This window comes from Oreochromis niloticus, linkage group LG23 (genome assembly GCF_001858045.2).
Source record: "Oreochromis niloticus isolate F11D_XX linkage group LG23, O_niloticus_UMD_NMBU, whole genome shotgun sequence".
Lineage (NCBI taxonomy): Eukaryota > Metazoa > Chordata > Actinopteri > Cichliformes > Cichlidae > Oreochromis > Oreochromis niloticus.
Window position 1 is genome coordinate 316,282 of NC_031986.2, and position 288,358 is coordinate 604,639.

General features: G+C 40.6%; 9 protein-coding genes and 1 long non-coding RNA gene across 22 annotated transcripts; 6 read left to right on the top strand and 4 right to left on the bottom strand.

The window, feature by feature from the left end:
* Positions 1 to 24,077: 24,077 nt before the first annotated feature.
* On the top strand, positions 24,078 to 107,029 carry LOC100704753 (potassium voltage-gated channel subfamily H member 7). 5 transcript variants are annotated; one of them, XM_019351259.2, is made up of 18 exons: positions 24,088 to 24,566; positions 25,314 to 25,544; positions 49,196 to 49,351; positions 61,859 to 62,338; positions 62,955 to 62,975; positions 64,991 to 65,014; positions 65,695 to 65,909; positions 70,983 to 71,408; positions 80,867 to 81,098; positions 81,195 to 81,362; positions 81,644 to 81,843; positions 83,805 to 84,057; positions 85,576 to 85,781; positions 86,334 to 86,418; positions 91,836 to 92,126; positions 93,271 to 93,430; positions 99,502 to 99,679; positions 101,087 to 107,029. In XM_019351259.2, exons 1-18 carry the CDS (start codon positions 24,491 to 24,493, stop codon positions 101,360 to 101,362), a joined length of 3,678 nt encoding a protein of 1,225 aa, XP_019206804.1. In that variant the 5' UTR covers positions 24,088 to 24,490; the 3' UTR covers positions 101,363 to 107,029. The 5 variants fall into 5 exon arrangements, with proteins under 5 accessions (XP_025758715.1, XP_019206804.1, XP_019206805.1 ...); XM_019351260.2 differs by having other exon boundaries at positions 24,089 to 24,566; positions 83,814 to 84,057; XM_019351261.2 differs by lacking the exon at positions 64,991 to 65,014 and having other exon boundaries at positions 24,089 to 24,566.
* gca (grancalcin) lies at positions 106,282 to 114,114 on the bottom strand. The gene is made up of 8 exons (XM_003459624.2): positions 113,948 to 114,114; positions 113,166 to 113,375; positions 110,601 to 110,670; positions 109,277 to 109,320; positions 108,949 to 109,096; positions 108,118 to 108,231; positions 107,853 to 107,911; positions 106,282 to 107,115 (listed from the first exon to the last, which is right to left on the bottom strand). The coding sequence occupies exons 1-8, from the start codon at positions 113,969 to 113,971 to the stop codon at positions 107,089 to 107,091; spliced, it is 696 nt and encodes a 231-aa protein (XP_003459672.1). The 5' UTR covers positions 113,972 to 114,114; the 3' UTR covers positions 106,282 to 107,088.
* Positions 114,115 to 114,868: 754 nt separating this feature from the next.
* Positions 114,869 to 138,908, top strand: LOC100705023 (dipeptidyl peptidase 4). Of its 2 annotated transcripts, none has more exons than XM_025903202.1 (26): positions 114,869 to 114,889; positions 119,413 to 119,500; positions 120,030 to 120,125; positions 120,506 to 120,597; positions 120,741 to 120,815; positions 120,913 to 120,965; positions 121,099 to 121,171; positions 123,337 to 123,457; positions 124,465 to 124,619; positions 124,707 to 124,804; positions 124,894 to 125,023; positions 128,175 to 128,210; positions 128,838 to 128,936; positions 129,068 to 129,138; positions 133,167 to 133,220; positions 133,310 to 133,419; positions 133,523 to 133,570; positions 133,651 to 133,749; positions 136,283 to 136,352; positions 136,438 to 136,632; positions 136,857 to 136,911; positions 137,071 to 137,170; positions 137,254 to 137,312; positions 137,412 to 137,484; positions 138,000 to 138,073; positions 138,156 to 138,908. In XM_025903202.1, the coding sequence occupies exons 1-26, from the start codon at positions 114,884 to 114,886 to the stop codon at positions 138,246 to 138,248; spliced, it is 2,223 nt and encodes a 740-aa protein (XP_025758987.1). In that variant the 5' UTR covers positions 114,869 to 114,883; the 3' UTR covers positions 138,249 to 138,908. The 2 variants fall into 2 exon arrangements, with proteins under 2 accessions (XP_025758987.1, XP_005465306.1); XM_005465249.4 differs by lacking the exon at positions 114,869 to 114,889 and adding an exon at positions 119,118 to 119,313.
* Positions 125,033 to 128,168, top strand: LOC106097288 (piggyBac transposable element-derived protein 4). The gene is made up of 2 exons (XM_019352137.2): positions 125,033 to 125,924; positions 126,078 to 128,168. The coding sequence occupies exons 1-2, from the start codon at positions 125,609 to 125,611 to the stop codon at positions 127,418 to 127,420; spliced, it is 1,659 nt and encodes a 552-aa protein (XP_019207682.1). The 5' UTR covers positions 125,033 to 125,608; the 3' UTR covers positions 127,421 to 128,168.
* A 1,643-nt stretch (positions 138,909 to 140,551) lies between the features above and the next one.
* On the top strand, positions 140,552 to 143,559 carry LOC100705290 (glucagon-1). Its single transcript, XM_025903203.1, has 6 exons — positions 140,552 to 140,564; positions 140,713 to 140,817; positions 141,636 to 141,791; positions 142,354 to 142,470; positions 142,943 to 143,086; positions 143,188 to 143,559. The coding sequence occupies exons 2-6, from the start codon at positions 140,720 to 140,722 to the stop codon at positions 143,207 to 143,209; spliced, it is 537 nt and encodes a 178-aa protein (XP_025758988.1). The 5' UTR covers positions 140,552 to 140,564; positions 140,713 to 140,719; the 3' UTR covers positions 143,210 to 143,559.
* A 12,299-nt stretch (positions 143,560 to 155,858) lies between these two features.
* Positions 155,859 to 208,574, bottom strand: LOC100705556 (sodium-driven chloride bicarbonate exchanger). Of its 3 annotated transcripts, none has more exons than XM_013267248.2 (27): positions 207,555 to 208,574; positions 205,941 to 205,970; positions 190,706 to 190,787; positions 181,504 to 181,647; positions 181,204 to 181,342; positions 180,844 to 181,004; positions 175,985 to 176,173; positions 173,917 to 174,005; positions 173,467 to 173,624; positions 173,220 to 173,307; positions 170,766 to 170,912; positions 170,071 to 170,171; positions 166,712 to 166,886; positions 165,788 to 165,921; positions 165,391 to 165,636; positions 162,894 to 162,999; positions 162,120 to 162,281; positions 161,414 to 161,527; positions 160,448 to 160,609; positions 160,015 to 160,266; positions 158,203 to 158,271; positions 157,934 to 158,107; positions 157,724 to 157,846; positions 157,578 to 157,642; positions 157,257 to 157,370; positions 156,883 to 156,920; positions 155,859 to 156,558 (listed from the first exon to the last, which is right to left on the bottom strand). In XM_013267248.2, exons 1-26 carry the CDS (start codon positions 207,600 to 207,602, stop codon positions 156,908 to 156,910), a joined length of 3,285 nt encoding a protein of 1,094 aa, XP_013122702.1. In that variant the 5' UTR covers positions 207,603 to 208,574; the 3' UTR covers positions 155,859 to 156,558; positions 156,883 to 156,907. The 3 variants fall into 3 exon arrangements, with proteins under 3 accessions (XP_013122702.1, XP_013122701.1, XP_025758900.1); XM_013267247.2 differs by having other exon boundaries at positions 181,204 to 181,345; XM_025903115.1 differs by lacking the exons at positions 205,941 to 205,970; positions 207,555 to 208,574 and adding an exon at positions 190,889 to 190,973 and having other exon boundaries at positions 181,204 to 181,345.
* Positions 208,575 to 213,339: 4,765 nt separating this feature from the next.
* Positions 213,340 to 226,825, top strand: stk24b (serine/threonine kinase 24b (STE20 homolog, yeast)). The gene is made up of 11 exons (XM_003459629.5): positions 213,340 to 214,149; positions 217,482 to 217,712; positions 219,856 to 219,912; positions 220,500 to 220,608; positions 220,893 to 221,050; positions 222,135 to 222,320; positions 222,409 to 222,557; positions 222,722 to 222,845; positions 223,083 to 223,151; positions 224,876 to 225,012; positions 225,111 to 226,825. Exons 1-11 carry the CDS (start codon positions 214,108 to 214,110, stop codon positions 225,145 to 225,147), a joined length of 1,299 nt encoding a protein of 432 aa, XP_003459677.1. The 5' UTR covers positions 213,340 to 214,107; the 3' UTR covers positions 225,148 to 226,825.
* Positions 226,826 to 227,904: 1,079 nt separating this feature from the next.
* On the bottom strand, positions 227,905 to 237,838 carry slc15a1b (solute carrier family 15 member 1b). The gene is made up of 23 exons (XM_019351876.2): positions 237,435 to 237,838; positions 237,232 to 237,263; positions 237,029 to 237,113; positions 236,639 to 236,780; positions 236,330 to 236,449; positions 236,130 to 236,229; positions 235,480 to 235,570; positions 235,312 to 235,395; positions 234,953 to 235,035; positions 234,762 to 234,848; positions 234,595 to 234,684; positions 233,591 to 233,635; positions 231,892 to 231,924; positions 231,560 to 231,645; positions 230,926 to 231,007; positions 230,719 to 230,835; positions 230,487 to 230,624; positions 230,139 to 230,185; positions 229,703 to 229,804; positions 229,500 to 229,614; positions 229,274 to 229,411; positions 229,031 to 229,138; positions 227,905 to 228,789 (listed from the first exon to the last, which is right to left on the bottom strand). The coding sequence occupies exons 1-23, from the start codon at positions 237,439 to 237,441 to the stop codon at positions 228,538 to 228,540; spliced, it is 2,184 nt and encodes a 727-aa protein (XP_019207421.1). The 5' UTR covers positions 237,442 to 237,838; the 3' UTR covers positions 227,905 to 228,537.
* A 7,472-nt stretch (positions 237,839 to 245,310) lies between these two features.
* LOC112843797 (uncharacterized) lies at positions 245,311 to 247,354 on the top strand. Its single transcript, XR_003216309.1, has 2 exons — positions 245,311 to 245,594; positions 245,845 to 247,354. It is a non-coding gene; the product is annotated as an uncharacterized LOC112843797 (long non-coding RNA).
* On the bottom strand, positions 247,045 to 273,287 carry LOC100706347 (dedicator of cytokinesis protein 9). 6 transcript variants are annotated; one of them, XM_025902808.1, is made up of 37 exons: positions 272,942 to 273,280; positions 272,322 to 272,433; positions 272,035 to 272,153; positions 271,192 to 271,278; positions 270,987 to 271,076; positions 270,728 to 270,843; positions 270,519 to 270,588; positions 270,307 to 270,432; positions 269,842 to 269,913; positions 269,593 to 269,739; positions 269,290 to 269,373; positions 269,087 to 269,198; positions 268,816 to 268,994; positions 268,548 to 268,661; positions 268,296 to 268,407; positions 267,923 to 268,053; positions 266,738 to 266,852; positions 266,583 to 266,649; positions 265,951 to 265,998; positions 265,361 to 265,497; positions 263,643 to 263,758; positions 263,430 to 263,567; positions 263,112 to 263,294; positions 262,820 to 262,933; positions 262,357 to 262,572; positions 262,198 to 262,255; positions 259,964 to 260,070; positions 259,693 to 259,815; positions 259,429 to 259,542; positions 259,173 to 259,178; positions 253,447 to 253,593; positions 252,448 to 252,658; positions 249,673 to 249,863; positions 249,473 to 249,573; positions 249,162 to 249,300; positions 248,840 to 248,847; positions 248,417 to 248,554 (listed from the first exon to the last, which is right to left on the bottom strand). In XM_025902808.1, coding segments are annotated over exons 1-37 (4,140 nt in total). In that variant the 5' UTR covers positions 273,071 to 273,280; the 3' UTR covers positions 248,417 to 248,553. The 6 variants fall into 6 exon arrangements, with proteins under 6 accessions (XP_019207596.1, XP_019207598.1, XP_025758594.1 ...); XM_019352051.2 differs by lacking the exon at positions 248,840 to 248,847 and having other exon boundaries at positions 247,045 to 248,554; positions 272,942 to 273,277; XM_019352053.2 differs by lacking the exon at positions 248,840 to 248,847 and having other exon boundaries at positions 247,045 to 248,554; positions 265,361 to 265,428; positions 272,942 to 273,276.
* Positions 273,288 to 288,358: the final 15,071 nt, after the last annotated feature.

Sequence of the window (288,358 nt, forward strand, 5' to 3'; positions counted from 1 at the left end):
TTCAGAAAGACATCTACTTTGATAAAGTCTACTCTCCACTGCTGTGTAATCAGTTATTGTAAATGTAAATGTTATCAGGAAATGATCAGACAGCAGAGGGTTTTCAGGAAACACTGTTAAATGTTCAGTTTCTATGCCATATGTTAAAACAAGATCTAGAGTGTGATTAAAGTGGTGGGTGGGTTCTTTTACATTTTGAGAGAAGCCAATTGAGTCTAATAACAGATTAAATGCGATGTTGAGGCTGTCATTTTTAGCATCTACATGGATGTTAAAATCACCCACAATAATTATTTTATCTGAGCTGAGCACTAAATCAGATAAAAAGTCTGAGAAATCAGAGAGAAACTCTGTGTAAGGCCCAGGTGGACGATAGATGATAACAAGTAAGACTGGTTTCTGAGTTTTACAGCTGGGGTGGACGAGGCTAAGCATCAGGCTTTCAAATGAATTAAAAGTCTGTCTTGGTCTTTCGTTAATTAATAGACTGGTGTGAAAAATTGCTGCCACACCGCCCCCTCGGCCTGTGCTTCGAGATTTCTGGTAGTTTGAATGACTCGGGGGTGTTGATTCATTTAAACTAACATACTCATCCTGCTGCAACCAGGTTTCTGTAAGGCAGAGTAAATCGATTTGTTGATCAATTATTAAGTCATGTACTAACAGAGACTTGGAGGAGAGAGACCTAATATTTAATAATCCACATTTCACTGTTTTACTCTTTGGTTCAGATGTGGATACTGTATTGTTCTTTCTTTGTGATTTTTTATGTTTAAGTTGTTTATTGCTGGTTTTTGGTTTGTTTTTTGTCTTTTTGGGAGCTGACACAGTCTCAATGGAGATGGGTTTTTGGGGGGGTAGCAGGAGGAGAGAGAAGCTGCAGAGAGGCGTGTAAGACTGCAACTCTGCTTCCTGGTCCCAACTCTGGATAGTCATATTTTGGGGGGGTTTAATAAATTCATCCATATTTCTTGAAATGAGAGCTGCTCCATCCAAAGTGGGATGGATGCCGTCTCGCCTAACAAGACCAGGTTTCCTCCAGAAGGTTTGCCAATTATCTATGAAGCCCACATTGTTTCCGGGACACCACTCAGACAGCCAGCAATTTAAGGAGAACATGCGGCTAAACATGTCACTCCTGGTCTGATTAGGGAGGGGACCAGAGAAAACTACAGAGTCCGACATTGTTTTGGCAAAGTTGCACACCGATTCAATATTGATTTTAGTGACCTCCGATTGGCGTAACCGGGTGTCATTACTGCCGACGTGAATTATGATCTTACTGTATTTACGTTTACCCTTAGCCAGCAGTTTTAAATTTCCTTCAATGTCGCCTACTCTGGCCCCTGGAAGACAATTGACTATGGTTGCCGGTGTCTCTAGCTTCACGTCTGAGAACAGAATCACCAGTTACCAGAGTTTGACCCCCGGCGGGTGTGTCGCCGAGTGGGGAAAAACGGTTAGACACATGAACAGGTTGGTGGTGTACCTGGGGCTTCTGTTTAGGACTATGCTTCCTCCTCACCGTCACCCAGCCGCCCTCTTTCCCCAGCTGCTTGGGGTCTGCCGCGGAACAGCTAGCGGGGCCTATGCTATCTTCGGCTGCACCAGCTACAGGGGCCTGGCTAGCTACGGGTGAATGAAGGGTGCGAAGCCGAGTCTCCAATTCAGTAATCCTGGCCTCCAGAGCTGCAAATATGTTACATTTGTTACAGGTATCATTACTGCTAAAGGAGGCCGAGGAGTAACTAAACATCTGACACAATGAGCAGGAAAGTGCAGGAGGGACAGGTGAAGTAGCCATGGTGCTAACGAGTCGGCTACGAGCTAAGCTAGCGAAACAGCAAAGAGACAGTGAGTGAATACTTTGGCTATAAATTAGGTAGTGAGTACACAGAAAGGGTGATTCAGATGAAGCACGTTAAGATTATACTATGAAAAAGGGATGTATCAAAAGATTTAAATTAAATTGCTAAGCAGAAAAGCTACTCAGAAACACCACTGTGTTTGAGCAGGAACAGGAAGTGATACTCTACCACAAAGTGAGCGAACACCAAGTGACAGCGCCACCAAGAGGAAGAACAGACATCGGGTAGAAATTCTGAGTCAGTGTTGGGATTGTTGCCGGAAGTGCTGCTTCACCACAACAGCCGGCCTCGATGGATGTGAGCCCCGGCGAGGCGGAGCCGATGCAGATCAGATGCGCACGTCTTACGCCAGCGGAGAGGCAGCGCCGTTTCATGGCCGGTGAGTGTTTATACTGCGGCCGTCACGGACATTTCATCGCCGTTTGCCCCGCGCAGTCAAAAGGGCGTGCCCGCCAGTAAAAATGGGGGTACTGGTGGGCGAAATAAACATCTCACATTCCCCTCCTCATCTTTTGTTGCCAGCTAAGCTCACTGCTCACACCACCACTCACTCACTCAAGGCTTTGATAGACTCAGGGGCAGAACAGAGTTTTATTGCTGCATCACTCGCTAAAAAACTGGGCTTAACTATTGAACCTCTGCCTCATGCTCTTCGAGCCTCATCTCTGAATGGACAGCGTTTGCCTGATGTCACCCATGTTACTGAACCTGTCACCCAGTGTTTGTCTAGAAATCACACTGAATTAATCAGTTTGTTTGTTTTCAAAGCTCCGCTGACGCCTCTGGTTCTTGGCTATCCCTGGCTGTTGCAACATAATCCACTGATTGGCAGGCTGGCTGTGTGTCTAGATGGGGGGAGGGATGCCATATGACATGCTTAAAATCCGCCATTCCATCCGTCAGCTCCCTTGCGTCACCCCCACAGACTCCTCCGGATCTAACGGCAGTTCCTTCAGTGTACCATGAACTAGCGGAGGTGTTTAGTAAGGATCGCGCTCGTTCTCTTCCCCCACACCGGCCTTATGATTGCGCCATTGACTTGTTACCAGGAGCTCCGCTGCCTACTAGCCAACTCTATAGCCTATCACAGCCGGAAAGAGAAGCCATGGAGGAGTACATTACTGACGCACTGGCTGCGGGAATCATTCGGCCATCTACCTCTCCCTTGGCAGCAGGATTTTTCTTTGTGGCCGTGCATTGACTATCGGGGCTTGAATGCAATCACTGTCAAGAATAAATACCCGCTGCCCCTGCTGACCTCAGTGTTTGAGCTACTCCACGGGATGAAGATATTCAGTAAACTTGACCTACAGAGTGCTTACCATTTGGTTCGCATTAGGGAGGGGGATGAGTGGAAGACGGCCTTCAACACCCACCTGGGACATTTTGAATAATTTGTCATGCCTTTTGGATTAACAAATGCCCCGGCAGTTTTCCAAGCTCTCATGAATGACATCCTCAGACTTCATCAACCACTTTGTTTTCATCTACCTAGACGATATACTCATCTTCTCCAGGTCAGTGTCAGAGCATGAAAGACATGTCAAACTGGTATTACAAAGATTGTTGCAAAACCGCTTTTTTGTCAAAGCAGAGAAGTGTGAGTTTCATGTAAACACTGTTTCTTTCCTTGGATTCATAATTGAGCAGGGGAACTTGAGACCAGATCCTGGAAAGGTCAGAGTGGTTTTGGAGTGGCCCACACCCCCAAACCACAAACAGCTTCAACGTTTTTTGGGGGTTTGCAAATTTCTATCGTCGTTTCATCTGTGACTTCAGCAAAATTGTCTCACCTCTTACTTACCTCACTTCCCCTAAGGTTCTGATCCAGTGGGGGCAGGCAGCCACGGAGGCGTTCAATCATCTGAAACAACGTTTTGCCTCCGCCCCCATCCTCTCCCAGCACGATCTCAACCAACCCTTCATCGTGGAGGTGGATGCCTCAGATACAGGCGTGGGGGCCATCCTCTCTCAGAAGACTGAAGGTAAACTCCATCCATGCGCTTACTTCTCTCGTCGGCTTTCACCCACAGAGCGAAACTACGATGATGGCGACAGGGAGCTACTCGCCATCAAACTGGCACTGGAGGAGTGGCGGCACTGGCTGGAGGGGACGGCACAGCCTTTCATTGTGTGGACCGACCACAAGAACCTCGCCTACCTTCAGGCAGCAAAACGCCTCAACGCACGTCAAGCCAGGTGGGCGCTTTTCTTCACCCATTTCAATTTCTCCATTACTTACAGGCCCGGGTCCCGAAATGTCAAACCAGATGCTTTATCACGCCAGTTTTCATCCTCTGAGGGGGATCGGGAGGAGGCGTCGATCTTGCCTCCGGGCTGTGTCATAGGAAGCCTCACTTGGGAGATTGAGTCGATGGTGCGGCAGGCCCAGCGTACCGAACCTGATCTGGGGACAGGACCCCCGGGGTGGCTCTACGTCCCTTCGTCCGTACGGTCCCAGGTGCTCCAATGGGCCCACACAGCAAGATTTTCATGTCACCCTGGAATCCAACGCACCATCGCCTTTCTGGAATGCTTTCTGGTGGCCGTCTTTAGCCTAGGATGCCCGAGAATATGTTAAAGCCTATACTATCTGCGCCCAAAATAAGTCACAAAACACTCCCCCGGCAGGCTTACTTCATCCACTCCCTACCTCGGGTCGACCTTGGTCACACATTGCCCTCGACTTTGTTACTGGACTTCCACCTTCGGCAGGTAACACAGTAATTCTGTCTATTGTTGATCGCTTCTCTAAAGCAGCACATTTTGTAGCATTACCCAAGCTTCCCACAGCCCTCGAGACTGCCCAGCTGCTGACCAACCATGTATTTCGTCTTCATGGAATTCCCTCTGACATCGTCTCCGATCGTGGGCCGTAGTTCACGTCCAAGGTATGGAAAGAATTCTGCTCATCCATTGGTGCCCAGGTCAGTCTCTCTTCAGGTTACCATCCCCAAACCAATGGGCAGACGGAGAGGCTGAACCAGGAACTGGAAACAGCCCTGAGATGCATGGCCTCAACTAACCAAAACACCTGGTGCTCCCATCTAGCCTGGATTGAGTATGCTCACAACAGTCACACCTCCTCCGCCACTGGTGTGTCGCCTTTCGAGGCTTCGCTTGGATATCAGCCACCCCTTCTCCCATCTTTGGAAGGTGAGCATCTTGTTCCCTCTGTGCAGCACCACCTCCGCAGATGTCGGCGAGTCTGGCGAGCTACCCGTGCCGCCATCCTTCAAACCAAGGAACAGAATCAAAAGCTAGCTGATCGTCGGAGGATGCCCGCACCCACCTACACACCAGGGCAAAAGGTATGGCTCTCCACGAGATTCGTCCCTGTCCGCACTGAGTCTAAGAAACTTGCACTCACCTTCATTGGACCCTTTACTGTCGAGGCTATAGTTAACCCAGTCTCGGTCCGGTTACAGCTCCCACGTAGCATGCGTATCCACAATGTGTTCCATGCAGTGTAGCCTTGCCTTTGGAAGTATTCCTTGTGATCACCTAGAGTTTCCTCCTAACGTTGTTTTTCTCTGTGTACAGGCCTTCTAGATTCCCTGCCCGTCTTCCCTGCCGTCTGGATTTCTGTGGATGTGTGTGAGTGAGTGAGCGTGAGCATTTTGGAGTGGACATTCAGAGTGAGTTGTGGATTAAGTTGAAGAGGAGTGTGTGTACCCCGCCTTGGACCTTCCCCTCGGACTCCCCTCCACCCCCTGGAGCCCCGTGTTATCTGTCTCACTGTATATATGTATATATTCTCACTTGGTGCCACATTGTAAATAAACCCTCACCTTCTCTCTAAACTTCAGAGTCCCGCGAGTGAGTCCTCTGCCTAATAATCTGTGACAGTTTTAGTTTTTATTACTTAATATTTAGCTATTTGTTTAAATGTTGTCTGGGCAAGGTGTCTCATCTCCTCTTCCTGTTTATGTCTCCTCCCTGTGCTCTGTTCCACGTCTCCCCTGTCTATCATGTGTCCATGTATGTTTCTTCAGCCCGTCATATCTCATTCCCTCTTTCCCATATCCCCCGTGTTTAAATATCCCCCTCTCTCCCTCTTGCTTCCTCACTCCCTCTTTCTGTCTCTCGTGTCAAGCTTGTGTGTCCCAGTTTACATCTCTCCATGTTCCCTGTTTTATTTTGAAAGTCTTGCGTTTCCATGTTCATCGTTTGCAGTTTTGATTCCCCCGGTGGGGTCATTAGCTAACTTTAAGGAATGGTTGGCTCAACAGAGCTCTGACTTTTTGTCAGCCTGGCTACAGTACTGAAGAGAAACCTAGGGTTGTTCTTATTTTTTTTATTCAGTCATGAATAGTAAGATGTTCTAGATGTTTTTGTAAAGCAGCAAACAATGAACTTCTAAATTAGTGACATGCCATTTCCTCTCCAGCTTACAGGTCATCTGCTTTAAGGTGCACGTTTAAGAGTTCTGCATGCAGCTAAACATGTCACTCCTGATCTAGTTGGGGAGGGGAACAGAGAACAGAGTCCCACATTGTTTTGGCAAAATTCCACACTGATTAAATATTAATTTTAGTCCCCTCCAACTGGCATAACCAAGTGTCATTACTCCTGACGTGAATTATAATTTTTTGGGAATTTATGTTTACCCTTAGCCAGCAGTTTTAAATTTCCCTCAATGTCACCTCCTCTGTCCCCTGGAAGACAGTTGACTATGGTTGCAGGTGTCTCTAACTTTACACATCTCAAAACAGAATCGACAGTTACCAGAGTTTGTTCCTCGGTGGGTGTGTCGCCGGTGGACCGGGGTTTCTGTTTAGAACTACGCTTCCTCCTCACCATCACGTGAGCACCACCCAGCACATAAAGATTACACTATGAAAAAAGATGTTATGTGTAAGTTTTTATTTAAACTGGCTAAGCAGATAAGCTACACAAAAACGCCACTGTGCATTGAAACAGGAAGAGGAAGTGATACATTACTACAAAGAAAGCCAACACCGAAACACTGTTGTGAAGCTGTTTCTTGGCAACCATGACAATGATTCTTTCATTATTCCCATTAGGTAGTCTTTCAGGCTTTTTGGTACTGCTACATTTTTTTGAATGTAACTGATTGTTGCTTTTTAAGGTTTGTGTTTTTTTTTTTCGAAAGGTCAGTTTTGTTTTTTCAGAACAATGATGACAACACTTAAACTAACAGTCTCTGAAATTGGGGGGGTGTGTATGAAAATGACTATAATTCCCAAGCAGTTAATGTATTATTTTTTTTTTTTTTTTGTTAGTCCCCTTGAATTAAAGTCTCAATTGAAGTCTGCACTTCAGTCAGATATTTTTTTTATTTAAAGTCCATTTAAAATGTGTGGTAGAGCCAAATCTATTAAAAAAAACATGTCTGTCCACCAAATTATGAACCTAATAATAATGGGGAAAAAAGGAAATGTAAAAAATTAGAACAGTAATTTAGCTTCTAAACAAAGTCTAAAAATACCTCAGCCTCTGTTTGTTCTGTCAACATTGATCACAAAACATCATGCCGCTGGTCTAATTCTGTTACTATGTCATATGCATGTACTGAGATGCAAAATGATCTGTATTTTAATTTCCCAGACATATAGGCACAAATTGTGCACAGCTGTATATCCTCCTATCTGTAATGCGTCCATACATCTCATTTTAAGAAAAGCACTTTCTAAGCTACAAAGACATGAATAATTTTGTTTTCAATGTCGATTACAAACTGAAACCAGGGTAAAATTGCTGTATAATTTCACACTTCTTTTTGCCTTTACTTGATAGCATAGAGAAGAGAGAAGAAAGTGGGGAGAGAAAGTGAGGGAAGACAAACAGCAAAGGACCTCAGGTCAGAGTTAAATCCAGGCCGCTGCATTGAGCCTTACAGCATATGGTCGCCTCCTCACCCTGTGAGCTAAACTGGCAGCCAAAAGTTCATATTTCTGAATTAATTCTTGTTTCCTTACTGAAAGTAGGCTATATTTGAAAGTAAAAATTTGTCCAATGTAGTTCTGCTGCCAATTGGGTGATAACTTTTATATGACTTTGTTCCAATATCATTTCTCCCATGCAAACACCAGCCCACTATTGTTGCCAGAAAGATGACTAATGTAACTTGTTTGCAATTTTGCAGCTGGGAAGTATCCAGCTGCAGAATGGATGCAGTTGTCACTAATTGTAAAAGCAGTCACTGCTTCATTTAATTAATTGGATGGACTGTAAATAATTAATCCTTGCCATTTATGAACTCAATTATTATTTATCTACAAAGATCTAAGGCATATAACTTTTTACAGCATACTTTGTTACACAGACAGACAGATATTAACATACAGCAGTTAAGTATTTATCAGTCAATCATCCTAGCAAAAAAAACAGACATTCCTGTAGTTTAACTAATTGGTGTGTGTGTCTGGCTTCATGGATAGATAGAGCTGAGTGTCATCTGCATAGCAGTGAAAATGTTTGCTATCTCTTCTGATGATACTGTCTAAGGGAAGCATGTATAATGTGAATAGAATTGGTCCTAGCACTGAGCCCTGTGGAACTCCATAATTAACCTCAGAATATGAAGAGGTCTTTCCATTTACATGAACAAATTGGAGTCTATTAGATAAATATGATACAAACCACTGCGGTGCAGTACCTGTAATGCTCTAATCGTTCTAATAGGATATTATGGTCAACAGTATCCAACGCTGCACTGAGGTCAAGCTGTCCACTGTCAGCGGCCATAAGAAGATCATTTGTAACCTTCACCAAAGCTGTTTCTGTGCTGTGACGAGCTCTGAAACCTGACTGAAACTCTTCAATTAAACCATTCCTCTGCAGATGATCTGTTAGCTGTTTGACAACTACTCTTTTAAGAATTTTTGATATAAAAGGAAGGTTGGAGATTGGCCTATAATTAGCTAAGACCGCTGGGTCAAGAGATGGCTTTGCTAAACTGCTGCCATCTTGAAGGCCTGTGTTACATAGCACAGTTCACCGTAGGGATTGTCCATAATGCTGCATTCACATCTTCTAGTAGACTCAATCTAGGATTGGGATGATGATATCTCCCTCCTGACCCCTTGCTGTAGCATTTGTGTTGTTCCTCATCAATCATCAAGAAACATCTAGCAGAACCAGGTCTCAGGGAGGGGCAGTCATCTGGTGCAAAACATGATAATTCCACGTAGAAAGCCCCCAGCTGGTCAGGGGATTTAAAACCAGGCCCTTCTTTCTATGGGGTGCTTTGTCTTTGTCTTTTTTATTTTGCTAACATGATGCTTTATACAAAACAAATTAAAAGTTAATCAAACAACATAAAACGAACAGAGGCACAAAATACAGAAAGCCAGTAGTATTGTTTGTTTGAATGGTTTTATGGGTGGAAAACAAAGTGACTGCAATCTAAAATGTGGTTTCTGTACTTCCACAGCTTTGAGGCACAAATCTCTGCCCCTGGGATCTCAGGTTAACCAGGCAATCAGTCCATAAATAGCAGTTAAAGCACGCCAAAATCATTTCTTTTTATGAAAATTGCCTCAAACTCAAATCTGCTCTTACGAGGACAGCCACACCATTACACTCACAAATGGATATATATACTGAGTCACAGTCAGTCCACTTTGGAATCTCAAGTGGACTACCAAGGAGACTGGGTCATGTGTAGGGTGATAAATCTCTGGGATGACACCTCTCTTTGGCAATGAGCTGTGCAGTCATGGGCATTTAGTTAGGATGGTGACACTGACAGAAGACAAAACTGTGGGTTTATAGAGAGCTGTCGGGGGTATCTTGGAGTGACATGTGGGTTATCGTTGTAATGCCCACACTACATCCTAAGCACGTATTTCCCATGAACCTCAAAGGTGGACTGCGCAGTTACCAAATGATAGCAAGATAGTAGATGAGGAAAGGTGAGAAATTTATCTGTGCAGGGGGCCAGCTGTGGAAAAAGTCTGTGACAAAAGGTGGATGGGTGATCATAGCAAAAACCAATGCAATGCTTCATTACCTACTTAACCTTACTGTCATGCATTCTTCTATTCTGCTTTACTGTGTCTGAATTAATTTGCTTTGGATTTTTCTGACTGTCCCCATGTCTTCTCCTGGCTGCCAGCCAGAACAGAGAAGAGCCAACAAAAACAAACATGGGCAGAGGTAAATCACAAGAGAATAGGAAGAGATAGGGTCATTCTTGGATGTAGGCAGTCATTTGCCCTGGAGTGAACTGTGGATTAGGGGCCAAGGCCTAGCTGCCCGATCTAAATTGCTCCACATACTGAAAAGATTAAGCTACAAATGAATGGGCCAGCTGAGCTGATAGTCAGGCCTAAGCTCCAGTGGCGGCAGTAGGAGGCTATATTTTGATGGGAGATTAACACAAAGAAGAATGTATTTTCTCACAGAAGAAAACAAAAATAGGACTGTCCCAATTATACCCTCATCAATGGCATTGATTTAACATTAATAATATCATCTATTATCAAAATAGGTCTTTGTTTAGCTTGACAACAACGTTAGGTGTTCCAACATTAATTTCATAGTCATCAAGTATCAACATCAGTTTTGTAAATAGTGGTGTTGATACTGGACGTTCCACTGCCATGCATTATCCTACAGACATTTTTGCCTCATTGAGGATGAAGCTTTACAAGTTGCATAGTTCATTTCCCATACCATAAGGCCAGTATTAATACATAAAATGTCTCGATAATGTTTGCATTGGTTGGGCTATCCAAGGTTCAACTCGCCTCGTTCAGTGCCTCTTTGGCCAGCTTTCCCTGTGCTGCATCGTTTGTCCAGTGTCCTGACAACTGCTGGATTACATCTGGTTCAGTCATTCGTGCACTTCAAAACATTTAGGAGGTTCTCCAAACTTCTTTTCCCAATGTTTACATCTAATTTTAGCATTTATCTCAAAAACATAAATGTGCACAGGCCACCTTAGCATTTAAAAGGTATTTGTTATTCAGTTACATTCACTATATCTATTTATTCTTTAACATAATTAACTTAGGGCAACAATGTAGAGAGGCATAAAAGATTTTTCCAGTACAACTATTATAAAACATGAGCAGATATTCTTTTGATACTTTTTATTTAGAAACATTTTTATACAGCAAAAAGAAAACAAAAGGGAAACAAAAAAACCAGACAAATATATGCACGTATATACATCTGCACATACATACATAAATACTATAGTATTGCAACTTCTATGCATTAAAGAATGCTGCCACAGTTTGTAAAGCCCAGCCATTTTCTCCAACGTCTCCTTCCCAAGTCATGCATTCCATCAATCTGATGTTTTCCACTATAGAAATAAAAAGGCTTATAGTGGGGGGATCTTTACAAAGCCAGCATTTTGGTATAACCTTTTTTGCAGATGCCAAAAGAATTCTCAGGAGATAAACATCACCTGTAACTAAATCTTCCACAAAACATCCCGGATACATTAATGTGAATGTACAGCTCACATTAAATCCCAGTGCTTTTGGAATTATTTTTGAAACTTCCAATCAGAAGGATCGTATGGATGGGCAGGACCAGAATATGTGCCCATGATCTGCCATGACTTCCCCACAGTTTCTCCAGCACAGTGCAGGTGTAGCACTGAATTTAGACTTCTGTAATCTCAATGTCCATTTCTCTTGCCCATTTCTGCTTTATGTAAATTGTTGAGTCCTTTTTAAGCTTAATCATACATTTGTACAGTTTACTTATCAGGGTGTTGTTACTCCCGGAGTCATAAGCGTCAATGAAGATGGTAACAATTGAGAAGTCTCCAAGGACACAGCTGTTTATTCTTTTACCAATATAGTCACGAAATTGCAAGTATCGGAAGAAGTCTTGTTTCTCGAGGTCATAAGTATTACACAAGGTATCAAAAGCCATAATTTTAGAGTTTGTGATAACTGTACACAAAGCAGTAATACCATGCGATGCCCATTGTCTAAGAAGAAGGACATGCAAAGGGTTGGGGTGACAGAATAGGTTGCAAGAAATAGGGTGAGGTGGAGGAAGATCAACTGTGGGAACCTTCTTAAAGGGGACTGCTGAAAGAAGAAGAAGAAGAAAAATGTAATGTAATAAAGAACGTGTAGAACCCAAAATGTGTTGCTTCTTGTTGTGCAATAATATCCAATAGAAGAATCCAGACAAAGTAGAGTGGCATACTTTACAAATAAATGTTCATACACTGAGTGGATTAGGATGCTCTGGGTTAATTTAATAACTGCTGAACAAGCTACAGCAGCTAGAGCTTATGGGATGAGGTTTGAAAAAACCCCATCTCATAGTAATAGAGATCCTTTACAACCATCAGGGGAAATTACTGCCAATTTCTTGGTGGTCCATGTAATTAACCCATGTCAGCTTTCTTAGACTCACAAAAGATGGAAAATAAACCCCGTGTAGACCCTAACCTTTCAATCTGGTGTCACATAAAGTGAAAGGGGGCTATTTAAAGGTGGAGAGCATCCCTAATTTTTCCATGACAAAGCTGCTTTAAAATAATTTACTTCTAACAGTGAATGGGAAAATTATGTGATTTTTCTATTGATGAAAAAGTTTGTCTATAGATGGGAATTCATTATCTTCTCATGCTCTGGGAGGCTCAAGAGGGTGGATGTTTGTTGTTAATGGAATCAAACTCAAGTTAAAGTCTTCGCACTCACATCTTTTTGTGTATGAGTAGAACATTTTCCTTGTTCGAGCTCCTCACTACAGGAATGAGTACCTGTCATACTCTAACTCACTGAATGAAATGCCAATTGAAATTCTCGGGTGTATATGGAAGACAACGATAGTGGAGATGTGAGCCCAGTCATACTTTGGGATGCACCAAAAGCAGTTTTACAGGGAAAATTAATAGCTCTAACAGCAGCACAAAAAAGGCACGACTGGCTTTATATAAAAATTTAACAGAAAAACTTCAATGTCTTGAGAAGGAGCACAAACAATCTAAAAACTCACTAATTCTAGAAGAAATATCAGATATTAGAAACGAAATTGATGAATTACTAAGAGAAGAAGTAGAAAAAAAGGCTAGGTTTATGCAGCAAACCTATTATGAATCAGGGCCGGAAGCAACTAAAATGCTTGCAAGAAGACTGTGTAAAAAGCAGGCATCGATGACTGTTAATAAAGTTAGAAACCTGGACAGTAAGAAACTACATTATATGCCCAATGAGATAGAAAATGAGTTTAAAAAATACTACACGAGACTGTACTCACAACTGGCTGCTGCAGATCATGAAACAATCCAAAATTTCCTTGATTCACACAAATTATTGATCTCACAAATTACTGATAAGGAATTAGATGCAGCCATTGGCAAGCAGGAAACTAATAAAGCTCCAGGAAGTGACGGCTTTCAGTCTGAATTTTACAAAGTGTTTAAAGAAGAACTCAAGCCACTTCTTTTATCCTGCTTTAACTGGACTTTGAAGCAAGGAATAGCCCCATCATGGGGAGAAGTCATTATCACAATTTTACCAAAAGAAGGCAAGAATAAAGAGTATTGCAAAAACTATAGACCCATTTCCCTACTTAACAACGATTACAAGCTGTACGCCTCGATTATTAGTAAAAGACTTGAAACCTTTGTACCGGACTTGATAGAAGTGGACCAAACCGGATTCATCAAGGGACGTCAGGCACAGGACAATATAAGGAGAGTCCTCCACATCATCGACAATGCCGAAAAGACTAATATTAGTACTGTGCAAATAAGTTTAGACCAAGAAAAGGCATTTGATAGTGTTAGTTGGCTCTTCCTATTTGAAGCATTGAAAAAATCTGGTTTTAAGGATAGTTCAATACAATGTATAAGGACAATCTATAATCAACCTACAGCCAGAATCAAGGTGAATGGTAGCCTGACGAACAGAATTCAGCTGCATAGAGGTACAAAACGGCTGTGTCTTGTCACCAATTCTTTTTGCGTTATATGGCGAGCCACTAGTGCAAGCAGTGCAGCAACACCCAAATTTGGAGGGGGTTACTCTAGCCAGACAAAAACATCTTATTGGATTATTTGCTGACGATGTCATTGTTTTCTTACGAGATCCCGACAAGTGTTTTCCAATTCTGATGCAACTATTCCATACCTTCGAACACCTATCGGGTTACAAAATTAATGTATCCAAAACACAAATTCTATCATTTAACTATACACCTTCTCAAAAGATTAAAGATGAATATAAACTAGAGTGGCACTTGAACATCACGAAATATTTGGGCATAACCTTGACAAAATCATTATCCGCTATGTTTGAGACAAATTATAATTAGGTGGAGGGTGACATAAAAAAAGAATTAGAACGGTGGTCAACAATACCAACAAATTTTACTCTAGAATCCAAATAATAAAGATGAACGTTCTCCCAAGATTGCTATACGTGTACCAATCACTCCCACTTCCTATACCTCAGAGTAAATTTAAAATATGGGACAAAATGATCTCAAGGTTTATATGGGATGGGAAGAAGCCAAGAGCAAAGTTAACAACACTGCAACTCCCGAAGTGTAATGGAGGGATGGCTTTGCCCAATCTAAGGGAATAATTTTACGCAGCTCAATTTAGACCCCTTGTTTGTTGTTTCTCCAAGAAGTTTGGCTAGAGGTCTTCCACCCTGATCACCTGATCACTGAAATTGCCATCCAGCTCAACAAAGAGTTCTGGTGGTTTCAAATTCCCAGAGATATATGACTCCTACTCTACTATTAAGGGGACTTCTGGGCCTTCTATTTATTTGACATTTGTATGGAGGAGACAACTGGGGAAGTACAGTCTTCCACAGGAGCTGCTAATCCAGTTCTACACTGCAGTCATTGAGTCTGTCCTGTGCTCTTCCATCACAGTCTGGTATGGTGCAGCCACTAAACAAGACAGGAGCAGACTGCAGCGGACTGTACGGGCAGCAGAAAGGATCATCGGCACCCCCCTGCCCTCCATCCAGGACCTGTACCTCTCAAGAACCAGGAAACGGGCAGGGAAAATCATCACAGACCCCTCACACCCTGGACACAGACTTTTTGACCTGCTGCCCTCTGGCAGACGGTACAGAAGCCTGCAGACCAGGACCACCCGACATAGGAACAGTTTCTTTCCCCTCGCCATCTCCCTTCTAAACAGGGAGATGGCTGTCACACTGCTCCCACTGCCAGACTGCAACTGCACCTTATGTACATTCTGTAGTATTCATTCCACCTGATTTCATTTCTGTCATCCTGTATTCTATGTATATAAGTTTAGATTGGTTATTTATAGTTGGTTTACACGGCTTTGTGTATGTATGTGTATGCATGTGTAATGTATATATAGACACGTGTGTGTGTGTGTGTGTGTGTGTGTGTGTGTGTGTGTGTGTGTGTGTGATTTACATTGCTGAGCTTGAGAGTCACCATCTACCGGAACCAAATTCCTTGTATGTGTCTGCACATATACATGGCCAATAAACACGATTCTGATTCTGATTCTGATTCTGAACATGGGGCTCTTAAGTTTTGTGAATTAGGATTAAGATATCTAGAACGGGAAATGGGAACCTTTTAAGTTGAATTCTCTCTCTCTCACACACACACACACACCACCTGTCAAATTATGCAATTAGATTAACACTAAAAATGCATTAAACCATACCTCTCCTGTATTGATCAATTCAATTTCAACCATACTGAAACTGGGATGATAATTTTTTTGAAAATGATGAAACATGAAAATAGGACAACGCTGCCCACAAACACCAACTGGGTGATCCTCTGATTACATCGAACAGAAAATGGGCAACTGGGATTTAGAATTATAAAACATGTCAGAGCTCACAAAACATACGGTGGTGCTCATCTCTAAATGGAAAGTAGCATTATGGTATACTGAAATTGGGTTGAAATTGTTTTTTTACCACAGGACAACATTGCTGGCTGTCCCCCTAATTACATCAAACAGAAAACAGATAATCAGGTTTTAGAGAAAAATAATCAGAACACAAACAAGAGGGAGATGCTTATCACTGGACGTAGCATTAAAACTGAAAACATTCTCGAAGTGAAACATTCAGCACATCTGTGGTTAGATAACCTAGTATCTGAGTTAACTGGTTTGCAGTTCTAGCCAAAATTCAGTAAGTTGAAATAGATTCTTCAAGACTAGGTAGGCCATCAAAGAAACAAATTATCTTGATGTCTCTGATAAGTGGGAAAGGAATAAAGTCCTGTGTCTGTACTTTCTTAAACAGAATGCAACAAAGCTACCATGGAAAGAAGATTCCTTTCATAGGCAGACACCGGCAATCCATAATGGATTTGTGGTGTCATTATTTTGCCCATTTTGCACTGGCTCCTCAAAAACCGGTATGTCCTGTGTCTTCCCCTCCTCCATCTCATCTCCTGAAAGCTGTAAGTATGACTCTACTTCCAAAGTTAAATAATTTACTAACCTTGGCATGTGTGCATCAGTATAATAAGTGGTGTAGGTGAGTGCACGAGAGAATGTTGTTTGGTGCAAAAACCCAAACCAAAATCCAAAAAGGTTTCTCAGGGAAGAGAGTCACCACACCCAGCTCTGAGGGCTTTTATAGTACACTGACACAATAGTCCCGGTTGTTGCCAGTGCTACTGATGGAAACGAGCTACACCAGCTCTCCAGTGCCTACAAACGAGACCTGCCACACGAACAAGGTGGAAAAGAAAACCAGGTGCCATGGGTCGTCACACCACCCCCTTTAAGACCACAGTCCTCCATAGGATCTCTGTCCCCTAAACAAAGAAGGGTTTAAGCAAACCAAACAAAACAAGAAATGAAACATACTAATCAAAGTTTGCTTTGTCCTTTGAAAAGAAACTGACTGGACTGTCAACTCCCTGCTCATTTGCCTGTATTAATACAACTCCTGCCCCCACATGAACTTACACCTACCTGTAAAACAAAAGGATGGTCAAACAGGTGCTGAGCACAACAGCAGACTTAACATTATCAAAAGCTTCTTGGCAATCAATTGACCACACAAACGGAATCTTGGCCAGGTTAGTGAGTGGCATAACCATGGTGGAGACATTTTTTCAGAAGCCGAGATAATATCCCACCATTCCTTTGTTGTGGAAACTGCTCAACTGCCGCTACTTTGACCTGCACAGGAGCAACACACCCCTGCCCCAGCGCTCAGCACAGGTAAGTCACAGTTGCCTAAGCAAATTCACATTTTGATTCACTGTGAGCTTTTTCTCTGTCAAACAGTCAAACAGCACTCTAAACCTCTGCATGTGAGAAAACCAAGTCACTATAGACCACCAAATCATCTAAATATACTGCACAACTTGTCAACCCAGCCACAACATGATTCAGAAGGTGCTGACACGTGGCTGATGCATTTCTCAAATCAAATGGCATTACTTTATAGGAATACAGCCAAGATGGCTGCCACTTCCTGTGCTCTTTTTGACAAGGAAACCTGCCAGTAACCTTTTAACACATCAAACTTATTGGCATGCCTGGCAGGACCAACCTGGTCTACACAGTATTCCATGTGGTGTAAAGGACAAGAGTTTGACTTTGTGACACTCTCAACCCTTGGAAAATCAGAACAGAACCTGGGCGTTTGTTGGTGCTAACCCTTCGGTTAAATTCGATGTCAAACTCATTGACGAAGACACCAAAATACTGTGCCTAAGCATGTAGTCTGCCTCAGTATCTAGACATTCATGCCTTCCAGGAGAAACTCTATAATAATAGTGGCAAAAAGTCTACTTCAGTGTCATGCTCCACACACTCTGTGCAATAGGGCTGGGTGGAGAATGGGTTCTTCAAACTCCCGAGCCTGAGTTTCTGACAAATGGACCAGAAGACACCTTAAATTCTTAAGGGTTTCTGAATTCTTCAGGCATCCAGACAGCAACTCCTCATCTAGAACAAGAACAGCATTGGTACATTCACTTGAGATGGCCTTCATTTCACCAAATACCAAAACGGGACTGACAACTAAACCTCCTTCTTGACGAATAGGATAAGACACACCAGGAGACTGTTCATAATAAAGTCTTAACAAATTAACAAATTGGAAAGGTGAACGAATAAGTGGGCCAAGAGCTAAGACTTTGTCACCAGGAATAAACTCACGTAACTCGGCTCGGGAATCATATCTCTCTTTCATTTTAGCCTGGGATGCAGCCAGTGTTTCCCTTGCTAGCTCACCTACAATATTTAACCAGTGCCATTCCCATTCACATAACCCATAACCCATTCACATAGTCAATTAAATTTGTTTGTGTATCTGTCCCGTTCTACCCATCTGAAACACAGACAATGGACCCCTAACGGTATGGCAAAACACCAGATCATTTGGGCTAAAACTCAGGCTTGCCTACATCATCACTCCCACAGCTAAAAGCAACCACAGCAGGGCCTCTTCCCAGTCATTTAGTGAAAACGCTCCAAAACACCTTGACTCTGTGGATAAAAAGGTGGTGACTGATTATTCCTGACCCCCAACAGTTTCAAAACTCAGGCCAACAAGTAGGATGAAGAATTGGATCCCTGATCACTCTGAATAACCCTGAGGATGCCCAATGAACTTTTTCATGGCCTTAACTACATATCGTTACACTCAAAAGTTCATGGCAACCAGACTTGGCATGGGACAGAGGACTCACACAGTCAATGAGTAAATACTAAAACAGCTGACTAATAGCTTAAATCGCTAGAGGGTACCAGGTTTAATAACCATAATTGGCTTTCCAGTCAGCTGACAAGTCCCACAGAGGCGTCTTTCTTCACACATGGCCAGAAAAAGTGCCGCAAAATCCTACCATACATTTTACAGAAACCGTGGTGTCCTGACCCGTCATGAGCATGATTCTATAGAATCACTAGCTGAAAAACTGGATCTCCAAAAATATATATATAAAATAAATATAAAAAATATAAATAAATAAATATCCATTAACAAGACTTCTCACCTCCCCAGCATAGAGCAGAGTCTGAAACAGCTGTTTCAGAGATGGGTCAGCTCATTCCTTAACTCACCATAGGACACAGATAATACAAAATCAAGAACCACTGGTACAAAAGATTTGACCCCACTCAGCCCCTTTGGACTTATCCTACTCATTGCCTGAGTAACAGCACAGGCCAGGTAAGTGTAAGGACAGACTACACTTTCTACCTGATCTGAGCTGAAAAGCGACCACGTTTGATGATGACGCGTTTGCCCAAACACAACTGCATGCAAAATCATTGCCTAGAACAGGAGTGTCCAACTCCAGGCCTCAAGTGCCGGTGTCCTACGGGTTTTAGATCTCACCCTGGGTCAACACACCGGAATCAAATGATTAGTTCATCACCAGGCCTCTGGAGAACTTCAAGACATGTTGAGGAGGTAATTTAGCCATTTAAATCAGCTGTGTTGGATCAAGGACACATCTAAAACCTGGGGGACACCGGCCCTCAAGGCCTGGAGTTGGACACCCCTGGCCTAGAATGAGGTCAACACCCATTACAGACAATGCGGGCCAGAATCCCCACAAAATAATAGAATCTGCTTCCAGTTTTGTATTCGGGAAGCAAACACCATCTCTACTTTCAAAATAAGGCTTAAAACATTCCCTTTTGACAAAGCACGTAGTAAGGCCTTGATCCAGTGACACTGAATCCTTCCTTGTAAAGCATCTTGTAAAGCAAGGTTTACAAGATGCTTTACAAGATTTCAGGTGACCCCTGAAGCCAGCTTATTGTGTGGTACAGACTATCCAAAAAATTTGTGTTAAATGTTTGAGTTAAATTTCCCCATGTTATTACTCAATTATTTAGCACTATGGCCGACTTGTTGTGTCCGCATTGCAACCACACAGTTTATGAAAGCAGCATGCTAACCAAGCTTGCTAGTATTAACTGATAAAGTAGCACTCCACCCTTTTATCTACGTAAGGTTTCACTCACACAGGGCCAGAGCCCCACAGTTGTGGTGTTGTGCCAAAAACCTCCTTGTGCTAGCAGATATGTTGCAGTCATCTGTAACTTTCACGAAGGTGCTGACTTGTCTGCAGAAACTCACCAGCTAGTTTTACCTTATTGCTTCAACCAACACATTTTGCGTTGCACTTTTTACAGTTTCACTACTACTTGTCAAGTTAGGCGAGAACTGGAAGACAAGCTGGTATCTTCAATCAAACTAGTGGAGACTGTGGCAATTAGCTAGTGACCAAAGCAATCATAAGGAGTTTTTCAGTATATCTCTTTGCAACTAATTTCATACTAACGAATGCCAGCAACATTAAGCACCAAGAGGTTGAGAAATAATAATAACAATAATTAATAATTTTTTTGTACAGCACTTTTCAAAGACAAAGGTCACAAAGTGCTTCACATTGAGAAAGAGTACATAATAAAAAATGTATTTAAAAAAAAAACATAAACAAAAGAAAGAAACATCTGCAAAATTCAGTGGTGCATAACCATGCAAGGCTTTAAAAGTTAAGACTAAAATTTTAAAATGTATTCGAAATTTAATCAAGAGACAGTGAAGAGCAGATAAAATGGGATAAAGTCTTGCAGCATCATTTTGAACAGTGTGAATCCCGTTAAAAGACATTTTGCTATGAGATAAAATAAAAGCACGAATAACCACTTCCGTCTCAGCTTTAGACACAACACCTCTCATTCTGGCAATAATCCTCTGATGGAAAAATTAAAATGCTGTAACCTATCTCTGAGCCACTGTTTTAAAAGCTGAGCTAATACCATTAAAGAGCAAACACCAGTACCTGCAGTCATCATAATCTCATTTTCAATTTTCAACTTTTAATTAAATTCATTTTACGATAAAATGATTGAAATTGATTAAAAATGTTATGCAGCATCTTTTAAAAAAAACAGAGATACAAGACCTTTCCCTATGCCATTAATGGGGGTACACTGGCCAGTCACTAGACCTGTATGAATTGGACATCACAGTAACTCTTAGCAACTTTCAGAAACCCCACAGAATTTGTTGGGGAATACCCATTTTTCCTTCATGATTAGTGGATTAATGATTGCATGATGTTCCTGGGACAGAGTGTGATGGAGGCAGATAATCCACTGTGACAACACCTAAAGGGACCAGTCGAAAGTAGAAGATGGTGATCATATACACTGTTTAAAAAAACATCTTAAAAAAACGGTAATATTCCGGCAGCTGGGGCGCCAAAATACTACCGTAAAATAACAGAAAATAACTTTCTCATAAAAATACAGTTATTTTCAGTGATGAAAATAGAGTTTGTTGCCCTAATTTTACATGGGATCTTGCCTTTTCCAAGTGCTTTTAGACATTAAATTAGGAACATTTTAACGTGATTAAACAATGAAATTACCTATAAACAAGGTCAATGAATGTGGCAATATGAATCATAATACATAAATGTACAGAAATATACAGTTAACAGTTGGTTTAAATAATAAAGGATTGCATGCCCTGGGACAGACTGACAGAGACGAGGCTGCCATATCGCACCATCGGCCCCTCATCAGTAGGCGGTAGGTGAAGAGTCTTGACCACGGACACAACAATCGAGCGTGTCCGAGCTGGCAACCTTCTGATCACAAGGCGAACTGCCAACTCTTGAGCCACGATCGCCCTAAATAGCAACGATAATAATACTTATGTGATGTAACACAAGCTTATAGGAATCATGTTATATACTTTTCCATAGCATCACATTTGAATTCAACAGTTCAATCTTTCAAATAATGGACAGATATTTGTGAAATTATGATACATTTCTGAATGTATTTTAACAATCTAAATATGCATATGTACAAAAAAATATATTTAAAAAACAAGTAAATTGTGTTTTACTATATTTATGTCATGTTATTTTACATTTGACATGTAAAATCACAGTCTACTTGTGTAAATTTAATGATATTCTAGAAAAACAGTACAAAACTGTAAAATATACAGTAAGATACTTTGACATTACTATTTTTTGGAACAGTGTAGAAGGAAACAGGAATAAAAAAGGCCCTCAGATTTTAAAATTTTGTTTTGTCATTTCCAGCTGTGTACTCAATGAGCACTTTAAGAGCTGGAATACAAACTAACAAACACTGCATTTTCTTTAAATGGGATTGTGACTATGGCAGGGGTAGGCCTTACCTTCACTGTTTCAGTGCTATATGTGGGAGGGTTTGCTCGCTCTGTGACAGACACAGGCTGAGGGAGGAGTAGGGGAATAAGAGAGAAATAAAAGACTGCAAAAGCAACATGGGCTGCAGTCTCTGCAACCCCCCTCCCCACCATGTCTGTTGTATTGTGAATCATTTTCTCAATGGAGCAGATGGAGCAGGACAGATGTTCCACTAGAGTATGGGAGTGCTTATTTGCCTGTGCGTGTCTGAGTGGAACAGTGAAGGAGACAGAGAATAAATTGAATCTGCAAGGAAAGTGGACCAAGGGAGAAAAGATAATAAAAGGAAACAAGAGCATTTTAAGACCCCCAGTATAGATAACCTGCTAGCTCATGTTGGTGTAGTTTATTAAATGATCAGTAGGTGGTCTAGTGCAAATTCTCCAAAAGAAATACAGATAATTGTGGTTGAAAGCACATTTATACAATAAATGCTACTTTAATTTTATAGCTATGGATTTGTAGATTAAGATCACACATATATGACCTAATAAATGCCATTTATAGAACAACAGATATAAACATGTTACCAGTCCATATGTGATAGATTATTATTTAAATGGCTCTTAACTACTTTTACTGAGCACTACAAAGCACTTTAAACACTACATGCCACATTCATCCACTCATACCACACACATTCATGCAGCACTTTAATTCCATGCCTTTAATTGCTTTTTCACTATCACGCCAAGACGTTTATAATGAATATGCTGGGTGCAATTTAGGAACACTGGAAACCTGCAGACTGGAAGAGCTAGGGATCAAACTGCTGACCTTCATTAGCGGTATTAGTAGATTAGTAAATGGCCCGTTCTACCACCTGAGTCCTAATTTGCATGTAAATAACATGAAATGCTAGCTAAAGTCACTCTAATTTATGTTTTTTTTTTTATTTCAGTCTACTGTTATTTGTTATCCTCTTTGTGTATTTACATGTAAAAACTTCATTGAAAAGATAAGTAGCTTTTTTTAACTGAAGAAACCACCAGACAAGCTAGAAAAATGCTGTTAATGGTAAACAAATGTCATAGTTCAATAATAAAACATTCAGTCATATGAAAGTACCGCTAATGTGGAGAATATGCTATTAAATCTCTGCCAAAAAGCACAATTTTGGAAGCGAGAGTAATTACTTGACCTCAAGTAAGCTGAAGGAGAGTTTACAGCAGCTAAGTGTAGACAGCTTGAATGGAAAAGATTTTATATATATATGTATTTTTTTATTATTCTTTACACAGTATATTACGTTCGTTACAAGGCAGCAACAAAGGCTGAATCTTTTCATTCAAAAAAAGTTACTGAAACCAGCAGTGGGAGGAAATGTGAGACGCCGCAACAGCAGCACCATGGCCAGCGCCTGGCCGAGGCAGTGACAGAGGATCCTTGCTCCATTTTGGATGCAAACGGTGTTTTACAGGAAAAGCGGAAAGGGAAGATATGTGATGGCCAAGCGCTCTCTTTTAATAAAATACACCTGCGTCGGCTGCCCTGATCTCAGTCTCCCACTGCCGCTGTCGGGCTTGCGACTCAGAAAAAGTAACAAAGAAAAAAATGATTCTATGTCAAAACATATTTCCTCACTCGATGTCGTGTTGCTCTGCACCACGAAACCAAAGTAAGATAAGTCATTTTAGTAAAAATCCGTTTTTGTTTTTTTTAATTCAAGCAGGCAAAGTTAAGCTAGCTTGCGCTCATAAAGTCTGCAATAAATGTAGCAGCTGTGATAAGACAGATAAAAAGGAAAACTGAATATTGAAAATGTCGTTAATAATTCGCCTTTAGTATCAGCTAAAAGTACGAGCTGTTTACTCTGTGCTAACTTAACTAAAGCCTACTCATGAAATTATGCGTCTAACCTCACTGGAAGGTGTTACAGTAATCCGTTACTTCTCCTCCTCGCTTCTAACATCTCTACGTCTGCTGCTTTGTCTGCGCATCCTTGTGGGTTCTCCCTTCGCAGTGTCGGTGCTGCGCCTCTCAGCCATTGGCCTCAGAGACCATCCGTCTTCCTTTCACAACAATAGACCCCTGCTAGCTCACTCGCACGCACGCACGCGCGCCTTCTGCTCACGCGCTGACACAAAAAGCGCGCAGTGCTTTCGAAGAGCAACGGTGAAATGTTTAAACTGCGGTTTGCCGACTCTTTCTTTCTTTCTAGCTTCACGTCGGCGAGGAGCGCAGGGAAGCCTCTGCGATGCGCTCAACGGGGGACACGTCGGAGTTGAAATAAGGGAAACACGGGGGCTTGGGTAAGAAAACCGGAAAGCAGAGGGGGAGGTTTTTTTCCTTCGGTTGGTTGGGGCTTTTTTTTCTTTTTTTACGAAGATGACTGACTGATGACAAAGAATACGGGGGCCCTCTGGCTTCGGTTGACACCCGCTATATAACTTTACGGAAGACATTTTTGTGGGGACCGGTGTGCTCTTACTTGCACAGACAAAGATTTTTTTTCTTCCATCATTATTATTATTTTTGGAAGGGGAACCATGCCTGTCCGGAGGGGTCATGTTGCGCCACAAAACACATTTTTGGGAGTAATTATTCGGAAATTTGAAGGACAAAGTAAGTCGATTTCCTGGGTGTCAGGTACTGTGTGGGTGCACTGTGCTGTGCTGCTTGTCTTTTGTGTCTATCCCGCTGCTCCTCGAGATCAGTTATTGTTAGGAATAGGCCTCTTTTATACACCAGCAAGGCTGTGATGTTAATGGCAGAAGTCCATGAAAGTCATTATGAGTCAATTACCATACTGTGTTATCACGCACCAGGTTTGTTTAGTTCTGGTGTGCTTCTCATTTTCTCCTGCTCCAGTGGGAAATGTAGTTTAAAATGCTGCATGTGAGATACACGGATTAAAGGATTAACGTAATTAATTACAGATTGTACCCCCATATATGAATTTTGCTAATTACGCTTTTAAAAATGGGTTGCAGTTATGCCTTAAATCTGGTTTTACAACTTGCGCATCAGTTGTCTCTCCACATTGTTGTTTAAAAAAAATGTCAAATTTAATGCTACCTCGTTAATAGAAAGTGGAGTATTTAAGCCTACTAACGATTTACTGAACATGCTTATTGTCTAGAGCAATCCCACCTACATGTGAAGTTTCATATTTTTATTCAGTCAGCTGAGTAGCATTCAGGACTGTAATTCTGGATAATCCCATGCTAACCAATACACCCACTTGTATTAGTTAAATAAAACATTTGTTATACTTTCTCATATTCCTATTTATGTGCAAATAGTTTAAAATTACATCCAAGAACACGGTAACACTCTTCTTCCCCCAATTTCTCCTCTGCCTCGTCACAGATAAGAAATTCATCATAGCCAATGCCCGGGTGCAGAACTGCGCTATTATCTACTGTAACGATGGTTTCTGCGAGATGACGGGCTTTTCCAGGCCGGATGTTATGCAGAAGCCATGCACTTGTGACTTCTTGCATGGCCAGTTCACCAGTCGGCACGCTGTGGCCCAGGTGGCCCAGGCACTGCTGGGGTCCGAGGAGCGCAAAGTGGAGATCACCTACCACCGCAAGGATGGTGAGTGTTACAAGGTTCAGGTGGCACTTGACATAAGGCTGCTGCAATAGTCTGACATTAAAATCCACACTGGCTGGCATGCTCATTATGTTTTGACTTTATTTTGTGATCCCTGTTGTACCTTTCGATGTAAAGAAATTGCTTAAAATAAATACAGTTTTAAAATTTAGTGTTACAGTGTTTGAATTTAAATAGATTTTGTGTTGCTATCTGCAAGGAAAGCCTATAGATGAAGAAAAAATACGTGAAGGGTGACTTGTACAACATCTGCCAGTGTAGGTAAATGGACTGGTTCTTATATAGCGCTTTTCTACTCTAACTGAGCACTCAAAGCGCTTTATACAACTCGTGCATTCACCCAATCATACCCGTTCACACAAGCACTTTATCTAAGGTTTTTCGTGCTTCTATCTAACATTCACTCGCATTCATACTCCGATGGATGCATCGGAGGGCAACATGGGGTTAATATCTTGCCCAAGGATATTTGGCATGCAGACTAGAAACGAACCACCAACATTCCGGTGAGTAGGTCACCCGCTGTACCACCTGAGCTACAGCCACCCCGACACCCCGCACATATAGTGTGTAATTTTTTGTTCCGAGTCAGCTCTATCTGGAGCATTTTGCAGCAGCAAATCACCAAGTGCACCCATTTAGAATCCTGAGGGGGGGAAAGAGCAACTGTTAAAGTTTTGTCTCCCATGATGTCCAGTTTTGAAATGATGCATGCACTGAATGACTGGGAAAAGGTGTTCATTAGCCTTCGCTGGATAGGACACTCCGGGAAGGATGTAGCTCAGCTCCCTTAAGACCAATGTGAAGATAGTGAAACGTGTGGTTTCTCTCTTTCTGCTCTTGCCATCTCTTGGTTTCTGCTCAGTTTACTGGACACATATGTCACTCTTCATTCTGCTACTTTACATTTTCCAGTGTAGGCACCCATGGGCGTGGCAGTTGTCTGTAACTGATGGGATCTGTATCACTCATCTATGATTAAGATGATGTAGCATGCATATGCTAACTCATGACTTGATAGCTGGGATAGTTTTGATGAAATACAAAGTTAGCTCCAAAGTGAAAGTTCAGCTGTTTGATTCACATCAACTGTGCTGGTTCAGGGAGAGTTCATATACTGTCGTGTAACAGTGGCATATGTATTCAGATGATTAAGTCTCCTTGCGTAACACTTAAGGACCAGTGAAATTGCACTGTGATTCAAACAAGGATTAATAGTTTTGTTAGAACTTTGTAGGGATGATCCCCTTGTGGTTGTGTGTTTGAGGAATTGTTTATTTTTTGTCCTGAGCTCAGGGATCATTTTACAGCATTTCTTATGACTTTTAGGAGTTGGCTACAACATCAAGTAATAATACTTGTATCAATATGTAATGGCCAACGACCTGTAGGGCCAGTATCTGCTCCGGAACAGAATGAGCACTGCCAGAGCCCTACAAAATGACCTCCAGCAGGCCCCTAGCATAAATGTCTCTGACCAAACAATCAGAAACAGAGTTCACGACGGTGGCCTGAGGGCCCAACATCCTCTAGTGCGCCCTGTGCTCACTCCCTGACTGGCATTTGCCACAGAATATAACAATTGGCAAGTTCACAACTGGCATCTTGTATTTTCACAGTTGAGAGCAGGTTTGCTATGAGCACATGTGACACATGTGAAAGGATCTGGAGAAGCAGTGGAGAATATGAAGCCTGTAACATTAGCCTTTATTTTGAAATAAATGTAGCTTTTACAAAATGGTGTTATATCTCTGCTTTTGAAATGATATTTTTTTCAGGGACAGTGAAACAACATCCTGTCAGGAGAATTTGTTTTGACACTTGATGTGTAATCGGCGCTGTGGTTCAATCAGGATGACGCGTGTTTCAAAGACTGAGCTTTTTTTTGTTTGTGTGTGTGTGTATGATTGTGTATGTAATGTGTCTTCATAGTCTGGCGTGTATAAGAAAATCCAGACCAAAAGAAGGTGATGTAGATTAGGTCAAAAGCCGCTTATGGAGCAGTCACAAAAACATAGATGTTTGTGGTCAGAGGTTAAAAGAAAGTGATAAAGATAGAGAAAAATGCTTGAGGGAATAGGCAGAGAGGAGATGCCAGCCCATGTTTTTAAGCAAAGTGTTGTGCTACAGCCTGAACCCCTAACAGCTTTCAATATGAAATATAGCTTTGTGTTATATTGGCCTTGCTGAGCTTTTTGGAAATTATAAACATATGTTGCATCAGTAATGCTACATTTTCCATTTGCTTATCTAAACGGTTTTGTTCTATATTACATTTATAATTACATTTTACATTCTGAAACCATAAAGTCCATTTCAGTTATTTGACTGATTGCATGAGAACTTTTTTGTGTCAGAGAAGTTCTGCACCCGTTTTGTGTAATAAAAGATGTGACTTCTTGAACACCTAGCATGAACTACATAGAGGATTCATAGTTAAAAGTCCCGTCTTCCTTCTCTCATCCCAAACGGTCGCAGCAGATGGCCTCGCCCCTCCCTGAGCCTGGTTCTGCCTGAGGTTTCTTCCTGTTAAAAGGGAGTTTTTCCTTCCCACTGTCGCCAAAGTGCTTGCTCATAGGGGGTCATATGATTGTTGGGTTTTTCTCTGTATGTATAATTGTAAGGTCTACCTTACAATATACTTTGATACTGGTCTGCATTTCACAAGTTTGTGTGAAGCTGATTTAAATGTATATTTTTTAGCCTATATTTTCACTACAGGGGATCAGTGCTTAGTGTAGCTCAAGTAAGCTCAAGTAAGTCCTCCTGTGCTTAGTGTAGCTGTAACACTAGCTGAACAGGAGTTCAGCTAGTGCGCTGGCCAGGACGAGCTTCCCTGGCATCAGCAATATGACTTACAGCATTGTTGCCACTGTCACCAAAATTAACTGGGGTGTGATTAACAAACTGCAAATATTTTGAGTTGTCTGTCCATCCAGACGTTTATCAGTTGGGAAGATTTTATGACACAGCCAGACTATTCACTATTCTACTCTTCTTTGCATGCCCATTGTGGCACATTTTAAATTGGCAACATTGATTCGTCACGGAATTTTCTTTTAATACTTAAAGGATTAAAATAACTGCCCATTAGGAGTCTAATGCTCCTCTAGGCCAGTTTGTCAGCTAAGACAAGCTGGAGGTTCAGTGTACATTGATCTGCTGGGCAAACAGTATTAACGATTACACAAATACCTTCATGTTGCATTGATCTCTGAAAACAGTGTATTGGAGAGTGCAAATCAGTTGCACACATCCGCCCTCTGTTGGCCCATCCACAAAAGACCTGAACTGAAATTGGACAGTTTGTTAATAATAACAGTGTTCATTGGAGGGATTTAGACTGTTGGGCCCTACAGCAAGGGAAAGGCCTTATTACTATTCTGTATCCTGGTTCCTAATTACCACAGTGTTTTCCTCTTACCTGAGTCAGAGTTTCTCCAGGGAAGGTCATACACCTGTTTTAACTTGGCAGACTGCTGTTAAATATGCTGCTCGTATTAGGATAAGCAAGTATGGGTATATGTATTCATACGTGTAAATCATCTTTTCTTTTGAATTTATATAAATATATTTTTAACTTTTATATGTAATCTGGTATGTTTGCAGATATGTTTAACCATTTATAATCTTTGACTGCAAAACATTCATGTGATCACACTGTTAATACAAGTGTGCTGAAGCAGGCAGCTCTATTTGTAAAAAACAAAACAAAGACACAATAATATGTCTTTGATACAGTCTAGCAGTAGATAAAGTCGTGTAACTGAAGCACGGTTGTTTGTCAGTGATGGACAACAATGAGAATGAAAAAAAAAAATTAAAAAAATGTGCCAGCTGTCTTGAGCGGTGCTGCAGTGAAAAAGATCCCGGAATGGAAATCAGGTGTAGCAACTCCCGGATTTATGCATTTATGAGAATAGATTTAGATGTAACAGCCAGCAATCAGAGAGCCTTCAGCCTCTGTCTCTATTGGCTTCTGTATTTAGGATTTTAGGAGAAATGTCATTGCAGCAGATCTCATTGTGGTGCTCTGTAGGAGTTTCCTCAAGACAATCTTCTTTTTAATCCCAGGATCCTAGGTCGATATAAGCACATTGCCCAATGTCCTTTACAGTCCATGAAGGAGATTCTGCTCGTCAGCACAATCTCTGGCACATTGTTAATGCTTTATGATTTGTGCATTCACTGGGCCACTGGTCCTTTTTCCTTTCAGTGCATCTGATGTCTGTCATTAAAGTGGAAATTGTTTCCAACTGCCGGGGAAAGTAATTGTAAATAGTGTGCTGAAGATATGCAGTAGTAAGACAAAATATGCATTCAGTAATGTATTTCATGAGTTTAATATGTAAAGTGTGTTAAATACAGACAATTCACACAAAAATAGTTAAAAGATTGAGAGAAATTAGCCAATAATTGTTCTGACAATTATTTTGACAACAATGGTACAAAGAGTCTTGCACTTAATTCTTTTAATGAATACAGATGCAGGGCTCATTCTTCTCTGGCAGGATTTTGTTAAATATAGTTGCATGGCCCATTTAAATGGCAATGCTACAAAATTGTCTTTGGAACATCTGTTGCCACCTGAAACACAAGCATATAGTAAAAGAGTTCCTGTTTTAAAAGACTACCCATTTCAGCTCTGGCATTGAACAATGCACCACAGGAGGTAACTACAGCTGATGTTCCTGTCAGCACTCATTATTACTCTGCAGGCTTATATTTGCTAATGAATGTATCCAGTGCATAAATAAATGACCTGAGTTAAAGATTAAGTATTTAAATGTTAGTGTCTTAATGACAGTTTCAAAAAAAAAAAGTCAGTTCTAATCTCAGCAGCACATATTTACTCAGCAACACTCACTCTATTGTTCCGAACGTTTACAGGGCCTTGCTTGCCATGCTAAAAAACCCTCTCGGGGTCCTTTGTGTATCTAGAAATCCATAAGCTCAGCACATACTAACAGCTCTCACTTGCAAATAGCAAATGAGAGCGAAAATGTCACGCTCTAAATAGATTAAAGCTGGTTGTGCTTCAGTGATGCTCGCTGAGATTTGAGCTTTTTCAGCCTTCAAATGCGATGGATAAATGTGGGAACTTTAGATTGTAAAGAACATTTGTTGTAGTTGCTTTAAAAGCCATAATCTCAACAAAATAGGTGACATTATGATGCTAAAGTCCACTGCTAAAGCTAGTTATTCTCAGTCTGTTATTCATGTTGGGTCAGATTTGCTAACAATCTGTCCAAATTTTATGACTCAAAAGGTGCAGACAGAATTATTTTGGGGCCTGCTAAATACTTAAAGTATTTAGCATTGGTAGAAACTAAATTTTAAATTATGCTTTTAGAACGTTTAATGGATATTTTTAATCCTTTCGTGGATCTGAATGTTATTGATAAATGGAGTTTTAAAAGTTGGTCTTTTCTTTTCTTTCCTTTTGGCTTTTTAAGGCTCAGTTACAAAACTAATGTTGTTTCTGAGTCCTTATCTGATCAATAGTACACATTTGAGATGTGCCTAATAGTTAGTATTTCCTAACTGGTTAATTGCATTCTGGCTTGGTGGATGTGAGTGAATATATATTATTGTGAGTAAGTGAATGTGTGGACATAGCTGTGAGTGCAAGAGTAGCTGTAATAATTTTCAGCAGTAATACATATACAATACATATACTATGGCAAGGCATGTAAAAGGGGAAAAAGTTGTTCTGCAAGTTTTATGAATTAGACACAGTAATATTAACTTCATTAACATGCAGGTGGATACATATTGTTCTGTTCTGTACATACTTCAGGTCATACTTCTAGGGCTGGGGACAGAATCTGGTACTTTTTAGGGAACTAACCGAATTAGTACAGAGGACAGATTCACACTAAATCGATTGGTGCCAAATTTCGGTACAAGAGCCCATCTGGATTAAACCGTTGTTGCCTTTGCAAATCATGGTGTCCAGAAGTGGTTACAACAGCTAGTGCAGTGTGTGTTTGTGTCTCAGTTTCATGTGCAGCTGCCCCTTGTTGATTTGAGTTGCCATGCTACTTTTGAATTGAACATATGTACAAAACCTGTGCTTACACTGCATTCTTTTGGTTACTAGATGCTTGCTCTCTCAGTGGGTCTGCTGGGACCCGTTATCACGGTTGTCTGGTTATTACTACTCAACTAACTGGTTTGATGTTTGTTTATAAATTAGAAAATTAGCCTGCCTCTCCTATCAGTCCATTTTTTGCATTGCAGCATCATGTTCATGTGCCCTAATGATTAAAAAGAAATTACAATTACAATTTCTAGACCCAAGTTGACATAGTAAAATGACATGTTTTGTCCAAGAGTTCAAATCCAACAACATCAAGTATACTATCCTATAAAACCTTAGTGTTGGTAATATTTTGTTAAACGTGCTTCTTAGAGAAAATTAAGAGAATGTAGGGCAACGATCCATCAGGAGCAAAACAACACAGTGGAAATAATATCTATTCTTCTTTATCTTTCAGCAAACATCACCTACATAAAGGGCTAATATTTGGGCATGCACAAAACACTTAATGTTACAGGTTACAGAATACAGTTTAACACCATATGTAAACCAGACAAATTGTCACCCACACATCTGCCCAGTTAGTGCCTGAATTGCTTAGGTTAGCATCTAAACCAGATTGCCATGTATATACAAACATGGGTATTGCAGGGACTTGGGGCTAACTAATTTCTACAAGAATGAGATGACTTGAAGGTGTTTTTTGAAGGTGCTGCTGACACAAGTGCACCACGTGTGAATTTTGTGTGAATTACTCACAATGTGCAACTAGCCAATGAGGCTATGGAAACTGGACAGGATGACTGATGATGAGATGAGTCAGGTTATTCAATGGTGTGAGTCTTGAATGGAAACCACACTCCATAAAACCAATTCTTGCAGATCCATTGCTGTGCAAACAAGATAAGCTCTTATTCTGTTTCACCTGCATTCTCCATCATGTTCTCAGGTTCAGCTGTGTTTGAGACCATACAGTGGGCAGCCTGTCTCTGTGAAAGACATGTGTATGAAGGGAAACAGTGTGAGCTAAAAAGAAGGAAATGCAGAAAGAATAAAAGAAGATGCAGTGGGGGAGAAAAGGGGACAACAAAAGACAAAATAAGGCGCATAACTGAAAGACGGAGAGCTGAGATGAAGAAAGGAGCATTCATCCTTATCTAAATGTGTGTGTCGTTAGGGCGGCTGGCAGAGAGAGTAAATGAAGGTGTCAGAGATGGAAAGAAATCAGGTGCAGCTGAATATCAGATGGCTTCTTCCATTGTGGGAACGCCCTCTTGAATTCAGTCCAGCTGCTTGAGAGCTGCTTCAATAATTGATGGCCCTAGTTCTGTATCCAACACCCTTTGTCTGTTTCACTGGAAGCAAAGTGTTACCTCTTTATGCAGATACAGAACATTATTTTCACTTGACTGCGCTAAAAACGGAGCGAGCTGTTCTCGTGTTCAACATTGAATGAACCCATACAGAATAAAACAAAGGATTTGCTTAGAAAACTGATTTTGTGTGACTGAATACAGCTGTCCAGCTCACTCTCATCACTTTACAGGGCCCAACTAGGGAGCAGTGTAATGAGCAAAGCTACCACTCTCAGTCTAAAGTGACATAGATTTGTGTTGTAGCAGAAGCTTTGATTTCCTCTATATTCATGCCTCACAGTGGATCCCATTTATAATGAGTCTCCTCAACAGCTTTTCTGGGCTGTTAGCAAAAGAAAGAGGCTCCCCAAATGCAGATGTGGTTCTCAAGAAAAGCAGGCAGTTTCTACTTAGCTTCATATTTCATGTTATGAGAGCAGTTACACATTTTTTTAGCTGTTAAGATCAGTTTTCTCTTATCTTCCATCACCTTTTTGTCCCTATGTAAAATAGACGGTTTATTATAACTATTCCAAAGGAACATTTGACCTGGTAATAAAGATTTGGCTTCATAGACAGACTGAATATAAAGGCACTAGAATTGCGAAAGTAGACTGGTGGTAATATAGGAATGACGTCTAATGTTAGAATATTCGTTTAAATTCATGTGTATTTCAGTTAAAAATTCACAGAAATTGTAAATCTTACTCAAATCTACTCAGCAGGAATACTCAGCTTTTCCCCCAAAATGAAAAGAGTAAAAGGCCCATAACTTAATAACTAACTAAATTCATTTACAAAGACTGACAACAAGCCCACTTGATACAACTGCAAAAATTTAACTTGCAAAATGCTAACTTTGTTGCCCTTGAAAGCATTTATATGATGGTACATATAGGTGTAACATCTTCAAGCAATATTTCAATGAATAGCTGGACAGTTGTCCCCCGTGACAGACCTGACTAGGTTGATAGGCCCGTAAGCTGAGTATCACTTGCCCAGTGTCACACTACTAGCTCTGTGAGGCACTTCTGAGATCCAGCACTTTGTTTAGATAAAGGTCCAAAATGCAGCCTTTGTCAACAAAGATGAAAAGATCTGCTCCTCTCTCAGTCATCTTCTGCAGAAAATAGCATGGCCTCAGACAGATAAATGATTTGCTGTCTTTCTGTCTTCTTATTTGTATTAAAATTCATGAAACCTTGCACTTAGTGTGTAACAAGATCATTCGGATCAATAACGCATTCCTTCACCATCCCTCCCCTTTTCCATTGTGCTCCTGTTAGATCATTCTTCACCGCAGCAGCAGACACAGACACCAGTTTCTTCTTCTCACTGACATGTCAGATGAAGTACAATGCTACACATATAGTTGTAGACATTAATATCTGCAGAATAAAATCAACACAATATTTTAAAAAATAAGAAATCAGATCTTTTTTCTTTAGTTGTTAGGAGGTTGCAAAGGAGTTAATATCCTTCCATTGTTTCTATTTTGTTTCACGGTTTTCTTTAATTGATGTCCATTAAGGTATTGAAATTTTTGGATTCTTTCAAAGAGAAGAATTACTTTCATAAATCAAACTTTTAGCAGAAATCTGTACACGCTGCTCTGGACATGTCAACAGCTTTGTCATTGTCCCACATATAGAATTTTATGATATCAGTCACACATACTAGTTAATTAACTGGTATGAATGAAATCTATTACAAAGCCAGGGCTTCACAGTGCCAGTGAATAAATGTAGGTCAGTCTGGTGTTGTATCTTTGGATTAAGCCCAAACTCATTGCATTTATGTGATAGTATTACTGCAAACAGACAGTAAACAGTCTGACGGCCCCTCCCCCAACCCATTCAGGCTCAAACACTTGGCTTTCCTTCCTCCCCCTCCCCACAAGTCTCTGCTCATTCTTGTTTTATTAAGGGGCTCACATCTCCCGTCCAGCAGCTCCATGTGCAGAGATGCCGTTCATTCAGCTGATGTCCAGGAGATAATAGGTTGGCTCTATGAAGGAAGAATCACACAGTGTGGGTCTGCCAATTTAACCCTGCCCCCTCCACTCAATCGTTCATATTTCTTATGAATGATATTTCAGACCTGATCCCAGATTTTCCCTCATTCAGAGATGGAATATGCAAAGAGCAAATCTGTGAATGAGCAGCCATTCATTTTTTGTCACTGTTAGAGTTTTCATTCATTGGATTTTGTGCTGTTAGGATTGTTGCAACAATCAAGGAAGGGAAACAATGAAATGTTCTGAAAAACCTCATGTCCTGGCCTTAATTTGGATCTTATGTTCCCTCACAACTGAACATTTATATTGAACTGCATCTCCCACATAACAGAAAGCAGAAATTGCTCAGGAGCAACTTGAAAAACACAACAAAGACCCCAAGACACAATCCCAGCCCCACAACAATCACTTGTGGGGCTGAATTGGTCATGAATTGGCCCATTTTTGCAACCTATCACTAAATGCCATGGATCTGTATTCTGCTACCCTTGAAAGATCACTTTGATGGGGATTCAATCAACGGGTTTGCAGGGGCACAGCCTACAGCTAGTGGCATGTATCATCACAACTGTACACATGTCAACAAAACCTGACATCCGACATTATCAAGGTGTTAGACTGCAATAGTTCAAGTCTGACATTTCCCAAAGTTTGTCTATTTGAGGTCTCTTCATCATGCATGTCTTTATTATTTACATCCAGGTTTGTACGGTGTATTTTGTCTTTGTTGTTTCTTATTTTTTTGGCTCTTGCTAGACAGTTAAGCATGACCAATGCTGTTCAGATTGTTGCAATGCTAAATAACGCTAAAAAAGAAATTATGGGGTCTTTTTTAAAATTTTAGTCTTAGACGTCCTAATAAGATATTGTTGTATGTTTTCTAGCAAATGTTGCATTACTATATTGTCTGAACGCTATTTTTAGTTGTCTGACAAAGTCGAACCAGTATTTGGTTATGAACTGGCTAAAAGAAAAAGGTGACTGAACAATCATTAACTGGCTCTTTAAGTTATTCGTCAAAGGTTCACGTACACAGTACACATTCAGTCAAACTCTCGTGCTTTTATAATACTGTAAACGGTAACCTATACACCACATACACACAGTATATCCACAAATTTAAAAGTCACTCATCAGTTGTTCGTGTATTCAGTAATTTTTTTTTAAATATAGTGCCAAATCACAATAGCAGTTGCCTCAAGATGCTGTATATTGTAAGGTAAAGGCCCTACAGTAATACAAAGAAAACAGTGAAAAACCCGTTTGATGAAGTGCTTAGGTGACAATGGGAAGGAAAAACTCCCTTTTAACAGGAAGAAATCTCCCGGAGAACCTGGCGGGGGGGGGGGGGCTCCATCTGTTGCGACCAGTTTTTTTGTGAGAGGAGGACAAAGACATGCTGTGGAAGTTAAGTTACTTTTGTAAGTGACTTTTGTATTTTGCTGTCATCCTGTCTTTGTCCTCCGGATCCTAAATTTGGGTCCTTTTTTAAACCCTCACACATCATAATGGAATTTTAGCATCAAATCTGTCACTAGCAGTAATCCAAGTTTTCGCGATCCAAGTATAGAAACAATACCAAGGAAATATCAGATAAAAGATCTGACAGATGCTAAAATACAGCAACTAGTTTTTGTAATAAACCCTGAATGACTCTGCAGTTTTGGGTAATTTTCAGCTCCATCTCTGATCAGCAGTGAAAGAAACATAGCAACACAGGCGGATGCTTTAATTTTGTCATGCTTGATGTTGTCCCTTTTTTGGTAGCATCTGAAGCGCTTGTCACATCAGCTACAAAAACGCTTGTCACATCAGCTACAAAAACCATCTGAAAGATAATGTAAAGACATGAAAACTAACTGCTGTAACTTTGGCACTGAGCTCCTTTTTGCTGTTTACTGTTTAGTTAGTTAGTTTACTGTTTCCCTGACACTTAAGGAGGAACGGAAAGACAAACTTGTTTACTGAAAATGGCAAAGCAGTTGTGGCCCTTTTTCAGCTGGCTCCTTGCACCACTATACTGTAATAGTTATGTATGCATGGTAAACGCTACTGGTTTACATTTTGAGGAGGGGCTCATAAAAAAAGACCTTAAATGAATCTGCACCACACTCAGGCACACAAAAGGCAACTAAATTGTTTGTATTCAGTTCTGCATCATGCCTCAGATTTGGAATAAAGTTTATCTGCTTCAACCTGCATAGTTTGGCTTTTACACTGTGTGATTTAAACTCATAATGAAGTGTCTCTTATATAAATGCTGGCAAAGGATGCAGTGACCCTCTGATTCAAATTTTACTTTTGAGGATTGTCTCCTTGAACAACTCACTGTCTTCCTATCATTATCAGGTCCTGTTGAAAGTCATTGTGCCTCATGCTAACACGGCTGTACTCTGTCATTGTGATCACAATGTTTAACACCCACATCTCCTGTCTGTTCAAGAGGAGAGATACAATGTTATGACTACATCGCTAATTTCCAGGAGTATATTTATGATATAACAGTATATTAGCCATTACATTAGATTTTAAATATGTTCCAAGACTGTCATTGCCTTACCATTGGCAAGGCATAAATGGAAATAATTTTCTTCTATGCATAATAACAGAGGATATTTCTGCAGTTATAAATAATGTGTACCGTGTACCTGTTATTCATATAGATGTTGATGCACTTCTCTTGATTTGACAAGTGACCTTTGTGGTACGAGACAGTTTCTCAAACCAACAGGCTCTGTGCTGCCATTGATGAAATTGTAACCTCTTCTGGAATAGATAGCAGACATACACATACACAGTTCCGAGTACATCTAAATGTTCTCAGTGGAAAAAGGAAAACGGGAGAGGGGTGGGAAGCACTGGTTACATTTCCAGAAACATAGGCTTGTTTTTTTATCTTTCTCATTTAGCTTTAGTACTTTAATGGAATCACAGCATCTTTTCACCCATCTACTGTTTTTGAGTAGAGTCTTCAGATTGAGTGGCATGTCTGTTACTGTAAATGAGAATTTGTGCACTTTGCAGTTTACACAGGTCGACGTCATTCCTACACCGATGTTGCTTTTCTCACTTTCTGAATAAAAGACACTACTGCTGCAACAGTGATCGACTCCGACACATACTAACTTGCTGAGGCAGGGTTAAAGAGTGACCTGGATAACTTGATTTGATGACAATTAGTTGTGGCGAACTGAAGAAGCTCACAGTTGAGCGTTTTACAGAGACATAGAGAGTGGAAACAAGGAGGGAGGTGTCACTGTAACCCCTGAGGTAGTGTAACACCAGAGCTGCTCGAGGCTCAGCTCACATTAGTGTCACTCATTTGTGCTCACTTACAAACATAACTGCATACACCCACATATACACACCATGTCTATCAAACCAAGGCAAAAAGTAGAGTTTTCCATTTAAAATGATTTTCATTTAAATGGTGCTGGCAGAGATTTCTCCGAGTGAGGGCTGTCAAGATTCCCATATAACTGTCAGATATAACCAGTTAACAGATGTTAAACAACTGTGTGTGTGTGTATCCGTGTATGAGAGAGACAGCAAGAAGAACTTGATCAAACTGCAGAGATTAATGTATGCGTGTGCTGAACTTTAGTTACCTTTCCACTGTGAATGAGTGTACGTTCAGCTGCATTCTTTTAATTATTGATAGTGGAAATGGAATGAAATTTCCAGCATCCTGAAACTGGAACTCCTCCTGCTGTGCAACTGTCAGGTACACAGTCACATTCAGCAATTTCTATTACCTAACTAATTTAGTTTTTTACAAATGATTGTTTTTTAATAATAAAGATACCAGGATTTTGTTCAGCTATGCAAATTGTTTATCACACCAACCCTCTTCATATCTGCCTTTTATTCATTTGAATGTTGTGCACATCCATGCATCTTCCTCTTTTCATGGTAGCACCATATTTACCATGGTTTGTTCCATATGCCCACTATGCCTGTCCAAACATGTCCAAGCTATTACAACCTTTCTTCTCAAACTTTGTCTCCAACGCACTCAACTCGCGCTGTCGATCTGATGTACTCATTTCTTCGTGATATTCATCTTGTCCATTTTGGTCATTCCCAGTGTCAATCATAATCTTCAGCTCTGTCACCTCCAACCGAGCCTCCTGTCTTTTGTTAGTGCTACTATCGCCAATCCATATGTCATATTAGGTCTCACTATCATCTTGTAAATCTTCTCTTTTACTCTTGCTGCTATCCTTTTCTCACAAATCACCGCTGACACTCATATCAGCCTGCTCTACCCTGCCTGCACTTTCTCCTTCACCTCTGCTCTTTCCATTGGTTTGTATGGTTGACCCCAGGTATTTAAACTCATCTGCCTTCACTATCTCTACTCTTTCTATGTTTACCTTTCCACCTGCCCCATATCTTATTCACACACACATATTCTGTCGTGCTTCCACTGGTTTTCATTCCTTTTCTCTCCAGAGCAAACCTCCACCTATCCAGGCTCTCGTCTGCACCCTATTTTCACTATAGATCACAATGTCATTGGCAAACATCATAATCTACTGAGAAACCTGCCTGATCGTATCTGTCAACCTATCCATCACCATTGCGAACAAGAAGGGCAGCTCTCTGATGTAATCCCATCTCACCATATCTCAGTGTCTTGATGCATGTCCTGTACCAGCCTCACATACTTCTTTGCCACTCCTGACTTCCTCAAGCACAACCACAGCTCATCTCTTTGCACCCTATTATTAATTTTCTCTAGATCCACAAAGACTTTTTGACCTTCTCTGTACATCTCCATCAACACTTTTACTACAGCTTTGCACATCACCCAGAATGAGCAATGCTCAAGAAATTGCAAAAAACCCAAGAGCCACATCTCAGTTTCTACAGGCTTCAGTTAAAATAGTACTGTATACTTCACTTTGTTTAAGAGGCACATCAACTTCATTTTTTTCTACTTTTAAAAAAAAAATTCAATTCAATTTCAATTTTATTTATACAGCGCCAAATCACAACAACAATCGACTCACAGCGCTTTATATTGTAAAGCAGACCCTACAATAATACACACAGAGAAAAACCCAACAATGATATGACCCCCTATGGACCTATTTACAGAAACGAGCTAGCTGCATCATCAAGGACCCAACCCATCCAGGTCACAGACTTTTTGTACCCCTCCCATCAGGGAAGAGATATAGGGCAATCACAACCCGCACAAACAGACTAAAGAACAGCTTTTTCCCCAGAGCTGTAGCCTGTGTCATCGCTCCCCCAACACACAATAGGTAACTCTCCCTCTCTCTCCTTTACCCCATGTCATGTCTGCTGCTAATGTACAAAGTCATTTACTGGGCATTAATGTTTACACTAAATGACCACACTATAAATACTGTTATACTTATTATCTTAGACACTTTATGGGACATTCATGTTTGCACTCAACTACCACATTGGAAATACTGTTATATTATATTATACAGCTTGCGCTCAAACTACCATATTGTAAATACTTTTTATTGCTGCTGGCCTCTGTGAGCTACCAAACAAATTTCGTTGTATAACTACAATGACAATAAAGTTCTTTATCTTATCTTATCTTATCTTATCTTATCTTATCTTATCTTATCTTATGAGTTAGCACTCATAAGATAAGTGGGAAGGAAAAACTCCCTTTTAACAGGAAAAAACCTCCATCAGAACTGGATAACTACCATTGTAGTTATCACCAGAAGTTGATTCTGTTCATCTGGATGTAGCATTTCAGTGGGATTGTAGTTATCAGTTACTTTCATTTTACAAACAAATGACGAACTTAGAATTGTTATAGATTTAGAGTTCTAAGATTTAAGTGGTGTAACTATGTAGTAAGAATTGCAAAACTGTGACATTTCCCACAGCAACCTAATAGTACAGCTATTTAATTCCTTCCTTTTAATTCCGGCTTTTACCTTGAGCACTCAGTAATTTAACTCTAAGATGATTAGTCAAAGGAGTTTGCAAAGAAAAGCGTCTGGACTTCTTTAAGTTGCTTGAAGACGTTTCACCTCTCATCCGAGAAGCTTCTTCAGTTCTAAGGTCAAATGGCCGAGAGTCCCAGATTTAAACCCAGTGGGAGTATCCCCCCAAGGAGGGACAAAGGACCCCCTGGTGATCCTCTAATCACATGCGCCCAGGTGTGAAAGCGGGTGTGGGACCTAATCAGCCAGGGTTTCGGGTGAGCCCATTGTGAAACCTGGCCCCACCTTGTCATGTGAATTCCTGAGGTCAGATGGCCCAGGATGTGAGTGGGCGTTAAGGCGTCTGGGGAGGGAACTCAAAACTGGATTATAGATGGCAGACAGTTGGTGTCGTAAACCACCGCCTCTGTTCAAAGATGGTCGCTCACAGTGGACATAGATGGCCTCTTTCACTCCTCTTTCAAACCATCTGTCCTCTCTGTCCAAAATGTGAACATTGGCATCCTCGAAAGAGTGTCCTTTATTCTTAAGATGCAGATGGACTGCTGAGTCTTGTCCTGTGGAGGTGGCTCTTCTATGTTGTGCCATGCGCTTGTGAAGTGGCTGTTTGGTCTCGCCAATGTAGAGGTCTGGGCATTCCTCGCTGCACTGTACAGCATACACCACTGTATGTGTTTGTGGTGTATGCTGTACAGTGCAGCGAGGAATGCCCAGACCTCTACATTGGCGAGACCAAACAGCCACTTCACAAGCGCATGGCACAACATAGAAGAGCCACCTCCACAGGACAAGACTCAGCAGTCCATCTGCATCTTAAGAATAAAGGACACTCTTTCGAGGATGCCAATGTTCACATTTTGGACAGAGAGGACAGATGGTTTGAAAGAGGAGTGAAAGAGGCCATCTATGTCCACTGTGAGCGACCATCTTTGAACAGAGGCGGTGGTTTACGACACCAACTGTCTGCCATCTATAATCCAGTTTTGAGTTCCCTCCCCAGACGCCTTAACGCCCACTCACATCCTGGGCCATCTGACCTCAGGAATTCACATGACAAGGTGGGGCCAGGTTTCACAATGGGCTCACCCGAAACCCTGGCTGATTAGGTCCCACACCCACTTTCACACCTGGGCGCATGTGATTAGAGGATCACCAGGGGGTCCTTTGTCCCTCCTTGGGGGGATACTCCCACTGGGTTTAAATCTGGGACTCTCGGCCATTTGACCTTAGAACTGAAGAAGCTTCTCGGATGAGAGGTGAAACGTCTTCAAGCAACTTAAAGAAGTCCAGACGCTTTTCTTTGCAAACTCCTTTGACTACGATGACCTGGATGACTGAGAACCTTCACAGACATCTAAGATGATTACTTTATCTTGAAACTTTGCTAGTGGAAAAGAAGATGTTGCTTGACTACTTTGGCTACTAGCCAGTTGCCACAGCTGCCCATAGTTGTTTATGTTGGTCTGCAAATACTCACTAACTATTAGCTGAGTAGAAGTAGAATTTGAAAAAGTTCAATTCTTTAAAGTCAAAGTTGTGCCTGCAGCCAGCAAGTTTCAAAAGACACAACTTTGACTTTGAAGCCAAATGGTTTTCATTTCCAGTTTGCAGCTTCACAGTTTCCCTACAGCTCAGGGAATAGCTGGGCAGTGTTTGTGGAAAAGTCCAACACCTCTGTTCAAACTGCGACCACAGCAGTGTCCTAGAGACCAAAGCAATCGAAAGTAGTTGTGGAGTTGCGCAACACATTTTTCCCAGTGAGAGGTAAAACTCAGGGGGTTGCTGACCGGGCTCTAGCAATTATTTTTCCAATGACTGTCATCAACTTCCAGCAACTAGTTAGGGAACACTAATTTTTACCTCATGATCAGTGGTTTCTGGTAGTTGGTTACAGACTAATCTCTAGGCCTATGTAACTTGGGTTTTATTCGTTTGATCCTATATTGTGCCATGACACATTGTCAGCATGACTGTCACAAGTCCATACAGATGATGTAATTTTACTTGGTTAGTCACCACATGTTTGCAAAACCTCAGTAAGAAAATTGAATATTTCTTCCAATAGCATAGACTGTTGACCTCTGCTGAGCCTTGGGTTTTGTGTTTTGGCCATTGCCATCTTGGTTTTTGGAACTATAACTTTTGAATCAGGGTTTAAGTGAACAGCTACCATTACAGTAGTGGGTTAACACTCCTACAGGTTGCTCAGGTTATTTGCTCGGCAGGCTAAGATACACAGCCAAGAAAACATTAAGGATTAAGATAACTCTAGTGCCTGCTTGGCTGACAAGTCATTGACCAATGAACTGCCAACTCTCTTCCTTTTTGAAACCAAAATTGAAGAAATCAGTGGATTTCTTTATTTGGTGAAATTAATACAATGACATCTCATGTCCAGTACAGCACTAAATATAATTAAAGTACCAGGTCTGTGGCTGTGCTACACTATAAAATACTATGCAAAAGTCTTGAGATATCGCTAACTTCTTAATGATTTGCTATGAAAATGGGAAATAGGGAAAAATGGGAAATTATTAATTGAAACATGCATAGAAATACAATATGTAAGAAAAAAAAGAATTTGCACAATTCTAATGAGATTGTTAAAGTCAATAATTTGTAATGCCCACCTTTATTCTTCTGAAATATCTTACGCAAGCTTTCTTGTAATTTCTTTAAGTAGTCTTCAGGAAAAGAGCTCCAAGCTTCTTGAAGGCTATTTCAAAGCTCTGCTCGGCTTGAGGTAATGCCCTTCAGCAGAGCAGAGTAGTGATCCCTCAAGCTTAAAATGAGCTTGAACTAGCACAACCTTTGATAGTGTAATTAATATAAGTTGAGAAAGAGAATCATGGCAGTGAGGCACAGACTGAGAGAACTGTGTTGAACAGAGACATGTATTGGATAGCTCTGTAATGAAAGGACATTGTTGGAATTGTTAGTCATTGGTGTATCAGTAAGACACTACCCTCATCTGAACTTTGTCCTTAGCTCCATTAGTGTTCCTGTTGTCAGTCCAAACCTTGAGGTCAAATTAAGGTTCCCTGGAGTCTTGTGTACTAAAAGGTGCCTATAACATGTCTGTTATGCAGCTTTTAACTATTATCCACTGTGTTTGAGATGAATGCCGGTTTTATCCATCTATCTCATGCACAATTGTGTTAATTTCATAGTAATATCTTTGCTTGGACCAGTCATCCAGGTTACTGGAGAGACATCAAGTACAAAAACTGGCATGGAGGTGACTTTGCATGACTGGAACTACCTTTTTTTTTTTTAAAAATCTTGTGTTTTTATCAGAATGGACACTGAATCCCAACTGTACCAGAGTAGTTATGTTCAAAAATGATGATGCTATACAATGTGGCTTTGGTCTGAAAACATTAAAGAGCATGCTGTGATTTGGCATATTCCGCATATACACTTGGTAACACACTGTGCTGCCATCCTGCCGAGCCATCTGTCTAGCAAAAGATTACTAGGTAGCTCTGTTAATCCAGGTAGCTTCCTCACTGCACCCCGTCAGCGAGGAAATGAAGTTTAGTAGAAAATGTTTCAATGAATAAGACCCACGTTTCCTCTCAGGCTTAAGACTTGACCTTGACACACCAAGCAGTTTCAACACTAGCAAAGCAGTAGCCTTATCAGGCTGCTTGTATATATAAAATTCCCTCCGGTTTGGCTCAAGAATCTTGTTTATGAGGATGATAGGCAGTTTTGTGCGCATTAGATCACTTTCACCTTGCCAAAGTTTGAGATTCTTTGCCACTTACATGAACTGTGTGTCAGCACTTTCCTCCTTCCACCATTCTCTGAGGATTAGAGACTAGAAAAGAACAGATTGTGTTTCTGTTTCAGATCATCCATCCATGACTGTAAATTTGTGTCATGGGAGGGCTGCTGCTGAGTCACACACTTTCTTTAAGTTTGAAGGTATATTTTTTTTTTCATTTCTAAATCTGTTGTTAAAGCAGTAGAGATGGCACCCGATCTATTAAATGGACACATTTAACTGTGTTTGCTTTGCTTGTCCTTATAAATATTCAGGTCAGAAATTCTCTGACTAAAGTTCTTTTAGTGCCTTTCAAAGGTGTGCTCTCTCATTACACTGCACCATGTAAAGCAGCTCCATTGCTTGCGTATTAGATTTAGTTGGACAGAGAACATTTTGCTAATTAATGCTGCCGGCAGGCTGTGTGTGAGTGACTGTGTGTGTTTATGTGTGTGAGCCAGTGTCTGTCTGTGGCTGTTTCAGAGTGTGCTGAGCCGGGATCTGTGGACCTCAATAGCGTTTTTGTGCGCATGCTTGTGTGGTTGGCTGTCTCACTGTCAGTGTGCAGATGAGAAATGTAAATGTTATTTCTGTTTGTGTGAGTGCATGCATGCATGCATGTATGTGTATCCGTGTTTGCCTTTCACCCTCCTCTGAGGCAGGATACACAGGCAGATGGGCAGAAATTTACATCAGCGGCAGTGTTGGGAATCTTTCTGATCTGTCCACTTATAATGCGTCAGGTGGCCTTCCTGCAAAGAACCTGGGCAGCTCTCTTTCTTCCCAGGAAGAAAGACATGCAGAGACAGGGGCAGAGAACGAGAGCAGGGAAATAAAGACTAAGGGGAGTAAACCAACAGAAAAAAAAGGAGTCTGGATTTAAGAGACATGAAGGAGTAAGGGAGTAATGACCAGAAGTGATAGAGGGAAAAGAAGTCCATGTAGAATTATTATTTTTATGCAGGTTTAAAACTAACACTAAACCCATATTAAAACCCGCTCTGAGTAACACATGCCTCCACTGAAGTAATAACAAAAAGATCACAGTGTCCTTTTGCCCCCGCATGGCTTAGACCTATAAGCACTTCTCTACCCCATTGTCTTTTTCATATTTAACTGTATTTGAATTGAGTCATTGCTAAGTATATGACATGAGATCACATGAAAAATTATTACAATAAACAAAATATTAATTTTTTTAACAAACTTTGTGTTTTTATAAAATTCCCATCACTTTCTTGTTCTTTTGTTCTTCTTCATACACACAGCTTTAAACCCATTCTCATTCTTATGTTACCTAAAAAAGTCATCAAGTCACCATTATGTTTTCTAGAATATAATACTTGACACTTATGAATTATAAATGCCTATGGATTCCAAGCAGCTTATTTTTAGAGTCCCCCATACATGTACACACATAGATTGCATTTCAAGGCTGGGGTTTTGTCCCTGCAAGCAGTGCTTTTATAGACTGGTCTGTGCTGTACTGTGAACGAATTTACTAAAAGTAATGGAAAGTACTGTATGGTAAAAAATAATATAGTATAGTCAACTAATCACATAAAAATCAAATCATAACTATCTATATTTGATGTGAGCATCTCCAGTTCTCTTGGGTACATGTGCAGTTTTTCAATCTTGGAAAATGTGCCACAGGTCTGTGGATTTTAGGCTGGCTCACTGTCTTGTCTCTTAATATAATCTCAGACTGACTGCATTGTGTGTTTGGTGTGGGGCTCTTTGTTCGCCTTGTGTTTGAAGATAATTCGTTGACTTGCCACGTGCTGGGATTTTTTTGCTATGCCATAGACTTTGAAATTAATGAGATGTTTTTCTCATGGTCTTGAGTGATGGTTATACCTACATCACATAATATTTAGCGAGTTTTATTGGATTTTGTTCATTGATGGATAAGAATGCTTTGAGACTTTTGCACAGCACTGTATGGTTGTGCACATGCGAGGGCATCTGTGTGCACGCATGTGATTTGTTTTGCATGTTTGGTTAGACTATGCAAATGTGCGTTTGTACAACTTCAGACACTTCTTCAACACTACAACTGAAAGAATGTAATGATAGGGCGCTGGGTGGTGTTTGTGTTTTCAGTGGAAACACTGTTAAATGCCCATCTAAATGAGTTGTTCCGTTTGTTTGTTGCCATAAAAGGGACATTTCTTTCAACACCTTGTAAATTGACAGATGAATAAATATGATCATTTGAAAAACATCTTGAAGTCACTTTGTACTGGTGACAGAATGGTGCAGTGAGTTTAACTTTCTTTGGAGCGCTCAGTTGTTTCCATGGAGACAGACAGAGAAGATTTTAATTTGCAAACAAAGTGAGTCAAATTATAGGATGCTTATCACTGTCAGTGCTACTCCTTGTGCTTAAAGAGATAAAAACAACGGATGCATTTGTATTTTTATAATGACAAACATGTCTGAGCTGAGATGGAAGCTAAAATCAAAGTCATTGATTGAAGTTCATTTTTGTAAGTTGGGGTAAATACCTGAATCTGTCAGTATGAGGCAAGTACACAATAATATCTGGATGCACTCTTTTCATATCCAAAATATTCCACTAATAATGTGTGTATATTTGTTTAGTTCAGGATTTAATCCCTCTAGCTAACGTTTTTCTAGAAGCATGACTTACCACTTGGCAGCCATATTGGTAACTCTTCTGGGTAGTTATTTCATAACCTATGTAAGTGTATGGGGAGCCTGTGAATAAAATTGACAGTCAAGTCTGATTCAAATTGCTTTTAAAAAAGTATGTTGAATGCAAACTAAACTATGTGGATTATCCTGTCTTCTTTCTGTCTCCCCAACCAGTCGCAGCAGATGGCCGCCCCTCCCTGAGCCTGGTTCTGCCAGAGGTTTCTTCCTGTTAAAAGGGAGTTTTTCCTTCCCATTGTTGCCAAAGTGCTTGCTTGAATTGTGGTTTAAAACAAGCTTCTTTTTTACCTCAAGTTATAGTTGCTATATCAGAATGCTGTTCGGAATCTTAATACTCACTCTGCAGTAGATGCTGGGTTCATAGTGTGTATATGTGTGTATATAGTGCCAGTTTACACCAAGAGTCAATTTAAGGTAAAGGTACGGGACTGGAGAGGGAACACCAGCAATCTGGTCATTCCCTGTGAGTGAGTAGGCAGAACTAGGGTGAAGAAGAGGCAACCATCTGCTGTGACTTTATGTTCTGTATTATCTGTAAGCTACAGTGTTGACACTGTAGTCACAGGAAGCACGGTAGTCCCCCCCACTCCAGATTTAAATGAATAGTTCGACCCACCCATGGTGACACTGATATACTGTTAGGCCCTGGATATTGCTTAGCCCTGCAGAATCTGGACTCCCTAAAACATAAGTCAAAGCCAGGCCTTGTGAACTACTTTGGTTTACAAAGCTGCACAGTAGCATTTGAGAACCTGATATAAGAAAGTGAGTGGTAATCCACAATTCTTTTGCAGGCAGAGTAAGAATCGCAGTTTAGGGTGTTTGAGCAGCAGTGCATCTATGCTCCCCCAGAAAAGAAACGCTCTGGGCTGGGTGCCTGCTGGGTGAGCTATAAATAGCCTAATAGTGATACCAGGATTTCAAGTCTAATGTGTGAGAGAGCATCTTCCAACAGTGTCTATGTTTATTAGTTAAAACATAAAATGCATCTCATTTTTGTTCATTGCTCCTGTACTACAGCTTTACTAATGTTGGCAACACTGCAATTACTATTTAAGCCTAGACGTAGCATTAAAGACAGAATCAGACCTAAAAATAAAAATGTAACAATCATATTTTCTGTTTATTTGAGGGTTTTATCTGAAGCTAGGACAAGTCAGCTGGTAGGAATGGTCTACAATTTTGTTTCCTATCTCTGCTTCATTTTTGTTCACCTCTTTCCTATTTGATCAATTAGGAACATTTAGATGTGAGGCATTAGCAGCTAGCAGGGTTGTATTAAATTACCTCCCACTGTGAAGCCATTGCCAACTTTAGTAATTGGGCCTCATTTTTTTCCTTCCATGAGAACTGCTGTGAAAATATTTGTAGTTGTTACATGAAGAAGAAATTATTCATGTGACATTCTGATGATTTAACACCAAGGGGATACATGATTTAAATAATCTGCTAATGTTAGGTTTGAGGTAAGCTGTTTGCAATGTTTTAACTGTACTGAACTGTGAAGGACACTTGCCGCATGTCTGTATGTATAAAATCATTCAGCTCCAGTGGGTTTCCTCTCAGAGGCCTTGTTGACCTTTTCACCCTCATTTTTCTGCCAGACCTGCCTGCGTGAGCAGCTTTATCTGGAATAAGATGCCTGAATGTCAAAGGGTGTTAATGGAAAACAACAGGGTCAAAATGTCTATAAACCTGCTATGTTGGGGTTTAAAGATTGATTGGGCCTCATAATTTCGAGATTCTGTATCTGCCACTGCAGTGGCTCACATGCTAAGTCAATCAAATAGAAAACTCTTTCTAACTGTGATTTCCTTTTGCTTAGGTTCGAACTTCCTCTGTGCCACCCATATCATCCCTGTGAAGAATGAGGAGGGTGTAGTCATGATGTTCATCCTGAACTTTGATTACATCCTGGATGAAGGCAGCAGTGACTCGCTGGAGAGACTAAACCATACCTCACCTTCTAAAGCTGACCAATGTGAGTAAAAACATGCAAGGCCCCAGGCAGGAGTGGGTCGGTGCTAGATGACTGTCTGTGACATTTGGTCGGAGCTTTTATTCATTCCCCAAATCTGGTTGTGTTTGTACCATTAAGTAAATATAGTGTTAGAAATACACCTTATAAAGGTGGACATATAGTAGAAATACATAAATATACTAGATACCTACTGTAATCTTAAAGTTGCACATGCTGCTGTCTGCTATAATTGATATTTCACTTTAGCATAACTTGCTGCTTTTTTGTTGTTGCCTGCACTAATTTCATATTTGTGGCCTGGTCTTTATCTAGTCACAATTATGCACAAAATCAGAGTAAATAAAAACAGTCATGTGTTGTTGTCTTTTAGTTGCGTCATGTTAGTTTTGTCTCCTCAGTCAGTTATATCGATGTCTGTTTAACTTTTTGTCAAGTTCATACGTGTTGTTTCCTTTTTTTTTTTAAATGGTAAATGGCCTGCATTTGTATAGCGCTTTTCTAGTCCATAGGACCCCAAAGCGCTTTACACTACATTCAGTCATTCACCCATTCACACACACATTCACACACTGGCGATAGCAAGCTACATTGTAGCCACAGCTGCCCTGGGGCGCACTGACAGAGGCGAGGCTGCCGGACACAGGCGCCACCGGGCCCTCTGACCACCACCAGTAGGCAAACAGGGGTTAGTATCTTGCCCAAGGATATTTGGCATGCAGCCAGGATGCAGCCTGGGATCGAACCACCGACCTTCTGATTAGTGGCTGACCTGCTCTGCCACCTGAGCTACAGCCACCCTACAAAGTTCCTCATCTTGCCTGTGTTATGTTCAGTTTTGCTTCCTGCTGTCTCATTAGTTAGTTTCTGTTCAGTTTTGTTCACCAGGTGTCTCCACTTTGCCTCATTTTCTGATGTGTGTATTTAAGTTCACAGTTCTTTGTCACGTCATCATCATACTTCCCTCATGCTGTCTTCTCTCTTGCCTCTTGTGTTCCATGTTTTTTTGTTATCTGAGTTTTCTAGATTCTTTTGTTTTGTGTTTTGTATTATTTGTCCTGCAGTTGGGTCCACCATAAGTCTACCACACCGTGGCCCCATGATGAGTTTGTATAGCACCCACGTCAATCGCCTGCATGCCTGTCAATTGCATGCTCCTTATGAGACAATACATGGGTGTACTAAGGGATCTACTTCCAGATCTGGTCCAGGGCAATGCTGCTCCTGGACAATCTGAGGTGCAACCTAGCTCTGGAGCAGGGATTTACCTAATGGTAGTCAGAATTCATCACCTAACCATGGTTATGGCTCCCCAGACCCTGATTGATGCACGACCAAACCTGTCATGCTGAACAATGTTATAAGCAGCTAAACATTCTCAGCGGCTTCTGCAGACTCTTTCACATCTGTCACATGGACAGGGCGCAAGTGGTGAACCTGCCAATCTTGGTGTTCTGTTGCAAATGCCAACGAGGCTTAGAGTGCTGGGCTCACTAGAAAATGCTGGGCCCTCTGGCCACCTCATGAAGTCTGTTTCTGATTGTTTGGTCAGACATTCACACCAGTGGCCTGCTGGAGGTGATTTCTTACGGCACTGCTCATCTTGTTTCTTCTTGCACAAAGGAGAAGATACCTTCTGCTCGATCCTTCTGCTAGTTTAGTGACCCTAGCCACTGGTGAAACAGTCATTAACATGTCAGTGGGCTAGAATTCATTTTTATTTATATAGCACCTCTATTAATTAATTAATCAATTAGTTAATTTCATTAGTGGAACAGCAGCATAAACTCATTAGCTAAAACTGCTACTTTATTGACCAGATCAATATTCCAGAAGTTAAGGTGACTTAATGCTATACTCCGGTGAAAAAAGATCCCATTCCTACAAGACTGCTCAAAGACGTTTGACCATTAATGCTTCAGTTTTATCCATCCATCCAATTTAAATGTAATTCATGTATCTTTATTATCAGGCTATGTACCACAAACTTTTAAGGTGGTGGTAATTAAACCATTATTTTAAAAAGTCCTTAATCGATCCTTAATTATAGACGGATTTCTAAACTTGCTGTTATTTTTAAAAGTTATTGAAATAGTAGTATTCAAACAGTTAGCTGATCATCTGCAAAGGAATGGTTAATCTGATGAGATTCAGTCAGGATTTAGAGTGTATAGCACAGAAATAGCACTAGTGAAAGTCAAATGATCTTGACAGTGGACTGGTTTCTGTGCTTGTCCTATTAGACCTCATTTAACACAGCTGACCACAGTATTTTACGACAGTGATTAAAATACACTAATGGTAGTAAAAGAACTGCATTGCAGTGGTTTGAATTATATCTATATATGCAAATTTGTAGATGTAAATCTACTAATTTTTAGATGGGACTATTCTTCACACACAAGTTAGTCACGGAGTTCCTCAAGGTTAAATACTGGGACCAATACTTTTTACATTATAAATGATTTGCTTAGGTAAAATTATTAGAAAAAACTGCATTCAGTTTAATTGCTCTGCAGATACCCAGCTGTACTTATCCAGGAAGCCAAATGATACAAGTCAACTTAATTCCAGGCATGGAGCCTGGATGAGCTCTCATTTCCTACTTCTAAATTCAGATAGTCACCAAATCAGACAACCTCCGTTTTAACCAGATAATTACTTTAAAGCGCATTACGTTGGCCTGCAGTAACACTGTGAAGGATCTTGTGGTATATTTTATGCCCTTCAGCATACACATTAAATAAATATGTATGACTGTCTCTATTCATTTCTGCAGTATTGCTGAAATTAGAAACATCCTGTTTCAGATTGATGCTAAAAAGCTAATATCAGGTCCCCCTAAAAGCTCTCTGAAAAGCCTTCACTTGATTCAGAATACTGCAGTGAGCATACTAACTGGGACTAAAAAGAGAGACTATATTTCTCCCATATTATGGTAAATGGTAAATGGCCTGTATTTATATAGCGCTTTACTAGTCCCTAAGGACGCCAAAGCGCTTTACATATCCAGTCATCCACCCATTCACACACACATTCACACACTGGTGATGGTAAGCTACATTGTAGCCACAGCCAACCTGGGGCGCACTGACAGAGGCGATAATTTTTGAGCAGTAAATGTCTGTTTTATATGAGCTCCCACCGAACTGCATGTTAACTCTCAATAATACTTATATCTACAGCTGTGAAAAGAAAATGACCTGTAATAACTTGGTTATTCTTTATTAGCTTCTTTCTGTTGACTCTCTGTTAAATTTTGAATTTAAACATGTCTTAAAGATGTCATAGTGTCTTATTATCCTAACAGAGCGCTTGCTGTCAGACTGCTGGCTTGCAATACTTGTACTTGTAATGCTTAGAGCTTGTAAAAGTAGAATAGGAGGCATACTCTTCAGCTATCAGGCCCCTCTACTAAGGAATCAGCTCTTATTTGGGAGACAGATACTCTCTCTACTTTTAAGATGACTCAATTTAGCACAAATGCGTTGTGTCAGAAGAAATTTTGCCTGTTTCTTGATGTTATCAGCTACCAGTTTAAATTGTATGTCATGCAGACTGGAGTGTGAGGACCCAAATGCCAGATGCAAAGACAGTCAGACTGAAATAAACAAAAAGTGAGCAACTTGTTGAAAGCTAATGACACATTTGAATAAAAATAAAAAATAAAGTACAAAGAAAAAGGCAACTACTTGAAACCTAAACTTGAAAACAAACTAAGGCTTGGAAACAACAGAGTTAGGGAACAGTGGGAAGGATGAACAGCAGGGCATGGAGAACAGACTCAAGAACACGGCACGAACATATTAGACCAATCAGGGACCAAATGTAATATTTAAATAACTAGAAAGTTTAAAAGCTCATACACAGATGCAGAACCAAAACACTGTAAACAAAGTAATTATACTTTTATTTGGCTACTTCAGCATTTTAACACTTTATTCCCTTGTTGTCTATTTATTTCTTTGTACAATCTATATTCTTCATTATGTATTTCTTTGTCATTCCCTTTTCAGGTGCACTTATTTCTATTTTTCCAGACATGTGAAGCTAATCTTTGCATGTACTCGTGACTACTGCAAAATCACCTCTGGGGTACTTTTATCCCCATATTGACTGCTACATTTTCACTTCTTCTTTTTTTTTTTAATCTTGCAACTGTACTAGCAGCAGTAATCACGAGGGCAGCTGCTGAAATTCCCAGCTAGACGGCTCCTTTGGCATGTTGACACAAGCGTTTAACAGATACTGATGTGTTAGCCTGCTATCATTTCAAAGGTCTGGACCAATTATAGCTCAGGATGGCCTGATGAACTACTGGAGCAGTGCTGTGGATCCCTCAGCTTCCCAGAGCTGTCGGTGTAATAGTGTATAATGTCATTCCCCAGCTGTGCTCTTGAACGTGTTCTTGATGCCTTGTCTTTTTCAAAGTCCTTTACTTTCCCCATTTTCTGTATGTGACATATAAAGCAGCATCATGGAGACCAAAGGTCACCTCTAGATTACTGTAATTGAACGAGGACTCTAACAGACTGCCTTGCTTCATGTGGTGTGTGAATGCATGTTCTTTACATACAGTTTATATACATGTTTATGTATGATACTATGACAGTGCGCATGCTTAGGCTATAGTCAAGCTTTTGTGTGTGTTGGGGGGGGGGGGGGGGGGGGGGGGGTTGTGTTTGGCTGTTGTGCATGTTACTGATAAGGCCCTCCTATTTCACTTTTATAAGGCCCAGTCTGAACACTAGAGCAGTTCTCTGATAAAAGCAGGCCAGCTCGGTTTCCTATCTCAATATCTAAGTAAGTGCCCCCACAGATATAGTTCAGATTTGCTTATAGGGTCAAGGCCTGATGCTGGATAGGTTTCTTTGTGCTTTGCCACAGCAGGAATTACCAGAAAGTCATAGTCCTTTATTTTATTTTATCATATCTCTCTCTCCGCTAACTCTTGAAACCTGTGTCATGTTCACAAATTATGAATAATTTTGCAGATTTTATGATGAAAAAACTGCTAAATATGTAATTTAAGGCTGTGAGGCATACAGTGTTACTATTCTAATTAATAGCCTTACACTGCTTGTTACTGAGGAGATGATGCATGCATTGCGTTATCTAGACTCTATCTGGGGAATGCATTAGGCACTGCTTATCAATTGCCCTCTGTCAACCAGTGATGAGTCATACATTCTACAACCGTCTTGGATTGCGTTGATGTAGCTGAGAAGAGGCACTAACAGATCCACAAACTGCACACAGAAATGTGTGCAAAATGGTTTGTTTCACTAGGCTGTGTATTGTGTTTCCTATGAATTAATAAGTATTGTTGCAATAGTAGGGAATTCCTCCAGGACCAAGCATCACTTGGAAGATAAGAAGCAGAATAGTTGAAAATGTTGTCAGTATATTGAGATCTGACACTATTAAAACCAGAACATTGAAAATAAAATTTGTGATAACTACAAATTTTACAGATGCAGTTCAAATTAAGTCTGCTGTGTGTGACAAATCTAAAAACTTGTACAGGTCAAATAAGTATGTGTGTGCCAAAAAGTTTGTATTCTTTACATCACCATTGGAGCTTCTTGTACTTTTGAACCAGAGGCCTATTTTTTTAAATAGTTAGTAGGTTCAAAAGAGCAGAGATCAAAATTGAATGGTTAACATTATTAACTGAATGGTTAATAATTTGTAGTTTTTGTCTTATGGGTGACTGTAAATGCCCAGAATTTTAAAGGAATATTATTAAAATACAGGGAGTGCAGAATTATTAGGCAAGTTGTATTTTTGAGGAATAATTTTATTATTGAACAACAACCATGTTCTCAATGAACCCAAAAAACACATTAATATCAAAGCTGAATGTTTTTGGAAGTAGTTTTTAGTTTTAGCTATTTTAAGGGGATATCTGTGTGTGCAGGTGACTATTACTGTGCATAATTATTAGGCAACTTAACAAAAAACAAATATATACCCATTTCAATTCTTTATTTTTACCAGTGAAACCAATATAACATCTCCACATTCACAAATATACATTTCTGACATTCAAAAACAAAACAAAAACAAATCAGCGACCAATATAGCCACCTTTCTTTGCAAGGACACTCAAAAGCCTGCCATCCATGGATTCTGTCAGTGTTTTGATCTGTTCACCATCAACATTGCGTGCAGCAGCAACCACAGCCTCCCAGACACTGTTCAGAGAGGTGTACTGTTTTCCCTCCTTGTAAATCTCACATTTGATGATGGACCACAGGTTCTCAATGGGGTTCAGATCAGGTGAACAAGGAGGCCATGTCATTAGTTTTTCTTCTTTTATACCCTTTCTTGCCAGCCACGCTGTGGAGTACTTGGACGCGTGTGATGGAGCATTGTCCTGCATGAAAATCATGTTTTTCTTGAAGGATGCAGACTTCTTCCTGTACCACTGCTTGAAGAAGGTGTCTTCCAGAAACTGGCAGTAGGACTGGGAGTTGAGCTTGACTCCATCCTCAACCCGAAAAGGCCCCACAAGCTCATCTTTGATGATACCGGCCCAAACCAGTACTCCACCTCCACCTTGCTGGCGTCTGAGTCGGACTGGAGCTCTCTGCCCTTTACCAATCCAGCCACGGGCCCATCCATCTGGCCCATCAAGACTCACTCTCATTTCATCAGTCCATAAAACCTTAGAAAAATCAGTCTTGAGATATTTCTTGGCCCAGTCTTGACGTTTCAGCTTGTGTGTCTTGTTCAGTGGTGGTCGTCTTTCAGCCTTTCTTACCTTGGCCGTGTCTCTGAGTATTGCACACCTTGTGCTTTTGGGCACTCCATTGATGTTGCAGCTCTGAAATATGGCCAAACTGGTGGCAAGTGGCATCTTGGCAGCTGCACGCTTGACTTTTCTCAGTTCATGGGCAGTTATTTTGCGCCATGGTTTTTCCACACGCTTCTTGCGACCCTGTTGACTATTTTGAATGAAACGCTTGATTGTTCGATGATCACGCTTCAGAAGCTTTGCAATTTTAAGACTGCTGCATCCCTCTGCAAGATATCTCACTATTTTTGACTTTTCTGAGCCTGTCAAGTCCTTCTTTTGACCCATTTTGCCAAAGGAAAGGAAGTTGCCTAATAATTATGCACACCTGATATAGGGTGTTGATGTCATTAGACCACACCCCTTCTCATTACAGAGATGCACATCACCTAATATGCTTAATTGGTAGTAGGCTTTCGAGCCTATACAGCTTGGAGTAAGACAACATGCATGAAGAGGATGATGTGGACAAAATACTCATTTGCCTAATAATTCTGCACTCCCTGTATATTAAAGGAATTGGAGAAGAACAACAACTGTAGAAGAAAAGGTGCTTTCTGTTTACTAATGCTAACTGCTTTCAAAAACCAGTAGGCAGTAAGCGTAGTGATGACTGTAGTGATGTTTGGACCAGTTAGGATTGATCACTGTAGAGTGAGCTTTGATCGAAATTCTCTCAGACAACAAGAAAGAACTTTTAGCCAAACTACCATGATAGCAAATGGCAAGCCCCGATTACCACTGATGAATATATTGTGCTGTGTTACAAATAAAACCAGGTCTGAGAAGCTGATGGTTGCATCGGCTGCTAATGAAAGAAACAAAACAATTCGACAACGCAGTCAAACGTGGACATGCGCTTTGCTGCAGACTCCTCACTGTTTGTTGAGGATTTGTATAAACACATGCAGAGCTGATGAAGTCACACAGATAAAAGCTAAAAACAAACAAACAAACAGATACTGTATTTAATTCCAAAATCAAGATTAAAGGTGTTTCATTTTCACATGAGTGCAGGTGGTGACGACATGCAGGGCGATTTGGAGAAGGTAGTGTGTGGATTTGGTGTGCCTGGTGCTCTTCACTGCAGTGTACAAAAAGTCATTTGTTGTAACCCTGACAACCAAAACTATTATATTCATCTTCACAGAACCTGCGTAACACTTTGTAAGTTATAAGAGGAAGCAAGGCCTCACACAGTTTTGTTGTCTTTTAAGACTGTTGGTACCTTCATTCCTATAATGTGAGATTGTCTGCTTGTGATATATTAGAAGAATTAAGTAGCTCTAAAATTGTCTCACCTCTTAACTTACTTTGCCCAGGCCTATATCAGTTCTTCTTTTAAATATTCTGTCTATGCTAGACATCTCAAGTTGGAAAAATGATGCTGCTGAAAGGTTACAGTGGTTTCTACTTGTCTCCTTACTATCTCTACATTAGACACCAGATTTTCACGTTAAACAGTATTTATTTTGAGCTCTCCACTACAGCTCAGCATCTAATCTAACCACATGATGTGTTTATAACTGTAGGACAACAGGAGGTTCAGAATAAGTTTCAGGAAAAAACGAGCAAGGAATTGCAGATTCAGTGGATTGATGGCGCTAGTTTTCTACAACCAACCACACTGGCTTCTGTGCATTGGGGAATGTGGTGATGAGCCTAGGAAGTGAAGAGCAGCTGGGGGAAATTATTTATGAGCTATCTTTTTCCTCAGGAGGAAAGATTCATCAAATTCCTGTTGGGGAAATGGCTTTTCAGTTTATTCAGGATTAGCCTTCAGGGCTACTAAGACTCTGTCTTTCTTTCTTTGCTTTCAGTGTTTCCCTCTTTACTCGTTTTTCTATCCTTGTCTATGCAGTTTAAGTAATTCATCTACTTTATATCCGTAGCCAATTTAGAGTGACCAGTGAACATAACATATGCCTTTGGACTGTGGGAGGAACCCTGAGTACCCAGCGGAAGCCCACCCAAGGGGAACTTTCTTTCTGTGAAGTTTTGTACTGAACACTGACTTAAACTACATTGAATGCATTCTATAGTGTTTCTATTTCAATTTCAGCCAGGGACCTTTACTGATTATCATTCTCAGGTATATTTTCATACTCCGATGGCAACTGCCTGACTTAGAAAATAAATAAATAAAATAAAGCTCTTGACTATTAACTCAGGCTCATTGCAACCACACCCTAATTTCCTCAGTAATAAATAAGCAGAGAGCAAAGTTGGGACCCAGCAGAAATATAAATGTTATTAGAGCATGTGAGTAATAGTAGCGCTGTGCTTGAAGTCTAGGAAAACAACTCTTAAGATGAAAGAAATCTGCTTTCAAATCATTTAGCAAACACATTAACTGCTCTACTCTACAATTCTCTTTTTTATGTAATGTCAGCAAAAGCTCAAGAACAAAAGACAGAGACAAAAAGACACACCATTGTTTTTGTCCTGCTTTTACCACAGCATGGAGGGTTGTTGTTCTCTTTCTGCTTCTAACGTAATCTCTGAATGATGCTCACATTACAGCAAGACATTTCACTCCCCAACATGGGGATCTGAGGACCCAATTAATATTCAGTGCAAATATTACTATCTGGTATCATAGCAACAAAGGCCACTGTATGTCCGCTGGTTGTGTAAAGCTGCCAGTGAGATTTTGCAGGGAGGGAACGAGAGGGGTGAAGAGGGAAGAGACGCATACAGTACATGCAGTAACAGCAGTCACAAAAGGGCAACATATCCATAAAACGTTTGGCTCTTTCTGTGCCACAATTAAATGTACATGCAATTTTCTCAGCACACGCTGACTGTGTGACTGAATTATGAACTAATTTAAAGATCTGTGGCATACATTGTCCACTTATACTCCATGCACAATAATTAGAGGCAAGTAATATTGTTCATTATTTTCGTAAGGTGTCACTTTTAGCAGTCAATGTTGGCCCTTAAAATTGTGAAATGTTTCACAATTGATTGTCTAACATGTTAGTATTGTAATAATACAGTTGTGTGATTAGAAAAAGAGAAGTGAGCTCTCACGAAACAGACTTTTGTTCACAATCGCTTTTCAAAGACGAGAATGCCGATTCAACCTGATTTCATCCTGATGAATATGAATGGCATCCCAGATTTGAGTTTCCAATCCAGCTCGGAATCTCAAATGAAATGCCAATGATCACTTCTGGCATCAGCTTCTGGCTCCAGACTTAATTTAAACACACCACACTGACCCAAACAGACATTGGCATTGTGTCTAAAATTAGTTTTTCTCTCCCCTCCCTGTCAGTCTCACCCAAGAAGAAGAAGAAGCAGCGGGGTAGATAAAGCGACGGGCTGCTCCCTGCTAAGACTCAATTATCAATTCTACTTTTCTGAACACATCCTTACCTTTTCCACTATTTGCATATGTCGGTATGTTCTATACAATGTAGCTGGCTGCAGAAAATATACAAAGGAGACATGATAATCTGGTGTGTTTACTGATTTTCACTGTGTCGCCATGGCAGTAAGACTTGTTTCTAAAGGCTGAGAGAGTATTGTGATATGGATGGCATATGTTCAGGTGACTTTGCAGTGCATACAGTATGTGTAAGTCTGAGCATCTGTCTCATGGTGTTTGCATATAGTGTACAACCCAAGTAAATGTGTGTGTGAATGGTGTGTGTCTTTGGGGTGGGGAGCGTTACAGTAAACTTATATTGTTATACTATCATCCCTCAGAACTGCTGTATGTGTCAATATAGTCATAAATATGACTTTTTATCATCTCCCCAGAAGCTATCAGTCACTCATTAACCTCCTAGGACCTGGCGTCCACATATGTGGACATCACATTTTTGGTTATTTAGACCAAAATACTGAATTTTGCTTTACAAGGGCCTGATACCCACTTACGGGGACATTATACTGCTACTGTTCTATCAAAATTTTAAATGAATATCCTCATATGTGGCTCTTATTTTTCTTAAAAACAAAAATAAGGTAAAAAAAAAATCTGGTAATTCTTTGTTTTTACATTCATCAGGCCCCAATGTGACCAAATATCAAAGAGAAATTAAAATTGCATGCTGTGGAAGAGTTCGGGTCTTAGAAGGTTAAAGCACTCTCTGTAATCTCCTATGAGACTGACTCTTCTATACCTAACACTATAGTATTTCCACAAATGTCCTCCCTTATGAATAATTGAAGGAAACTGAAGCCTGAACTTGTGCCTGAGGCAGAGCAGGCACTTGTGTTGATCTGCCAGGGTCTTTTTAAGAAAGCTGCACTGGTAGGCTTTTCAGTGATGCTGGCAAACAAATGCGAGGTATCACCAGGGATGTTGAAGAATGTAAGTACGTTTTCTTACAAACACACCGTGAAAACACACCGCCAGGTCACAGGGGATTGTGTCTCTCCCGGGTTCATTAAAATCCACTGTACTCTCTGTTTTTATGCTATTTGGGTGTGACTACAGTCAAATAGTCTTCACACTAATTGAGTGAATCAGTCACTGCCTGCCTCAGAATTTATGTTAAATGTGATATCAATTGTCCTCAGGCATTCCCTGCTTGACAGAAACAAATATATGCAAGAATATTTTTGTTCCAATCCATTAATTGAAGCTAAAGGTTAGAGATAAGATTTGCAATAATACTCATATTTTCTGGGCTATTTTTGGCACTCCCTGAAGAAAAACTCAAATTATTTTACTTTACCTTTGATCAGGTGGATAATAGACATGATTGAATGGGCAGTCCCCATTCTGTCCATAGCTAGACTGGGTTTACCGCTTGCTCATTAATAAGAAAATGAAATGCCACACCCTGCTTACACCTTAAACACATCTCTTTTTTTTTTCTATGATGCGTTCATGGTGTAAATGTAAATAACGTTTTTGTCATGGCACTCAGCATCACGATTAAATTGAGTAAGGTTTTTTAAGTGTCAAGTCATTTCAAATGGATTTTTGCAACAGATATAATAAATATGTACACATTTGTACACTTGGCTAGCAGAAACAAATTGCTTCTGTGCAGCGTCTCACAAATAGTGTCTGCAAGCTAAATGTACAGTTGTTGTAAATATGCAACACTGAAAGATGGGTACTCAGCAAGTGAAATTTGATATGCTGGAAATTTAAATCTTATTTCGCTCGCTGGGCCCACATCCTCATTTGAGGTTTGACAGTGTTTTAGTAGATAAAGGTGAATGGCTTGGACATGAATTGAGCTACGGTTTGGGGAAGGCTTCGAAGGGGACTGGGGGTGGCTCCCGGGCCTGGTAGATCCCCATGTACTAAATAGAAGTGAAGAACTTAAAGAATTAAAAAGGGGAGGGAGGGTGGGGCACGTAAATGAGAACGAACAGCTTGTAGAAATGGGGGAACATATATAGATGAGAACTGGAAGGAACGTGTTTGGAGGCGTGGTCCCGCTCCTGAAATTCAGGAACAAAATAAATTGAAGTATACCAATTTTGTGTTTGAGAATAAAAGTTTTTCCCTCTTTAGGGTCTTTAACTTCAATATAAAGAACCTTGAGGTAACTGTTGTTGTCATTTGGCACTGTATAAAAACATGTGCTAATCAGAATTGAGACACTGTGTCAGTGTTGTTATTCTTATTCTTATTATAAAAAAATATTATCATGGGGGCATAAGTGTGGAACAATATAGGAGAAACACAGGCAGTGTGGCCACTTGTTCTTATTGCTTTTTCTCTCATTTTCTGTCAGGGAAAGGGAGATTCTTTCGTTTCCGTCTCCCAGCCTTACCTCTCCTGGGTATCAGCAAGCAGTCCCTGCCCCAGGAAGACCCTGATGCCGTCATGGTAGACTCTCCTCGATACAGTGACGGCTCAGTAGCAACACGTGACTACCAACTTCCCACCACTCGAGAGAGCTGCAGTCCCTCCTACGCCAACGACACCCGAGCCCTCATCGGCCCCAGCCACTGCTCAACCCCTGTGTCTGGGCCTTTGGACCACTCGTCGCCTAAAGGCCCCTGGGACCGGATGTACCCGGACCAGGCCGTTGCCCAGACAAAAAACCAGAGCCAAGAGGACACGCTTATTGCAGCTCCGTCAATCCCAGGCCTTACTCCAACTGTCTCCAGAGAGAGTATGTGCAGTATTCGCAGGGCCTCTTCTGTACATGACATGGAAGGCTTTGGGTCCAACTCCAAGATGGTGTTCAGGGACCGGCATGCCAGTGAAGGTAAGAGTGTCCTTTTATACATTTTCAGACATGCATCAACAGTTGCTGAACTGTATATATGGTATTACTTAATGACCACTTTGTATTTATTTTAAATGTTTTAAACTGGTAAACAAAGTTTACATTAGTTTACATTAAACTGCAAAGTGCACAGCACTGGTTGATGATGTCTTCTTTATTGATTTGTTGAATTGATGTGATATAAGAAAAAACAAATGTAATTGATATTTTATTTACTAATTAATTACTAAGACTAATCCCTGTGGTCCTAAAATAGCAGCTATGTGGTGTACTAGTGAATCCTCAGTAGATGGTCACATCTATAATCTGTGGTATTGATCTTCCACCTTTTGGTCCTCATTTGGTCGAGGATAGAAGTGACCCATACTGGTCCTGCTTCCTGCAGATCAATCAGTCTCCTCCCATTGCCTATAATTCCCATTTAGTAGATGTATCCCATCTAATACATCTAGTTCCCTATAATGCATTGTTCACAGGGACAGTAGCGGGTCGTTAACGGCAACCCCCATTTATCATCATAGAAACCCACAAATTCTTCTCTCACCTCCACTCCCCTTTTTCTGTCTTCTCCCCCACTCTGTTGCCACCTTCGCAGATAATGGTCGCAATATCAAAGGTAACTAATGGCAACCTGCTGCATTTTCAGATCGTGAATAGCGGCATGTCTAATGATACACGTGTACATGTCAAAGCCTGCTTGTTGCATGAGTTTTCCCACAAAAGGTTCGTGTTGTATGCAAATGCCTCAGCAGATGACTGTGTTTGTAAGCTCTTTGGCATTGAAAGACACTAAATGACTACACGACCTGCCTAAACCTAATCAGCCACTGTAAGTGCTCACTAAAAAGAAAACACAGTAACCTCTGCACATGCTTGCATGGAAGCAGCACGTTAAACTTCTCTCCTGCTTGTTGTTCATTGAAGAGGATAAATTGATGCTTAAGAAATGATGCCTCCTACTGTCTTTAAACTTTGCTTTCTTGTGTGCAACCTCTGGATCCTGTCTTTGTGAATGGAAAGAAACCTGTTTACATGCTTAATTGAACTGTTGCAGTGCTATGTTGAATGCATAGTACAGTACATATTCAACCAGGTTCTTTAAAAGTCATATGCTCTTTGTAATCAAATGGAATACACATTAATAGCAACATTAGCATCAAAGTCTGCCCTTTTTAATCCTCTAAAGGTTTACTGATAGAGCCCCTGTCAAGCTCTCTTTACTAGTAATGCCACATTATTGATATGTTTGTACATATCTTTCTTGTGTAAATGTAAATTTGTCTGTTATTGTCTAAATACTTACGCTAGTGTGTACTCCACACCAGGGTTTTAATAGTTTTGCAATTTTCATTAGTTTTTATTTTTATTTCGTTTTGACTTCAGATTTTCAATTTTATATTAGTTTTAATTAGTTTTTACCATTTGTTTGCTAGTTTAGTTTAGTTTTTATTTTTTTGAAAATCCTTAGTTTCAGTTTAGTTTTGATTAGTTTCAGTTTTAGTTTTAGTTGTGTTTGCAATAAAGTGTAACAAAATCCCAGTTTCATCATAGTCATAGTCATCATCAGTCATTCTCTTCTGCTTATCCTTGGGTATGTTGCTATTCCAGCTACCATACCCTGCACCCTGGACAGGTCGCCTGTCTGTCGCAGGGCTAACACGCAGAGACAGACAACTCACATTCCCACCTATGGGTTCTTTAAATAAATAAAGGCAGATGAACAACCATTGATACCAGGCAACTATAAAATGTATATCTTGGCCCCAATGAGACTATTAACTCTTGCAGCACCGGGTGTTAAGGAAATTGACTCACACAGTTATGTAGATATCCCAGTCCTGTTGTCTCGGGATGCATCACGCTGCCTTGCCTGGGGTTAGCTTCTGTTTCTGGGGATGAGGGTTGGGCGTGCCCCTTACCTTCTCCAGGTAAGCTAGGCTAGGTTAGCCTTATTGTGTGAGCTTTTCAAGTGCACTTTAAGGTTTGTGGGATTTTTTTCCCTTTAGAAATGTCCCTCGTAATTTGTCTCTTTCCACTACAAGACACTTGCTTTATCCAAAACACAGTCATATTCAAAGTAATCCCAAATTGGAAGCTGGCGCTTTCTCCAGACTTTTCCTGACATGACGGAGCAGCGACACAGACGACTCAACTAACGTACTTGCCACCTGCTGGCATAATGAGACACAGCAAGAAAAAAACCTGGAAACTAAACTTCATTTTCACCCTTGACTATTGTATGACACGCACACATCAACGAAAACTAAACATATTTTTGCTATAAATTCAGTTAATTTTAGTTAGTTTTGTGAACACTCATTACAGTTTTAGTTAGTTTTCCTTTTTTTGTTTTTATTTTTATTTCCGTTAACGAAAATGTTTTTTCACTTCTAGTTTTCGTTATTTCGTTAGTTTTCGTTAACGATAATAACCTTGCTCCACACACATGGAGAGATGCCAAACTGCCTTTCACTGTTCTTGTAACAGTGACAATAAAAAGCTATTCTATTCTATTCTATTCTATTCTATTCTATGTTTGTACCCGAGACTACTGACCCAACGTTCCAAACACCCTTCCATAATCCCACTTTCTCCTTTACCTCCTATTTCTTCTCTCTCCTGGTTGGCTAGTATCTCGTTCCTGGATGGCTGGGGGTATGGCTTCAGCTTTTTTCTTTTCAGTTGTTTTTTATGACGGCTTTGATGTATCCTGACTGTGGCATGTATTGAAGCTGCGCATGCAATCTTTCATCCTCAACTGTCTGTTTCTCTGTCCTTGACTCTCAATCACTGTGCTTTGTGGGGTGGGCAGCGTATCCTTCCTCTGCTGGTTCACGCAGCTGAATTAGCAAACCTCTCGTTTACACTTTTCTCACTCTCATTGGGCCACATGTCAGTTTGTGTAGCGCTATCACACAGATCCGTTTTTAATATGATTGTGTTCTACTTACAAAGTGTTCACTGATCATACTACATAATTTTATCTATACAGTGAGTTCACCGCACTCGATTTGGCAAACTATGGGAACTTGCACTCTCTGATTGCACATTAAATCATTCTGTTTTTTCACCAACAGTGTTGTTCATTATGTTTTAATGAGAGGCTCTGAAAGGCTGTACAGTTTATATTTCAGCATCTTTTGTATTCTCAGTATTGTGTTGTGGTTGAAGTCACTCCAAAACTAGGAATCACTCCATGCTCACTACCCATGTCGCAACTACTCCCAAATAAACACTACTGACAGTGCATAACAGATCAACAACAGCCCAGCTATAAAACAAGATACGGCATCTTCTAATAATAACACGCACCCTCTGCCATGCTCTTTTTTCAGGACCACTCAGCCAAATCAAATCAAGCCTGCTCGGCTCAACTTCCGACTCCAACCTCAACAAGTACTCCACCATCAACAAGATTCCCCTGATCACGCTCAACTTCTCAGAGGCAAACAATGATAAGAAGTGCCCCTCCCCTCCATCCTCTGAGAAAACTATCATCGCCCCTAAAGTCAAAGATCGCACTCACAATGTCACAGACAAAGTCACACAGGTAAGGATATGAGTTAGTTTCAAGTTTGTGAATGGGGAGAAAAATTGAGGGCCTGTAATTTAGAATTACAGGCATAAAATGATCTGTTGGATCCTTAAAATGGTAATAATACTACCTGTGAGAAAAACCTGCAAACGCAACAAAAATGTTTTCATTGGATTTGCATCCTGTCAGCCTCATTTTTTTCACTTGTGTCTTGTGAGTTTCTATTCTTTCTATGTATTTATAGTCCTGTATTCCCATTGTTAGTTGACAGTCTGTCTGATTACGTATGTTCTCTGGCTGTGTTCATCCCCCTGCCTTTGATGCCAGTGCTTTTCCATTGTGTGGTTTTCAAATATTGCTCAGGCCAGTTTTAGTTTTTGGATTAACCTCTGTTAAACAGTGCTTGCTGTGTATTGGGTCATCTGAGGACTCATGAATTTGGTTCTTCAAACTGTTATGGACAGTGCAAAGGGAATAAAACAAACTACATCATTGTTTTCATTCTTGATGAAACAAGTAGTAATTTCAAGGTTTTTGCCTACATAAAATAAAAACAAATGTATCACCCACACAAACAGAGGCAGCACCCTTAGTCTGTATTTATTAGTAATGATTTTACTAATAAAGGTTGTGCAGACTGGAGAAGAGTGAGATATTAGAATTCTAATATAACGTTCATCATATTATCATTTATGATCATCACAAATCAGACTTGGACAGATTGAGCACTTTAACAGCAGATTGCATACATGCTCCCACATGCCCTCAGTCAGCATCAGGATGATTAACTGAAATTCAAGGGATCTGATATGTAAAGCAGTGGAGGTGTCTGTAACTCACGGTGGATAGCCAAGTGTACTCTTACAGCTGTCAGACAGCATCCAGAGCTCAGGCTGTATTTCTAAAGTTACGAACAGTGTAAGAGGTCATTCTCACCTTTCCTGCCAGGACTGAGAGGCATCACAAATGAGGCAGGAACTATGAGTTAATGTATTCCTAGGGGTAGGCCAGAGCTGCTTGAAACTACTGATTAGGTCTCAGTTTTGCATTTTGCCAATTAATGGTGTAACGGATAGAGGACACAGAAACTGACCCCTGTTTGCGATCAAAGCCAATTTCGGCTGCAGGCCTTACACTGACGCCAGAGGCAGAGAGAATGCAGACCACAGCACGGCACACTGTCCTCTCACACAAGTGCAAAGTCAGAGAGGGCTGCTTAATATGGTTTTAATTGACTAGGGTAACATGTGGTAGAATATAACACCTCAGAAGAGCTGCTGTATGAGAGTGGTCAAAGCATCAAGAAGCTTCATAATTCCTAGAATATAACTGTAAAGTATACTTTTCCTATCCTGTCACTTTCCTTTACAGTTTAGATTGGTAAGCAGGTTTCTGGACACCTGACTTTGACAACCAAGTGACAGAAGATGTCTTGAAAGCAACTTTGAACTCATCAGAGTTTATTTGAAGTTATAATTAAGGCATCTGAACAGATACACTCTCTGTTGGCCTTGGCCGCCTCACAGCTACTGCAGCCAAATGGAGGTTTCACCCAGGAAACTGATTAGCTAAGAAGGAAAGCAGACTTGCACCTCACAGGCTGTTTATTACATTTTGAACTTCTCATTGCACGTGTGGCTCATCCCCATATGAGGCTCAAATGACTGCATCTTAGCAGTTTAAACTTCTTGCGGTTATCTGAGGTGGAATCTTGAGTCAAACAACAGTCTATGCACTTATAAATGATATCTCAGTGTGCACTGTGCAGACCAGAAAAACCAGAAGAGGGGAGGGCTAATGTTCATTTGTGCTTGAGACCGAGACAAACACAAAATGAGCTTTCCATTAACCAGCAAGAAAGAGTTCATTGGCGCCAAGTGCACATGGCTACTGTAAGCAGTTTAAATAATTAAGATGAGATCATTAATTTAGAAACAGATGTCTACAACACTTTCATCTAGAACTGTCACTCTGATAAATCAACCAACTTTCTCAGGATTACCAGCAGGTTGTGGGATCATGTGAGCGATCGCGCCACAATCATCCTCGGTACAGCAAGTGTCAGCTTTTCTTAACATTTATGCTTCTTCCTAACAGAAATCATTTTACAAGAATGGGAATCTAAGGTGTTATTTCAGAGTCAACAGTAATTAAACTCTGAGTTAAGACCATCACTTTAAGCATCCAGCTTTAATGAAAAGGCAGCTTGATGAATAATAGAGTGCATTCCCTTTGACTGTCCTTTGGTTTCTGATCGATTTCAAAGGTTATCCCATATCAGAGGGTAAAAGCGTTTGACCCTCCTCATCACACAGAGGGATGGGTTTTCTAATAACCAATTCAATTATTAACACCAAACCACATTGTGCTATACGTCATCCTTCTGTTCTCTGGTCCTACCTCCCCAGTCACAATGGTTAGAATAGAGGGGTGACAGGGCACCGATAGAGGAGCAATGAAAAATATGATGAATGCCAAAATAAAGTCACTTAAGGCCCTCCCTTCTTGTTTCATTCTCATGCTCACTCACATACATCACAGCATAATTGTATCTTTGCCTTTGTAGTGCATGCAATTTACCTGCACACCCACCCACCAAACCTACCCCCTCTGCCATAATCAGCAGTGAAAATGAGAATTTGTAGCTATTGAAGTGTTGAACACTTATGAATAGCTGTACCCCTGCCTGCACCTATAATTACCTCCAAGTCACTGAGACTCTTATCCGAAAAGTCCCATGACGCTGCTTTAATATTCATGTTAAAAGCTATTAGGTTCTGCAGTATATGGTGACTGCAATAACAGAGATAATTATGTTGACATTCAGGCTTGCCGGAATGGATTATACCTCCAGTCTTGATGATACATTTTGACATTTATGCATGCTCTTATTTTTCTATATGCAGTTGATGCATCGTCATTTTATTTTGGTTTGATATGTTCAGTTTCTGTTCTTATAAACAATATTCTTATCTTATAAATAATCATAATAAAAGGTATCACTCCCTCAACTGAAGCTTCAATTTTAAGAGTTTCTGTAAGCTTACAGGCACTGGAGAAGCATTTATTTATTGCAAATCATGCCTAAAGTAATGTGCAAGATGTTCTTGTGCAGGTAATGGTGAAGTGCATTACATCTGCATCTATATGATGCATAGCTGCATTATTCACACAGCGATAAATCTGTACTTTTGAATTTTACTTGACCTAATCAAAAGAAAATATACATTTTGTATATTCCAAGGCTTTACGTATAAGGGCATTATTTAAAAAGTCCTTATCAGGTCTTAAAATTTCAGATGAACAATTGATGACTTATTACATGTTGTCTTTATGATATCAAAGCCAAAATAAAACTAAGTACACCCCATGATTCAGTATCTTGTAGAACCACCTTTAGCAGCAGTTACCTGTTTACAGCATTACTTTAGTTCAACGAGGTTTGTGGCCATTTGTTTTCCATGTGCTCGTTAACTGATGTAGCCTTTAACCTTCATTTAAACATACTCCAATATTCCTTATCTCATCTTATCCTAAATTATCTTTCATAAAATATGGCATGTCATTGCTAGGATGTTGTCACTTACAGTCTAATTTCTTGGTACTCTCCCACAGATGCTGGATAATCAGGAGTTTTGTTTTGCTTTTTTCGTGTGGGGTTGACAGATCACATGCACCTTCATCTGTTTTTTTCTTTTTCTCGTAGCCTGTTTGTCTTTTTCATAGCAAATTTGATTTTAAAATTAGTTCAAAAACTAAACTTTTTTAAAACTTGAGCCACAGTGATAGTGAAGATATTCCTCCTGTCATCCAAGAGGCTTCTTCAGTTCTAAAACAACTGATGGAGAGTCCTAGGAAATTAACCCTTAACCCTCAGACCAGGGGTAGGCAACTCCAGGCCTCAAGGGCATCCTGCAGGTTTTAGATATCACCCTGGGTCAACACACCTGAATCAAACGACTAGTTCATTACCAGGCCTCTAGACAACTTCAAGACATGTTGAGGAGGTCATTTAGCCATTTAAATTAGCTGTGTTGGCTCAAGGACACATCTATAACCTGCAGGACACCAGCCCTCAAGGCCTGGAGTTGCCTACCCTTGCCGTAGACCAACACCTTGGGGGTGGTGCTGAGGGTCAATGACCCGCTATTAATGATGTGGGTTATCACATGAACCAAGATGTGAAAAAAGGCGGGTCATTACCCACTCCAGAACAAAGGTGTGAAACCTCTAACATTACAAGACATTACCCGACCTCACCGTCATATGAGCTGTAGAGGTCACCTCAATGATGGTTTTTCACAGTGGACGTAGAAGGCCTCCTTTACTCCAAACTGTCTTTCTTCTCAGTCCAAACTGTGGACATTGTGTACTATAATTTTTCGCACACTGCTTCTTCATTTTAGCTTAATAATTGTTCATCTGACTTTATATTTACCTTACTTTAAGAGCTGCTAAGGACAAGGTGATTTTTAATATGTTCTGATATTTAAAACTAAAAGAATGTGTGCTTTCTTACCACCATGACTGTATGCAATTCCACTTGCTAGCATGTCCAGCAATGTAAGAGAGCGGACATGCAAACGCTTAGAGTAAATATTTTCAAGTTTTATTGTATTTAACTAAATTTCTCAAACAACAGGGCATATTTAAGATTGTTAAGTGCATGCAGTTCTTAGATTTGTTGCACCTTCACAAAGTAGAGACTCAAAGTAGCAAATAATGAGAAGTTCTGACTCTTAATCAAAAACAATGCTCATTCTGTATTTCCTGTGATGCAAAACTTCTTACAGACACGTTAAAATGTCCATATCGTTAAAATTCTAATCCTTTTGTTGAACCCTCACTCTGAAAATATTGCTGATGGTGTCGTAAAACAGAAATAGAAATAGAAGGCTTCTCCCAGACACTGCAAAGGCAATCAGTGAAGTCCTCAATAAAAACAAATTTGCAAAGAATCTGCAAGAAAAAGCACCGTATTACACTTTTATTTCCCAAAATGTGTGTGTATTTGAACACAGAGCAGATAGCAAATGTTAATGCCAGTAAAATGTTAAAAGTTAATCAGTTCTCTTTGTTTTTCACTAGGTTCTTTCTCTGGGTGCCGACGTGCTTCCTGAATACAAACTCCAGACACCACGGATGGATAAGTGGACCATTCTTCACTACAGTCCATTCAAAGCAGTTTGGGACTGGCTGATCCTGCTGCTGGTCATCTACACGGCCATTTTCACCCCCTACTCTGCTGCCTTCCTCCTCAATGACATTGAGGAGCAGAGGAGACGGGAGTGCGGCTATTCCTGCTCGCCCCTCAATGTGGTTGATCTGATAGTTGACATTATGTTTATAGTGGACATACTTATAAATTTTAGGACGACTTACGTCAACACCAATGAGGAGGTGGTCAGCCACCCAGCCAAGATCGCCATCCACTACTTTAAAGGCTGGTTCCTCATAGACATGGTGGCTGCCATCCCTTTTGACTTGCTCATCTTTGGCTCAGGATCTGACGAGGTGAGGATTTATTTAGTTTATCAGTTAAATATCAACCAGGCAGAGTTGGAGATGATGACAGTGATGACCGAGAATCTGACTGCCTTTACGAGAAAAGCACTTGAACTCGCAGAATAAATCACAACTCACTCTAAAGTAGGGCTGTGCGATATGACCAAAATCTCATGTCCCGATATAAGACATCATTCCGACAACGATGTATATCACAAAAATTTTACATTTTCTATAAATTCTGTGAATTCTGTGAAGTTTTGAAGTGTTTTCAGCTGGGTGTCGTGTAACTGGAGTCGAGTGTTACATACGTTGAAACGGCCGCAATTTTCTTTGTGAGTTTTTATTACACGGTGTGCTGCGGGGAAAAGCCTGTTCTAATGTTTATTTTTTAGCACCTGGTGTCTATTTTAAGCTTATTGTCCGTATCACTATTTCACGTGATTCAGTTTATTTTGAAAAATCTCAACTGGATCTTCAACTTTATTGTGAAAGGTTTATGTGGAAAATAAACAAGCGGACGGCGGAGCCACGCGATGGTTTTACCGTCGTTGTTGCTAACTACGACGGTAAAACCATAAAAACAGTCGCTTGTCGCTAGTGTGGTTATATTAAATATAAGAGAAATTGAGAACTTTAAGAAATTCCACAGTGACCATCAAAACGATAAAAAATATAGCCGTAAACAGTATATTTTGCAACACCACGAAACAAACGATAGCGCAATATGAAACGATAGACGTATTCATATCATCATCCGATATATATCGTTATATCGAACAGCCCTACTCTAAAAGTCTTTTAGAACACGAGATAACATTGGTGGGTTCATCCAACCCTATTTGTGTCCTCTCCCAGTCTCCAACCAGGGATCTTTCACCTGTTAGGCTAATGTGTTAACCACTACACACTATGGTCACTAGTATTTAAGCATGATAGCAAGCAAGCATTAAAGCCAGTCATAAGATGGATTATGTAGGTCATGCAACGGTGGTAAAGAAAATGTCTGAACTGATCCCAGTTCATCTTGAGGTGAATGTCGTTCAGGTGATTGAGGTCATTACAGTTCAGCAGGAACAATAGAATGTATGGTCCTTCTTCTTCTTCCCTTTAGGGGTCGCCACAGCAGCTCACTGGCTTTCATCTTACCCTATCCCTAGTATCCTCCTATTTCACACAACCCTCTGCATATCCTTCAATATATCCATGAGTCTGTCTCTCTGATTTCACTCATTTCTAACTTCTTCTACTGACTTTCATTCCTCTTCTCTCCAGAGCATACCTCTCCCTGTCACGTTTCCTCTAGATCCACAAAGACAGTGCAACTCCTTCTGATCTTCTCCATGCTTTTCCATCAATACTTTCGAAGCAAACATCACGTCTGTTGTGCCTAACCTTAACCCCATCTCAACATGAACCCATACACATTGATCATTGCCTCTCTTCTTAACCTAGCTTCAACAACTCTTTCTCATTGCTTCATGACTCATCAGCTTTATCCATCTGTAGTTCTTACATCACCCTTGTTCTTGTAAATCGGTACCAGTACACTCTACAAGATTGTATTAAATGCTCTAGTTAAACAGTTCATTGCCCCACAAATACAGGGAGTGCAGAATTATTAGGCAAGTTGTATTTTTGAGGAATAATTTTATTATTGAACAACAACCATGTTCTCAATGAACCCAAAAAACTCATTAATATCAAAGCTGAATGTTTTTGGAAGTAGTTTTTAGTTTTAGCTATTTTAAGGGATATCCCCACCTGTGTGTGCAGGTGACTATTACTGTGCATAATTATTAGGCAACTTAACAAAAAACAAATATATACCCATTTCAATTCTTTATTTTTACCAGTGAAACCAATATAACATCTCCACATTCACAAATATACATTTCTGACATTCAAAAACAAAACAAAAACAAATCAGCGACCAATATAGCCACCTTTCTTTGCAAGGACACTCAAAAGCCTGCCATCCATGGATTCTGTCAGTGTTTTGATCTGTTCACCATCAACATTGCGTGCAGCAGCAACCACAGCCTCCCAGACACTGTTCAGAGAGGTGTACTGTTTTCCCTCCTTGTAAATCTCACATTTGATGATGGACCACAGGTTCTCAATGGGGTTCAGATCAGGTGAACAAGGAGGCCATGTCATTAGTTTTTCTTCTTTTATACCCTTTCTTGCCAGCCACGCTGTGGAGTACTTGGACGCGTGTGATGGAGCATTGTCCTGCATGAAAATCATGTTTTTCTTGAAGGATGCAGACTTCTTCCTGTACCACTGCTTAAAGAAGGTGTCTTCCAGAAACTGGCAGTAGGACTGGGAGCTGAGCTTGACTCCATCCTCAACCCAAAAAGGCCCCACAAGCTCATCTTTGATGATACCAGCCCAAACCAGTACTCCACCTCCACCTTGCTGGCGTCTGAGTCGGACTGGAGCTCTCTGCCCTTTACCAATCCAGCCACGGGCCCATCCATCTGGCCCATCAAGACTCACTCTCATTTCATCAGTCCATAAAACCTTAGAAAAATCAGTCTTGAGATATTTCTTGGCCCAGTCTTGACGTTTCAGCTTGTGTGTCTTGTTCAGTGGTGGTCGTCTTTCAGCCTTTCTTACCTTGGCCATGTCTCTGAGTATTGCACACCTTGTGCTTTTGGGCACTCCATTGATGTTGCAGCTCTGAAATATGGCCAAACTGGTGGCAAGTGGCATCTTGGCAGCTGCACGCTTGACTTTTCTCAGTTCATGGGCAGTTATTTTGCGCCTTGGTTTTTCCACACGCTTCTTGCGACCCTGTTGACTATTTTGAATGAAACGCTTGATTGTTCGATGATCACGCTTCAGAAGCTTTGCAATTTTAAGACTGCTGCATCCCTCTGCAAGATATCTCACTATTTTTGACTTTTCTGAGCCTGTCAAGTCCTTCTTTTGACCCATTTTGCCAAAGGAAAGGAAGTTGCCTAATAATTATGCACACCTGATATAGGGTGTTGATGTCATTAGACCACACCCCTTCTCATTACAGAGATGCACATCACCTAATATGCTTAATTGGTAGTGGGTAGTGGGTAGTTTCGAGCCTATACAGCTTGGAGTAAGACAACATGCATGAAGAGGATGATGTGGACAAAATACTCATTTGCCTAATAATTCTGCACTCCCTGTATGTTATCTGGACTAGCTGCCTTTATGCTCTTTAACCTGCTCATAGTTTCTCTCTCATTTCCTCCTTACTAATCCTCTGCACTTCCAGATTCACTAACTTTCCTCCAACTTCCTCACCTACTCATTTTCATTATTCAGCAGCTTCTTAAAGTACTCCGTCCATCTCTCAACACACACTCTTCCAATTCAATTCAATTCATTTCAGTACAATAATATTTATACAGCGCCAAATCACAACAACAGTCGCCTCAATGCGCTTTATATTGTCAGGTAGACCCTACAACAGGGGTCGGCAACCCTAGGCACGGGTTAACTGATGGCACGCACGACCATAGCTGGACTAGCCATCGGGCATACCGGGCATTTGCTCGGTGGCCCGATGATTATTTTTTTTTTTTTTGGTGGTGGACTGGCCAGACGCTGGTCGGTGTGTAAAAATAACTCAGTTGTTTGGTGTTGGCCATGGCGTAGCTTCCACAGATTCAGTAAAATTAACAAGTGGTGGAGGCCAGCAGGTGGATGAGGGAAGGGGAGGCAGGAGGAGAGACCCGAGGCAGCCGCCGGTCGGAGCGTCAGGTGAACTAAACTTCAGGTAAGAAGTTATGACCTGCAGTCTATCTGGGTGTTTATTTTCGTTGTGCTGACTTTTTACAGTCAGTTACAATAACTCGTACTGCGTGCTAGCTAGCATGACGGAGTTTCTATACAGCTGGGCGGGTGCTATGATTTTATTGATAGTGAACTTTATTTTATTCATAAGGTTAGTTAGTAGAGTTGCCAACCGTCCTGTACAAACGGAATCGTCCCGCATTCAGAGAAATTATTACGCGTTTCGTGTTGAGCTGAGAAGGAACACAGTTTGTCCCGTACTTAAGCCAGGATGGAAAAAGACACAAAGCTGGAGTTATTGTGTCTTTGCTGCACAGCTGCCTCTTCTTCTCTCATTCTCCCCCCCTCCCTCTCCTGTTGCTACTTCAAACATGAAACTGATCAATGATCAGCTGATCAGCTTTTCTCTCTTGTTTGTTTATCGCTCACTTTGCGCCAGAAAGAGGAAACCGCCGGATGTCGCACTAAACAACAGCAGCACGTTTAAGCTTGGTCAGCTCTTGTTAGAATTTATTTAATATTAATTTCTAGTATCAGCTGATGTTTTCTGGAGCCACAGCTGTAAAAGCTGCTGGTCATGATATGGGTTTGTATATCTGGTGAAAGGGAAACATGAAGATGAAACCAGGAGATGTCCTTACTGAATCATCAGAGCTGAACAGGTGATGGAGAAACAGGTTTACCTTTTAGGTGACATGAATGAGTTGAAGGGAAGTTATGAACTGTTTCTGAGAGACAAATAACACCAGGATCCTTTTCTTTGTAGCTGACAGCTGGTAACTGTGCAGGGGCGGGTCTAGGAAAGTTTTGCCAGGGGGCCAGGTAGGGCATTAACAGGGAAAGGGGGGCACAAAGAAATACTTTCTTATTCTCATTTAAAATGTCTGGCTGTTATTAAATAATTATCTGAAGCTTACAACCAAAGTTTTTATCTGACGTAAAATGAATAGAAATCATACATTTACCAACAAGACAGTGTACATCACTGTCACAACAGCGTTTGTTTTCATTCAAAGGCTTTACGGCTTTAATATCTGGGGGCCGGTCTTTAGTCAAAATGCATCCATAGACTCGAGACACAATGCATTTTTGGGACTTTCAGGTGTATGGACCAATGTTTTATTTTCTGATCAAACCAGAAATCTTTAATGAGCAGCTAGATTTGTCTCACATTAACTGGCTGAGTTAATGCCAGTTAATGCGACATCGAAGCAGCTGAAATCCACAGTTGTGCATGTTCATGGAGCTTGCATTGTCACCTGCTGGACATCACTACCTGACAAGTTTAACTGTCTTCAGAACATTGCAGAGGCCTTATTGACAGTATTTGGCTCTACATATCTGTGTGAGCAGATTTTCTCTCACATGAGTGTCCTCAGGTAGCCGTCTGAATGCTGGACACTCGGAGACCTGTGTCTCTGAGTGGGAGACCAGAGATCACATTAACATGTGTGTCTCTGTATTAACAAACATGCCATATTGGCCCAGTTTATTTTACTTATCATTGTTGTGAGGAGACCATAAATAGCATTTGTATTTTCTGTTGTACAGTTCATTTGCTGTTATGGAGTTCTTGTTATGAATAAAAGTGTCTTTTTTTTTGTTTCAAAATAGCTGATAACTATTCGCTGATAGCTGCCAACATTTGCAAACAAATATAATTCTATAAAGTGGTTATATATAATGTGTAACTGTTAATATAGAGCGTTATTAAATTTATTGCTAATGCAATCATATGGCACACTGACTTCTGAGGAAATTTTAAATGGCACTCGCCATCAGAAAGGTTGCCTACCCATGCCCTACAATAATACATACAGAGAAAAACCCAACAATCATATGACCCCCTATGAGGAAGCACTTTGGTAACAGTGGGAAGGAAAAACTCCTTTTTAACAGGAAGAAACCTCCGGCAGAACCAGGCTCAGGGAGGGGCGGCCATCTGCTGCGACCAGTTGGGGAGAGAGAAGAAGTCCAAAAGAATTTTAAAAAATGCTGTACATAATATCCTGTCTGTCCTCTTAGATACAGATTGACTCTTTCTAATATGGAGGACCAGCGTGGCTCTTGTGGTCCTCCATATTCTAAGTGGGGCGAAGTACAGAACACATTTAAATAAACTTAATCAGTAGGGGGATTCATCCAGCAAAATTCTACATGAATATGTTGGGGAGGGGGGTTCATTTTTACCTGAAATAGCTTTGTGATACCTAAATTGAAAAGAATTTTTTTTTTTACACCGTGAAGCTGCTGAGCATCAGTCCTGCCTTAGTTACCCCTGTGTCATCAGGCTACACTTTGGGCAGTATTTTTTTTCTGAGATGTTATCTTGAACGCTTAGACTCCCAAACCAATCTGACACTTCGTTTTCGCATCTGCTTCCCTCCGCTCTCTTTTCATCAGAGACAGACTCTATGGCCCCAGGCCATCCAAATCTTTTAAAAAGGTCTGTGCCTGCCCAACAGCTCTGCTTGCAAGCAACTGCACATCTGAGGGAGATGGCATAGCAAGCTCCCGCTGCTGAGAACGTGTGATTTACAGAGTGACATAGCACGTGAGCAGCAGAGGACATAATTACTAGCATGAAAATATACAAAAAAAAATCTGTGTAAATGAAACATTTTTTATTTATTTGCACTCCAAAATAATATTACATACATCAAGGTTCATTTAATATTTAATAGTAAGAAAACATTTTTAAAGGAAATACAATATTCCAATCCTTTACTGCCCTAAACACATCAAGCTGCATTTCCCTTGTTTCTGGAGCAGGTCTGATTCCCAGCCCTTCCTTACATTTTCAAATCAATCCAGGAGCAAATCTGGCAATGCAGTCCACTGCAATGTGTGAAAATTCCAGGTTACACGATACGCGAAGCAATACCTTCACAAATGCACATAAAATCAGGATATATCCAGGATTAAGGTGTGTATTAAGAGCAAGGTCCTGATCTGATGTCAGCCTACTGGTTTGCCAAGTCTTTATTTACCATTAGGTGTGTGTTTCTTTGAGGAAGTACATGGCTAGAGGCCACCAGTGAGTGGCGGGCAAGGAAAAAAGAGCAGACAGCTGAGCGACACCACAGCACAACATACGTCCTCATCATACAGCCAAATGACTTGTGCAGTGACAGGATGTGTTCTACTTACAATTTGCGTTCGCAGCACACAGTGTCAGGATGAGGCAAAAAAAAAAAAAAGTTGTATTTTTACCTCCTCCAATCAAGAGAAGCTGAAAATAACACATCAATGTACATTTTTAGCTCTGGTCTTTAAGGTGTGTTATTTTAGCTCGCTGTGCAGAAACAGGAACTATCTTTAGCCATAATTTCATGGACCTTTGTTGCCTGGAAACCACATCTGACGATGTGTTAAGAGTTTTGTTGGGTTTTTTCCTGCTGATTTTATTGGGTGCATATTCCTGGGTGATATCCTGCTTTGATTGGACTTGGCTGCAGGCTGGCACACAGAAGAAAATGATGTGGCTTCGAATTTGCCTGCAGGACTTGTTTCAACTCCTCCATCATTTTCATATCAATGTCCTGTTGTGATAAGATGAGATAGTTTGCATATTATGTCCACATTCACATGAATATAGTGTCCACATTTGACACATTTGCAAACTATGGAGGATCCCTGAAAAAAGTGAACCTAAACCACAATTCAAATGTCATTTACCTTAAATTCTGGGCAGACCACTGTAAACTCGGAACAAAGCCAACCATTTTTGGCCAAAATGTCTGGGTGTGTGGGTGGTTACATACATCTCTTCCGTGCCTGGTAGTAAATTTACATAAACACTGTGCTTCCAGTGTGTCTAGCTACTTCATGACAGTTCCACAAAGTTGATCATATTACTGTATCTGCCCTTCTGAAAGAGGCATTTATGCTTACAAATATTAAATTAACCCTTTAAGGTCAAATGAACCACACAAGCAAATCCTCTTTCCCATGACAGATGTTCTGTGAATATTTTCATGCAAATCAAGTGAGGCGTGTGTAATGGATTGCTTCCCGGCTTCACATTCAGGCTGTCTCCATTCAGAGGGTAAAATGTGCATTGTTTTCCCTTTGGTTAAAGCAGACTGTACAAAAATGCACTCCAACTCCATTATGCTGTAAAACCTGCAGCAACGGCTGTACTAAACAAAGAGAAAGGAGGCAGATTCGTTGTAACAGGCAGCCCCCTCAGTCTCGCTTTTGCCCTGCTGCTCTTGTACACACAGGAAGAACAGACAGATTTGTACTTGAAATTTTTCTGCAACTGTTCACTCAGACAGTACTATAGTTTTGGATAATATGTTCTGTTTTTAGATCACATGAAGAAGGGAAGCATTTGGGTGATTATTGGCTTGTTCTGTGCCGTGCAGAGCTCTTGTCGTATAGAAGGAATGTGACCACTTTGAAGACAGAAAGTTATATCACAACCTTGGTTGACTCGTGGTTTTTAAAAGTGGCCAGGGGAGCCTGCAAAGCCACAGTGGCAGATGACCAGAGGGATATTTTCTGGGTATTTTTTATATAGTTTGTTACTAATGTTAGCTTTAGCTTCACTCTTAGCTCCAAATGCATTCAACTTACTTTAAGATTTTAATCAATTTTACACATACAGCATGCACAGTGTCATCTGTGCAGGTCACTCAGAGTCACTTGCACGCTGGATAATTTGAAGCTCATCTGTTTCTATACATGATTCATTCATTGTTCACTGTGTTGTCACTGAAAGGGAACACTGCAATGACAGATGGCTGTGATTTAGGGGTGAGATTGGAAGAATGGAGGCTATTTAATGGACCCATCAGAAGCAGCTACAGCACTCTTCCTCACCATGATGTAGACTCTTTCCTCATCAATCATTTGCCTTCAAAATAAAAACAACAAACAACAATGCCCCTTTTTACTTTTAGTGCTTTGAATAATCAATGTTGTATTTGCTTTCACCTGCACAAGAGGTAATAAAACAATAGGCAAGCACAGAAGTGAGGAAGCACAGTTACTGCAAGAGGTTTTTGCTTCTTTAAGGATATTAAGATAATTGCCAGGTGTGATAGGTAGTGGTTGGACCTATTAGCATTTTCTTGTACTGTGTTTACAGATTGCTCCACACTAATAGCCGCTCCACTCTCACGTTACACACTCTGTATTCATTGTGTCAAAAATGGGGATACATTGGAACACTGGCTTTGAGACTTTGATGGAGGTTCCAAGCTGCTGACATTTTTTTTTGTTTTTTTAAGCTAATTTTTCCATCATCATATGCAGTTATCGAAGTCTTTTTTTTCATCTGCCAACAGATGAATCACCAAAGCAACCTCCTCTCTTTCTTACGCTTTTTTGGCATGCCAGTCTGTTAAGAAGCCATATACTTACTGACATTTTATGATTTGTAGAGCTAGAGCCAGGGAAGTTGTGCTGACACCAAGGGATCCTGAGACCTTGAAAGATTTGTTTATACCAGCAGGAATGATCTAATACTGTATGTTGCAAAAAGCTACACCATATGTTTTTGAGTGGGTAATAATAAGCCGAACATTCTCATGACCCCAACCCTAAACAAAGGGAAGATAAACAATGAGTTTACTTTGCTTGCAAAGATGCGACATTGCACATTGTACCATTTACATATCCAAACATAGAGTATTTAAAACACGTAGATTTAAGTGAGTGTGCACTCCTCTGTTTTCCAGACTACCACTCTGATCGGTCTGCTAAAGACGGCCCGTCTCCTACGGCTTGTACGAGTGGCCCGTAAGCTGGACCGTTACTCAGAGTATGGTGCTGCTGTCCTAATGCTGCTCATGTGCATCTTTGCCCTCATTGCACACTGGTTGGCCTGCATCTGGTACGCAATTGGAAATGTGGAGAAGCCTTACCTGGAACATAAAATTGGCTGGCTGGACAACCTGGGGGTGTCAATAGGTAATGTCTGTTGATGATAGTTCCTTCCCTCAGTTCTCTATTTTAAAGCTGAATTTAAAAGAAGGATAGAAAAATGATTATGTTGCATTTTTACAGGGAAAAAATACAACTACAGTGACCCAAGCTCAGGTCCTTCCATCAAAGATAAGTATGTCACAGCACTCTACTTCACCTTCAGCAGTCTGACCAGCGTGGGCTTTGGGAACGTTTCCCCCAACACCAACTCTGAGAAGATCTTTTCCATCTGTGTTATGCTCATTGGATGTGAGTGATAACTGAATGACAGCACATACAGACAGTTAGGAAGACAGACAAACACTGAAACTAGTAATGTTTTCATTTTACATGAAAGATCCAATGTATTTTTTTAATATAAATAAATGCACTGATATAGCATAATTGGAACGTAAAGGATTCACAGTCCACATACAGGACGTCAGTTTGTGCATTTCTGGCAGTAGCAGCAACTCCCAAGGTAGGTGTTATGTAAATGAAGAGATGAACCCATCTGTACTCAACGGTCACCTCTGTGGCTTCTCTCCCAGCTCTAATGTACGCCAGCATCTTTGGAAATGTGTCCGCCATCATCCAGAGGTTGTATTCAGGTACAGCCAGGTATCACCTCCAGATGCTGCGGGTCAAAGAATTCATCCGCTTCCACCAGATCCCAAACCCACTGAGGCAGAGGCTGGAGGAGTACTTCCAACACGCTTGGACATACACTAACGGCATCGACATGAATATGGTACGAGAGGGATGGTGTTTGCGCTGGTATGGAACTATAACAAAACTGGGATTGCTGTTGAGTTTTTCTCTCTGCTGCTTCTTCGCCCCCTTTTTCAATTTCATTTCTGTGAGTTTGAAGTTTTGAACACCATTTCTGCTGAGTTTAAACTATCCTGTTCTGAAAAACACTCTTACCACATCAGCGTGAACCTATCTTGCTATGTCATTGGCATAGTGCAATGCTTTCATTATCCTGTGCAATGTTTAGCCATAACCAAGTGAATGAAAGCCACTGTTACTGTGTGTGCATACAGTAACTCAGGCTTTTGTCATCATGAACTGTTCATGGTACTTATATAAGTTTGTCTTTTCCATGTCTGCCTCATGTCAAATGGAATGACCCCACCACTCTGGTAAGAGCAGGAGGTACATGTGCTAACACAATGTTTATACGGATGCTCCTCAGTCTTAGAGCTTCATCTAGCTGTGTCTGACATTAGTAGTGTAATGCTTTGTTAATTTCTCCATGAGACCATCAAATACACCGTGTCAAGGTTTTATTAGTGCCCCAGACATGCATGTAATTGGTGGACATGTTCCGCTCATCAGGGTGTTACACAATTTACTGTGCATATATGGACATATAGTTATTTGGTACACAACTGTGGTGAAACCATACCACGTATTTATTATTGACTTGTGCATGCCTTTATTAAGGAACACGCACGTAATTCTTAATGTTTCTCGCAGGCCCCAGTAATCGTCTATCATTGGTAGACTTGCATGTGGCCTGTCTTGAAGTTCCTTTTGCATGAAATCTGTGTATTCAAACACAACCCCATGATATTCATCTGGTACCAGAGAGAGTGAGTGAATCATGCCTGTGAGAGTGGGCACAGCCTCGCTGGGCACTGCCAGGTTTCCCTCCCACTGTGGGAGGCTTGGCTGCATGCTCAGCGGCGGCACCTGCGCTTGCCAAATGTTGTTCAATCTTTCCTTTCCAAATGTACTAATCAGTTTTTGTTGCGAGCCACAAAAAGCATGTCAGAGCCAGAAATCCTGTTCAGGCAACATTTCTTTTGCTGTGCTTGTGTCATTGCTTAAATGACAAAAAGAAGAAATGCCTTTGTGATGTCCAATGAACTCGAAGTTCATTTTCAAGCCTTTTAGTCTATGAAAATATACCCTTATTAACAGTCAGTTCACGTTGTCCTGGGATTTTTAGTTTTTTGTCAGTGGTCACTGTTTTTTTTTGTCTCTAAACGGTAAGTGCGAAATAAGTTTTAATTTCAGTTCAACAACAATCACCTCAGGTCACGTTTTACTGTATGGTAAAGACTGTACAATCGTAGAGAAAAACCCCAACAGTGTTTTAATCAAACACCTGGTGACTGTGGAAGAGAAAAACTCCCTTTTAACAAAAGTTGAATGTGATGTCACTAGAAATGCTAATTGTAATGGTAAATGTGTAGGAATGCTTCACATTTTATCGGTTCAGTATTTTTTATTGGTATTTGTTTTTTATCCTTTAACGACAAGCAAAGGGTCAGAGTATTGAAAAAAATTTTAATGGGCGTTACTGAGGTTAGTATTCTTAGAGGATTCTCATTATTTGAGTACATAAAGAAACAGAGAGAAGACTTAAATGTCAAATCTGTGTTTTGACTTTGTGATTTCATTTATCTACAGCTTTAAAGTCTCTAAATGTTCTGTTTACCCCTTATTTTAAGCTCCTCAGAGGCTCACTAAAACAGTAAAAAGACATTGCAGACTATTTCTACTGCAGGATTTTGTAGGTTTTGAGAAGAAGGAAAGAACACAAGTGGCAACTGTATCAAATTTCTCTGGAAATCAAGTCAATTCGACCTGCAGCTTCACCCCAAACCCAAAGTCATAAAACATAAGAAAAAAGAACCATCACAGCTTACATAATATACTTCCTTAATACGTCTGACCATACACATGTGTGCTTTGACTCAGGTCCTGAAGGGTTTTCCAGAGTGCCTACAGGCGGATATCTGCCTCCACCTCAACAAGAATCTCCTCCAGGGCTGTAAAGCATTTCGCGGAGCCACCAAGGGCTGCCTTCGGGCCTTGGCCATGAGGTTCAAGACGACCCACGCGCCCCCTGGAGACACGCTAGTTCACAGTGGAGATGTACTTACAGCACTCTACTTTGTTTCCCGTGGCTCCATTGAAATCCTAAAGGATGACGTTGTGGTTGCCATCCTGGGTGGGTCTGCATTACTCATCTAAAGATTTACATTAGATATGAATTGCATTGACATAAACATTAACTTTAACAGCAGCTATACAGTATGCTTTAAGTTAGTGGCTTTTTCTCTTTTCCATCAACCACCTGCTGATTATAGGTTTATATAGATGGATGTCAAACTTCTTGTCTTGTCTAAGTTTAACCAAAGAGCCAAAGTATAATTTTGTTTTGTTTATGATTGGCTTTCAGCAACAGAAAAACATTTTTCTTCAAATCTTACTCTCATGTCTGAGGGTTTGATGAATTCTAGTGCTATTACAGCCAGCATGAGCTTTCACAGTGCAGAAAACATGCTGACAACAATTCAACATCCAAGTATGCAAACATCTAAATGTTTTTAATTAGTGAATAACATTTGAATCCAGTTGATGAGCCAGCTCAAAAACACTTTAAAAGGAACCTCAAAGGAGTATGACTGATAGTCCTGTCAGTCCAGTCTGGTTAGACTTGCCTGAGTACACCTCCATTAGTGTAGATGCAGGTGGGCCAGCTAAATGAAGATGGCTCAGTTGTGCTATAATAAGGCTAGGCTGGCAGCTGAGCTCCCTATCGGGTATGTTGTTTTAACTTCAAAGAAAATTCTGATTACTGCTCCCTCACAGGCGTGCTCAAGATGAAGGGAGAGGACAGAACACAGTGGGGGAGTACATATAGTGGGATGAGGGTAACAGAGAATATGTGTTAATGGAAAAAAGAGGGCACGATTTCTTTCAGATAGAGACAAATGACAATAGAAATGGGGAGAGATGAGCGAGTGGGCAGAGAGAAAAGAATAGCAATAGAAGACAAAGAACGTGAAGTGACAGAGGAAGAAAAGAGAGTAGAGAAATTTTGTGCAGTTGTCAGCGTGGTGTGATGCAGTGCTTGATGACAGAAGCCGCATTCTGCTATCGACAGCATCCAGATTTAATCACAGCAAATCTCATCTGGTCTCCCTTTTTCTCTCATCTCAGCTGTGGGCAGGTGTAGCCTGCTGAGCCTTTTATACGCTTGTTTTTCATTAAAGGCTCTTTTCACACAGCCAATAAGGTCTAGAGAAAGCACATGACACAATAGGGTTAGGATAAGCAAGGGCAATCACATGTAAGTCAGCACATTCTCTGCAAGGGAAGTAGATCAACACAAAAATAAGGCAAAGTGTAAATAAAAATGCAATGAAATCTCATAAATCCATATTTTAGTCAATATGAAACAAAGTTTTATCGTTATCATTTTAAGAAAAACAGGTGGAGGAACATTTTGCAACTAATTAGCTTAATTTGCAGGTCAGTAGCATGTTTGGGTATAAGAAGAGCATCAGAGGGAGAGTTCCTTAGGCAGAGGTTCCCCAGTGTGCAAAACACTGAATCTATAAGTTATATATGCTATATATTCTCCAGTAACTTTAATTTAATTTCTTCTGCCAAAAATAAATGTCCTTCATAAGCTGAAAGATGACACTTCCTCTGTCAACCTCCCCACTTGTTTCTTCTTTAGGCAAAAATGACATCTTCGGAGAAATGATACACCTGTACGCAAAGCCGGGGAAATCCTGCGCAGACGTGCGGGCGCTGAGTTATTGTGACCTGCAAACCATTCAGAGGGAGGACATTCTGGAGGTGCTGGACATGTATCCAGAATTCGCTGACCACTTCTTCACTAACCTGGAGCTCACGTTTGACCTCCGTGATGAAAATGCAAAGGTAACTTAAATAAGGCTGGGCCCACCGATTATAGAGATATAGGCTTTCATATTCAGTTCTACTTTAGAGAAAGTTCTGTAATCGCTCATTTGCTGGAAGACAAGAATGAGAGAGTTTTAATCGCTAGACAGAAGACATGATGTAGGAGGTTGTAATAACGTGTTAAGTGAGAGAGCAGCATGTGTGTGTGAATCCAAATGAGCTAGTTTTGTCTTTTAAAAAGAGAGCTGGGAGTGCACTTTGTGTTGACCTTTGGTTATTTATTTAGAGAACTGGAAAGCAGAGAGGGACACAGAGCAGAGGAGACACATGAGAAGAGCCTGCTAGGATTACAACAAAAACAGCAGAGACATGGTGTTCCAACAAGACAAGCAGGAGTTTATGTTGCTTAGTTAAGGAAGCTTGTTGTTTTGCCACCAACACAATTTTTGTGCTTCTAACATTTTTACTTCTAAAACAACAGAGGCCCGTGGCACAGATACTTCATGTGCGTCAGTATATGTTCTGATTTTTTACACTGGTTCAGTCTGATCATACATCATCTCTTTATAGGTGACCTACTCACAAGCAACTGATTCTAACATGGATGACTCCAAGTGTCGAAGACGGGTCTCATACAGAAGGAAATCCTCCACAGGTCAGTGTGATGCACAAAAGCACTACTGTTGGTGGTTTTAAATGGGAAACCCTGTTTGTTTTGCATCTGAATAACCAGCACACATGCTGTGTCATGTGTGCTGGTTAAGCAGTGCCATTTATTCAGCCAGCTAACACCTCAAACCTGCTGCACCCTCATTTAAATATTCCTTAGAAATATAGTGCCAAAACCGATACATACCATGGATAGCATTATCTTGGCCTCCAGCAAGGTAAGTTATAAGGAGTAGTACCTTAAAGTCGTTTCTGACCATGTAACAAGTCTCTAGGAACAACTTTAAAATGCAGAAATCCAGTTAGGGTTGGATCAGGTGCCATTTTTAGTTATTCGGCTATAGGCTCGGACTTCCAGGAGATTGTGTGTGTGTTTGTTTTGTCTTGTTTCCTGTTTGTTGTTGTTGGTGGTTGCTCTTTGTTCCTCTTGTCTTTCTCCTCATGACTCACCTGGCCTCAGCAGGTGACAGCACCTGCCTGAGTTAAAACAGATTTTTCCTAGTACTCCTGCCTAGTCCTAGTCCTTCCTCACCAGGGATTGTCAGATCAATGACAGAGTAATGTGAACATTCTCTCAGTTTTAATTTACTTTCATTTGATCAGCCTCTGAAAACTTAGTCACAAATTTTACATATAAAATTTGATAATCACTTTAAACTGTAAGTCTAAAGTCTGCAAATTCATTTTACTGTTTTTAGACACAGATCTGTTTGGACTTGTGTAAAAAAGAGACACACAGCATGTAAATCTGCCAAATCAAATGTGGAGCTACTGAGCTGCTGAGGTGACCCCTTGTGAGTAAGGGAGCATCTGAAAGTAGCTTTTATTAATAATTAACAGTGACCCTTTCATCCGAGCAACAGCAGCTGCAATTATGGATCTTATGACTAAATGACCCAAATTTGGGTATTGAATTGTCAGCATAATTTGAGAGAAATGATCTCCAAAACCACCGTTACATTCACTGTTTGGCTTTTATTTTGTTTTTTTTCTGTGACTGATGTTTCACACGCCTGTACCTATCACAGAGACTCACATTCAAATGAAGTCATTTTCCTATACATGTACCTGTGCACTGAGCCTAGGTGGAGCAGAGTGTGAAGCCTTTCTAAGACCTATTTTTAGCACATCTATGTTGTATCCAGAAAGACTCCAGATTTTTTTTTTCAAATGGATTGAAACCAAATTTGGACATTTCTAGAGAAGTGTGTCAGTGTGGATGCTAAAGTAAGTTTACAAAGCGTCTTTTGTCACCCAAAACACAGGACGCAAAGGACAAGGTACACATGCAGAGCTGCTTACTTATGACACTGTTACCATAGCAACTCATTCAGATAGCTTGGCGACATGTAGACACACAAATCCAATCTGATCACTTAACCAAATAACAGTATGGAAACTGTGCCTTAAAAGGAAGACAGCAGGCAAATCAGAGTTGCCTGCTGTCTTAGCAAAGCATGTGACCTCCCTGTGTCAGGTCAGAAACTCATGAGGGCTGATGAGAATTAATTTTGGGTGATGTGTTTTTCAGTGCTTTGGATGTGTGGAACATCTTCAAGAATTCAACATTTAGTCATCACACAGTGGCCTTTTGGCACACCGTGCACTCTGTAGGAAGTCATGGAGACCTTAGCTGCGAATTGGGTTTTCCCTACAAACATTTTTGATTCTCAGGACAGTATTTTAAATAAACAGGTCTACACAACGATGCCTCCAGGTGGTGTTTGAGTTATACTGAAGCCTGTGCAGTGTGAACGCTCCATTTAACTTGCCAAAGCTTCGCTTCCTCATTCCTAGCCCCTTCTCATGAATGCGTGCTGACCCAAGTGCAGTGACAGCCTCAATGTTAATAAAAGGGGAGGTTTATAAAATAAAAAAAGCTTATTTTCAGAAAAGATACTTTAATAAAGAATGTTTGCTTACAGTTAGGCTGGGTTATATTAGGTTTCTTTGTGCAGTCATGCTCAATCATACAAACTGAAAGCGATTCTCTAACCTTCCTATTTGCTGCGGCACTGCTAATGCATTGTGAAAGTGCTCAGCACTGACAAGCTAGACTTGCTTTGTACTTTTCTGAAGCTCAGACATGACAGAATTAAAAATACAGAGGAGTCTAAACGATTTCATTAAACTACATTAATTAATCCATCTTTTGTCACTGTCACTGGCAACAATATACAAAAAGAGAACCTCAACAATCTGGCAGACCATTTTAACAGGAAGAGGCCTCTGGCCGAACCAGGCTCAGGGAGGTGCAGCCATATGTATATGGAGTGAGGAGCAAGAGATGAGCGGAAAGAAGAGCACAGAGAGGCTACAAACAACAAATGGGGAAAATGGGGGGAGTGAGAATAGAGGAGTGCTTCGTGCATCTCCCAGCAGAGCCTATAGTAGCATAACTTGTTTGGATATCCAGATCCAGACTTACTCATAACCTGTAGGAAAATGAAGAGTTTAAAGCTTAATCTGAAAAGTAGGGAGCATGTCTGTCTCTTAAATCCAAACTGGGAGCTAGTTTCACAGAAAAGAGATCCAGTAGCTGAAGGCGCTGCCTCCCAGTTGACTGTAAAAAAAATACACAAACAAGTCTGCAGTATGAGAATGAAGAGCTCTGTTGGCAACATTTGATACTAAGAGATTTTAAAAATATAATGCTCCATCATCATTTAGTACTTGGTACGTGGGGTGGAATATTTTTAATTTAATTTCTCACCCCAGGCGGTCACGGCAGATGGCCGCCCCTCCCTGAGCCTGGTTCTGCTGGAGGTTTCTTCTTGTTTAAAGGGAGTTTTTCCTTCCCACTGCCACTAAGGTGCTTGCTCATAGGGGGTCATATGATTGTTAGGTTTTTCTCTGTATGTATTACTGTAGGGCAGGGGTGTCCAAACTTTTTTCGCTGAGGGCCACATACATAAAAATATAGGAGGGGCTGGGCCACTTACTAGAAATTAGGTATATAACCTTAACTTTACTGTATTAAAAATCACTTAAAAGTGGTCAAATGTGTTATATTGTTGAATATAATTAAAGACAAAACTGCCTTCATCACAGCTTTCCATAAATGGATCTTTATTGATTTATTCAGAAAAAGCTTTGGTAGCTCATTCTCAGAACAGCAGCCTCAGATTTCTTCTTAGACAGAAGATTTACAGCACAGAGAAAAAACAATAAAGGGGAAAATGGGACAGGTACATTTCAAGCTTGTTATTTAAGTTCTTAGGCTTAGCAACACACCTGTTAACGTTCGTTTGAAACGATTATCAACATTAACAGATTGAACTGGACTTAATAACATGAGTCCATATAATTTTAGTAAATTATTCTGTAGTATCAGCTGCGCTGGGTATGTAAATCGGGCCATCCAGCTGCGGTGCTGATCGTGCGCCACTCGTGCCAAAAATCCAGACAAATGTCACTTGATCAAGGAGCAGATCTGCATCAGAGGAGATCAGCTGACTTTGCCTGTGCGTGCGCTGTGCACAGCGGTGTGTACTCTGTGTGTTAACAAGAAAAAAGCATATAAGAAAGTGGTGCGCAAAAGCAGGGTAGTGACAGATTTGATGCGCATTATTGATATTTGAAGCATGTGCACCTGCATATTAACACACGGGTATTGTGGAATATATTTTTTACTCACCTAAAGCGCTCGTGCTCTCGTCCACTCCCCGCAAAAAATTAGCAGCTGTGCGGCGTCTGTGGCATCAGTGCTCGGATCGCATGCGATGGAGTAAAAATCAAAAGCAAAGCTTTATCAGACAGTTGCAGTTTAATGTTGGCTGACGAGTCTTCAGTGCGTGGCAGGAGAGCTAGCATTTGCTTTAATTTCTGCTCTCGCTCAGGACCAGTGTAGGATGCATAGGCCTGATGTTTGGTTTCATAATGACGTCGTACATTATACTCTTTCATAACTGCTACAGTTTCAGTGCAGATCAAACAGACACACGTCCCCTTGAATTATTTGAAGAAATATTCACTCTCCCACAGTGTCTGAAATTTTCTGCACTCACTTTCTACCTTTGGCTTCTTTGGTTCTGCCATGTTTAGTAACTTGGGGTAAATTTCTTCTGTGATTGTCCTTTTTGGTGGAGCAACTGCCTTGATCAACAGCAGCTCCCCCTGGTGTTAAAACTAAGAAGTGCAATAAACTCAAGCAAAAGTTGAAGTGCGGGCCATTTTCTATTCTATTTATAAAATTACTTGTGGGCCAATTAAAACTGGACCGCGGGCCGCAATTGGCCCGCGGGCCGGACTTTGGACATGCCTGCTGTAGGGTCTACCTTACAATATAAACGCCTTGAGGCGACTGTTGTTGTGATTTGGTGCTGTATAAATTGAACTGAATTGAATTTAAGACATAAAATCTGTTTCTAGTCCCCTGTTGTCCTTTAAAGTTATCAGAATGCCATAATACAGTTTATTATTTTTATCTGATACTTTTTCATACAGAGCAGTTATATAAATGATGTAGTTTACCTCAGCTAACCAAGCTAACTGGTCTGTAATGTTCTCTGAAAAACCATGTTCGTTGCAGTAGTTTATAGTGTAATAATGCATGATTATATCTGCTGATATGTGGACAGTTTCTTTAACACGCCAACCTGTAATGTGACCACTTGATGTCTCATTTACTGTTGTAAAGTCATGAAATTGAAAGTGTGATCACATCAGTGCTGAGTTGGCTTCTTGAAACATTAACACTGGTCCAGTGTGCTGGACTTCTTGCAGTAATCCCTGATTTTCAGAGCCACCTTTGATACAGCTCCTCAGCGCCCGTGTATTATGTAGGTAAATACAGCAGACTCCCTGATTTCTGATGGCAGGGTGACTTCCAGACAATATCACTCAGTGTGTTTGAGCAGGAGTGGCCCGCACAGGGGGATCTGTTGCCATTTGACTTCTAACAGCCAGGAGTCTTGGGATTTGACGACAGAGCCTTCATACAGCAGCACGAAGGGGCTTGGCTTTGATTCAGGCAAATCTAATTGGTCACCATGGTTACGAGTCCTCTGTCACCGGTGTCACCACCTCACAGTATAACACAAGTGAGGACAGAGAAAGTAGCTAACAGTCTGTTTCACAGTCTAGCAGCTGGCATATCTTGCCTGTATCCATCAGGTGTGAAGATTTAGACCTCACTTCAGTTTAGTGAACAGGAGCTTTATTCCATTCATTCCATTCATTACTGCTGAACAAGCCTGCCTTGTAAACACACATTTGGAACACATTATGATATAATGCACAACATTAACAGGCTAGATTGGGCTTTAACATTGTTTGTTCTCACTTTAATCCCAAAGCAAGACACGTGCTACTGTTGTCAGAGATAACAAAGGCAACCCCGACATCCCCAGAGGAAGTCAGCGTTCCCCCAGCAGGTTTCCTGACTGCACTTTGTGCCCGTAGGCTCCCACAACCAGGACAACAAGGAGACTGCGGTCACCTACTGCGACACAAAGCAGATGAGGCAGATCTGTGCTTCCTCGGCAGCTGAGGAGAGGAGAGAGTCTGCTGAGGAACGAGAGGATGACGAGGATGAAGAGGAAGAGGAAGGCAGGGAGGAGGAAGAGGAGCAGAGGCCCTTGTGTTCTGGTGTGCTGGGCTACCCGGTGGTAAAGGACCACGCCCTGGGCCTTGGGTTGAACAGTGCTTCCAGTGCACAGGCTGGAGACAACGCACAGAACCAGGAATACAAAGGTGACAGAGATGTCAGATGTATTTGTTCCTACAAATAAAGAGGACTTTTTTTAATCTCTTCATTAAGTAACAAGAGATTAGTCTTTATTTCTTTCCTGTCATTCAAATAAATGTTTTCTCTAACAAAAACCAAGTGGATAAAACACTAAAGAAACATCTGGGAAATTACTGACATTGTTCAAATACACAGTTTCCTGTAAATCTGCTTTTTTTTTCCCTGTAAAGGTTGACACCAGAATAAGTAATTAACTTAGAAGTTCATTTTCAAGAATTCCAAAAAAACCCCAGTAAAAAAAGCCTGAGGGGAGGATTGTCACTCCTATTAAAAATCCAAAAAGGATTATGTGTCATGTTGAAACCTAAAACCAACTCAGTAATAAAATGTAAGAGGATTATAACCAGCACTTGACTCGGGACACCCCTTGTGACCGTAGGTTCGGGCCAAACTGAAGGATCTGTTGGAAACATGTTGTTAATGTGAATGTTGTTAATAAGACTGTACCGGCTGTAAAGGCGCAGCAAATGGATACAGAATCCTCCTATGCATTCCAGTGCAGATGCAGATGCAGCTTCCTCATAAACAGCTGCATCTGACTTCATTTGACCTGCACTCACAGTAGTAAGATGCAGTCACCTTAAATCCTCCATTAAATTGGTTCAGTATAAACACACACACAGGGCTCTCTTGCATTTTAACTGCCAAGTCAAACTCAGCAGGATTCCACACTGACATGGGAAATCTGTGTCAGCGTGTTGATTTGATAATATCCCATAATTCAGATGTTACAGCTGTAAGAGGATTTCTTCTGGAGAGCAGAGTGATATTGATTCTTACAAACAGCCTGGTGAGAGAAATGCACAGGAAATGTCAATTTAATCTCTAGCAGAAACCCAAAAGAGAGGCAGGAAAATCCCACTGAGGTTGCGATGCAAGCCGGCGTCAGATGGGTGTTTTCCTCTCAAGCATAAATGTCAGGAATCAGAAGGTGGTAAGCTGCTCGGAGCTCAGTAAAGCTAAATGATGAGAAGGCACAGCACAGACAATGCTTTCCCTGAGACACCATTCTAATAACACAGATCATTTCTTTTGCACGCGTGTGTATGCATATTCATCTGTGCTCGGCTCGCATGTCTTTCCCTCCAGAGCTCCACCCTAACGAGTGGGTGCATCAGCATCCCAGCGAGGCTGCGGAGGAGTCGGCTAACTGCCAGGAAACAGCAGCCAGGGAGGATGACAGTGACACAGAGCTCACCTATGGAGAGGTGGAGCAACGTCTAGACTTGCTGCAGCAGCACCTCAACAGGTGAGCAGGGGCAAAGGGGAAGGGTTTTGAAACAGCTTGTTGGTCATGTCAAACCAAAAGACCACAAATGCTCTTTGTATCGTCAACACTCAGGATTACGTTGCTACAAAGGCTTCAGGCAACTTTAGCGGCTAAACTCAATAGTGAACTTCTAAATGCCGATATAGCAACAGCAGCAGGAAAACACCAGTTTATCAGTCAATGCTGGAGCTGAAGCTGAATGTCCCTGCAAAGGTCTGCTGAGCAGAATGGAACATGGTGTCTGTCCTAAAAATGTTACTATCTACATATAAAAAATATATATATAGCATAAGTACATTATTTATTTATTTTTTCATTTTTCATTTCATTTATCATTAATCACCCAAACATGCTGCACATCCTTTCTAACTCAAAGGAGTCAGTAAAAGTCCTAGCCAGTCAGTAAAAGTCCTTTTCTCCTTCATTAGTGCCTAGCATCACATAGAAGTCACTGTAAGCCTTCTGTCTACATTCTTCAACTCTCTGACTACTCAACTTCTTCTTAGCTAGCCTATTTCTTTTAATACATTCCTGCACTTCTTCATTTCCCCACCAAGTGCACCAAACAGCTTCTTGGCAGCTGTTTGGTGTTCTTCAGCTGTACTTTCCCACTCATCAGTAACACTTCCCTACAACACAGAGCAGGTATCTCTCCCTGAACTGTGCATACGATTCTTTCATCCTCAGCTTAACTTTTACTTGCTTCCTCTTCTTAATATACAGTGTTATCCTATAAACTACTGTCTGATGCTAACTAGCGATAATCTCCTATTTCAGATGCCTCTTCTGGATAAGATGTAATCCACCTGTGTTTAACTTCCTCCACTCTTAAGTTACCTTATGTCCCTCCCTTTGTGTTTACAGCCATTTCTGTCCATTTCACAAAATCCACTACCATCTGTCTTTCTCACTATAGCTATCCAACATGCCCTCATCACCTCTGTTCCTTTCACCTACATGTCTATTGACATCAACTCCAATCACCACTCTTTCACCCATGGGAACAGTCTCTACTGCTTTATCCAACTTACTCTAGATTTCCTTCTTCTAACTGACATATTCAACCTGCGACACTGACAACATTCAGCATCACCCCTTAAATTTCTGGGTTCAAACTCACGATTCTGTCTGCAACCGTCTTCACCTTCACAACATTATTCACATACTCCTCCTTCAAGGTGACCCCCTTCTCCATTTCTCTTCCTATGTAAACCACACTTGAACAGTGTGGACCGACATCCAATCAGCCAGCTCTCTCGTTTTACCAGTCATAGTTCCCACATTTACAATTTCTAGTCTGATGTATGAACCACATGTTTGATTTTGCAAAGGCTTGAATATCTCATTATCTGCAGTGCATAATCATCAAAACATATTGAGAATCTGAAGCAATCTGTGCACAAGGGACAGAAAATCACTGGATGGGTTCAGGAAGACTACTGATCAATCAATGTCTGTGACCAAAACAAAACAGGACTGTTACAGCTAGAATTTTGTTTCAAACAAGAATGGGACAACACTCCTCACCCAAAAGTCTAACAACTGCCTGCCTGTTTACAGACTTTTATTAAAAGAAGAGGGGACTCTACACATGGGAAACAGGACAGGTCTTTTTTTAAGATGTGTTGCTGCCATGACATGTAAAATGACCTTATTTTTCTTTTAAAATTACATTTAATGTGTTTTTGGTGTTATATTGTGGATGAAATATCAGCATATGAGATCTGCAAATGATTGCATTGCTTTTATTTTCATTGTACACAACATCCCAGTTTTTCTGGCATCGGGGTTGTTATTGAATACTCTGTAGCTGACAGATCTACACCATTTCACAACCAAAACATAATAATAATTATAAATTATTAGATAAATTGAAGAAGGGAGATGTGAACTGTTCTTGCATTTTGATCTCTTCTACTTTTTTTGCATTGTTAAAACCACTCATAGCTCATTTTTATACCAGAAAGCTAGCTTTCTCAGTTAATCCCATAAAAACTATAATGCATCATTTTTCTGGGGAGCAACTGCCAATCACGGATGTCCTGTTTTTAAGTAAAGGAGCAAAGAAAAATGCACCAATATGTAAACTTTCAGGCTTTTTTCACATTTTGAACAGTTTTGGTTGAAACTTAAACTAATCTATTGGTCAGTACTACTGGCCAATCAGATTTACCATCACTAGTCGATGTTACAGGAGCTAAATCAGTGGAATGCTATTTCAGGATTTGTCAGGCTCATAACCTTTGGATTACTAAAGACACCTCCGGGATCATGTTTGACTCAATTTCCTATAATAGGCTTGTATTTTTCATTAGCTTCTTTGAGAGCTAGCCATGCGAGTCCCATAATTCTGCCTATAATTGGCTAAAACTTACAGAAACATTTTAGGCCAGACACCCGCTGCAGCTGTGTTAATTCAGAGAGCGGACCATGTGAGCAGCTGGTGTGATTCTGGGTTGGTGCACTGATACAGATGAGGGGGAGGAAGACAGTTAGCGATTGTCTATTTATAGCACAGACCCACAAGATACTGACAAATTGCAAAGAGTTTCGACGTCATCCTACAAGGTTTGGTTTGTGGAAGTCACAGTAAAGTTGCCAATTGAAGGAGATGGCATTTGCTAGCAACTGTCTCACAAATCTCACATGAAGTAATGAATTGAAGGGAGGAACAACTTGAGTTTCTTCGATATTCTGCTCACTGCCTCCCGGTAGAAATGCTGGTCTCATCACACCTTTCAGCCATTTATGCTGATTCGGTTGATGGGCAGGCTTGGCCACTGCACCACCAACCCTCATTTACCCTCACAGCAGAACCGAGACAAAGTGTTTACTTCCACTCTGTCCTCTGGGTGAAAAAACCCCCCACTCACCTGACAAAGTACCAACGTGCTCGAGTCTGCACTGGAAAGCTTCTGTTTTGCTCGCTGTGTTTACTGACTCTCTTTATTTTACACTGAAGGACAGAAAAGGAGTGTGTAAGCAGGGGGAAAAGAGGTGATTCATCATCTAACACCCTGTGGCTCATGATGTAACTTGGTGCATAAGGTGATGCAGGGATCTCCAGGAGAAATGAAAAATGATAGAGGATTTCATACTTTAAGTGCAGATATCACAGAATCAGTAACATTGAGGTTCAAAATCGGCACAAGAGTGAGGGAACTGAGCACTGGGAGCACTTCTTCATTTTCTACTACTTCACATTTCCACTTCATTTTAGAGGGAATTACTATACTTCTTACTAGCCAATATCTTTAGCACTTATTTACCAATACAACTCAGAATATTTGAATTATCTTTCCTTATTTATTGCTGGTGAACTCTTTAATGCATCAATACATGCACACATTACACGTGATCGGTCAAACCTTTGAGAATTCCCCATCTTCCTGAAGGCTCTGCATTTGAGCAGGATCATACTACCAGGAAACTCTTGATTGTGCTTACTAAATGAAGGAAGCTTTAAAGCTCCCTCTAGTGTTCCATCCATGGTACTGCACTACACTGTGGTATGCTTTTTCTGTCTGCACATTCATTGTATAACAGTCCACACACTGCATAACTTACGCTCTGCAAAACAGTTGAAATATACACAAATACATTTTTAAAAATCCTGGTAGTAAACTGTTCTACTGTTACACTGATACTATTACTGCAGACGTTGGGGGTTTAATAAGAGTACTTTAGTTCTCTATCATGTCAAGACTATCTCTCCACTCTGTTACATATTCCATATGTATGGGGTATAACCCCCACATATGGAATATGTAACGGAGTGGAGAGATAGTGTCTCACTCAGAGAACAAGGTGAGAATGTAACCGTATGTTGTGTAGCAATGATTATCTAAACCTTTAATGTCTCCAAAAGTTGATTCTGTTCATCTGGACGTAGCGTTTTGTGGGAGAAACGTTTCGTCACTCATCAAGAAGTCATCAAGTGACTTCTTCAGTCTCAGCTGACTGCAGGTTTCCCCAAATCTTATAAACAGTACATTTGCATAATGACTGAAACCAGCCCACTGAAGGAACAATGGACTGTGAGGTCAGTTCCTTAATCATAATTATGCAAATTACCATGACCATTGATCAACAATCACTGATCAAAACCCACTGATCAAAGACCACTGATCAATGGCCATGAGTACCATTCACAGAGAATTTACTTTCCTGGATGATTGAGAATGCATCAAGACCTAAACCTTTAATGGTTTTCCTTGCTGTCACAGCAACAGCAAGTAGCCATAACCAGAAGACTTCTTTTAGAGATAACAGCTGTTCATTTGTTCGGATCTCATTTAAATAAAGTTTTTGACCAGTGTACTCAGAACTATCAAGCAGGAACTCATCACCTGTTTGTCATCAGTATGGAAATCAGTCTTGATTGAGAGTTCTGTAGAACCATTTGACTCATGTTATAGCAGCTTATGAGTGAATGAACATGGTGCAATAAAGGTACTTTTAGAAGTACATTTTTCCAAACATTTACATTTACTTAAATTTATTTACATTTACTTAGGTAGAGTTAGGGCAGGGGTGTCCAAACTTTTTTCGCTGAGGGCCACATACATAAAAATATAGGAGGGGCTGGGCCACTTACTAGAAATTAGGTATATAACCTTAACTTTACTGTATTAAAAATCACTTAAAAGTGGTCAAATGTGTTATATTGTTGAATATAATTAAAGACAAAACTGCCTTCATCACAGCTTTCCATAAATGGATCTTTATTGATTTATTCAGAAAAAGCTTTGGTAGCTCATTCTCAGAACAGCAGCCTCAGATTTCTTCTTAGACAGAAGATTTACAGCACAGAGAAAAAACAATAAAGGGGAAAATGGGACAGGTACATTTCAAGCTTGTTATTTAAGTTCTTAGGCTTAGCAACACACCTGTTAACGTTCGTTTGAAACGATTATCAACATTAACAGATTGAACTGGACTTAATAACATGAGTCCATATAATTTTAGTAAATTATTCTGTAGTATCAGCTGCGCTGGGTATGTAAATCGGGCCATCCAGCTGCGGTGCTGATCGTGCGCCACTCGTGCCAAAAATCCAGACAAATGTCACTTGATCAAGGAGCAGATCTGCATCAGAGGAGATCAGCTGACTTTGCCTGTGCGTGCGCTGTGCACAGCGGTGTGTACTCTGTGTGTTAACAAGAAAAAAGCATATAAGAAAGTGGTGCGCAAAAGCAGGGTAGTGACAGATTTGATGCGCATTATTGATATTTGAAGCATGTGCACCTGCATATTAACACACGGGTATTGTGGAATATATTTTTTACTCACCTAAAGCGCTCGTGCTCTCGTCCACTCCCCGCAAAAAATTAGCAGCTGTGCGGCGTCTGTGGCATCAGTGCTCGGATCGCATGCGATGGAGTAAAAATCAAAAGCAAAGCTTTATCAGACAGTTGCAGTTTAATGTTGGCTGACGAGTCTTCAGTGCGTGGCAGGAGAGCTAGCATTTGCTTTAATTTCTGCTCTCGCTCAGGACCAGTGTAGGATGCATAGGCCTGATGTTTGGTTTCATAATGACGTCGTACATTATACTCTTTCATAACTGCTACAGTTTCAGTGCAGATCAAACAGACACACGTCCCCTTGAATTATTTGAAGAAATATTCACTCTCCCACAGTGTCTGAAATTTTCTGCACTCACTTTCTACCTTTGGCTTCTTTGGTTCTGCCATGTTTAGTAACTTGGGGTAAATTTCTTCTGTGATTGTCCTTTTTGGTGGAGCAACTGCCTTGATCAACAGCAGCTCCCCCTGGTGTTAAAACTAAGAAGTGCAATAAACTCAAGCAAAAGTTGAAGTGCGGGCCATTTTCTATTCTATTTATAAAATTACTTGTGGGCCAATTAAAACTGGACCGCGGGCCGCAATTGGCCCGCGGGCCGGACTTTGGACATGCCTGAGTTAGGGGTTACCACTTTCTATAGCGTCTTGCTAATGACCTATTCATTTTATTCAGGTGTGTTGCAGCAGGGACACATTCAAAAGTTTCAGGACTGCTTTTCAGTTTATTTCATGTTTTGTGGCCATCAGACTTGAGTCCCAGATGACTGCAGACATCCAGGCTATCCTGCAGCTCCTTCAGAGGCAAACAGCAGCCGGTCCTCCAGCTTATAGCACCGTCACCTCCAGCCCAGAGTACCAGAGGCCAGCCGTCAGGATCCAGCTGGTGTCTGCCATCGATGTGAGCCCTGCTCCACCTCAGCCGCAGGTACAGCAGAAGCTTAATGAGTGGAAACGGTGATTTTTCCCAAACTCTGCCATGATTTTCAGCTGGTGGTCACACTGTTTTACAATTGCTTTGGCTCCGTTTTTGTGGTAAATTTCAAATTTGTATAATCTTAAGATTCTTGTTGATGAATTCCAATCATAGTTTTTGTATTGTTTTTTTTGTAATTATTATATAATTAAATAACAATTACCAAATGTCAAACCAAATAGCAACTACTTTACCAAAAAGAGCTTAAAGGGGTCATTTCCTCTACATTTACTTAATGTTTACTTAAAGCAAAGATTGCACAGTACAAAACCTGCTGTTCATGTTGCACTCCCTCCATCACAGCTCAGGAAGGAAAACATCAGTTAGGAGTTATTTTGGAGTATAGTAGAGCAAACTGGTTAGCTGTGATGGAGCTCTGCGTTACACAAATCAGAGAACAGCAGTGGACTTTGCCCTCCATCACTCAGCGTGCTGCTGTTGTAAAGTTGGAGTAGCTTGCCATGGTGTTTGCCCTTCATATTTATATCAAATATTGATCTTTTATTCCATTAAATCCAGTTTGATTTATTTGTGTCAACAGTTCACAGTTCAAGGTCCTTTTACATTTGAAGGTAAATAGCCTGAAGTGTTATAAGATTTATTAATAATACTATCCTTGAGAACCAGAAATCTCCTGTGACAAGCATCAGAAGCGTTTGTTTTCAAAGGGCCACATTGACTTTTTTGCACTATTGCACCTTCTTGTTTAAATCGAGCAGGATGGACTCATTGCAGTCATTCGCCATGAGATATACTAACTGTTTTTTGTTTTTGTTTTGTTTGTTTTTTAGTTTTTAGTTTTAGGACATCAGGGGCCTGATTAGGAAGGTCCATGTGCCAGTTCTGAACCTCAAGCCATATTTTGCCCTTGTGTGTCCTATGAGCAAAGCACTGGTGATGGTGGGGAGGAAGAATTCCTTTTTTAAAACAGGATAAACCTCCCAGGAGGACCAGGTTCAGGAGAGGGCAGCCATCAGGTGACATAAAAAACAAGAGAGAGAAAACAGGAGCAGAAGGACAAAAAACAGAACAAATCGCAGATCAAATCAAATATTTGTTTTCATCTCCTGTTATTATAGGTTTTGTATTAAAGGTGAATATTTATGAAAGCAGTGTTGAAATAGTGCGGGAGAGCACCTATATGGAAGGACAAAATTTGCAGTAAAATTGTAATTTGGTATAGTATATTTATTCAAACTAATAAGAAAAGAAGTGAGATAAAGCCTCGGAAAGAACTACCAAAAACCGCCTCTACGTTGACCGGCTGTCAGGGGTTTATGTCATGTGATAGAAAGTCGCTTGCTGTGTGTAGTCTTTCTTTAATTTCTGTGCATTTCCACTGTGCTGTTCCATCCTCAGAGCCCTGGCTCAGAGAGAGCCCTGAACACATCCAAAGAAACCTCCCCAGTCCTTCTCCATGCAGAGACTCATCCCAATGGGGACTTAGCTGGACTGCTTGAGAATAACACCAACACTGAGCAGAGAGACATCTTAGACTCAGCAGAGCAGCAGCACCACCAACATCCACCGAATTTCCCATCAAGCCGGCAAGCCTCTCTACCAGATGTCCCCAGCAGCTCAGGAATGTTGGGACTCCACAGGCCAGTCTCCGACCCGGGGCTTCCAGGGAAGTAGCCCCCACCCCCCACTCCGAACCCTTCGACAATGACTGAAGGTTATTTCTAAAGCTTGACTCAGGGTTTAAGAAAGAGACTAAATATGCAAAGGTTAAAAAAAACTGTAGACTTTCTTCCATTCCTTTCGAGAAAACCCCCTAGCTCCCTGCTCTGTCCCTGCCCCGTGCTCCGATTTAGATGTATAAAATCCATTTATACAGAGGTATTTATACACTATATTACTACCACATGTAAAGTGATCATCTACCATGTACATGTTTGAAATAGAACACTGCCAGCAACTCAAGGCACCTAATGTGCTCTTCCTAAAAGATATGCATGATTTTTTTTTTTTCTCATGTTGTCTTCTGTTGCATGTTCCTCACACACAGTGCAAACCACCATACATTCAGGGGTGGCCTCAGCACGCTCACAGACTGCACACAGACTGTAGCTTTCCACTCTCATTTTCCACCACTCTTCCCTCCTCACAGGAAACAAAGCTACTTGAAACTCTTTCCAAGGCATTTCTAAACTTAGCACAAAAAGCATGGAAATTTGTGTTTGGTCGATTATTTCTTTGTTGTAATAATCCTTCTTGCTAATAAATGTTATACTGTTGGAAAGCTTGTTTGTTTCCCCTTAAATAGTGCCACATTTGTAAGGAAAATGCATTTGTGGGTTGAGCAGCAGTGTTAAGTATGTGTTAAGTATGTGGGTTGAAACTATGAAAAACATGCCAAACCAGCTTATCTATTGACTTGTTTGGTGTTGTTTATTGAATTAAATGACTGAAGTCTGAAGAAACAAGAAATATTTGCAATTTGTTAATTATAAAACAGGGGCCTCACCTTCCACCTCCTCCTCATCCTAGTCACCAGCTTGGTAGCACAGTGCTGCGTGCTGGTGCCCCATTTTACAACCACCATTTGACCCAAGTCAGCCAATGTGGTTGTGTTGGTCACAGAATAAGCTGTTTGGCAATCACATACTTAACTTTGCTGCTCAACCCACAAATGCATTTTCCTTACAAATGTGGCACCATTTAAGGGGAAATAAACAAGCTTTCCAACAGTATGACATTTATGGACAAGAATCATTGATACAACCAACCAAACACAAACTTCCTTACTTTTTGTGCTAAGTTTATATTTCACTCCACAGCTTTCAAGCTCCAAATGAATTGGTGCAATCACATATTGGCAAGGAAAGCTGTCTGTATGTTTAGCGTGCCTAATGTACACCACATTGCCATGACATATGAAAAACCAGTTCTTATTCAGCTCCTATTACAGGATGTAATATTGAAGTGTGTAGAGGCTGCATGGATGTCCCATAGCACAATGACAACTTTGTCAATCTTTGAAAGCAATAATGATGTAACGATGAGGAGCCACAGTGGATTTTCTGGTATGTTTCTAGAGTTAAATACATTCTGGAACTAATTATCTATAAGCTGAAGAACATAGCGTTTGTGCTGTGGATGAATTTACTTGTATAGAGCAAACCTGATGTAAAGCTTCACACATTTTAGCTCACTTTAATTATTAGAAACAAACAAAAAAAATTAAGACCACAACATGGAGATGATTAACACCGTGAGGAAGTCAAAAACGTGAAGGACGTTTATGTCAAGGCTGTTTGGACAAGTTTGTTTTTTGTTTTGTTTTTTTCCTGTGATGGTTTACAGTGTGAAGCACAGCTTGCTGTCTGGTTGTCCTATTCTGTTTTGGTAGTGATCAACGAGACACTGATAAAAGTCAGCATGAATCTTTGATGGCTGTTTGTGACAGAAAGTTCACAACATGTATTGTTTTTTCCAGTCTTTTCAGGATAATTCACCAACAGGAACTTTTCCAAAACCTTCCTGTAGCTTATTAAGCTAGTCCATTTAAAAAAAACACACAAATCCAACTTTTACCAGTAGCCAAATATATAAACCATGAATATGCATGAAAAAGCTGGACAAAGGATGAGTCAAACACACTTCAGAACATGCGTACACGTGTTTTTCTCAGAGTAAGTCAAGTTTGACATGCTGACGTGGAGATCAGTAATAATATGAGGGAAATAAAACAAAGTGTCTTGGAGCTTAAATTTCTTATTATTTAATCATTATCACACTGTAGAAAACAGTGGGTGGAGATTGTGGCGTGACCAAAATTACTGCAACCTTGGGATCTTATTGCTTCTTAAATAGTTGTTTCGAAGATGGGGACCAGGTCTGTGACCACTACTGCAGTTATCTGTGAGGAATTGCAATTGCAATTAGTCAAAACTGCTAATCTATTAGCATCTAGATGCACAGAAATTAAATAGAAATTCACGTTAGCTATATAGATTCAGAGTCCAGCCAGAACCTTATATATTTAAAACAGAAATTCCTCCACAAATTGTTTTTGCAATATAGCAGAATAACTGCAAAATGACAGGCTCTGATACAGGAATATAACCAGTATACAACTAGCAGCAACCAGTTGAATCAAGTGGGCTGTTGCAGAGACTCATCACAGGAGAGTTGCCCTTATTGACACGTTGCCTCATTGCAACATGTTTGTAGTCCGACTTTATTCCTAAATTAGATAGCAATTATATGCAAACCTTTGCCAATTTGTGTGAGAGGATCAGTCCAAGTTTCCTGTTTGGAGACGGGCCATTGCCCTATTTGAAGCTTGAGGGTGCTTCACGATTCAGTGCAATCACAGGGCAACCAATGTTGTTGCCGTATTTCCACTCTAGTGTGACTGAGCCACACTAAATCTGGTAAATGCTTTTGATTTGTGGGAGCTATAATTAACAATAATAATAGTGTGTAGTGGTTATACATAAGGATGGGGTTTATTGGAGGACCTTATTGATGCCTTGGTATTCGTATTTTTTTTTTTTAACCCCTGCACCTGCTGCCCTTTGCTTTACACATACAGAGCTCTTGCTTCTGCTGCCCCCCCTCCCCCATATTCACTAGTTTTTGATCTGTTTCTGATTCTAGAACTGAGACCAACAGAACACAGTTCCCACTAGTGTGGGAAGTTGTGTTTCACACAAGTTCCATAGTTTTTGTATGCAAAAGATCAGTAACAGGATTGGCTAAATCCATTCATGGTTAAAGAAGGTAATTTTCCTAATACACATGCCCGGTTCATACAAGAAGAAAAGAATATGTGAGAATATGTGTACACATTTCAGTTTTTGTGCACACATACAGGATTTATTATTATTATCTGTATCTGGATACATCAGATAAAGTGGACTTTGCGTTTACACCTCCTATTAAAATTCATCTTAACTTGGTATTATTCTTTCAAACGAAGAGCTCCACTTGTCATTTTGTCACAGAAAAATAATGTTTTAGTAATAATTAAAAACTCAAACTGATTTCCTTGACATAAAAGTCCAAGTGTTTGAGAATGAGACTGCTTGAGAGGAACCAGCGTCCCAAATCCTCTTGAAAGCTGGAAGGAACTGCTGGAGGTTAGTTTCATTCAGTTGCCTGCTTTACGTCTTCCATTATCCTCCTAAAATAACATCGTGCCTGTGTGAACATTAACAAAGCACGATGATTAAAAATCATCTTAAACAAGGTTTATTTCATGTTTTCGGCTGAGGACAGAGCTCAGCCTCCAAACGGCCTTACCTTTATTCGCCTGCTCTAGCCTTTACAAACATCAGTCCGACACACCAAAAACCTGCTTCTCCACAAATGTAAATGTACCAAACCATTTTACATTAGACTGCATGATGAGAATTAGTCCTTTTAATTTTCTAACTACATAAAAGTCCAGCACAAGCTCGTGTATTGCATGGAGACTGCACTTGAAACAATTATAAAAAGGTCTGCGTGACACATATTGATATGTAATTACAGCACATGACTCATCCGCAGAGACTTGGAAATAACAGTTACATCTATTTTTCTAAAACAAAGTATTAATTTGCCATTATTTTTCTATGTACCTTGTTTGTTTCCAAAAGCCCTGCTCTCTGTTGGAATGCTGTGGACTACTGCTGGGACGATGATGATGATTAATGTCATGCGTAGCCTCTCAATGTAGCAAGCAGAGATGGGCAACACTGAAGGCAATGTGTTGCACAGAGTTTGTTTTGTTTTTTTCCACATTGATTTGCTGATTTTTACTGGGACCTTTCCCTCTGATCATTCAGTATGTTGAAACAAGCAAGTTCAAACCCAGAACTTCGCTGTTCTCTGAAGAGAGCCTGGCTTGCATTTGATCCTTTGACTCCACACCCCTCGATAATACATGTAGACGTGATCAAAAGCTTGGTGAGATGTGAGAGAAATGATGAAATCAGATTTGTCCTTCCAGAAGAACCAAGCAGTGAGAGAATACACGATTAACATGGGTGAGATTAAAGATCTTTACAGGATGATAAAAATGTTTCCTGCCGTTTTTGGATAGGATAAGCTTTCTTTCTCAAGCACATGTGTAGTCGTACTAGTACTTGACATGTCCAACACCTGAAGAGGCATCTAATGAACTTTCTTGGGATTTGCAGACTTTTGCACAGAGATTAGAAAACTTGCTGTACTCGATATGTCACTTTTTAAATCTAGTGCTGTTCACAATTGTTTTTATGCATTTTTTTAAATGTTTGCCACTGTATTTTATACAATGCAACACTTAACAGCTAATTTGAATGTTTCTGTTAACTATATTTAAAGAAATAAAGTATATTGTGTAAATAGACTTGGGGGGGCGGGGATTCGCAGTTGTATAAATAAATAAACAGAATGCATACTGATTAAAAGTCGCTATTCTGATTTTCCAAAAATTCTGTCAATGGATGAAAGGGAAAAGCTGAAACGTTCCCAGCTGGAAAATCTCAAACACATGAACATTTTTGAACAGACTGCAGATCTCAATCTACTTTTCCAACACAGTCATCACTGACAGGTACACAAATCAGCTCAAAGTCATGTTTGCTTGGTAAATGAAATTTATATGCATCTGGCTTTGTAAATTGTATAAAACAGAGGTATACATCAGGTTGGGCAAATGAGAAAACAGCAGCTGACAAAATCCATTACTGTCAAACATTTAATGTAAAAAGCAAATGAACATGTTTTTTGTAACAGCAATCAATTGTGACTCGTGATGCACTTCCTGTTAGTCCTGCAAAAGGTGTTTGGAGCGTACATTCAGAAAGTCTAATGGCACATCAGAGGATCTTTGTATTCCATCTTTAGATGATTTAGGAGGATTTCCAAAATAGTAGCTTTATAAAATAACTTTTTAACAGCGATACGTTGTTAGCATATCTTACAATTTCTGTTAAAACAGGTGTTTGGTTATTGAATAAAATCTCTTGAAAATCAAAAATACATTTTTTATTTAGGATGAAGTCCAAATCCAAAAAAGTCTTTATGATGAAACTCTTTGAAGCCTCTACATGCAGATTTTATGAGATTACATTTTTTTTAGTAAACTTTAAGATTATAATATTTGTGCCCTTATTTTGAAAGACAAACATTTCTATTACAGGCTTTAAAATATTGCCCTTCAATGCTGATTTATAATTTGTGTGTACATCTTCAGCACACCCCTGTGTAAAATACACAATTAATGCATTATAGTGAGCATTACAAGCAGTGGGTGAATTTCCTGTTGCCGCACAGTCTTAAGTATACTGGCCTTCCCTTGCATTCCCGTGAGACAATAATCCAGAATTAGGTTCTGATTGGCACACAAACAGCTTGCCCTCATGGTTTGGGACAGACGACAGCACTTAGATGGCCATTGTGCACAGGATAAACTGTCAACAAGAGGGGGAAGAGTGGTAAATTTGGTCATCCACAGCAGCTCAACAGGAAATGCTTTTTAAAGCTAACGCGAGATGCTAGCAAACCCCCAACTGCTGCAGGATCCCACAGCTTGCAATCACGTCCTGGGCCCTCTGCACAGCACACCGTGCTTGCGTTTGTCATGCTGAGAACATTTCACACCGTGGGTGTACAGGTGTGCAAGGGCAAAACCTCTATGATAGTTTCTTGGAGCCCTGTCAGTGCAACGGAAAAGCTCCAGTGCGATAAAGGGTATAAGTGAGGAGGGGACTATCACTCTAGTTCTTAAGTTTTCTACACGTTGCTTGAAAGAAGTGCATATGAAAAAGCAAGTCAGATATACTGAGATCAGGTTTAAATTGATCTTTAACCTCGTAACTTTCTACTGTTAAGTTTACATTGTGCTGATGTAAGAATAGTGCACTAAACTCACACCCTCAACACAACCAATGCAAAATGTCTATAATGCTGTCCAAATCCTGCCTATTCATGTCTGCAAAGGGCTTAACTCGGACTGTGATATGGCCGTGACTGGTGATTAGGACAGGAAAATAAATAAATAAAATAAAATAGAGTAACACTGGAGAAATCTTTTTTTTTTCCTGCATGGGTAACACAGGTGTTTGGAACACCACAAACACAACAACCAGGGGATCTAAGCAGATTTGGGCAGAGCTAAATTGGAACACTGGACATATAAAATACTTACATCATCATATTGGAAGGTGACAGATCCCTGTTGCATGACATCTCTCCGCCTGAAGTTGTCTGTAAAAGGCAGAGTAAGATCAGGGTCACGATTTCAAAAAAAATCATTTCTTGCTGCTTCGTGAATCACACGTAAGGATGGAGCAAAGTGGAACGTCGCAGCACGCTACAGCGAACAGCAGGGGAATACAGGTGAAATGAAAGCTATGTCTGCGTTTGCAATGGCTGATCACTGAACATGTCAGACCTCGTCTGTCTTCTCATACCTGTGAGAGCTCGGAGTTTCACACAGCAGGCCACATAGTCATCGAAGAAGATCCTGCCCCCTTTGTTGTATCGCTTGAGAATAGCATTCAGGGCCTGTGGACTGATGCGGTAGCCTGTAAAAAAAAAAAAAGGGGGGGGGGTTTACAATATCAGGCTCATCATTCCTGTCAATCTGCTGATCAAAAGTTGTGTCACTGTGAAATAATCTACTGGATCTGAAATCACAAGAACGCTCCTATGAGCAAAATAAAGCTCAATATTTTATTCTCTAATCACAGTGGAAACAAGTGCTTCACTGCTGTCTTTTGCAAGCAAGCTGCAAAGCACTTCATAGACAGATAGATAGAGATAAATACATTTTTTTTACAATAATTGAAAGATTTAATAATGATAAAAACCAGTATCACCAGCATTTCGTGGTACTGTGTCTCAAGATCAAGGCCTGCCGTTATGGAATCGTCTGTTTATAGCATTAATCCGTGGCTTTATAAGTCATATTGCCTGTACTTTATTCTCTACAGTTTAAAAGCTTTATCCACTTTACATTCATAAATATGGCCAATTTAGAAATGCCAATTAACCTTAAATGCCTGTCTTTGCACTGTCCAAGGAAGTCGGAGTACCCAGATAAACCTACACTGGCACAGGGAGAACATGCAGACTCCAAGCAGAGAAGCCTGGAGGCTGGAGCCCAGTACCTTCTCACTGTGAGGGCCAAGTGGTAACTCCAGTAAAACCCAGTCACATATTATTAGGTCTAATTAAGTGTCACTAAATTAAAGATGATATTAACCATCAAGTATCTGATGCTGAAATGTTAGGACTCTTACCCATGGCGCTGATAGCCTGAGTCATCTCGTGAGGTTCTACAGTTCCACTCCGATCCTGGTCAAACATCATGAAGTTCTGCTTCCAGCCATTGAGAGCTGAAAACAGCTCCTTAAACTCACTGAAACCCATCTTGCCCGTGAAGTCTCTCTGGTGACAGGTTGGTTAAGATTTAAGCGCAGATATGAGGACAGTAATTGCTGTAACAAAGCAAAGGTTGTGTCACGCCTGCTATATATCTGAGGAATTTGACCTGAAAAGTTTGATTAGGATATGACGAGCAGCATATTGTAGCTACTTAGACCAAAGATACTGTACAAAAAAGGATACATCTAGCATTGCAATCATGATCCTGCATGTGTCCAGGCTGAAGGCTGTAAAGATAATAGACATGTCAGAAATTACTTGAGGCAACATTTTTATTTTCATTTTAAAGATAACACAAGAGTACTGCCTGGTGGTTGAAAGCAGCTTTCAGAGCTAATACCATACTCAAAGCATCCCAAGATAACGTCTGGTTTTAGGAAGCTCCTAAAAGAAGTTCCATTTGACTCCAAATCTTATGACTACTACAAGGTTTCTCAATAAAGCTCTAAACTAGTATTTGCTCCTGTGAAAAAGCTGGTGGTGATATAGATTACTTGTTAGCTCACAACAAAGACTGCTGCAGATAATTTACTTGCTGAATCACTGTTTTAAACCTGTTAACCAATCACTACAGATACAGTAGCTGTGTCCAAAATCACTCATCTGTTCAGTCATTCACTACCTTCTTTATAATAGACAGTCAACAGTCCAATGAGCAATAGACCAATGGCTATGAAGATCAAATGCAACATGCCATACTCCAAAAATGGCAGAACTGTACAGCTTCAGAATCTCCTAAGTCAAATATTAGAGCCAACAGAAGGTTTTCATAAACGTGACTTTTCTGTAAAGATGTATTTTTTACGACCAAACTTTCACATGTGCAGTTACATTCTTGCAACGTGTGTTAACCTCATCCTTCCTCTTAACTCTGCGGGGTGTTTCAATAACTGTTTGGGCCTTTCACTTCTCTCTTGGAGCTCAGCACTGTGTGGAACTACATGTATAAACATGTGAGAGCTGCCCTATTAGGGATAAGGGGGCGGGCCAGAGGACGGCTTTAGGAAGTTATTACTGTTGGTTATTCCAGCAGGTTTCATGATGTGAAGTAATCTCGGGAAAGTCGCTAACGTGTTTTTGTCCTTTTTGCTCATACTTATTGTGCACATGTGTCTGAATGTTTGGTTTTGTTGATTAATTTGATATGCCATCAACCTGCCAGGGAAAACCTGGCATATTAATTGCTAATTAAGTCACTGTCCCTTTTAAATACACATAAACATAGATGCTTATTAATGATATGCATTGAACAGTCCACAAACATTTTATAAAAGCCAAGCTGTAACAGTGAAAATTCCTCAGTTTCTCAATAAAAATTGCTCTCAGCAACAAATCTTTAAAGGGCCCACTTAGCTGCAACTTTTAGCTCAATATTGAAGATATAAACTGCCCTGCAAAATTAAAACAATTTTCAATTTTAAAAATTCGTTCAACTTTACTAAGCACTGTAAAACTGTTACAATTCAAGCATCGACCTCTTTAGTTAAAGAGAAAGCAGTAAACTTACGACTGTAGCTGCCAGTAAAACCAGCTTGAGTCAGACATCTCTGGAGTTCCTCTGCATCAATCTCGCCATCCTGTACAGAGCAGGAAGTCACATATTTTTTCACTTAAACTGTAAGAAGTGGTGCGGATGGTTCTGCATTAGGAATTGGATGGTTTCCTAATGTGACAAAGCCAAGGCCTACTACTTTCTTGTTAGTGATCATGATTGGATACAACTGGTAATTTCTCTTTCCTAACAGATTTATTTTAAAAAAGAATTTATTTGACCATTTTAAAAAAACTTTTTGGCAGTCCTTATTGGATTGGCCAATACTTAAAAGAATAGGAAAGTGCATGGAACTCAGTGAAGACCTAAGAAGAATTGCTGATTTACACAAGTTGGAAAGGTCTCTTGGACCTTTCCATTTCTAAACAGATGCAGATTCCAGTATCTGCAATTCAAGTGATCCTGATCCTTCACCGCTGTTCCAAGGTCTGGACGACAAAACAAAGACTGCACTATTAGGCCACAATGACAAGAGATGCAAAGGTGAGACTTCAAACCTAAGAACACTATCAACTGTTAAGCATGATGGTTGTAGCATGATGCTCATTCTTTATGCTGTATACAGTGAGGAACATAAGTATTTGAACACCCTGCAATTTTGCAAGTTCTCCCTCTTAGAAATCATGGAGGGGTCTGAAATTCACATTGTAAGTGCATTCCCACTGTGAGAGACAGCATTTAAAAAAACAATTCAGGAAATCACATTGTATGATTTTTAAAGAATTTATTTGTATTGCACTGATGCACCTAAGTATTTGAACACCTGAGAAAATCAGTGTTCATATTTGGTACAGAAGCCTCTGTTTGCAATTACAGAGGTCAAACCTTTCCTGTAGTTCTTGACCAGGTTTGCACACACTGCAACAGGGATTTTGGCCCACTCATCCACACAGATCTCCTCTAGATCTGTCAGCCCCACAAAATCATGGAGTGTTCAAATACTTATGTTCACTGTACATTGCACAAAGTGGATGGAATAATGAAGAAGGAGAGCTACCTCCAAATTCTTTAACATCACCTCAAATCAACAGCTAAACAGTTGAAACTTGGACACAATTAGGTGTTTCAACAGGACAATCATCCCTAACACACAACAAAATTGGCTCTGTAAGAGATAAAGCTGCCTAACATTGAGCTTCTGGAATGGCCTTCCCAAACACCCAAACTCAACACCATTGAAAATTTGAGGACTATACTTAAGACCCGAGCCTGTGGCAGGAAACCAACCAATTCAAATGAATGCTACCAATAGCTTTATTATTTTGTGTGTTTACTTCTATTTACTGAACTGCCAGCAGCTGTAACAGATGGAAGGTTTATAGACCAGTACGAACTTTACTGGCACTCACTCTTTAAACCTTGCAGCTTACATTAGCTTATAACAAACACTGACTGGGATACCAGAGAAGGACAGGCTGATACTAACAGATATTTTAACTAGAATTGCTTGAAGGAGTGAATGAGGTGACATGTAAGAGTTTACTCTCAGAATTATTAACTATCTGTGACTTATTTCTTCAACCACTTATGCAGGGTGGGTGGCATGGTGATGTAGAGGTTTGCACTGTCACCGCATAGCAAGACAGTTCAAACCATAACTGGGGCCTTTCTGTATAGTTTTCATGTTCTCTCTCTGCCTGTTTGGACACTTATTTAAACTTTAATAATTATCAAAACTTTACATTTGACCTCTGATATGCCTTAGCATCAAAAAGGTTGAAAATGGCATGTAGGCAGGTTAAGAGACTAATATTAGTCCTATATGATTCATTCTTACAGAGGGTCTTGTCTGTGTAGCAGAAAGTAAAGAAAGGAAGAAGATGTGACAGAGGGTAGTGAAAGTGAAGATGAAAAAAAAATGTTAAATTAAAATAATCCACCGTTAACCTTGATACTTTAAAACTCATTTAACCATGAGATTTTGGTAGACTATAGTATGCGACAAATATGAAAAATATGATGACCACAGATCAACAGATATCATAGACTGTTCGACCTGTCGGCCTCAGGCCGCCGTGTCAAGTCTCTGAAGATGAGAACCAGTAGGTTCAAAAACCGTTTCTTCCCACAGGAAATAATACCCCAGAATAAAAACCACTAAACAAAAATAGTTTGAGTGCAATAACTGCAAACATCATTGTGCAAGTGCATGTACACTGTTGTTTTGTAATGTTTCCAATGCAGTTTTTTCTCGAAAACTGAACAACTTTCTGCTCTCGTCTCAGCAAGCCACAACTTCTCAGCTGAGCACACACACTATCAAGCAAAACTTTGTGCTCACACCGTTTTGAACTGGAGGCCAGCAGCCAAGATTTTATGCATTATCTATGCACTGATGACAGAGGGAACTTAAGTTAAGTCAGAGCTCCTTTACTGCTTGATCTCAGCTCCTGACAGCCACGACATCTTGAACATCTGCAGACAGAGCCTGCCTCATTTTTGACCAGAAATATGAAAATGAAATCAAAGCTGCAGGGAAAATGTGACTTTCTTAAAGACTCTGCATGCATCCAAACTCACCTGGCCTGCTATGGCTGTAAAGTATCCCCACATTGGGTCATTTGCAGCTGGAGGTTGGGCACCAAATGTTCCTGGATAGCTTCCATACGGTGCATATCCTCCTTGAGGTGGCCCACCTCCCATCGGACCCCCCATGTTCCCAGGCATGGGACCTCCCATGGGCCCTCCTGGCATTCCTTGTGGTGGCATGCCTGGCATTTGGCCCCCATACTGAGACAGAAAATAGAGAGCAGATTAGTACTGGTATGTAAAACACTGATCAGAGTGCTGATTTGTTTCATACCACAAAACAATTATAACCTGTTCCCCTGCATGTTTAATGTTCTAACAATGAGAAGGTGTCCGCTAAACAAAGTACTGTCAATACGCTACATTTTCAAATACTCTGCGATGCTTGTTTAGATACAGTGTACAGACATAAAGAAAGTCTTTAGCACAGATAATCGTACTTGCTGTAATTTCACAGGTTACTCTATGCCGAGCCTTTTTTCATATACACAGCTGACAGACTGAAGGCGAGCACTGAGGGATTTTTCATCCCGGAAGACATTTTTTCGGGGTATAAAAGTTCATTTACAATCAACAGTGGACGCCAATATAGCTCCTGAATTACGGTAGGTGAAAAGTCACCACATTAGTAATTACTACATGAGTACAGGAACAAATGCAGCACCTCTACAGTCACAACTTAACGAAAAATATTTAAGAGCCTCCAGCAACAGCTAACCCTCCTGCTAAAAACTGTAGCTCGTTTAACAGTGTTTAGTACACAGTTTACTCACTCCGCCGTATCCTGGATAAGCCATTTGGTGAAAAGGAAAGACCCCTGACAAGTTTAATACCTCTAAAATGTTAGTGTGATTTGATACGAGCTACTCTGTAACAACGCTGTAACTTCCGAAGAGCAGTGCATCACATCCGAGCTGCCGAGTTGTCGGAAGTGCCTTGACAGATAGTGCAATTAGCCAATGACAGAAGAGCACAGGGGATTTTTAAAAGGACCGCCAAAATGCTCTTAGCTTTGCTGTCCTACAATGTTGTAATTCACCACTAGGTTGTGCTGTGGAAACCTTGGTTCTGCTCGTGTAATCAAGAAGCGCTTTACACTATTTATTTACATAATTTCAAGAATTTAAAGGTCTTTAAATAAAAATGAAACGCATAAAATTACAAGTAAGAAAAATCCACATTAAGATACATTTAAATTAAGTTTATTTATTTATTCTTAATTGTCTGCTGATCCAGCATAAATAACCTGCCAAATCATTTATGTATAGCTACCTGCTCTCGCGATCCCTTTTGAGTAAAGGAGTCAAAAGTAGCTTTACCTAAAACGCTATCTCAAGAATATGTATAATCTAATCAAGACAGGAAGCTGAAAATATCAACAAGTAGAAGATGAAAATTCACATCTGTAAAAGTGAGCAGCCTTCACTGCATTTCATTCTTCAGTAAAACTTCAGTAAAAGTAATTCAAATGAAAAGCAAAATATCTGAGGCTGCTAGAGAACTGTGAGAGCAAAAGACAGTGCAAAAGACATTACTTCCTCTACTTTACCTCCATGGCTTAGTGTGGAGTGGTATCTTAACAGAACCAACATCTGGGGTGGGAGGTCCCACTTTATCATAACAGGGAAATACCAACACTCAGAGCCAAACACCGAAATCAGTGAGTGTCTGAGAGTGCTGTAGGTTCTCGAGGACACACACTGGCTGCTATGAAGGTAAATATGCTGTGATAAAATCTAGATGCACGGATTTGAAAGAATAATGTCACTCTGTCTACACACACACACACACACACACACCTAGCATAAAAACTAAGGGAATTTGTGTTTGGTCACTTACTTCTTTGTTGTAGCAACGTTTCTTAGCAATAAATTTATTACTGTTGGAATTCCTGCCATACTTGTGAGGAAAATGCATTTGTGGGTTGTGCCCATGAAAAACTTAGCCAATCCTCTCTGCAGTGTTTCCAAATTCTAACAATCAGGTGCCTGACTGTCAGAATCTGGAATCATGGAGCCTCCTACAGCGATCAGTTTCTGTCTGCTCCAAGAATGCCACATCAGCTCAACGGCTCCAGACTATTTATCTCAATTTCTCTTTAAAAAATACTGCTCCTCGCTGTCTTCAATCACAAGCTCAGAACCAAATGATCACTCTTTTGTTAGGTCTTTCTGTGGAAACTCTTACTGATACTTTTTTTTTTTGTTTTCTTTCATTATATTTTATTGGGTCTTAACTTGGTTTTATGCTATTATTAACTGTATTTTAATTTTTAGTTATATTTTAGTGTGATTATCCAAATATAGTTCAAATAAAGAAACATGGCAGTGGATAAAACTGTAACACTGGTGCTTCAAACTGCACGATCCAGCCGTAATTTCATAATGTTGTGTTGTGTTCAGTTATTCATGTGAATATAGTTCCTCAAGTTTTTTTTGAACTATTTTACCACAAAGTGACATTCTGCAACAATTCATTGTAAAATTACATCACTTCCTTTGGTCCAAATGAACATGACAATAAGTACACTGGAGAGGCCTTTCTGACTGACGTTTCTCTAACTTTGCTTTTTGCCAGTGTCATTGTCACTACTGGTGCCTAAAGCCCATTTAGGTTCAGAGGTAGTCCAGCGTTTCCAGTACAGCACATCAATAAATACTGGTACTAGAAGGTTTGCTGCATCTCGCTGCACAGTCTTAAGAGTGTACATAGGCTGGGGCAGGCATCAACTCAACACCAGGACCAGTATTTTTTCCTTTGTGTGAGGAAGAACAAGAGTAGCACTACCAGAGTCCTACAAAATGACCTCCACTAGGCTACCTGTGCATGTTTCTGACTAAACTGTCAGGGTGATACTCATTGATGAGCTCATTGATGCTCTAAACCAGGGGTGTCCAACCCCAGGGCTCTAGTGCCGGTGTCCTGCAGGTTTTAGATATCAACCTGGGTCAACACACCTGAATCAAATGATTAGTTCATCACCAGGCCTCGGGAGAACTTCAAGACATGTCGAGGAGGTAATTTAGCCATTTAAATCAGCTGTGTTGGATCAAGGACACATCTAAAACCTGCAGGACATCGGGCCTCAAGCCCTGGAGTTCCCTCATCCCTGTTCTAACCCAGAAATGCCCAGATATTGCTAGCAGTGCATACAAGTACATTGGAGGATGTGGCCAACGGCTCCCTACACTACACTACTAACTCACATGTATGTTAAAGATTTTCATTTTGTATAGTTCACTCACCAAGATCCACTGTTTGATTTATCTGATTTACCTTTGATTTATTTTTTGTTTGGTTCCATTTCTTTGAGCAGTACATATATATTGTGCATATGTAATAGTAAATACAATTAGTTACAGGACTTACAGCAGTAAAACATTTATATGATCTATCAGTTTATCAGTACCCAGTCTTTTATCCATATATAGTGTTTATAGCTTCAAACTGAAATACAAATTGGTATTGCAAAACAACATTAGTAATTATAGTGCACCATCTGAAGTATCTGTGTGTGAGTGGTGGAAATAGTTTTGAAATGAGCTGATACATTAAATTGATATGTCAGTGCTATGAGGATGTGTACAAAATGTTCACTGGCTCATTTCCAACAGCGGTGATTTCCTCACAGTTCCTCCAAACAACTCCTAAATTTCAAGGCTATTCAACCTGAAGCCAAGAATTTGTTGAAGTCAAGACCCAGCTTCTCACTTTATCTCTGAGACGGCACACTTTTATTAGAAGGATGGTTACAGTCAAGCACAATAACCCTCCAAAGAAATGTCTCATCCACTGTATAACAAATTTTTCCTTAACACAGTGCAGAGTTGAAAGAGAGTTGAAAAAATAATCTGACTGGGTGACAGTGTTTATCTTACGTTAAAGACTTCCTGTTTTCTCTGTTTTTATTCACTTTTCTTTAAACTGAAACATGGTCATTATGTTAAGACATTGCAATATTTGGTAAATGGTAAATGGACTGATTCTTATATAGCGCTTTTCTACTCTCCCGGAGTACTCAAAGCGCTCTATACAACGCTTATTAACGCAATATTTCCATATATCAAAATCCTGCATTAGATTATAAATCCACCAGTACACAACTGTACATAGATTCAGATGACCAGCGGTTCAAACTTTGCTCTATATCTGTCTTGTTTTCTTTCCTCACTCTCTGCCTTCATACGTCAAAGCTATATCTGTCCAATAAGACCAAATGCGTATAAAGTGACACCTATAAACGATTTTAGTCAGGCTGAGTGTCAGCTAAATGGAGGCATCTGTGAAGTAACACTCTTCAAACAAGCCATGCTGCATTAGGGAAGACATCCACTGTCTATTTGTTTGCTGAGGATGTCCGGTATGAGGGAAATAAGTGCAGAATATGATGTCTATTCCTCATAAAGGCACAGCTTTTTTATTTGTTAAGCCTTTAATGGGCTCTTAGCATTTTCAGACTGGTCAGTGTCATGTGCAAAGAGAAAGACTTGCACAGTCAGTGGACAAAATGTCTAAAAAAACCTAAACTTGTATTTCTGAGAGTCACACTGACTGAAAACACACACACACACACACACACACACACACATATATATATATATATATATATGTATACATATGTATATACACATATATATATATGTGTGTATATATATAGAGAGAGAGAGAGAGAGGGAGAGAGAGAGAGATAGTGTTATTTGTAATTTGTACAGCTGTTAGACAAATACATCTGAGCAGAGAATGTAAAATCACTTTCTTTATAACTTTTCCATTCCTCCCTATTTATTGCATTGCATAGGGGGACTCTTACCATGCACTACAGAAGGGACTACTATATGGTGCATGCATCTAAGACATAATTTTGACAGTCATGTAAAGTGGTGGACAGCATATGCAGTGCAATATGTGAGCTGACAAAAAGTTATTCCTTGTCATACAGGATGGTGGTTCAATATGAATAGCTTGTGTTTGTTTGACTTTTATGAATGAACTCTCAGGACATTATAATGACACTGCATATAAAATACTACAAATCAGCTTGACTGAGTTAGCCACAATAGCAACATAGCCAGTGATAGCAATGGTGGCTATCTGGCTATCAAAGCCAGTGAAATAGTTTTAATAGATTTTGACATGTAATAAGGATGCTCTGTTTTTCTGACAAGTACATTTTGGTTTAAGCTTCTTTTTTTTTTTAAAATAGTCTTCACAGTATTAAATCGTGTTTCATAACACAATTGCAGGAATTAATATATATTGGGTGCTATATGATCATCTTTTGTAGTTTATAATATATGAAAATAATCAGTTTTCTTTAACCTCCTAAGACCCGAACTCTTTCATGCCATGCATTTTTAATTTCTCTTTGCTATTTGGGCTGATTGGGACCTGATGAAGGTATAAGATATGAGGACATTTGTTTTAAATTTCGATAGAACAGTGGCAGTATACTGTCCTCGTAAGTGGATTTTGGGCCCTATAGAGCAAAATTTTGTATTTTGGTCTAGACAACCCAAAATGTGATGTCCACATATGTGAGGCCAGGTACTGGGAGGTAAAATGACGTTATTTAGTATTTATTTCTACACTCTGTTCAGTCATAGTTGGAAACCATTAATCCGTTTTTTCATTTTTTCCTGGCAGATTTCCCTGTCTAACAAGGATATTTTTCTCTGTCTGTATGAGCAGGAAAATAACTAATTAAACAAGACCTTAATTTTGTCATTTCAGGCAATTGCAAAACAGACTAACAGACTAAACTGCTAATTGCAGCCTTGAACAAAACAAAGAGTGTTTACAGACACAAGAAATGTTCTTATATTTAAGTGAAATGGCATTTTGCTCCACATGCTGAATGAGAGGAAAAGCTGGAAATCTTCTGAATAGCGGACAAATTGGGGAACAGCTTGATAAACAGCACATACTTCCTCAAAACTGTTGTGCATCATAAAACCTGACGAACTTTACTCCGCTGGACATTTTCTGTCCCACCTTTGAAACTTGGGCTGAGATAATATTTAACAACAAACCAAGTGTGCCACATAACTTTGTTGCTCTCTGCGCATGTGGCACTGGATCGATGAAGTTGTGATTTGGAGCGATATCGGTTGTATACTTGACTTTACGGCCAGAAACAATGGTTGGTGGTGGTTTGTTAATACTCACACGTCGTTGTTATGCGTATGGAATGCTTTACACGGAACTTTTTGCACTTTCTGACTTTTGTCCCTTCGAACAGGTTTCCATTGCCAAGGTGCTCCTCGGAATTTTTGGGGCAGCTGTGGTCGTCGTTTTGATAGCGGTCCCCACGGCTATATTTCTTAATGGTGAGTCTTTGCTATTAAATGCTTCACACACTGGCATCATCTCTGCTTCACCGTAACACATTTGTCAGAAAGTATTTTACGCGCGCGTCATTGCGCGTTGTTTGGACCGTTGTCACATAACACTTCTCTAAAAACACTGAAAGAAAACATCAGCTCATCAGGAGTCACGTTGCCATCTAAGAAACGACCAAAGTGACATTTATAAGTGTGATTAAAGTCTTAATGACGTTTCTCTGATACCCCATATGCATACCTTTAAATCCAAACCCATTCAGCACACACTATGACAATTTTGATTATTATTACACATTAACGTAAGTGACATCCCACTTGCCGTTATCAGTTACAGCCTCTACAGCTCTTAGCTTCTCTTATTGCTGGTCATCATAATGTGTGTGTGTGTGTGTGTGTGTGTGTGTGTGTGTGTGTGTGTGTGTCGGGGGGGGGTAGAGAGAGAGAGAGATTATATCTGTAACATGTGATCTTCAAGTCCTTGGCAGCTCCTAACTTTTCCAAACACGTGTTTCAGAAAAGAACGACGAGGCGAGCATTAGATCTTTCACCCTTGAGGACGTCTTCAACAGCTCACTGAAACCCAAGTCCTACAACATGAGGTGGATTTCTGGTGGGTGATGTATAAAAAAAATAAAATAAAAGTGTGGGGCATGATGACACTGAGTTAAAGTTCATTTCCATAAAGTAGTAGCAGCAGTTTTTTCAATTTAACAATCATGAGAAAACTTTGGTCCATATTGAGATTGTGATCTATATGACTGTGTCAACTGCCTTTTATCACAGTAATCAGTTGTTCAACTTCATAAATCTGCCATAGTACCTAATAAAAGATCATTAAAAAAAAAAAACCTCTGAAAAAAAAACTGACACCAGACAGAATACAGAAATTAAACATGTTATCATTTAGTAACTCTCTTCTTTAACACGCATTCTCCCTTGTACGTAGAATATTCATGGGTGTACTTTCATCTTTCCCATCTTCCACCATAGATCATGAATATCTGCATATGTCAGAAGGCTCAGTGTTCCTCTATGATGTCGCCACAGACAAGATATCAGACTTCTTGAGCAAAGACAGATTTGTAAGACATCCTCCTCATGTGCCTCCATAGCCTTCTTTTAAAGCTTATAGCACACAGCTTCCATACAGATGTTGTGTTGTTTGTATGCAAGACTTTGAGGGGGTGTCTATGAAACTCTTACAATCTCTCTGTTCAACAAACAGATGGACAAAAATGCCTATGATTACCAGCTATCTGCTGACCGCCGATACGTTGCATTCATGAGCAACTACTCCAAGGTAAAGTACCTTTATTCACATCTGATTCATTTCTAAACTGATTTATATTCAAAGTTTTTAAGTGATAAACTACCTTACTTTGTTTTTGTCCCATTAGCTGTGGAGACATTCATTTACAGCTTCATATTCACTTTATGACCGGGAGTCAGAGTGAGTAACTTTTTTTTTTCAACTACAAAGAAGGTTTTGGCTTCCTTTATTTAAATATATATTTATATCACCAACATAATTCACAACTCCAGCTACAGGCACCTCGTAAAATTTATGCTTAAATCTGTTTCAGCACATTTATCACACCCTCTGACATTCCTGATAAAGTCCAGTACTTTGCCTGGGCCCCTGAAGGGAACAAACTGGTAAGTTCAGGGAAAGACAGGTGATTGCAGGCTTAATTTTGAATGACACTTCTGTTTTGAAGTGGGTGAAAGATTATCATGTACAACCTTTTCCAAGTCCTCCCATCCATCCATTTTGGGCTCTCGTTTCACCACAATAGACTCGTGCAGCATCTGCATCACTGGCCCCAATCTGCCTGTCAGTCTCCCACTCCCCGAGAACAAGCCCAGAGATACTTAAAATCCTCTATGTGGTGGGTCAGGGATGTCTTTTCTGGTTGAAGACCATGGCGTCAGACTCGGAGGTGCTGATTCTCATTCCTGCCGCTTCACACTTGGCTGTGAACCACTGTAGTGTGAGGTGGAGGACACCACCCAATGAAGCCACATCATCTGCAAAAAGCAGAGTTGAAATTCTGAAGGCAATAAAGTAAAAGCTTTCCACCTCTTGGCTCAGCCTAGATATTCTGCCCATAACCGACCGTGGCTCAAGGGATTGGGAAGCTCATCTGTAACTGGAAGGTTGCCGGTTCGATCCCCCTGCTCTCTCTGCCCTGGTTTTTGTGTCCTTGGGCAAGACACTTTAACCTACCGCCTACTGGTGTTGGCCAGAGGGGCCGATGGCGCGATATGGCAGCCTCGCTTCTGTCTGTCTGCCCCAGGGCAGCTGTGGTTACAACTGTAGCTTGCCTCCACCAGTGTGTGAATGTGAGAGTGAATGAATAGTGGAATTGTAAAGCGTTTTGGGTGTCTAGAAAAGCGCTATATAAATGCAATCCATTATTATTATAAAAATTACAAACAGAATCGGTGACAAAGGGAAGTTCTGGCAGAGTCCAACATCCACTGGAAACGAGTTAATGCCAGAGACCAAGCTCTCACCACGGACCAAATGGCTTGTAGCAAAGGGTTAGGTCATCATTATCATCAGTTGATGTCAACAGCACCCCACCTGCGCTATACACCATGTGAGTAGAGCACTGCTTTCCCCTCCTGAGTCGCCTGACAGTTTGCCAGAATTGCTTTGTGGCAGACCAAAAGTCTTTTTCCATGGCCTTACCAAACTTCTCCCACACTGGAGTTTTTGCTTCAGCCACTGCCCAAGTTCCATTCTGCTTGGCCTGCTGATATCCATCAGCTGCCTCCCACAGGCTAGCCAAACCAGATAGGAGTCCTTTGTTAGCTTGATGGCTCCCTTCACCTCCAGTGTCCACCTTCAAGTTTGGGGTTTACCACCATGACAAGCACCAACCAACTTGCAACCACTTTTTGTCACCCTCAGCGGTGCAGAACAATACAAATTTCTGTCCTAATGACGACACACATACAATTTTTGCTTTAAAATTTAGGTATGAACACAAAGATGACCATGATGAGATGTTAATTATCAACAAACTGGTTTGCACAGAAGTCAAATAACAGAACATTACTCAGGTTCAGACCAGTCACGCCCCTTCAGGTCTCACTGTCATTGCCCAACCGAAGTCTTTTAGTAGGACGAAGGGGTCCCCAGATCAAGCACCATTTAGCACCCCCCTCAGTGAGTCCTCCAAGGCTGGGTACTCTGAACTGTTCTTTGGTACATAACTCCAGCTTGCAGACCCGAAGACACAGGGAAGCAATGCACAGTCTATTAGCAAAAACTCCAATGTACTGGCAGCAATCTGAGAGGATACAAGAATACTTACCCCTTCTCCTCACGTCTCACAGATGAAGGCTCCAGACTGGAACTTAGCAGTTCAATTACTTACATACATACTACCTACATAGGGTGGGACCATCGTCTCCTCTTCAGGCTGTGCCTAACTGAGCCCGATGGTCTAAGGCCCAACCACGAGGCAGTCACCCTCAAGCCCCCCCCCCCCCCCCAGGCCTGGTCCCTTTTAGTTTGTTACTCCTTGTAAGGCTCATAACTGGCCCCTCATCCAGGACCAATTTACTTTTGAGACCCTACCAGGGGCTAAAAGCCCCTGACAAATAGCCCCTAGGATCACTGGGACACACAAACCCTCCACCACTACAAGTGGTGATTCATGGAAAAGTTTTCAATAATAGCTAAACTAATATATATACTAGATAGATAGATAGATAGATAGATAGATAGATAGATAGATAGATAGACAAACTGGTTTGCACAGAAGTTTGGTGGGTTTTGTCTCTTGACTTTTGTTTATTTGTATTTCTAGGCCTTTGTTTGGAACAATAATGTGTATATAAAGACCAGCCCCAACTCTCCATCACAACAAGTCACATTCAATGGCAAGGAAAATAAGATTTTAAATGGAATCCCAGACTGGGTGTATGAGGGTAAGTGGAAGATATATGACTCATTTACATTCAGTGTTTGCATGAGGAAACTTGCTTGTTACTGTTACACAAGTAGCTGTGTCCTGGGTCTCTAGGAAAAGAGCCTGATCAACTCTATACATATCCTGATACAGACATTTGAATTCAGGTCTAAATAGGTTGCTGCACCAACAACCTCCTTGCGATTGTTTTGATTGCTTGATTGCTAGCATATTGTTGCAACTACCTATATAGTAGTTTGCAGTGGAAGATACAAACTTGTTAGCAAACAGTCTGTAACCAACCACCGAGCAGTATTAAACTATAACAAAGACCAGAAATGTAGAACATTCATCTTTAAAGTAGAAGTTGTGCCTTACTGCTGAGACCAACACATTTGAAAAGGAGAGATTTTTACTTTGAAGGTGAGCAGTCTCTGTTTTTTATTGTCACATTTTTTTAATTATTAATGAAGTGAAAATGCAGAGCAAGGGCAAAGGAGCAACGCTGGTCTTTGAGCACTGTAGTGGTATGGTCTTAGACCGAGTGCCCTTCTGGTTTGAATGATATTTTATTAAACTATATTTACATATGAATGTATTTTATTATAATGTAATTGATGATTTTGGCTACTTACTGGGGTATTGTTTTCAGTAGAATGCATATGAAGGATGTTTTCCCAATATGTCTGTACTTTAAAAAATATTTTTACACTATAATATCAGTCATTTCCTTTCTGTCTTAGATTTTCTAAAACAGCAGTAAGCCTCAAATGTTCCCATCCATTTAGAATGTTTGTGTTTTTACAGTCACATTTCAAGAAGTACAAAAAACTCACACACACACACACACGCACAAATATATATATATATATATATACATATATAAAATACTCTTTTTTGGACAATAATCACACAATAGTCTGCTCATAGCCAAGTACTGTGAAAACATGTAACCATGCTGCTGCTTTACTACACCATAAGCTGTAAAAGATCTTCTAACACAGCTTCATACGTTCATCCTTTCAGAGGAAATGTTCTCATCTAACCAAGGTCTCTGGTGGTCACCTGGAGGAAAGAACTTGGCTTACGCTGAGTTTAATGACACTGGGGTCCGCACTATTGAGTACTCGTGGTATGGTGAAAACCAGTACCCCAGCACTGTTTCTATTCCATATCCAAAGGTAGCACATTTGCTGTTTTGTTTAAGACATACATCAGTAATCAGTGTTGGCTTTTGTCTATTATCTTATATTCTTTTGTCTTTGCAGCCAGGTACTCCCAATCCCACAGTGAAGCTATTTGTTGTGGACACTGACAATGCAACAAAAATCTCTGAAGTTGTTGTTCAGGACTCATTTGGCTCAGTGTAATCTAACACTTTCTAATATATAATTTCTTCCACAAAAAGTAAAAACAAAATGTTGAACTTTAACTGTTCTTTTTGTTTCACTTCAGTGAGCACTACTTGTCTACTGTAACCTGGGTGACTGATGAGCGTCTAGCTGTCCAGTGGCTAAAGAGAGTACAAAACCATCTCATCATTCAGATCTACAACTTTAATGGATTCACATGGAATACTTATGAGGTAAAACAAAAATGTATAAACCAGTACTTTTTTCCTACCTTTGAGTCCATAACTTTGTGAAAACCACTAAGACTTTGTTGACTGAGACTAGAGTTTTTTGACATGCTTCATGTTAAATCACATAAAAAATTGATCTTTTTATCTAAAGTATGAGCAAAAGACTATTTGTTCAATACATCCCTAGATTTACTCTAAATAACTTGGAGCTCAATAGTTACGTATGTCAAATCCACTGGAAATTTGCACAACTGAAGTAGAATATGATCTAGCCTTCTTATTATGTTAAGGGTCAATTTGACCCATTCCAGTTTTTGTGTTGACCAAAGTACTGGTCATCCTTTCTTTTTCTTCATGAAACCTTATGACTTTTCCTTATCTGGGGTCATGAACTGGTGTGTAAAATATGGACACTTTGATGTGTCCTGGAATGTCTCTGCAGTGTTTGTATACAAAGATGATGTTGCGGGTCATTTTGACCCACACACTTTTATGTAAGTAAAAAGTTGTTCAGATCCAAAATAAACATTTCCCTTTGATGTACTTTGTTTTGACTGCTTCTGAATATACATTCAGACCCAGGTGTGTATGCAAGAAACTTTCTCTCCCCTATTCTTGTCACTGTTCTCATGTCATTTCAACACACCAAAAATGAGCTCCAGGAGGTTGACGACTGAAGAAGCTTTATCACTGCTTTTCAACTGGGATAGTGATGAAGAAGAAGATGTTTCAGAGACTGAGGATCTTTCAGAGGCCGAGGACAATGTTATTGATGATCCAGACTGCCAATTTTCAGACGAGGAGGAGGATTCTGAGGGAGAGTGTGCCGCCATCTCTACATCAAATGAAAACCAAGGAATGCAGCAATCATCATCCATAGAGGAGACATGGACATCTAAAGATGGTAATATAAAATGGTCATTATCACCACACCGAAGTCAAGGCAGGCTGTCATCTTCTAATGTCATCAAAATGACTCTTAGTCCTACAAGATTTGCCATCACACGAGTTGATGATATTCAATCAGCATTTCAACTCTTCATATCCCCTCCAATAGAAAGGATCATACTGGACATGACTAACCTGGAAGGGAGGCGTGTATTTCAAGAGAAGTGGAAGCCACTGGATCAGACTGACTTGCATGCTTATATTGGAATTCTGATATTAGCTGGAGTATACAGGTCCAAGGGAGAGGCAACTGCAAGTCTATGGAATGAAGAGAATGGAAGGCCAATCTTTCGAGCAACAATGTCTTTGGAGACATTTCTCAAGATATCTCGTGTGATCAGATTTGACAACCATGAAACCAGAGCTGGTCGACGTGAAAGAGACAAACTTGCTGCAATCAGAGATGTATGGGATAAATGCGTGGAAATTCTACCTTTGTTGTACAACCCTGGTCCCCACGTTACTGTTGATGAGCGCCTTGTCCCATTCAGGGGTCGCTGTCCTTTCCGACAGTATATGCCCAACAAGCCGGCCAAGTATGGCATCAAAATATGGGCAGCCTGTGATGCAAAATCTAGCTATGCATGGAATATGCAAGTGTACACTGGAAAGTTACCTGGAGGAGCATCTGAGAAGAATCAGGGGATGCATGTGGTGCTGCAGATGAGTGAAGGGCTGCAAGGGCATAACATCACCTGTGACAATTTCTTTACATCCTACTGGCTTGGAGAGGAACTTCAGAAGAGAAAGCTGACTATGTTGGGAACAATCAGAAGAAATAAGCCAGAACTTCCCAGTGAAATTTTGAAGATGCAGGGAAGATCTCTGCATTCCTCATTATTTGTTTTCACTGAGAAAGCAACAGTTGTTTCATACTGCCCAAAGAAAAACAAGAATGTTCTTGTCATGAGCACAATGCACACAGATGCATCTCTGAGCACAAGAGATGACAAACCACAACCACAAATGATCCTAGACTACAGCTCCACCAAAGGAGGAGTAGACAATCTTGACAAAGTCACAGCGACATACAGCTGCCAGCGCAAGACAGCTCGTTGGCCCTTGGTAATTTTCTACAATATTTTGGATGTGTCTGCTTACAATGCCTATGTCCTGTGGACTGAAATCAACCAACATTGGAATGCGGGTAAATTGTACCGACGTTGCCTTTTCCTGGAAGAACTGGGAAAAAGTCTTGTCACTCCCAAGATCCAGATGCGAGTCAGACCAGCTCGATCCCCAGCAGCAGCAGCTGTCATTGAAAAGGTCAAGTGTGCACCATCCAACCAATCTGCAGTGGATTCAGTGGAACCAGGTATAAAGCAACGGAAAAGATGCCAGGTCTGTCCCTCACGAGAAGACATTAAAACAAGCACTGTTTGTGAGAAATGCAAAAAGTACATCTGTAGAAAGCACACAGTTACATTCTGTCCATCATGTGGACAAAATTGAAAATGTTGAACACTGAAAAACTGAAAAAATCGGGCAAGTTAAAAAGAAATGTGTTTGTAAAGAAGGGAAAACTTTTACTAAATTGTTCTTAAAAAGAGTTATGGTAATTCAAACTGTGTTGTATGTCTGTGTTCTAAATGTTTTTCTAATGGAAAATAAAGTTGCTATTGTTTTATTGCAGTTTTTTGACAATTCTGAGTGGATTTACACAGTGCGGGTCATTTTGACCCACAACATAATCAATGTGATTTTTTTTCAACATAATACAAGGGCTAGAATGCATCTTCCATCCTATATCCCTAGTCTTATAAGGAAAAAATCTAGTCTAAAAATACTTTCTGTAGACCAGGCTTATATACTAAATACAGTCATGAATGCTGCAGTGTAATACATTCATGCCTGTGGATAAAATAAACTTTTAAAGATCTAAAAATCTATTCTGGAATATCTTCATGCAAACCTTGACAAAACCTAGTCAAAAGTGTTAACTTAGTGCAGCAGAGTTTCTTGTGGAATTCCACTTAGCTACAGGGCTGCTAATTATTTCCATTTATGTAAAAATGTGAAAGAGCAACCCTGCCATTTAGTGATTTTCCTAATTTGTTGGCTAAAGAGTTTCAAAATTCAGTTCCCTGTCACAATGTCTCTTTGTGCTCTCTGGGTTTAAAGCTGCTGAGCCGATAAGGCTGGTGTATTATACTCTAAACTGTAGTTTAGAGCGACAATAAACACAAGTTTTAACATCTTTTCACAGCATCTGGAGGTGACGAGCACTGGCTGGATTGGACGGGTATGGTCACTACACTGTTAAATGTTAAATAGGTATTAAATATGTAAATGTTTTAATGTAATAAATTCCATGGAAAGACTCACTCCCACAATGGCGAGTATTGTGCTTACATCAAAGTGAGTCACGCTGTTGCTCTGACTAATTCACTGTCAGCAGACAATGCTGCAGAAACACTCAGTAGACTGTTGAATAACATTTGCTTAACCTCCTAGGACCTGGCGTCCACATATGTGGACATCACATTTTGGGTTGTCTAGACCAAAATACCAAATTTAGCTCCACAAGGGCCTGATATCCACTTACGAGGACATTATACTGCCTCTGTTTTATCAAAATTTAAAACGAATGTCTTCATACGTGGCTCTCATTTTTCTTAGAAACAAAAATTGGGTAAAAATAAATAAATCTGGTGACTCTTTGTTTTTACATTCATCGGGTCCCAAACAGCCCAAATATCAAAGAGAAATTAAAAATGCATGCCATGGAAGAGTTCGGGTCTTAGGAGGTTAAAACCATTTATTTCAGGGCACTGAAATAAAATTAAAATTAAAATTAAATGTGTGCTGACTTGAATGAATTGCACAGAAAAGGCATTAAAGAATAAATAATAACATGCTTGTTCCTTAGTTTTCTCCATCAGAACCAGTTTTTGCCGCAGATAAGAACAGCTATTACCTGCTCATGAGTGACACTGAACAATACAAGCACATCCATCATGTGGTTGGGGTGGGTGTATGAGTACTGAAATATTTTTGCTGGCTAGTCTTTCTTTTGTCTTGCACAATATCCTTTATGAATCTTTATGAATCATTTTTTGTAACATGTTAACCTCCCACACATATTCTGCATTCATGCAGGGCAACGCTACAGCCATCACTTCTGGAAAATGGGAAGTTATTGACATTTTGAAGGTCACAACAGATAGTGTGTAAGTCAAATCATCTCCTACAGGGTTGTCAAACATAATGCCCGGGGTCCAGGATCGACCTGCCACAGACTAAATCCGGCCCACTGAACAGCTTTAGAAATTTTAAGAGTGCACTGAAGTTTTAACTGTCTTTTCACAAGTTTTGCAGCATTTCCTATTGATACAGACACCCCCTTCCCCACCACCACTATCATCATCACCAGTGCCAATACTGCCACCACCAACAATTAAATAACAAACAGTTAAATATCAGAAAAGTTGCTGTTTTTACCCACAACTTTTTCTGTAATTTTGCTCATTTATCATGTAGTTTTATTGGTCTGACCTACTTAAGATCAAAGTGAGCTGTATGTGGCCTGCAATGTAAAATGAGTTTGACATCCCCAATCTATTAAGTGAATTGCTTGCAGTTAAAGTAATAGATGCACACAGTGTCTTCAAATTTTGTTTTTGGTCATCAGCTAGCTGTGTGGCAAGCAGAGTGAGGACCCAAGTGCAGGACTCCATCTCTCTCGTGTCCTTAGTGGGTGTCTGGCGGTGATGGTCGGCCTCGCAACTAGTACGCTGCTGTAGGTGCCGCAGGATGTCTTGCTTGACCAACGATGATCTTCCACGCTTTTCGATCTAAGGCGATGGTTCTTGCCTGCTCGAGGTCGAGTCGGCAGGCCTTCAAATCATCCTCGATTTGTTTCGTCCATGTCTTCTTTGGTGCATTTCGCTGCACCCTCCAATCGGTGGGGCGGGTCAACCAGAGTAGGCTATGGGGTAGCGGCTCGGGTCCATTCGACAAACGCTGCCAAACCATCGGAGTCTGGATTAGGTCGCCGATCGTCAGTTGGCTGCCGCAGCTGGTGAGGATGGTGTCATTCGAATGGCGGTCGCAAAGGGAAACGCAGAGAATGCATTGAAGGCAATGCATTTGGAAAACTTCGAGCTTGCTCAGGTCGTGTTTGAGCATCGTCCACGTCTCCACGCGGTAGAGTAGAATGGGCAGGATCAGGGTTCGGTAAAGGCGGATCTGTCGTCAGTGAGATGTTGCTGTTCTTCCAGACGCACCAGCGCAGGGAAGCAAACGCTGCCGCCGCCTGCCCAATTCTGCAGCGTATCTCCGCTGATGATGCCACTTTCTTCTCCTTGACGAGGGACCCCAGATATTTGAATTGTTGGACTTGTTCAATCTGCACACCTTCGAGGTGGACGATCGCTGATGAGCCGTCGGTTGTCAGGACTTTGGTCTTCTCGGTGTTGATCTTGAGGCCGTATGGTTTGGAATGCCGGGCGATCTCATAGAGGATGTCGTCTTCAGTCAGAGTCGTCTTCGGCAAAAACGGCGCTATCGAAGGCGAACATTAGATCAGTGATAAATCAGTCGGTCGAGGCTTGGACTCCGCAGCGGCCCTCGAATGCCTTGCGCATTATCGCATCGATGACGATGTTGAACAACAGCAGCGACACCACATCGCCCTGCCGGACCCCAGTCATGATGGGGAATTCTTCGGACACTTCGTCAAGAATGCGTACCTGGCTGGTCGAGCCATCGTAGGCGATTCGTAGTAGCTCGATGATCTTCGCGGGTATATGTTCAGCTGCCAAAGCTCTCCACAAGGCCGGCCAGTCGATGCAATCAAACGCAGACTTGAAATCGATGAAGATGATGACTGTTCGGCGTCCGCATTGGATCCGTTCCTCCATCAGTCGACGTAGGGTGAAGATCTGGTAGCTGCAGCCTTGTCTGGGTCGGAACTCGGCCTGTTCTTCCCGGCTGGTCATCTCACGATGCTTTTGAAGGTGCGACTGAATTATTTTCATGAGGACCTTGCCGACGATGGAGAGTAAACTGATGCCCCGGTAGTTCTTGCATTCTCGATTGTCGCCTTTCTTTAGGATGGGTATGACAGCCGCCTTCTTCCATCTTGATGGTACCACATTCGACGTCCAGATCAGTTTGAATAACGAGTGTAGACGTATGGCAAGGGCTTCTCCTCCAGCTTTGAGGGCTTCTGCCACCACATGATCAAGGCCAACGGCCTTGTTGTTCTTGAGCGAGTGGATGGCGTGTTTGACTTCTTCTACCATTGGTTCTGCATCGGACATCGGCGCCGCAGGAGGGTCGATGATGGGCGGCGCTGCGGCCAGACCTTGGGATGGATCGTGATTGTAGAGTTTGTCGAAGAATTCTTTCCACCGTTGCAGGCGCTCTGCAGTTGACTTTACAAACGAGCCGTCAGCCTTTCTGATTTATCTGGTTATCATTTGTCATCTTGCACTTGCCACTGAGACTACGTATGGTCTGGTACAGCACCCTGTAGTCTTGTTGTTCGGCCGCATTTTCAAGTTCCGCAGTGACACAGTGCCTTCTTGCATTCAACAACCAGGTCGAGAGACTTGTCTAAGATCCACGGTTGTGTGCGACGTTGGGGGAGGGCGAAGCGGTTCGATAATGCGATCTGGAATTCTTGACGACGGTCGTTGTTGTTGAGGTGACGCCAGTCCAACCTGGGCGGTTTGGGTGTCAGCTTCTTCGCTCGTTGGAGCTTTAGACGCACTCAGGCGTGGACGAGATAGTGATCAGAGCTGCAGTCGGGTCCGCGCATAGCCCTGACATCTTGCAAGGACGATTGGAACTGGGTGTTGATGAGCATGTAGTCGAGTAGCGCCGAGTCGTTTCCTCTTGGGTTGCGCCATGTCAGATGGTGCTTGAGCGAGTGTTGGAATAGTGTGTTCCCGAGGACCAGTTTGTTGGCGGTGGCGAATGACATCAATCGTAGTCCGTTGTCGTTCATTTCTCCATGGCCGAACTTTCCCATTGTCGATTCCCAGCCAGTGCGGTCGATGCCGACGTGGCCCTTCATGTCACCGGTGATCATGATCATGGTGGTTTGAAGTAGGGAGTCCAGGACATCTTGCAGGCGATCATAGAATTCATCTTTGGACGCGTCGGAGTTCGTTTCGGTCGGCGCGTAGGCCGCGATGACGTGTAGATTGATCATACCGTCGACAGTTAGGATGGCAATGTGGTCGGATATAGGTTGGAAGATGACGACACTCACAGAGAACCGATGGTGCACCATGAAGCCCACTCCGGCTTCTCTTTTGTCGCCACCCGAGTAATACAATGTCATCTTCTCGTCCATGGCCGGCACTTCAACGGCGACAGTGCCAGATCCAGTCAGCCAAAGTTCTGATAGGGCCGTTATCAAGGCGTTGAGTTTCGAAAGTTCACGGGCGATGATCTCCTTCTGCCCAACATGATGACCAGTTCTGACATTCCATGCTGCGACGTTGATCGGTGTCTTGGGCATGAGTCGATGGAGTTGATGGCCAGTAGTCCATTTCCCACCAGTGCCCTGGGTCCCCAGCGCTGGCGCATCGGCTGCCCCAGATGCAGTAGCATTGGTTGATAAAGCTGATCGTTGAGATTCCATTGGTTTCGAGCCTAGTTTCCCTGACTGGTCGGTTCTGGTTGCTTCGGCAGGGTGACCACCCTCCTCCTGTCACAGCCGGGCTTGGGACCGCCAAGGATGGTCCCAAGCCCGGCTGTTGATGATCTCTAAGACACTTGGGTTCTGTAGCAGGACATTGATCCAAAACACACCTGCAAGTTCACCTTTGAAGGAAAAACAAAATGAAGACTTTGGAGTGGCCTAGTCAAAGTCCTGACCTGAATCAGATTGAGATGCTGTGGCGTGACCTTAAAAAGGTGGTTCATGTCTGAAAACCCTCCAGTGTGGCTGAATTATAACAATTCTACAAAGATGAGTGGGCCAAAATTCCTCCAAAGTGCTGTAAAAGACTCACTGCCAATTATCGCAAATGCTTGATTGCAGTTTTTGCTGATAAGGGTGGCCAAACCAGTTATTAGGTTTAGGGGGCAATCACTTTTTTACATGGGGCCATGTAGGTTTTGGTGTTGTCTGATTGCCACTGAGTCTCCAAAGTCTCTATACCTAGTGTCCTTCAAGCTTTATTCCTACTTTGCTACATTCTTAATACTCCTGCCTCACTCATTCTTACCGATTACTCCTCAGATATTTTTCAAGTAATGAAGAGGGTGGCAAGCCAGGAGGAAGAAACGTTTACAAGTAAGAATATTGATTTTGATGTTTTATCCTTTATCCTTCATTAAGAAATTCAATAAGACTTGCTATGTGGCCATTTTTATGTGTTTTAGGTGGACACAACAAGAAACCAAGTGTCTGACGTGTAATCTACGTGAAAACTGTCAGTATAACTCCGCTTACTTCAGCCACAATGCCTCCTATTACCGTATGAGCTGCAGTGGTCAGTTTTATTTTCTTCTTGATGCGTAAAAACCTACCTCTTATTCCCTCTAGATTTTTTAGATAATTTGAGTTAATTATATCATCATATTCCTTACTCAAAGGTCCTGGCACTCCTTTCTACTCTCTCATGGATAACATAAACAACAGAGGTAAGCTACAGTATGCAAGTGGTTCTGCAGTTCAGAAAAAAAAGTATTCTAATAACTTTCTTGTATTTGTACATTTGTAGAGCAAAAAGTTTTGGAAGACAACAAAGAATTTGTGAGCATGATATCTGGTATTCAAATGCCAACCATGCGTCGAGGCACCATCAAATTGGGCGAATACAGTGAGTGAATGCAGAAACAATAATTTTTCCTTTAAGAATTTCCCCATCAGTTTCATTTTGAGCTAATAACATTTTTGACTATACTCTCTAATGATAATCCAATAGCAATAATAAACAAAGACCTTGCAGAAAGCTTTTGTTTTTTTACACTATTAGATTGCCAGAATATTTCGTCAATGGCAACGTATAAGCATAATCTTGAAGCATATGCAGTTGGCTGTGCCCATTTTAAACCTCAACCCCACTACACTGTAGATGTTTTTAAACATGAAATAAAATTATTAAAATCCCTTTCATTAGAGTATCTTGGTCAATTACAAATCTACTATGTTTTTTTAATGTTGGAAACAGATCTCAGATGTTGGTCCTGGGATCTGCTGGAGCCACTTGCCTAGCTTGGGGGTCACTGCACCAAGCGCTGCAATTACCACTGTTACCTTCACCCTCCACATGTTCTCAAGCTCTTCTCTGAGCCCTTGGTACTTCTCCAGTTTCTCGTCTTCCTTCTTCCTGATGTTGCTGTCATTCGGTATCGCTACCTCTATCACTACAGCCGTCTTCCTCTGCTTGTCCACCACTACTATGTCCAGTTGGTTAGCCACCGCCATTTTGTCCGTCTGTATCTTGTCCCACAGGATCTTAGTTTTGTCATTCTTCACCACCCTACGGGGCGCCTCCCATTTTGACCTCGGGGCTTCCAGGCCATATTCTGCACAGATGTTTCTGTATACTGTGCCAGCCACTTGGATATGGCATTCCATGTATCCCCTGCGTGCTAGCATCTTGCACCCTGCTGTTATGTGCTGGCTCGTCTCAGGAGCATCTTTGCACAGCCTGCACCTGGGATCTTGTCTGGTGTGATAGACCCCAGCCTCTATGGATATTGTGCTCAGGGCTTGTTCCTGTGCTGCCATGATTAGTGCTTCTGTGCTGTCTTTCAGTCCAGCTTTTTCCAGCCACTGGTAGGATTTCTGGATGTCAGCCACCTCCTCTATCTACCGCTGGTACATACCATGCAGGGGCTTGTCCTTACATGATGGTTCCTCCTCTTGCTCCTCTTTCTTGGGTTTCTGCTACCTGAGGTATTCAGTGAGCATGCAGTCGGTTGGAGCCATCTTCCTGATGTACTTGTGGATGTTTGTTGTCTCATCCTGGACTGTGGTACTGACACTCACTTGTTCCCAACCTCCTTCCTTCCACTTAGCATACAGCCTCAGGGTGCTGGACTTGGGGTGAAACCCTCCAGGCATGGTCGCGAGCTTCCTGATCTTGATTTCAGTGGCTTCTATCGCCTCCTTTGGCCAGCATCTCTTCAAGTGTCTGTGAGTCTTTGCTTGGTAGTTTCCATGGCCTCAGGTAGGGGCCGCCTGCTATATTTATTAGGCAACCCTTTCTTCATTGCACCTTTCTGCAGTTCCAACAGTTGGCTAACTTCCCTCCGTGCTACCGTGATCTTGGCGTCTAGTCTCCTTCTCCATCATCTTGTAGCCATGGATCTCCATGATCACTCATTTCATGGTGTATATCAGCTGGTTGGTTTTGTTGATGGTTGCAGTAGGGATTGTTGCTGCATTCACATCTTTTAGTAGACCTTCAAGGTACTTCACATAGTCTTGGTAACTGGCTAGGTCAGCTGCTCTCGCACTCAACACCCTTTGTTCCATCATATTTGGGGCTTGGTACCCAATCTCAGGTGGGGGTGATGATATCTCCCCCTGACCTATCATCCTGGCTCCCCCTTGCCGTAGCATTTCTGTTGTACCTCATTGATCTCCACCTGTGATAGCCGTTCCTTCTTCCGAATGTTGGAACACTGAGCTACTAGTTGTTTCGCCGTCAGTTTGGATGCTGGGTATCGAAGATTCCATGGGTCCCACATCCTCTTTGTGTAACCCCTTCCACTGGGGTTACACGTGTAGTAGCATTCATAGTAGTAGTAGTGGTTAGCACTGTTGCTTCACAGCCAGAAAATCCCGAGGCCACAATCTTTTCCAGGGCATTTCTGTGTAGAGTTTGTATGTTCTCTCTGTGTTTGCATGGGTTAGCCCTGCAACAGACTGGCAATCTGTCGAGGGTCACCCTATGGTAGCTGGGATAGACTCCAGCCCCCCACCCCCCGCAACTCTGCTAAGTATAAACGGAAGAGAATGGATGGATGGGTAGATACTGATTTGGAAACAAACTAAAAACAAAAAGAATAATTTGGCATTTTAACTAAAAAGCAGTGGATGTCCAAATACCAGTCAACATAGAGGACATTAGCTTGCATGATAGAAGGTTTAAGCAGGTAAACCTTCCCTGAATGTGGCCCATAGGAAAACTGTCATGAAAAAAGCAATTATGAAAAAAATAATGTAGCTCTCTGGTTGAGCAGGCATTCATATGCTCCATGGCTGAAATGCAGTGGCATGGGTTCAATTCTGACCTGCATGATTCTGACCAGCATGAAAATATTATTTTTACATTGTTGCATTATTTATTTTACTACATGTCTTATACCTACTACTCTTTTTTTATGTTCATATTTTGACAGATCTCTGGTACCAGATGATTTTGCCTCCAGGCTTTGATGAGTCCAAGAAGTACCCTTTACTGATCGATGTGTAAGAGTTCATTTAAAAAAGAAAAAGAAAAGACTTTTTAAAGGAGGGCCAAGAAAACTCATTCTGAATGTGCTTGATGTTCCAGGTACGCAGGTCCATGCAGTCAGAAAGTAAACTACGTCTACAGGGTAAACTGGTCCACCTATCTGGCAAGCACTGAGAAAATCATTGTTGCTAGCTTTGACGGAAGAGGGAGCGGTTACCAGGGCGACAAGTTAATGTATGAAATTTACAAAAGCCTGGGAACCAAAGAGGTGGAAGATCAGATAACAGCAGCCAGGTAAGGAAAGTGAGGAGGAGTTTAGACAAATCAGTGCATCTCAAACAAACAGGTTCCTTCTTTGCCCTAGCAAGTTTGATAAAACTGGATTTTACTTGTTTCTGTGACTCCCATTTAGAGAGAAACTTAGTGTAGCGGAAATATCATGAGTCAAAGATGGCAATGATCAGCAGAAGTTCTTGTCATCCCCTAATCCATATCAAATTCATATCTTTTTTTTCAAGGGAATTCATCAAAATGGGATTCATTGACAAAGACAGAGTTGCTATCTGGGGATGGGTAAGTAGTGAAGACTTAGTGTTAAACAAAAACGCCACAAAGGTTAAACACATTGAGAATGTTTTAGTGCAAGTTAATGTTTCACTCACAAGTCAATGTGTTTGGCATGTGCTTAAGACAAGAGATGATCTGCAGTAATGAGTTTTTTATATTCCACAGTCCTACGGAGGATATGTCACATCCATGGTCTTGGGATCTGGCAGTGGAGTTTTCAAGTGTGGAATGGCAGTTGCTCCAGTCTCCAAATGGCGCTATTATGGTATTTCTTTTGTTGTCACTTTTTACAATCCCATTAATGATATGAAATAATAACATCTGCAACTATCTGTCTATTTGTACCAGATTCCATCTACACAGAGCGTTACATGATATTGCCTTCACAGAATTCTGAAGCCTACGATGTAAGTTTCACAGCCAGGAATATCAAGTTCTCTGTCCTTTGTTCTCAGCTGTGCGATTGTCTTTGTTGACGCATAAAAATTAAATCTGACTGTGTGCAGAACACAACAGTAACTGCCAGGGCCAGGAATTTCCATTCAGTGCAGTATCTTCTTGTTCATGGAACAGCCGATGGTGAGCAACACAGGGCCTCTATGTTTGTGTCTGTTTATTATTTTATAATTTTGGGGGGCAACATAAGCCTATAAAACATAATAACAGTAAGTGTGAGAGTTTATTTTTCACTCGCTGTGACAGAATACATTTGCAGCCCTGCCTTTTCAAACAGGAGGTTTTAGATGCATTCCTCATAGCCATCTCCTGATGTTGGAAAAGTGCAACGAATTTAATATGGTTACGGAAAACTGAAGTGAAATGTTCTAGACTAATTTGAATTTGTACATGTGGTTGGTAAAGCACACTTTTTTTCATCTTTTTTAAATTGAGTCTTTGGTCTAATGCCAATACTATTGCAGAAAATCCATTAGTATACCAGCACTCGTCATTATCAACAAATTCATACAGACTGATGTAAAATAAATAGATCCAACACTTGCATCTTGATCAGCACTGACAAAAGTAATGGCCATGGTGACCACTATGTTACCTTTAAACGGATCCCTGCCTTATTGTTCGGTTTGTTTTTCTAGACAATGTCCATTTCCAGCAGGCAGCAGAGATCTCAGAAGCTCTGGTTGAGGAGCAGGTGGACTTTGAGGCCATGGTGAGCAACTTGGGAAATGCAACAGACAATTGCGGGACCAATGTCATGAAACAGTCATACATATAATCCTTTCTTCTTTCAGTGGTACACAGACAAGGATCATGGGCTCGCTGGCACTGCCAATCAACATGTCTATACCCACATGACTCACTTTCTACTCAGGTGCTTTGCATAAAACCAAAATCTGTTTTTATTTTCTATGAATAAAGATATGCAAAAAAATACATGTAAACTCATTTAGTACTGGAAAATTAATGGGTGCAAAGCTGTCCCAGTTCTCATGTTATTCTGTGTCTATGAGAGCTTGTTTTAGATATGTTCATTTAGATTAAAAAAGCTCTGAATTAACAACAAATGTCTTGCTCACTGTTATTTTATTAAACCACAGTGTTTCAGTCCAACTGACCTTCCTCAGGTATAAAAAACAATCTGATACGTTGTAATTTAATAAAATAACGGTAAGTCAAACAGTAATATGTAATATGTAATATGTTCTTTTAAAAATATCAGTCTCTTCAAGAATTAAAGCTGATATGGTTCCTTGTAAAACCTATATGTGAAAAGATGATTTTTCTAGAAATGTATTAACTGTACATTTATTGTTTAAAAGGTCATTTCATGGCCAGTAGTAAAAGTATAATAATGCAAAGAATGAAATGGGAACTGAGTGTAATGGAATGTTTTAGTGAACCTAAACTGCTTGGACATCTAAAATTTCTACAGCATTGTATTAAGCATAGACACATCAAAGTGATTTGATACAGTTTTATGACATTTGTAAAACTGTTAATGGAGTTTTTTCTAATGTAATAAATAATCAACAATGAGGAAAAAATAGCTTCTTTCTTCACTTTCAATTTTAAGGGATATTTAAAGTATGGTGTCATTAGTGGGTTGGGTGTAGCTCAGGTGAAAAAGCAGGTCATCTACTAATCAGTTGGTTGTTGTTTTGATCCCTGCTTCAACTTCCATGTAAAGTATTTGTGCCAGTGTTCAACTGTCTGGTGCTAGACGTGCACCATGTGACAACCAGTCAGTTCTAATGCAAAAACAAGAGGCATAACTCAAGCCTATGAGTAGACGGCATGAAACAGATATTCTTAGTCATCTAGTTAAACTGATTTTTGCAAGATAACAATGTCACGTTAGCGCTTTAAGGATATATTAAATATCAACCTCAAACTGGAGCAAAGAATTTCTCCAACAAAAGGCCAAAGAAAAAAACCCAACCCTAAATATACCCTTTATTGCTACTGTACCTAGTAGAATCTAGGGCTGATTTTAAAAAATCTGTCATTTAATAATACAAGACATTATGGCTCCATGGTGTTGTGGTCAACACATTTGCATTTCATGTTGAAGATCCCTGGCTTGAGACTGAAATGAGACATATGTTCAGCCTCGGGGGGGTCCCAAACTAGTGTACCTGTGTTAGTGGGAGTTTTTCGTCAAAGACATCTGATTTAAATATATGTCATATCAAACAGTTGGATACATGTAGTATCGTAACTCTTGGGGGGAAAAGTCTCAGTGATGAAATAGTAATACGATACCTGAAGTTTTCTTGTCCCTTTGTAAAAATCTGTGACACTATATGAAGACAGTCTTGTTGATTTTCTCCCTCATTATAAAGACCCAGTTGATACTGAGTAGTCTCGTCCATTCAATGCCTCTTTGGGATTCCTTGACCCCTCCTGATCCAGCCGTGGATCCACAGCACAAGGAAAATCTAAATATGGGCAAGAGGGCTGTCAATAAGCTTATGTTTAAATCCAGCACCTGAATAATATTTCTGGATGTCAGTGCTCTAAAAAAATTAGTTATTTCATGATCAATATTCAATGTCACAAAAAAGTCAGCAAAATGTAGTGTCAAAGTGAAAAGTTCCAGCCCTGATCCTGTACTGATAAACCTTAATTTCCAGCAAATTAAATATCTGGTCTATGTGTGGCAGTCATGTAGCATCACCCACCTGTATGCATGTATTTATTATTGAATAGTCAGCTTGGTTAAACAGAGATAACTGCAACTGATGCAAAAAAGGGGGGAGAGAGAGATTTCCGATCTTTTGATTCTGAACGGAAGAATCCACAACCTCCTTCCAGTTATGACGCCACAAATATTGCTTCCGATCACGATGACACAGTAGCACATTAAAGCATCTCCCCAACTTTCTGTTTGACAGGATGAGCTGCGGTTGTTTGACCTTAACACTGAAGGACCAGCTGGCATCACGCTTGACTGGCACCTTTCCTTCATGAGCAAACGGTCAGCTCATCTATTCAGTCAACAGGCCCCGTGTGTAATGGGTGTGTCTAATAGGTTTAGAGTAATAGGTGGAACTGTTACTCTAAGAGTGGGAAAAAGACCCACCTATGCAGCTCTTCTTTCAATATATAAGGCTGCAAAGTGAGAGAGGGCGGTTAGATGCAGACACCAGCAATAAGCAGTGGAACTAACAGCGGGTGTTTGGAAAGAAAGAAGAAAAGGTGAGTTGTATCTTGTTGCAGTGGAGAAGGTATTTTACCTTTAGCCATCAAGTTCTTTTTTCGTTTTTTTTTCTGGGTGGGGGAAATGTTGTTTCTGTGCTTGGTTGAATGTTTTATTTCTTTTTTTGTGTGTTGTCCCCTGTTACAGGTCACCACCATGAAAAGCATTCACTCCCTGGCTGGCATCCTCCTGGTCCTCGGCTTTGTTCAGAGCAGTTGGCAGGTTCCTCTGCGTGATGCTGATGACAGCTTAAGGTACAATGAAACGCTTCTTTAACATAAAGCTGTTTTTAGCACCCTTGTGTTACTCTTGTGACTAAATCACAAGAACAATTCCATTCAATTTTATCTATATAGCACAGATTCACAACAGCAGTTATACTGTAAGGTAAAGACCCTACAATGATTAAATACAGTAGTCGTGTATAAAAAAACAGAGAGGGAAAAGAAATGCTTAGTGCATTATGGGAAGCCCCCCAGTATCCTGAGCCTATTGAAACATAATTCAGAGCTAGGTCAAGGTCACCTGATCCAACCCTAACTATAAACTACATCAAAAAGAAAGGCTCTGCTAGGTGAAGGCTCTCTTCTAAAAACTCTAGGAACCACAAATAAGCCTGCTGTCTGAGAGTGACATGCACTGTTAGAATAAAAAGGTACTATAAGGGCTTTAAGATATAATGATGACTGATTATTCATTTATTTTGTATATGAGAAAACGTTTCTCCAAGTGAATTAAAAAACAAGAAAAAGCTTTAAAGACTATGTTGAAATGCAATTAAAAACTGTTTTTTATTGCAGTGTATTCCTACATGACCTGATACTGACACATAGAACCTATGGCTGATTAACCTTTTAGTGATACATAATGTAGGATTAAAGGGAAGGACAAAGGATACATGTACTATATATGACAATGCTAAGTTTAAGAATCAAGTGCTGCCTTTCGGTTCCCCTTTCTTTTACTTCTCTTTTTTATACCCCTAGTGTTCCTAGAGATTTATATAGATATGTAGAGTTATGATTTGCTATGGAAAACACTTCAGTGGTACCTACTTTGCTCTCCCTTGCAGTTTTGAGTCAGACAACACATTAAATGACGAGCCTGTGGAGTTGTCAAGCATGAAGAGACACTCAGAGGGAACTTTCTCAAATGACTACAGTAAATATCTGGAGGACAGGAAAGCACAGGACTTTGTTCGGTGGCTGATGAACAACAAGAGGAGTGGGTCAGTGTGAAAACACTCAATTTGTGATAAAAGATACTAGAACTGATCTTTTGAGGTAGCTAAGGAAACTAGCTGAGTAGTGTTCAATTGTACAAGTGAAACACGTAATACAAAACAGTGCTTAAAGTAGCAGCAGTAAAGGAGTGTGTGTATGCAAGAACAGCAGCCTAACATGTCATGTATTTATATACATTTTGGTTCTCAAACTAGGGGCCTGGCCCTTCCAAAGCCTCTGCAGATAAATCAGAGGGGTCATAAGAATAATAATAAAAGAGCCATTTCTCTATTTGCCTGTCTATTGGCCTCCTTAGGCCTTAAACAGCTCATTTCCAAAGCATCTGACACAGGTGCCCAGCAAGCCACACATTTTGTGAGGAATTCAGAGCTAGTCTTTAGTGAGTTGATCTTTTATATTTGTAAATGTAAAATCTTACATTTAAAAGCACTGCAGTGTAAATATAAGGTACCTCACATAAGAACACGCCTTTATAATTGACTCATATGTTCCATATTATAGTATAAAAAAGACATATATCAAGTGGTCCGTCTCTGTGTTTTTTAGTGCTGCGGAGAAGCGACATGCAGATGGCACCTTCACCAGCGATGTAAGCTCCTTCCTCAAAGACCAGGCAATCAAAGACTTTGTTGCCAATCTCAAGTCTGGACAAGTCCAAAGAGAGTAGGCCGCCCTCCTTTTCTTCGCGTGCATCTCCTCCTACAATACCCAAACCTTCTAAAATGGCCTGCTTGTGTCTGATTCCACCATGATGGGGAGAGCAAAACAGAGAACTCGAGCTAATCAGCTGATTCTTCTTGCTTCTTCAACCTTTTTCCCCCTTTCCACTGCTTTTTTTTTCTTAGTGTTTCTTGTGATTGTGCCAAAATAAATCACCTGAACTTTTCCACTGTGTTGATCATATCTTACTCACACTGTGCAATGAGACATGAACCATGCAAATAGACAATGAAGCAGTTAGGAAATGATTACACCACAACAATCTTTTCACTTATGATGAAAATAATCACATGAAAAACTGATGATTTTTCCAGTGCAGATCAAATTTTACAGCTAAATTGTCAGGTTTCTGTACTGTGGGGTTACTGACCCTTAGGGGGCAGTGTTTACATTGTGTGCCTGTGTACATACTCAGATCTGAAATGGAAAGATGGGGTGAAAGATTCAGCAAGAGGCACGTAGATGGAAGCTTCACCAGCGATGTGAACAAGGTGCTGGATTCCATGGCTGCCAAGGAATATTTACTCTGGGTCATGACCTCCAAGCCTTCAGGAGAAAGGTAACATCAAATCATCATGGCTGATTCGTATATATGCTAGAGGTTAGAGGTCGTTTTTATTGACTGAGCACTGGCGTGATTGTAATTTTCTTTCTTTTCAGTAAAAGACAGGCAGATGAATGAGAGTCTGCTCCAGGTCGCTCCCTGCATGCTGCAAACAAAGCCATACACAGGAGGAATTGAAAGCCATACTGCTTTGCATGATGTAATGTCAAAACTATATTTAAGTTTTTCTTTTTTACTTTTTTGTGAATGTAAGGCAAAGACACAAAACATATAAAATACTCTTCCGTAGAATTTACAGTACACAAAAGAAGAAATTCAATTTTACAATTTTAAATTATTTTCTATATTTTTAACATGAACACAAAAACGCTCAATCTCAGGTAGGCCTATGGAAAGCACATCTAGCTTATGATTGTCATTATATATTAATATTCTGCTCTGCAAAATAAAGTTTTCAGTCACAGTTTTTTCAGCTTCAGTCCTGTTTTATATTACAAAGATGAACTTCATAGAAATGTATAGATATGTGGTTGAAGAAGGATCTGGATTATTTATGTAAACATGCACTGGTAAATGCTGCAAAACATATGTATTTAAAGGTTAATTAAGTAAAATTATATAAAAATATTCAGACAAAAACACTTTACAAGTATTGTAATTGTTATAATACTGAACTAGAACATAAAATGACACATTTAGAGAGCTTATTTTTTCCAAGGAACAGTCCAACCTGCAAAACCATTTTTTAAAACTGAACAGAAAAACAGTCAGAACAATGAAAGGCATGAAGAAGTGGTTTAATCTGTAATAATACTTGATTTGTGTAAGCTCGTAAAAGCTGTATATTTTGTACACTTCAAAATCTTAATATGTAAAGAAAGTATAAGGATAATTGTGTCTGCGAAAACTGTTGGAATTAAAAGAAAACAGTAGCTCAAGTATCAAAATTGGTTAACACAGTGTAACGATGCAGAACATCCCCAAACCCAGCCTCATAACAGAAGACGGTGCTACTCTGGTCAATTAAAACAGGAAACAAAGGCTAAATTTCACACGGGCTCGCCAAAATTAGACAACAGAAGACTGGAAAAAACATTGACTGATGAATCTTGATTTCTGCTCTAACATTTGGATGGTAGTGTCAGAATTAGATGTAAACATGAAAGTATGGATCCATAGTGCCTTTGCCACTTTGTGTCCCTTAGTACAAATTTAGGATCACTCAACTGCCAGAGCAAATCTGAGTACTGTGTTCATCTTTTTATGGCCACAATGTAGCCATCTTCTTATGGCTGCTTCCACCATCTACCGTGTCAATATGGACCAAGCACCCTGAGGAATTTTTTCAATCACAAGGAAGTGAGGCAGTTCTGAAGGCAACACAGGGTGTAACACTGTTCCAGCAAGGTGTAAACGACTGAAGTGACTGGTAAGTGGATTGCTCATATTAGGGGGGGGCTTGCTTAGCTAACAGCTTAATAATCAAATTCCAAAGAATTTTTTTTTTGTCTTCGCCATTATTAATGTGTTTCACAGACTTAATACCTTTACCACTTCTGTTACCATGAATTTATTATTTATTTACCACACATGCCATGCAAGCAATAAGTAGTAATCTATTGGTAGCGCAGGGTTGTCTTTACTGTATGTCTCCCTTTCAGGTCAAAAATATGGTGCTCCAAAGGTCAAAGACGGAGAAAAGGACTGGGCAAAGGACAATACTGAAACACATTCAAATGTCCTTGAGGTGCTACTTACTGACCTTTAACATCCATGTGGGCAAGGAGCTGGGGTGCCGAAGCCATTATCAGTTTCAAATTTGTTATCGATTCTCACCGGGATCTCATTGACTTGCTTTAAGAGTCACCACTATTGCTAAGCATCATATCCAAGCAGCACATCGAATATCAACATTCATGCAAATTAACTGTGGTCAAATGCTTGTGCATGTTGAAGGTATTTCCCCTCTTTGTTGTGATCTGTGATTAGGTCATTACTCACACTGTACTAGACAAGTCTAGTACAACCTTCCCAACCTTTTGGAGCCACGGCACATATTTCACATTAGAAAAATCACACGACACACCACCAAACAAAAATGTCACAAAAAAGAATATTTTTTTCCCGATGCATCAGGCATAGCAGAATTGGCTCCGTTTGTCCCCAGTATATCTTTTTTGCTTTCTTCTGACCACTACTCAATTCAATTCAATTCAATTTTATTTATATAGCGCCAAATCACAACAAAAGTCGCCTCAAGGCGCTTTATATTGTACAGTAGATAGCACAATAATAAATACAGAGAAAAACCCAACAATCATATGACCCCCTATGAGCAAGCACTTTGGCGACAGTGGGAAGGAAAAACTCCCTTTTAACAGGAAGAAACCTCCGGCAGAACCAGGCTCAGGGAGGGGCGGCCATCTGCTGCGACCGGTTGGGGTGAAAGAAGGAAAACAGGATGAAAGACATGCTGTGGAAGAGAGACAGAGATTAATAACAGATATGATTCGATGCAGAGAGGTCTATTAGCACATAGTGAGTGAGAAAGGTGACTGGAAGGGAAAAACTCAATGCATCATGGGAATCCCCGGCAGCCTACGTCTATTGCAGCATAACTAAGGGAGGATTCAGGGTCACCTGGTCCAGCCCTAACTATATGCTTTAGCAAAAAGGAAAGTTTTAAGCCTAATCTTGAAAGTAGAGATAGTGTCTGTCTCCCGAATCCAAACTGGAAGTTGGTTCCACAGAAGAGGGGCCTGAAAACTGAAGGCTCTGCCTCCCATTCTACTTTTAAATACTCTAGGAACAACAAGTAGGCCTGCAGTGCAAGAGCGAAGTGCTCTAATAGGGTGATATGGTACTACAAGGTCATTAAGATAAGATGGGGCCTGATTATTTAAGACCTTGTATGTGAGGAGCAGGATTTTGAATTCAATTCTGGATTTAACAGGAAGCCAATGAAGGGAAGCCAAAACAGGAGAAATATGCTCTCTCTTTCTAGTCCCTGTCAGTACTCTTGCTGCAGCATTTTGGATTAGCTGAAGGCTTTTCAGCGAGTTTTTAGGACATCCTGATAATAGTGAATTACAGTAGTCCAGCCTGGAAGTAATAAATGCATGAACTAGTTTTTCAGCATCACTCTGAGACAGGATATTTCTAATTTTAGAGATGTTGCGCAAATGGAAGAAAGCAGTCTTACATATTTGTTTAATATGTGCGTTGAAGGACATGTCCTGGTCAAAAATGACTCCAAGGTTTCTCACAGTGTTACTGGAGGCCAAGGTAATGCCATCCAGAGTAAGAATCTGCTTAGATACCATATTTCTAAGATTTTCAGGGCCGAGTACAATAACCTCAGTTTTATCTGAATTAAGAAGCAGAAAGTTAGCGGCCATCCAGGTCTTTATGTCTTTAAGACATTCCTGCAGTTTAACTAATTGGTGTGTGTTACCTGGCTTCATGGATAGATAGAGCTGCGTGTCATCTGCATAGCAGTGAAAATTTATGCTATGTCTTCTAATGATGTTGCCTAGGGGAAGCATGTATAATGTAAATAGAATTGGTCCTAGCACTGAACCCTGTGGAACACCATAATTGACCTTAGTGTCTGAAGAGGACTCTCCATTTACATGTACAAATTGGAGTCTATTAGATAGATATGATACAAACCACTGCAGTGCAGTACCTGTAATACCTACAGCATGTTCTAATCGCTCTAATAGGATATTATGGTCAACAGTATCGAATGCAGCACTGAGGTCTAGCAGGACAAGCACAGAGATGAGTCCACTGTCAGAGGCCATAAGAAGATCATTTGTAACCTTCACTAAAGCTGTTTCTGTGCTGTGCTGAGCTCTGAAACCTGACTGAAACGCTTCAAATAAGCCATTCCTCTGCAGATGATCAGTTAGCTGTTTGACAACTACTCTTTCAAGGATTTTTGATATGAAAGGAAGGTTGGAGATTGGCCTATAATTAGCTAAGACAGCTGGGTCTAGAGATGGCTTTTTGAGTAAAGGTTTAACTACAGCCACCTTGAAGGCCTGTGGTACATAGCCGATTATTAGAGATAGGTTGATCATATTTAAGATTGAAGCATTAATTAATGGCAGGACTTCTTTGAGCAGTTTTGTAGGAATGGGGTCTAAAAGACACGTTGATGGTTTGGAGGAATTAATTATTGAAGTTAACTCAGAAAGATCAATTGGAGAAAAAGAGTCTAACTTAACATTGATGGTACTAAGAGTAGCTGTAGATGATATTACATCTGTGGGATGATTATTGGTAATTTTTTCTCTAATGATAAAAATTTTATTTGTGAAGAAGTTCATGAAGTCATTACTAGTTAACGTTAAAGGGATGGTTGGCTCAGTAGAGCTCTGACTTTTTGTCAGCCTGGCTACAGTGCTGAAGAGAAACCTGGGGTTGTTCTTATTTTCTTCAATCAGTGACGAATAGTAAGATGTTCTGGCTTTGCGGAGGGCTTTCTTATAAAGCAGCAAACTATTTCTCCAGGCTAAATGATGATCCTCTAAATTTGTGACACGCCATTTCCTCTCCAGCTTACGAGTTATCTGCTTTAGGCTACGTGTTTGAGAATTATACCACGGAGTCAGGGACTTTGGATTTGAGGCCTTAGTTTTCACAGGAGCTACAGTATCCAGAGTCGTACGTAGTGAGGAGGTAAAATTATTAACAAGATAATCGACCTCTGTTGGAGTAGCGTTCAGATAGCTGCTCTGCTCTATGTTGGTACAGGGCATTGAAGATGATAACAGTGGGTGGATTATATTCTTAAACTTAGTTACAGCACTTTCAGAAAGACATCTACTTTGATAAAGTCTACTCTCCACTGCTGTGTAATCAATTATTGTAAATGTAAATGTTATCAGGAAATGATCAGACAGCAGAGGGTTTTCAGGAAACACTGTTAAATGTTCAGTTTCTATGCCATATGTTAAAACAAGATCTAGAGTGTGATTAAAGTGGTGGGTGGGTTCTTTTACATTTTGAGAGAAGCCAATTGAGTCTAATAACAGATTAAATGCCATGTTGAGGCTGTCATTTTTAGCATCTACATGGATGTTAAAATCACCCACAATAATTATTTTATCTGAGCTGAGCACTAAATCAGATAAAAAGTCTGAGAAATCAGAGAGAAACTCTGTGTAAGGCCCAGGTGGACGATAGATGATAACAAGTAAGACTGGTTTCTGAGTTTTACAGCTGGGGTGGACAAGGTTAAGCATCAGGCTTTCAAATGAATTAAAAGTCTGTCTTGGTCTTTCGTTAATTAATAGGCTGGTGTGAAAAATTGCTGCCACACCGCCCCTCGGCCTGTGCTTCGAGATTTCTGGTAGTTAGAATGACTCGGGGGTGTTGATTCATTTAAACTAACATACTCATCCGGCTGCAACCAGGTTTCTGTAAGGCAGAGTAAATCGATTTGTTGATCAATTATTAAGTCATGTACTAACAGAGACTTGGAGGAGAGAGACCTAATATTTAATAATCCACATTTCACTGTTTTACTCTTTGGTTCAGATGTGGATACTGTATTGTTCTTTCTTTGTGATTTTTTATGTTTAAGTTGTTTATTGCTGGTTTTTGGTTTGTTTTTTGTCTTTTTGGGAGCTGACACAGTCTCAATGGAGATGGGTTTTTGGGGGGGTAGCAGGAGGAGAGAAGCTGCAGAGAGGCGTGTAAGACTGCAACTCTGCTTCCTGGTCCCAACTCTGGATAGTCATATTTTGGGGGGTTTAATAAATTTGTCCATATTTCTAGAAATGAGAGCTGCTCCGTCCAAAGTGGGATGGATGCCGTCTCTCCTAACAAGACCAGGTTTCCTCCAGAAGGTTTGCCAATTATCTATGAAGCCCACATCGTTTCTGGGACACCACTCAGACAGCCAGCAATTTAAGGAGAACATGCGGCTAAACATGTCACTCCTGGTCTGATTGGGGAGGGGACCAGAGAAAACTACAGAGTCCGACATTGTTTTGGCAAAGTTACACACCGATTCAATATTGATTTTAGTGACCTCCGATTGGCGTAACCGGGTGTCATTACTGCCGACGTGAATTATGATCTTACTGTATTTACGTTTACCCTTAGCCAGCAGTTTTAAATTTCCTTCAATGTCGCCTGCTCTGGCCCCTGGAAGACAATTGACTATGGTTGCCGGTGTCTCTAGCTTCACATGTCTGAGAACAGAATCACCAATTACCAGAGTTTGACCCCCGGCGGGTGTGTCGCCGAGTGGGGAAAAACGGTTAGACACATGAACAGGTTGGTGGTGTACCTGGGGCTTCAGTTTAAGACTATGCTTCCTCCTCACCGTCACCCAGCCGCCCTCTTTCCCCAGCTGCTTGGGGTCTGCCGGGGAACAGCTAGCGGGGCCTACGCTATCTTCGGCTGCACCAGCTACAGGGGCCTGGCTAGCTACGGGTGAATGAAGGGTGCGAAGCCGAGTCTCCAATTCAGTAATCCTGGCCTCCAGAGCTGCAAATATGCTACATTTATTACAGGTATCATTACTGCTAAAGGAGGCCGAGGAGTAACTAAACATCTGACACAATGAGCAGGAAAGTGCAGGAGGGACAGGTGAAGTAGCCATGGTGCTAACGAGTCGGCTACGAGCTAAGCTAAGCTAGCGAAACAGTAAAGAGACAGTGAGTGAATACTTTGGCTATAAATTAGGTAGTGAGTACACAGAAAGGGTGATTCAGATGAAGCACGTTAAGATTATACTATGAAAAAGGGATGTATCAAAAGATTTAAATTAAATTGCTAAGCAGAAAAGCTACTCAGAAACACCACTGTGTTTGAGCAGGAACCACTGTGTTTGAGCAGGAACAGGAAGTGATACTCTACCACAAAGCGAGCGAACACCAAGTGACAGCGCCACCAAGTGACTCCTCATGCTAGGGCTACTCATGCTAGGGCCTCCCCTGGGTCAGAGTTTTCTCCAGGAACCAGGTCAGACTGACTACTTTTGAAATATTTATCTATTGCTATTAGGCGCTGCGTCGTCTCACAGCATGACTATCACCATTTCTTCTCCGTCTTCTTCTGTTTTACTGGCAGTTGGCAACCCATTTAATCAGCGCCCTCCACTGTAAGAGAATGTAATTGTTCTGCCCGTTACTCACATAGCATAGAGTAATAATCAGGTGGAACAGATAATCTTCAACGGCACACCTGATCATATCTCATGGCACACCTATGTGTGGCAGCACAGTGGTTGGGAAACACTGGTCTAGTAAATAAGTAGGATGCAGTATTTTATTAATTACTCCCAGGAGAGAGTAATTTGTTGCAATGTAACCACTTGTAATATAACTACCTGTTATATTACTTTCTCTTTTCTCTCTAAAATGACCTGAAACTCAGTGTCACACATTTACCAGTTAGCTATATAAACCTCAGGCTCCATTCCCAACATACCAATACAAATTTCTGTCCTAATGAGGACACACATACAATTTTTCCGTTAGTATTTCGGCATGAACACAAAGCTGAAAACATAAAGAAAGTTGAAAACTAGCCCACAGCAAGTGAATCTCAGGTTAATTAATTAAAATTAAATAAGTATAATATAAATATAATAAGTATAAGACAACAGAGAAAATACAAACAGTCCTGCAGTTTAATGTCTTTATTTACTCTTTCTCTTTCTCTCTCTCATTCTCATTAAACAATTGAAGAATGAACTGATTGTTTATACAGGTGACTTAAATTATCTAACAGAAAGTGCACAGCTATTACTACCAATTTTAAGGCAGAATTCCACACAGAAGTGGTCAAAATATTTGATACAGTTATTATTTTGACCCATTATTAGTTTCTCTAATCAAATCATCTAAGAACCATCAGTTAGACAATGGGAAAATAACATCTACAAGAAAAATCTGAATCGAACACTGACTTAATGCTAGTAATATATAAGTAACATTTTACATGAATAAAATATTTTATATATTATACATTGTTAAGACTCTTTACTGTTATTACATGTTGCCCTTCCCAGAAAAAAAAGGTATTATTGCATTTCTAGAACCATAGTCCTGCAGCAAGACAGTCAGTTTTTCACCAGCATGCAGGTGTTTGGTTTTTTTAAAAGAAATAATTAGCTTCAGATGTTAACACACTGAGGGTCATTTGGAGAGGAGATTACATGTCCATGGATGACACTTACTGACAAGATGATGAAGAGAATGCAGGTGGAAAACATGGCGCTTTACTGTACAGTCGCTCAAGAGTTCATCATTGTCCAATTTGAGGAAAAAAAGTCAATACATACAAAAATTTCCCAATCTATGTTACCATGCTAAATGTAATTTCCCAAAAGGTTACCCTCCCACCCTCTCCCCAAAAAATAATAATGTCACCAAAAGAAATCCGAAAATATTTCAATTTTTTTTATTTAATTGCTTTATTTCTGAGAGTCAGATTAAATGATAGATATGTCTATTCCAGTGAATGATTAATATGCCGCAATCACTAGCAAGTAATAGTGACACCAATCAAAAATATTATTTTTACACTTCATATTATAACGGACTGGATTACAAGTTAGTTTGACTGTTGTCTAATCGGTGTTATTATGTGTTATTATTATGTTCAGAATTGCCACTCAGTTATGGCATAGTTGCTACACACCTGCAGCCATGTGATTTACTGATTGTCCTTGAAGGTGTAATAGTCTAGTGGCTGTAAAGCCTGTCAATTATATCAGCTATCTATGACAGAGAGTCTGTCAGAGAACATTCTTGTGGTTGGCTGAGAGTGTTTGGGGGGTGGGAGTTAGAGAGTGTGTGTTGTGTGTGTATGCGGAAGAAAGGAGTGCGAGTTCGGGAGGAGAGTGTCGCTACCAACATCTGGATAAGAAAATTAGTAAAGATATTGACCGTATGCTCTTTAATTTTATATGGAAAAACTGTACGCATTATATTAGAAAAACTGTTGTGATGAATAAGTACGAGTCAGGTGGGCTTAACGTCTTAGACTTTTCTACTTTAAATAACACTTTCAAAATTAATTGGGCTAAACATTTTCTTAAAAACCCTACCTCTATCTGGAACTTTATACCATATCATATTTTCTCTCGTTTTGGTGGCTTTAATTTTATTTTAAATTGTAATTACAATGTTGAGAAACTCCTGTAAAACTTTCATCCTTCCCTAAGCAAGTCCTCTTAGCGTGGACCCTCATTTATAAACACAACTTCTCACCTCACAAATACCTTATCTGGAACAACAGAGACATTTTATTTAAAAATAAATCACTTTTCCTGGAGACTTGGGTCCAAAATGGGATCCTATTGGTGGCTCAGCTGGTTAATAAAGAGGGACAACTACTTACTTACAACGACTTCATTGCACTATATAATTTTCCAATCAGTGTTCAGGAATTCTCAATGGTGCTTGGTGCCATACCCTCAGGGACTCTAATGTTATATAAAAACACTGACAGCTCAATATCTACCTCAGTCACTCTCCCTGATCCAGCTGAGTCACCAATAGGAAAAATCTGCTTTTCACAGGAACTTGGTAACAGCAATAAGAGAATACGTAGTTTATTCCAAGAAGATGTCGTCTCTCTCCCATATGTAATATCTTACTGGAACCGATATGTTCCAGATATCAAGTGGAAGACAGTCTGGATGATCCCCCATAAATATTTGATTGTAAATAAAGTGAAGGAAGTCTCATTTAAAATTCTACATAAATGTTATCCAGCCAGTCACTACATGGTAAAATTTAAAAGAGACATAAATACTAACTGTACTTTCTGTGGGGATCATCCAGAAACTGTGACACATCTTTTTTGGTACTGTTCTTTTACACAGAGATTCTGGAAGGAATTTAGCAGTTTTGTTATTGTCCATATTTTAAGGGAATTTTCTTTACGATGGGAAAATGTTTTATTCTGTTTCTTTAAGTTCCCCAAGAGGAATGATAAATGTTTTTTTGTGATAAATTTGTTAATACTTTTAGCTAAATTTTTTATCCATAAATGTAAGTTTACTAACAAAACACCATATTTCTGTCATTTTTTTAAGGATGTGGAAATGTATATACAATCAATATCAGACTCTACCAACAAAAAGGCTCTCAAAACAATATATATCTGTGAATTTTTGCGTGTATTCTTGTAACTTTTTACCCCTGGCTTTGTGTGTTCATGTTCTGTTGTTTTGTATACTTCATCTGTTCGTATGTTGTATACTCATTGTTTGTTAAATAAAGTTTAACAAAAAAAAAAAAAAAAAAAAAGAGTGTCGCTTGTCGCTACCCGATCCGTACCGGAAACCCGATCGGTACCCCGCATGCGCGAATGTTTCCGGTACGGATTGGGTAGTGACAGTCGCTACCCGATCCGTAACCAAACATAATTTCACTCCACATAATAGCCCAATTTGGAACAATAGATATATACTAATGAACAGAAAATCTATTTTTATTCAAGATTGGTTATCAAAAGGTGTTTGGGCAATTGCCCATTTTGTAGATAAGGAAGGACATGTTCTAGAACATCAAGATTTTTGCCAAAAGTTTAATATCTAATGTTCTAAAAGTAAATTTAATCGGGTTATAAAATCCATAGCACTGTCACTTATAATAACATAGTTGTAAATGATATAATATATTCTGACATCTCCCCCAAGTTAAGGCAATTATATATAGATGATATTCGATTTTGTGATGTTAAATGCAATAATAAGTTTCTAAGATCTTCATTAAGGAGTCTTTATTCTCCAAATTTACTTAGACGTAATTACATATTAAAAGATTTCCAAAGGGAAGAAATTGAAAAAATAAGAATTGATTATATCACCTTCCCTATCCCTCCTAAAGCGAAAGAAGTCCAATTTAAAATTTTGAATAAAATTTACCCGACACATAGACTCCTTGGTGATAGATTCAAAATAGAAACTGGTAATTGTGTATTTTGTGAAACAGAAGAGGAGCATTTGGACCATCTATTCTTTTTGTGCAGTTTTATACAAATATTTTGGTTGGATTTTCATACCTGGCTTTATTCCAGTGGGATTCAAATTACCCCATTTACCTTAAATATGATAATGTTTGGAGTGTTTTTGAAAGAAAAGAAAGCTAATTATGGTGTTAATGTGTTATTAATTTTGTGCAAGCAATTTATACATAAATGTCGTTTTTTTAAGACCAAACCAACACTAGCTTACTGGAAAAACGACTTAAAACTGTTGGTTAATTCTTTGACTTTAGTTAAAAAGAAAAAGGCTGCTTTTTTTGTTTCCTTTGTAGAAGATTTTGATTTAGTGAGTTAATAATCTGTTAAATTATGTGACCCCATCTTTATATTTTCTTTTTCCTATGTATGAAAGTTAATTTGTAAGGAAAGCTTATTCTCTGAATGTGTAATGTATGGTGCATTTTGTTTGTATGTTATCTATACTAATAAAGTTTAAAAAAAAAAAAAACGATCCGTAACGGAAACCCGATCGGTACCCCGCATGCGCGAAAGGTTTCGACTTCCGGTCGAAGCGTTTTACGATAGTTACGGGTCAGCGTATCCGTTAAGATGTTAAGAATAATAAGTATCTCTTAAAATGTTTCCATTAATTAAACATTTCAATATAATGTAGACAAAAACGAAAAATAAAAAGATAGTTACGGATCAGGACTCCCCGATCCTTACTGCGCATGTGCAAAGTCGGACCGTACAAATCGGGTCTACCCGATCCATACCGCGCATGTGCAGGGGTTTTCTTCTTCTTCTGTTCGTTTAATGGCAGTTTACTCCCCAGTGTAAGAGGATACTGCCACCTGCTGACCGAGCGAATGAACCTTATTGTAAACTGAATTAGCACCATTACAAACGTGTGTTAAATTTGATTTAGTGACAGTCGAGTGTGTTTATGCTTGTCTGTGTGGAGAGGATTGATTGGAATAGTGATGATGATGTCCGCTACCACTGTCGATTGTCAGTAAACACTTCATCTGGCTGATGAATCTTCACGTGACATATTACAAAGTCTGTATTATTAACTCTGTAATTAGGCGCCATTCTTATTTTACGGCATTGTAGTTCAATCGGGGAACGCTCTCTGTTGAGGAGAAAAGCATGAATTTGTTTGTATACGGATTATCCATTGTTTAAATGTCCCGGTAGTCGGAAAGGAGGCAGAGCTGCTGAGAAATGCTAGGAGCTAACTGGGCGCTAACCGTATCATTCAAATATATTGAATGTCGCAATGTTGGCAAAGAGAGGAAGTGACGTAAGATTTGTGCATGCGGGGTACCGATCGCGTTTCCGGTACGGATCGGGTAGCGATAGAGCCCAGGGTTTTTTTGTTATGATTCTAGAGAGAGCATTTTCCCAGTTTTTTTGACGTCCGCTATGGCCTACAGTAGCCTGTGTTACTGTTCTTAATAAACAGCCGGTAAACGGAATACCAGTCATCTCTGTCTTCTGTCGGAGGGACGCTGCAATAAGGAAATTAAGAAATAAGATATAAAGTGCCTGTTAGCAATTGTTTTCTTGGTTACTTTTAAACAAAGCAATGGAAGCTATTTCACCATTTACGCTGTCTATGCTAAGCTAAGTTAACTAGCTGCTGGATTTAGCTTCATATTTAGTCTCTTCATGTGACTCTCAAAAACAAATTTCAAAGTCAAATTTCTGGGGAGTTTCTTGGCAAATGCTTCATACTAGAGGAGAAGGAGACATTTATACCTGATAGGAATGGAAAAGACTGGGAAATGATGAGTGGTCACTGTCACAAAACATTTAGATATATTTAATATATAAAATGTATATTTAATGCTTCCAAAAAATTACTAGATTTGCTATATAGCCAACTCTTTTAGATACCAGTACTACAGATTTATATTGGCAAATATCTACTTTTTTTCAGTCTATTATGAGGTGCTAAATACAACAGCGGCATTAAATGCTCCACGGAGAATGTCGTGGAGTAAACAATGTTCCACATAGAATCAATTCTTTAGTGGGTCGCTGTAACCTTGTTAAAAGGACAACTTGTAGTTGTTGGAAAAATATAAAAACATACAAAATACAAATAAAATAAAGTTAAAAAATTCTTTAAAATTTTTCCGTAATTGGCCCATAGACACAGCAGTTACTGCAGGTGTCATAATTCTGGCATCCTTCGGTTGCTGGTATCACCAAACACTGATATACACAGAAAAGAAAAACACAGATGTGTCTCAGTTTCCTCTCATTAATACGGTTTCTAATAAATTTTCTTTGTTTCACACGACTTGCACATAGACTTACGTGACGAAAAAACACAGTGTAGCACAGTACAAAGGTGGCTGAGTGTGGCACGGTATACTGGTTGATTTACTGGTTGACAGCACAGTGGCTTTGCCAGTATGTGTCATCACAAACTTGTCTCCCTGTCCAAGCTCTTGTCATGCCTTCTCCGCTTGTGACGCTTTTCATTGCTTTTGGAACTGCATGGGGGGAAAAAGAAAATGTAAACCCAACAAAAATGATACAAAAAGAGAATTTCGGTGGCATGCATGCATGCAAATTTATCTCAAAAAGGTTCAGCAGTCTACCCTTAAAATATAGATTACAGTGACCAGTAAATTAGACCCAGTGCTATTAACTGTTTGTATTTAGCATGCCAAGGTCACATTTGACATCAAGAAAACATGAATGAATAACATGCACATACATCTTCCATCACCCAAATCATAATTTGCAGCACATATTCATCATGCAATAACACTTGAGACTCTCCATGCTGAAGGGGTCACCTCTGAACTGCTTACCTTTGGGATATCAGCTTCTGAGAGGTTAGGAAGGGGAGCTTAGGGGTGGGATGAAATGAGAAAGGCAGGCAGGAAATTCTATGTTAGTCTGCTCAGTGGGAAATCTACAAGGGCAGGACTGCTCCTAAACAAACATACTAGCATGTCAGCTTCTTGGAAAAAGTCAGTATTCCTGAATAATAAACACCTGTGCTTGCTGCTTTCACAACCTTAAGATCAGAAGCCTACTTATGATCTGGATCAACATCCAGTATTAGCTCTGTGTTGTATGGGAGATCTGGAAGTCTTAATAATGCAAATTTGCATTATTAATGCAAATAATGCAAATCTATTCTATTCTATTCTATTCTATTCTATTCAAATATGTGGCTAACCTTTTAGCACTTTGTTCCTTTTTAGCACTCTCAGCAGGGTTCACACTCTTCCACACATTCCCAAAGGACCCTTTGGACATCTCATCAGTGATGTTTACTGTTGCTGGGTCACTCCTTCAAACAAGCAGAGAAAAGGACATTATTTCATTGACTGTATGAGGTTTTCACTAAAGTAGCACAAGCACTTAAACCACACATACGTCTAAGCTAGAGCTAAGAATGAACTCAGAAATATCCGCATGTGTGAGTTTTGGTTGACGGACAAAACAGCTTAGGTAAAACACAAAACACAGAATAGAATTAAATATCCGAAAGACTTACTTGTAGTGTCCCTCAAGTGGCACTTGTACAATGCCTTCCTCCTCTGCAATAATGCTGTGTTCCTCCTGTGGGAAGAGAAAAATCTATTGCATTAGCCGAAATTTGAAGATCATCCAAGTCCTCTAAACAGTGCTCTCTTACTCCACCTCTTGTGCAGCATCTTCTAGTTTCTTCTTCTTCCACTCCGGCATCAGGTCATCCAGCCAGCTCAGCTCTCTCTTGGTGAAAATGAAGTCCAGCAACTTGCGAATAAACACTAGGGCCAAGACCTGGAACAAGAAAAACAGACTGATGTCAAGCCATCATATTCATTAGGTGCACAAACACACATGCATATACAAGCACACTTGGGTTACCATCATGGGGAAAACAATGGCAGCTTTAGAGGTCTTGATGACCCAGAGGAGGACCAAGCAGCTGAGCTGGATGATAGTAAAAAGATGGACCTTCCTCAAAGGGACGTGACGAAGGTAAATGAAGTCTGGCTGATGTTTGGCAGGCATGCCAAACAGCTTCAGACGGTCAAAGAACTGCACAGATACAAAGAAAAAATGAGAATTTTCCTTCAAAGCTTTTCTGGATTATTTGTTCCAAAAGAAAATACCATGGTCATGCTTTAGCTCACCTGAATACCTCTGAGTGAGGAAGCCCCCATGTAAAGAAAGACGCCATATAACACAGGCATGGGAATAAACTGCGTACAGACAGAAAAGCATTTCCAGTATGAGTAAAAACTTAGTCTTTCCTGTTAGATGGTGAACTTATTCATCCATGTCAGCGGTTACAGAAAACATTTCTCTTGTTTTGTTTGCTAGACATTATTAGCTGTAGTTCAGAAGGTAGAGCAGCTGATCAACTAATTAGAAGGTTGGTGGTTTGATCCCTGGCTGCTCCAGTCTGATATTTTTTTGCACTTTGCAACTGTGGCTACATTTCTATAAGAGCATGCTAGAGAAATGTAACCATGCAATCATATGGTTGTAATTCCTTAGCAATTATGATGTGATTTCATTCTAACTTAACCACTGTTTTGTAGACGTAGCTTGTGTCACTCTAAACACAACTGTTCACATAAGCCCTTTTTTTGTTAATGAAGCAAACACTGAGTTGAGCCAAATGCCCCCTTGCCAAGGTTGGTTGTCCATTCAGTCTGTATAATCTGATATGAAAGTAACCGCTGATTCTGTCATGGTCTGTGGAATACGCAGATCATACAGTATATTGAGGAATGTGATGACTCAAACACAGACCCGCAGAGGCAAGCTGGAGTAAACAAAAACAAAAGCAAGCATTTTATTTAGGCTGGTGGTCAAAGCACAAAATAAAGGTAAGACATAAAATACAAAAGGAAACCAAAAACTCTTGCTATGAGAAAGCTAGGTGACACAAGGGGAAGTTGACTGATGCTCTGACAATAGACAAAGGGAGACTGAGACAATATATACACAAGCAGGTGATTAGAAAAAGTAGAGACAACGCACAGTGGGGAAAAAACACAGCTGAATTGAATCTAACTAATGAGGCAAGGAAAGCAAAACGAAACGTAGCACACGCAAGATTAGACTGTCAAAATAAAACAGGAAGTATACATGCACACAGAGGCTAAGACACAAAACTTGACAGAGACAAAAGATAAACAAACATGGAGAGATGACAGACTTAAAGGAGATAAAAAAGGACATTACACAGAGAGATGACTAAAGTGAACAGAAAGGGATTGTTAAAGACATGAGTTTCAGGAGGTAGTTTGTTTGTTTTAGGCTTGTCACTGTCCACTTGTCTAATTTCCTCAAATATTTTGATGGACACACTAGAGATGTGACTAGTTTTCTGCTAAAAGCTCTTTGGGAGTCCCTTTGTTAATGCAAACAAATAGTCAAATGGTGAAATGTTTCATAGGTTCAACAAAATTACACAACATTATATGTTCTTGTAACGTGCCTAAAAATATTATTTAAAATAGGTCCTTTGAATAATTATCTGTTATTTTTTTATATATTGTTAAAAGTATTAAGAATTGAACAAATAAAAAGTATTTCTGAGATCCGGAAATCTCTACTAAGTATAGGTATAAGCAGGGGTGCACATAAGTGGTCCGCAGGTGCGCATTCCAGATAAGAAGTTGCAACGCACGTTTGCGTACATATAAAAGGCACTGTTTTTGTCCGCTAGAGTGGGATTTTCACTGCATATTCTGCACCACATCTCTGTGCGTTCATCATTTGTTTGAAGCCAGCTCACCTCCTGCAACCACTTTTCCGAGAATACGAGCTTCTTTTGCGGTTCGGACTCCTTCTGACATTTCTTTGGAGGTGGAGGAACAACAAAGTAATTGCTTAAAGGAGCTTGCTTCTTCAACATTATTTTGACAGCGAATGCGCACCTGCGGACCACTTATGTGCACCCCTGGGTATAAGTATAGGTGTTTATCCCCTACCTTCAGCACAGAGGTCATGAAGACGGAACAGCCCATCAGAGTAAAGATCATGAGGCCAGTGAAGCGCTGCTCTCGGATTCCCAAGAACTTGGGCTGCTCTCCAGGGGCCGAGCACTCTGACTCCAGCTTCAGGCTATTCACGTGGGAGATGGAGAGCACAGTGGCAGCCACGAACCATGGCAAGCCCATTACTGAGCACACACCAAGCATCACCCCCACCACAAACAGGTCCAGGTGATAGCCACAGCCTTTCTGTAGGGTTGGATCAAGGAAAGTGTGATTTAGATATTTAGATTTAGCTTACTGACCCATTTCAGAAAAAGCAAAGGTTAGATAACTAAAAAACAGCACACTGGGGCTTGTAGGAATTAATTGTATTGACCACATTTAAAATCACTTTGACACACCAATGTGAGCATATCCAATTAAATACCTTTAGTTTGTGTTCCTTCCTGTTGATGATGACGGCTGTGATCTGCTGGTCCATAAAGATGAGAATGGTGCAGAGCAGAGCAGGGATGAAGGTGATAATTGTGGTCCACCAGGGGTTGGGCCCCACAGGGTTGATAACCCAGCCACGATCATCCCTGGTTGGCTAGGGTAATGACAAAAAGAACATTTAATAAAAATGAGGAATTTGAAATGTTTAAATAAACGAAAATACATATTTCCTCTTTATTTCTAAATTTCTCTTCTGAGTCATTATTATTAGACTATTATTACATTTAATTAGGACGCTTTGATGTTCACTGCTAATATAAGTTATATATTTTCTGGATGTTTTTACACTAGTTTCCTTTTTGGCCAGGATCAGTGTCATTACTGGCAACATGCCGGATCCTACACAGGTTTCACAGGTAGTCCAATCCCTCGGATGGCACACCAATACCCACCATTGTCAGAAGGTTTATTGTATCTCCCAGCGCAGTCTCAAGAGAATGGAGGAGATTCCAGGAGACTGGAGTTAGTCTAGGATAGCTGGACAGGGCTGTAGAATTGGAGGTGCTACTTTTTGCAAGGAGGAATAGGAACAGGTGTATATGTCCTCATATCTGCCTCTCATATTTGAAGTCCGTCAGCAGACAATCCTCGTACCAATTCTGATTTCAATTTATATCTTATGTTACCCCTGGGTCATCTACTGAACAGTTTCAAGGACATCTTGTACCTTTGCTATGCTAATGATGCACAGCCGTACTTTTCAATTCAGTCTAACAACTTCAGCAGCCCCTCTAACATGGCTGTTGAATCTAAATCTAAACATTCTTATACAGTTATACTGTTATACTGTTATACTCTTATACTGTTTCATTTAAATGTTATGAAACTTTAACACAGAAAAATTGTGCAATACATTTTGATGTAAACAGCAGCATGTGTGAGATTCATGTGGACTTACTTTGAATTTGTTGGGAACCTGTAATTTAGGTGAGGGGATACCCAGGGCATAATCTACTAACACCATAGTGAGAATGGTAATGAAGACTGCAAAGTCGCTGATGATGGCCCGCACCTAAAGGAAACAAGACACACAATCTTTAGACAGAAGTATGTTACAAAAAGATAGATAGATAGATAGATAGATAGATAGATAGATAGATAGATAGATAGATAGATAGATAGATAGATAGATAGATAGATAGATAGAAAGAACTGGGCTGGGTTGAACATTTTAAGAATATTCTTTATGGTGTTTTTGGAACATTTGGTCTCTATAGCTTTATCTAGAATGAGAAACATTACTTCTTGTCTATATATTTTAAAGGGTCTCAGTATAATGGCTCAAGTTCTGTTTTGACAATGGGTTAGGCTTGTTTTCTTAAATTTAATTAATTAATTAACTCTATCAGTACAGAGTTCAGCTCTTTCACCTTATTTTTGACCTCTATCCAGACTACAGTGCAGCACTCATCACCACAAGGTGGCGCCAGGACAGTACAGATGAGTGTGACAGCATCAGGCCACACATGCACATCATCACATTGATGAATCATAGAAACTGCACATAGATTCTCCACAAATACTGTGTCCTAAGACAACCAACTGATGGCAGCATAAGTTACCAAATACAAACATTTAAAATAAATTGGATAAAACATATGTACCTTGGTTGGAAAGTACCGGCTTGTCTTGAACTCCTTGAGAAAAGCAGACATAAAGACAGTGGAGAAGAACAGGACCACGCACCAGAAGAGGACGTCAGGGATGTACGGGCCATGGGGACCGCAGGCGCTGCCCTCAAACTCCCCGTGCAACATCTCGCACTCCTACTGACCCCAGAGGACACAGTGATGATGATGATGATGGCGGTGGTGGTGAGAAACAGGGTATGAGCAGGAGAAGGAGGAAAGCAGGGATAATGACGCCAATAAAGAATGATTAAAGTGACAGTGGGGATAATGGCAATGATGGATGTCAGTGTCAATAATGAATTAGAAAATTCTGACTACCAAAAGTCAGACACATTCACTGCTCATTTTCTTTACTATCCCTGTAGTGCATGATTCATCACTTGCATACAGCAGAGGCCTCACCTGACTGCCACATCTAACATGTGTAGGAGTGGTGTAGCATGCTGCCACCAGCGTGACTGATAAGTGACATCATTCCTTACACTGCATCTACACCCTTATTTTGCACAGCTAGATACCATAAAATACTGCCCACATGATCCTAAACCCTGCCTAGTCTTATTATGTTTGTGTAACAAAGTAAGGGCTGAGTACAACACAACATGTGTGGTGTTATGTTTCATTGCTGAATGAGCAGTTTCTGTCTAGATCTGGCCTTTCTTCTCCTCTGCATCAGGCATTATTTCAAACATATACATATATATATATGTATGCATGCAAGTGTTTTGCAATAATTTTTATTCTTACCGTGACCTCCAGCATGGTCCAGTTGACCTGGGAAGCAGTGATGTTTCTCTCCTCCCAGAACTGCAGAGTCTCATTGCTGGGGTCCCTAGGTTCCACACAAGAACATCTATAGGAGGAGGATAAATAGATTCAGTTTTCTTGAGTAAAATACAACAGGCCAAGATAAATATACTCTATCTGCAGTTCATTAGCGGTGGCTGTGGATCCTTGGACAGGATAATGAGCCTCAAATTGCCCCACTTGTTCCACAGATGCAACTGCAAGTGTGTCTCTAATCGAGAAAGTGTGTAAAGTACAAAATAAAGTACTGTTTGAATGTAGCAATATCACATCGATATTTTTCAATGGTATTTTGCAGAATGGAGTCATGTTTTTTCATAAAGTAATGCACAAAGACAGTTTTGTGTGCAAACAAGTACAATATTGAAGAGACTGTTTAGTCCTTGCTGAATTTATTTCTAAAAGGAACAAATAAATCAGAATCAGAATTTTTTAAGTCCGCTGTGGAAAAAAGTGTTTCCAAATAAGAGGGCGATTACTTGTACACCTACCCAGTCTACCTACTTTACCCATATAGCCTCGCATACAGAGATAAACTATTAGAAAATGAAAACACAGAATAAGTGGACATTAAAGTCTGATTTGCTGACATGATAGGAATTACCCATCAGCAGCCCACTTCAGTGATATAACAATATGTAGCATCCCTGGTATTTAATATGTTCTGGCTCCACCTAGCGGAGGAGGCCATGATTTGTTGTTAAAGAAAAAAAAGAGCCTTTCTAGATCTAAAAGTCAACTAAAGGATTGAATGAAAATAATCATTACTCCGTTTTATATGACATAGCAAAGCAAATGTAGAATAAGACATTAATACCAATATCTTTCTATTTAAGAAGATGAGTAAAATACTAAAAATAAAACGAATGCATAAATACTTTTACAGCTTAAAATGGCTGAGATGTAACTGTACACATCCAAGCATACCCAAATTAGCTCCTGTTGCCCACCCCTCCACCACTGACCCTTGACCTAATATAAAACGTATCAAACCGGTTGAATTTTTTAACTAAATGTGGTCATAAGTTACAAAATGAATATCATTCTCTATTAAAAGACCTGAAACTAGAAACCAAGAAAAGTGTTTACTGGTATCATAAATTCATTGAGAATTAGATGTTTTCTCTGTACAGACTTCTAGATATCTTAATGACCTTATAGTACCATATCACCCTATTAGAGCACTTCGTTCTCACACTGCAGGCTTACTTGCTGTTCCTAGAGTATTTAAAAGTAGAATGGGAGTCAGAGCCTGCAGTTTTCAGGCCCCTCTTCTGTGGAACCAGCTTCCAGTTTGGATTCAGGAGACAGACACTATCTCTACTTTTAAGATTAGGCTTCAAACTCTCCTTTTTGCTAAAGCATATAGTTAGGGCTGGATCATGTGACCATGAATCCTCCCTTAGTTATGCTGCAATGGGTGTAGTGCTGCTGGGGGATTCCCATGATGCATTGAGTATTTCTTCTTCAGTCACCTTTCTCACTCACTATGTGTTTAATAGACCTCTCTGCACTGAATCATACTTGTTATTAATCTCTGCCTCTCGTCCACAGCATGTCTTTCGTCTTCCTTTACTCTCCCCAACCGGTCGCAGCAGATGGCTGCCCCTCCCTGAGCCTGGTTCTGCTGGAGGTTTCTTCCTGATAAAAGGGAGTTTTTCCTTCCCACTGTCACCAAAGTGCTCTTAGGGGTCATATGATTGTTGGGTTTTTCTCTGTATGTAATATTGTAGGGTCTACCTTAAAATATGAAGTTCCTTGAGGTGACTGTTGTTGTGATTTGGGGCTGTATAAATAAAATAAAGTTGAAACTGAAAGGTGAAGTCATTTCAATTTCAATTGGAATTGAAATGGCTTCACTTTTCATACCTGGAACCTGGTTCGTCTTTTAAATGATTCCTCACATTAAATAAACTTTCTTCCGGACTGAATGGTCTGACAAGCTAGCCTAAGTCTACAACTTGGTGAGATTGGTTCCTTGGATCTGTTATGTTTTTGTGATTGTTAGTGTTACACTAGAGTTTCCCAAGGTGAAAATGCTTCAGGCTCACTGACTGCTTGTTTCACTCATAATATGTCATAAAAACACTGTGTGGACTTGTTGGTAACATTTTTCTTAGCTTTCTGCTGGCATTTATCAAAACTAAATGTCAGCCTACCCTGGTGTCCACTACACCAGAATAGAAACTCACAGAAGGAGCTTTTGGCTTGACATAGCCACTAGCCAGCTTAAAGCACGATGATCCATCCTGACACACACTCAACATGGGATTATTCATCATAAAGCACAATCCATGTCTGAAAAAAAATGAACAGCATGCCCGCTACAGTGCTGCACCATCTGCCGTTTCTTGATACAGCAAAAGACTTGAGCACGTGTGAGCAAATGTGCTGCGTTAAGCACACCGTGCATGGCCTGTAACCAAAATGTACGTACGAGTACAATGTGAGTTTCTGAAGGTTGTTGTTCTTGTTGATGGGGTAATGCACCCCCAGGTGAAGTAGTTTCTCCAGGGCCTCATAGATGAAGATAATGCAGATCAGTGCAGCAAAAGCTTCCTCGGTGAAGCGTGTGATGTAACAGACAAGCGAGCTGGCATCTGTGGCCACCAGAAGTAGACAGAAGAAGGCCGTCCACAGGCCAATACAGGCCCTCAGGGAGAGGTAGGAGAGGCCGTATTCCCTGACGGACACGGAAAACACAGAAAAACATAGCAGTGGCAGAAAAGCAGGTTACATGACATTTCAACTGAAGCATAAAACACACACACACCTATCAAATAAACAGAAATATTATTGTATAAAAAAGCACAAAGGTGTAGTAAATAACCTACTTGCAGAACTTAAAGAGGATCTTCTCAAAGACAAGAACAGGCCCTGTGCTGCCCAGGATGGTGAGAGGCTGCCCGGCAAAAAGAGAGTAGGCTATTCCAGTCATGGAAGCCCCGAATAAGGATTCGATAGCACTCTGGAAACACACAAAATAATGTTCTGATTCATTTAGTCAAACACATGTTGTATTTGGAATGTTCTAGTCTTCAAATCAGCATTTCCTATCATGGTGGAGTATAAGCTATAACTCTAATATTATCCTGTTCACACATGCAAGGAGCCAATAGGAAGTCAGACAACATAAGTAAGGCTTGGCTGGGGAAAAAAACCAAAGAGCCTGTGTCAAATAAAAACCTTTGCTACACAGAAGCACCAAAATGAAACTTTCCACACATTCTCCCACTTTAAGCTCGCTCAGAGAACTGCAGAGCTCCCATTGTGGTACAATAAAAGGAAAAAAAAAAAGTAAAGTCGTTTTTAGAAACTGTTTTGAAACTGCTTTGGATATGTGTTAAAAATACTTCTCACTTCATATAAAGAACATCTGTAGCTGTGTGCTTTTGGCCGGAAGCACCAACAAACTGGTCATTTATCCAATCCGACTATGGGCTACCAGCACATAGCTGGAGATGCATGAATGTGAATTCATGAATGTGATCTGGAGGATCCAACTGTCTCTCAAGGTAATACCATTTTTGTCATAAAACTAAATAAAGGAGGACATGTGAGCTTTGACCTGGTGATGGTGCTTAAAGATAAATTTTGATGAGATCAAATCCTTCAAATTCCTTCATTCAGCTATTGGTTTCAAAGGCTTTGAGTTTGATGCGGTGTGCAGATGATTGTGTATATAGTTCTTGGATGTAAAAAGATGCTTTTTGGGGGTGTTTATATAGGCTCGAGGAAAAAAATAACAATGATCTTACCACACGCCCCTCTGTAGCCTCACCCAAGAGTCCTCCAAAGGTGATCACAGGGGACATGCAGGCGCAGTAGAGGAAGAGAAATGAGGCTAGACACTGCAGACTGACAGCGTCTGTGTAGTCAGAAAGGTAGTGAGGAGCCTTTCTTTTGACATCCAAGATCAACCCACCACAAAACCTGTGGATAAAAAGGGATTTCATGAAAGAGCTGCACATAAGCATAAGGTAACAAAGAGCAGCTTATCTTACATCTTATTGTAAGATATTGTAAGATTCATATGCCTTTAAACACTAAGTTATTATCAGGGCACCCACACTAAAATTATTGTACCTCTGTGCATCCATGTGTGTGATTGTGTTGACTCATGGCTCCATCTTCGTATACTTCTCAATCACAGTGAGCAGGCTCTACTACTGCTGTGCACTGGGATGGTGGGGAACAGTCTGGAGGTGGTTGGTGTAGCAAGCTGGCAAGTGGGTGGGCTGTTGTTCTTATTTCAGGCTAAGCAGTAGGCAGCCAGATAGCTGAGCCTGGGTTTCCAGCCGATCTTAGTTTGCATAAGAGTCTGTACCGCAGTATACCGCAGCTAAGCAGGCGCACATCACTCACTCCTCTGCCGCTAAACCCTTCCTGGGTGCTGCACTCTCACTTTATTCTCACTTTATTCTTTCAAGGATTTTTTCTGGGGTGATAACAAAATGATATTCTTCATTTTTAATCCTTTCTTTAAATCTTATCTAATCTCAAAAACATTTTTGAAGGCATATGAAAGTAAAAACTAAATATATATTTTGAGATCTCATCCTTATATTATTAGGTGTTCATTGCTGAGACTTCAGAGAGCATTAAAAACTATTAATAAAATAAGCTAAATAAATAAAACGTGGGGCCCTTGGCAGCTTGATTGCTGAAACTGGCTTTAGTTAGATGAAACATCATCCCTCTGGTGAGGAAGGAGCCTAAGGTATTGGCTACGTATAGTCGGCCTCTCCTGGATTCAGTGCCTACATGTTAGTCTTATCCCCAGGGGATGGGACGTTTGCTTCCCTGCATCTTTGCATCAGTGCTTATATGTCAAATGACTGTACAGATGGAAGGTGTCCCATCTGATTTGACCTACAAGGATGTGACTGGGAGGATTGGCCTGCCCAACCTGAACCCAAATGGCCTTTTGTTGTTGGATTTCTACTGAACATAAGGGTTTCCAAAAGTGCACCAACACACTCTAAGACAAAATTGTATCCTAAATCATCTGAATGATTAGTTGGCACAATAACATAAATAATAACATTAATAACATTAAATGAGGCTTTCAGAGATAAAAGAATAACACACCTGTATATCCCTTTCATGCATGAATTATGACAACCTCAATCAGGATTTTTTTCTTAAGTATTTTTATTCATCTTTAGGCATGAAAAAATATTTTTTAACTTCATTTTTGTAAAACATGTACTTTTCAAAGAGCTTTTTACATGTCCACTTAGGTGGACCACTGGCTGATCAGTGGGTGGCAGGGTATGGAGTGACACATCAGTGTCCAATGTGGTGGTTTATGTGCAAGTATATCATCAACACTGATACAAATACAAGAAAACAGCCTTTGAATAGCTGTCCACTGTAGTCTGTAGTGACCACTATGCGTGAAAGGGATATAGTGCAGATTACTAAAGACCCAATAAACCTGTTTGAAAGTGACTGTAAATATAACGTTTTTTGCAGATGTCTTGATGCAATCATCCAGGTAAGGAAATCCCAAAAAGTAGATTCTGTTCATCTAGACAGAATCATGCATATTTACTGTTTATAAGGTTGGGGAAACCTGCGGTCAGCTGAGACTGAAAAAGTCAGGTTTTTTGGACTTTTGCAGATAAACAGACTTGTTTTACAACTAAAATGTTACTAGTAACTTACGTTTTCGCATTACTAAGTATATGTAATATGCAGTGTGTAGAAATATGTATTTTATCTGTGATGACAATGTTTAGCAAAGTCTTGTTTAGTAATAGAACACTGTTGCATATTAAAGACCTCTGACTTTACAATGTAAAGGGTACTCGGATTACTCTGAGCCCGTCCATTCCATGAGGGCAAGAAAGGCAAGGAGTTCTAGCCTGAAAAAATCTAAAAATAGACGCCAGTTAAAAGAAACTGTACCAAAGTGAAAGTGATTTCTCTCTTTTCATCTCAAACAACATTTTGTCATGTGCATGTGCATTGTGGATAAGCCTCTGGTCAATGATGAGAACCTGACAGGAGAGCAATAAGCTAAGCAAGCTGCTGACTCTGTTTTCACTGCTCTGAGATGAGTTATGATCTGCTTGATGTATGGAAATGGGGCTAGCATGAGCAAGTCAATAGATTTCAGTGATTTATCATTGTAACAAATATGCTTCCCCTTACTGACCACCATTGGCAACCTAGAAGAGCTGGTGTGTGAAACGCTGAATTTTTTTCCATCACATCAGCAAAAAAAGCTTTGATGATGGAGGAGGTGTGACCACCTCGAATTTTAATCAGGTTTTCCATATTAATGATTTTTTTTTTAAAGTAACATTTAATTCATGTAGATATTGAGATATTGAGTTAACCTTGTTGCTCAAGCCTTTAATTCAGCTTTTTTTATTTAAACAACTATTTGCAGCTCTGCGCTCATTAGAAGCTATTCATTTATAGATCTGTGGTCCTCAGTTTACAAACACAAAATTTTATAGAATATGATGTATTACTGTAAGTTAAGCATGATACAAAGTATTTAAAATTCATCAAAATCAGCAGTAGCAATAATATCTGTATCCATACTGATATAGAACTTTTTTTTCACTCTGTACACTTTTCACTATGTACAATTTCCCAGTAATGCTGTTTTACGCGTAGTGAGTGCTTCTTTTACTAAAGGAATGGTTCTATAAAATTCCTCCACTACTCATTATTGTCAGCTAATAGTAAATATGTTGATAATAACTATAGCAGTAATCATATTTTACAATTCTGTAGCCAGGAGGCACTACAGAAAGATGAACACATCCAGGAAGGAGTGCAAAAAGGTGCAGGAGGCTTCCAATCTTCTTAAACAGCAGATGAAGATTTTTCTTTTGGTGGTGGTGGTAAAAGTCACAGCACACTATTTGTATGAGCTTATAATAAATTAGAACTTAAACAAAAGGTCTCAGTTTGGAATTGATGTATGAGGAATGATAATAGGTAAGTAGGGCACTGCCTCTTAAGAGAACTAAATTTACAGTTTAAGGAACCGAAGGATGCTCACAGGAGACAGGAAGGTTCCAGGCACAAAGAGGCGTTTTGAGAGCTCAGGGGTCTCAAAATACAGCAAATCATGATCTTTCTCTTGGACACTTACTTCCCAGTGCGCTGGAGCTCTGGGCCACCATGCCCTCCGTGCTCCCCAGACTCTCCAAGATCTGTCACTCCGTTGGGAACTGGGGGAATCTTCCGCTTTTCCTGTGTGTTTAAGATCACTGTCAGTCAGCTGTCTGCTGCCCCCATCACTGTAACTCTTAGTTGGAATCAAATCTCCACCAAATACACTGTATTTGGTACAATATACTTTTAAAAAGTCAAATGATTAAATTAGTATGCATCATATTCTGAGCTCATCAGTATAACAATCTAATTGCTCAGTGGTGTGTCATTAATCCACTGCAGGAGCCTAATGATGAAAGAGAAATGGAAAACAATACCTGAAACAACATCTGTATTTTTTCAAAATGTTTCTTCTGTATGACTAAAAATTTCCCTTCAAGATGGCATCTCTCTTTTCAGAGTAGACCAGAATAACTAATGGAGGGAAATAACTAATGTTTTGGAGAGGATTGAGAACAGAACCCTGGGGAGTCGCATCAAAGCGCAGAGCAAAACGCAGTAGAGATCAGAGGAGAACACAGATGTTTAAAAATTCTCATCAGGCAGTAGGTCACAGAAGGGACTCACGGATATTTGTGAAAAAAAAATCATTATGTGCACACAGACTTTAAAATTCTACATAGGTGCTCGGATTAAAGTCCCAAAAAACGGTCATTTTTACTCACTGTTTACCTGGGAGGGCACATTTTTAGGGGGCTCTATTCTGATGGAGGGGTCCCACTCTCCTGGGGGTAACACTGTCACCTGATCCAGAAACTCGTCAATGCCTGCCACCAAGTCATTCCTGTCTTTGGCCTTGTAAGCAACATCATGGAAAATCTGTGGGGAGGCAGATTAAATATAACCTAATGAAATGTAAACTCACATAGCATACCAGCCATACAGTCAGCAAATTATTATTTATAACCTAACTTCATTCACAACAACAGCATCCAAAGTGAATCTACAGAGGAATAAGACACATTCATGCTCCAATTTCTGTTGTCTAATGTTTATTTTTTATCCAAAGAATATATGAAAAACAGTATCATTCTTGCTTGCACTGGCACGAAAGCAAATCATAGTGACACATTCAATCCATTTCCATATATGATGTAGGTTAACATCTCTGCCTTCTGTTTTCATGCATCCCAAAGGACTGCTGCCAACAGAGAAGGGAAAGAGAAAAAAAAGAGACAACATCTGGCTCAGATGATGCCATGTAACATTAGCTCATAGCTACACTGTGGGAAATCTCCTGTCAAGGTTTTCATGTCATACTTTACTGATTCCCAAAGGCTTTTTGTTGTTGATGTTTTTCTTGCTTTTTTGACATAAGTCAAAGGTCAGGCTCAGATACAGAAAAGCAACCCTGAAGCGGGTAGTTGGGCTTTATTTATTGAAGCTTCTCAACTCCCCGAGCTACACTAATATCGCGTATAAGCACAGAAAGCAAATCTCACATTGATTTTTCTAGGTTCAGGATACAAATGTGAGTATTTGACCCAGAATAACTAAGAAACCACCCAAGGATCATGGTATGTGTTGAGGCAGATTTGATAAAGGACACTTACTCCATTACTGAGAACAACTTTAAGATGATTTAGTTAACACTTTCCATTCCAATGACTTTAATCTTGACATCTTAAACTTGCAATGCATGATTTTCAAGAAAATGGATGGATGGATGGATGGATGGATGGATGGATGGATGGATGGATGGATGCTTTTGTAAAATTATCCATGTAAAAAGCTACAGAGTGGTGAGCCTCAGCCCATCAAATATGTGATTCCTTGCCTTAAAAGGCATGACAGATGTGTTTATTATAAACATATTTGTAAAATGTTACAAAAAATGTTTGGGGTAAAGCTTCCCACAAAATGCTCACAATGCAGTTTAGACGAATTGAAGTTTTAGAACACACAGCCATTTTCCCTCAGTCTGGCTGATATTACACATTTTTGATGTACATCAGACTCTTTAAAGAATTCCTGAGACCTGAACCATTATAACTTGTTCAAAGATACATATTTAAATTTAACATTTAAAGAAGCACATTTAAATAAAAAGGTGTAACTAAATAAAAAGTAACCCTTTTTCAAATCAGTTACTGATATGAGGGCGTGGGAATTGCAATAAGTCATCAATTTAACCTGATTCACAGAGAATGGCTGAGCTTGTATGATGCAGCAGTATGCTCTGTTTAGTGAGCTGCTGCTGATTGTGGCCAACACTCATAGGTGTGGCAGCACTGTCGGAAGCATGTACCGCTGCATTTGGAATTAGATAATTCCAAAGATAATTAGATAATTAGAAGATAATTAGATAATTAGAGGAGGTGGTTCACCAGCTCTTTCACTGACCACTGCCAGGGCTGACAGAAGCTGTAATTAGGACTGTGAACACTGCTTTGGTTGAGAAATTAGTTAATGGGTGGAACACTCATTGCATACATTGGCTGAGTGTGTTCACAGTGATGTTTTTGCTGCCCAAGTGTTTCATCAAAATCAAAAATACTGTATTCCAAATATTTCTAACTCAGTCTTATTGTGGTCGAAGCAATGATTGCATCAAACCACAGCTGGAGCCATTGCCAGTGGGCTGGAATCATCAAAGATAAGCCTTTAAAAATGAGCAACAAACAATAATTGATTCTGTAGCGTCTTTAGTTTTTACGTCTACTGGTAGTGTATTATAACTGAACCGCATCAGTATTGTTTATATCAATCAAAAATGAGCTAATATTTTTCATTAAAGAGTAAAATGTTGCAGTTTATGCAGTTTATTTTGTTTTCTATTTTTTAACTTTAAAAAAAATGGGTTCATGAGATTTGTAAACCATTTCATTCTGTTTTTATTCACATTTTACATAATATTCCCACTTTTTAGAATTGGGACTATCCTGATTGCAGTTTGCTGTCCTATTCCTACTCTGCCATATTTGATCAACTAAGGAGATAATGTTTATGATAATGAAATTAAACATTACTTGACATGCACAAGCAATTCCATTTTAATAGTAAAAACCTATAATCTGGAATGCCTTTTTGCATTTTATCTCACTGTGCCTAGAATCACTGCAAGAGGAAAAATATCCTAAAACACAGCATTAAACACTTGCTACTTCCTTCAGATTCTTGCCTCACCTCATCAGTCATCAGTGTAGCAATAGACCGGCCGATTTCATGATACTGTGGACCTTTCCCCAGAGGGCCAAGCAAGATGAAAAGAAACCTGCACAAGACAAAGAACAAAAGGTTTGGGGTAAAAGTCAAATCCTTTTTTAATGAGAAATTCAAAGGTTAACCGGCTCATCTATCCAGCCTTGACACAGAATATAGGGAGAAGGAGACAGAGGCAAGTTAAGGGCTTTGCCAACAATTTGTTTATTACCTGGTGGTGATGGGAACTTCAGCCAGGCCATTTAGCAGTACAGCCGGAGCTAGCCGGACAAAGGCCACCACAGGGCGCTCTAGGAATTCCAGCTCCCCTACCAGCACATTGGATGCCTCAGCACCAGGTGGGATTTTCTTCATGAAGTGGAGGTCAATCTGTAAAAGAAAAAGAAAAAGGAAAACCACTCATTGGTCTGCTTTACTTTTTTTTTTAAGGAAAAAACACAGTGATGTAGATGCAGTCGTACTGAACGTCTTATAAATGAGAATCAACAATACAGCAAGAAGAAAGAACTGCTCCTGTTAAATTCCACTCAGTTTCCCAGGGTAAGAAGCTTGTGATTTCATATGTAACCCAGGCTTGGTTAAATATACAGCACTACTTATGTGTCCAGCTATCAATGCCTGTAGACAAACAGCAGGATCAGTGGTGGGTCTGGTAGCTAACCTTGCTGAAGTCAACGGCGCTGTTTTCTCGGCTGACATCCTGTTTGCCCTCATTGTTGGCTGGCTGGGACTGAGGTGAGACTGTTTGCCCTGTCAGGTAGAGCAGGAAACCAACATCAGTTTTCACAGGGGCTCATCATCCTATCCCAATACCTCTTTCCCACACAACGACAGAGGTTTCCAGTGAGTGACTACAGGGTACAGTTACATTCTCTGAAAAAGGGTTACAGCACTGGGCCCTTTTGTTGTAGGTGCTGAGCCTTTATTGAAGACAGAAGGTTTAGCCCCAGTGATGAAAGAAATAATATTGTACCCATTTTCAGAGTGTACCTGGTGAGTTAAAGCTCAATATATTAACTGTTGCTAGACCATTTAAAGAGCATTTAAAATAAGGTGCAATCTTTAACTTTCAGTTCAGATTTATGTGCATCAGTTAACCAGTGCTCGTTTAAAGCACCTTATTCATTTTGTTTTATTTAAGTCAAAGATTTCACCTTGCAACTGTGGGCGTTAACGAAAACAGTTAAAGAAAAAATCTAAAAATATGCCTTTCTCAGAATGTCAACTCTTTAAGTGAGTGTGCTATGGTGCTGCTTTTAAAGGAGTTCCAGCAATGAAATGTATATCTGTTCGATACGACGCTATAGCTAAGAAAGTGTATCTTTAATATGGAAACTAGTCTGGCTTACAGCTGGCTCCTGGCCTACAACGCTCCCATCACCACATTTTGATAAAGCCCACCGATTAATGCGCTATACATTATTTATTTAATCTACAATAAACCGATTCATTTGTAACACTTATAATCCAAGTTGTTTCACTGTTTCCAGTCTTTCCAACAAGGGAAGCTAACAGCCTGTGGGCTTTGGACTCATTTTTAACAGACAGAAATAACAATGGTATTATGCTGAACTCCTCCTTTAAAGGAATCATTTTAGGATATCATTTATTCAAAAGCAGTGTCCGTGTTTTATTCAGTTGCCAAAAAGGAGCACAAGTGTATTTCCCAGCTTTTATATAGAAATGTTCAAACATTTCTATATAAAAGCTGATCCCCAAAAGCAGCAAAATAAAGACTAGTGAGCAGTTACTGCAGTTAGTCATTACTGACTCTTTTTTAGAGTTGCTCTACAAGTTCTTATGGTTTCTGTTTAAGAAACATATTGATGACAGTGACAAGAAGGGGAGAGTATTATAAAAACTTTTGTGATTCTGCAGTTCAATGAAGTCTAGTCCCAGATGTGGAAAAACTCACAAAACCGCAACAACTTAAACATTTCAACTCTTTATATTGCTTCACTTTGAAGCCTCAACAGTAGAAAAGCTGGAAGAACTTTTTTGTCATGATTATTAACCAGCCACATCCAACCAATCACAATGTTACTCTCCCATCCTTAGCACGTTCTTTTTATACTACTACTACTGTCTACAGACTTTCTAATCAGCCTACAGGATCTCTTGTTGCCCGTGCAGATTTCCTGATCTGTGTCTTCCAGTGAGATGGGGCAGAAGCCTTGTGCAACTGCCTGAAGGACACTAAGACATGTGGTCTTGTTTTCACCACAGACCATGTCCGGAGTCATGCCCCTGCTGGAGCTCAAAGGTGAAGAAGGAGTGGACAAGCATGATACACAACAAACACACTGCCTACAAGCCCTATAAGAAAAGGTCTTTCTGGGTGAAGTGCTCTTCAGGAGTGTTTTTTCAGGTGAACATTTAGGAGATTTTAAAGTGTGATAACAGAGGCCGTTTACTGGGTAAGTGAATGATATGCATGCACACGTGCATGCAAAATACAGCAGACAGGAAGAAAGACATACACAAACATGGAGAAACACAAACAAGAGGAGAAAATGAGATATCAAACAGCAGTAAAACAGCATGTCAGAGATGGATAATTATTGGATTGTCATGCAAAGGATAATAGCATTAAACAGAAACATACTGCATATATTTGTTTACAACATCAACACGTGAGTAGCTGAGGACATTACAGAGTACAGAAAAGCTTGCAGTCTCATCTACAGACTGGTGTATGTGTGGGTGTCCTGTACACGTTCTGTGCTCACCATTCTTGTCCATGGAGTGAGGCTCAGACTGCTTTTTGCCAATATCAGCAAAGGAGCGTACAATAGGGATACGGTTGGCCAGTTTTTTGTGGTTTTGGTGATGGTGTTGTTTGAGAAGAGCCTCACGGATCTTTCTCCTGGCATCTTCACCTACAGGGCCAGATGCCTCATACTGATCCAGAACCATGTCTAGGGAAGAAAACACACACAAACGGCATTGAGTTTAATGCAATACCCTTAAAACGGTTGAATTCACAAAGGCTGCTCCTGCTGGTGTCTGGTGCTGCGTGGCAGCCAGCAATACTAAGCTGATTATTCCAACAAAAAAACAACCTGATTTAATCACACCAAAGCAGGTTACATACAGTAGATTTGTGCAGCAGAACAGTTTTTACCACAATCAGATAAAGCATTCAGTTGATGACCTCAAAATCTAAAACACAGTTTGAAGCAGATCAAATGGTCCTCTGTAATGTTCTTGTGGATGAACGTCTTCTGGCATATTATGGTGCATGCTAACCTGGACTCCACCCCAATAAAAGCCATTAAATCTCCATCCATCCATCCATCTTCACCCGCTTTATCCGAGGCAGGGTCGCGGGGGCAGCAGCCTAAGCAGAGAAGCCCAGACCTCCCTCTCCCCAGCCACCTCCTCCAGCTTATCCGGGGGAACACCAAGGCGTTCCCAGACCAGCCGAGAGATATAATCTCCCCAGCATGTCCTGGGTCTGCCCCGGGGCCTCCTCCTGGTGGGACATGCCCGGAACACCTCACCCAGGAGGCGCCCAGGAGGCATCCTTGTCAGATGCTCGAACCACCTCAACTGGCTCCTTTCGATGTGGAGGAGCAGCGGAGCCCCTCCCGGATGGCCGAACTTCTCACCCTATCTCTAAGGGAGAGGCCAGCCACCCTTCGGAGGAAGCTCATTTCTGCTGCTTGTATCCGCGATCTCGTTCTTTCGGTCACTACCCACAGCTCGTGGCCATAGGTGAGGGTAGGGACGTAGATCGACCGGTAAATTGAGAGCTTCGCTTTTACACTCAGCTCCTTCTTCACCACGACGAACCGGTGCAGCATCCGCATCACTGCAGCCGCAGCACCAATCCGTCTGTCGATTTCCGGCTCCCTTCTCCCATCACTCGCGAACAAGTCCCCGAGATACTTGAACTCCTCCACTTGGGGCAGGAACTCATCCCCGACCCGGAGTGGGCACTCCACCCTTTTCCGGCTGAGAACCATGGCCTCAGATTTGGAGGTGCTGATCCTCATTCCCGCTGCTTTACACTCGGCTGCGAACCGTTCCAGTGCGAGCTGGAGGCCTTCACCCAATGAAGCCAACAGAACCACATCATCCGCAAAAAGCAGAGATGAGATTCTGAGGCCACCCAAGTGAAGGCCCTCCGCCACTTGGCTGCGCCTAGAAATCCTGTCCATAAAAATTATGAACAGAACCGGTGACAAAGGGCAGCCCATCACCCACCAGGAACGAGTCCGACTTATTGCCGGCAATGCGAACCAAACTCTTGCAACGGTTGTATAGGGATCGAATGGCCCGTAGCAATGGGCCAGACACCCCATACTCCCGCAACACCTCCCACAGGACACCCCGAGGGACACGGTCGAATGCCTTCTCCAAGTCTACAAAACACATGTAGACTGGTTGGGCAAACTCCCATTAGGTGCACCGGGTCTGTCCAGCGTCCTCCCCCGCCACCTGATCCAACTCACCACCAGGTGGTGATCAGTTGACAGCTCAGCCCCTCTCTTTACCCGAGTGTCCAGAACATATGGTCACAGGTCTGGTGATACGATTACAAAATCGATCATCGACCTGCGGCCTAGAGCGTCCTGGTGCCACGTGCACTTATGGACACTCTTATGCTCGAACAAGGTGTTCGTTATGGCCAAACTGTGATTTGCACAGAAGTCCAGTAACAAAACACCACTCGGATTAAGATCAGGGAGGCCGTTCCTCCCAATCACGCCCCTCCAGGTCTCCCCCCCAGGGACTCTAAGAAGGCTGGGTACTCTGAACTGCCACTCGGCGCATAAGCGCAGATGACAGTCAGGACCCATTCCCCGACCCTGAGGCGCAGGGAACAAACCCTCTCATCCACCGGGAAAAACCCCAACGTACCGGCAGCAAGCCGAGGGGATATTAGAATACCCACCCCAGCCCGCCGCCTCTCACCAGGGGCAACTCCAGACTGAGACAGAGTCCAGCCCCTCTCCAGGAGACTGATTCCAGAGCCTAAGCCATGCGTAGAGGTGAGCCCGACTATATCTAGCCGGTACCTCTCAACTTCACGCACTAACTCAGGCTCCTTCCCCACCGGAGAGGTGACATTCCATGTCCCTATTGCCAGTCTTGGCAGCCGGGGATCAGTCCGCCAGGGCCTCTGCTCCTGGCCGCCGCCAGGCACACAATGCACCCGACCCCTATGGTGCCTCCTGCAGATGATGGTGGGACTGCGGGAGGATGGGCCCATGTCTCCTCTTTGGGCTGTGCCCGGCCGGGCCCCATGGACTAAGGCCACCAGACGCTCACCCTCGGGCACCCTCCTGGCTCCAGGGCGGGGCCCCGGTAACCCTATCCCGGGCAGGGTAAACTGTTCCCTCGATGTTCTCTTCATAAGGGTCTTCTGAATCGCTCTTTGTCTGGTCCCTCACCCAGGACCAATTTGCCATGGGAGACCCTACCAGGGGGCAAAAGCCCCCAGACAACATAGCCCCTGGGATCCCTGGGACACACAAACCCCTCCACCACGATAAGGTAGCGATTCACGGCGAGGTAGCGATTCACGGACCCATTAAATCTGTGATTTTAATAATTAAGAGACCCTAACCCTAATATACAAAAACAGGAAATGATGCAAAGATCAAAAATTAATAAGCAGTTGCAAAATAAAATGTATAAAAGCCAATAGCAAATAGAAATTAAAATTCTTTGCTTGAGTATAAGTTTAGAACTGTGAGTTGGATCAGTAAGCAGACTACAGTGAGGAGCTGTACCATGAAGGCCTGCTAAAAAAGAGTGTAATTGCTACACAACAGCTTAAACTCAATTGGAGGTCATATCATGGTTATACAGCAACCTGTCATCTGATTGGTTTAAAAGATGACAATCCATTTCCTAATCTCAAATCAATGATGTTATCAATGTACGAAAAATCCTAAAATTCCATTCAATTTTATTTATAAAGCGCCAAATCACAACGACAACAGCGCTTTGTCGTTGTGGTAGACCCCACAATAATACATACATTAACCCAACAATCATATGACTCACGATGAGCAAGCACTTTGGCAACAGTGGGAAGGAAAAACTCCCTTTTAACAGGAAGAAACCTCCGGCAGAACCAGGCTCAGGGAGGGGTGGCCATCTGCCACGACCAAAACAGAGTAGTGCTGCTGGTGTAAATATCCCAAAGAGAATGAGATCAACAGATCATCAAAACGTCAAACATTATGTTACAACATATGGCATCTACAGCAGTATAAGCTACAATTAAAGTTAAGGAAAGTTTCTTCATCCTTCATTCTGAGCAACCTCTGAACTGTGATGTGTTTCGTTACTGTATATTTTAAAGGTGCTGGTCAATGTGAAATGGAACGTCCCAGCTAGTCAAGTATTGTATAGTATGAATACTCCTTCATTCTATCTGCACACAATGTGGGTAAACTGTTAGAGTAAGAATCAAGTCATTTATTACAGCATTTAATACATTTACATTGGGAATAGTTGAGAGTAAGAGCTGAAAATTTCTGCCTGTTTTATTTTCCTCCTTGAGATGATTTAATGTGCACCGCTCTCTCTGTTGATATGAATCAGTGGAGCTCACTCAATCATCTCTTTCTTGGTTTCATTCTTTCTCTGCAATCATTCAAACAAGACAATATTTATTTAATTACACCTTGGATCTCTGTGCTTTAGCAAATGAACAGACTATACTGGTCTTCACAATTAACAGCTAAAATAATAAAAAATTACATTTGATATGCTGTGAACAGGTGGGTTATGATCTTAGATTTAAAATATGTAATAGAGTTTAGCTGACAGAGGTAAAGTGGTAGTAAGTTTCAGAGAGGTGTGGAGCAACAAAAGCTTTGGCACCCAATTCTGAAACGAGGGACAGTCAGAAGAGCAAGTGAGGCTAAGCCTAGAGCATGTGGAGCATCTGGATCAGGAAAGGGTGGATTTGGTACTTAATCATGGATAGTGGCAGTGGCTGACATCAAGACATTCTATTGGCGGCTGGAAAAGGCTAGGATGAAGCACAGCACAGAAGCAGAAGTCTGTGCAGGCATAGTAGCAGGAAGTAAGATGCAAGCTGGAACAGCATATACTGAGAGGCATAACCAAGTCGCTGGGATATTGCACAGGAACATCTTTGCTGCATATAGATTAGAAATCCCCATGTCCTGATCCCGATGGGACATGCCATCAAAAGTGGTTGAGAACAACAGCACAAAGTTCCTGTGGGACTTCTAGTTCCAGACAGGAACCAGCAACCAGACACAGAGGTGGCTGTCAAGGAGCAACTGTGTGGAAATCCCAACTGACAGCAACATCAGAAAGAAGGAACATGAGAAGACTGTTGTATCAGAGACTGACAAAGTGTGGTCCAAAATAGAGCTTGACTTGAGCCAAGAACCTTTCAAGAGAAACACCACAAAGAGCTTCACAACAAAAGCCAACATAAAAACAAAAAGTTAATCAAACATGAGTCTAAAGATGAGGTTTTAGCTGGGGTTGTGTTTTTTTATTATGTAGATGTTGAACAAAGGTGCTTGTTGCATGTTTTGGTGCCAGGAACATCGCATAAACCCTTTTAAAAATCAATTCATCTAGTGTTTACCTGCAATCTCTTCCAGTGAGTTTGCCCTCATGTCCAGCATCACAGTGCCATTCATGATGCAGCTGCGAAGTTCAAAGAGACTGTGTAGAGACAGAGTGGCTACATAGGGTTTACTCCACCGCTCACCACCATCCTCAACGTCTTCCTCAAACTTAAGCCACCTACAACAAAAAGAAGACACACACAAAAAAAATTCCTCGATTTTGCCTTGTATTTTCCTTTTAGTTTTGATGTGTACGTTATGTTGTATCACATTGCTAACTCATAGTGGTCTGGTCACATCATTTAATAAGCTTTTATTTAGATAGAAACAATTCAAAGTCTCAAGCACAACAGGGGAGAAAAAATACAAAGGCGTACCTTGCTGTCTCCTTCCATTCAGCATCCTCACCCTCCCTGAGGCAGATTTCATCCAGCTCAGTGAACAGGGCGTGGGGGATGTGTTCCTCATCGCCATCCTCAGTCCCCAACAGAAACTGCACCCTCTGAGCTGGTGTGTCTGCTACAGCAAGTTTGATAGGTGGAACACAAGCACAGAAAAAAAAAAAAGCCAAGTAAATTAAGAATTTGCATACCACTGGAAGACATGGATTAGAAGCACATAACCCAGGTTCTTTAAAAATGTGTAATCTAAATCAGCATTGTAGAACCAAAACCTACTGTGCGATGGGGATTCTCTTCCATCCTCAGCCGTGGAATCCCTCTCTTTGGACCTCTTCCTGTGTCTGTGTCCATGGTGACGATGTCGTCGGTGTGACCTCCTGCCTAGAGGAACGTGAACCCCAATGTAGAGAGTGCGGTGACCTAGAGAAAAGATGGAAAAAGATGAAGATTAGCTGTGTCATTGATCTAAAATTTTACAGACCTAATCGGTGAGTCACTCACCAGTGACTCATACGCAGGAATACTGCCAATGTGGGATGTGGCAAGATTAAGAAGTAGCTCAGTAAAAGCCCAAAATGTCACAAGTTTAATTCTTAGAGTCAAACTTTTATTTATCAGGAAATGTCCTGATTATTTCGGTGAATGTTTTTAATTATTCATGTAAAATCTGTATTATCTTTTTCACAATCAAAATGCAAAATAAAACAGCAAAAGCAATAGACATATGACAGTTAAAGGAAAAATTTGCCTACAATGCACAAGGTACAAAATTTTGCAGCTGGGAGATGATGTGCATCAGAGATCATATGTAATAAAGGGAAATTGCAAACAACGAAAAAGCATGGAAGGCAATTGAAAACACAGTCCCAGATGGATGATGGATGATTGTGCTCATGGTGAGCAAAATTGAAAGAATTGCCTATTGCCTATCCCTAGCCTGGTAGAGGAGTTTAAATGTGCAAAAGTGAGGCTTGAGATGTCACTCACGGACTTCCGGGGATCAGAGGGATCAGAGGACAGGCGCAACAGCAGGCTATAAGAGAATTAGCTAACACTGCTGAGAGGACCAGTCACTGGCTATGGTTAAAAAGGGCTGACATCACTTGGGCAGCTAAGGCAGTCAGCTAACTGTGAGAGAAAAGAAAATATTCCACTCTTCTTCCCTCTGCTCTTCTTCCCTTTTCTGGGAGGCAGTGAGCAGGTAGAGCGTACAGCCCGATCCGGCTGGGAGGTGTGGGAAGCCAGATCGGGCGCCCCTCTTCCAGCTCTCCTCTCTGCTCTCTCCTATCTTGTCCCTTTTGTCTTACTTCTGTCTATCACCTTTTCTATCCCTTTGAAGAAGTGAGGCTCCATAAATGCTAAAGAGGTAAGTATTATTTCTCAGTTGCAGTGAATAGATAGGAGAAAATAAACTGTAGACAACTAAACAGAAGAAAGAAGAAGAGAAATAACAATTTAACATAAACCAGTGACACACTCTGGGGCCTGATCAACCCTGGCAGGGCCTCCTTGGATGAGGGTGTCTAGTGATAATGGCCGAAACACCCGATGAATCCAAGGTCCTAGGTCCTAGATCAGATCTCTAATCCCAAAAAAATGGCAGATTAGCTTGGGTAAAAGACCAAAAGTTGAGGCACACAACAATGTGTGCTGCTGGTAAAGTTTCTGGGCTGCCTTTCCTCATAACAGCCATCCCTCAACATTCTCTTCATTTAAAGCAATGCAATATCAGGGACTATAACATCTAGTCCTTTTACTGAATCATACTGTAAGGTTCACAAAACGCAACACTACAGAAAATTGGTATTGGCCAGCAGCTGACGTATCATTGTGAATCAGTGTGAAGCCTTTGCTGCACACTTGATTCATCCAGTGTTCAAACAAAAAGATTTTGCTTTCAGGATTTTGCACCAAAGGGCAATTTCCATATTAGGTTTTGCAAGTTCTTTGATGAACAGTGATGACTGATGGAAACAGCTGGGTTGCATTGTGCAGTCTTACATTACTCTGTAACTGCCAAACCAAACACTTTTACTATCTTGTTAAACTAATTATTATAGAGTTTAAGTGTGGCAGAAATTTTATCAATGTTGTTAGATCCCTGGCACAACTGGGGGTACGTACTTCCTGTGGAAACAAAGCTAAGTATCATTAGCATGATAACTGTGACAGAAGTCACCCATACAGATAAATAAACCAAAAGACCTGGTGTAGAATACGAAGAAAATGGGACTGAGCACCAATCCTTGTGGTACTCCAGTGAAAAGAAAACATCCTTTAGCCACCGTATTTTGAGTCATTTGCTGTGAACTTTGTGGAAAACTTGTAAATATTATTTTACCTAAACCTTTGTCTGCAGGTGAACACGTTGCTACAGGTGTTAGGACAGCAGCTGAATGAGTACATTGGTTAAATATGCCAATGCACATCATCTTAGGCTATTTCAACTTATAGACCTTTCATTCTCGAGTAGAAGTAAATCACATGTAGACTTGCAGTGTTCAGTTTAAACTGTAGCCTATTTTTACACATATAAAAAGAACCCATACTGGCATATGTTTAACTCTCACAAATGCTGGTTTAATAAAGAAAATGACCATATTTCAAAAACGGGACTAGAAATGAAAACAAGACACAAAAAAACAGGCTATCATAGCTTGTAGCTTGTACATAATTAAAAATAACAATGCTTAAATTGCCCAGTAATATAGAGAAGTAAATGCCATTATCTGTTAGATTAAAACCACAAAGACATTATTTAATGAACTACTACCTCTAGGGCCTTTGGTCATCTTTGCACAAGTTGAAATGATTTTGACATTATAATATCTTTTGTAATTACTTATTTTCATCAAATAAATACAGAACAGATAATGAAAGGGAGATTATGAAAGGATATTGTACAATGTAGCACAAAGGCCTTTTTCTAATGTCCATGTGTATGTATGTGCACATCCACAGGGTCAGTGAGAAGATAATGCGAGCTGACTTTCTCCTCTTTTATTGCAATCGAGCTGCCTGGCCGCTGCTGCCTTCCTGCCGGCTCGCAGCTCTGTGTCCGGACACAGACAATACTTCTGCACACGCTGTTCTCTTTATCTGGCTTCACCACTATATGAGGCGCTACATTGTCCAGCATAATGTGACACCAAATGGATATACCCCATGAAATTTGATGCTAGGGAGTCACAAAATAGGGTGCGTCAAAGGAGCATCACTTTCAACTTTAAGTCCTTTTTTTCTCACCAGAAAGACGACACAAGGGAAGGGGGTAGGTTATACTGTTTTCATCAACCCATCAAAGGCACTAGGACTTTTGTACAAATTTACATGTCTACTTTACTGAAAAAACAACACTCTTGTTGGCGTTCACCTTTAGAGGAAAAGATCAAACTCATTTTGCATACCACTGTAAAAAAGGTTATTTCATTCATAAATAATTTATCATTAGCAACCATTAAATATATCACTTTGTTTGTAACACTATACATGCAGTATTAAAGTGAAAGTATGCATTTGAAATTAGTGTTCATGTGAAAACTGTGTGCATCACAGTCATACATTTCAACACATTCCCAAAAACTGTACAAGTAATTCCCAGTAATACTAGCGTGAGTAAATTCTCTCAAGTATTTTAAATCCTCAGGATATGTGTATTTTTTAATATAGGACAAAAGATTATTTATTATTATATTTGCAATGTACAGTTGAAGTGTGAATACACTTCCTATACATATCTGATTGATTATCAGAAAAACTCTGTACTGTATATTTTCTCAGATGAAAATATCCCAGTGATTGCCTTGAATTGTTTTCACTTGCTTGGATACATGCCTAATCTCATCACAGCATACTAATCAGATTTAAGAAATGAAAAGACAAAAGATGAATCATCTAGGAGCACAGTGACATCAGATCATTTCAGGGTACACACCCTCCACCAATAGGAATCCAGAGAAAAAATTAGATCTCAGAGGATGCGATGAGAAAACGAACGACAGGTCAGAATAGATTTGTAGTTTGGAGGCTATCTTCTCCAACAGAGCATGTACTGTTGCAGATGCAAACTGCTCTCAGCATTGACTGAATTATGCATGTCAGAAGCCAAGGAGAGAATGACTGTGCATATGCAGGAAATTTCATATATGAACAGACAGGACCTAGGCAGCTAAGGAACACATAACAGGAAAGCAAGAGAGCTTTAGAGTTCATGAGCAAGTCTCACAAGTGAAGGACTTTACAAAAATAGAACTTGTCCTCCAGGCCTAAACTACTGCTGATGTCATAGGATGTTTCTTTTCCTTTTCTTCTGTTGCCACATCTCACTGGCTTTCAGTCAGCCTCAGCCTGAATTCACTCAGTTGTGTGACATGCTGTGTTTTAGCGTCCACATCCTCAAGTCCATGGGTGTGTATTCATGTATGTGCAGGTTTACGTGACTACTGACGAAAGTAATTCTGATTGGCTTTTGCGGGGTTTTGCAGTCTTCCTTGGCCTCTGAAGAAACAGTACAGTTGATGTTCTCAGTTTGTTCATCTCATGTGTGGCAACCTCTTGTACTTGTTGACATTGCAAAGTTTAAAAAAATATTTATTTGAAGGCCTCCATATTTCATTGATTAGAGATATTCTTTGTATATATCTTTTTGATGCCAACTGGAGACTATTTAAAATAGCTAAAATAGCTGATTATTTCAAATATATTTATATTCAAAATTCTGTAAAATATACATTTACAGAATATATTCCTAATGTCAGTAACTTCCTAAAGCAGCTGCTTGCTATAATTTCATATCAAATGTTAATCAAACATGAAAAAAGTATTTCTGGGGAACTCCAAATTTTATGCAATATAGAATATTGCACAGCAAGGTCAACAAGAGTAAAGTCAGCGTGCAGCTAATAATGGTAAGCATGCTAAGTGTGCCAAGGGTGTGGTAACATCAATGCAAAAAAAACCTAATACGTGTGTGGGGTTGGCCTGCTAGCAGTTGTATGGATGTCCCCAACAGAAACACTCTTAAAAAAGGTGCATGATCTAGCCTTTGGTATTCTCCTGGTGTAATGTGCATGCAGGTACACAGGCGGCTGCAGTCCCTGGCACTCCAGTGTGACAACCACTGGAGGGACACAGGATTCCTTCTGTAAGAAGGATCCCAGGAAGGAGTTTGTTGCTTTTCCTAAACCCTTTAGTTCCGGTTACATTTTTAAGCTCAGACACAGCAAAGTAAATTAAGCCACATCTGGCTCTAATCAGCAAATAACAGGAGATGAAAAGTTAAAAGCTCCAGTGTGGGACAGCTATAGGTAGACTCCCTATCCTTAGACACGAAGGGAGGCATAGGATACAGAAGCACCTGATTTTAGCTAGACAGCAATAGGACTGCTTTGAGTGAAAGTGCCTTTAAGTGAAGACATTCTAAAGGCTCAAAAGGCAGCTCTAAAAGTGCCTCTAAAACTGTCAGTAAATTGCACAAGGGGAAACACAGGCTTGGCAGGAGGCCTCAGCTGGTGGCCTCCCTTCATAAACCTCCTTATTGGAGAATTTTGACCAACTGGTGCAGAACCAAAGCCAACATGACAGGCTGAAATTGCAGCCAAATACATTTTAAGAGTGGAAAATGCTATTCCCTTATCTAGCAAATCCTGAAGGAAGCATAACAGCTTTGGAGCTGAGCACTAATAAGGAATGATGTTCCTATCTGAACACCATATCTAAAATACACACCATAAAGTGAACATGTGGAAAGAGCTCTTGCACTCTGAATGGTCTCAATGACCCACAGAAGAAGAACTCATTCAAATTCAAGTTTTCACATGCAAGGCCCAGAGAACTAACTGCATTGGATGCGGATGAAAAGCCTGCCTATGTCTCTGTGATGCTAAGTCCCTCAACCCCCTTGGGATTGAGTCACAAAGGCAGTGGCCACTGCTGGTTGTGGAGCAGACAGGCTAGGAAGACCATCCATGGCCTGTTGGGTCAATAAGAAGCAATTAAAATCAGAGACAGTCACTGCTCCCTGAGGTTGAGAGGGAGAAACACATATAGCAGCACATTCAGCCATGGGTGAGGTGAGATTTTGTGTCCTCGCCCTCGTTTCTTAGTGAAAATAACTCATCGCATGATGCAAACAGATCTACGGATGCCTGACCAAACCTGTCCCACAGCTGGTAAACTATTTTGGGATTGAGTCACACTCCCCATAGAACAGAGAACCTCTGGAGAGCAAATCCGCTCCGGTGTTCAACACACCAGGAACATGCGTCACACTTAATGAGAGGAGTTGTTTGCTGCTCTACATAAACAGGCTGTGAGCCAACTCGTGTAATGTCACCGAGAGAAAGCCTCCCTGACGGTTTATATACACCAATGCTGTTGCATTGACTGTCCTTAACAAGACATGACAATTTTCAGGAGCAGCAAGAAATAGCTCAAAGCCAGAAAAACTGTCCTCCACATATGTGTTTGAAGGAGCAACTCGGGCCAAGTGCCATTTATGGTCCTTCTCTTGAAAATACCCCCCTACCCAGTCAATGAAGCACCTGCTGTCAGAGTTTTCCTCATAACAACCACATCCAAGTGGTCACCAACAGTGAACACTTCTGGGTCTCCCCACTCACAGAGAGCTACCAGGTATACATCTGAGAAGACATCTCACATCCAGCTGCAGGGGAGATACCCAGTGCTGAAAGTCCTCCATCCTCAACAGCTCCTGAGCGATGAAAGAGATTACTGAGGACATCAGCTAATCAAAAGACCATGTTTCCCTTGTGAAAAAGAGCAAGGTGGTGGCGAAATTTCTCCTTGACTTTGAACAGTTAGAGAAATGATATCATCCTGATTTTGAATTTAACGGCAGCAAACATGTCTCAAAAATGTTGGGACGGGGCAACAAAAGATTACAAAAAGTACGCGGTGATAAAGAAATAACTGGAGGAACACCTCCAAAAGTTGATTCTGTTCATCTGGACGTAGCGTTTTGTGGGAGAAACGTTTCGTCACTCATCCAAGTGACTTCTTCAGTCTCAGCTGACTGCAGGTTTCCCCAAATCTTATAAACAGTACATTTGCATAATGACTGAAACCAGCCCACTGAAGGAACAATGGGCAGGGAGGAACAACTGGAGGAACATTTTGCACCTAATTAAGTTAACTGAGCTTCTCTTAAGTAAAAGTGGAAGAGATTTACCACTCTATAAAAATCTAAAGCTTTCAGAATAATGCTCATCAACAGCAAAGGCTGTGACTATGTCATCATATAGAGCATATCATATACTCAAGAGATTCTGAGACTCTAGAAAAGTCTCTGCATATAAGGGACACTCTAATAAATCAATATTGGATGCTCGTGATCTTCTTAGCCTAAAGTGGCACTGCATTAAACACAGCCATGATTATGTCATGGAAATATCTGCATAGACTGAAGATCACTTCTAGAAATCACTGTTCATGAAAATGGTCCACCATGTTATCCACAAGTTAAAGCTTTGTTATGCAAAGAAGAAGTAACATGTGAACACGATCCAGAAACGTCACCGCTCTTCTCTGGTGTAGTCGAAATCTTTTTCAGGAAAGGCCTCACATATTTCAGAGGGATAATGCTAAACCGCACACTGCACCTTTTACAACAGCGTCGCTTCGTTGTTGAAGAGCCCAGGATTTGAACTGGCCTGCCTGCAGTCCGGACCTTTCAAAAATATGACAGAAGACCCAGGACTGTTGAGCAGCTAGAGTCCTAGAATGTCAGACGGAAATGAGATAGCATTCCTCCTCAAAAAGTCCAACAGATGATCTCTTTAGTTCCCATATGTTTACGGACTCTTGTTGAAAGAATATTTTTGTAACATGTTGCTGCAAACAAATTCAAATTTAAATTCAAGACAAGCTCATATTTTTCTCATAAACATACATATCCTCAGACTTGCATATCATCACATTCTATTTTCATTTACATTTCACACAGCATTCCAATTTTTTAGAACAGGGGTCATACTTAACATATTAAGGGAATACTTGCTATTGAGATATTGTTCAATTTTGTATTTGAATTGGATCTATTAACAGTGATGTAATACACATAATTAACTCTCAAATGTAGAACTAATCTAGGAGGAGGAGTTATGCAGTGACATAACTTCAGAGGATCTTCTTTTCCTGCTTTTTGAAGAGTCTGTGTTACCACAGCAACAGACAAAAATAAAGTAATTATGGAAACCATCATCCAGAGACGCAGGTCCTTGAGATGAAAGTACTGCCTCACTGACAGAGTGTCAGAATAAAAGACTGACATTTCTGCCAGCTACCTAGGGCCACGTTGCCTGGTAACAAAAATTCTGTGGATGCTGACGGGGAACGAATTCTGCTTCAGTAATAACTCATCTTTTGAGTGTACCAAAGCTTTCTATTGTTTGACTATTGCACATGAAACTCTTTAATGCTCTCGGTATGAATGTACATTTATTTTCACAGTTTGCCTCCTAACAAGCCTTTGTCTTGTATGCTGCTTTCTAAAATGACTTCATGTGCCCACATTATTTCACCTATTTTCACCTAGTTTAGATTGTCTTTGGTCATCTTACTAATCATGTAAATAAATCAGGGTTGTTTTGTTTTTTTAATTACAGTTGTATTGCAAAATTACAGGTTTAGCATGTTAGTATGAGTAATGTTCACCACCTTTAATGTCAAATAATAAAGGTAATGAATTCAAAAATAAATATGGGGACAATTGTATTACCAAAACTGGTGAGTCAACATTCAATTCTCTCATTGTTGTTAACATACTCAGTTAGGTTAGTCTTTGTCTTAACATGCGGTGCTACTTAACACTATAAAGTTAATGACTTTTAAACATATCATAACAGAGAGCCTGTTCCAGATCCTCTTGGACTAAACCCAAGGTTTGGTCTGCTTACATTATATGATTGTCATGGACTACTGATCTTTTTGCATTTTCAAGATGTTTTCTTATTTACTGATATTTCCCTGTGGATTTATTAAGGTTTTTCTTCTTTTTAAAAGACAAAAAGGAAACCCTTTTGTAACCCTTTGAACTTTGTTGTCTATTTAGGATGCTGTTTGGTGCAGAAATTGCACCTCTGTCTCTTTTATGTCATCTGAAATGCTGATGCAAGCAGATGTGCAGAGAAAAGAGCTTGTGCTCTTTGATGCAGCAGCACTCACATCAAAATCCAACATCCATTTGCAATGACTTAGACAGGTGGACTGATATTATATAGGGCTTTTCTGGTGTTCCTAGGCTCTGCTATGATTAACACTGCTATGTTACACAAGTTTTCTGTTGTAGCTTTATTAGATATATATATATATATTATATAACACATGAAAATGACAGATTCAACTGAGCAGTGTTATGGAAAATGTTGGTGTGAACAGTTTTTGAGTCACCTGGGAATAAACATTTGAATATGGCCTCTGCTGTATCAAGCAAATGTTCAGTATCACTTAGTGATGTTACCTTCTAGTTCTTCCTTCTCAAAATTGGTGGTGAGCATGGAGCGTGTGCCCCCGCGGTCCACTATTGCTTCCTCATCAGTTCTCTACAGGAGACACACAGAGGCAAAGGTGATTACTCAGCATTAGAAAAATAAGAACCAACAATTTGTATGTAACATGCACATTTTTAATATTATCTTCCTACAAATTCACAGGTGTAGCACTTCAATGTTGCCCTAAATGCCTCAATTCTTGCATAAGAGCACCCTCCTTCCTCTGCCTCCCCTGCTATCAGGCTAGTGAGATGATGTGTCTTGAAATAAAAACACAGGAAAACACAGCATTAAGGCTGACTTCAACTCACTGCTACCATGGCAACAACAGACAGCCAATTGCAATTTAACAGGAGCACATTCATCTATGGAATGCCAGAATACACCATTTTCAGTTACACCTTTAAGAAGATTGCCTTATTGTGTGTAAGCTTTAAATCATGGAAACGCTAACCCACCCACACCTTCCCCAAGACCAGTTTCTCTGGAACTGGAGCAAGAGCACACGCTCAGGATAGAGTGGAAGAAACAAGGCCTGGTGATAATGGACACAGAGTAGTGCTTTTCTGGTAACACCCTTCTATAAATAGCTCTGACCTTGACAAATAAAAAAACAGGCTGCATAGCTTTCGAGTGTTCACTGTGCTTTTAATATTCACTGAAAACACTGGCATGTGAATGTGGTGTTTTAACATATGCTCTGAAGACAAAAAAAAAAAGGAGACAACTTCTGTGGCTTGGTAGTAGCAGAAAAGTGGTCGTAGCGATACATTTTCTATCTCCTTGTCACTTTCTCTTATACCTCTGACTCTGCGTCTTACCACTCTATGTCTCTCTCTTTTTATTAGAAGTCTTGTCTTTAGTTCCTAGATCATATGTGTTTTTCTAGATGTCCCCTATGAATGTGCAAGTCATCGAATTATTCTGTATCAACAAGCATTTTGGTAGTCTTCACACAATAGTATTTCACCAAAAAAATAAACTTAGCACAAAAAGTAAAGAAATTTGTGTTTGGTCTATTTTTCTTTGTTAGGGCCCTCAGGCTGTTGTGGCTTCTACATGCCACTGAGGCCCCTGTTTGCTAAATGAATAAACTGCCAATATGCCTTGTTGCTTCAGACTTCAATCATCTAATTCAATAAACTACACCAAATAAAGGACAAGCATGCTAAGCTGTTGACAGAGAAGATTTGAAGTTTTTCATTGACGTTTAAAAATGGCAACAATGCTGCCCATTGGCTCCAAAATATCTCACCATGTTGACCATTATATGGTTAGAATATCTTTGCAGACTGTGACGCAGGAAGGCAGTTTTTACACCCTTTTTAAGGTCAAGGAAAAAACTTTTAATGAGTTAGACGTGGAAAAAACTATGAATATGTGAAGTGTACATTTGAAGTTACTGAATTGGAGACAGGGCTGGAGAGTAAGTTCATCATTTAGACTAAGACAGTTACTTTTTGTCATTATAAGTCTGAAATTTCATGTTTACTTATATGTGCAAAGGAGGAATAATTATCATATACCATTATCTGTTATCTTTGCATTTTGTGGAGTGAAAGCTTTTGATAGAGTGAATTTCAGATATATTATTACCCCCTAATTAAGGCAAGAGCAATGCAGGGAAAAAGTTGTTTTGCTATCTTGTTAGGGATGAAATGCTCTATACTTGGTAAATGGACTGGTTATTATCATTATATCACACTTTTCTACTCTTCCTGAGCTCTTACAGTGCTTTATACAACTTGCCTCATTCACACCCATATTTCTTTTCTATCTAACATTCATGGACATTCATAATCCAATGGTTAGTATCTTGCCCAAGGATACCTGGCATGCAGACTGGAACAGCCAAGCATTGAATCAGCAACCTTCCATAAGTAGATGACGTGCTCTACCTCCTGAGCTACAGCCACTTCACACTATGAATAATATATGTACAAACACTTCAGCAAAAGCCTTAACAATACAGACAGCTGGCAATGACTTCAGTGTAAGGATGCATGGTAAACTTAGATGATTTTAATTTTATGATTAATATTTCAACTACATTTCGTATTTTGAGAGGCAATTTAGGCAATTTCAAAGACAGCCCTAAATATATGTACATATATTAAGCCATAAGCTGTTATATCATTAAAGATTTGAGAGTGAACTGAAGTTTGCTTTCATTAAAATGGGTCCTGTGACCTGTAAAAGGGCACAATGTCACATTTGTGGTGCAGTAAACAGTTAAATGTGGGGGGAAACCTAAAAGCTAAAAGCTGTTTGTTGTTGTTCTGTGAAAATATGCCAAATATAGAGCAACCAGGTGTAGACATAAAGTAGAAATCTAACATATAGACATAACCCACTAACACAATTCAGTTCACTTCTGCTCTGTTTCAATAAAGTGCTAGTATTATTACAGAATGTGTGGGTCATAATCCCACAGGACAGAGCAAAGATTTTGGCATTGTGCTCAAATTCCCACTCCTTCTGATAACTTCTCCCCTTCTATTTTAAATATATTAGAAGCAACTATCATGTATAAAACATACTTTTCATTGTTACATTTAGCACATTTTACAGTAAATAACCTGCCAGAAACCTTAATCATTCTGGTTTCTGTGTTTCAGTATTAGATGGAGATTACAGAGTGACTCCGACTGACTACAATCTGTTTACAGTCTGTTTATTAGAGGGCAATGAATTGTGGACCTTCTCCAGTCTGTTTCAGGGCGATTGCAATCAGTCCAAGGGGGTCTGAGAGATGTTGCTTCTAATAAGGAATATCAGGTATATGTATACTATAGCCATTAAATTAGAAACACTGTAGTTCAGCCGAAATATCAATCTCTGAACACGCAAGATGGAGCACTAGCGGCTCAACATCCGCTCGCTTGCACAAGAAGTGTGTGGACAGCTGAGGTCTGTCTTTGTGAGCTAACTGTATACACTGACAATAGCAGCAACAATAACATGCACACAGGCCCAAAAGAGGATTCATCATGAAGTCCCTGTAGGCTGCCTCCCCCAGATTTCCCCTGGCAGATGGTAAATGATAATCTGACATTTCCTCAGTGTCTCCATTTTGTCACTATTTATGCCTATGCATCCCAGAATCAACCCTCTACAGACTCCATGTAGTGCACCGCTATCTACACTCACACATATGAGTCACTGAAGAGCTGAATGTTTGTAACAGTTCTGGTGTCATGCTTTGCCAAAAGGTGGATCCAAAGAGCAAACCCAGGCAACACTTAGCAAGTCTAAAGTAGTCATAGTTAAGAAGTGAATCGTTTACTGATAGAGAGCAGTTGGCAGGGAGATTTAGCAGCACTACAGGTTTGCACATGGGAGCTCTGTCAGAGAAGAGATAAAGAATTACCAGGAGGCGAAAAGGAGAATATGGTCCACCTGTGATAGTAATTAGTTTTATTAGTTATTAGTAAAGTTAAGAGTGAATGGAAACTTAGAGAGTGTTTGTGGGCAGTTGGTGGATATCCAAGAGTCGGCAGAGATGGCTGATAGAGAGCAGACAGGCAGATGGGTAGTTAAATAAACACTTGGGTTAATTATGGAATTAATAATGACAACCATGATCTGTCAGAGAAATCTTGCAAACTCCAGCCGTGTATACTCCATATTTGATTACCAGACAGGTGTACGGAGAGCTTCTTCAATGGAGAAACTCCACTCAGGATGGACTCAGATAGAGGAGCCAGAACAACTACTCTACATGACACTTAATAGCAAAGAGGGGTTAATAAAAAACAAGATCTTTCTCAACTCTTCCTCACAGTAAGTCTGTAGTACTGCAGTGGCCACTTAACTGGTTTATTTGACAGGGTGACTCCAAAACTTTGTTCTGGGTTTGTGTGCCCTAATTTAAAGTCATTTGACAGATTCACTACAAGGTCAGCCTGCAATTAGGCATGTTAACTGTTAAAGACAGGGCAATTAGAAAAAGACTAAATAAATATAGCTTGTTTCGAAGGGTTACCATGAGAAAGCCCCTTCTCTCTAAAAAGAACATAGCTTCAAATTGTAAAGGTGCGCCTGGACAAACCACTTCTGACTGATTTCTGGAATAATGCCCTTTGGAAAGACCACCTTTCACTAACTGAGTCAAACTTGAGCTCGCTGTAAACTAAAGTATTATAGAGGCAAAATGTCAAAAAAATTTCTGGCACATGTATTTTGTTGGAGTATGTTTATTTACTTCTTTTCTCCCATTCCTCTGAACTGTTTTGTTTTTCAACACAGGAAGTTTTGAGGAGTTTGTGCATCTATATTCATTACCTATTACTGAAAACCAGAGAGAAATATAATAACTAGAAACAATGAGCTCCACCCTACTGTCCTGACTGCTTCACTCCTGTATTTTCTCTCATTTCCACACAGAATAAATGATGTAATAAATAATATCAAATGATGACTTTTGTTTTTTTCTAAGCCTTATGCCTCTTCAGGTCTGTCCCAAACAAAGCTTTACTCTGCTTAATATCACAGATAAGCCAGAATCTCTTGCCTGCAGGTCCCTGCTTCTATTTTTGGACAACGGTATTTCTGGCGTATGTTACTGACCCCAGACCAGCACACACAGCTACATCCCAGCTCACCAATCTGGGTTGAGATTAATCTGCCAGCAGGATAAAGCCTTGTCTTTGACCATGGGATCAGTGATTGAGGGCCCTGCGCTGTGGGTAGAATTAAATCAGCTGGTTCTCAGTTGATGCGCTGGTCAGTGATGAAGGCTTCAGGGGGAACAGGGGCAGAACTCACGTGACCAAGGCTCTAGAGGAGTTGGAGGAGGGGTAGTTATGGTATGATGAACAGAGACACTTGAATTTAACCTGAACAGATATTATATCTACAGCTGTTCACCTTGTAGCTTTTTTTTCCTTTACAGCCTATTAGTTTTAGTGTAGTTTTAGATGCACTAGTTATTATATGTGAAAGAAATAGCATCAACAAATTGTACTGGATATGTGGCACATATGCACAAAGCAGTGTTAGAATAGGAAGAAACAGCAGCACACAGGAGGAGAGAAGCAAAAACCATCAGGCCTGGACACAAAGAGAGTATGAGAGGGGGTTTTGATGCCTCACAGTGTGAAGTCCTCATGTGCAAGCATGTGCGCAGTGATGTTAAGCCAAGAGTTACAACCTACAGGAGGAAGGTTTGACATTGTACTTCATCTGTTTTGATTCTATCTACAGTATGTTCTGTAGATGTACACACAAAAAACCCATTCCCTCAGATAGATGTTCTCATCCAAAAATATTCTTTCTCAGTTATGTTTGTGGTTTAGTTTCTCATGTTGTGATCTATTTATCTTTATTCTTGTTCTATATTAAGGCCGGCGGTTGCTAGAATGTCTATGCTCAACTACAATATGTAGATACCTATGCTATGCTCAAAACATGCATTCACAATAAAAGCTCCATTGAGAAATGAAGAAATGTATTCTTTTAATACATGAGGACTTCATCAGTCAAAAGATATAGACCAAAAACAAATGTCCATTACAGAGGACATAAATGAATAGGCTGGTTCTCAGGAGGTTATAGTATACCAAGTGGACAACTAGTAGAAAGTCAGGGTCTGCAGCAGCAAATCATTAATGGTACAATCACACTATGGAAAACAGTGTTTGAAGACCCACGGCACAATCAGAATTATTGTCACTTTGTTCAATAAACTTGTGATCTTGTAGCCTTTGAAATGGTTTATTTATGGTGGGAAGAAGGTGTGTGACCAACTCCGATGCAGAAGCACAGTGATAAAATGACAATAAGACAGTCTACTATCAGTCTTCATTAGTTTACGACTGATCCACGTCAACTATATGCAATGTGTGATAAATTCATGAAAACCGCAAATCTGTTACTGTCTACATTCAGCACCCAGCCAGAACCTCATATATTTGACCCAGAAATTGAGAAATTCCTCCACAAATAGTGGCATAGTTGATGTAGGATGGAAATTTAATAGTAAAATAGCTCTGCAGCCTTGCAACTGATATCGTCTTGATGCATTCTCAATCATCCAGGAAAGTAAATCTCCAAAAGTTGAATCTGTTCATCTGGACGTAGCGTTTTGTGGGAGAAACGTTTCGTCACTCATCCAAGTGACTTCTTCAGTCTCAGCTGACTGCAGGTTTCCCCAAACCTTATAAACAGTACATTTGCATAATGACTGAAACCAGCCCACTGAAGGAACAATGGGCTGTGAGGTCAGTTCCTTAATCATAATTATGCAAATTCCCATGACCATTGATCAACAATCACTGACCAAAACCCACTGATCAAAGAACACTGATCAATGGCCATGAGTACCATTCACAGAGAGTTGGGGAATGGCTGCAATCACAGCATTGTAAGATGGCGAAAGATGTACCCTTAGGCCCCCTCCTCGATTCAGAGATGGTCTTTCCCTTTTCACGTAAATGGCCTCCTTGACTCCGCGCTCAAACCAGTGTTCCTCCCTGTCCAGGATGTGTACATCCTCATCATTGAAAGAGTGTCCACTGGCCTGTAGGTGTAAATAAACTGCAGAGTCCTGGCCTGATGAGGTTGCTCTTCTGTGTTGTGCCATCCGCTTCGCTAGAGGTTGTTTGGTTTCCCCGATGTATAAATCCTGGCAATCCTCCTGGCACTTAACAGCGTACACTATGTTACTCTGTTTGTGTCGGGGGACCCGATCCTTGGGGTGGACCAGTTTTTGGCGCAGCGTATTTTTCGCATCTTTCGCCATCTTACAATGCTGTGATTGCAGCCATTCCCCAACTCTCTGTGAATGGTACTCATGGCCATTGATCAGTGTTCTTTGATCAGTGGGTTTTGGTCAGTGATTGTTGATCAATGGTCATGCGAATTTGCATAATTATGATTAAGGAACTGACCTCACAGACCAGTGTTCCTTCAGTGGGCTGGTTTCAGTCATTATGCAAATGTACTGTTTATAAGGTTTGGGGTAACCTGCAGTCAGCTGAGACTGAAGAAGTCACTTGGATGAGTGACGAAACGTTTCTCCCACAAAACGCTACGTCCAGATGAACAGATTCAACTTTTGGAGACTTGCAACTGATAAGTTGCACTCCAGACTAACTCGGATTGATATCAACGTGTTGGCCATCTGTTTGCATTAGACAGCAATTTCCCAGTCTGTCTGAAATTGACTGCAGTCGGTCTGAGTTGCATTGCAATTGTTTGGATAGAAGCTTGTTTCTGCAAAGTTTGCACAATCAGCCTCTGTGTTTTATTAATAAACAATATAAAAGATGGATATAACTTCCAGGTTGGAAAATAAAGCCTTAGAGAGTTCCACTCCTACAGTGAGGGAAATAATTATTTGATCGCCTGCTAAATTTGCAAGTTTGCTTTGTTTTTATTGTAGTTTCATTTTAATGGAGAGAGAATCAGATTATCAGCAAAAACTAATTACATAATTGTTATAAATTGATTTGCATGACACTGAATGAAATAAGTATTTGATCCCCAAGCAAAACATCACTTAGCACTTGGTGGAGAAACTATTGGTGGCAAGCACAGCAGTAAAACATTTCTTATAGTTGGTCAACAGGTTTGCTCACGTCTCAGGAGGGATTTTGGTCCAGCAGGCCAAAATCTCCAAAATCCAGAGGTAATTAAAACACACAGAAACACTACATTGCTCTTGCTGTCGTCTTGTAACTGATACTTGTGGCCAGGATTCGTTAGGGGGGGTCGGATGGATTTCCCTCTCTCTGGTCAACACATTCCTGCCTCTGCTAAATAATGTTTCATTCCCAGTGGGGATAAAAGTTTATGCAAGTTTATTATCTGGAAACAGTGTACAGTTTCACAAATCATATCCTGCTTGTGGCCACAGTAGATTGTGGTTAAGAAAAAAACATTATAAAGTTGCACTTTACTACATAAATAGGCAGCTTATTTTAGCAGACACTGTGTAAAATATCAATAAAGACAGATGACGGATGATACAATGATATGCAAATCTCATAAATCTGTGTTTTATTTACAATAGAAAACAGAAAAGTGAATGGTTATACAGAAAATGAATCTTTTAAAGTATTAGCTCCTTTTTGAATTTGATGGCAGCAATATGTCTCAAAACAAATTAGGACAGAGTCGTAATAATGTAATGTACATTAGTACAAACATGTGACTGTGCATGCAAGAATGTTTGTGCTTTGGGTTAGAGTCAAGTTTAATGCTTGGATTTATTTCTTTATTTTTAATCATTTTTTTCTCTGGGATGAAGACCCAATCTAATGGTAGCAATGGAGCTAGCATATAGCTAGCTCGTTTGGCAGATTGCAAAGAGAGAGAGAGAGAGAGAGAGCACAAATTTGAGCTGTTGAATTTGAGGACAGTACATGAATTTATTTTATTCTGGGAGCTATGAAGAATAAAGACTGATGTAAGTATATATTTTTTCTAACATATTGCTGTTTGGAAGTGTTTGTTTAGTGACATTGGTGGGTGCTACTACCTTCCATTATACTTTGGATAATGGGAGGTAGCAGCACCCTGTAGGAACCATAGCCTGCAGTTAGAGAGTGAAGTGCTCTGTTAGGATTATAAGGTGATAAAGCATAATTTTAGAGATGGTTCACATGACCCTGAATCCTCCCTTAGTTATGCTGCAAAAGCTCTAGGTTGCTGGGGGATTCCCATGATGCACTGAGTGCACATAAACACTGAGTGCTTATGTGTTTCTACACCACTCTGTCTTTAATCACTAGTAATTATTAATCTCTGGCTTTCTTCCACCGGGTGTGTTTGTCCTGTCTTCTTCCCCCAGTCGGCTGTGGCAGATGGCCGCCCTTACCTAAGTCTGGTTCTGCCAGAGGATTCTTCCTGTTAAAAGTGAGTTCTTCCTTCCCACTGTTGCCAAAGTGCTTGCTCGAAGGAGGTCATCTAACTGTTGGGGATTTTCTATGCTTTCTCTGTAGTATTGTCTTTACCTTATAATATAAAGCACCCTGAGTCAACTGTTGTTGTGATCTAGCGTTACAAAAATAAAACTGCATTGGGTTGAAGGTAGTATGAGGGTCTTTAAGATTCGGTGGGACCTGATTACAACAGGGAGCCAGAAAAGGAAAGCTAATAAGGGAGAAATATGGGCTCTCATTTCAGTCCCATTTAGCACTCTCGCTGCAACGTTCTTTTTAGCAAGAAATTCGAGGTCATCCAGGCCTGTAGTCTGTCATGTCTTTTAGATGTGCCTGTAGTTTAGTTGATTTGTATCATCCTGTTTCATTGATGAATAAAGTTGGATGTCAGCAATGAAAATGTAGTCATTGTTTTTTTAATAATATTACCTAAGAGAAGTATGAATAATGTAAAAAGTTTTGGTCCCAGCACATAACTCTGTTTGGCTAAATCTTGTGTGTGGAAAAAAAGTTTCCATTTACATGCACAAACTGAAATCAGTCAGATAGATAAGAATCAGACTACTGCAACAAACATAATTTAAATACCAACGGTGTGTTTTACTGTCTCTAGTAAACTATTGTGGTAAACTGCATCAAATGCTGCACTGAGGTCTAGCGGGATAAGCACAGAAGATGATTAATAACCTTTACTAATACTGTTTCTGTGCTATGGTGCACTCTAAATCCTGACTAGAAATCTTCAAGTAAACCATTTCTTCGCAAAAAAAAATTCTAATCTTTCAAGAATTTTTAAAACAAGTCCTAGCATAAAGTCAAACAAACAAACAATATTCCTTTCACATTCACCTACTGAGTGATACCAACTGAAACTTCAGTTTTAATCATTTATAAGGCATTTAGTGTTTGTGTATCTTTGCTATGAGTCTAAAAAATAACCCAGCCAACACTAAAATGTGACCTGTTTGAACTCAAAGGATGCTAACTGAACATCCTGCTTCAAAAACACAGCTCTTACAATTGTGTTTTCCCACATTTTACTGTTTCAGCTAAACATTTCCTCTTACCCATGTTTGGTGTAATACGTTCAAAAGTAAGACATCTTGGCCAGAATAAATCAGATCCTATTGATTCTCACAAGCCCATTTCCAGGAATCTGTGTACATTACCACATCGCTCTCTGGAAAGCAGTATGTGACCTCATTACTGGATTTTTCAGGGATCTTTTTCCTGATGTGTTCACAACAATAGAGATGATTTACATTAATTTACCTTATGATCTAGGACAAGAGGAGAGTACTAAAAATCATATTAGCCAGCTGGGAGCACGAACTGGCTGTTAATGTGAATCTCTTTACTTTCAATCTGCTTTAGTCGACTTTCCACATGTGTTGGGAGATAGAGTGATTGTATAGGTCATAGCTACCCAAGACAGATTATCAGTGGCTGCACAAGCACTGCAATTGGCCATCAGCTTCTGTTGTCATGGTTTTCATCCCTACAGATGGCCATGGTTACTGTGGCAATGACAGCAGGCTCAGCATCAGCAGCCTTCCTTGGAAGAATATGCAAGGAATACTTGGAACATTCCTGCTTCCTAGCTTCCTCTAAACACAGGGGTTCCAGAGGCATCAGGTGTGGATGAGGCTGAGACTGAAGCTGTTTGGATTTGAGCTAGCAGTGGTAAAGCATTCGGCATTCTGTAAACACACACACAAAGACAGAGGCATCTCTATATATCTGACAGAGTACACCAGCTGAAACAAATCCAGCATTCCTGGCTTTTGTTCACCCATTTCTCTATCAGAGATTACTAGGGTCAGTACACCAGGTTTAAGCTCCTGTCTTTCCCCTGAATGGCAGCCACATCTGTCAGCCTCCTCAGGACCTTTTGTGTGCACATCAGCACAACCGGTCCTTTCTGCACCACAGGAACCAAACATGCTATTAACTTTACATGGAGTAGGAAAAATAAAAACCTTAGTCCAGCTATTGTTTTTAAGCTAGTGGTTATCTTCAATATTATAACAACAGGGTATACAGATCAAAAGTCAACTAACTCAGTGAGAGCTAACTGCTTGAATTGCAAGTAATGCTTTGATTAAACTCAGAAACAACATCAAAGAAGCCTACCTGATAAATAAATCCTTTATTGAGGTCCACTGAGAGCATGGTGCGCCTCTTGAAACGTTGGGGCAGGATGCCCGCTAACTCTCCTTGTGCTTGCGGCAATAGTAAGATAAGAGGCTAAGGCTAAGGGCCTGAGCCCCACTCAGCTCAGGATGACTATGACTGTTGTAAGAGGACTCAGAGAGAATAACAGAGGCAGACAGCTTGTTTGTCTGTGCATCTCACTCAGACCCTCGCCTCTCTTCTCAGCCACTCTTTTCAGCTGCTCTTCCCATGCTTTAAAAAGGCAGCAACCTTATTCCAAAAAGCCCAGCGAACACAACATAAAAACAAATGCAGAGTCTTCAGCACCGCGCCTGCTCTCCCTGTGCCTCTTCCACTGCCTCCGACGCCTTTCATCCAGGGTAACATCAAATGTTTCTGACAAGCGTCCATCCGCCAATCCCCCCAGAGAGATTAGTGCTCTGACATCACCAATGCTGTGCTGTGCAGAGTTCTACTGCTGAGCATCCAAGCTCTGTTGTTCTGTTACCTAAATCGTAGGTCACAAGGGCTCTAAAAACACCATCCTCATTAAGGAGCTTCACACATACATCTAGCAGAGGACGCAAGAGGCAGGGTGTAGCGTTGCAGTTTCATTATGCACAGTAGTGTATGTATGACCTACCTGAGGCAAAGAAGCTGCTCTCTGGCTCTAGTGCATTGTCAGCAAAGCTGTGATCTGCTAAAAGCAGATCCTAAAGGAACAAGCAGATATTCCTACTGCGGTGCCGGAGACAACTGTGAAATTACAGTAATGCTGCCTTTGTGGTTTGTGTCAGCTGATACTTCTAAAGGATTTCATTAACAGAAATAGCACTTATCATTGAAACATTTATAAGTGAAGATCAGACAGCCATATTACAATTATAGTATGCAATCTAATTTTCCATAAGCCTGCCTCTCCTCATCCAACCATCTGTCTCTCATCTTCTCCAACCAGCCCTGCATCCTCTTCTTCTACCTACCTCCATGCTCTCATCACCCTCCTCTCCACTGACACTGCTATAATTAACCATGGAAAGGAGCTCAGCCAGTCTGGGCTCCTAGCTGAGGTGGGGAAGCTTCCTCCCTGCCTGCCAGTTTTGCACAGTTGGATCACTAAGTCGAGCACAGAATTTCACACAGATAACACCATTCTCAAAAGAACAAACCCCGGCAACTCCAGCAAGCTTCCTCCATCTGTTCTCACTGATCTTCTCCTTGTCAAACTGGACAAACTGGCTGTAAGCCTGCTGTTATGTCAGGGTTGTACAACAATTAGAACTGTGCCAGTCAAGTTCACATCCCAAACAAAACAATTGTCATTTGAATTTGAGTCAAGTTGATAATAGGTAAAGGAAAATAAATATATTTATCTATAAAGAAACAGATAAATATGTGCAACGATGATACATCTCTGCTTTACAATACTGTCAGCCAGTACTGGCCAATCACAGACACAGTCACTTATAGCCAAATATAACCTTATTACAACAACACATTATGTATTATACCATCTTGTTTTTTATTTAACAATTAAGCCAAATAAAGAAGCAGTGTGTGAAAACTTCAGCAGACACAGTTGCAACATTCATTGAAGTTCATTCACTTCTAATCTCCACTTGGTTTAAATACCTGGGACTCTCCACCTTTTGGTTTTAGGACTGAAGTCTCTTGGATGCGAGGTAATACGTCCTCGGAAAACTTAAAGAAGTCCAGTCACCTTCTTGTCAAGCTTTTACACATACCTGGAATATTGAAAACCTACACAGACAATCTGGGTGGTTGTAGCTCAGGAGGTAGAGCAGCTCAATTACTAAATGGAAGTTTGGTGGTTTGAAAAAGGTGCATGTATAAATGAATGAATCAGGCAAGTTGGAGTGCTCAAGTATAGCAGAAAGGTGCTGTATAAGAACCAGTCCATTTACCATGTGTTGTGTTTGGGTTTATCCAGATTTTGGTACTGTTTATTATGGCCAAATATCTCCATTTTGGTCTTCACTGTCCAAAAGACGTTGTTTGGGCTGAAGTCACATGTCTTGTGATGTGTTCAGATAGAGCTTTACGCACCCAAGATGCTGCCACACGCTTTTTCTAAATCTTTTTCTAACTGTACTGTTGTGAACATTTCATCCCCAAGTGAGGCCTCTAAATTCTGAGATGTAGCTTTTAGGTTTTTTGCCAATCGCTGAGGACCTTTGAGTGAATTTGCTAGGATGTCCATGCTTGGGAGTATAAGCAACTGTACTGCATGTTTTCCAGTTGTGCATAACCTTTCTCACTGTAGACTGATTGCCCTTGAATTGTTTGGAAATGACCATATAATTATTTCCATATCATTACATTGTTTCTCTGTCAATGTGGTTCAAAGTCCTTAGCACTGTCTGCCACACAACTAGCACTGTACGCATTACAGCTAAAAAGCAATACTGGACATTCTTGCACCATATAGAAATAGAATATTGACAACATTATTACATTTGCTGAAGCCATTTAGATTAGCTTAGGTTAGCTTAGCATAAAATCAGATATTGTCTTCGAAACCAGGAATATTAGTACATTACTGTTCTTACACACTTTTATATGATATACGATATACGTGTGAATGATAAATTTGATTTATCTTCCACTCTATCCCAGAATTTAATTTAGTTACTGTTGTCATTACTTAATAAAACAGGGTACTAATATTTGTATTTATTCACAATATTTTGTAATGTGAAAGTCATCAAAGTGCCCCTGTCAGTTTAGACAGGGGCACTTTGTGCTCAGTCTTGTCCTCAGTTTGGCTCACAGCCCACAGTTGCATAAACAATATTTTGTCAGAGCAAATAGCATGCACATATCAAACCTATGCTCCATGGTTTTTCTTCTCATACTCCTAAATTTGGCTCATACTCTCAAAGGCATTTCACAGATAGAAAGCCTTCATACAGATTATCTGTTATTATTTATTTATGTTAACCTATTGTAGATGCCAAATGCAGGTGACGTGTGATTATTGCAACCTAAAAATAGTCAACATCTGTTTAGTAAGCAATCTAATTAAAGATCTGCACCAAATACACCTGCTATATTATTGCAGATTAACAGCAAAGAACGTGAGCACACCAGCTGAGGCATCAGTAAATCTATCTCATCATTTACTTTTAATTACTTCCTATTGTTCTGAGAAGCACAATAGCTAAAGTACCAGTAAAGCAATGCAGGCCTGCATTCAATTTTATAATATCTACTCATTCATTCGTTCTGCCTTAGTAAGACAGATTCGTTTGCAGTGTGGAGCTATTTTTTTTTACAATTTTTTATGCAGATGAGGGCTTCCCTCCACCCCCACGAAAAAAATATATATTTGGGGTGGACTCTCTCTAACATTTGGTTTTTGTGAAGCTTTAGATTTCCTAAAATTTTAAATCTTAAGTTGGAAGTCTACTCAACACTTTGCACTGTCACCTCACGGCAAGAACAACACAGTTTGGATGATCTCCCTGAGTCTGTGCGGGTTTTCTCTAGTTCTCTTCTCACCGTAGCTTGTGGTGTGGATGTGAGATCAATACAGGACTTAAAATACAGAGAATAGAGTGGTGTACGCATGTGTGCATAACAGTGGCTTGTAGTATACAGAGTTTAAAATCTTTTTGTAAAATGCTTTACCATTTATTTCAACTGCAAACTCTACACATACACCCAGCTAACGTTTTGGTATTGATTGATCATCACTATCTATTCAAGATAGCTGAAATAAAAAATAACAATGAAACTTATGCAGACATCCAGGATGTTACCTGGCCACCTGCTTGATGTCCTTCAATAACTTTTTAGTACTAGGGGGCTTTTTTATCCAAATTTTTGCATGTGATCATTTTTTCATCAAGACTAAAACAAAGCAAACAAGAAATACTTAGAAAGGGGGAAACAATATATTAGACAGTTTTGTAAATCTGTTCCCTGCAAGCTGGAATTGTACCCAGCAGTTTTTTTTGCTGCTAACACTACTACTACTTTTTCCTACTGAGCTATACAGCCATCCCACACCAGACTGACTCTATACCCTTACAGTACCTGCCTCTTATCAGAAACCAACTGACGACTGAGGGGTTGGGGCAGTCCACTGACCATGCAAAACAATAAAAAAGTCATATAATTTGCATTATTCTGTGTTACTCACCACTTCTTTAGTTTCTTGGGAACTTTGTTCCTGCAATTAAAAAAATATATATCAGGAAATCACTTAATGGGACAAAAGCAAGACACGCAAGAACATTACTGTCAGCCAAAATGGTCTGTGAAAAACATCCCTTAGCACGTAAACTTTGAGTGTAACAACTCAAAGGCAGCAGACATTGAAAACCAATAATACATTTGGATGCAGCGCTTGCTGTTGTAAATTAAACATACTTTCATGCATGACCCTGGAAACCTGGTAACACAGTAGAACGGTACACAATTGTACTGTTTTTTTTTTATAGCCACGTCGTTTGCTGAGAAGTCCCTGAGATTCTCACTATATTAACACCTCACATACTCATACACATCCTGGTGAAACCATGACAACACTTGCTGTGAGCTGTGTAGGAGGAGGGATGGGGAAACAGCAAAGAACTACAATGAGGGGGAAACGACTACACTGCATTGGCACTGCGGGGAAACAGAACATCCCATCCCATACGACATCAGCCCCATCAGGCTTCACTGTACACCATAAGCTGCGGAAAACTAAGTCCTCATGTAACACAGCCACAAATAGAACAAACAATGAGAGTATTGATTTACCTCTATTTGGTGCTTTTTTTTAATGGTGAGCACAAAGCAGCATATTTCATATCTCCTCTGTCACTGACAGTGCTTCCATGGTAGCTGACATTTTTTTTCTCCACACAGTCTCACCTGAATGCTAATGAATAGAGGCTGACCGCAGAAGCAGGCTGTGCCTTCAAGTGTCTCAGTGTGTTGCATATGTTTGTTTGTGTGTAACTCTGCCATTGAGTTTGTTAATACTACAGTAATACTACAGATGCACGTTATACTACAGATGTTATACTACAGATGCACGTATTCCTCAGTCAAATCTTTTTTTATTTGTGCTGCGTCTCTCTGTCTATAACTGTACTGACAGTAACATCTACACACGAGATAGAATATGATTACTGCATATAAATTCCTGCATGATACAGTCAATTCGCCGAATATGATATTTTCAAGTCATAAAAATCCATTCTCTCCTGTCTGTCTCCTCACTGCTAGGATCAAACATTTTATGCTCATCTCACTGTATCATCTTGAGATGATGTGTACTTAAAGCAACAGCTTGGCAGTAGATTTTCATATAGATAAGAAAACTGGGTCGAGGGGTAGCCCATATGATTTCGACACAAGCAGCAAAGAACCCATGAAATATAAGTAGCTTCATCACAAATGCCTCCTGTGTGAAGGCGTTTGGGGGAAGGATTATGTTATGCGTTATGGAAGGATATGAACATCTTCTACTCGGATATACATGTAGTGCACAATGGAACTGCATCCCCTATATATGATGCGCAACAGCCATGTTAGTCGTGATATAGTCATGCGTCATATAGCCGGCAAAGTGTCCGAATATTGGTCATTTTGAAGCACGAAAATACAGAAAATGAATCATTCATTTATCGCGTGCTTGCGCCTGTCTTATTCCAAAGGGGAAAACACTGAGCACCAACAGTCCATTATGATTTCAACAAGATTATCAGTTAAATTTTAAAGAACTGAACACAAATACAACAAGTACGTGAATATTTAGCCTTACCGTTGGCAAAAGAGGCTCCATTTGAGCTCCTTGATCCGTGATGTCCATCTTTTCTTCTCCTTGGCTTCACAAAAGGCAAGTCGTGATGCGCTACTGCGCCTCTGTCAAATGCGTCTCGAAAACCAGGATGGCTTTTTGTTGTTGCTGATTTGATTTTTCTCTTTTCTCCCTCGCATTCACCGGTCGAGTTTGCTCAAATGGAGGTAGCAAAGCATTGCCGTCCTGCCCTACATAATTTACGCACGAAGGAGGGAGGTAGTGCTTCCCATTACACGCGCTCACCCCGGGACGCGGCGGTGTTGAGGCACACAGGCGAGTGAGCATACAGGGATTTATTTGTGAATACATATTTATAGTCATTTATAGTCGTTCAGACACGCATAACTATGTTCGGCCAAACAGAGTCTATTGTTTCAATTAGATCTGTGAAAAAACATTCAATGTATTTCAATAGGGTGCAGTTTAAATACTGTACTATACTGCGTGCGTTATTAATATCTAGTTTAACTGCGACAGCAATCAATACAGTCATGGAGCAATGTCTGCTTGTTTGGTGTTACCCATGTGGATTTTCTCAACCACTGCGCCATACACAGGCCCCCTCCACACTGAAAACAGCCGCAGCCATTATCATTATTTTCATCTCATTTCAGCTATAAACATATAACGCATAATATTACGTCAAATGCGCATTACCACTATCCAGAACATCTTACACACCGGCTACAGAAATGCTCCGGTCATTCCATCATTATTTCTAGCTGCAGCACGCGATGCTGTGCCTGTGCCGGAGTCCACGTTTGATCAGGATGCCGCTGCAGTGAAGTTTATGCCCTCCTCTGGTGGCCATATAAAACCGTTGCAATTGGATTTAGCCTGTATTCATAATGCAACTGTTTAATCTCACTTATGAGTAACACAAGACAATAGCATGAAAGTCAGTACTTACCTAAGTAATCAATATTATACTTGATGGTAGCATTTAATGATGATCAGGCTACAGTGAAGTGCTTTCTATGCGTTTTTTATGCAAAAACGCTGATAAACTCCATTTATTTGAGTTGTCTTAACTTAGAAAAACTAAGTAAGCTGGAAGTTTTGCTTCTCAGTGCGGAAGGATGAAAGATGTGTTTTGAAAATGCCACGTGACTACCGTCCTCCTCCCTCTCGGATCAGTCCGCATGTTCACGGTGCATTTTTTATGGAATATGTTGAGCAAACCTGGAGAAGCGTCAGCTCAAGATATTATTGTTGTCATTGCTGTGGATCTTTACCTGATACAATGATTTGGTGAGTAAATGTTTACTCTTATTCAAACTGATTTGTGGCTGATTTGTAGCACCAGGTTTATAATCTTGCTAGCTAGTTAGTGTTAGCCTAGCGTTGCTGCTGTCGCTGGGCTCATGTTACTTAAAAATTAACACCACAACCTTAAAAACCTTACATAAAACTATGTGGTCAAATTTTCTGTTGATTGTTTGAAATAAATAAGTGAGATAAGAGCCCAGACAAAATTCTTCGGGAGGTGCAGCCGTTAGGGGTGGGGTAGGTGTGGGATGTGGGGGGTGGATAACAGAGCTCTCCGAAAACGTGGAAGCACTTTTGCAAATATGTGATATTTTGATAAATTAAGTAGATATTTGAGCATTACATAGCTACATTGTCGCCTGAAAATATCTTAAAAGGTTATTTTGTGACCCAGAAATGGTAGTCTGGGGAAAAGGAGGATCGCATTTGTCAGCCACAGTTGGCGGAGCCTGTGCGTACTTGTAAGCGCGGCATTGGCGGAGGAGCGCCGCTGAAAAACTTATTACTTTTTCTGGGTCACAAAATAAACTTTTAAGATATTTTCAGGCGAGAATGTAGCTGTGTAAATTTCAAATATCTGCTCGATTTATCAAGACATCACATATTTGCAAAAATGCTCCGACGTTTTCGGAGACGTCCATTTTTTTTTCATGCTTTGTGGCAGCTTTAGAACATCTGTGGCATCTATTAATGTCAAATCTAGCCTTTATTTAACAACATAAGCAAACTCTATGTTACAATGATTGCACAGCCATTAAGGATCAAATCAGTTTCTGAAAAATGTTCTGTTTTTTCTCCCTCTGCTTGCTTCTTACTGTCTTTGAGGCTCCGGACCAGCACTCCTGTTGTTGGACGGAAAGACATCAGTAAGTATTTTGGTTTTCCAATATATTAGCAACTGTCAGTGACATTTATATTAATCAGGCTGAACTTTAATCATACTTTAGATCAGCCCGTTTTACTTATTGTTTTATTTGTGCTTTGCTTTGGGGAAGTTGTTTCTTTACTGATCTTTTCCTGCCTTCTGTTATTAGACTTGAGATATGACTGCACTATGCTGTTGCTGGTGACCACAGTTAATTCTACAAGACATGCTGTGTAAGTAAACAAACAACAACAGTTTGGTCTGCATTTCTTGAAAGATCACATCCCCCAAACTTAGTTTAGAGGGTCTACACTGTATATAGTGAAGTCTGCAAGTTTTCTAACAGCAAAATCTGTTTTGTGCCCAAAATCATTTTGCACATCATTAGAATGAAAGTTATTGGCCATGTTTGCATAGCCATTTTTTAAAATGATGCTTTCATGACATTATTGTGTGTTGGGTGGTGGTCAGGGCTATCCAGACTGACAATTTGGGACATTGAATGTCACCTCTGCGGTGGGGAGGGAGCTTGAGATCGTCTAAATTGGAGTCTGTTCTATACCAAATGCAGAAAAAAATGTTTTAAGAAAGCAATTAAGTTCATGTTCCAAAAAATATGATTGTTTGCTTGCAGGACAACAGGAGAGATGAGTCCTCCGTCACAGATGGTGTGGTCAGTGAAGATGGTCGCCTGCAGGTTCAAGCTCATTGCATCTCCAACCCACATCCACTGCCACTGTACTTAAGCGAAGTTAAAGACTTTCTTCTGCACCTACATTTGGATCACCTCGATCCATGACAGTCATTCAGGCAGTAATGCCTGGACTGGAAACAAGCCATCCTTAAAATAATACAACATTCCAGCTCATGTGTTGAAATGGAAAACAAATGTTGTTTAAATTAGAGACTGCACTTGTGACAGAACAATAAATATTTTATTTTGATTATATAAGTAATGTAAGTACAAAACAAACTGTGGTAGGCCTAAACTTGTTTTCAGAATAATTACATCTGAGACTTTGTTTCATTGTAAGATTATAACAGTGATGGCAATATAATTGTTTGTTGTTCAGCAGAACAGTGTCCAGTATGTTGGCTGTTATACTTTGTTGTGTTTGAAAATAAAAGTTGGGCTGATTTTAACATCATTACAAAAATTGTTGTTAATTATTTTTAATCATATTCAGGTTACCACAAATTGTTTTTTCATTTAGTTGAACTTAACATGTTTGTCAGTAGGTAAACAATTAGTATTGTACAGTCAGAAATATCAAGTTATTGTTAATACTGCAGACTTGCAATGTATAAGTTGTCCTAACAGTCATCTTAAGTAAGCTTTACTTAGTTTTTTTGAGGCAACGAGTTTCCATAATTTTTTTAAGTTCTGGGAACTAACTAGGCTGTACAGTGTACTCAAAATGAGTAAGTTGCCCTAACTTGGTCATCTTATGTAAACTTGATCCAATTTTTTTGAGTTCTGGGAACAAATGAGCTTGTACAGAGTACTCAAACTAAATAAGTTGTCCTAACTTAGTCATTTTTAGCTAAGCTTTACTCAATTTTTTTGAGGCAACGAGTTTCCATAATTTTTTTGAGTTCTGGGAACTAATTAGATTTTACAGTGAACATGTACCGCCGTTACGTATTTAAAATACAAAATATGAGTAACTGTATTCCATTACAGTTACCGTTTAAAAAGGTGGTATTTAGAATACAGTTACTTTGTTGAAATAAATGGATTACACGGCGGTACTTTCCTGTTTCATATTGTGGCGGGTCAGGACTGTTTGGGTTTTGTTTGACAGCTACGTTCTGTTGTTCCAGGCGGCAGCGTTACGGTTGCCATGGTTACAGGGTGACGCTCTCGCTCTGCATGTTTCCTGGATGAGAGAGCGCCTTTTTGTTGTTGTTGTTGTTGTGCTAAGCTAAGGCAGAATGCAGAATGTAACATCATGGGCGGTGTAGTCCGTGCTGCAGGGAGAATGGACTGTCATACTCGTTATGTGTCTGTGAGCAAGAGGAGGGAGAAAAAGGAGAGTCGAACAGTACAAGTTGTCACCGAGCAGAAACGGGAGCTGGAAGCATGTAAATATAATAATAACCACTGCAGCCAAAAAGAGTGCCTGACGAGCCCAATTGTAAGTAAGCTATTAAGACTCGACTGTACGCTGTGTTCGTGTTTTCCTCCGAAACAATAAGTTCCGTTGGAGCAGCCTTTCAACGCCTCTCTCTGTCTCTCGCTAGCAAAGTTGACCCAGACAACAAAGTAAAGCTAGTTTTCGGCTACAAGCCCGACACGGAACCCTTATTAGTCAGAGGTCCCTTTACTACGGTTCGGAGCCGCGGACCTTCAGTAATAGTAATAAATCACAGCAATAGTACATTCACATAGTTGTAAAAAGCATGATAATATGTTATCCAAAGTATTCAGAATACGTTACTCTCATTGAGTAACGTAACGGAATACGTTACAGAATACATTTTGGGGCATGTAATCTGTAATCTGTAATGAAATACATTTTAAAAGTAACCTTCCCAACACTGACAGCTCTTGGTGTCCTTGTCAAACTTTTGCTTGCTACAGCAGGGGGGAATTGCCCCCGCATTTTTATTTTAACTTTTACAACTCTTTGAACTACAAGTAAGCCTGCAGTCTGAGACTGCAATCTATTATTTGGGATATTATGAGTTCTTTAGGCTATGATGGGGTTTGATCATGCATTAATATGGCAGAAAATTAAATAAATAATATATTAATAGGTCGATATAGGTTGAATATGGAATATGTGGAACTCTCTTCCCCCAGATATAACAAACAGTGGTTCTGTTCAAGTCTGCATATTCACTGTAAACTTATTGTTTGTTTATTTTATCTTCTACTACGTGTTTTATTCTGTTAAGCGTCCTTGGGTGTCTTGAAAGGGGATTTTAAATAAAATGTATTAATATGGAAAACTTTGAGTTTCATAGTAACAGGTCAGGTCTACCAAGCTGATTTTGTTTATAATAAATGATTAAATGAAAATAATAATTTAAGAAGAAAAAACAATGAAAGATTGTTCTAAGACTTGTACTTGAAAAGACGACATATTCATTTTTTTCCGTATTCAGTGATCCTTCCAAATAAGGGCCATATTACTTTTATCTTACCGTTATCTTAACATATGATCGCGTGATGAATAAATAGTAATAGTGAATAGTGAGTATATTTGTCATTACACAGATTATGCATTCAATGCCGAAAAAACTTATTAGGACTTAACATGTCTAAATTTTGACGTAACGCCTTAATGGGAACATTAAAATAAGTAAAATAAGTGTTTGCACTTTGAGGCATTTTAAGGCAAGCTACTGCTATTGGTCTTTTTTTAAACGCTACGTTTATGAATTCGTGACAGTTTTTTTTTCTTTGCCGTAAAGTGGTGTTACCAGAACGGGCCAAACAGAACTTCTTAGATGAGATTCTGTGGTTTAAATGTGGATCCTTTTTATTAGTATTAAATTCGCACTCAGTCATTCAAAAAAGAAAAGACGAATATAAAGTCTGGGGGCCCAGGATTAATCCAGCTGCCATCAACACCTGGTAGGTGGGAGAGAAGTAAAGATGCTGCTGCTGATCCGGATCTGGATCCGCCCAGTCAGGCGTCACGGCACCGACAAGATGGCCGAGAGTACGGGACGAAAATGAGGGAGGAAACAAAAACACTGGTGACACTATCCTTGCTGTGGATGGCAGATCTGTAGAGCAGCTGGTGACGAGTTAGTGCAAAGATATAAGCTGCGTTGCTTAGAGTTTCTGTTCTGTGGGTGACATTTGCCGTATGCAGACGAATTGTAGTCCAAGCTGACGGAACGTTTGGCAGGTCGTCTGCGTTGGCCAGGGAGCTAACCCGCTAATCATGTTAGCTAGCTGACGACACCGTTAGCTAGAGAATACACTTTGAGAAAGTGACATCAGGTTAAATTTGAAATACACAGTCGTCGCTGCTTCTTTATTACAGATAACATTTTTTCGTCAACGGTATTACTTCTACGAGTGAGAAATTTAATTTAACACACTAGTTAACACTTAGCCTTCTGGTTAGTAAGCTAACATTGCGGATTTCTTCAGAGTTAGCGTTAGCAAACGTTGGTTAGCGTGTTCAGTTGTTTGGGGTGTCTTAGGTTGTTCGGATACAGAAAAGGTGCATCAGTTCGTGTGCAGGAAGGACATTTTATTGTCCTGTTTGAGAGTAACCGGGGGTATTCTGAGCAGATCTGGGTAGATAGGTGTGCTGCAGGAGCGCTGTGGGACATTAACGGCACACACAGCCGGGACTGTAAACACAAGTGAAACCGATCAGACCTCAGCCCTGCACTACAGAACCAGTCAGCATCACCATGGCCCATTCTCCCGTTCAGGGTAACCTGCCGGGGATGCAGGTAAGTTAAATGTCTGTGGAGTCTGTCCGCAATAGGTAGTCGAGATGACTGTCAGAACAGAATTTAAATCGTTTGCCTCCCTGCTGTGAGTTTGTACTCCTACTTGGCTCAGTGAAGTGGAGCGTTTAAGTACTCTGGTACATCGCGTCAATTCGCCTCATGCTCGAGATAGGACATTTCATTATAAGTTAACTGGGCAGAATAAATCGGAGGTAAATATTCTCTAAATGCTACCAAAACACATAGACTTGCGTGTGCCGACAGTAAGTCAATTAACCTTTCTGCTCCCTGTGTTTTTTAATTGTTAGTATCATTGACAACAAGTCTACTACTTAATGACACATATTTTGAATGTACAGACTTAAAATTCGGATATTTCAGTCATGACTTGAAGGAAATACTGAGCTCTCATGCCCCGCTGTGCAGAGACATGCAAGCTGGAACTTTGTTCCTGCATCTCATTTATCCTTACTGCGCCTGTAGAGCTTGTGTTGGGCAGATGACTAGCAGATAACTGCTCCTAATGTAAACTGCCTCACGCACCAGATTATGCTGTCTTTGCAGGCTTGTTAGTAAACACAAGATGCATATCAGAAGTAGAAAACCTTTTGGGATTAGCCAACGGCTACCTCATTTAGTACATAGTAACTCATACTGAAAGTATACAGAGGTTAGGTTTATGTTATATGAATCTGCACAACACTGAAGCACGCTAAATCATGGTTGTTGCCTGCCAGTATAGTTTTTGAGCACTGTTTTTCACAATTGTGAAATTGTAACACATTTTACTCACAGAGTCAATGGTTTTTCCTTGGAAAATTGTCTTTAAAGGCACCCTTTGACAGAAGGGTTCCTCCTTGTATAAACCAGTGGCTTCATATTTTAGTAATCTCAAAATGGACATATTGACCCTGTCTGTGCTCAGAGAGGTCAAAAAAGGAAGTTGTTTTTGTTGGTGCCTAGTCCTGTGTTTCCCACATAACAGCTTCTTGAGAATTCGGTAATTTTAGTTCACTTCCTGTGGTGTTGGGGGTTTTTTCATACCCCACTCAAATACACTGTGTTACTATCCACCGGCTCCACCGATACGGAGTTGAAAATATAATTTTGTTTTCAGTGAATTCACTGAGCACACTTTCAGTTTTTCCATCATAAGCACTTCAGAGTGTTAAGCTTTTCTGTGTGACTGCTCAAACAGTTTAAAATCAGGCAAAAGCAGTTACTCGGTGTTAAACAGGCAGCATGTAAAACTTGTCAAAAGAAATAATACTCGCAAGTATCAGAAAAATCTGACCTTTTTGCCAGTGCAAAGTGAATGTGACAGATAGATGATTTAAAATCTAATATCTACAAATAATATCAATTCTGAGCCACGAGAAGCTCTGGGTTTTGGTGAATACTCCAGATGAGGTGTAGTATGTGCATAGATACACTATGGACATTAGTAACAGAGCACGTACAAGAGCTGTGTGTCATATCACAAAAATACCTGTACAAATTTTTGCATGAGATAAATATGTCATATGGTGATGTCATTAATATAGTAATGCTATGCGTTTACATTCCCTACTGTGGTCTTGTCTGGCAACCATGTGTCAGTCTCTGACAACGGGTTAGTGCCTAAAAAGGAGCTACTTAAACTGTCTCTAACAAAGCACAGTACTTTGTAAAATATGTAAGAAAAGCGTTACCACAAAAGCTGGAAACGACAAATGTTTCACCACGTGAGGCAGAAACAGTGTTAAGTACAACAAGGCGATGAAGGAGGAGATGCTAGCAGGTGGTGACGTGTGACCTAAATGTAAACAAATGACTCCACTGAGCACTGGCTTGTACACTTTATATGATAGTAAGAGCAAATCATGGATAGTAATTCCTGATGCGGTTATATGTTGGAAAAGCAGGACTTTAAGTAGCTGGTTAAAAAGCTGCAAGATACAACATTCTAGATAGAAAGTATTTTTTATTTTTAAAGTATTACACAAATTTTCTTGTATTATGAGCTATATGACACCCTCTACCACCTACACTTGAGCTGCTCAGTCATGGCAACCCATGTCAAGAAGCTCCCAATGCACATTTTTTGTGCTGATGTTGAACTTACTGAGTCAGCAGAGTGTTAGTAACTAAGCCTCAGCACTTCGCGACCCTGCTCTGCAACATTGCATGCTCTGTCACTTTGTTGATCAGTTGCTGTGGTTCCTAAAGGCTTACATCTTTTAATAATAGCTCTTAGAGTTGATTATGAAATTTCTTCGCGCCTAGACATTTCAGAAACTAATGTGTTACAAAGGTATCATCCTATTAACCACACTCAAATTCATTGAGCTGTTTAATTCAATTCAATTCAATTTTATTTATATAGCGCCAAATCACAACAGAAGTCACCTCAAGGCGCTAGAACAGGCCATTCTCTCACAACTGTTTGTAAAAGCAGACTGCTTGGCTAGGTGCTTGATTTGTATACACCCGTGCATATGTGACTGAAAACATTTGAATTTAGAGTGGTTTGGCCCAATCCTTTTGTCCATATGGTGTATGTAGCTGTATGTTTATATACTGTATATGATATATGAGTAAGGACATGAATGTATGATTCATGTGAAGTAGCCCCGATCTCCAAGTCCCCTTGAAAGCCTCATACGCGTTGATTGAATTCTTGAGGAAGGGCTTTTTTGTAGACATAATCTTAGATATTTTTACTGCAGTCAGACCTCAGCATATGAAGATTTTTACTGTGTGTTTATACATCCTGCCTCAGATGTAGAGTCCAAAGCAAAGCTACAATGTTTCATTTACTAATAATCATGAGAACAGTAACCTTTTTGAAAGTTTAATTTGGTCATCGTTTTTCTCTTCTATATGTTTCGGGTTTTTTTCTTATGTTTTGTTGGCTTGTTTTGTTTAAAAAAAAAAAATAATAAAGAAAATGAACAGCGCACAGTAAACCCCAAAGGAGTAGCTCGACTAAAATGTTGCCTTCCATTTACATTTTGGGTTTTTGTTTTTTGTTTGTTTGTTGTTGGGTTTTTTTTGGGAGGGGGGGGGTTATGCTTTCTTAACCTGCATGCTATCCAATTTTTACACTTTTCCCTTTCATTCTCCTGTGTCTTTCTTTTTGTGTACACAAGCAAAAGGTGTTGCAATGAGTGAATTAACATGTCCTGTTAGAATGGCACCCTGCTGGTGTTTCCTGTTTGCTCCCCCAGACTGATTTCTTTTTAAACATCCCTTTCTTTTATGTTTTTTTGTTTGTTTGTTTTGTGTTTTGTTTTTTCAATCCATCTTCCCTTTCCGCCTTTGTTTTGTTTCCCCTGCCCGTCAAACATTAGAATGCTAGAGTGGACCCAGAGGAGCTGTTCACCAAGCTTGAGCGCATTGGCAAGGGTTCATTTGGCGAGGTATTCAAAGGCATCGACAACCGTACACAGAAGGTCGTGGCCATCAAGATCATAGATCTAGAGGAAGCAGAGGACGAGATCGAAGACATCCAGCAGGAGATCACTGTGCTGAGCCAGTGCGACAGCCCCTTTATCACCAAGTACTATGGCTCATACCTGAAGGTGATGTTTGTTTCTCACACAAATGCAAGGTTGCAATCAACAGCATACTTTCAGGTTCATACATATTTATAAACATTTGGTCTAATTTTGGTTCTGTACACCACCGCAGTGGATTTGACATCAAACAGTCAAGATCTGATTTAAGTGTAGACTTAGCTTTAGTACTCTCTTTTCAGAGAATCAAAGATGACAGGGCATGCTGGCAATACAGTTAATATTTGTATACAGTTATGGTGAGAAGTGTACATATGCTTGTCACGAGCATAAATGTGATGATATTTTGTGGGGGTTTTTATTTCTTTTGGGTTTTTTTGCCAGGGTGGAATGATTATACAACATACAGCTTTAATGTGCACAAGTCAAATCTAAATCCATTTTGGATTTCCTCATAACTCACGATCAGAACTGTACATGGAGATTTATACTTAAGCTCTCTTCAATCATTTAATTCAGTGATTTAAAACCACTTTAATTAATGATCCTGAAGGTTTTATAGTATATTTTAGCTTGATATGGTCAAGGCCTGTTGACATCTTGTTAGTGAAAATGATTGACTACTGGTAGTTTGTCTTTTCCAGCATCAAAAGGATTTGTTTGACAGCACTCATTAGATTGACCAGTTCTTATAAGAAAAAATGTCTTGAAAAATTCAAGGAACTCGGTGAAGATCTTAAGAAGGATAATTTTAGATTTACACTAGTTGGGAGGTCTCTTGGAGCCATTTCTAAACAACTGCAGATTCAGAAACCATCAGCTGAAACAACATAAGTACAAGTTATTCAGATGTTTTCACCAGTTTGATCTGGAGGAATACCCAAAAAGTCAGCTGCAGATGAGAGGAAATTGGTTAGCATGTTCAGGGACGACACAAAGACCGAGCATGTCATGAAAACTGCTGGAAAACCAGCCTCACTGCCCACAGTGAAGCGAGTTTGATACCGCCATGGACTGAGAGGTTGCAGATCAAGAAAAAAGGCCCTGCTCCATAATCGACATCTTCAGGTTTGACTGAAATTTATAGTCGTCCACATGGACAAACAAATACCTTCCGGAGAAAAGTTTTTCGTGTTTTATGGTCAGACAAGACAGAGATTGAGCTGCTTGTCTACAATGAAAAGCGGTATAATTAGAGGAGTGGAGATGAGGCTTTCAAACCTAAAGCCTCTGTACCAGCTGTCAAGCATGGTGACAGTACCATCGTGCTAAGGCTGTTTTGCTGCCAGTTCTACTGATACATCACACAAGGTGGATTAAATAATGAAGCAGGAGGACATCAAAGCTTTTCTGCAAAAGCATCTAGTTGAGGTGCAGCTTGTTAAGAGACATTTAACCAAATATTAGCGAGGTATAGCACCAGTTATTAAAGTGGTTTTAAATGATTTTAAGAGAGTGTATATACCTTTGAGCCTTTATGTGTACTTTTGACCCTGCTTTGGTCTTCTTGTATTTTTTAAAGTCATTAAATCTGTGTGCTGTACAATCAGTCCAGCCTGGGAAAAGAGCCATGCAAACAAATCATTAAAAGCCCCAAATTCCACATTACAGCGATATTTATTCCCGTGTTTGGTGTATATGAGCATTTGACCACCATTATTACTGGAATGAGAATTCTGAAATCTGGAACACATGATATGCTTTGCCAGGCCTTTACTGAGGCTGACTTTAGTTACTTCTTACATGTGTGTGTCTGTGCAACTTAAGTACCTGATTACATGTCTTCCAAGTTCCTCCTGCACTAACACAAGATGTTTAGTCAAACTTTACATTGAGCAAATTTGATGAGATATACAATAAACTTCCTCCTTCTGCCCACGTTTCCAACAAATAATCCAAAATTTAATAGGAATTAGCCTAAAAATGACTCGAGACACCCACCAGAGATGTGTTTTTAGTTGCGTGTGTGTGTGTGTGTGTGTGTGTGTGTGTGTGTGTGTGTGTGTGTGTGTGTGACAACAGGGATTCTAAGTATCACATTATGGTCTGAATCTAAATATCATTGCAAACTAGCCTAAGCTATAAATGCAGTGGTCTGTTCTCTGGATCCTGTAACATACTTGTCACTATGCAAAAAGTAAACTAAACTTTAAAAAGCCACCGAAGTACTTAATGTCTTCTCTTTTCATTCTTCCTGTTACTGTTCCAGGACACAAAGCTATGGATCATTATGGAATATTTAGGTGGCGGTTCAGCATTAGATTTGGTAAGTGGTTCTCTCAACCCAGTATAATAGTTGTCAAAACAAAACCCCTGACACTCTTTCCTTTATGTAGTATTGACAGCGTTTGTTCACATCTCAAGCCCAACGTGTATATGGGTAGAAATGTTGAATGTTGTCCATAGAAAATTTCTGTAAATTTGTGTTAATGACAGTGAACAACATTTTATCATCGCTTGGAGCTTAGAGGCAGTAAAATTAGTCTTTCTTTTCCCAGGAACTGCTGGGATTGACGGCACACTACATAATTCAAAATGTACATCTACTGAAACAACATTGTATTGCAATAGTAGTAAACAACACAAGTCACTGTTTATCACTGTTGTTCATGTTCACTAATTCTGAGGGCCCCATTAAACCAGCAGTACAGTTTTTCTGAAGAAAAGTAAGAGTGATTCTTTTTCTCCCCCAACACTCAATTATCAATTTTCAGAAATTTCAAAATTCATGTGAATGTGTGTATAGACACGTCAACCTGACCCAAAGGATATAAATGTATTGGCTATAGTAGTATGTGTGCTCAGTCGTCCACAGCTCACAGTTTTTGTTTGTTTGTTTGTTTTTTTTCAAAGATGGAGCCTGGAGCTCTGGATGAGACCCAGATCGCCACGATCCTAAGAGAGATCCTCAAGGGCCTGGAGTACCTGCACTCTGAGAAAAAGATCCACAGGGATATCAAAGGTAGCTGACTGACTTTGAGTGCTGTAATTAGAGGACACATGTTTCAGCTGTTTGGGCTTCAGGGAGTGAACACAAATATCATGGTTTTGACATCCACTTAGTTTCTTTCATTATGATGTTGTTCACTTGAGACTTGAGATGAACATTGCAGCAGTTCTCTGAAAGCTTTGACCGTTCCCTCTTTATTATAGAAATTGGTGATGTAGATAGATGGCATTAAGAGAATTGTCTGAAGCGGTAGCAAGGCTGGATCACATCAGCTATCCTTCTTGTTCCTTCCGCAGCTGCCAACGTTCTGCTGTCTGAGCAAGGAGAAGTAAAGTTGGCAGATTTTGGTGTTGCCGGGCAGCTCACAGACACCCAGATCAAACGCAACACTTTTGTGGGCACCCCTTTTTGGATGGCCCCTGAGGTCATCAAACAGTCTGCCTATGATTCCAAGGTGAGTTCAGAACCAGTTACATAGTGTACACAGCTACACTGACTTTCCTACAGTCCTCTGGCAATCTTTCAGGCTACACTCTGCTGTAAATGTAAACTTCAAAGTGTTTATGGTGCTAAAATGACACAAAACAGAAAACTGTGAATATATTGTACTTGTACATAGAGCTGTCTGAAAGCTTTACTCAATAGCCATTGAAAACATGGTCAGTATAAACCCATTACATATGTGTTTTTAACAGACACTATGAAGACCGGTGACAATGAAAATATCGTCTTTACCAGTCATGTGGCTGTAATAGTGTTAGAGTTATGTCAGCTTAGGCTGATGCACACAGCGTAGGAAGAGCAGCCTGCAGCAGCACATGTGCTTTCAGCTGCTTTCAAAGTGACAGCTATCATGTCGAACTGGTGCCCACTTTATTGAGATTGTGCTGCATTTCATGTGCACTTTCTGCAGCAGATGAACAGTATCTGAAAGTCATCTCCTTAAGAAATGGAAGAACAGTCCTGCAAACTGGTCCTTCACTTCATCCATTAACTGTTTGTGGAAATGGGTGTTTATCAAAAAGTTATTAATTATTATTGCTGTTGGTGACTGCTCTGTGCGTTTCTTAAAAGGATGGTAAATGCCACATAGAACGGGAGTAACTTTCTGAAGTGGGCGCAGACTCCCTATGAGCAGCAGAGGAAAGATGTGAGTTAACAGAGTGACTTGTGACCAAAAGGACATCAGTAATGGTTGGTCCAGCCGGCACATATAAACTCGGAAGAAGAGTCTTGGTTGTCTGTGATTAGTCTTTTGGTGGATAACAAAGTACATGTGTGGCCTTAAAATGAACTTTTTTAGTTGCTATTTTCACGACTTGACCACAAATGATCTTTTTCTTTATCTAGCTTTGTGGAATTTAGTTATTTTTAGTTGTTTTTAGCTTCTTTGTCACAAAGTAAAGGATGTCCACAGCTCCCCAGTCATAGGTCAGTCACTCCAAGATATAACGAGAACTCTGAAATTTAGTTTATGTTCTGTTTCAGTGTAAATTCTGTGTATGCGAAGTAAAAGCTACGTTTTATGTGTGTTCCAGGCTGATATCTGGTCTCTGGGCATCACTGCTATCGAGCTGGCAAAGGGTGAGCCGCCCCATTCAGATCTCCATCCAATGAAGGTTTTATTCCTCATCCCAAAGAACAATCCGCCCACACTGGAGGGCAACTACAGTAAACCACTCAAGGAATTTGTCGAGGCCTGCCTCAACAAAGAGCCCAGTTTTGTAAGTAATATTAAAAGATTTGTTTTGCTGTCTGTACAGACTTTTTCAGACTGCATCACATGCTCATCTCAAAGCTTTGTTTTTACAGAGACCAACTGCCAAAGAGCTGCTGAAGCATAAACTGATCGTCCGCCATGCGAAGAAGACTTCCTACCTGACCGAACTGGTGGACAAGTACAAAAGGTGGAAGGCAGAGCAGTCTAGAACCACAGAATCCAGTTCTGACGAGTCCGACTCGTAAGTCCAAAATGTCTTTAACTGTGAAGTGAATTTTCATTACCGAAAAAATGCATTCATCTCTGTGCTGCTTTGTTCTGATGAGCTGGAAGCACTTAACATGCATGACTTTATCACTCATCCTGATAAATGTCCAAAATCCTCTTTAATATCTGTCCAATCAGAGAGCAGGATGGCCAGGCCTCAGGCGGGAACGACTTTGGTAGTGATGATTGGATCTTCACCATCCGAGAGAAGGATCCCAAGAAGCTGCAGAATGGGGATGGCCAGTCAGGAACAACAGACCAGGTCAGCCATGAATCAATTAATGCTTAAAACATTTTTATTTGGTTTTAAAAATTTTTAATTTGACACTTTATCCATCTGGCTCCTTGGCCAGCTCCATTTTCCTACTTTGATGTAGCGTGTCTGCAGCTTATGCTCACTTAACTGTGGTAAAAAGTTGTGATGTTATTTGGGGAAATTGTAAATTTTTTGGTTTTTTGATCCCCTATAAGTTCACTTCTTTATTTTCTTTTCACACAGAAAAAAGACATTCCAAAGAGGCCTTATTCACAGAGCCTGGCCACTGTTATCTCTCCTGCATTATCTGAGGTAAGCAGCTTCATGTGGACGATCAGCTGAGTAGTTGTTGTCCTCCACAGCCATCACTTCTCACTACTGAAGGTAGAGCAGGTCACCTACTGATCGGAAGGTTGGTGGTTTGATCACTGGCTCTTCCAGTCTGCATGCCAAGTATCCAAGTTTCTCTCCGATACATCCATCGGAATGTGAATGTGTATGAATTTCGTTAGAAAAGCACTCAGTTTAGAGTCAGTGCTTGTGAGAATGGGTGTGATTGGGTGAATGTGGCATGTTGTATACAGCACTTTGAATACTCCGGGAGAGTAGAAAATCGACATATAAAAATCAGTCCATTTACTCGGTCTGACTCGTGTAGCTGTGGTGGATTTCTGCAAACTATAGGCAAGACTTTATATTTGACTGAATATTTTGGGAACTGTAATTTGTGTGTGACTCATTCTTTTGCTCACATAGTTTTTGGTGTTGTCCAAATGAACTTTGCTGCGTTTCCATGGTTTTCAAGCAGGGCTTTCATTGAGTAATTTACCTTGTGTCTGTTTCACTCATCTAAACATTCAACCGGTTGGGGTGAGAGAAGGAAAACAGGATAAAGATGCTGTGGGAGAGAGACAGAGATTAATAACAGATATGATTCGATGCAGAGAGGTCTATTAACACATAGTGAGTGAGAAAGGTGACTGGAAAGGAAAAACTCAATGCATCATGGGAATCCCCAGGAGCCTACGTCTATTGCAGCATAACTAAGGGAGGATTCAGGGTCACCTGGTCCAGCCCTAACTATATGCTTTAGCAAAAAGGAAAGTTTTAAGTCTAATCTTGAAAGTAGAGATAGTGTCTGTCTCCCGAATCCAAACTGGAAGCTGGTTCCACAGAAGAGGGGCCTGAAAACTGGAGGCTCTGCCTCCCATTCTACTTTTAAATACTCTAGGAACAGCAAGTAGGCCTGCAGTGTGAGAGCGAAGTGCTCTAATGGGGTGATATGGTACTACAAGGTCATTAAGATAAGATGGGGCCTGATTATTTAAGACCTTGTATGTGAGGAGCAGGATTTTGAATTCAATTCTGGATTTAACAGGAAGCCAATGAAGGGAAGCCAAAACAGGAGAAATATGCTCTCTCTTTCTAGTCCCTGTCAGTACTCTTGCTGCAGCATTTTGGATTAGCTGAAGACTTCTCAGCGAGTTTTTAGGACATCCTGATAATAATGAATTACAGTAGTCCAGCCTGGAAGTAATGAATGCATGAACTAGTTTTTCAGCGTCACTCTGAGACAGGATATTTCTAATTTTAGAGATGTTGCGCAAATGGAAGAAAGCAGTCTTACATATTTGTTTAATATGTGCGTTGAAGGACATGTCCTGGTCAAAAATGACTCCAAGGTTCCTCACAGCATTACTGGAGGCCAAGGTAATGCCATCCAGAGTAAGAATCTGGTTAGATACCATATTTCTAAGATTTTCAGGGCCGAGTACAATAACCTCAGTTTTATCTGAATTAAGAAGCAGAAAGTTAGCGGCCATCCAGGTCTTTATGTCTTTAAGACATTCCTGCAGTTTAACTAATTGGTGTGTGTTACCTGGCTTCATGGATAGATAGAGCTGCGTGTCATCTGCATAGCAGTGAAAATTTATGCGATGTCTTCTAATGATGCTGCGTAAGGTAAGCATATATTGTATCTTTGTGTCATTAGTTTAACAAAGTGTGTGGCTCCTTCCCTGTGTTCTACCTCCCAGCTGAAGGCACGACAAGAGCAGGTGAACGGGAACCCCTTGGTCCTGGATGAGCTGAAAGAGGCTATCCTGTTGGCTGAGGAGGCCTACCCTGGCATCTCTGATTCATTGGTTGCTCACATGGTGCACAGGCTCCAGAGGTAACAGCTTCCCTCAGATTTAGTGCTCAGAAGTCAGTAACTGTACAAAGCAGAAGATGCCATTAATCTGTTTTATCCTTGTCTCTTCTTTCTTCCAGTTTCTCCACAAGCAAGACATCCACTTCCTCCACTTAGTGATTGGTTCTGTCCCAGCCCTGCTCTCCCAAGCCCCAACCCCCCCATCCAACACCGCAGCCAGATCAGAGGGTTCAAAGTCAGGGGTGATGTCATTCAATACCAGCTGACCACATGTGACCTCTTTGTGTAGGGCGGGGTGCTAACCTGGCCTATAAAAATGACTGAACTCCAAAGCAGAGGAAAAGAAGGAACCTCTGGAGAGCTTCTTTTATTCAGTAATAAGGAGAAGGTTAGGGGCAGCAAGACCCGCTGGAAAGGCTTTGATGGGACAAACTCAGTCAGAGTGATGTCAGCGATGCTGGGCTCTGTATACAGGAGACTCCTCCAGCCTCACACAGCAGAGTCCACAAGGAGCCAAAAAATCTCCCCAAAATCCACAACAAGACTTCAGCCGCCCCACCCCTCCCCCACCCCCAAAGTAGGAATCATATCCCCCCAAACCTCTGAAAGCATGCTTGATGAACCTGCAGGGTTATTATCTTAGTGTGCAAGCTGTGTGTGCGTGCGCGTGTACCTGTGACTGCGTGTTCATGTGTTCTCTCACGCAAGTAAGACTCCCTGCTTAGGCAAATTGCAGCATTCATAAGGAAACCTCAGGTAAAGTGCTTTAAGTGGAATTTGTCCTCCAACGGCGTGGGGGGTGAGGGGGCCATGCTGTACATGAATACAAGTTGTCATTGCGGGAATTGAATCACTGTGTACAAAATGGTCATGCGCATTTTGTAGATACTGATAATGTTTAAAAGCAGATATTTAAAGTTACTCCAACAGTAAGAACAGAAAATGCCTTGCCTTTACAGATACACACAAATCTGTGTTCTGGCATTACATCGCCGTTTTCTTTGACTTATCAGTGAGTGAGATTCATCAGTGTTTTGGGGTTTTTGTTTGTTTTTTTTTTCCAAAGTGACTTGGTTCCAATCTCACATTTCAATCACCTGCTGAATCAAACTAACTTTGTTACTAAGCTGACTTTATTTAGCGGCAGAAGAATTTCCTTTGTTTCTTTAGTCGGGAGGAAAACTGCTACCTGTACTTATGTTTAGACAATTAAAGTCAGTTTTGAAATTTTGTAGGTCAAGATGAAGTTAGGACAATTACAAAGAGGAACCATTAGGGGTGGTCAAATGCTGATATGTGAAGTATTATTATTCCTCGGCTTGTAATTTCTCCTTAGCAGTGTTTAGAAACTCAACGTGGAGATGAGGAAAAAATGGCAAGGACCCAAGAAGGCAATCACATCGCAACACTTTGCTCATGGCCAAATTAAACTATTGATCAGCACAAGCCAAGCTGCAGAATCCAATGCCACCTTTATTATCCTCACACATTTCTGTTCTCACCTCCACACCGTGCTATAGAAGTGCCATGTCTTCTTTTATGCTTTCACCAGATATTTGTAGTATGATTTGCACCTTTTTTTTTTTCTAATTTTCAGATCAGTTTTTTGCACTTTGAAAGTGTGTCAAGTATTTAAAGAAACCTGTACAAAAAAAAAAAAAAATTGCTAATAGCCATGTTTTACTATATATGTTTACTTAAGAGTTCCAGAATTTACTACTGTGCTAATGCAGCAATAATGTTGGTGAGTTGCATCAAGACGCACTTGTCAACACAGGGACTGAAAGAAATTAAGAAATATGTGATATTTTTATAACTGCAAAGAGTTAAGTATGGAAGTATGGAATGCTTTATGGATATCAGCACCTGCCTCTGGCAACAACAACAAAAAAAAAAAAAGAAATCTGTAACTTACAGAAAAACATATGCTACAAAAATAACAAAATGTGTACATTTGGTCTCCTTTATCATAGCTGACAGTTTATAATACTGTATATAATCTTTGCTTGTGTCATTTGAGAATCCCCAAGTTAAATTTAAGCTCCTTATAAGCTTTCAAAGTGACATGAGAAATAAAGATCTAATGCTAACTGAGAACATAATGGCCACATTTACTTTTCAGGAGTTGGTGTTTGTAGACTGGAAACTCCTTCGACACCATGCAGAAATTTAGTTACTCCACTTCCCCTACCATTGTGCCACATTCACAAGTGTTTCTAAAGGAAGCTAAAGCAATTCCCCATCATGGTAAAGTATGTATTTGCTTGTTGTTTGTTTTTAGGTAGGAAAGAAAAAGTCCTGTTCTTATTCAAAATTCCCAGAACACAGAAGGGGAGCTTCTGGCAGTTTAGGATAGTAACTCCCTCAATAGTCACAGTGACTGGAGCACATTGGTCGACAGCTACAGTGAAAGAGAATTAAAACTGCAGTAAACCTGATAATGCAAGAATAGTTTTGTTCTTGATCACCAGATCTGGTAAGTACATCTACTAGGAGGCTGAGGCAGTATTTTATTTACATGTGAAATGCTGAATTTTTCCATAGTTTAATGTCAGCGCTGCACTGCTGTTCTAAAGCAATGGACAAAAGTGGATTAACACCATTCTAACGAGATTAAAAATGGTATTTTCAGAGTTACTTTATCTTAAGCATTAAATGTCAGTGAGACCAGAGAAATGACAAACTGAGCTATATTTACAACAGTCAGTGAGGCCTCTTTTTAAAGCTAAATAATTAGCACCAAGTAATTACCCAGATATGATATAAACCATTTGTAATATATAGTTCATTAGTATGATTTATTGTAATCACAATAACCTGTATGTTTTGGGGTTTTTTTGTGGTAGGCCCTTTGGGCAGGAATGGTGAACACTACGTTCTTGCATTGAAAGACAAGAAATCCACCCAGTCATCAAACTTGCTGCAATAATTTGTATTTGAAGGCATATTCAATTACAGAATTGTAAGCACATAAACACTGATTTTAAATGATGTCATTGCATATGTGGAAGAAACCACTGCTGGCAGAGCATTGGAGCATTGAATAGCCATAACTTGACAGTGTTCTTCAAGCCCAAAATTTATTCAGACTTTGAATAAGGAACATTTCTTACTGAGGAAGCTGGGTGTGGTGTCAGATTATCTCCTGTTAATACCATTTATATATAAAATACCAACAGTATATTACAATACATACATCACTGCACTTGGAAATAAATACAAATATTGGGATGATTTCTTTGTAATTATGCATGTGTAAAAACATGAAAGACAAAATTAGTTGAAGATAAAGCTCAGTGCAAAAGAAATGTCAGATTTACAACAGTTAATCTATAGATGACAAACCTATGAATGGATTTTAATTATATGAGCTGATATGCGGATAATCAGCTTCTGTGCTATTCAGTACCATTTCACTCGGGTCACTCTAGCTGCTACATGTCCAACTGTGAGCTGATTTCTCTGACAAAATGACCAAAATGGAACAGGCACATGAAAGACAAAATCCAGCAGAAGAGAGGGAAAAGCCATAGCGAGGGAGTTGCTTTAGATCTTTGTCTGTTTGGTGCACTCGTCATCAGAGCTGGAATCAGAACTCCTCCTGTCCTCTTTGTGGCTCTCAGCTGAGCCTTTCCTGGGCATGTCAAAGCTTTTCCTCTTCTCCTTCTCTTCAGGCTCCATTTCACCAAACTGGGCCTCTATCTTGGTTGGGTCAGTGTAGGTGTAAAAATAGGCCATGATGGCAAAGATGATACACACCAACACCAGCAAGGAAGCGAAGAGAATGTACTCGGCCCACTGGTGAAGAGAAACACAAAAAAGTGTTCATTTGGAGCTTGGTATAAAGGGTGAGAGAGACTGCATCGCCAGTCATAGGTTGTTCTGAAATTCTTCACTGCACTTCTGGTGTACCTTATTGAACTCAACCTGTGTTGTTCTTGTCCATGAAATGCAAGTACAGCAACTTTCAGACATTTATATCACTTAAAATAAACTTGCCCAAAGTCAGTGAGCACAGTATGCATATTAATCCACTCACCTGATCTTTCAGCGTTGCAGCCTCAGCAACAATAAGCACAATGATGTTACCTACGGCAACGGTTAACAGCCAGCCAGCCTGCAGCACAGACTTCATGTTGCTGGGTGCCTGGATAGCAAAAAGCGGTATCCCAAATTATAAGTAAGATCAAGAATGACATCATCAGTCCTCAGGTTGCATTCTCTAGGCAGCTGGCACAGACCTTATTATCAAGTGAGAAAAGTTAAGGAGAGCACCCTCTACCTGTGAGTAGGAGAACTCTAGGCCTGTCACAGAGAAGACGACCTCTCCTGAAGTCATGAGGAAATACTGAATGATCTGCCAGGCCATGTGCACAGTGTTAGGCTCCATGTCCATCACTGCCTTGATGTTCTCTGAGCACTGGAGCATACAGAGAGGTATGCATGTCTTAGCTGCTTCCAACAAACACTGAAACCATGATGTGACTCAGGGTGGATTTACATGTTACCATTTCTCCAAACGTGAAAGTGGATGGGATGATCAAAGTATAAGAGCTGCCAAAGCCCAGCTCTTGAGTGTAGATGCAGCTACTTCCTCTGTCATCCTTGATCATGAACTCAGCTCTGCCATATAAAGAAAACCCACCAGTCAGAACAGTATAGTATAGTATAACCATATAGAACTTGCATATGAATGAGAAATCAGTCTTACTTTCCATGTGAAACACTGAGATACTCTGACATGTTGCTGGTAAAGTTGAACACCTTGTCACGCACAGTTACATTCAAAACTGAGCCAAAACCATTCAAAACTCTACAGAAGGACAGTTCAAAAACAGAAAAGATCAAATTATAAACAAAAGAATTTAATACCGATGTCCAACTCATCATACACGATAACTGTGAGGCCTGTCAATTCAGTTTTATTTATACAGTGCCAAATCACAACTACAATCTGCTCAAGGTGCTTTATATTGTAAGGTAGACCCTACAATAATACATACAGAGAAAATCCCACAAATCATCTATGAGCAAGCACTTTGGCGACAGTGGGAAGGAAAACTGTTTTAACAGGAAGAAACCTCCGGCAGTAATGTAAAATGTATGAGTAACTAAAAAAAAAAAAAAACAAAAAAAAAAACACTTGCCTTAAGGCATTTTCACCCTTTTCTGGCTTTGAGGTCATGTCGTCGAACTGGAGAAAGAAAAATATTTTAGCATCACTGTACCCAGTATCATTTTCATCTCAGCTGGCTCAATGTACATGTACATGTAAGTTTTTACAAATATGTTATTCTTCCATCAACAAAATGCTTCAGTTCCCCATGCTTTTACATCGAAAGTCTACATGTTAAGAAAAGGCTGCAAGACTCTTAATCTGAAAAATCTTTAGGAATTATACCAAGGAGATTGGAGAGAAAAAAAGGCAAAGTTCATGCTCCCAATATTAAGAATTTTACAGTAATTTTTTCCCAGCTTGGCTTCAGTGTTTTTACCTTTTCAAACCCAAGCTTGGATCCCTGAATGATAGCCATGGTATTCCGTGTGCCATTATCCAACTTGACATTATATTGTTGCCCAGGCTCCAGAACCAGTGTAAACTGGTTATTAAAGGTCAGATAATCCTCATTAGCCTGTAGGAGAAAACATCTGCCAATATCAGAAAATTTTTCAAACTTGCATCTGACCACAGTGTCTGGGAATAGTTTCTTGTGTTGGCTAGTATACCCCAAAAGCTTTCAAGGAAATCGTTTGGTTATCAGCTTGAATCTGTAGATCCCTGTTAACCATGTTGATGAACTTCACTTGGCCTTCAGTACTTGATGGGAAGTCAGGCAGGGTTTTCTAAAAGAGCAATGGAATTTTGCTTCATACGATGCATGTTTAATAGATTGCCAAAAGTGTGTTTTGGGGTTTTTTGTGTGTTACACTCACATCAATCTGTATCTGGAGTAGGGCAGCAGCCACAAACGCGAGAGCAGCTAGGAACATCCCCACTGTTATCCTCCTTAAAGGACTGCAGAACACACACAAATTTGAAATCATCTTTATATAACTATCCTGTATTCAGCCACATGGAACAGTGTTTACAGGAAGTTATTTCATAGGAGGCATTTATCTTATTCTATTTGTCTTTTTGAAGACTTTTGAAGTATTGCTTATTTAAAGATTTCTACAGTTTGAACACATTTTATAATTTGGTGATGTGATTTTTTTACAGTTATGTAATCTTCTACAGACTTTATGTAACTAATTAAACATTAGTTGTTTTTGTTTGCTTTGTTTTCTTTTATTACTAAAAGAATTAAATTATAATTAAATAAAGATGACTAGCTACGATGCAACCATTAGTTAGTTGCCATGTGAACCAATTATTTAAAAGGTTACTGTAAAGAAATAAATAAATTCTGCTAATTCATCAAATAACTATATTTTCTTACACAGTATAACAACATACATTAATATAAATTATAAGATGACTAATGGATAGCAAGTATAAATTTTGTTTTCATTCTTGAATGTAAAATAGTATCGATTAAACAAAATGAATACGGAACAACACACTCACGTGAAGTTAAAGCACTTGGAAATCAGAGGGTAGATCAAAGTGTCCATGATTGGCACCAGAATCAGGATCAAGATAGGGTTGACAGTCTGATGGGAAGAGAGTGACGCTTAAGCCGTGTTCACATATGCAGTGTGGTTTCGTGCATCGCTTTATATCACAATCATGCATTCAGGACATTATGCTAAACCAACACCATCATCTAAACCACTGGCTGATTCTGACAGGGATTTGTTGAAAATCCCAGACTCTCCCAATGCTATCGGCTCTTCATGTGTGAAAAATGGTTCATTTAATCAGGTCAAAGTCAGATGTAATAAAGCCCAGTATCTCACCTGCATCTGATCAGGCTGGATTGTAATAGCTCCCTATTGGGAAAAGAAGAGAAACAGGGTCTCATTAATATCATTCATTTCTGTGGTTTGAGCTCACAAGGTGTTATACCTGTACAGGGAGTGCAGAATTATTAGGCAAATGAGTATTTTGTCCACATCATCCTCTTCATGCATGTTGTCTTACTCCAAGCTGTATAGGCTCGAAAGCCCACTACCAATTAAGCATATTAGGTGATGTGCATCTCTGTAATGAGAAGGGGTGTGGTCTAATGACATCAACACCCTATATCAGGTGTGCATAATTATTAGGCAACTTCCTTTCCTTTGGCAAAATGGGTCAAAAGAAGGACTTGACAGGCTCAGAAAAGTCAAAAATAGTGAGATATCTTGCAGAGGGATGCAGCAGTCTTAAAATTGCAAAGCTTCTGAAGCGTGATCATCGAACAATCAAGCGTTTCATTCAAAATAGTCAACAGGGTCGCAAGAAGCGTGTGGAAAAACCAAGGCACAAAATAACTGCCCATGAACTGAGAAAAGTCAAGCGTGCAGCTGCTAAGATGCCACTTGCCACCAGTTTGGCCATATTTCAGAGCTGCAACATCACTGGAGTGCCCAAAAGCACAAGGTGTGCAATACTCAGAGACATGGCCAAGGTAAGAAAGGCTGAAAGATGACCACCACTGAACAAGACACACAAGCTGAAACGTCAAGACTGGGCCAAGAAATATCTCAAGACTGATTTTTCTAAGGTTTTATGGACTGATGAAACGAGAGTGAGTCTTGATGGGCCAGATGGATGGGCTCGTGGCTGGATTGGTAAAGGGCAGAGAGCTCCAGTCCGACTCAGACGCCAGCAAGGTGGAGGTGGAGTACTGGTTTGGGCTGGTATCATCAAAGATGAGCTTGTGGGGCCTTTTCGGGTTGAGGATGGAGTCAAGTTCAACTCCCAGTCCTACTGCCAGTTTCTGGAAGACACCTTCTTCAAGCAGTGGTACAGGAAGAAGTCTGCATCCTTCAAGAAAAACATGATTTTCATGCAGGACAATGCTCCATCACACGCGTCCAAGTACTCCACAGCGTGGCTGGCAAGAAAGGGTATAAAAGAAGAAAAACTAATGACATGGCCTCCTTGTTCACCTGATCTGAACCCCATTGAGAACCTGTGGTCTATCATCAAATGTGAGATTTACAAGGAGGGAAAACAGTACACCTCTCTGAACAGTGTCTGGGAGGCTGTGGTTGCTGCTGCACGCAATGTTGATGGTGAACAGATCAAAACACTGACAGAATCCATGGATGGCAGGCTTTTGAGTGTCCTTGCAAAGAAAGGTGGCTATATTGGTTGCTGATTTGTTTTTGAATGTCAGAAATGTATATTTGTGAATGTGGAGATGTTATATTGGTTTCACTGGCAAAAATAAATAACTGAAATGGGTATATTTGTTTTTTGTTAAGTTGCCTAATAATTATGCACAGTAATAGTCACCTGCACACACAGATATCCCCCTTAAATAGCTAAAACTAAAAACTACTTCCAAAAACATTCAGCTTTGATATTAATGTGTTTTTTGGGTTCATTGAGAACATGGTTGTTGTTCAATAATAAAATTATTCCTCAAAAATACAACTTGCCTAATAATTCTGCACTCCCTGTATTTAACTGGGTTTTTGCATCAAAACATTAAAACATAACACTTGCAAAGTTGCCGTTCATTGTGGTTGCCTGGAAGGTCCATCTTGAACCCTGTGAAACAAACACAGTTGTCTTTTTTTTCTGTCACTGGATTCTGCTTCAATCCTTCATTTCAGTTTTACAGCCATCTCAAGGCCATATACCGTATTTTTCAGACCATAAGGCGCACAGGATTATAAGGTGCATTAAGTGAAACAAAACAGTCAGATAAGTCAAACTTTACTCAGCTTCACTGTGTTTATGTGATGCTAACATAGCTGTGTCGCTAGCGATCACGTAGTACATCATTATATTCCAGCTAGCCCAACTTCAGTAACCCTACAAACGTCACTGTTGTTTAGTTTTCTGTCTTCATTTATGTTGGAAGTGATAGCAGAGCTGTACATTTTAATTTTCTCAGAAGTCTCTCAGTCAGAACATGCTATATCATGTTTAGGTGGAAATTAGCGAGCTAACTCCGTTAAAATTAATAAATTCTGTTTTCATGGATGTCTGGATGTTAAACTTAATTGTTATACTTGTTAAAGCAGCAACACTGATCATTTTATTAAAGATGAAAGAATTTAGACAGTTTTTAACTCTCAGTGATGCCGCAGCGTTGGTTTGACTTTTGGACCTGAAGCGGACCGGGTTTTGGACCCAGATTACTCCACGAGGCTCCTGACTATGGCAGCCGTAATGTTCCAACAATCCATCAAGCGGTGCGGCTTCGTAGCTTACCAAAAAATAAATAAAAATTACACATTTTTGAGCGCCGTGTACCACATAAAATGGTTCGAGGTCAGTAAGCACAACCAGAATTCATACATAAGGCGCACCGGATTATAAGGTGCACTGTCGATTTTTGAGAAAATTAAAGGATTTTAAGTGCGCCTTATAGTGCGGAAAATACGGTAAATGTGGGATTTACCTATATTATAAGGTAAAAGTAACTCATTCACTCAAGACAGGATGTTCCTAACACTGGATTCAGGTGCTAGGTATTCATAGTCTCACACGTGCACACATACCTGCTGGTCAAAGAGAGCCCAGAACATAGGCAGAGGGATGTAGAGGAACAGCACCTTCAATGCCATCTTCACCTGAGCAATCAGGAGTTTCTACACCAAAAATAAGAAAATGATAAGAAATTTATGGCCGTGCTGTTTGTATTTGCATGTGCCTGTGTTCCACTTACATCATATTTCTCCTCAGCCCAGTCCATCCAGTGTTCTCTCTTGGGATACTGAGAAGAACGATGCCTGAAGCGGTTTTTGACGGCAAACTACAAACAGCAGAAAGACAATTGCAGAATAATGACTGTAACTGTACAGCAGGAGATTCAAATGGGATTCACTTTTAAGCTAGAAAGACACTGGAACCACCTACCCCGATGCACTTGCAAACTTTCACAATGATGTTGCCCTGCGGGGGGTTCCTAATGTACATGGGACTTCCAACAATGAACACAACTGCAAACACACACACGACACATACATGTGTTACAAAAGCAACAGGAAATTATAAATGACAATATTGTTTCACCAGTTAACTGTTTATGGTGCAACTTTCTTAGAACACAGTTTAAGGTAACTACTGGGTTTTTTAGCGGCTTGGTTAGAATTTCTGTAACAAGCACTCACTACTTAGCTACAATTTGTCAACACTTAATGAAGGATACATCATCAAAAAGAAGCATTAATCTGCTTATTACAGCAAACAAGAGCTTTTTATAATAAAATCCTTACTCAGAGCTACCACCATGAGCGCAGCAGGGACACCGAAGGCCAGCGGATAGCACTCTTGCTGGATGTGAATACCACATGTCTGAGCTGAAAATGTAAGGACACAAAAATCAGTTTGTGACCCAGCGGTATATTTTATTTCTGTGATCAGTTTGAGTGTTGTGGCTCTACCTCTGAGAATGGGAGTAATCAGAGTGGAGATGAGACTTCCAGCATTAATGGACAGATAGAAGATGGAGAAAAAGGTGCTTCTCTGTTTCTCCTGTGGGACACAGCATTATATTGTACACTTATTTCCTTAGATAATTTAGCCTTGTCATTAACATTATGGATTAATCTTTGTCCCCGGCCTTGAAAAGTGCAATAAAATTACTGGGGCACTTGTGCTTGCGATCAAGTAGTTAATAAAAAGCTAGCAGGAATGAAAAAACACAGATAAACAAAGTGCTGACCGAGTACAGCTGATAACTTAGGGAGGGCTTTAACTGCTGTGTGCAAAGGACAGGTAGTGTATGTTGCCATGTATAATTACATGTAAAAGTACATCTCTTTGTTGCTGCATGAATTTGTATGCGTTTTTGGTTGTCATGTTGTTTTATAATAACATATGGTCACAGATTTCGAGACTGAGATTCACGTCAAGGTGGCTATGTCCATCTTTTATATACAGTCTGTAACGAACATGTAAAAGTATTGCAATTTTTGCTATTAGAAGATTCTTCTTTTTCACTGTATTTAAAAACTCTTGGACTCTTTGAAAAGGGGTGTTACTGGCAAGTTCCACTCTCTGCAGTAAAACGTATGTTTGAGCACCGTCTGACCTGATGATCTTCAAACTGGTCCCCTCCAAAAGCAGCCACACAGGGTTTGATGCCTCCTGTTCCCAAGGCAATAAGGAGGAGACCCACCATGGACAAAGCTCTGGGGGCAAAACAAAGTACAGACAGATGTTCATTTGTCTGACAGTGTGGATCCAGTGCATTTCTATTATGCCAGACATTTCTGGGTGTGTTTAGCTCACACGTGTAAGGTCATGTTGTCAGGGGTGCCATCCTTGTTAGCATCTGTGATGTCCTGGATAGCACTTACAGCCATGACGACCTGTCCCACTGCATAAACAATGGACAGGTAGACAATCGTCCTAAGCAGAGGAAAGAGGAGAAGGGATGTGTAAGGCACTGAGCAGATGTACAGCATGTACAGATAACTCCAAGGTTAAACACTTTAACCATTTAAACTGAGTCTTCATGCAAATACTGAAACTGAATACAAAGCAAAGTATAGGTTGGTGTCTTTTCATGTATTGATTTGATTTCATTGAGAAGCTCACTTGAACTTCCCAAGCCATGAGTCTGCCACAATAGCTCCCAGGATGGGTGTTAGGTAGCAAAGAGCCACAAATGTGTGGTAGATGGTTGTGGCAAAGTCTTCATCCCACTTAAGGAAGTACTTAAAGTACAACACCAGCACGGCTGCAGACAGCAAGAAGAGAGGAAGGCGGGGGGAGAAAGCACAAAGGAAAAAGTTGATTGAGGTGAAGCTTATTCTATTTAAATTCATTCTGTGTGTCAAGTTAAAAAAATAAAGTGTCAAAAATCTAGTGGAAAGTTATACATGCACAGTAGCATAAAAACATCCTTAAACAGCATACAGTAAATACTTGATTAAATCAACTTTCAGGTGAAGAAAAATAAGATCAGAACCCAATGAAGCCACTCACCTCGCATCCCATAATAGGAAAACCGCTCACAGAACTCATTAACTACGATGAAAAAGATGCTCAGTGGGTAGCCGAAGATTGTGGTCTGTTAGAGGGGAAAGGAGAAGGTCTGCAGCGTTTAATCCTCACGGATATCGCAACAATATCAAAGCACTGTGTATTGTTAGTACAAAAGGATTAACTGCGGTGCAACTTGAACTTACACTTCTTTTCTTGGGCTTCTTTATCTTTTCAACTGTAGAAAGAAGTTAACATAAGTCCCATATAACATATATACTTGTGGAAACAAAGTAGAAACCGAATACGGAAAAAAGAATAATCTGTGTGTGTCTGGAAATTTATAAAAAAAAAGAAAGAAAGAAAGAAATCACAGTCACAGAGCTCTATACTCCAGATTGAGACTCACCTGCCATGGCTGCTGTGCTGACCTTGGGTCCCAAATTCTCTGACTGAATCTTTGAACAAGAGACAGAGAGAGACTAGTGACTCCTGTCTAGATCCTCGACACTAAGTTAGTCTTAGTGTCAACGGATGACCAGGTCCTTATGTAACCTCCTATCAACAATTCTGCGACGCCCACTGATGCTGGACTGTGAAACCAAGTACCATCTCCCAATTTGCCCTTCTCAGCATCATTGTTATCACAAGTGACTGTGTCAACCCCTAATTATCTCATGACTCAAAGAACTCAGGTGCAATAAGAGGCATGGTTAGAACAGCTGATAACGGGGACAATACTGTACAATGTTTTTCCTTTTTGCTTTCAGGTTTCATTATCACTACTAGTTCTTAGAAACTGCACATTCGGGCATTGCATTCTCTTAAAACCTCATTAACCCTGTTTAGCTTCACATCAATCAACCAAAACATTAAAACAGGCAGGTAAAGTGAATACAGGTGGGGCAAATAACAAGCGATTGCGTCATTATGATGCAGTGACCTGCTGGGAAAGCGTGGCCCAGGCATTCACCCAGCTAAACATTTTTGCAGACCAAAGACAACCTGTCATTGTCTGATAATGTGTACAGGTTTTTATCATGATTTCTAAACTGGTGATGGTGTTTGCCACCTAGAAAGGAAATACAGTTGCAGATTGAAACGTTTCAATCTGCAACAGGTAGAGTCTTTGAAGACTCCTTTTTCCTGGGATGGACAGGATTAGAAATGAATAAGAGGCACGGCTCAGGTTTAGAGGATTTGGAGATGAATGAAAGAGATGCAGAGGACAGATAGTGGTATATTGGGAGATGGATGTTGCAGACTAAGCTGCCAAGAGGAAAAGAAGAAAATCAAAGAGGAAGTTAATAGATGCAGTAGAAGAGGGCATGTAGATTGGTTTGATATACAAGATGATAGGGTAAGTGGAGGCCAAAAAACTGCTGTGGCAGTCCCAAACGTTACGTCACCGGGTTGGTTGCAGGTTATAGCCTTACATTAGTTTATGTTAGCCAACTAGAGACTGAATCAATAACTCAAAGGAAAATAACAACACTAAAACAGAAGATCAGTTTGAGGGCATCACTTATTGGGCTGCAACAGTAGCCATACTCTCCACTTTCACAGTCTTTAGCAATAAGTAGCTGTAGGTTGTTTGGCTAGCAGCAAACTGCTATTTAGTTTTACTGTTATTTCTCTCAGAGTTCTCTTGTGTCACCAGTTAGACTTCCATTAGTTTAGGTTAGCTATTAGCCGCAACCAACCACATGAGGTCATTTTAAAACTGAAAAGCAGTTATTTCTTAAATCCATCTTCACAGACAGAGTCAGGGATATAAATTAACCTTTGTATGTGTAGAACAGTGAAATTATCAGACAAATAAGATACTGTCATGAATGTTATTCATTCTGTGAATTCTCTTTGGGCTGATGAAGTATCTTAAAAATGATTGGATTGTACTGCCATTATATTAGGCACGTGACTTCCTGCTATTTCTTTAAACTACAGGGTGGGCAGCACACTGAACACATTTTATAAGTGGTCAGAAACTTGTAAATAACTCATGAAAGAATAAAGTTACGTTGAAACCAAGCACACCATTGTTTTTCTTGTGACATTACCAATAAGTTTGATGTGTCACATGGCCTTCTTCCTATTGAAAAAAAACAAAAGTTGTATCCAAGATGGCCGACTTCTAGATGGCCACCATGGTCACCACCCATCTTGAGGAGTTTGCCCCCTCACATATACTAATGTGCCACAAACAGGACTTTAATATCACCAACCGTTCCCATGTTATTACGGTGTATCCATATAAATGGCCCACCCTGTAGTTGGCTTTAATGTTGTTTTGTGGGGGGGAAAATAAATAAATAAAAAAATCACAGGTCCCTGGTTTGTATCTAGCATCCTTCTGGTAAGTATTTGGTTGGCATTGAGAGGCGGGACCTCAGGTCTTCAGTACATGGATGTGCCGGGTTTCCTAGAGCTTTCTTGTGGAAAGATTGGACATTCCAAACTCATTATCATGTATGTTTTGTGACAAACACTCAGACACTTTCGCTCTCCTTGCACACACCAATTTTTGTCATCATGTGTCTCATTGTTTTTCAGTGCGCTTTATTACAGATGCGAAAGTTGGATAGTTTTGTCTTCTGTCAACTCCGGTATTGTACAACCACATATGCTAATGTGAACAATAGAATAACACTAAAATAAACGTAATAAAATGACTAACAAGTGGAGCCTATAAGGAGTCATTAACACACCTCTTGGCAAAGCAAATGTGTGGTACAGCAAAGCATTCAGACCATGATTCTGCTAGCTAAAACTGCAGGACAGGGCGTTTTGTTAAATTGCAAACCTGCTAAACAATAAATCAGAAGCACAAACTAACCATTTCTGTATAAAAGTAAAAATGCAATAAAAAGCATATAGAAAGGATAAAGCCTATAGAGGTATGAATTCCTGCATTTCATTAAAGACAATCACACACAGCATGAAACATTAGCAGGACTCACAGCAGACACATGATGCTCAGCTGCCCAGATTTCTGAATGACACCATGAGGAGTTTGTTCAGCAAACAAACAAGAGGTTGTTTTTGTGTGGGGCTTTTTTTTGTTTGGTTGTTTGTTTGTTTTTTAAATGTATGGTGGTAGTGTTGTTGAGGGGATAGTAGTGATTACAGGTAGGATTAGTTGGCCTTTTACAGGGCACAGTGTGGATTTTACCAGAGTCGCATCCTGAGTTCACTCTGACCTCTTCAATGAGCGTGCCACCAACTGCAACACAGGCCTCCATTCACTTTCACACTGAAAAACCTGGAAGAAAATTTAAAGGGTATATACACACACATATATACATATATATACACATACAGTGGCTTGCAAAAGTATTCAGCCCCCTTGAACTTCTCCACATTTTGTCACATTACAGCCACAAACATGAATCAATTTTATTGGAATTCCATGTGAAAGACCAATACAAAGTGGTGTACACTTGAGAAGTAGAAGGAAAATCATACATGATTCCAAACATTTTTTACAAATAAATAACTGAAAAGTTGGGTGTGCGTAGTTATTCAGCCCCCTTTGGTCTGAGTGCAGTCAGTTGCCCATAGACATTGCCTGATGAGTGCTAATGACTAAATAGAGTGCACCTGTGTGTAATCTAATGTCAGTACAAATACAGCTGCTCTGTGACGGCCTCAGAAGTTGTCTAAGAGAGTATTGGGAGCAACAACACCATGAAGTCCAAAGAACACACCAGACAGGTCAGGGATAAAGTTATTGAGAAATTTAAAGCAGGCTTAGGCTACAAAAAGATTTCCCAAGCCTTGAACAGCCCACGGAGCACTGTTGAAGCGATCATTCAGAAATGGAAGGAGTATGGCACAACTGTAAACCTACCAAGACAAGGCCGTCCACCTAAACTCACAGGCCGAACAAGGAGAGCGCTGATCAGAAATGCAGCCAAGAGGCCCATGGTGACTCTGGACGAGCTGGAGAGATCTACAGCTCAGGTGGGGGAATCTGTCCATAGGACAACTATTAGTCGTGCACTGCACAAAGCCGGCCTTTATGGAAGAGTGGCAAGAAGAAAGCCATTGTTAACAGAAAACCATAAGAAGTCCCGTTTGCAGTTTGCCACAAGCCATGTGGGGGACACAGCAAACATGTGGAAGAAGGTGCTCTGGTCAGATGAGACCAAAATGGAACTGTTTGGCCAAAATGCAAAACGCTATGTGTGGCGGAAAAATAACACTGCACATCACTCTGAACACACCATCCCCACTGTCATTTATGGTGATGGCAGCATCATGCTCTGGGGGTGCTTCTCTTCAGCAGGGACAGGGAAGCTGGTCAGAGCTGATGGGAAGATGGATGGAGCCAAATAGAGGGCAATCTTGGAAGAAAACCTCTTGGAGTCTGCAAAAGACTTGAGACTGGGGCGGAGGTTCACCTTCCAGCAGGACAACGACCCTAAACATAAAGCCAGGGCAACAATGGAATGGTTTAAAACAAAACACATCCATGTGTTAGAATGGCCCAGTCAAAGTCCAGATCTAAATCCAATCGAGAATCTGTGGCAAGATCTGAAAACTGCTGTTCACAAACGCTGTCCATCTAATCTGACTGAGCAGGAGCTGTTTTGCAAAGAAGAATTGGCAAGGATTTCAGTCTCTAGATGTGCAAAGCTGGTAGAGACATACCCTAAAAGACTGGCAGCTGTAATTGCAGCAAAAGGTGGTTCTACAAAGTATTGACTCAGGGGGCTGAATAATTACACACCCCACTTTTCAGTTATTTATTTGTAAAAAATGTTTGGAATCATGTATGATTTTCGCAGAAAGGCGCGACAAAGAAGGTGCATAAGAAATACAGCAAGCTGTCCATACCTGAGGCCTTGTAAACTGCCAAGCAAAGACTCACAGCCTTGGCCAGCCGCTTGAGGAGGTACACCAGAGAGATAGAAGGCAGGAGAATAAACCAGCTGTTCTCCACAGAACCAGCAAAGGTGTACTCTCAGTGGCAAGGGAACAATAAGAGAACAGCACCACCAAGGCTGGGGACGGAGCAATACTGGAAGAGCATATGGGAGAAGGACGCAACCCATAATGGCAATGCTCAGTGGCTAGTGGATCTGAGGGCAGACCATAGCGACCTCCCTGAACAGGGTCCGGTAACCACCAAAGTGGCAGACATCCAAGAAAGGGTCTCCAGTATGAAGAGTTGGACAGCACCAGGGCCCGACATGGTTCACGCCTACTGGCTGAAGAAGCTGACTGCACTCCACGAGCGTCTGGCAGCACAAATGAACCAGCTGCTAGTTAACAAGAGACACCCGGAATGGTTAACCGAAGGTCGGACGGTCCTGATCCCCAAGGACCCCAAGAAGGGACCGGTCCCATCCAACTACCGACCAATAACCTGCCTCAGTACTACATGGAAGCTCCTGTCAGGCATCATATCGGCTAAGATGAACAGGCACATGGGTCAATACATGAGCGGGGCACAGAAAGGGATTGGCAAGAATACCAGAGGCGCAAAACACCAGCTACTGGTAGACAGAACAGTCAGCCGAGACTGCAAGACCAGACTGACCAACCTGTGCACAGCCTGGATTGATTACAAGAAGGCCTATGACTCAATGCCCCACAGCTGGATACTGGAATGCCTAGAATTGTACAAGATCAACAGGACCCTAAGAGCCTTCATCAGGAACTCAATGGGGATGTGGCGTACAACACTAGAGGCCAACTCCAAGCCCATAGCACAAGTCACCATCAAGTGCGGGATCTACCAAGGAGATGCTCTGTCTCCACTGCTGTTCTGCATAGGCCTCAGTGAGATCATTAACAAGACTGGCTACGGATACAGACTACGAAACGGAGCGGTTGTCAGCCACCTCCTGTACATGGATGACATCAAGCTGTATGCCAAGAGTGAACGAGACATCGATTCACTGATACACACTACCAGGCTATACAGCAATGACATTGGAATGTCATTCGGACTGGAGAAGTGTAGTCGGATGGTAACAAAGAGAGGGAAGGTAGTCAGAACTGAGGGGATCGAACTACCAGAAGGCAACATTGCAGACATAGAGGACAGTTACAAGTACCTGGGGATCCCGCACGCGAATGGGAACCATGAAGAGGCCGCTAGGAAAGCTGCAACCACCAAGTACCTGCAGAGGGTCAGGCAAGTCCTGAGGAGTCAGCTGAACGGTAAGAACAAGATCCGGGCCATCAACACCTACGCCCTGCCCGTGATCAGGTACCCTGCTGGGGTAATAGGCTGGCCAAAGGAGGAGATAGAAGCCACTGACATAAAGACAAGAAAGCTCCTGACCATGCATGGAGGGTTTCACCCCAAGTCCAGCACCCTGAGGCTGTACGCTAAGCGGAAGGAAGGAGGCCGGGGACTGGTGAGTGTCAGCACCACAGTCCAGGATGAGACAACGAACATCCAAGAATACGTTGGGAAGATGGCCCCAACTGACCGAGTGCTCAGTGAATACCTCAGGCAGCAGAAACCCAAGAAAGAGGAGGGAGACGCGGAACCATCATGGAAGGACAGGCCCCTGCACGGTATGTACCACCGGCAGATAGAGGAGGTGGCTGATATCCAGAAATCCTACCAGTGGCTGGACAAAGCTGGACTGAAAGACAGCACAGAGGCACTAATCATGGCAGCACAAGAACAAGCTCTGAGTACAAGATCCATAGAGGCTGGGGTCTATCACACCAGGCAAGACCCCAGGTGCAGGCTGTGTAAAGATGCCCCTGAGACAATCCAGCACATAACAGCAGGGTGCAAGATGCTAGCAGGCAAGGCATACATGGAGCGCCATAACCAAGTGGCCAGCATAGTGTACAGGAACATCTGTGCCGAGTATAACCTGGAAGTCCCGAGGTCAAAATGGGAGATGCCCCCAAGGGTGGTGGAGAATGACCGAGCTAAGATCCTGTGGGACTTCCAGATATAGACGGACAAAATGGTGGTGGCTAACCAACCGGACATAGTGGTGGTAGACAAACAGAAGAAGACGGCCGTAGTGATCGATGTAGCGGTTCCAAATGACAGCAATATCAGGAAGAAGGAACACGAGAAGCTGGAGAAATACCAAGGGCTCAGAGAAGAACTGGAGAGGATGTGGAGGGTGAAGGTAACGGTGGTCCCCGTGGTAATCGGAGCACTAGGTGCGGTGACTCCCAAGCTAGGCGAGTGGCTCCAGCAGATCCCGGGAACAACATCGGAGATCTCTGTCCAGAAAAGCGCAGTCCTGGGAACAGCTAAGATACTGCGCAGGACCCTCAAGCTCCCAGGCCTCTGGTAGAGGACCCAAGCTTGAAGGATAAACCGCCCGCAGGGGCAAAATGGGTGTTTTTTATATGCCCCCTCTCTCTCTCTCTCTATATATATATATACATATATATACACACATATATATATATATATATATATATATATATATATATATATATATATATATATACGTCTATGTGTGTATATATAAAAAACAAAGAAAACCACAATTCAAATTCACCTGAAATGCACTTCAGTGGCATACACTACCCACTAGTATCTGGCAAGACAAATCAACACTGCTCCCACAAACAACCAAAAACATACCACCAGGCTTTCCTTTTCCTTCGCCTCTGTTTCACACCCTGGAAGACACAACCAGCTACAACCTGATGAACCCTTCAAGTAGACCTCACCTAGCCTTTATAGTGTCTCAGATAATTGTTGAATGAGCCCAGGTGCTTACTTGGGGCAACAAGAGGCAGCTGGGTCCTGGAGCGAGAGCACAGACCACAGAACTGCATCTTTTAATGACGGTTCTATACTACAACACCTACAACCCCCCCCAAATAAACCCCCCACAAAAGTTCAACAACTGAACCAGTGCATTGTAAGTCAAAATGAACCATACACCTTCTCACTATACACCATAGCAGGGATTTTGAAAACCTAAGGCAGGCGTGGGGAATTCCAGGCCTCAAGGGCCGGTGTCCTACAGGTTTTAGATGTCTCCTTGATCCAACACAGCAATTTAAATGGATAAATTACCTCCTCATCATGTCTTGAAGAGGCCTTGTAATGAACTAATCATTTGATTCAAGTGTGTTGACCCAGTGTGATATCGAAAACCTGCAGGACACCGGCACTAGAGGCCTGGGGTTCCCCACCCCCAGCCCAAGGGAACTTTGAGGTACCTTTCAAGTACCATTCAAGCTCACTGAAACTCTGCAATCTGGGAGTGCCAAAGAAGTGTTCCATGTGGGATTTATCAGCTCTTGGAGTCAACATGTGTGGGACACCAAGGAACATTAGTAGGCTTAGCTGGGTCACTTGTTACCCTCTCACCTCTGGCTGACTATGACTATGATAATATCTGACTTTTAAAAAAACAAACTAGCAAGCCTGTTATGTTACTGCTTAATTAATTCCATGTTTCAGATGTTAGTAAAATGTGCCACCCTGTGGCCCCTTTAAGTTGATATTTTATGACAGTAGAAGAAGAGTTAAACAGGAAGTGGATGTTTTCTTGCTATGCTGTTTCAAGATGGCCGCACCACATTCATGTCCTTCTTTTGGGTGTTTGTTAAAGCATTGTCTGTAAGTATTTAATGGTAAGAAGCAACGAGACACTCCAAGTGTTGTCTTTATGTGTGATGGATCACACTTAACAAGTTTTCAATGTGCTATTCATATGTAAATGAGATCGCCAGTTCATATGCTAATTAGCGGTGCTAATCGTCATGCTAGCTTCTCAAATGCATTGTTAGGTCATTGGTTTAAGGCTGTATGTTGTTGTTAACAGTACAGATGAGTAATGTACATTTCCACATATGCTTTATTGTTACAGTTTCACAAAATGAAAGAACCAGTAAACTTCATAAGATCTCATCTATTGTCTGGAGTTCCTGGGTTCATGTTTAGCTGTTTGGATAGCTAGTCAGACTTCTAGCGAGGCCATTTACAAAGCCGTAACAAGCGAATACAATAAAATGTTGCTGTTGGCTATAGACAGTGTTGCTGTATAGCATACTGTCTGATTTATTCTGTATATTGCATATAGGAAAGCTTTATGTGAGATGTATGTAGCTCTTTAACTGACAAGATAAACTAGCTACAATAGTTTCCTAATTCTTTTTAGAAATTCACACTATGTAAATTTCTAAAGTTATAGTTACCTACAGCTAGCTAGCTAACTGAAAACCTAGCTAGCTGTAGCTAGCTAGCTTACAGTTACATGTTTGGCTAAAACACACACATACACAAACAGAGGGAGAAAGAGCATTAATACTGCTTTTAAAAGCTAATACTTAACACAATTATTAATAATTAAATGTCCTAAATCATCTTGTTTATTGGAGGTTAATAAAAGGAAAACTGACCTAATATTAACGTACTCATCTATGCTTTTTACTGATCAATGTGCAATATCAATAAAGTTGAGATTCTAAGTATGATGTTATACAACATAAAGTCTTGGATTGGGTCTCACTCATTTTCTGTGTTTGACAAAAGCACTTTCCCTCAATTCTTAGATATACTTTACTGACATACTTTATAGTGACTACTTCACAAATAAGAGACAACTTTTTATATGAAACCATAGAGGTGCCTTAGAGGGTGCTAAGATGTTTTGGCACCTGAACCCATCTGTCCTTTAAAAAGGAACATAAAAAAACTTAGTTTCTTCACTTTGCAAACCTTTAAATTTGAATCAGCAAGCAAACATTTATGTCAAGTATGAGGTCTTCCCATTTCAGGTGCAATAATAGTCATGATAGGACAAAGCAGGTTGTGATGGCCTTAACATCTTGTTGGCAAATATCTCAGATGTGACCTTTGCAATCAGACAGCAAAAGAGTTCCAGCAACACTGGTGCTAAGTCATGCTCACATCAGATACAGATGGAATTATTTAGGTAATTATTTTCTTAGCAGCTGTAAACTTTGATGAAATTTGATATGCTGCAGATACAGGAGTATGGTATTTCAGCACTGACCTGTTTCTCATACAATAAAAAAACAAAGGCAAAACAAGGAAGTAGGCATTATTATTATTACGTGTTTTATTTATTTGTCTTAAACATATGAATGAATGGATGAATCATGATCTAGTAAAAGTCTTGTGTTTCTTTTTAAATTTGAATTCACAGGTAATAAAAGGCGTCATGACAAAGAAACAAAGGGGTAGATTACAAATTGTTACACTCTTTGCTTGCATTGCATTGTCTTTTGTTCTCATGTCTTTGGCAAGAGGGGGTAGCCTTGGTAACTGTAAAAAAAATATTGCACATAATGTTGTTACAGAAAATAGGTTAAAACATTTTGGTTCATCTGGCTTTAAATAGTAATAATAATGAATAATAATGGATTGCATTTATATAGCGCTTTTCGAGACCCTCAAAGCGCTTTACAATTCCACTATTCATTCACTCTCACATTCACACACTGGTGGAGGCAAGCTACAGTTGTAACTACAGCTGCCCTGGGGCAGACTGACAGTCTGTTAAGTTTCTATAAATGCCCAATGGCCTAAAATAGAGTGACTAATTCTTTGAAAAGATCAAAGATAATCTCTGATGCTTCTGCACTTTACAAAAAAAAAAAGCTTCTGCTGTAGCTAGACAGGAGGAAAAAAATGAAGAAAGAACACTGTGCGCCATAGGAATGTATGAATGGTTACAGTGGCACTGATGTCTCACTGTCTTAAAGCACTCTTTTACAAACACACTATGTGAATGAGATCCCCAGAGTTAAAAACAGATCAAGTAGTCAAATACAAAAACACTAAACTTCCTTGTCTGTAGTGTTAACCCCATGATAGTATCCTTTGGGTTGGGCTCTGGACAGAAGAACAAGATAAGACCATATTGTAAACTGAAGTACTAATACATGCTTGTTAAGTTACACATGGTTCAACCCTCTTAGAATACAGAACAGAATAAACAACATATGAAAATGTAGACAGATGATGATATTACAGTTGTTGTAAAGGTTTGAAAACCATTTGTATTGAATGGAGTCTCCATAGGAAACAAGAATAATGGGGAGCACACGTGACTTCACTTCACTTGTCGCGGCAGGTGGGTGCCCCTCCCTGAGCTTGGTTCTGTCAGAGGTTTTTCCTTCCCACTGTCACCAAGTGCTTGCTCAATGGGGTTGGGTTTTTTCCTCTGTATTATTGTATGGTCTTTGCTTTACAATATAAAGCACCTTGTAGTGATTTGGCGCTATATAAATAAAACAGAATAACATTGAATTGATTTTCCAGGTTATGACCTGGAAAATTTTGAAATCGGATAAAAAAAGGAGGAAAAACGGTAACACATTATGTTTTTAGGTAGTGTTAGATTCTTTGAAGGTTTTCAGCTGATCCTTCAGATAGTTTGAACAGTCATTAGTAGTGATGGAGCAGCAATTCTGATGTCAAACATCTCTGTCAGAATATGGTGGTCGAGCCATGTACTGTAGGTTGGAACTGGTTGGTGTACCAGTGATGGTGTTGAAGATACCCATAGAGGCAGACAGATTGCTCCTTGGACCATCGTCCACTGTGTTTATCTGGAAGAAATGGACAGTTGGGAAGCTTAAAATATACTGATTGGTTTGTTTTATGTTTAAAAGGAGGTGGGGGATGGAATTAGTGAGGAATGGTCTATAAACATTTTCCTTAATCCATGGACAATCATAATTATCAGGCTACACACAAAGAGGCCATTACAGTTCATCTTTGGGAAGGCAGAATTGGGTGCAAATACTATGTCCATGAAGCTGTTAGTCAGTTGCTGTCTGTAAATCTTTTACAGTGTAAATAGTTACTTTATTCAATGATAAAATCATTATTACCATCCAAGCTGCTCAGGACAGCATAAATAAAGAAGGGGATAGGAAACATGGTTAGTAATGGTTGAACTGCAGCACAGGACAGCACTTTTTGTCATGCAATTAAATATAAAATTACACAATGACAAACACCCTCATAACAAAATATATGTGTAGATAAGTGTAGATGAAGCATGCAGATGTGAATACAAGTAAAATCAGACAGACCAGGTGCAACTTGATTCTTCACACGAAACAAAACTTGATAAATAAAATATTTAACAGTTATGAGGTATCTCAGAGCCATCACATGTTGTGATCATTCATCATTCTTCAGTATTTCTACCTGTTCGTGCATGATGTTCGACAGCTCCCTCGTCAGATTCCTGTAGTTGGCCTTCATCTCATCATGATACTCTTGCTGGTCTTCTTTAATTAGCCGCTCGTTAACGCCAAGCGCCTGACCGCAGGCGTCTACAAACTGCCTGAAAAGAGAGGCATGAAAAAACTCAAAGCAAAGCAACAAGCGCCAAATAGTAATATGCAATACAGAAAGACAAGCATCCAACCTCTGTAGCCAAGCTCACTAAGGCACAATGTAATCATAGTAATATTGGGCATGTTATAGTGTGTGGGAAGAAGGTTTTCTGTCAGTACCTGAAGACCTCTTTGAGCTGTTTGACTTTGTTGTCTGGATATTTCTTTGCACTGCTACTGTCTAGGAAGGCTCTGGCATAAGCAAGAGGACCAGCATTTACCTGGAAAATAAAAATCAAAGACTGCTAATTCTAGATTAAAGGAATAAAATAATTAATGATGAAGTAAAAATGATTATAACCTTGTGATTTTGACTGTACCTGAACACTGATGCTGCCTTGGAGCTTGAGCTGCAGGCGTATCATGTCCACTTCAGAGGCTGAGCACAGCTGTCGCAACTCATTCACCTTGGCACTCATCTCATCTATGGCCACCTCTATGGGGCTCAGGTCAGTCTGGTGTTGGTACATGACTGCTATACGCTTCTTTACGTATGGGAAACAGTGGGTGGCTGAGTGAACACAGGATTGGAAGAGAAAAAATATCTGTTGTTAGCAGCAACATACAAGTGTCCTTTGAACACAGAAACAGTATATTCTGCAGTAATGCTGGTAACCAGGATATTAAACAATCCACTGTACCTGTAAACGGCCACGGCGGAGTCTCCGCTATAGCCAAGTCGGTTAGCATAATTATTAATAAGGCACAGTAAGAGCTGAGCTTACTGGTACACTAATGAACCAGACCTAAATTCATCTGCATAATTTTTTAGGTGATTTGTACTAGAGTGAGACACTGGCGATTGTAATCAACAATAACAGCTGACAATCAGCAAGATATATTTAGACTTTGGTTAATCTACTCTAGAATTAGCACTGTAGCCAGGCTGACAAAAAGTCAGAGCTCTTTTGAGCCAACCATCCCTTTAATGTTAACTAGTAATGACTTCATGAACTTCTTCACAAATAAAATTCTCATCATTAGAGAAAAAATTACCAATAATCATCCCACAGATGTAATATCATCTACAGCTACTTTTAGTACCATTGATGTTAAGTTAGACTCTTTTTCTCCAATTGATCTTTCTGAGTTAACTTCAATAATTACTTCCTCCAAACCATCAACGTGTCTTTTAGACCCCATTCCTACAAAACTGCTCAAAGAAGTCCTGCCATTAATTAAATCTTCGATCTTAAATATGATCAACCTATCTCTAATAATCGGCTATGTACCACAGGCCTTCAAGGTGGCTGTAGTTAAACCTTTACTCAAAAAGCCATCTCTAGACCCAGCAGTCTTAGCTAATTATAGGCCAATCTCCAACCTTCCTTTCATATCAAAAATCCTTGAAAGAGTAGTTGCCAAACAGCTAACAGATCATCTGCAGAGGAATGACTTATTTGAAGGGTTTCAGTCAGGTTTCAGAGCTCATCACAGCACAGAAACAGCTTTAGTGAAGGTTACAAATGATCTTCTTATGGCCTCTGACAGTGGACTCATCTCTGTGCTTGTCCTGCTAGACCTTAGTGCAGCATTCGATACTGTTGACCATAATATCCTATTAGAGCAATTAGAACATGCTGTAGGTATTACAGGCACTGTACTGCAGTGGTTTGTATCATATCTATCTAATAGACTCCAATTTGTACATGTAAATGGAGAGTCCTCTTCACACACTAACGTCAATTATGGTGTTCCACAGGGTTCGGTGCTAGGACCAATTCTGTTTACATTATACATGCTTCCCCTACGCAGCATCATTAGAAGACATAGCATAAATTTTCACTGCTATGCAGATGACACGCAGCTCTATCTATCCATGAAGCCAGGTAACACACACCAATTAGTTAAACTGCAGGAATGTCTTAAAGACATAAAGACCTGGATGGCCGCTAACTTTCTGCTTCTTAATTCAGATAAAACTGAGGTTATTGTACTCGGCCCTGAAAATCTTAGAAATATGGTATCTAACCAGATTCTTACTCTGGATGGCATTACCTTGGCCTCCAGTAACACTGTGAGGAACCTTGGAGTCATTTTTGACCAGGACATGTCCTTCAACGCACATATTAAACAAATATGTAAGACTGCTTTCTTCCATTTGCGCAACATCTCTAAAGTTAGAAATAGCCTGTCTCTTAGTGACGCTGAAAAACTAGTTCATGCATTTATTACTTCCAGGCTGGACTACTGTAATTCATTATTATCAGGATGTCCTAAAAACTCGCTGAAAAGCCTTCAGTTAATCCAAAATGCTGCAGCAAGAGTACTGACAGGGACTAGAAAGAGAGAGCATATTTCTCCTGTTTTGGCTTCTCTTCATTGCCTTCTTGTTAAATCCAGAATTGAATTCAAAATCCTGCTCCTCACATACAAGGTCTTAAATAATCAGGCCCCATCTTATCTTAATGACCTTGTAGTACCATATCACCCCATTAGAGCACTTCGCTCTCGCACTGCAGGCTTACTTGTTGTTCCTAGAGTATTTAAAAGTAGAATGGGAGGCAGAGCCTTCAGTTTTCAGGCCCCTCTTCTGTGGAACCAGCTTCCAGTTTGGATTCGGGAGACAGACACTGTCTCTACTTTTAAGATTAGGCTTCAAAGTTTTCTTTTTGCTAAAGCATATAGTTAGGGCTGGACCAGGTGACCCTGAATCCTCCCTTAGTTATGCTGCAATAGACGTAGGCTCCCGGGGATTCCCATGATGCATCGAGTTTTTCCTTTCCAGTCACCTTTCTCACTCACTATGTGTTAATAGACCTCTCTGCATTGAATCATATCTGTTATTAACCTCTGTCTCTCTTCCACAGCATGTCTTTCATCCTGTTTTCCTTCTCTCACCCCAACCGGTCGCAGCAGATGGCCGCCCCTCCCTGAGCCTGGTTCTGCCGGAGGTTTCTTCCTGTTAAAAGGGAGTTTTTCCTTCCCACTGTCACCAAAGTGCTTGCTCATAGGGGGGTCATATGATTGTTGGGTTTTTCTTTGTACCTATGAAGCACCTTGAGGCGACTTTTGTTGTGATTTGGCGCTATATAAATAAAATTGAATTGAATTGAATTGAATTTACAAATAGTTTCTATGATTATATGACATACTGGTGAGAACAATCCGCCGTTTACATTGCTCTTCCACCCCGCCCTGCTTTTTGCCCGACATTGTGAATGGTGTTTCAAACACAAAGCGCCAGATGTTGTGACTCTTCTCAAAGTCTGTCCTCCTGTCCTCAAGCTCCTTTTCGTCGAGGTAGGGCATGACGTGAGTTACCTGGATATAGGCGTACTTTGAGTCCAGATCTTTCGGATTCACCTGTGGATGCAGAAGAAGTTTTTCAACATATTTTTTTGTGTTTAATCCATAAGAGCTATATAAGCTTACATGGAAAGAAATTAGCCTGTTAACCAACCAGTAACGGTATTCCCGAATAGCAGCTGACATATAAAAGGTATATATTAAATTTGATCTCTTCCCAACTGGCTTTGTTAACATTTTAACAAAGGTATTTGCAGCTACAGAACTTCATTTTTTTCTGAGGTTACAGGTTACACTGGCAAAACAATAACATTCACAGGTCAAATTAGTGCAAGCTGAAAATAAATCAAAAGGGTAACCTTTAAAAATTGAGATTTCTTTTTAGAATTCATATAATTCTTAAGCAAGAATTCATATAATTCTTAAGCAAGATGGGTCTAGTCATTTCAGCACTTCAAAAGTAACCCTCGGCATGTGGTATGTGACCCAAAATCAGATTGAGGCTCATCAACAGTTGTCATAGTTATGGGTTTTGAATACAAACATTCACAGCGAGGAAAACTTTGCCTTTGGGGCTTAGGTTACCAGGAGATATAGCATAAACAGCAACAAAATACATTGTAGTGGGTGAATAGGTGAAAATGTATTCATGCAGGAGAATGAGGTTTGTCTCCTATGTGAAGCCAAAAATTCAAAAACACATTTAAAAAACTTCATATATTCATTGTGAATTCTCTGAATGTAATCTGTACGTCAAACCTAGAATAACGTTTTCTCAAGATTATTGCACAGTTGCTAAGGTCTACTATTTACTGTCATCCAAACATACAAAAATGTGATCACACCTTGCCAGAGTCCTGAATAATCTTGACATTTTCTTGGCCAAATTTGTCAGAGTATAGCTTCAGGAGCCTCTGGGAAATTTCAGACAGTGGAGTGAACTTTGGCTCCTTGTAGATGTATTCTTTTCCATCCTCATCCTCAAAGAAGCCCTGCAAAACGGAAAGATCAAAACTGAAATAAGATGGTTAAAGAAAACATCTGTGCACTAAAGTGGACCTATTGTGCTCATTTCCAGCTCCACATTGTTAGTATTGCACTGTCTGCTTATTGTATGACTTGATGGTGGATTTATTCTTTCAATAACAAGATGTATGAAGCAGTGTCCGTATTTGTTTAAAGGTGTTAACAATGACATACTCAAATTGAGCACTCAAAGCCAGTGACACAAACATTCATACAGCACTTTATGTATGCATAAACACTGTTTAGCATTATCATGCTAAATGACGTGCCAATGGACACATTGGGAGAAACTCAGGATTGTAACCAACGCCAGAGATTGATCCACCAAGCTTCCAGTTGGTAGACGACCTGTCCACCACCTGAGCCACACCAATTCAATTCAATTTTATTTATACACCGCGAAATCACAGCAACAGTCACCTCAAGGCGCTTTGTATTGTAAAGTAGACCCTACAATAATACAAACAGAGAAAAACCAAACAATCATATGACCCCCTATGAGCAAGCACTTTGGCGACAGTGGAAAGGAAAAACGCCCTTTTAACAGGAAGAAACCTCCAGCAGAACCAGCCTTAGGGAGGGGCGGCCATACACACACACACACACACACACACACACATTATATATATATATATATATATATATATGTATATATATATATATATATATATATATATATATATATATATATATATGTCTATGTTAGAGATGGCACGATACCACTTTTTTATGTCCGATACCGATATCATAAATTTGGATATCTGCCGATACCGATATGAATCCGATATAGTGTGTTTTTTTAATCAATAAAACTGTTTTTTTAATATCTTGCTGCATTTTGTATAAGTTCATACTCAAGTTTAAATAAACAACAACACTAAAGCTATTCTGTTATACCTGTATGTAAAAAATACACTGCGCCCAAAATATTTCATAGTTCAGCAACACTGATCAATCTAATAAACTTAAACCTACTCCATCCTCCCTATTCTGGTATTTTAAAGAGTACTTAGCAGAAATATTAAGCAACCTAACTAATAGGGTTGCAAATTCCCAGCAAAAAAAAAATAGGGAACCACCCCCCACCCTCCACCTCATGATGCTTAATCGATGTAATCAACTTTAATTTGATGCAGGGCGAAAAAAAAATGCACAGAAATAAATTATTTTTCAAGAATAATTAAATAGATTCAACATCTTTCTTCAACAGAATTGCAGACTGCACAGATGGTACCTTCCCAAAGGAAAAGTACTATAGCTTACTAGGGTATATTAGACTTAACAGTTACTATATACAGTAATGGACTTCTATACATTTTACATCAGATTAAAACTTTGGGTGTAAGATTCAGATAATTATTTATTAAAAGCTAGACATTTTAAATGAGAATAAGAAAGAAAAGTATGTCTTTGTGCCCCCTTTTCCCTGTTCATGCCCTATCGGCCCCCCTGGCTGCACTTTGCTAGATCCGCCCCTGCACAGTTACCAGCCGTCAGCTACGTAGAAAAGGATCCTGGTGTAGAAAGTAATATTAAATAAATTCTAACAACAGCTTATCAAGCTTAAAGGTGCTGCTGTTGTTCCACCGCTGGTTTCCTCTTTCTGGTGCAAAGTGGGCCAAAAACAAAGAAGAGAGACGGACTAGCGACAGAAAAGCCGATCAGCTGATCATTAAGCAGTTTCACGATTGAAGTAGCGGCAGGAGAGGGAGAGAGAGAGGCAGTCGCTCCATATATTGGTTGTTAAGCTTAATGCGGGAATGCTTTACAAACATTCAGAGATGAACTTGCACACTTGCTTTACTTCTCTCTGGGATAACTTCCTCGGAGATTAAATGCTGGTTTGGTAGCGAGGCTACAAATACACACAGCCGCTCTATCACATGACCCATACTGCTGCAACGTGCTACGGTTATGAGCCGAGTTATGCCATGTCGCAAGTTTTGTGAGCTGCTTTTTTGATATTTAATGGATCGGATTACATTTTTTATTTCTCACCGATATCCGATCCAGTCATTTAGGTCAGTCATACGTAATATCGGATCGGTCCATCTCTAATATATATATATATACATATACATATACATATATATATACACACATACATATACATATATATATATACATATATATATACACATATCTACATATACATATATACATATATATATATATATATATATATATATATATATATATATATATATATATATAGGATAATGGCCAAGCTTGAAACCTGGATCCCCCGTAGCCGGTTACCAAGATTACGTGAAGTACCCTCAGAAGGTCTGCTAGATGATGTTAATGCAGCACTACGGACGATACCTACAACCACGATTACTGACACTAACAAGCTGATCTACACTACGGCAGCAGTGATCAGTGAGATGCTTGGCTACAAGTTGAACAGCCACAAGGGGCAGTACCCTCCATGGAGAAGGAGGCTAGAGGGCAAGATCAAAGTAGCACGAAGGGAGGTTAGCCAACTAACGGAGTTGCAGAAAGGCGCGACAAAGAAGGTGCATAAGAAATACAGCAAGCTGTCCATACCTGAGGCCTTGGAAACTGCCAAGCAAAGACTCACAGCCTTGGCCAGCTGCTTGAGGAGGTACACCAGAGAGATAGAAGGCAGGAGAATAAACCAGCTGTTCTCCACAGAACCAGCAAAGGTGTACTCTCAGTGGCAAGGGAACAATAAGAGAACAGCACCACCAAGGCTGGAGACGGAGCAATACTGGAAGAGCATATGGGAGAAGGACGCAACCCATAACGGCAATGCTCAGTGGCTAGTGGATCTGAGGGCAGACCACAGCAACCTCCCTGAACAGGGTCCAGTAACCATCACAGTGGCAGATATCCAAGAAAGGGTCTCCAGTATGAAGAGTTGGACAGCACCAGGGCCCGACATGGTTCACGCCTACTGGCTGAAGAAGCTGACTGCACTCCACGAACGTCTGGCAGCACAAATGAACCAGCTGCTAGTTAACGAGAGACACCCGGAATGGCTAACCGAAGGTCGGACGGTCCTGATCCCCAAGGACCCCAAGAAGGAACCGGTCCCATCCAACTACCGACCAATAACCTGCCTCAGTACTACATGGAAGCTCCTGTCAGGCATCATATCGGCTAAGATGAACAGGCACATGGGTCAATACATGAGCGGGGCACAGAAAGGGATTGGCAAGAATACCAGAGGCGCAAAACACCAGCTACTGGTAGACAGAACAGTCAGCCGAGACTGCAAGACCAGACTGACCAACCTGATTACAAGAAGGCCTATGACTCAATGCCCCACAGCTGGATACTGGAATGCCTAGAACTATATAAGATCAACAGAACCCTAAGAGCCTTCATCAGGAACTCAATGGGGATGTGGCGTACAACACTAGAGGCCAACTCCAAGCCCATAGCACAAGTCACCATCAAGTGCGGGATCTACCAAGGAGATGCTCTGTCCCCACTGCTGTTCTGCATAGGCCTTAACCCCCTCAGTGAGATCATTAACAAGACTGGCTACGGATACCGACTACGGAACGGAGCGGTTGTCAGCCACCTCCTGTACATGGATGACATCAAGCTGTATGCCAAGAGTGAACGAGACATCGATTCACTGATACACACTACCAGGCTATACAGCAATGACATTGGAATGTCATTCGGACTGGAGAAGTGTAGTCGGATGGTAACAAAGAGAGGGAAGGTAGTCAGAACTGAGGGAATTGAACTACCAGAAGGCAACATTGCAGACATAGAGGACAGTTACAAGTACCTGGGCATCCCGCAAGCGAATGGGAACCATGAAGAGGCCGCTAGGAAAGCTGCAACCACCAAGTACCTGCAGAGGGTCAGGCAAGTCCTGAGGAGTCAGCTGAACGGTAAGAACAAGATCTGGGCCATCAACACCTACGCCCTGCCCGTGATCAGGTACCCTGCTGGGGTAATAGGCTGGCCAAAGGAGGAGATAGAAGCCACTGACATAAAGACAAGAAAGCTCCTTACCATGCATGGAGGGTTTCACCCCAAGTCCAGCACCCTGAGGCTGTACGCTAAGCGGAAGGAAGGGGGCCGGGGACTGGTGAGTGTCAGCACCACAGTCCAGGATGAGACAAGAAACATCCATGAATACATCACGAAGATGGCCCCAACTGACAGCGTGCTCAGTGAATACCTCAGGCAGCAGAAACCCAAGAAAGAGGAGGAAGGCGAGGAACCATCATGGAAGGACAGGCCCCTGCACGGTATGTACCACCGGCAGATAGAGGAGGTGGCTGATATCCAGAAATCCTACCAGTGGCTGGACAAAGCTGGACTGAAAGACAGCACAGAGGCACTAATCATGGCAGCACAAGAACAAGCTCTGAGTACAAGATCCATAGAGGCTGGGGTCTATCACACCAGGCAAGACCCCAGGTGCAGGCTGTGTAAAGATGCCCCTGAGACAATCCAGCACATAACAGCAGGGTGCAAGATGCTAGCAGGCAAGGCATACATGGAGCGCCATAACCAAGTGGCCGGCATAGTGTACAGGAACATCTGTGCCGAGTATAACCTGGAAGTCCCAAGGTCAAAATGGGAGATGCCCCCAAGGGTGATGGAGAATGACCGAGCTAAGATCCTGTGGGACTTCCAGATGCAGACGGACAAAATGGTGGTGGCTAACCAACCGGACATAGTGGTGGTAGACAAACAGAAGAAGACGGCCGTAGTGATCGATGTAGCGGTTCCAAATGACAGCAATATCAGGAAGAAGGAACACGAGAAGCTGGAGAAATACCAAGGGCTCAGAGAAGAGCTCGAGAGGATGTGGAGGGTGAAGGTAACGGTGGTCCCCGTGGTAATCGGAGCACTAGGTGCGGTGACTCCCAAGCTAGGCGAGTGGCTCCAGCAGATCCCGGGAACAACATCGGAGATCTCTGTCCAGAAGAGCGCAGTCCTGGGAACAGCTAAGATACTGCGCAGGACCCTCAAGCTCCCAGGCCTCTGGTAGAGGACCCGAGCTTGAAGGATAAACCGCCCGTAGGGGCGTGCTGGGTGTTTTATGTATGTGTGTGTGTGTATAAGAGCCATAGGTCCACTTTAAGTGATTGTAATTATATACAGAAAGTTATCAAACACAGCAAACATTAGCTGATCACTACCGAGTCAAAGAGATACAATCTATTTAATGTAATATATTCATACATGCGTAACAGTTACACTGCGGTTTATTTGTATAAAAGTAATAGTTGGAAAGGCTTCATCAATTAATCAAAGGAAACTTTCAGGGGAAGAATCACAATGGGTGAAATGGGTGACTGAAAAAAAAGATGAGTTTCTGGATTTTGCAAATGAAACAGAAAAGAGATAAAATTATAGAAAAGTCACACAACAGCTATTGTTTTGTGATTAAGTAACCACGTTTTATCCACTACTGGTCAAAAAAAATCATGAAGCAACAAAAGCTTAAAAATCTACAGATATTTGATAGTAATTTTACAAATACACATTAGCCCTTAAACAATGTAAAGAGGCACTGACATGCAGGAGGACTGCTCTACTTACTTACCGCAGCCTTAAAAGGAAAGGGAAAAGAAGAGAAATCTCAATTTAAAAAATAGTAGCGTTCCATTTAGATTCAAAGATTCAGCTGTATCAGAGAGTGTATGTGTGTATGTGGTACCGTACTGCAAAACACAATAAGATAAACACCATACTTTTATCAAAACTGTTTGATAAAATTTGTTTTTATCAAAACAAATTTAAGCTAAACCGAAAATTTTGATTATTATCATATTTATTTACTTTTTATTTTGTAAACTTACCTGTCCAAAAAAGGCCACTCTGAAGTACGTGCCAAGCAGCCTCTTGCCAGAATGCATTACTTCCATCACTTTAGTATAGGCACGGTGGAGTCTATCATACAGGTGTGCCAGTTTCTGTTTGACAAATTCAAAAACAAATTGCAACAACTGTCACGCAGATGGTTTTATTTACAAACTGTTGTTGTGAATTGGCATTATATAAATAAAGTTGAACCGAACAAAACAATTCACACTTCTATACTTTGTGCTCAGTGTGCATCTCACCTCAAAGTCTCTGCACTGTTCATAAATGGGAATGATGAGCCTATAGACATCAGCAATGAGCTCATAACGCTCTGCCTTCCAGAGGCCATCAACACACTCCTCCAAAAGCTCCATCAGCACCTCCTGAACTCAAACAATTATCTTATCTTTAGAAAAGACACTGAGAAGTGGGAGTAATGTTACTGCCAAAAAATATTCCTGAAGCCAATGAATAATTTTAAAAAGACATTCTATAGGCTGACATTCAGAAAAGCTCAAAACAAAGTCCGACCTCACTGAAGTGAACATCCTGCATCCCAACATCCTCCATCATGGCTGCTTCCTCGTCAATGTTCGGAGTGATGACACGGAAAGCTGAGCAGCCCTGCCTGAACATGCCTGGCATAAAAAAGGTACACAGAATCAGAATCAGAAGACTTTATTTATCCCCAAGGGGCAATTAACAAACAACCGAGCAGCATACGTTGAAGATAAGAACAATAAGAACAGGCAATAGGAGTGAAATAATAAATACACAGAATATACACAGAATATACAGTATATACAGTTTTAAAATTGCACAGTTGTAAAATTAAAGTGACTAAAGGTGAATAAATAACTGTAAGTGACTAAAAGTGAATGAAGTGTCAGTAGTGTAAGAAGAGTGTAGTTTATGTTTATGGATGTGGGAAATGTTCTTATCGGCTGGAGTTAAAAACCAGAGTGGCTTTGGGGACAAAGGTGGCTCTCCTCCTCTCAGTCCTGCAGGAAATGCAGCGGAGGCGTCGCCCAGAGGTGATGTGGGGTGAAGAATGTGAGAGGGGTCGTTGATGATTTTGGCTGCCTGTCTAAGGGCCTGTTGGCTGAAAACCTGTGCCAGAGTTCTGACAGGCAGTTCAATGATTTTAGAGCACACTGATGCAGTGTGCTACAGTCTGTTCCTGTTCTGAAGGCTGAGGGAGTGGAACCAGCAGGTGATCGAGAAGGTCATGATGCTTTCCAGGAAGGCATAGTAGAAAGTCATCATGATGGGTGTGCTGACTCCAAAGGAGTTGAGTTTCTTAAGGAGGTATAGCCGTTGGTGGCACCTCCTGAGAATCTCCTCTGTGTTGGCAGAGAATTTCAGGAGGTTGTCAAAGATGGTTCCCAGGTATTTGTACTCTTCACCTACCTCCACTGGCTTCCCGTGGATGGTGGTGGTGACTGAAGCAGCCAGATCCCTCTGCCTACTGGAGAAGGTCACCACCATCTCTTTGGTTTTGCTCACGTTCAATTCAAGTTTGGAGCTGTCACACCACTCTACAAACTCCTGAAGAGTAGGCCCGTGGTGCTGTGAGGGGCCTGACAGCAGTGACAGGAGAACTGTGTCGTCAGCATATTTAACCAGGTGACAGTTGGGCTGTGTGGATCTGCAGTCATCAGTGTAGAGGATGAAGAGCAGGGGGGAAAGCACACAGCCCTGGGGGGAGCCAGTGGAGGTGGAACGGAGACCGGAAAGAGAGTTGTTGACCCGAACTTTCTGAGTCCTGTTGGTCAAAAAGTCCAATCAGTCCAACAGGACTAGCTGAGAGAGGTCCAGTAGAACCATACACTGATCAAGCATAAAACTATCACCACTGACATGTCAACCCTGTCATAGAAACAATATTCCCGGTTGGCTATGGCCTCTTTATGTAGGATAATGTGCCCTGCCATAATGCAAAAATAGTTCAGGAATGGTTTGAGGTTGGCAAGATCTCAGTCCAAGTGGATCTTGTGGGAAATGCTGGACAAACAAGCCAGCCAGTGGTACATGCCATGCAGGGGCCTGCCCTTCCCTGATTGTTCCTCTCTCCTTCCTCCTCTTCTTTGTCAGGCTTCTGCTGCCTGCGGTAATCACTAAGAACACTATCAGTTGCGGGTACCTTCCTGATGTACTCGTGGACCTTTGTTTGTTCTTTCATCCTGGTTGTGACACTCACTAATCATCGGCCACGTTTCTTCCGCTTTTGTGTGTGTAGTAAGAGAGAGAGAGAGAGACGTGAAGGGTGAAGGCAACAGTAGTCCCAGTGGTAACTAAAGCACTTCCCAGGAACAACATTTGAGTTCTCTGTCAAGAAGAGGGCAGCAAAAATACTGCACAGGACCAAGAACATCCAAGGTGTCTGGTAGAGGACCCGAGCTTGAAGGATAACGACGAAGGAATATGACTCACACTGTTTATTTTTTACAATTATTGATGGTTTTAGAGTTGGAGGAATTTGCAGTGTATACAATTTACAATTTCGATTGCAGACATCCCCAGCTCTGATATGTGTAAGACATATAGCTTTTTATTACGCTCCATAAATCTTTCGTCTGAAAACAACAAGAGACTTGATAGGCTTTATTGAGTTTATCAATCAATCTCTCCAGGATAATGTTCCTCTACTGTTGTAATGTTTATCAGAGATTCATTTTATGACTTCTGTAAATGAGGATCATAAAGAAATGTTGGAGTTCAAATAGTTAACTGCCAGAAGACCTTACATTATATCCTCAACTTACCTTTCCTCCAGAGATACTCAGCCACCAAAGCAGCAACATGCACGTAACACATAGCTGCCTGCAGGTGAAAAGCACAAACACAGTCACGAGTCAGAGGCTAACACAACAATGCCTTACTGCAGAAAAAAAAGGCAAGGTATTCAATGTGACGTAAAATACCTCTGAAAGATCCCCATTCTTGTTGTGGATGCGAGCCATACTGTCCAACCAGGTTTTACGGAGCTCAGGGGTGCTGGTGTAGGACTTGGCTAAGCTGTATTGGAGATCTACCAGCATTTCCGGGTCATTTTCATGCTCCTTCATTTGCTCTGTGGCCATCAGCACTGTCCTGATGCGTTTTGTTAGGTCCTTCACATCTGAAGGAAACGCCGTGTGCTGCCCAAGCACAACAACAAAGTGAATGTTCAGGATTACATAAAGCAAGAAGTGAGTACTGAAATGTGTTTGCCCCAAAACAGGAGAAAGGCTGAAATTTATCTATTTAGCAATCTAGTAATAGATAGCATTGCTACATGTATGATCTGACCAAGTGTTAATCAACCAGTTTGGGACAGGAAATAACAAAAATTATTCAACAGTTCTCCCAGTAATTTATTTTGCCTACCAAACTCTCATTCCTCACCTTGATGGTCTTGTCACTGTTGGCATAGTTGTTGATGATGGAGAGAGACTGCTGGAAGCGCATACCCCCTATGCCGATGACGTCAGCAATCAGCTTACTGACAGCAATTACCACCTGGGTGAATATCAACAAGTAAAGCGAACCTTACATTTAAGACTTCCTGTATAATACAGAGATACATCATTAACATGGTTAGCAGATACATCATAGATATTGCATGTAGATAGAGACTAGGAAAGATAACTAAACACATAAAATGTCAATTTTAGACGAACACAAATGAAACGCTTACCTGCAGATGTGTTCGTACAAAGGATTTGCGACCTGTGTAGTCGAAATTGCTTTTCATAAGAAAGTAGAGAAGGTGGGCAGCATAACTACGGATGGAGCTCAGCTTGGAGTTACAGCACTTGAGAATTTCGTAGCAGAGAGAGGCACACATGTCGGCCCGGCCATCAAAGAAGGTACAAGGGAACTAGAGGACATGGAAATGCAGCTGTGGGGTCATTTCAAGTGGATTTGTGGATATCAAAAAATCACAACCACATGGATTACAACCAACTTCAGCCCAACCATGTTAAGTCAATAAACACGGGGTCAGATATTTCACCTTGTAAATGAAAGTCCTGAGTGAGGTGAAGACCTGTTTGAGGGTGGCTTCAGACTGAGGTATCTGCAGAAAACACAAGTGCACCTGGAAAACCTTCTTCATCAGGGGATTGTGACCGAGATCTGAATTCAGCTGGGTCTGAAAACAGGGAAGGTGAGTTTATTGGCTGAGCCAGAAAATAAAGGGCGTCATGTTGGCTGTCTCTGTTAATACCTTGAACCCCATGATGAAAGTGCTAAGTGTGTCCAGCACAGTGAGACAGACCTCTGTAGACACGTTGGCCTCTAGAAGGCACTGGCTGTTCACATCTGCTTCCGTATGGGAGTACGCTGCACAGAAAGCACATATGCAACGTCTCCAACAGAGATAATGTTTTATTAGAGCCATAAAAAAGTGCATACTGTTGATTGGTTTATTGATTTACATCTAAGACCAATAACGATTTGGCAGACCTGTTGTTGATTTTGTCACCATTACCAACTCCCCGAAGGAGTCAGTAAAAGACAAATCAGTTGCTGCCATGAGCTCGGGAAAGCATGGCTACATTAATTCAGATAAACACAATATTATTTAGGTCTAAGAAATAAATAAAAACAATAATATCCTACTTTAACTACAGCAACATCTGCTTCATGACCACATTTTAGCACAGTACAACTCACCCCAGCTACACACAAAGTACTTTAAGTACAGTCTTAAGTATGTTGAAATTCAACCTGAAAGAAGAAAATAACATTTCATACATACTCTAAGTATATACAGTACATTCTTGCCCAAATGATTACAAATAAAGTGTGCTATTAAAAATGACTAGATAAAAATAATACAAATGTGTATATTTTCAGTTAGTACTTATTAGGAGACGTGTCATTATTTCTGAAATTAAATGACGTAAGAAGTTTTAGTTTAATAGTCTTGGTTGTAACCCAGTTAACTCTTAATAAATCAATTTTTTGAAGGTTAGGGGGTTTTTTTCTACGAAAACAGTTGTAGTTTGTGTAAAGTATAGCCTCATATGCATCATCACGCTATCTCAAAATCTGTTATGTGTGCTTTGCCTTCATACTGATTCTGTCTCATTAATGATTTACTTTTATATGCTGGTAACCCCACATGTAGGTTTCACCTGAGTACTGGAACATCAAACACTTTGTTTCTGGCATTCCGGCATATGCCATTCTTCGAATGTTTTTAAACAAGGAAAAAATAAAAGCGTTACCTAATGATTCAACAAAATAAAACTACTTCCTCTTTCTGTTTGGCCTATTTCAACATAGAAATTGCTTACAGTTCTGTGTCTTTTGCTTTGGTGAATAATTATCCCATCAGTGATCATTTCATTTGTTACCTGTAATACTTTAGATATATGTGTAGTTTCTGCTCATGTTCAAAACATTTAAAACAGATGTGGGATGATTTTTAGGAATCATGTACATCTGTACTTGGAAAAAACTCTGACTGAAAACACACAAAGAACACAAAACATTGCCTTAAGATTAGTTATCAAATTAGCAAACAAGACCTTTAAACTCAAAAAACGTTGGTCACAAATTCTTCCTTTGCCAAATGGAAGACAGATGGAAAAAAACAGATCATTAGTGACATATCTTATCCAGCATATCACCGATTGCAATTCATAGATTATTGTCTATAAAACAAAAAAAAACGAGACGTTGAGCTTGACCTTGACAATTTAGGTGAAGAGCCATTAGGTGATCACCATGTGCAAGTTTTGCTAAAATCGAACCAGTACTGTACGAAGTAATTTGTGGCCAGGCAACTAGGTGGCTAAGTCGGATGAACTAACAAATATTTCTACATTACCAGATTTAGACTAAATTATTGGGTATTTTTATTTATATGTTTTGTTTTTTTTTGTTGACATATGGAAAGCATCCATTTAATCATTCATTTCAGGTGGACAGGCCTACTGTTGTTAAAGGTGTGAGCATTCTCCAGAGATCCCAGCTGCTGCAGACGGGCGTGGAGGATCCCAGCTCTGTTACGAGACACAGGGAGAGTCAGTGATTTCCTGTCAGGACCTACAGGCCCCGCCCCCTCATGGATCCTGTTGGAAAAAGGAGAAGTACTATTAACTGCAAGCTTGAATGACTTATTTACAGCTAAGTCAGAATAAAGACACACAAAAGGGTATAATACTGTTATTTTAAAGCATCACTTACTGAGGGTGTTAATGGTTGTACAAAATAAACCATGGACACATGAAATAAATAAATGTCTAATATGTAATGTGGTTTTAAACTGACAGAGGCAAAAAGAATGTCATGCATTTTGTTAAGCAACCAGCGAATGTAAGATCTTACCCAGGGAGGGGCCATAAAACAACTTGCCAGCAATGTTAAAGATCAAAGAACAAATAAAATCCAACAGTTAAAAGATTTACAGAGGATTCGCTAAAAGTCTCTGTTTATATATGAATCACTAATTGCATGGAATGCCAGCAAAATTAGTTTAAGTTCAAGAATTCAGAAATCAGCAGACAGAACAATATTGACTCTACCTGGCGATGAATCTCTTCCCCATGTATCTGAACTGATAAAGGCAGACTCTGCAGGAAAAACACAGGGTTTATTATTCACAAGTTATTACTTCTAGTACCCATTTGACCCCTGGAGAGCTGCATCTGTATCTGAATCTTCAAACGACCCTTGGATTTGTGGCTGCAAACTCAAGATGTTACACCAAATGTCTTAAGAATATGATAAAAGCAGACATGGCAGCCATAACTTTCAAGAACAAGACAGAGTTTGGGTATGGTCTTATTCCCTCTTCAATCCAGGAAAGTTCTCCACGGTCAAGCTAACTCGCAGATGGCAAGGACCATATTGGTCCAGCAGACTGGTGCAAACAAACATGACCAATTATGGCTCTAAACGAAAAAATCCCAAATGGCAACAACTGAAATTCTAAACTCAAGGTAGAACAGTAGTCCACAAACTGGGGCAGGCATCACTTTGTCAATATCTTTTAGTGAACCTAGCGAAGCCAGTGTTCATTAATTTGCTTACTATGACATCTAAGGCTTGCTAATACAATCTATCTTGTTTATGTTATCTATAAAAAAATATTTTAAAAAAATGTTCAGTCACTCTTACATGTATGTAATAATAAAAAGGTTCTTTCTCTACTTACTCTATCAGTGTGAAGAAGTCCATTAGCTCTGAGGAAGCAGCTTTGCTCCAGTAAGCAAACAGAGCCTCTGAGTATGATAAAATGACATGAAATTAGATTATTAGACCACAGCACGTGTCAAAATCACAAATCATGACTCATACACTCTGTCCTACCCTCTGACATGTTCTTGAGGATATGCAGAAAACACATAAATAGGTTTTTGATCTCATCCTGGTCCAGTTTGTCAGAGCGCAGCACAGTGCTGCCCAGGGCTGATGCGCACGGATTCTGATGCACAGGAACAAAGTAGAGAAAACTTTTACTTATCAACCTTTGGAGTACTGAAAAAAATCAACCTTTTAAGAGATATAACCCATCACTCAAACAAACCAAACTTTAAAGATGAAAAATGCCAAATACTTTTTTTAAAACCTGTCTACTGCTGCAGACAGTAACAAAAACTCCAGGTTTAAAAAGTATAGAAGAAAAGAAGTGGAAAAAGCAACAAGGTCAGCCAATCTTACAAATCCCAAATTTGCAAGACTCTGTAATATGAAAAACACTCTGAAGGGGTCACACATGTCAAAGAGAATACTTGTAAAGTTAAGTTTTCCTCATGATTTGCATCCACCCTCTGGGCTGCAGCTGGCTTGTTATAATCACTGTCATTGTCCTGCATTAGGTCAGGCAGGGGAACAGTGAGGAGAGAGAAGTCCATGGTGACCCGCTTGGTTGCATGATTGAGATGAGGTGGGACTTGGTGTTTGGGTTCAAAAAAGAGAGGGAGCACATTGATAGAATGCCTCCTGGTAGATCTCTCCTTTTGGTGGAGTTGGGATGTGATGGAGCACTGTTGGGAGGAGGGTGTGGGTATGAAAATAATAGAAAATAAAGACACATCTCAAGAGACCTTGAATCTTACCGACGCTGCTTTTGCTTTGTTACTATTATGACTCCAACCGAGTAATGTAGTCTGTGTCATGAAACAAGGCTTTTATTTCTTTTATTTCCCTGTCTCTGGATATTCCTGGGAGGTGGGGCAATTTTAATATTATATGTCCAGGTTTAATCTAGTCTACCTGAGTAGTTCTCAAATAGTTATGTTTTGGTTAACCTTGAGAAATGTTTTCTATGTTGCAGACTATATCTTTTTCAAAGTTCAAATGAGGCCAGAATTTCCACTACCAGTAAATATATTATTCTCCTTATCAATCAACCCTTATTATCAATCAATGTTAGTCTGACTTTTTAAGAGTGATGTTAACATTCCTCTATGCCACTGACTCATCTTTATTTCATCAAGAAGAAACAACAACAAATGTGCCTAAGGAATTGCCATGTCACAAGTGGTGACCTACCTTTTCCAGAGAGTTGGTCCTGTCACTGCTCTTGTCCAGCAGGCTGTTCCCAGAGTCGGTAGAGACCAGAGAGCCTTTGGAGTCTGCATGGTGAACTGAGCTGGCGTTGGTAGTGGAACTTTGAGGAGAGGCTGCAAAGGGACCGTAAAAGAAAAGGTTTTCACCAAAAGCAAAACCACAAAAACACATTTTTCATTTGTGATCATGGTGCAAGATCAGTAGACTATGATTAAAGATACAGTTTATTCATTTTAAATAATATTAGAAAATTATTTACAATTTTTATTTTATTTTATTTATTTGAAATTATTTAAATTTGACACATTTTTATTACTCAGTAATGTCCTTATAAGACAGAGAAGAAGGGAAACACCTGTTCCAGAGATGACCCCAAACACATCTTTGTGGAGAGCATTCTCTATGCAGCTGCCAGGTTTCTGAGGAGTCACCATGGAGGTCTGTACCGGAGAGTCCTCTCGTGGGTTCTGGGACAGAAACTAAAATTACTATTGTGAAGTGCTCTAGTACTTACTTAAAAACAGTAAAGAGAGAAACTGCAGAACTGAGGCGTGCATTACAGATGCAAGCTACCATTCCGTTTACAACCACTAGGTGTCAGGCTTACATTTACATTACAATTGTCGAGAGGCGCGGACTCTTTGATGTCAAGCCTATAAACATTTTCCTGAAGCAGGCCAAACAGAGGGAGGTAGAGAGTGGCAAGTCTGGCCTGCTGGCTCTGCAACAACAAATCTTGAGTTAAATCATTTAAAGCTGTCAAATTGAAAAATTATTGTGTACCACACTGGTTAAACTACATCTAACACATACTTTTATGGAAATGCAGCAGATGGCCAAATAGAAGGATAATGGCCAAGAGCTGCAGAACTTACTTTGGAAGCATAGCGGTCATCAAACGTGTGTTTGATCATCAGTCCCTTGAGCACCTGGATGGCAATCTGACGAATCTCTCTGGACTCCTGAAGTGCACCACCCACCTCCCTGAGCAGCAGTCCCACCAGGAAGTGGTTTCGACAGAAGTCATCAGTCAGCGAGTAGTCCAGCTGGAGATCTGTAGCAGGCATTTATTAGCAGGACAAGGCAAGAGCAAAAAAAGATGGAATGTACAGATGAAGTCAGTGCAAACTGTGGGTTTTTTCTTACCCTGGAACCTCTGTATTCTCCCTTTCCAAAAAGGCATGGGCAGATTTAAAGGGACATAGTGCTCATGGTTGCAGACCTCCCGCAGGAACTCAAACTTGAATTCATATAAGGTCTATGAGAACCATAAGAGAATGTGCAGTTTATGGTTTTATATTAACTTCAACAACCTGTATCAAATCTTTAGAGACAATATGCCTGCTCACCTTGGGGTCTCCAGGAACAAAGCAGTTCATGTAGTTGTTGATCTGCTTAAATACAAAGCCTCTGTTCATGAAGGTGAAGCAGCGCTGTGTGGAAAAGGGAACAAATATAATGAGCGAAGACGCATAAAAAAAAAAGTCAGCTTAGTTTTCTGAGTTGAATTGACTTATCGTTTCAGTCTTTTTATAAACAATAAGTAGTAAAATGTTTTAATGTTTAACCTCAAAACAAAGAAAATTTGAGATATATTTCTATATTTCTACATAAATATAATATATAAATTAAAATAATCAGCTGGTGGCAACCTTAATGAAAACTGCCAGGCTGCGGTTGGCATTGCGAGCCGCATCAAGATTGTCCTTATATTTCTGGGTGATGTGTGGCATGAGCATATTGACCAGAGTCTCTACTGCATGGTAGTAGGATGCAGAAAAGCGCTGGTTCCTGGAGACCTGGACACAGGATGGGAAAAGAAGAAAAGGAAAAGATTTGGAGGAGTCACGTTTGTAAGAAAATGGCTTAAGGACAAAAGAAAGCTTTTGCAACAGATCTACCTTAACCTTCCCGTGCTCTATCAGATAATGAGCCATGGATTTCACCAGACCTTCAAAGAAGTACCAGGAGTGCTGCAACCCAGAACACAGTGTCAGTGAAAGAAAGAAATACGATGAATTTACAAAGTGTGAATTATTTTGAAAGTGAATGTTGCATGGAACTAGAAAAAAATGACATCATAAATATGTCAACAAGAATTTATTCATTTATTTTCTCAAATTTCAGTAACAGATGTGAATTTTGGAGAACTCATAGCAACAGAATATAATGTTTGTAGATCTACTATCATGTATTACCTATTTATGTTGTTTAATTTAATTTTAATTTAATTTTTTTTTACAGGTAAATTGAAAAACTAATTATTTTATAAAGATTTGTGGATTCGTTTAAAAATATTACTTTCTTTTTCTCTATAAGTCTCCTTTAATTAGCTTCTGCTGATTGCCTTTTGACAGATGAATTACCTTTAGAAGCTTGTTGCTAGTCAGGAAGTCTGTTGATGGTTTGAGAATGGCTGTCATGGCTTTTGCCAGCTCCTCATGAACAGTTTTTACATTGGTGACAGAATAGGGATCTTGTTTCAACACAAACTGGGTGCAGAGAAGGGGGCGAGGGCTGTCAGACTCTGAAACAGTGGATATCATCATTGTGATAAAATTCATAAGACAATAAGCACCTTGACATACGATCTCAGGTAATGCTCAAGTCCCTCTTCATGGCACTGTGCTACCACATGAACCATCACCCTACAAAGATAATGAAACAAAAACAAAACACAGTTCAAAAGTGTTGCTGAAAGGCAGGCATTTCATGTATTTGGATGTGTGTGTGTGTGTGTGTGTGTGTGTGTGTGTGTGTGTGTGTGTGTGTGTGTGAGTGTCTTGCCTGGTCACATTCACAGCCACATCCTCATGTGTGGTTCTGGTCAGGACACAGAATAGCTGGTTGAGAATGGTGGGCAGAAAGTTTACCATCACGTGACCTTCCATTGCATGGAGACTCTTTAAGAGGGAAGTAAGAAGAAAAAAGTCAATAACTGTGGACTCTTCCTGTCATGATCCCTTAAATGTTAGATGAAAAGATTATACAAGAGTGTGTGTTCCATTTTCCTTAGGTTATTAGAAGTAAATGGAGCTCTGAATACCTTCAGGTATTTAACAAGCTCTCCCTCCGAAGCTTGTTCTGACATCTCCATGCTTTCGCAGTGGTGAAAAAATTTATGCAAGTGCTGATCCTAATAGAAACATGTCATATAGATGTTTAGATTTTTTTTATTCTATAAAACTGTTGTGAGTAGGCAGCTGACATTAACTGCATATCATGGATATATGTGCTATATGTGTACACACCTGAGTGTTAACTGTGGATACAAGATGAGTTGAGACTTTGAAAAGGGGTTTTCCTCCATCCACCCATTTGATCTCCAACCCAGAGTGCTGCAACAAGTACACAACTATTTACTCCACTGGATACTAAGTATAAACTGCAGTACAACAAATCAACACAGTGATGTTCTTTTTGCATATACTGATTTATACCATAATAACGTTTATCAAAAATTAACAGATCAATTGACAATAAGCCTTAATTATTATTGTTCCTCCATGGCAAGCACCCATGCTATCAGTATACATATATCATATATCAATACATATATCAATCTACATCAATCAATATCTATCTCAAGCAAGATGGATAGTTACTGTATAACCTCTGATTGCAGATGTTTGGGTTTCAACTTGCTAAATTCACCACTTTATTATTCTGAATAGAAGCCTGGGTTTCCCACATTGTCCTTTCACCATTTCCCAGCAGGTTCATTCCTGTCTACATATGTTGCTTGATTTGTGGCCTTACCTTGCTAGAGGTACATAACACTTAGTTGTCAAATAAGGATATGTTTAACAGATCTGTCTTGGTTGTCTTGGGTGATACTAAAATTAGCTCTATGTTTAACTTTAAGAAAATACAAACAAAATATATAAAATTAAACAAGACAGCAGAAATGAAAGGATGAAAGGATGCCACGCTGTTTGATGGAAATGAGAATTGTCAACCTACAGGGTGCTGAATTCAAAGAATTATGAAAGAATTATGTGGCAAGCTAGTCCACTACCTATCTATAGTCTACACCATACTACCTACAGAAAATAAAAGTTCATTTTTGTTTTTTTGTTGTTGTTGTCTTTTACCTTGTTCACACCATCCTGGGAGCTGAGGTACCCAGCAGGTAGATTGGCAGCCACAGGAAGTTGTTGTTCATTCATGATAACTCTGCCATCCTTTAGTAGAGGCAGCCACACTTGGCCAACTGAGGGTTAAAAAAACAGCACCATTAACATAGCACCACTACTGGAATAGAGGCAGCATAAGGATTAAGATTTGAATATTAAATCACTGTATATCTGAATCAAACTGCTACACACACAAACAGCTTTGTATTCACTGAGGGTGGATGTGACTTAAACTGATGGCCCACCTGGAGTTTCCACCACATCTTTCTTCTTGCTGTTGCTGTCACAGCTCACATGATAGAAGGTGAAGAGAAGGTGATGCTTCTCATGCAATTGAGTAGGCAGCTCTATCTTTATCTAGAGAGAGCACAAAAACATAGTTTGCTAATACCGAAGAAGCTTTGCAGTCATAGAGTTCAAATTTGCTCAAGCAACATGAGAGGAACACAAAGGTTTGAGAAAAAAACTGTTTAATCATGCAACATATCTGACTCTCTGCTGGTAGTTTGTAGCTATTATTAATCCATCCATTCACTCTCTTTCACTTATCCATATCAGGGTCGTGGGGGGGAATGAACTCTATCCCAGCTACCACAGGGCAGGTCCCCAGTTTGTCACAGGACAGCAGATACAGACAGACAATCATTCACACTCACATCCACACCTATGGGCAACTTTTTAACACCAATTAACCAAACCCTACTAATTGCATGTCTTTGGACTGTAGAAGGAAGCTGGAGTACCCAGGCACTCTGATGGTGGAGGCAAACTCAGGACCCTCTTGATATTACATGCCACCGTGCTGCCCTATTAAGCCATTGCATCTATTAAACTCTGACTGTGAATAACATGAGCAGAGAAATACCTCGTCATAAAACTCAGGGTTCTGCTGATGGTGGAGGACTGCTGCATATGCCTGCTTAGTAAATAGAGGCCCTCCAGGGCAGCCATAGATGCACTGCAGTAGATTCAAAAAGTAGAAGTAAGAAATCATGTGAGGACAGGCAGATATGTTGTCATGCTCATCGTGTGGTTTAATATGTTTTGGTCGTTGGCTTATCAGCTAGTTTGAGCTGCAAGATGAACAATCCAAAGTCAAGATCACAAAGCCCTAAGATTAATTCTAAGTCAAGGCAAAGAAACCCAAGTCAGAACAAACTAGTCTGTAGTTAATACAAAACAGACTTAAATGAAGACCTAACATTCAGCACCAAGTCAAAGAATGAAGGCTCCAAATTATTTTATTATTATTATTATCATTATTATTATTATTATTATTATTATTATTAGTATTATTATTATGTGTGCCTATGACAAAAAGGCACACATATTACTATTCGTCGGATTTATTATTATGTGTGCCTATGCCAAGAGGCACACATATTACTATTCCTCGGATTTATTATTCTTATTATTATTATTATGTGTGCCTATGCCAAGAGGCACACATATTACTATTCCTCGGATTTATTATTATTATTATTATGTGTGCCTATGCCAAGAGGCACACATATTACTATTCCTCGGATTTATTATTATTATGTGTGCCTATGCCAAGAGGCACACATATTACTATTCCTCGGATTTATTATTATGTGTGCCTATGCCAAGAGGCACACATATTACTATTCGTCGGATTTATTATTCTTATTATTATTATTATGTGTGCCTATGCCAAGAGGCACACATATTACTATTCCTCGGATTTATTATTATTATTATTATGTGTGCCTATGCCAAGAGGCACACATATTACTATTCCTCGGATTTATTATTATTATGTGTGCCTATGCCAAGAGGCACACATATTACTATTCCTCGGATTTATTATTATTATGTGTGCCTATGCCAAGAGGCACACATATTACTATTCGTCGGATTTATTATTCTTATTATTATGTGTGCCTATGCCAAGAGGCACACATATTACTATTCGTCGGATTTATTATGTGTGCCTATGGAAAGAGGCACACATATTACTATTCGTCGGATTTATTATTCTTATTATTATTATTATGTGTGCCTATGCCAAGAGGCACACATATTACTATTCCTCGGATTTATTATGTGTGCCTATGACAAGAGGCACACATATTACTATTCGTCGGATTTATTATGTGTGCCTATGCCAAGAGGCACACATATTACTATTCCTCGGATTTATTATTATTATTATTATTATTATTATTATTATTATGTGTGCCTATGACAAGAGGCACACATATTACTATTCCTCGGATTTATTATTATGTGTGCCTATGCCAAGAGGCACACATATTACTATTCGTCGGATTTATTATTCTTATTATTATTATTATTATTCTCCATCTTCCGCCTAAATTTCGGCACGTATCACGCCCCGCAGTTTTGAGAAAAGCTTCATATATGTTACCTCATTTTGTGCGGCTGGATCTGGAATGGTGTGCTATGACTTTTGGTGTTTATGACTATTATAGTTTTTAAATATTAATATTTTAGTGAAAATTTTCCCGCGCTCCTCTGCCAAACAGTTTTGACAATAGGGGTACATATGTTACATCATTTTGTGCGGCTGGAGCTGGGCTAGTATGGTGTGACTTTTGGTGTTTATAACTTTTATAGTTTTTGAAATATTTAGATTTTAGTGCAAATTTAGGCGAATTTCTAGGCTCCTGAGAAAGATTCTGCTTTTGGCACCATAGAAACAGACTTCATTTGTGGTGTGTTGGCTCTCTCTAGTGGTATACCGGGAGAAGGACGGCCTAAAGGGTGCCATGCTTGGTGAAAACTACATATCCCACAATTCATAGCATGCCTCTACCGAGTCAAACAATGGCGGACACCACTTCGTTTTATATGTCTTTTATTCATGTTTCTAGGTCACAAAATACACTTTTAAGATATTTTCAGGCGAGAATGTAGGTGTGTAAACTTCAAATATCTGCTCGTTTTATCAAGACATCCCATATTAGCGACAATTCTCTTAAGTGTTGCTGATAGCCGGCTAGCTAGCTAGCGCCGCTAGCTTAGCTAGCTAGCGCCCCTTTGTGAAAAACCACCCAGGCTTGGCTGATAGTGAGGTGGCTAAAATTTGTTTAATCGCCCGATCGCTCGGCAAGGGTCTGTGTCTTAGCTGGACTTATTTTTCGTTTATATGGGCCGATGATGCTGGTCGATGTGGAAAAAATAACTGAGTTGTTTGGTGGTGGAGCTACAACAGAGGGCAGCTATCCACCGGTGTGTGACAGAAAGGACATGCCGCGAACGAGACATACAAGGCGGTGAGGCTACCACCGATCGTCCGGTGTTTGCTAACGCGGAGGTCAATCGTGGATCAGGGAAAGCGAAGGCAGGAGCGTGAGGTGAACTGAATTTCAGGTAAGAAGTTATGACCTGCACTCTATTTGGGTCAGATATAAACCGAGTTTAGGTGTAGTTTATTTAGCAACAGTTCTCTTACGTGTTGCTGATAGCCGGCTGGCTAGCTAGCTAGCTAGCGCCGCTAGCTTAGCTAGCTAGCGCGGCTAGCGACCCTTCGGGAAAAACCACCCAGGCTTGGCTGATAGTGAGGTGGCTAAAATTTGTTTAATCGCCCGATCGCTCGGCAAGGGTCTGTGTCTTAGCTGGACTTATTTTTCGTTTATATGGGCTGATGATGCTGGTCGATGTGGAAAAAATAACTGAGTTGTTTGGTGGTGGAGCTACAACAGAGGGCAGCTATCCACCGGTGTGTGACAGAAAGGACATGCCGCGAACGAGACATACAAGCCGGTGAGGCTACCGCCGATCGACCGGTGTTTGCTAACGCGGAGGTCAATCGTGGATCAGGGAAAGCGAAGGCAGGAGCGTGAGGTGAACTGAATTTCAGGTAAGAAGTTATGACCTGCACTCTATTTGGGTCAGATATAAACCGAGTTTAGGTGTAGTTTATTTAGCAGCAGTTCTCTTATGTGTTGCTGATAGCCGGCTAGCTAGCTAGCTAGCGCCGCTAGCATAGTTAGCTCGCGCCGCTAGCGACCCTTCGTGAAAAAGCACCCAGGCTTGGCTTATATTGAGGCGGGTGAAACTCGTGTCAGCACCCGGTCGCTCGCCGACAGTATGTGTTTTAGCTGGACTTATTTTTCGTTTATATGGACCGATGATTTATTTATTTATTCATTTTAGTAACGGTATAAACAGTGAAAGGTGGTGGATTGGCCAGATGTAAACTTCAAATATCTGCTCGTGTTACCAAGACATCCCATATTAGCTCTGATGTTTTCGGTGCCTGCAAAGAGCTAGACAGGTAGCTAGCTAACCCGAGCTGGCTGTCTTTTTGACTCAGGGTCATAGCTGGACTTATTTTTCGTTTTTATGAGCCGATGAGGGTTTTTTTTTAGTAACGGTACAAACAGTGAAAGGCGGTGGATTGTCCAGATGCTGGTCGATGTGGAAAAAATAACTGAATTGTTTGGTAGTCGCTGACGCGGAGCTACAACCGAGGGCAGCTATCCACCGGTGTGTGTCAGAAAGAACATGCGGGGAACGAGGCGGCGAGGTGACCGCCGATCGACCGGTGGTAGATCGTGGATCAGGGAAACAGAAGGCAGGAGAAGCAGGCGGCTGCCGGTCGGAGCGTGAGGTGAACTGAATTTCAGGTAAGAAGTTATGACCTGCACTCTATTTGGGTCAGATATAAACCGAGTTTAGGTGTAGTTTATTTTCGTTGTGCTGACTTTTTACAATCAGTTATAATAACTCGTACTGCGTGGTAGCTAGCACGATGGAGTTTCTATACAGCTGTGTGCGCGCTAAGTTACTGATGTTGAACTTTATGACAGCCTCCCCTGTCATTCTCTCGCCTGTTCAAACTTCAGTCATGAAACTGATCAATGATCGGCTTTTCTCTCTTGTTTGTTTATCGCGCTAAACAACAGCAGCACGTTTAAGCTTGATCAGCTGTTGTTAGAATTCATTTGATTTTAATTTCTAGTATCAGCTGATGTTTGCTGGAGCCACAGCTGTAGAAGCGGCTGGTCGAAACCAGGAGATGACCTTACTGAATCATCAGAGCTGAACTGGTGATGGAGAAACAGGTTTACCTTTTTTTTAGGTGACATGAATGAGTTGAAGGGAAGTTATGAACTGTTTCTGAGAGAAATAAACACCAAGCTCCTTTTTTTATTTAGCTGACAGCTGGTAACTGTGCAGGGGCGGATCTAGCAAAGCTTTTGCCAGGGGGCCAGGTAGGGCATTAACAGAGAAAGGTGGACACAAAGATATACTTTTCTTTCTTACTCTCATACAGGGAGTGCAGAATTATTAGGCAAGTTGTATTTTTGAGGAATAATTTTATTATTGAACAACAACCATGTTCTCAATGAACCCAAAAAACACATTAATATCAAAGCTGAATGTTTTCGGAAGTAGTTTTTAGTTTGTGTTTAGTTTTAGCTATTTTAGGGGGATATCTGTGTGTGCAGGTGACTATTACTGTGCATAATTATTAGGCAACTTAACAAAAAACAAATATATACCCATTTCAATTATTTATTTTTACCAGTGAAACCAATATAACATCTCCACATTCACAAATATACATTTCTGACATTCAAAAACAAAACAAAAACAAATCAGCGACCAATATAGCCACCTTTCTTTGCAAGGACACTCAAAAGCCTGCCATCCATGGATTCTGTCAGTGTTTTGATCTGTTTACCATCAACATTGCGTGCAGCAGCAACCACAGCCTCCCAGACACTGTTCAGAGAGGTGTACTGTTTTCCCTCCTTGTAAATCTCACATTTGATGATGGACCACAGGTTCTCAATGGGGTTCAGATCAGGTGAACAAGGAGGCCATGTCATTAGTTTTTCTTCTTTTAAACCCTTTCTTGCCAGCCACGCTGTGGAGTACTTGGACGCGTGTGATGGAGCATTGTCCTGCATGAAAATCATGTTTTTCTTGAAGGATGCAGACTTCTTCCTGTACCACTGCTTGAAGAAGGTGTCTTCCAGAAACTTGCAGTAGGACTGGGAGTTGAGCTTGACGCCATCCTCAACCCGAAAAGGCCCCACAAGCTCACCTTTGATGATACCAGCCCAAACCAGTACTCCACCTCCACCTTGCTGGCGTCTGAGTGGGACTGGAGCTCTCTGCCCTTTACCAATCCAGCCACGGGCCCATCCATCTGGCCCATCAAGACTCACTCTCATTTCATCAGTCCATAAAACCTTAGAAAAATCAGTCTTGAGATATTTCTTGGCCCAGTCTTGACGTTTCAGCTTGTGTGTCTTGTTCAGTGGTGGTCGTCTTTCAGCCTTTCTTACCTTGGCCATGTCTCTGAGTATTGCACACCTTGTGCTTTTGGGCACTCCAGTGATGTTGCAGCTCTGAAATATGGCCAAACTGGTGGCAAGTGGCATCTTGGCAGCTGCACGCTTGACTTTTCTCAGTTCATGGGCAGTTATTTTGCCCCTTGGTTTTTCCACACGCTTCTTGCGACCCTGTTGACTATTTTGAATGAAACGCTTGATTGTTCGATGATCACGCTTCAGAAGCTTTGCAATTTTAAGACTGCTGCATGCCTCTGCAAGATATCTCACTATTTTTGACTTTTCTGAGCCTGTCAAGTCCTTCTTTTGACCCATTTTGCCAAAGGAAAGGAAGTTGCCTAATAATTATGCACACCTGATATAGGGTGTTGATGTCATTAGACCATACCCCTTCTCATTACAGAGATGCACATCACCTAATATGCTTAATTGGTAGTAGGCTTTCGAGCCTATACAGGTTGGAGTAAGACAACATGCATGAAGGGGATGATGTGGACAAAATACTCATTTGCCTAATAATTCTGCACTCCCTGTATAAAATATTTAGCTTTTATTAAATAGTTATCTGAATCTTACAACCAAAGTTTGTATAATAATACACAAGATTGGCTGTAGACCATTGTTCATCATTCAGAACACTGTGTAAAAATAACAAAAAACAAAAAGTGAATGCAAAAGTGCATAAATATTTATTTTACGTGTTTGATATGTGTGGCGGGGCGTGGTCTGCAGTGCCGCTGCAGGGGAGGTGGACCCACCTGAGGGGCATCTGCAATCACACCTCTCGGGCGTAGTCTGTGCTCTCTCGGCTGTTTTTTGGGTGTGTGTCGGGCTGTGAGTTGAAAAGCTACAGCTGGCTGGGAGGGTACACCAACCATGTGTGAAAAGTGGTCCATAACGTACTGGTTCAAAGTGTGTTCGTGCAAACATTGTCGGGGTCTGCCGTGGTACAGAGGGACTTCTGCTTATGAACCTGTGTGCACAGCGTCTGCAAATCGGGGCTGTACAAAGTGACCTCATCTTTACCCAAAACTGTAAGCTGTCATCTGTGAGGCGCGAGCGGTGTTTGTTTTTACCATAATTCATGGTGGAGAATGGCTGCTCTTCTGAGTTTTGCTGTCTGTAGCCGTATGAATGGAAAACTACACAGATTAGCAGCGGCATAGGCACACATAAAATTTCTTCTGAAATTTTCGCTTTCTAGTTCTTATTATGTGTGCCTATGACAAGAGGCACACATATTACTATTCGTCGGATTTATTATTATTATTATTATTCTTCAGTTTCCGCCTGAAATTTTGCAGCGAAACTCGCCCCGCAGTTTTGAGACAAGCTTCATATATATTACCTCATTTTGTGCGGCTGGATCAGGAATGGTGTGCTATGACTTTTGGTGTTTATAACTATTATAGTTTTTTAAATATTAATATTTTAGTGAAAATTTTCCCGCGCTTCTCTGCCAAACAGTTTTGAAAATAGGGTTACATATGTTAGATCATTTTGTGCGGCTGGAGCTGGACTAGTATGGTATACACTTTTGGTGTTTATAACTTTTATAGTTTTGAAATATTTAGATTTTAGTGCAAATTTAGGCCAATTTCCATAGAAACAGACTTTATTTGTGGTGGGTTGGCTCTCTCTAGTGGTATACCGGGAGTAGTACGGCTGAAAATCTGTATGCTTGTTACAAAACTCCATATCCCATAATTCATAGCACCCCTCTTCTGAGTTAAACAATGGCGGACACCACTTCGTTTTATATGTCTTTTATTCGTGTTTCTAGGTCACAAAATACACTTTTAAGATATTTTCAGGCGAGAATGTAGGTGTGTAAACTTCAAATATCTGCTCGTTTTATCAAGACATCCCATATTAGCGACAATTCTCTTAAGTGTTGCTGATAGCCGGCTAGCTAGCTAGCGCCGCTAGCTTAGCTAGCTAGCGCCCCTTCGTGAAAAACCACCCAGGCTTGGCTGATAGTGAGGTGGCTAAAATTTGTTTAATCGCCTGATCGCTCGGCAAGGGTCTGTGTCTTAGCTGGACTTACTTTTCGTTTATATGGGCCGATGATGCTGGTCGATGTGGAAAAAATAACTGAGTTGTTTGGTGGTGGAGCTACAACAGAGGGCAGCTATCCACCGGTGTGTGACAGAAAGGACATGCCGCGAACGAGACATACAAGGCGGTGAGGCTACCGCCGATCGTCCGGTGTTTGCTAACGCGGAGGTCAATCGTGGATCAGGGAAAGCGAAGGCAGGAGCGTGAGGTGAACTGAATTTCAGGTAAGAAGTTATGACCTGCACTCTATTTGGGTCAGATATAAACCGAGTTTAGGTGTAGTTTATTTAGCAGCAGTTCTCTTATGTGTTGCTGATAGCCGGCTAGCTAGCTAGTGCCGCTAGCATAGTTAGCTAGCACCGCTAGCGACCCTTCGTGAAAAAGCACCCAGGCTTGGCTTATATTGAGGCGGGTGAAACTCGTGTCAGCACCCGGTCGCTCGCCGACAGTATGTGTTTTAGCTGGACTTATTTTTCGTTTATATGGACCGATGATTTATTTATTTATTCATTTTAGTAACGGTATAAACAGTGAAAGGTGGTGGATTGGCCAGATGTAAACTTCAAATATCTGCTCGTGTTACCAAGACATCCCATATTAGCTCTGATGTTTTCGGTGCCTGCAAAGAGCTAGACAGGTAGCTAGCTAACCCGAGCTGGCTGTCTTTTTGACTCAGGGTCATAGCTGGACTTATTTTTCGTTTTTATGAGCCGATGAGGGTTTTTTTTTAGTAACGGTACAAACAGTGAAAGGCGGTGGATTGTCCAGATGCTGGTCGATGTGGAAAAAATAACTGAGTTGTTTGGTAGTCGCTGACGCGGAGCTACAACCGAGGGCAGCTATCCACCGGTGTGTGTCAGAAAGAACATGCGGGGAACGAGGCGGCGAGGCGACCGCCGATCGACCGGTGGTAGATCGTGGATCAGGGAAACCGAAGGCAGGAGAAGCAGGCGGCTGCCGGTCGGAGCGTGAGGTGAACTGAATTTCAGGTAAGAAGTTATGACCTGCACTCTATTTGGGTCAGATATAAACCGAGTTTAGGTGTAGTTTATTTTCGTTGTGCTGACTTTTTACAATCAGTTATAATAACTCGTACTGCGTGGTAGCTAGCACGATGGAGTTTATGACAGCCTCCCCTGTCATTCTCTCGCCTGTTCAAACTTCAGTCATGAAACTGATCAATGATCGGCTTTTCTCTCTTGTTTGTTTATCACACTAAACAACAGCAGCACGTTTAAGCTTGATCAGCTGTTGTTAGAATTCATTTGATTTTAATTTCTAGTATCAGCTGATGTTTGCTGGAGCCACAGCTGTAGAAGCGGCTGGTCGAAACCAGGAGATGACCTTACTGAATCATCAGAGCTGAACTGGTGATGGAGAAACAGGTTTACCTTTTTTTAGGTGACATGAATGAGTTGAAGGGAAGTTATGAACTGTTTCTGAGAGAAATAAACACCAAGCTCCTTTTTTTATTTAGCTGACAGCTGGTAACTGTGCAGGGGCGGATCTAGCAAAGCTTTTGCCAGGGGGCCAGGTAGGGCATTAACAGAGAAAGGTGGACACAAAGATATACTTTTCTTTCTTACTCTCATACAGGGAGTGCAGAATTATTAGGCAAGTTGTATTTTTGAGGAATAATTTTATTATTGAACAACAACCATGTTCTCAATGAACCCAAAAAACACATTAATATCAAAGCTGAATGTTTTCGGAAGTAGTTTTTAGTTTGTGTTTAGTTTTAGCTATTTTAGGGGGATATCTGTGTGTGCAGGTGACTATTACTGTGCATAATTATTAGGCAACTTAACAAAAAACAAATATATACCCATTTCAATTATTTATTTTTACCAGTGAAACCAATATAACATCTCCACATTCACAAATATACATTTCTGACATTCAAAAACAAAACAAAAACAAATCAGCGACCAATATAGCCACCTTTCTTTGCAAGGACACTCAAAAGCCTGCCATCCATGGATTCTGTCAGTGTTTTGATCTGTTCACCATCAACATTGCGTGCAGCAGCAACCACAGCCTCCCAGACACTGTTCAGAGAGGTGTACTGTTTTCCCTCCTTGTAAATCTCACATTTGATGATGGACCACAGGTTCTCAATGGGGTTCAGATCAGGTGAACAAGGAGGCCATGTCATTAGTTTTTCTTCTTTAAACCCTTTCTTGCCAGCCACGCTGTGGAGTACTTGGACGCGTGTGATGGAGCATTGTCCTGCATGAAAATCATGTTTTTCTTGAAGGATGCAGACTTCTTCCTGTACCACTGCTTGAAGAAGGTGTCTTCCAGAAACTGGCAGTAGGACTGGGAGTTGAGCTTGACTCCATCCTCAACCCGAAAAGGCCCCACAAGCTCATCTTTGATGATACCAGCCCAAACCAGTACTCCACCTCCACCTTGCTGGCGTCTGAGTGGGACTGGAGCTCTCTGCCCTTTACCAATCCAGCCACGGGCCCATCCATCTGGCCCATCAAGACTCACTCTCATTTCATCAGTCCATAAAACCTTAGAAAAATCAGTCTTGAGATATTTCTTGGCCCAGTCTTGACGTTTCAGCTTGTGTGTCTTGTTCAGTGGTGGTCGTCTTTCAGCCTTTCTTACCTTGGCCATGTCTCTGAGTATTGCACACCTTGTGCTTTTGGGCACTCCAGTGATGTTGCAGCTCTGAAATATGGCCAAACTGGTGGCAAGTGGCATCTTGGCAGCTGCACGCTTGACTTTTCTCAGTTCATGGGCAGTTATTTTGCGCCTTGGTTTTCCACACGCTTCTTGCGACCCTGTTGACTATTTTGAATGAAACGCTTGATTGTTCGATGATCACGCTTCAGAAGCTTTGCAATTTTAAGACTGCTGCATGCCTCTGCAAGATATCTCACTATTTTTGACTTTTCTGAGCCTGTCAAGTCCTTCTTTTGACCCATTTTGCCAAAGGAAAGGAAGTTGCCTAATAATTATGCACACCTGATATAGGGTGTTGATGTCATTAGACCATACCCCTTCTCATTACAGAGATGCACATCACCTAATATGCTTAATTGGTAGTAGGCTTTCGAGCCTATACAGCTTGGAGTAAGACAACATGCATGAAGAGGATGATGTGGACAAAATACTCATTTGCCTAATAATTCTGCACTCCCTGTATAAAATATTTAGCTTTTATTAAATAGTTATCTGAATCTTACAACCAAAGTTTGTATAATAATACACAAGATTGGCTGTAGACCATTGTTCATCATTCAGAACACTGTGTAAAAATAACAAAAACAAAAAGTGAATGCAAAAGTGCATAAATATTTATTTTACGTGTTTGATATGTGTGGCGGGGCGTGGTCTGCAGTGCCGCTGCAGGGGAGGTGGACCCACCTGAGGGGCATCTGCAATCACACCTCTCGGGCGTAGTCTGTGCTCTCTCGGCTGTTTTTTGGGTGTGTGTCGGGCTGTGAGTTGAAAATCTACAGCTGGCTGGGAGGGTACACCAACCATGTGTGAAAAGTGGTCCATAACGTACTGGTTCAAAGTGTGTTCGTGCAAACATTGTCGGGGTCTGCCGTGGTACAATGGGACTTCTGCTCATGAACCTCTGTGCACAGCGTCTGCAAATCGGGGCTGTACAAAGTGACCTCATCTTTACCCAAAACTGTAAGCTGTCATCTGTGAGGCGCGAGCGGTGTTTGTTTTTACCATAATTCATGGTGGAGAATGGCTGCTCTTCTGAGTTTTGCTGTCTGTAGCCGTATGAATGGAAAACTACACAGATTAGCAGCGGCATAGGCACACATAAAATTTCTTCTGAAATTTTCGCTTTCTAGTTATTATTATTATTCTCCAGTTTCCGCCTGAAATTTTGCAGCGAATCTCGCCCCGCAGTTTTGAGACAAGCTTCATATATGTTACCTCATTTTGTGCGGCCGGATCTGGAATGGTGTGCTATGACTTTTGGTCTTTGTGAATGTTATAGTTTTTTAAATATTAATATTTTAGTGAAAATTTTCCCGCGCTCCTCTGCCGAACAGTTTTGACATTAGGGTTACATATGTTAGATCATTTTGTGCGGCTGGAGCTGGACTATTATGTCATGACTTTTGGTGTTCATGACTTTTATAGTTTTTTAATATTAATATTTTAGTGCAAATTTAGGCCAATTCATCTTTTGGCGCCAAATAAACAGACTTCATTTGTGGTGTGTTGGCTCTCTCTAGTGGTATGCCGGGAGTGGTACAGCCTGTGTACCCTTATTTGGATTACCGTAATGATGACAATTTCAACGGTGCGCACAGCGTCGCTGCTTTCAGGAGCCATTGGAATTTTTAAGGTTGCGCAAATCATTCAAAGTTACGGTAATGCTTGGTGGAAAACTCAATATCCCACAATTCATAGCACACCTCTACAGAGTGAACAATGGCGGCCACCACTTCGTTTTATATGTCTTTTATTCGTGTTTCTAGGTCACAAAATAAGCTTTTAAGATATTTTCAGGCGAGAATGTAGGTGTGTAAACTTCAAATATCTGCTTGTTTTATCAAGACATCCCATATTTAGCGACAGTGCTCTGACTACGTCGGTCCTGCCTGACAGCTAGCCGGCTACCTAGCTGGCTACCTAGCTAGCTGCCGCACTTGGCTGCAAATGGATAGCGAGGGACTCTCTCTGTCGTTTCACCTCCCTGGTCTCTCGCAAATGCTCGCATAGAATCGGAGTTACAGCTGGATGTGGAAAAAATAACTGAGTTGTTTGGTGGTGGAGCTACAACAGAGGGTAGCTACCACCGGTGTGTGACAGAAAGGACATGCCGCCAACGAGACATATGAGGCCGGGCAGGCGATTGCTAACGCGGAGGTCAATCGTGGATCAGGGAAAGCGAAGGCAGGAGCTTGAGGTGAACTGAATTTCAGGTAAGAAGTTATGAACTGCACTCTATTTGGGTCAGATATAAACCGAGTTTAGGTGTAGTTTATTTAGCAGCAGTTCTCTTATGTGTTGCTGATAGCCGGCTAGCTAGCTAGTGCCGCTAGCATAGTTAGCTAGCACCGCTAGCGACCCTTCGTGAAAAAGCACCCAGGCTTGGCTTATATTGAGGCGGGTGAAACTCGTGTCAGCACCCGGTCGCTCGCCGACAGTATGTGTTTTAGCTGGACTTATTTTTCGTTTATATGGACCGATGATTTATTTATTTATTCATTTTAGTAACGGTATAAACAGTGAAAGGTGGTGGATTGGCCAGATGTAAACTTCAAATATCTGCTCGTGTTACCAAGACATCCCATATTAGCTCTGATGTTTTCGGTGCCTGCAAAGAGCTAGACAGGTAGCTAGCTAACCCGAGCTGGCTGTCTTTTTGACTCAGGGTCATAGCTGGACTTATTTTTCGTTTTTATGAGCCGATGAGGGGTTTTTTTTAGTAACGGTACAAACAGTGAAAGGCGGTGGATTGTCCAGATGCTGGTCGATGTGGAAAAAATAACTGAGTTGTTTGGTAGTCGCTGACGCGGAGCTACGACCGAGGGCAGCTATCCACCGGTGTGTGTCAGAAAGAACATGCGGGGAACGAGGCGGCGAGGCGACCGCCGATCGACCGGTGGTAGATCGTGGATCAGGGAAACCGAAGGCAGGAGAAGCAGGCGGCTGCCGGTCGGAGCGTGAGGTGAACTGAATTTCAGGTAAGAAGTTATGACCTGCACTCTATTTGGGTCAGATATAAACCGAGTTTAGGTGTAGTTTATTTTGTTGTGCTGACTTTTTACAATCAGTTATAATAACTCGTACTGCGTGGTAGCTAGCACGATGGAGTTTATGACAGCCTCCCCTGTCATTCTCTCGCCTGTTCAAACTTCAGTCATGAAACTGATCAATGATCGGCTTTTCTCTCTTGTTTGTTTATCGCGCTAAACAACAGCAGCACGTTTAAGCTTGATCAGCTGTTGTTAGAATTCATTTGATTTTAATTTCTAGTATCAGCTGATGTTTGCTGGAGCCACAGCTGTAGAAGCGGCTGGTCGAAACCAGGAGATGACCTTACTGAATCATCAGAGCTGAACTGGTGATGGAGAAACAGGTTTACCTTTTTTTAGGTGACATGAATGAGTTGAAGGGAAGTTATGAACTGTTTCTGAGAGAAATAAACACCAAGCTCCTTTTTTTATTTAGCTGACAGCTGGTAACTGTGCAGGGGCGGATCTAGCAAAGCTTTTGCCAGGGGGCCAGGTAGGGCATTAACAGAGAAAGGTGGACACAAAGATATACTTTTCTTTCTTACTCTCATACAGGGAGTGCAGAATTATTAGGCAAGTTGTATTTTTGAGGAATAATTTTATTATTGAACAACAACCATGTTCTCAATGAACCCAAAAAACACATTAATATCAAAGCTGAATGTTTTCGGAAGTAGTTTTTAGTTTGTGTTTAGTTTTAGCTATTTTAGGGGGATATCTGTGTGTGCAGGTGACTATTACTGTGCATAATTATTAGCCAACTTAACAAAAAACAAATATATACCCATTTCAATTATTTATTTTTACCAGTGAAACCAATATAACATCTCCACATTCACAAATATACATTTCTGACATTCAAAAACAAAACAAAAACAAATCAGCGACCAATATAGCCACCTTTCTTTGCAAGGACACTCAAAAGCCTGCCATCCATGGATTCTGTCAGTGTTTTGATCTGTTCACCATCAACATTGCGTGCAGCAGCAACCACAGCCTCCCAGACACTGTTCAGAGAGGTGTACTGTTTTCCTTCCTTGTAAATCTCACATTTGATGATGGACCACAGGTTCTCAATGGGGTTCAGATCAGGTGAACAAGGAGGCCATGTCATTAGTTTTTCTTCTTTTATACCCTTTCTTGCCAGCCACGCTGTGGAGTACTTGGACGCGTGTGATGGAGCATTGTCCTGCATGAAAATCATGTTTTTCTTGAAGGATGCAGACTTTTTCCTGTACCACTGCTTGAAGAAGGTGTCTTCCAGAAACTTGCAGTAGGACTGGGAGTTGAGCTTGACGCCATCCTCAACCCGAAAAGGCCCCACAAGCTCACCTTTGATGATACCAGCCCAAACCAGTACTCCACCTCCACCTTGCTGGCGTCTGAGTCGGACTGGAGCTCTCTGCCCTTTACCAATCCAGCCACGGGCCCATCCATCTGGCCCATCAAGACTCACTCTCATTTCATCAGTCCATAAAACCTTAGAAAAATCAGTCTTGAGATATTTCTTGGCCCAGTCTTGACGTTTCAGCTTGTGTGTCTTGTTCAGTGGTGGTCGTCTTTCAGCCTTTCTTACCTTGGCCATGTCTCTGAGTATTGCACACCTTGTGCTTTTGGGCACTCCAGTGATGTTGCAGCTCTGAAATATGGCCAAACTGGTGGCAAGTGGCATCTTGGCAGCTGCACGCTTGACTTTTCTCAGTTCATGGGCAGTTATTTTGCCCCTTGGTTTTTCCACACGCTTCTTGCGACCCTGTTGACTATTTTGAATGAAACGCTTGATTGTTCGATGATCACGCTTCAGAAGCTTTGCAATTTTAAGACTGCTGCATGCCTCTGCAAGATATCTCACTATTTTTGACTTTTCTGAGCCTGTCAAGTCCTTCTTTTGACCCATTTTGCCAAAGGAAAGGAAGTTGCCTAATAATTATGCACACCTGATATAGGGTGTTGATGTCATTAGACCATACCCCTTCTCATTACAGAGATGCACATCACCTAATATGCTTAATTGGTAGTAGGCTTTCGAGCCTATACAGCTTGGAGTAAGACAACATGCATGAAGGGGATGATGTGGACAAAATACTCATTTGCCTAATAATTCTGCACTCCCTGTATAAAATATTTAGCTTTTATTAAATAGTTATCTGAATATTACAACCAAAGTTTGTATAATAATACACAAGATTGGCTGTAGACCATTGTTCA

Bases quoted from the DNA above. Each gene is read 5' to 3' on its own strand.
- slc15a1b (XM_019351876.2), bottom strand. The intron at 237,114-237,231 runs GTAAGTTCAAGT...CCCCTCTAACAG, and splicing joins AGAAGCCCAAGAAAAGAAGT to ACCACAATCTTCGGCTACCC. The intron at 229,805-230,138 runs GCAAGTGTTTTT...GTCCTTCTGTAG, and splicing joins AAGGGTGAAAATGCCTTAAG to AGTTTTGAATGGTTTTGGCT.
- LOC100705556 (XM_013267247.2), bottom strand. From the start codon at position 207,602: ATGGACATCACGGATCAAGGAGCTCAAATGGAGCCTCTTTTGCCAACG. The intron at 170,913-173,219 runs GTGAGGCAAGAA...GCCTCCCCACAG, and splicing joins CTACACTGATGACTGATGAG to ATTTTCCATGATGTTGCTTA. The intron at 160,610-161,413 runs GTAAGTCCACAT...TCATTACCCTAG, and splicing joins AGGTTCCCAACAAATTCAAA to CCAACCAGGGATGATCGTGG.
- LOC100705290 (XM_025903203.1), top strand. From the start codon at position 140,720: ATGAAAAGCATTCACTCCCTGGCTGGCATCCTCCTGGTCCTCGGCTTT. The intron at 141,792-142,353 runs GTCAGTGTGAAA...TGTGTTTTTTAG, and splicing joins ATGAACAACAAGAGGAGTGG to TGCTGCGGAGAAGCGACATG. The intron at 142,471-142,942 runs GTAGGCCGCCCT...GTACATACTCAG, and splicing joins TCTGGACAAGTCCAAAGAGA to ATCTGAAATGGAAAGATGGG.
- gca (XM_003459624.2), bottom strand. From the start codon at position 113,971: ATGGCTTATCCAGGATACGGCGGA. The intron at 110,671-113,165 runs GTGAGTTTGGAT...TGCTCTGTACAG, and splicing joins TTACAGCCATAGCAGGCCAG to GATGGCGAGATTGATGCAGA. The intron at 109,097-109,276 runs GTATCCTTTTTT...ACCTGTCACCAG, and splicing joins TCATGATTGCAATGCTAGAT to AGAGACTTCACGGGCAAGAT.
- LOC100705023 (XM_025903202.1), top strand. The intron at 119,501-120,029 runs GTGAGTCTTTGC...CACGTGTTTCAG, and splicing joins CACGGCTATATTTCTTAATG to AAAAGAACGACGAGGCGAGC. The intron at 129,139-133,166 runs GTAAGTCAAATC...ATTACTCCTCAG, and splicing joins AAGGTCACAACAGATAGTGT to ATATTTTTCAAGTAATGAAG.
- LOC100706347 (XM_019352051.2), bottom strand. From the start codon at position 273,070: ATGATTTCTTACTTCTACTTTTTGAATCTACTGCAGTGCATCTATGGC. The intron at 268,408-268,547 runs GTAAGCCTGACA...TTTCTGTCCCAG, and splicing joins TCGACAATTGTAATGTAAAT to AACCCACGAGAGGACTCTCC. The intron at 249,301-249,472 runs GTACTGACAGAA...CTCTCTTTTCAG, and splicing joins CAGCTCAAAGAGGTCTTCAG to GCAGTTTGTAGACGCCTGCG.
- LOC106097288 (XM_019352137.2), top strand. From the start codon at position 125,609: ATGCAAGAAACTTTCTCTCCCCTATTCTTGTCACTGTTCTCATGTCAT. The intron at 125,925-126,077 runs GTAATATAAAAT...CCCCTCCAATAG, and splicing joins GACATGGACATCTAAAGATG to AAAGGATCATACTGGACATG.
- stk24b (XM_003459629.5), top strand. From the start codon at position 214,108: ATGGCCCATTCTCCCGTTCAGGGTAACCTGCCGGGGATGCAG. The intron at 214,150-217,481 runs GTAAGTTAAATG...GTCAAACATTAG, and splicing joins GTAACCTGCCGGGGATGCAG to AATGCTAGAGTGGACCCAGA. The intron at 219,913-220,499 runs GTAAGTGGTTCT...TTTTTTTCAAAG, and splicing joins GCGGTTCAGCATTAGATTTG to ATGGAGCCTGGAGCTCTGGA.
- LOC100704753 (XM_019351259.2), top strand. From the start codon at position 24,491: ATGCCTGTCCGGAGGGGTCATGTTGCGCCACAAAACACATTTTTGGGA. The intron at 86,419-91,835 runs GTCAGTGTGATG...TTGTGCCCGTAG, and splicing joins CAGAAGGAAATCCTCCACAG to GCTCCCACAACCAGGACAAC. The intron at 99,680-101,086 runs GTACAGCAGAAG...TTCCATCCTCAG, and splicing joins CTGCTCCACCTCAGCCGCAG to AGCCCTGGCTCAGAGAGAGC.